General features: G+C 41.8%; 2 protein-coding genes, 1 long non-coding RNA gene and 1 other non-coding gene across 8 annotated transcripts; 3 read left to right on the top strand and 1 right to left on the bottom strand.

Moving 5' to 3' along the window:
- Positions 1-19,388: 19,388 nt before the first annotated feature.
- On the top strand, positions 19,389-21,901 carry LOC150058751 (uncharacterized). Its single transcript, XR_016536554.1, has 2 exons — positions 19,389-19,505; positions 21,585-21,901. It is a non-coding gene; the product is annotated as an uncharacterized LOC150058751 (long non-coding RNA).
- Positions 21,902-51,101: 29,200 nt separating this feature from the next.
- On the top strand, positions 51,102-52,337 carry Rps20 (ribosomal protein S20). The gene is made up of 4 exons (XM_090338633.1): positions 51,102-51,180; positions 51,348-51,447; positions 51,672-51,745; positions 52,114-52,337. Exons 1-4 carry the CDS (start codon positions 51,178-51,180, stop codon positions 52,294-52,296), a joined length of 360 nt encoding a protein of 119 aa, XP_090194759.1. The 5' UTR covers positions 51,102-51,177; the 3' UTR covers positions 52,297-52,337.
- Positions 51,515-51,581, top strand: LOC150058750 (small nucleolar RNA U54). The gene has a single exon (XR_016536755.1). It is a non-coding gene; the product is annotated as a small nucleolar RNA U54 (small nucleolar RNA).
- A 19,387-nt stretch (positions 52,338-71,724) lies between the features above and the next one.
- Positions 71,725-206,580, bottom strand: Lyn (LYN proto-oncogene, Src family tyrosine kinase). 5 transcript variants are annotated; one of them, XM_090338831.1, is made up of 13 exons: positions 206,310-206,580; positions 152,285-152,424; positions 148,267-148,312; positions 146,723-146,828; positions 144,170-144,268; positions 143,950-144,053; positions 142,615-142,764; positions 140,950-141,102; positions 124,974-125,156; positions 122,918-122,994; positions 86,127-86,280; positions 82,249-82,380; positions 71,725-74,965 (listed from the first exon to the last, which is right to left on the bottom strand). In XM_090338831.1, the coding sequence occupies exons 2-13, from the start codon at positions 152,417-152,419 to the stop codon at positions 74,763-74,765; spliced, it is 1,542 nt and encodes a 513-aa protein (XP_090194957.1). In that variant the 5' UTR covers positions 152,420-152,424; positions 206,310-206,580; the 3' UTR covers positions 71,725-74,762. The 5 variants fall into 5 exon arrangements, with proteins under 5 accessions (XP_090194957.1, XP_090194961.1, XP_090194959.1 ...); XM_090338835.1 differs by having other exon boundaries at positions 152,348-152,424; positions 206,310-206,579; XM_090338833.1 differs by lacking the exon at positions 206,310-206,580 and adding an exon at positions 204,787-204,853.
- Positions 206,581-215,857: the final 9,277 nt, after the last annotated feature.

Below are 215,857 nucleotides of genomic sequence, written 5' to 3'. Positions count from 1 at the left end.
AATTTTCAAGAGAATACATTCATTCCATAAATATTTAGTGTGCTTACCACCTGCTAGGATAAGTCTGGACTCAGTTGATAAAAACAGTAGACAAAGGGCCAGGAGTTTGGCCTAGTGGTAAAGTGCTTGCCTAGCCTGCACGAAAACCCAGGTTCAATTCCTTGGTACTACATACATAGAAAAATGTCAGAAGTGGTGCTGTGGCTCAAGTGGTAGAGCACTAGTCTTGAGAAAGCCCAAGGACAGTGCTCAGGCCCTGAGTTTAAGGCCCAGGACTGCCAAAAAAAAAATAGACAAAGCACAGGCAGTCCCACAAACATACAGATTATGTTGTACTGGAGGGACAGATAATAACTAAAGACAGGAAGAAGTAAATGGTCTGTATTGTGAGGGTAGTTTCTGTGGACAAATGAAAGCAGGTATGAGAGAGAAAGAATACTGTTAACCATACTGTGCTCCGGTAATGGAATATGTCTAGACAGGTTGCTTTCCACTATTATATACTTTTTAATGTAATGTCTCCTCATGGTTTGTTTTGTTTCTGGTTGTTGTTGTTTTGGGATTTTTTGGCTGGTTTTTAATTGAATTGTGGGAATTTTTTATTTACTATTATTATTTTTTTACTGTTGAGTTTTGAGAGTTCTTGATATAATCCAGATACATTAGTCCATTTTAAGCTGTGTCATTTGAAAATGGTTTCTCCCAGCATGTAGCTTCTAATTCCCTCCTGCCCCTCTCTTTCGTAGAGCCTAAATTGTATATTTTTGGTCTAATTGATCAATTTTCCTATTATAGATTATGCTTATCGGTACCCAGTCTAAGAACTTTGGCATAAACATAAATCTTGTAGATTTCTTTGTTTTTCCTACAAGTTTTATAGATATTTTTAAATTTTGTTTTCCCAAAAGATAGCCAATTATTGCAGCAAGCATTAAAGATAGTTTTCTTTCCTCTTTTAGGTTGTTTTGGAACTTTGTCAAAAACAAGTTGATCCTGAGCTGAGCACTGATGATACTTGTCAAGAGGATGAGGTCTGAGAATCATGATTTTTGAAGCCAACCCAGAGAGCAAAATCTGAAAGACTCTATGTCCAATTAACCACCAAAAGGCTAGAAGTGGATCTGTGGCTTAAGTGGTAGAGTCCTCGTTTTGTTTAGACCAGCACCAAAGATAGCCACAATAACGCACACACAAAAAAAATTGTCCTATTTTTGAGGCCCAATCTATGAGTTCTGCCTTCATTGACCTGCACTTTATCTTTCTTCCAATGTTACATATTCTGAATGACTATCTCTACACAGTCTTGAAATAGAGTATTAATTTTTCACTCCTCCTCTTCTTCCTCCTCCTCTTCTTTCATGGTGGCAGTCCTGGTGCTTGAATTCCGAGCTTGGGTACTGTCTTTGAGCTTTGGGGGCTCAAAGCTAGGACTCTACCACTTGAGCCATAATCCTATTCCTGGATTTTTAGTGGTTAATTGTAAATTAGAGTCTCACAAAGCTATCCTGCTTGGGCTGGCTTTGAACTGTGATCCTCAGATCTCAACCTCTTGAGTAGCTAAAATTACAGGTGTGAGTCACCAGTGCCTACTGAAAACGTTCTTTTTGACCCATGGAGTGTTTTGAAATGTATTGCTTAATTGTCAACTTTTGATAATATTATTGTTATTGTTTTGTACTTTAATTCCATTGTGACCAGAAACCACACTAATTTCCATTCTGCACTTTTTTTTGCCAGTCCTGGGGCATGAACTCAGGGCCTGGGCACTGTTCTTGAACACTTTTTGTGCAATGCTAGTTAGTACCTTACCACTTAAGCCTCATCACCATTTCTGGCTTTTTCTGAGTATGTGGTACCAAGGAGTTGAACCTAGAGCTTTGTGCATGCTGGGTGAGCACTCTACCACTAGGCTTTGCTCCTGGCCCATTTTTTGTACTTTTTGAGATTTGTTTCATGACTTTGATCTTTCTTGCTATATTACAGGCATATTTTGTAGGGTAAAATGTTTTGTCAATATTCAGTAGATACACTGCAATGACAGAGACACTTCAGGGAGTACCAACCAATAAATTAAGACTGAAGATGCTCTGTACATAAAGTAGTACACGTTCTTCAACTGATAAATTCTGAGGGGGGAAAAAGGGTGACGTCCGAATCTGTAGATTAAATGCCTTAAAATAAATGTCAAGATAAAGAGAAGGCATGGTATTAAGCCATAGTATCTACAGATGGATACTGTGTAATAAAATAATTTAACACACATACACACATGCACAGAAAATTATAGACCAACTTCCTTAACGAACATAGAGGCAAGGTTCTCAATAAAGTACCTGGAAGTCAAATTTAACAAGACTTTATTTCACTTTAGGTTTCACTTTAGGTTTAGCTCTGGGCCTAGGCACTGTCCCTGAGCTTTTCAACTGAAGGTTAGCACTCTACCAGTTAAGCCACTTCCAGTTTTCTGGTGGTTAATCGGAGAAAAGAGTTTCACCACAAGACTTTTAAAAGGCCATATGTCACCTGGGCCCAGGGACTCACACCTATAATCCTAGCTACTCAAGAGGCTGAGCTCTGAGGATCATGGCAAAAGCCACCCCAAGGAACTAAAGACCAAAAGACTCTTATCTCCAACTAATCACTGGAAAACAAGAAGTGGGGCTGTGGCTCCAGGAGTAGGGCGGCAACCTGGAGCTGAAGAGCCTGGGGACAGCACCCAGACCCAGAGTTCAAGCTCCATGACCCACAAAAAAAAAAGCCATATGTCTTGATCAAGCTTGTTCCAGGGATGCAATCATTGTTCAGCATATTCAAATCAATAAACATTACAGCTAATAAATAAGATTAAGAACAAAACATCAAATGGTCATCTCAAAAAATGTTGAAAAAGCCTTTAACAAAATTAATGTGCCTTCATTATAAAAGTCCTAAAGAAACCACAAGAACATTTATCAACACAATAATCAGTAATCTAACAACCAAACATCTATAGCTGACATCATACAAAATGGGGGAAAACAAAACAAAACAAATCCCTAATACGAGAAAGGAGGTAAAACTGCCCCTCTCTCCACTGTTAATCAATATAGTACTTGACTTCCTAGAGCAATCAGGCAAGAGAAAGAAATAGAACAGGAAAAGATCACTGCAATGTATCCCTATTTGGAGATGATATGATCCCATACTTCAAAGACTCAAATGAGGACACCAGAAAATAAATCTTAGATCTGATGAACACTTTGAGCAATGTATGTGCTCTGGCCGATCACAGCTCTTGGTTCAACACCTTGTCTTTTCCGAGGTTGATGATACCTGTCCAGCTAGAAACATCCTTACTGCTCTCCTTCATTCCCTTCACTTTCTGCTCCATGTGTTCCGGTTAAATGTTCCGGGAATGTTCTCCTGGACCTGGACAAAGCTCAGCTTCCCTGCCCAGTGCTCCCAAAGTAACCCTGTCAAGTTCCATTGACACCCATGAAAACAGACCCGGAGCCAAGTGTTGTGGGTCCTAAAACTGGAAATGCACCCAAAGGGAGGCTTTCAGGGCTATGAAACACATACTCATCCCCAACTTTTTGCCTGACTGTAGTCCAGTAAAGAAAAAGTACACATATAATTGTTCTCAAATAAGTTTGCACCTAATGGTTGCCAGAAGAGCTAGTTGTTTGACTATGGAATGAATGGCTCCTTCTAGAAGATCTGGCCATTGCCTCACCCTCCAGTTGGATGCAGTACAGGCACTTTCCAACATGAAGTGACATCATATGACATTGAGGATCTTCCTCTTCCTCTTCCTCTTTTTGCCAGTTCCGGAGCTTGTACTCAGGATCTGAGCACTGTCCTTGTGCTTTCTCAAGGCTAGAGCTCTACCACTTGAGCCACTGCTTCTGGCTTTTTCTATGTATGTGGTACCGAGGAATAGGACCCAGGTCTTTGTGCATGGTAAGCAAGCACTCACCACTAAGCAAAATTCCTGGCTGTCGCTGCCCGCCGCAACGACACATCACTTCGGAGACAGACTGGGAATGATCACAGACTCAAATCGCTGCAGGCAGAGGTCTTTTATTTCTCTCTCCTTTCTTCTCTCTCTGCCTTTCTCCTTCTCTCTTCTCTCCTTCTTCTTTTCTCCCTTCTTCCGCCTTCCCCAGAAACCCCACACTATTTATAACCTTAAGCAACCAATCACAGTAAAGGTCATCTGCAAAGCAGCAAACAAACCTGGAAGAAATCTAGCGATCCACTCTATCCACAAGCACGGAAGAAACAAATCAACAAATGCAAAGAAACTTCCTGGTCAGCAAGTACTGACTCATTAGCGAGCTGCCAGGTGCCAACTTATAATCCTACTTCCTTGGAGGCTGAAAGCAATGGTCTCCAACACCTGGCCCCCTTTTTCTTCTTCTTTTCTTCTTCCTCTCTTCCTCCACCTACTTTTCCTCCTCCTCCTTTTTTGTCATTTTTGTTGTGAGACTAGGACTCAAACTCTGTACCTGATGCTTTACTCAGTGGCTGGCAACCCCACATTGAGAATTCTGCTAGCTTTGACCATGTGCTTCTGTACATTCTATTCTATGGAATAATTTGAGTTCCTTCTTTGCTTAAGTTATCTGTGCTTTTTCCATAGAAACGATTCCATACTTAGATCCAAGACTTCCTTCACAATGTAGAATGGGTAGGAAATGACCCTCGAAAGTCTGATTTGGAAGTCTTGCATTCTAATCACATGGATGTGATTTCTCTGAATAAGTCTACTTCTTCATCTCGGTCCAGAATTGATTCTGAAGATGTGCATAAAACTGACATCCACATGAATAATAAGGACTTAGAAATTAAGACGGGCTATTAGTTTGGGATATGCATTCTATACACCAATGCATCGAATGTCCCACGTGATCCCGTCCTCATCTCACCTCAAAAAGTCTGTCTGCCCACCATAGGCATATAGCCAAAGATGTGTAAGTCAACATACAATAGAGATACCTACACACCCATGTGTATAACAGTAGCCAAGCTATAGAGTCAGACTAGGTGCTCAGTAACCAATGATGGGTAGCCAAACCAGGGAAGCCAGGCACCCAGTGGCTCACTCCTGTAATCCTAGGAATTCAGAGATTAGGAGGATCAGAGTTTGATAATAGCCTGGGCAAGAAATTCATAAGACTATTTTAAACAATAGCTGGGTGTCATGCTTGGGCCTGTGGTCCAGCTATCTAGAGGATCATGGTTTAAGGCCACCCTGAGCAACAAGAAATAGTTCATAAAATCCCATCTGAATAAAAAGTAAAAATAAAGCACTCATAACTTTAAGCTATGGAGGGAAGCATAAATAGGAGAACTGAAGTCCAACTGGGTTGAGGCAAAAAGCAAAACTTGCTAGGTCCTGGTGATTCACATATGTAATCCTAGATACTCAAATGGCTAATACCGAGGATCAAGGTTCTAAAGCCAGCCCCAGCAGGAAAGATAATGCATGAGACTATCATCTACAATAAACTACTCAGAAAAAGCTGGAAGTGTTACTGTGGCTCAAGTGATAGAGAATTAGCTTTGAGCCAAAAAAGCTAAAGGATAGCATCCAGGACCTGAGTTTAAGCCCCAAGACTGGTATGAGAGAGAGAAAGAGAGAGAGTCTCTGAGAGAGAGACTCAGAGAGAAAGACAGAGAGAGAGAAAGAGAGATAGAGACTCTGAGATAGAGAGAGGAGGGAGGGAGGGAGAACGGAAGGAAAGAAGGAAGGAAGGAAGGAAGGAAGGAAGGAAGGAAGGAAGGAAGGAAGGAAGGAAGGGTAATAAAAAAAATTAAAAAAGAAGCAAACCCTATTTCAAATATTAACTAAAATAAAAAGGATGGACACAAGCATTAACTCAAAGTGGATCAAAGACCTCAATGTCAGACCGGAAACCATGAAATTGCTACATGATAAAGTAGGAGAGACACTGGAACTCATAGGCACAGGCAACAGATTCCTGAACAGAATCCCAGGGTCACAACAGATCGGAGAGAGATTCCATAAAAAAAAAGTTTCTTCCAGATAAAAGCATAATCGCAAAAGTAGAGAGACAGCCAACCAACTGGGAAAAGATATTTACTAATAATACATCTGACAAATGCTTAATATCCAGTTTCTACAGGGAACTCAAGAAACTAATCCCCCCAAACCCAACAAACCATTCAATAAATGGGCAAGGGAACTAAAGAGAGACTTATCAGAAGAAGAGATTAAAATGGCAGAAAAGCATATGAGAAAATGTTCATCATCTATGGTCATAAAGGAAATGCAAATAAAAACAACCCTAAGATACCACCTTACCCCAACAAGAATGGCCAAGATTTTGAACTCAGACAATGACAGTTGCTGGCAGGGTTGTGGAGAAAAAGGAACCCTACTACACTGTTGGTGAGAATGTAAACTAGTTCAGCCACTCTGGAAAACAGTGTGGAGGTTTCTTAAAGAACTGAAAATTGTTCCACCTAAGAAAAGCCCAGGGCCAGATGGGTTCACTGCTGAATTCTATAATGTCTTCAAAGCAGAGCTCACACCAATACTCCTCAAGCTCTTCAACGAAATCGAAAATGAAGGCTCTTTACCAAACTCATTCTATGAAGCCAGTATAACCCTCATCCCCAAACCAGAAAGAGATTCATCAAAGAAAGAGAACTATAGACCATTTCTTTGATGAACATCGATGAAAAACTTCTCAACAAAATACTGGCCAACCGTCTACAACAACTCATCAAAAAAATTATACACTATGATCAAACAGGATTCATCAAAGAGAGGCAAAGCTGGTTCAACATAAGCAAATCAATTAATATAATTCAACACATCAACAAGAGCAAGGACAAAAATCACATGATTGTCTCAATAGATGCAGAAGAGTCATTTGACAAGATCTAACACCCCTTTATGTTGAAAGCTCTGGGAAAACTAGGAATCCATGGAACATTCCTCAATATAATAAAGGCTGTGTATGACAAACCCACAGCTAGTATTATACTTAATGGCGAAAAGCTAAAATCAGGAACGAGACAAGGATGCCCATTCTCTCCACTCCTCTTTAACATAGTATTAGAATTCCTAGCCAGTGCAATAAGGCAAGAAGCAAGCATAAAGGGGATCCAAGTAGGGAAAGAGGAAGTAAAACTATCCCTCTTTGCAGATGACGTGATTATGTATTTAAAGAATCCTACAGACTCTACTCCCAAGCACCTTGAGCTGATTCAAAACTTTGGAAAGGTAGCAGGGTATAAAATTAACCCTCAAAAATCAACTGCCTTCCTCTATGCCAACAGTGAGAGGAATGAAGCAACAATCAGGAAAGCAACTCCTTTTGCAATAGCCCCAAAGAAAATAAAGAAGTACCTAGGAATTATCTTAACTAAGAATGTAAAGAACATTTTTGATGAAAACTTTAAAACCCTGAAAAAGGAAATTAAAACAGAAATTAGGAAATGGAAAAACCTCCCATGCTCCTGGATTGGAAGAATCAACATAGTGAAAATGGCAAACTTGCTAAGGGCTATATACAATTCAATGCAATGCCCATCAATATCCCAATGGCATTCTTTAAAGAAATAGAAGAGGCAATCCAAAATAATAAAAGACCCCGTGTAGCAAAAACACTTCTTAGCAGAAAGAACAGCACAGGAGGAATTTCAATACCAAACTTTAGACTCTATTACAGAGCTATAATTATCAAAACAGCTTGGTACTGGCACAAGAACAGGCCTGAAGACCAATGGAATAGAACTGAGAACCCAGATATTAAACCACAGACCTATGGCCACCTAATCTTTGACAAGGGAGCCAAAAAAATAGAATGGAAGAAAGACAGCCTCTTCAACAAGTGGTGCTGGCAGAACTGGTTAAACACCTGCAGAAAACTAAAGCTGGATCCTTCTTTGTCACCTTGCACTAGAATTAACTCCAAATGGATCAAAGACCTGGAGGTAAAAGCTGACACACTGAAAACTGTACAGGAAGGAATAGGAGATACACTAGGCCTCCTTGGCACAGGTAGAAACTTTCTTAATAAGGACTAAGAATCACAACAAATCAGAGAAAGGCTGGATAAGTGGGACTGCATTAAAGTGCGGAGCTTTTGTATGGCAAAGGACATAGCTAGTAAATTAATTATGAAGCCTACAGAGTGGGAGAAGATCTTCACCAACCATACAACGGACAAAGGCCTCCTATCTAAAATATGTCAACAGCTCAAAAAATTGAATCACTCCAAAACTAATCTCCAAAGAAACAACCATCCCATTAAAAGATGGGCCAAAGACTTAAAGAGAGTCTTCTCTGAAGAAGAAATAAGAATGGCCTATAGACACATGAAGAAATGCTCAACATCTCTGGTCATAAAAGAAATACAAATCAAAACAACTCTAAGATTCCACCTCACTCCAGTTAGAATGGCCAAGATCAAGAAAACTAAAACAACAGATGCTGGAGGGGATGTGGCCAGGAGGAATCACTACTACACTGTTGGTGGGAGTGCAAACTCATTCAACCACTATGGAAAGCAGTATGGCAGTTCCTCAGAAGACTAAACATAGAGCTCCCCTATGACCCAGCAATTCCACTAGTAGGCATTTATCCAATTGTCCAGAAACAAGGACATACTAAATCCACTAGCACAATGATATTCATTGCAGCACTATTTACCATAGCAAAGATATGGAACCAACCCAGATGCCCCTCAGTGAATGAGTGGATCAACAAGATGTGGTATTTATACACAATGAAATTCTATGCTGCTGTCAGAAAAAATGACATCTCCCCATTTGTTAGGAAATGGATAGACTTAGAAAAAATCATATTAAGTGAAGTAAGCCAGACTCAAAGGAATATACGCTCAATGGTTTCCCTCATGTTTCAGAATCAGTAGAAACCTTGGGCTCTCCTGCAGAGATTTGCAATAGAACAAAAACCTAGATACATAAGGCCATATAGTTTGACACTAAATGAAAGGACCTCTAGGATATATAGAAACAAAAGCCATATAATGAGTGATTGTTGTCCTTAATGTACTATGTTATCTCTCATTTCTTTTTTTATTAAAGAATTTATTAACATTGATTTTTACATCATATTTTAAATGGCAAGTTTAACAAACAAGTGTTCAAGAAGGGAATCTCTATATACAATCACTGGGACTTAGTATTTAGAACTTGATCAAAATTAGGCTAAGGGTTTGTATGGAATAGAAACATATTAATTTATGAAACATTATGTCTACAGTCATAGGTTTTTATGTCTATATAGTTATGTTTATATTTCCATTACCATGTCCATAGCTTTGGGTATGCAGTTATTGAGCCCCTCTCTTGTACTCTTTGGATTTAATAGCCACATATTAAGGATACCATGCACCCTTTGTTCCTTAGGTCTTGACTTGTCTCACTCAACATGATTCGCTCTAGATTCATCCACTTCCCTGTGAATGCCATTACTTTATCTTGTCTGTTGGCTGTGTAGAATTCCATTGTGTGTATATATACCACATTTTCTGTATCAATTCATCTGCAGTAGGGCATCTGGATTGTTTCCATCCCCTGGCTATTGTGAATAGTGCAGAGATGAACATAGCTGAGCAGGTGTCTTTATCATATCTTGGGTTATGATGTTCAGGATAGATGACCAGAAGTGGTATGGTGGGATCGTAGGGAAGATCTATTTTCAGTTCAAGAAACCTCCACACTGCTTTCCAGAGTGGCTGAACTAGTCTACATTTCCAAGAGCAACTTTCTTTTTCTTTTTTTCTTCACAACCCCGCCAGCAACTGTCATTATCTGAGTTCAAAATCTTGGCCATTCTTGTTGGGGTAAGGTGGTGTCTTAGGGTTATTTTTATTTGCATTTCCTTTATGACCATAGATGATGAACATTTTCTCATATGCTTTTCTGCCATTTTAATCTCCTCTTCTGATAAGTCTCTCTTTAGTTCCCTTGCCCATTTAGTGAATGGTTTATTGGGTTTGGGGGTGATTAGTTTCTTGAGTTCCCTGTAGATACTGGATATTAAGCATTTGTCAGATGTATTGTTGGTGAATATCTTTTCCCAGTTGGTTGGCTGTCTCTCTACTTTTGCGATTATACTTTTATCTGTACAGAAACTTTTTATTTTTAGGTAGTCCCATTTATCAAGTCTCTCTCCGATCTGTTGTGACCCTGGGATTCTGTTCAGGAATCTTTTGCCTGTGCCTATGAGTTCCAGCGTCTCTATTTTATCATGTAGCAGTTTCACGGTTTCTTGTCTGATGTTGAGGTCTTTGATCCACTTTGAGTTAATGCTTGTACATGGTGAAAGGCTAGGGTCAATTTTTAGTTTTCTGCATGTGGCTGCCAGTTTTGCCAGCACCAATAATTGAATAGACTGTGTTTGCTCCACTGTATAACTTTGGCTCCTTTGTCAAATACAAGTTGCCTATAGGTATGTGGTTCTATTTCTGGGTCTTCTATTCTGTTCCACTGATCTTCTGGTCCTTTTGTGCCAATACCAAACAGTTTTTGTTATTATGGCTCTATAGTAGAGTTTGAAGTCTGGTATTGTAATACCACCAGCATTGCTCTTTTTTCCTAGAATTATCTCTCGTCTCTTTTGCTGTCCCTGGGTTATCTCATATTGTTACAGTATCTCACTTTGTTATCTGATATACTGGATATATTTGTATTTGGTTGTTTGAAATTCAATAGGAAGGGGGGAAAAGAAGATGAGGAGTGGGGGTTAGGGGGAGGGAAATGGGGACCAAGATATGAGAAAGGGTATTAATGTATGTGAAGCAATGCACCTTCTATCTGGCAAATATAATGTAACCCTTCTATTAATTACAATAAAAATATATGGAAATAAAGAAGTGAAAATTGACCTTCCCTACGATCCCGCCATACCACTTCTGGGCATCTACCCTGAACATCATAACCCAAGATATGATAAGGACACCTGCTCAGCTATGTTCATCTCTGCACTATTTACAATAGCCAGGTGATGGAAACAATCCAGATGCCTTATTGCAGATGAATGGATACAGAAAATGTGATATATATATATATATATACATGCAATGGAATTCTACATAGCCAACAGACAAGATAAAATAATGGCATTCACAGGGAAGTGGATGAATCTAGAGCAAATCATGTGGAGTGAGATAAGTCAAGACCAAAAGAACAAAAGGTGCATGGTATCCTTAATATATGGCTATTAGATCCAAACAGTACAAGAGCGAGGACTCAATATTTGCATACCCAAAGCTATGGACATGGTATTGGAAATATAAACATAATTATATAGACATAAAAACCTATGACTCTATAGACATAATGTTTTATTTCATAAATTAATATGTTTCTATGATTTACAAACCCTTAGCCTAATTTTGATTAAGTTCTAAAAACTAAGTGCCAGTGGTTGTATATAGAGATTCCCTTCTTGAACACCTGTTTGTTAAACAAGTCATTTGAAATATGTTGTAAAAATCAATGTTAAAGATGCTGGAGGGGATGTGGCCAGGAGGGATCACTACTACACTGTTGGTGGGAGTGCAAACTCGTTCAACCACTATGGAAAGCAGTGTGGAAGTGCCTCAAAAGGCTAAACATAGAACTCCCCTATGACCCAGCAATTCCACTACTTGGCATTTACCCAACCATCCAGAAACAAGGACATACTAAATCCACTAGCACAACAATGTTCATTGCAGCACTATTCACCATAGCAAAGATATGGAACCAACCTAGATGTCCCTCAGTTGATGAGTGGATCAACAAGTTGTGGTATTTGTACACAATGGAATTCTATGCTGCTGTCAGAAAGAATGACATCGCCCCATTTGTTAGGAAATGGAAAGACTTAGAACAAATCATATTAAGTGAAGTAAGCCAGACTCAAGGGAACTTAGGCTCAATGGTTTCCCTCATTCGTCATAATCAGTAGAAACCTTGGGCTCTACTAGCAGAGATCTGCAATAGAGCAAAATCTTGATACATAAGGCCATATAATGTGAAGCTAATTGAAAGGACCTCCAGGATATTGAAACAAAAGCCATATAATGAATGATTGTTGTCCTTAATGTACTATGTTGTCTCTCATCTCCTTTGCTGTCGCTTGGGTATCTCATATTGTTATAGTATCTCACTTTGTTATCTGATATATTGAATTTATTTGTATTTGGATATTTGAAATTTGATGGGGAAGGGGGGAAAACCAAGACGAGTGGGGGGGGTGGGGGGAGGGAAACGGGTACCAAGACATGTGAAAGGGTATCAATATATGTGAATTAATGCACCTTCTATCTGGCAAATATCATGTAACCATTTTACTAAATACAATAAAAAAAGAAAGAAAAAAATCAATGTTAATAAATTGTTTAATAAAAAAAGAATGGAGGTATAGCCCAAGTAGCACCTGCCGAGCTATCCTGAAGCTCTGAGTTCAAACTGTAATACTACTAAAAAAAAAAAAAAGAAGAATGAGAAGAAGAAGAAGAAGGAGGAGGAGGAGGAGGAGGAGGAGGATGAGGAGAAGGAGAAGAAGGAGAAGAAAAAGAATGAATGAACTGTGGTACATACATGTACATTATACACACACTAGATATTATTAATCTATAAATAATAAAGTAATGTTGGCTGAAGGAAAACAGAACTGCAGATTATTCTGTTGAAAGAGATGAGCCAAGCTCAGAACAAATATCACATTTTACCTCATATTTGGAGTTTAAATATAATCACAAAGATACGATTCCGAATGGGGAGGAATCAGTAGGAGGGAGAAGAGAGAAAAGACAAGGGGATGGGGCCAATGTGATAGAAGTACATTGAAGTACATTTTTATGTAATTTATTTATATGTGTATATGTATATGACTATATACACATATGCATAATGCATATATAGGTATATGCATGAAAATAGAATAATAAACCCACTTTAAGGATTTTTTCCAGTCCTGGAGCATGAAGTCAGGGCTTGAGCACTGTCCTTGGGCTTTTCTCAAGGCTAGAGCTCTACTACTTGAGCCACCGCACCACTTCAAGCTTTTTCTATGTATGTGGTACTGAGGAATTGAAACCCTGGTTCAATGGCATGCTAAGCAAGCACTCTACCACAGGGCCACACACCACCCAGCCCTAAACTCCACTTTAAAACAAAAGCTCAAGGCAGAGCCTGGGCCCGATGTGGTAGGACCGGTGTGGTAGGCGGGGAGACAAAATTTGAGAATTCTCCATTGAGGAGATGAGTGACTAATAAAAGTATATCTCCTGTTTCTTGTTTCCATGCAAAGATCATAGATCAGTCATGAAGTATTAAACATGAAGACCTTTCTGGGAAGTGTGTTGGTACGTGATTTCACCTTGTGCCAATTGCAGGCTTAACCAACCCAGATGGGGCAAGTCAGTCATTCACAATGGCCTTTGGAAATAACAAAGATGTACAGGAAACACAAGACAAGAGATGGTGAATACAAAGTTCACAGTGAACTTTGTTTTAGTAGAAAATGTACTCTCTAAAGTAATGGTAAGACATATATAAACAATACATGAGCCAGTGACTTAGTCCTGAAGAAGTATTACCTGCTGGACACAACTGCATGTGCTATACTTTCATATGAAAGTATAGTGCAACCCAGTGTGGTGGCTCACACTTGTAATCCTAGCTACTCAGGACGTTGAGATCTGAGGATCACTGTTCAAAGCCAGCCTGGGCACCAATGAAAGTGAGACTCTTATCTCCAATTAATCACTAGAAAATGGGAAGTGGGGCTAAGGCTCTAGGGATAGGGCCATAGCCATGAGCTGAAGAGCTCAGTGACAGTGCCCAGGCCCAGAGTTCAATCCCCATGACGCACAAAAAAAGACAGAAAGACAGACAGACAGACGACAGACAGACAGACAGAGAAAATATAGTACAGTAGGAGTATTCACAGTAGCATCACCACTAATGTGAACAATGCACTGGGCTAAGATGTTACTAAACAACAGGAATTTTCAGCTCTATTATAATATGAAATCATAAATAAGCCATCAATCAGTGGCTGAAATATAACTGCACAGTGCATAATTGTATGTCACAGAGTCTTAATTCAAAGTCTGAAACCATGATGTGGCGTCTTCCCTCATTTTTGCCAGCCCATTATAGGGAAAGGTCTGTCAAATATGCACTAGTTTTACCAAGGAGGACAATTCTCAGTTTCTATTTCCCATCATGAGCCCTGGAACTACCATATCCTGAAGCAGCTAAAGGAAAACCACAATGCCAACCACTGTTGATTCATGGTATGTTTTTAAAGATTGGGCTCTTATACAAATTGCCAAGAAAATGTCTAATGTCTTCTTAAAGTTGTAGAAACAAGCTTTCAGAGAAGCACTCTAAAAATTTCTGTCTCCATTTCCTGCCTGAGTAAACCAATAAAATGCTGCTCCAGCTTCCCCTCTCAAGAGCTGAGACCTGATAACTGGGTTCTCTGCTCCTAAAGTCGTCTGACCTCACTTTGCACGGGTTCTAACATTTAGTTGTCTGGCTCCCCTTCTAACCATGCCAGCCAGGGATGAGGAGCTTCCTTATCCGATACTCTTAGTCCTACAGAAGACCCAAACTAAAAAAATACTAGCACTGAAATCATCCTGTTACCAAAAAAAGGCATAACCTGAAAAAAAATAACAATATTTTCTGTATAGTAAAAGTGGAATCTTTGAGCATTTTGGAACAGATGAAAATGAAGTAAATCTCTTCTCCAGTAAGTCCAGATTACAGAAAGCCAAATGAGAAAGGAATTGTTCCTCAAAAAAAAAAAAAAAAAAGGTGGTCTCCTATTCCTTCCTGTAAAGTTTTCAGTGTGTCAGCTTTTACCTCCAGGTCTTTGATCCATTTGGAGTTAATTCTAGTGCAGGGTGACAAAGAAGGATCCAACTTTAGTTTTCTGCAGGTGCTTAACCAGTTCTGCCAGCACCACTTGTTGAAGAGGCTGTCTTTCTTCCATTCTATTTTTTTGGCTCCCTTGTCAAAGATTAGGTGGCCATAGGTCTGTGGTTTAATATCTGGGTCCTCAGTTCTATTCCATTGGTCTTCAGGCCTGTTCCTGTGCCAGTACCAAGCTGTTTTGATAATTATAGCTCTGTAATAGAGTCTAAAGTTTGGAATTGAAATTCCTCCAGCGCTGTTCTTTCTGCTTAGAAGTGTTTTTGCTATACAGGGTCTTTTATTATTCCATATGAAATTTTGGATTGCCTCTTCTATTTCTTTAAAGAATGCCATTGGGATATTGATGTGTATTGCATTGAATTTGTAGATAGCTCTTGGCAAGATTGTCATTTTCACAATGTTGATTCTTCCAATCCAGGAGCATGGGAGGTTTTTCCATTTCCTTAGTTCTGCTTTAATTTCCTTTTTTAGGGTTTTAAAGTTTTCGTCAAAAAGGTCCTTTACATTTTTAGTTAAGCTAATTCCTAGGTACTTTATTTTCTTTGAGGCTATTGTGAAAGGAGTTTCTTTCCTGATTATTGCCTCGTTCCTCTCACTGTTGGCGTAAAGGAAGGCAGTTGATTTTTGAGGGTTGATTTTATAGCCTGCTACTCTTCCAAAGCTTTGAATCAGCTCAAGGAGCTTGGGAGTAGAGTCTATAGGATTCTTTAAATACAGAATCATGTCATCTGCAAAGAGGGATAGTTTTATTTCCTCTTTCCCTACTTGGATCCCCTTTATGCTTGCTTCTTGTCTTATTGCACTGGCTAGGAATTCTAGTACTATGTTAAAGAGGAGTGGAGAGAGTGAAGGACATACTAAATCCACTAGCACAACAATGTTCATTGCAGCACTATTCACCATAGCAAAGATATGGAACCAACCTAGATGTCTCTCAGTTGATGAGTGGATCAACAAGTTGTGGTATTTGTACACAAGGGAATTCTATGCTGCTGTCAGAAAGAATGACATCGCCCCATTTGTTAGGAAATGGAAAGACTTAGGAAAAATCATGTTAAGTGAAGTAAGCCAGACTCAAGGGAACTTAGGCTCAATGGTTTCCCTCATTCATCATAATCAGTAAAAACCTTGGGCTCTACTAGCAGAGATCTGCAATACAGCAAAATCTTGATACATAAGGCCATATAATGTGAAGCTAATTGAAAGGACCTCCAGGATATTGAAACAAAAGCCATATAATGAATGATTGTTGTCCTTAATGTACTATGTTGTCTCTCATCTCCTTTGCTGTCGCTTGGGTATCTCATATTGTTATAGTATCTCACTTTGTTATCTGATATATTGAATTTATTTGTATTTGGATATTTGAAATTTGATGGGGAAGGGGGGAAAACCAATACGGGTGGGGGGTGTGGGGGGGGAGGGAAACGGGTACCAAGACATGTGAAAGGGTATCAATGTATGTGAATTAATGCACCTTCTATCTGGCAAATATCATGTAACCCTTTTACTAATTACAATAAAAAAATAAAAAATAAATAAAAAAAGTTGAATAAACCAGGCACCAGTGGCTCTCGCCTGTAATTCTAGCTACCCAGGGGACTGAGATCTGAGAATCATGGTTCGAAGCCAGCTGAAATGTCCCCTTAAGACCCTTCTCCAAATAGCCACTCAGAAAATGCTGTAAGTGGCTCAAGTGCAAAAGGTCTAGCTTTGAGCACAAAGAGGCTCAGGGACAGCGCCCATGCCCTGAGTTCAAGCCCTAAAACTGACCAACAAATATTAGTCAAGTAAGAAGCATAGAAAATGTTATATAAAGAGTAGAGACAGGGGCCAGGAGCATGGCCTAGTGATAGAATGCTTTGCCTAGCCATGGGATTGATCCCTTGGTACTACATACTCAGAAAAAGCTGGAAATGGTGCTGTGGCTCAAGTGGTAGAGCGTTAGCCTTGAGGAAAGCTGAAGGACAGTGCTCATCCTTGAGTCCAAGCCCCAGGACTGGCAAAATAAATAAGAAAATGAATAAAAAGAAAAAGAAAAAAGAAGAGAGACAGAAAGAAAGATGGGAAGATTCAATGATTTGGGGCACTGAATTATAATACAATCAATTTAGAGAGTTGTTTTGATTTATACAATGTGAAGTTTGACATCATATAATTATATTAAGGTGAAAGGAAAATGTTTACAGAATTCTCATTAGAAAAAGAGTAAACACATTCAACCACTCTGGAAAGCAGTATGGCAGTTCCTCAAAAGACTAAACATAGATCCTCCCTATGATCCAACAATTCCACTACTTGGCATTTACCCAATCATCCAGAAACAAGGACATACTAAAGCCACTAGCACAACAATGTCCACTGCAGCACTATTTGCCATAGCAAAGACATGGAACCAACCTAGATGCCCCTCAGTTGATGAATGGATCAACAAGATGTGGTATGTATACACAATGGAAATCTATGCTGCCATCAGAAAGAATGATATTCATTGCCCCATTTGTAAGGAAATGGAAAGACTTGGAAAAAAATCATATTAAGTGAAGTAAGCCAGACCCAAAGGAATGTAGGCTCAATGGTTTTCCTTTATCTGGCATATTGTATATACATTTATTTGTTTATTTTAAATAGGAAAGGGAAGGGGGAAAAGCGATGATTGGGAGGGGTGGGGAAGAAAAATGGGGACAAAAACAGAAGGGGTATCAATGTGAGAGAAGTAATGAACCTACTCTCTGGTGAATATAACTGTAACCCCTTTATACATTACAATAAAAAAGAAAAAGAGTAAACAAGGGAACTAGAAACATTGCTCAAATGGCGGAGAACCAGCCATGAGCAATAAAGCTGAGTTAAAACTTACGGTATTAAGTTTAGGACTCAGTGTCATAAAAAAGGGGAGAAATTGAGATTTAAAGGCTCTACCACCATTCCATACTTAGTAAGATAAATTTTAATGGAACATGAAACTGTGTAGTTCTAATCTTACAAGAATTTGGACAAAAAGAAACAAGAAAAAATTGGGGCAATAAAGTTTGTTGCCCATCTCGAATTTGTGCATGTGTACTATAACATTGTGGTATGAATTATTGAAATTTTATTACATTCAGAAGTAGTATACATTCATCTGTATGATTTTCCCTTACTCATCATCTCATCAAGTAGCTGCTCAGAACAGTTTTCGGCCGTTCTCCAGGGTTTGATCATCACAAAAATAGGAATCTCTTGGCTAAAAATCAGTAGTTTCCATGAAATCTGACAGTGAGTTTCACAACTTCCAGAGCTGAAAATGAAATAATCATGATACATGTAACACAAAGGCTTACAAGGGTGAATTATCAAATATACCGAACAAGAAAAAAGTAACTTTTTGCCGGTACTGGGGCTTGCAATCAGAATTTTAATGCTGTCCTATAGTTTTTGGGGTTTTTTTACTCAAGGTTAGCACTCTGACATTTGAGCCACAGCTCCAATTCTAAGAAAATGATTTGACTATACATCTTTACTGTCATTCAAAGTAAGACTAAAATATCTTCAAGCAATCTTATATTTTATTTCACAGTTTTGTCAGATAACAAGTAATTGTTATCTGGTGCCTTGAGTGTGGCCTAGTGGTAGAGTGCTTGCCTAGCGTGGAGTAAGCTCTGGGTTCAACTCCTTGGTATCACATACATAAAAAGCACCAGAAGTGGTGCTGTGGTACAGCACCAAGCCTTGAGAAAGGCCCAAGAACAGCACTCAGACCCTGAATTCAAGGCCCAGGACTGGAAGAAAAAAAAAAAGCAGTGTAACAGTGATATTCACCAGACAATATGTTGGAAATGAATTTTATAACTTGGGAGGGGATAAGGGAAGTAAAGTGTGAGAAAAATATGGGAAGGGGTAACAAAATAATATACTCACTACTTTAGGAATGTAACTAATTCTTCTATACATTACCCTGATAATAAAATTAAATTAAATTTAAAAATTAAAAAAAAAACTTTAATTGGGGCCCATAATGTTAGAACTGAATTAGAAGTATCAAGAGGAACCCACACTTTTCAAAAGGTTTTTTAAGTATAGGAAATGATCTAGAAACAAAGGGTTTAAGAAAATCAACATAATGTATAAGCTTAAGGCTTCAGTTATAATTTCTGATGCCAGCTTTTCTAGACATTTTTAAGAAAGAGCCAATTATATGCATTATTATAAGCCTGGGACAACTTGAGGTTCCAGGAAACGAGAAATCATTTTTATCAATGATCACACCCACACTTGCTCTAGCTAGAGCAAGAAAAGACACTAAATATCTTAGCTAATCAAATCACAGGTAATCTAGACCAAAGTAGTATACTAACCTTATATGCCTTAGCCCAGTCAGGAAGGAAGAAATGCCCTAGGCTTGGACTTGTTCCCTTTGTGAAGTCAGAACAGTTAAGCTTGCACAGAACTCTCAGGAGGATCAACAATTGACACAATGCCCCCACACCAACCACTCTAAGGAATGGTAATGGCCCACAGTGGAATTTATGATGGACAGAATGCCCTCCCTGTATTCTTCTCAAAAAGCTACCTCCCCTTGTAAACCAGAAAAGTAAAGACAGGTATGTGACTTCCTGAATGGCCCAGGCCCAAAGCCAAGTGATTTGGGGAGGGCTTCAGTGTCACACCATTCATTAACTGTAACTCTTTCATAGGAAACCCCAATCCTAACAGCTCCCAGGACATTGGTCCTTATCCAATTAATTCACCACACAGAGTGGGGTGTACTTATGCCTCACTAACAAGACACTTTTTACTATGTTTTTTGTGATCTTCTTGTTCTGTGGTTCTTATATGGGAACATGGGGCAGTATCTTAATTTTATATTCTGTTCTACAGAACTGGAACTTTCACACACTGGTAAGAAGTCCACAATGATACATAGAAAAATCCTTATAAAACTGATATATGAGCTGGGCATGGTGACTCACACCTGTAATCCTAGCCACTCAGGAGGCTGAGATCTGAGGATCGCTGTTCGAAGCCAACCTGGGCACTAAAGTCCATAAGACTCTTATCTCCAATTAATCACTAGAAAACTGCAAGTGGCCCTGTGGCTCAGAAGATAGGGTGGTAGCCTTGAGCTGAAGAGCTCAGGGACAATACTCAGGCGCAGAGTTCAAGCCCCATGACTGAAAAAATAAATAAATAAAATAAAACTGACGGGCAGGAGTTTGGCCTAGTGGTTAAAGTGCTTGCCTAGCATGCACGAGGACCCGGGTTCAATTCCTCAGTACCACATACATAGAAAAAAGCCGAAGTGGTGCTGAAGCTCAAGTGGTAGAGCTCTAGCCTTGAGAAAGTCCAAGCACAGTGCTCAGGCCCTGAGCTCAAGCCCAGGACTGGCAAAATAAATAAATAAATAAATAAAATAAAATAAAACTGACATATACAATAACAAATAGGCCTCTCTGCCTTAAGGAAGGACACCAGTAGAACAGAATGATTCTGTAACATAAAGGAAGTTTCATCCAAGACAGCTGGAGTTCAATAAGATACAATTTCCAATAGCCAGGAGCATTTATTTTATGGTAAAGATGGAGTCTCTCTTGCATGTCTTAAAATGCTGTCAAGCTAGAAGACAAAAATGTAAAAATGTACTTATATATCAAACGAGTTAAAATTCAAACCCCAAGTGATGGCAAACCACCCTGCATGGTGTGCACAAATTCTACCCTGAGACCCAACCTACCTTCCAACAAAACTTGGGTCTACCCCTGCATTTCACGTTGACCACAGGAAATTGTAAATGGTTCTCTTTGTACTTCACTGACGTGGACACAAATGCTAGGTATAAAATTCAACGTTTAGAATTACGCCTATCATAGAGTGCCAATTAAGTTTTTTTTTATTGTAATTAGTAAAAGGGTTACATGATATTTGCCAGATAGAAGGTGCATTAATTCACATACATTGATACCCTTTCACATTTCTTGGTACCCATTTCCCTCCCCCCCCACACCCCCACCAATTAAGTTTTTAACAACAACAACACTGGGTGGGGGGAGGGAAGGAGCGTAGCCTAGTAGTGGAGTGCTCGTCTACCAGGCACGAAGACCTGGATTTGATTCCTCGGTACCACATGCATAGAACACGCTGGAAGTGGCACAAGTGACAGAGCGCTGGCCTTGAACAAAAAGTGCTCAAGGACAGTGCCCAGGCCCTGAGTACAAGCCCCAAGACAGACAAAAAAAAAATACCACTCAGTGATAGCTTTTCAATTTTGACTTTATAATCTTTGTATTGGAATTTTTTAGTACCTATTCATCATTTCACTGTTTTCTTCTAAAACAAAAGCCAAAGAGCACTTTTCAACCTCATCTCATATTTGTAAATAAGGATACAACCTCCTCAACTATTGTCCTCGTTGTAATAACTTCCAATTGCATTATTGTAATAACTGCATGAATTCCATTCTGGAACTAGGCTGCAACCTGAACTCCGCCCAGCGGCGCCCCGCCCCCTCCTCCCGGCAGAGCCGGCCACCCATGTGTGCGCGTGCGCAGACCTGGCCATTTCCCGCCCTCCCCCCCCCACCGCCCCCCAGTCTAGCCGGCTAAGGCCCCGGCGCACCTCTGGGGATCCGGATGGCCCCACACACGTGGTGCCCGCACCCCAGTATGACAAGCCCTGTTTACCAGGACGTGGCGCGGACATCGGGGCGAACCACTGAGCAAAAAGGAGGTGCGACAGCATCGACCAGAGCCGCAGCTGGAACAGAGCCAGTCAACTACTAGAGACTTGGGGATCCAGGAGGGAAAAGTCACCTCCGCCCCAGCACTGCGCCTGCGCAATGAGTCCTGCGCAGGAACTCTTACCACCACCACCATCACCACCACCCCTGTCCCCCTGGCTCCCAGCGGTCAGCCCTGGACGCTCTGTCCCTTCCCCCCATAGAGGACTGTCCACTAACTACCTTGCTTTTTAACTCCAATGAAAGAAACTATTGATTCTGCTATCTGTTGTCATATCTTGTGATAAATGTTTACTAGATACCAAAGCATGAAAGTAGAGTGTAGACTTTCCAGCCAAGAAGGTGCACAAGGTCCCTTCGCCTTTTTGTCCTTGGTTCTCTTTGCAAGTTGAGGTGGAACCTCCCCTGTGAACCACCAAACTAAGCTCTTTGGGGAATCACAAAGACGTATTGCATTTGACTAGATTAGTGTTAACCCTCTTTGGTTTGGGTATATATCAACAATGCAACCATGCTTTTAAATCTTTAACCTCAAATAAGAGGGCAGAAAATACTCAATTTTAACTTACAATAATAGGTTTTACTTCAGGTCTGGTAAGTTACTTTTAAATCAAAATTATCTAACAAATCTGTGCTTATTGATATAGATCCATGAGATTTTTTTTAAAAAAATTAAATAATAGTACTTACGTATAACCTACATATACATCCTGAGCCAAGAAGAATTTAGAAATCTATTAACGTTGGCAACAAGTCTGAGGCGGACATGTTTTTACCGCTTTTGCAAAAGACAAAAATGAAGCAGGTGGAATGATAAAAAGCCTAGGGCTTTTTTTTTTTTTTTCTCTTTACCATCATCCTTACAGTTCTCACTTGTTTTTTTCTTTTATACACATCCTGGGGCTTGAACTCAAGGCCTAGGCACTGTCTCTAAGAACTTATTGCTCAAGGCTTGTGCTATACCACGTGAGCCACAGCTTCACTTCTTTCTTTTTGGTGGTTACTTAGAGATTAGTCTTGGGACTTTTCTGCTGGGGCTCACTTTGAATCCTGATACTCAGATCTCAGTCACTCGAGTTTCTAGGATTAGAGGCACGAGCCACTGGCACCCAGCTAGTATTTGGATCACTTCTGAGATCCAGATACTACACAGCACAAGGACATGTGCTCAGAAAGTTAGGATTAAGAATTAAATTTAAGAATGTCTTAAATCCATCCTAAATTGATAGTATTGCTAAGTGGGAAAGTGCACTGTTTGGCAATCTCATAAGCAATTATTTCTTCCAAAATTGATTTTAATGTTCCCATACAATGTAAGATACTAATTAAAATGTGGTATTCTGTATGTTCACAAATCCCAGATTCAATAATCCATCATCTGCCAGTCTACTCAACTCCTTAACCAATATTTATAATCCATTCTTTCCTTTCACTAGCATCTTGAAAGACCTGATCCTAACTTACAACGGGGTTACCCCTTGATATTGCTAAGTGGAAAAGGCTTTTAATATACCTAGCCTGCTCCTGAATGGTGCAACAGAGTGCTCTGTAGAGATGGACTTCTCTGGGAATCCTATGACATTACCACAAAATATTGTACAGCAGCACATCTTACCCGGGAAGGATGAGAATTCAATTTCTACCCATTGTGTATGGCTTTCCCCGCATTGTAAAGCCAAAAAGTAGTATTGCCTGTAAGGGTGCTGTGAGTACCACAAGAGTAAGAACAGCACTGCGCCTTAAACCCCTGGGAACCCACATAATGCAAAAGGAGGTGACTTGTTATTTTAGAACCCTTATTTGTATGGAAATCTCATAAATAATTATTGTCTCATGTCCTTGAAGATGCTAGCAAAAGGAAACAATGGATTAGAAATATCCAGCAGTTCTTGAGTAGCCTGGGAGATGATGGATCCTAGAGGTTTAAGGTGCACTGCTGCTTTTACTCTTGTGATACTCACAGCACCCTTATAGGTAATAGCTTCAGAGCCCAGAATTGTAATCTCAACTATGTGATCACCATCTAGTTTTGTTTGCCATATAATTTTACTTCTTTATTCATTGTCATCCCTTTCTGTTCGGGGTTTGGTACAGTTGCACAGAACTGCATTTCTATTAAACTTCCATAGTTGGTTTATTTTTTAGGATTAGGTTGCTTGTCATCCTAATTTCTCATATGAAAATATTGAGGCTCAAAAAACAGTTAATGACTACACACAAGATGACTTACTAAGCTACACAGCTAAGGACAGAAACCTTTTCATAGGGTTTCAGGACCTTTTGGATCACTGCTTTATAAATAGCTCAGGTTTACTAACATTCCCTATCAAAACCTATCTACTTCAGAAGCTTATGACTGTCATAAAAAAATTGGGCTAACTTGATTCCTCAAAAGACTAAACATGGGAGTTTGGCCTATTGGTAGAGTGCTTGCCTAGCATGCATGAAGACCCAGGTTCGATTCCTTGGTACCACATACTTAGAAAAAGCCAGAAGAGGTGCTGAGGCTCAAGTGGTAGAGTTCTAGCCTTGAGAAAAATCCAAGGACAGTCCTCAGGCCCTGAGCTCAAGCCCAGGACTGGCAAAAAAGAAAAAAAGAAAAAAAAAAGAAAGACTAAACATAGACCTCCCCTATGACCCAGAAATTCCACTCCTTGGCATTTACCCAGAAATTCATAAACAAGGACAAACTAAAGGCATTAACACAACAATATTCATTGTAGCACTATTTACCATAGCAAAGACATGGAACCAACCCAGATGCCCCTCAGTAGATGATTGGAACAAAGAAGATGTGGTACTTACACACAATGAAATTCTATGCTGCCATCAGAAAGATGGGCTGGGAGTTTAGCCTAGTGGTAGAGTGCTTGCCTGGGTTCAATTCCTTGGTACCACATACATAGAAAAAAAAACAGAAATGGTTCTGTGGCTCAAGTGGTAGAGCACTGGCTTTGAGATAGCTCAAGGACAGTGCCCAGGCCCTGAGTTCAAGCCCCAGGACTGGCAAAAAAAAGGGGGGGGGGCTAACTATCACTGATATATGCATCATTTACCATCTGACTAAAAGTGTACAGCTTAACAAAAATTTGTCTGTTTTTAGAGAACAGGGTGATATTGTTGGTCTTTTCCAAAGATATGGCACAAAATCTAATGTGTTAGAATAAATAAATCAGAAGGAAGGATTTATGATTTCAACATTTGAGTTAATCTTAACAGCTGACTTGCCTACATTATACATGTGGGCTTTCCTGCCAGTTCTATTTCTTCAGTTTTTTTCCTCATCTATAACAAATTTTGTTATTATTTGAAGATCTGGCATCACTCCTTTTATTTCTCCCCTCCCAAAATCTGCTTCAAAATTAATTTCTTCCTTCCTTCCTTCCCTTCCCTTCCCTTCCTCTCTCTCACCCTCCTTCCTTCTTTCCTTTTTTTTTTTTTTTTCCTTTGCCAGTCCTGGGGCAGGAAGTCAGAGCCTGAGCTCTGTCCTTGAGTTTTCTCCAAGTTAACAACACTCTCCCACTTGGGCCACAGCACCACTTTTGGTTTGTTCTATGTGTGTGATACCAAGGAATCAAACGCAGGGTTTCGCGCGGGCGAGGCAAGCACTCTACCTACCACAAGGCCACACTCCCAGCCCTGCTTCAGAATTTCTCTACCCATTTGCAAGGGACCTTACCAGTGGCTGGACAGGAGTGTTAGTAAAGATTGTGTGTGCTTGCTTGGCGGATCTTGACTGGCACCTCTCTGCAGGAGTAAACGTTGCGATTTGAGTCAGTGACCTTATTCCTATATGACGCCCCACCACCCCGAGTTATTTCTAACAATAAGGATCCACTTGAAGTGGATGCTTCCATCTGAAAGGAGTCTTTGAGCTTCAGCCAGGTAAACCCATGCTGATGACCAGATGTGGCTCTTGTGGAGGAAATAGGAACGTAAGACTGCAGGCGTGCGTGCTGTGGTCAGCGCTTAGCTTGCAGGTTCCCGTCGCCCAAGCCCACCCTTCCTCAAAGGGTGCCATGCCTTCACCTCGGGTCGGGGTCGCAGGCGCTAGGGTGGTGGGGGGAGTTTTCCTAGGCCTCCGCTGATGGGCCCCGGGCTGCCACCCACAGACCAGACGTATGTGCCACACGACTATCCATAATGTGCCTAGGGTGCCAAAGCAAGTGAACCAGTGCAGAGGGGACCTGCATCCTGGCCTGGCAGCGATTCTGGTGAGCCCAGACACCCCGTGGGGCGGTGGTTGACCTCAGCATTCGCTGTGGACTTCCATAGCACAGGCGCCATTGCCACCAACCCCGGGGGGAAGATGCCACCGGGGAGGTGCCTGTCCCCACGACCGGATGCACGGGCTCTAATGCCATCCCTAATCCCCTGGGCAGAAGCTCAAGGGTCTCCTGGGAGCAGCTGGGAGATACCTCCTCTCCCCACTGGCCTCAGCCCAGGCCAAGCGCCCAGCTCCTGCTGGCTCCTGCAGAAGCTCCACAGCCTGACTGCAGTCTTCAGACATACCTGCTGGCTGTGTGTTTGTGACAGAAGTGGAGATGTGGAAGGAAACACTGGAAACACTGGTAGGGGGAGACTTTTTTTTTTTCAAAAATAGTGAAATCCTGGGCCCCACGGGAGTTTGGCCTAGTGAGAGAGTGCTTGCCTAGCAAGTACAAAGGACCCGGTTCAACTCCTCGGTACCACATACATAGAAAAAGGTTGGAAGTGGTGCTGAGGCTCAAGTGGTAGAGCACTAGCCTTGAGAAAGTCCAAGGACAGTGCTCAGGCCCTGAGCTCAAGGCCAGGCCTGGCAAAAATAAATAAATATAAATAGTGAAATCTTCATCAGCTTGCAGAATGGAAGACCACAGGAAAGGGCAAAGGCTGGGTAAGAAACTCCTGAGAAAAGCATAGAAAACAAACGTTGCTGAGCTGCCAAGAGTTAGAGAAAGAAGGTCAAGAGAATGTGTCACATACAGACACAACTGAAGGCCCAGCCATGTCAGAGCTCAAAAAGATATCTTGATGTAAGATGGTGATCTTATCGGTAGGGTGCTTGCCTGGCATTCAGGAAGCCCTGGCTTTGATTCCTCAGTACCAGATAAGCAGAAAAGGCTGGAAGTGGCACAGGCTAGAACACTAGCTCAGGAATAGTGCCCAGCTCCAGGACTGGCCAAAAATGGGGGGGAGGAAGCATCAGGAATTTAATCTAGTGGTAGAGTACTTGCCTAGCATGCACGAAGACCCAGGTTCAATTCCTCTGTACCAGATACATAGGAAAAGGCTGAAATTGGTGCTGAGGCTCAAGTAGTAGAGTTCTAGCCTTGAGAAAGTTCAAGGACAATGCTCAGGCCCTGAGCTCAAGCCCAGGACTGGCAACACACACACACACACACACACACACACACACACACACACACACACACACACACACACACACACACACAAAGGACAAGGTGATCTTGGTACTTCAGTTCAGAGGCTATTGGATGGTGTTCAGTTGCTAGTGATAAACCTTCAGGATTGACCACTTGATGTCTGGCAGATGGTGTCTGGAAGATTCTTCCCACAGTTATGGCTTTTAAAGAAATCTGATGGTGGGACTGGGAGAGTGACCTAGTGGTAGAGTACTTACATAGCATGCACGAAGTCCTGAGTTTGATTCTCTGGAACCACATACACAGAAAAAGCTGGAAGTGCTGCTATGGCTCAAGTGGTAGAGTGCTACCCTTGAGTTTTCTCAAGGGTAGTGACCAAGCCCTGAGTTCAAGCCCCACGACTGGCAAAAAAAAATAATGAATAAATAAATCTGGTGGTGTACATTATATCTCCTTTCAGACCAATTGCTCTTTTTCAAGTTTTAACTTTGGAAGATTGACTTTTTGCAATCTCAATGTCTCCTCTGTAATGCAAGCATCAGAGAGGCTAACACAGGAAAGCTTTGAATTCAAGGTGAGTGGGGGGCTATGGAGTGAGCCTGAGGCCTGGGACACCCTAGATTCAAATACCCTAAATATATGGCTAAGGTGCTCTGCAAAGATAGCATCTGAGCTTTCAGTTGTGGAGTCCACCGATGGTCCAGAAAGCATTAACGACAGCAGCAACATGCTCAAAAGCACAATGGGTTATACAGCATACTGTATACAGGAAGGAGTCAAAGGTTTCTCCCAGCCCAATTACCACAAAGTATAGTTCTACGCTGACTCTGCTACCATCGCTCTGACTTTTTTATTTAGAAAATAAGTTACAGTTAATAATCACTTTGAGCTTCATGAATAATATCTAAGCTAAGAGATGGAAAACAATTAGTTCTCACTTGGGCTGGTTACCATGCCAGATGGCTCTTTCTGCATTGAAAGACTTACCAGTAATCTCACTACTCTGGTACTAAATCTTGCAGACATCAAAAATCATCATCAAGGTTCCTATTCATCTCATCCTTTCACCATAGATCTGTTCTGCAATGTATTTAACTGCTAGAGAAGTCTCAAGGTTTCCAGAAATATCATCTAAAGCATATCTGAGCATCTGTAGATGGTCTGTAGTTTCAGAAACCTCTAGTCCCAAAGACCTTTCACTCAAGATTCAGGTCAGTTTATTAATTCTGTGTGGGTCAGTTCTGGGCTTCAATTCAGGGTGTGAGTGCTGTCACTGGGCTTTTTTTCTCAAGGCGAGGGCCCTACAACTTGAGCCCACAGTTCCACTTCCAGAATTTTCCAGATAAGAGTCTTACAAACTTTCTTGCCTACACTGGTTTTGAACTGCAATCATCAAATCGCAGCCTCCTGAGTAGTTAGGATCACAAGTGTGAGCCACTGGCACCAGGCTAGAGTTAAAAAAAAAAAAATGGGGGGCAAGGAGTTTGGCCTAATGGTAGAGTGCTTGCCTAGCATGCATTAAGACCTGGGTTTAATTTCTCAGTACCACATTCACAGAAAAACCTGGAAGTGGCATTATGGTTCAAGTGATAGAGTGCTAGCCTTGAGCAAGAGAAGCTCAGGAACAATACCCAAGCCCTGAGTTCAGGCCATAGGACTAGCAAAAAAATAAATAAATAAAATAAAATACATCAGGACATAAGTTATAGAGGACTCCAGGCATTCACACATAAATGCTGAGACTAAACCATAATGCCTCTGAACATTTAAAATACTATTTCTGCAAACAAATTCTAGGAAATGGAAATTTGGGGTTTGGTGATAGTGGTGGTGGTAGTGATGGTGATATTGTTTTTGCTTTGTTTGTTTGTTTTGTTCTCTTTTCTGTCTTTTGGAGGGGTAATGGGGGTGCAGAAAAGGGAGGAGGGAAGATAAACAAATGCAAACATGGTACTCAGTATCTCAAAGGAGCAGAACACTAGCCTTGAGCTGAAGAGCTTAAGGACAGCGCTCAGCCCCTGAGTTCAAGACCCAGAACAGACTACAAAATAAAAGAACAATATTCATACTGGTGGTGAGACAAATATTCATATTTGTGTTTGCCAAAGAACAGAAGCAAAATAACGTAAAATAAACTTATTCTCTAGGATACAAAAAAGATGTTGCAGGCACAGGGACATTAATTGGAGTTTTTCACTGCATCTTTTTGGTATTAATTAATTTAATTTTGGAACCATATTGATATACAACCTCATAAAAATAAGACATATAAGGTAAAGCAAAAAAAGAATAACAAAAAATTGAATCACTCCAAAACTAATCTCCAAAGAAACAACCATCCCATTAAAAGATGGGCCAAAGACTTAAAGAGAGTCTTCTCTGAAGAAGAAATAAGAATGGCCTATAGACAAATGAAGAAATGCTCAACATGTCTGGCCATAAAAGAAATGCAAATCAAAACAACTCCAAGATTCCACCTCACTCCAGTTAGAATGGCCAGGATCACAAAATCTAATAACAACAGATGCTGGAGGGGATGTGGCCAGGAGGGATCACTACTACACTGTTGGTGGGAGTGCAAACTCATTCAACCACTATGGAAAGCAGTATGGCAGTTCCTCAAAAGAATAAACATAGAACTCCCCTATGACCCAGCAATTCCACTCCTTGGCATGTATCCACACGTCCAGAAACAAGGACATACTAAGTCCACTAGCACAATGATGTTCATTGCAGCATTATTTACCATAGCAAAGATATGGAACCAACCCAGATGTCCCTCAGTTGATGAGTGGATCAACAAGATGTGGTATTTATACACATGGAATTCTATGCTGCTGTCAGAAAGAATGGCATTGCCCCATTTGTAAGGAAATGGAAAGACTTAGAAAAAATCATATTAGTTGAAGTAAGCCAGGCTCAAAGGAACATAGGCTCAATGGTTTCCCTCATTTGTCATAATCAGTAGAAACCTTGGGCTCTCCTAGCAAAGATTTACAATAGAACAAAATCTAGAGACATAAGGCCAAATAGTATGACACTAAATGTAAGGACCTCCAGGATATAGAAACAAAAGCCATATAATGAGTGATTGTTGTCCTTAATGTACTATGTTATCTCTCATCTCTTTTCCTGTCCTTGGTTATCTCATATTGTTACAGTATTTCACCTGGTTATCTGATATACTGTATATATGTGTATTTGGTTATTTGAAATTGGATAGGGAAGGGAGGAAAACAAGATGAGGGGTGGGGGTGGGGGGAGGATAATGGGGACCAAGACATGAGAAAGGGTATCAATGTATGTGAAGTAATGCACCTTCCCACCTGGTGAATATAATGTAACCCTTCTATTAAATTACAATGAAAATATATACAAAAAAGAAAGAATAACAATGTTCTCTAAAAGAAATGTATTCATTTCTTTTGAAATGATGACCCCTTTGTACAACACTTTAATAACAATAAAATCATATTTAAAATACTAATAATAAAATGTAGCTGAGCACCGGTGGCTCACACCTGAAATTCTCACTCTTCAAGAGGCTAAGTAAGATAGAAGGGTTGCAATTTGAAGCCAGCAGAGGCCAAAAACCGTGAGATTCTTATCTCCAACTACCCAGCAAAAAGTCAGAAGTGAAGATCTGCTGAAGCTAGTACTCAAGTGGCAGAGCACTGGCCTTGAGCAAAAGAGCTGTGGGACAGCACACAGGACCTGAGTTCAAGCCCCAGGACTGGCACAAAAGTAAAAATAAAATATTTAAACATAAAGTCAAACTTCAAATATGCAAATGTTTGCCTTCAAATGCCCTGAGACCTCTTTCCCCACCTTTCTCCACTGGTTATTGCCATCATCCAGTTTTTCTCAAGCTAAATGAATGTTGATAAACATGCTTTGAACTGTGCCAGGACATTCATTGGCCTCCAAGTGGTTTCTCAAGTTCAAAGGAAAGAGAAGCTGACAGGCCCATGAACTTTAAAGAAACAGAAATCTCAAACAACACCCAGCTTCAGTTACATTGCTCTGATAAACATTCCAGTTGTACTGGGTTTCTACACAGTGTTACCTACTCTGCTCAGTCCTTTCTTTGCTGCTCAGAAAAATCATATTTTTCTTTGCTGCTCAGAAAAATCATATTTTATCAGCACCATGGCTAAAATCTATTGAGAATATAATGTGAAAAGAATGATTGGGGTTGTCATAGATGGTCACATTAAATATTCATGACTAATGTATGTATCATAATGACTTCATTTTTGAATATCAGGATATGGAGACCTTTTGGAGGATTAAGTCACTTGCCTAGATCCACACAGTCAGATAATGGGGCCTGAGGAGCATCTCTCTTCCCGACCTGGGGAAATGGAGGAGGTGGCAGGGAATATGCTCTTATAAAATACAAGATCGTGGGGCCAGGCATGTGGCCTAGTAGTAGAGTGCTTGCCTAACATGCACGAAGTCCTGGTTTCAATACCTTGGTACCACATCCCAGAAAAAGCCAGAAGTGGTGCTGTGGCTCAAGTGGTAGAATGCTAGACTTGAGAAAGCTCAAGAGCAGTGCCCAGCCCCTGAGTTCAAGCCCCAAGACAGGCAAAAAATAATTTTTTCTTTATTATAGAGGAATATAAATCAGATGCTGGTGGCTCATACCTGTGATCCTAGCTTCTCAACACACTGATCTGGCAGACTGTGGTTCAAAGACAGCTGACATAGAAAGGTTTGTGAGACTCCATTTCTAATTAACTTGCAAAATACCCATTTGAAGACATAGCTCAAGTGGTATAATGCCAGCTTTGAGCAAGAAAGGTGAGAATGAGCTTGCAAGAAAGATGAGAATGAGCTCAAGACCCTAAGTTTTATGCTTGATACCATAAAAGACAAAAAGAAGAAAAAGAAAGAGTAGTAATGCTATTCAAAGTACAACTGTACCTGGTAACAGTATTCAAATAGTATAATTGAAAGAGAAAAATGGTTGAGAAATATATCATGCTAAAAAGGAGGAAAAATTTATAGTACATACTTATAAATCTGATCATAAAATAAATTTTATCCATGTATTTACATTCAGCAAGTATATACTATACCATAAATCATAGCAAGCCAGGCACAGGAAAAAGCAAGAGCACATAGGCTGAAGATAAGATACTGCATCATATTTAGTACTGTCACACAGTACTAAAACATAAAGACGTGTGGATAGAGCTGCTCCTCAACTTATAAGAATGCATTATGTCCTAATAAACCCTCTAGAAACTGAAGATAGTAAAATTTGGATTAGAGTTGGTGTCCAGTGGTAGAGCTCTTGTCAAGCACATACGTTACCCCAATTTGGATCTCCAGATGTGGGGGGCGGGAATTGGAGAGATCTTTAGTTGAAAATGTGATTAATACGCTAAGCCTATGAAATGTCATTGAGTAGTCTGATTGGTCTATGACTGACCAGAGGAAAGATCCAAATTCAAAATTCAAACTGTAGTTTCTACTGAAACGCAAATCATTTTTATACCATTATAGAGTAAAACACACACACACACACACACACACACCCTCAGTCAGGGACTAGCCTTGCCGATTTCACTGTTGGTATAATAAATACATTTGTGAATTTTAAAACTATTAGCCATGTGCCAGTGGCTCACACCTAAAATCCTAGCCACTCTGGATGCTGAGATCTGAAGATTACAGTTTGAAGCCAGCCCAGGCAGGAAAATCTGTGAGACTCATATCTTCAATGAACCACCTGAAAACTGGAAGTGACACAGTGGCTCAAAGCACTAGCTTGAGCTGAAGAGCTCAGGGACAGCACCCAGGCCCAGATTTCAAGTCCCATGACTAACCACCACCACCACCACAACGAATTTGAATTGCCAGACAAATTGTCTTTGAAAAATGTTAGAGCTAAAGATACTCATGTATTACTGTTCCCTTATAAAATCTCGAATATGTGATAGTAAATGAATTCATTAACACAAGGACAAAGAGGATGAGAGATAAAATTATAGACACAAATTGGGAAGATAACAAGTTCGATTTGTCCTAAAGAAGTTTAACCCTGAGGGCCAGGAGTTTGGCCTAGTGGTTAAAGTGCTTGCCTAGCATGCAGGAAGACCCGGGTTCGATTCCTCGGTACCACATACATAGAAAAAAGCCGGAAGTGGTGCTGAGGCTCAAGTGGTAGAGCTCTAGCCTTGAGAAAGTCCAAGGACAGTGCTCAGGCCCTGAGCTCAAGCCCAGGACTGGCAAAAATAAAAAATAAAAAAAGAAGTTTAACCCTGAGCTGGCCATGGAGAAAATGGATCCTGCAAACCGAGTTGTCTGTGGTGCCCCCTAAAGTCTTCAGCTTGTCAGGGTATGTCCTAAGATGTGACATGTGAACTGATTCCTTACAGGCAGGAAAATACGAATCTTACAAGAAAATTGACCTAAAATTCCTGACAATAGAGTAAACTGGCAGAACAATTTACAGGGCTGTGTTTACACTGGAAGGGTCATCCACATGTGGAGAGTTAGCAAACAGCTATTTGATGTCCTGCATAAAGACAAAAGGAGGGCTGGGGATGTGGCTCAGTGGTAGAGTGCTTGCCTAGCATACATGAAGTCCTGGGTTTGATTCCGCAGTGCCACGTAACAGAAAAGGCTGGAAGCAGTGCTGGGGCTCAAGTGGTAGAAGCTTAGTTCCCAGGCCCTGAGTTCAAGACCCAGGACTGGGCAGGGGTGAGGGGTTAAGATAGCGGGATAAGGAGACAGCATGTATTATTTCTGTATAAAGCCTGGCATATGAAAGAGGAAGATGATTTAAAAAAAATTGTTCGCTGTGCTCAGAGACATAAAAGCAGCCACTGACTATACAAGAAATGAAGTTTGGGCATCTTGCCTAATGCTGGTGGCTCCTATTTATAATCCTAGCTACTCAGGAGGCTGACATCTTTAGATTGCTGCTCAAATCTAGCCTGGGCAAGAAAGTCTGTGAGACTCTTACCTCCAGCTAATCACACACACACACACACACACACACACACACACACACACACACAGCCAGAAGTAGAGTTGTGACTCAAAATGACAGAGCAGAAAACCTCAGGAACAGTGCTCAGGCCCTGAATTCAAGCCTCACAACTGACAAAAAAAATAGGGCTTTTTTAAACCTACAAAATATTAAAGAGCCCTTGAAATTTATACTGTAATACAAATAGAAATCAATAATGGTATTCAAAGCTTAAAAAAAATCTCAGAAAATAGATAAAAAGTAAAATGTAGCAATACCAGAGACAACATTGAAGGGAATTAGTCTAAGTCCAATATCTAATTAAGAGGAATCTCAGGAAAGAGAATATAGAACACAGGACATAATTATTTTACAAAACATTTTAGTACATTTCTAGTTGGAAAGGATGTAGTAATTGCCTGGACAATGCCGAGCTCATGGGCCTTGAGCTCGGTCTGGGTGTTGTCCCTGAGCTCTTCAGCTCAAGGCTACCAACCTACTCTTGAGCTAAGCCCCATTTCCCATTTTCTAGAGATTAATTGGAGATAAGAGTCTCTGGTCCAATGGAATAGAACTGAGGACCCAGATATTAAACCACAGACCTATGGCCACCTAATCTTTAACAAGGGAGCCAAAAAAATAGAATGGAAGAAAGACAGCCTCTTCAACAAGTTGTGCTGGCAGAACTGGTTAAGCACCTGCAGAAAACTAAAGCTGGATCCTTCTTTGTCACCTTGCACTAGAATTAACTCCAAATGGATCAAAGACCTGGAGGTAAAAGCTGACACACTGAAAACTTTACAGGAAGGAATAGGAGATACACTAGGCCTCCTTGGCACAGGTAGAAACTTTCTTAATAAGGACTAAGAATCACAACAAATCAGAGAAAGGCTGGATAAGTGGGACTGCATTAAACTGCAGAGCTTTTGTATGGCAAAGGACATAGCTAGTAAACTAATCAGGAAGCCTACAGAGTGGGAGAAGATCTTCACCAACCAAACAACGGACAAAGGCCTCATATCTAAAATATATCAACAACTCAAAAAATGGAATCACTCCAAAACTAACCTCCAAAGTAACAACCATCCCATTAAAAAATGGGCCAAAGACTTAAAGAGAGTCTTCTCTGAAGAAGAAACAAAAATGGCCTATAGACACATGAAGAAATGCTCAACATCTCTGGTCATAAAAGAAATGCAAATCAAAACAACTCTAAGATTCTACCTCACTCCAGTTAGAATGGCCAGGATCAGGAAAACGAATGACAACAGATGCTGGAGGGGATGTGGCCAGGAGGGATCACTACTACACTGTTGGTGGGAGTGCAAACTGGTTCAACCACTATGGAAAGCAGTGTGGCAGTGCCTCAAAAGGCTAAACATAGAACTCCCCTATGACCCAGCAATTCCACTACTTGGCATTTACCCAACCATCCAGAAACAAGGGCATACTAAACCCACTAGCACAACAATGTTCACTGCAGCACTATTCACCATAGCAAAGATATGGAACCAACCTAGATGTCCCTCAGTTGATGAGTGGATCAACAAGTTGTGGTATTTGTACACAATGGAATTCTATGCTGCTGTCAGAAAGAATGACATCGCCCCATTTGTTAGGAAATGGAAAGACTTAGAAAAAATCATATTAAGTGAAGTAAGCCAGACTCAAAGGAACTTAGGCTCAATGGTTTCCCTCATTCGTCATAATCAGTAGAAACCTTGGGCTCTACTAGCAGAGATTTGCAATAGAGCAAAATCTTGATACATAAGGCCATATAATGTGAAGCTAATTGAAAGGACCTCCAGGATATTGAAACAAAAGCCATATAATGAATGATTGTTGTCCTTAATGTACTATGTTGTCTCTCATCTCCTTTGCTGTCCCTTGGTTATCTCATATTGGTATAGTATCTCACTTTGTTATCTGATATATTGAATTTATTTGTATTTGGATATTTGAAATTTGATGGGGAAGGGGGGAAAACCAAGACGGGTGGGGGGTGTGGGGGGGAGGGAAATGGGTACCAAGACATGTGAAAGGGTATCAATGTATGTGAATTAATGCACCTTCTATCTGGCAAATATCATGTAACCCTTTTACTAATTACAATAAAAAATTTAAAAAAAAAGAGTCTCTGGTCCTTCTGTGCAAGTTGAGGGGCATTCTCAGTGAGAGAATTATCCAAGGAAGGAAAAACATGTGATATCCAGGAAACAAATACAACTCCATGGAAAGGCAAAAGGATCCCCAAAGGTAATAGTTAATGAAGACCACCAGTCGTCCACTATTCACCAGTGCAGACAAGAACAGATCCAAATAAAACAAATGGATCAAATAAAGCAAATGGATCTCTGTGTCTGAGTAAATTGATAAAGGTTTCCAGAGTCTGAAGATCAGTTTAGGATTAATTTGATGAGAAGCAAGAAAACAAAGCAAATGATACAAAACATGTATTATCTTTATAAGAAACAAAAAATGAGCTGGGCGTGGTGGCTCACGTCTGTAATCCTAGCTACTCAGGAAGCTGAGATCTGAGGATTACTGTTCAAAGACAGCCTGGGCACAAAAGAACATGAGACTCGTATCTCCAGTTAATCATTAGAAAACAGAAAGTGGGCCTTGGCTCAAACCTTGAGCTGAAGAACTCAGGGACAGCGCCAGGCCCAGAGTTCAAGCCCCATGATCAAAAAAAAGAAAAGAGCCAGGAGCTAGTGGCTCACACCTGTAATTCTAGCTACTCAGAAAGCTGAGATCTGAGGCTCGTTGTTCAAAGCCAGCCAGGGCAGGACAATTCATGAGATTCTTATTTGCAATTAACTCTCAGAAAAATTCACAAGATTCCTTTTGAGCTCATAACTGCGTGGGCACAGAGGTGCATGCCTGACATTGTTGGTACCTGAGTGGCTAATATTGGGAGGGCTGAAATTGTAGCTTCATGGAAGAAGACTGAGTGAAAGCTTTCTCCCAACAGTACTAGGGTTTGAACTCAGGACCTTGTACTATCCTAGACAGGTTTGTTCACTATTTCTTGAGCCATGCCTCCAGCCTTCAATATACTCTTTCTGTGAAATATATAAGATAGAGTTTGTTGTTGTTGTTGTTGTTTTGGTTTGCTTTGTGTTTGGCTTTGGAGACTGTGTCTTGCTGTGGTATAGGATGACCTCAAATGTATGATTCTCCTGCTTTAGCCTCTCCAGTGCCAGGATTAGAGCATTGAATCGTAGCACCTGACTGGAAAAATGTGTTTTAAGAAACAATAAGGGGCCAGGAGCATAGCCTAGTGGTAGAGTGCTTGCCTAGCATGCACAAAGCCCTAGGTTTGTGTGTGTGTGTGTACCACATACACAGTTAAAGCCAGAAGTGGCACTGTGGCCCAAGTGGCAGAATGCTAGCCTTGAGCAAAAAGTGTCCAAGGTCAGTGCCCAGGCCCTGAGTTTGAGCCCCAAGACTGGCTCAAGGAGAAAAAAGAATGAAAGAAAGAAAGAAAGAAAGAAAGAAAGAAAGAAAGAAAGAAAGAAAGAAAGAAAGAAAGAAAGAAAGAGAGGAAGAAAGAAAGAAAGGAAGGAATAAAGAAAGAAAGAATAAGAAAGAGATTAAGCATTCTTCTGGATTACCTTGATCTATGGGAATCAACTCATTATGGGAAATCTAGGCTTTCCTTATAAACAATATTAAAGTAGTACAAGCTTCCTGGCAAGGGGAAAGCTAGGGGATGAAACAAGCCACACATTCAGCTAAGGAACACAGAGGCAGCCAAGAAGAAGTAAAAAACTGCAAGACAGCTTCCTGCACACTGCTTAACGGGGCATCAGGTTACAAAGGGGGGAAACCTGAAAATCTATGGAATAATAGAGTGCAGCCAGAGAAATTTAAAGAGAAAGGAGGAAAAACACTTGAAGGAATACTGGAAACCTAGGATAGAAGCACATGCCCTCTCAGGGGGGTCAGCTTACACAGTTACTGACTTAGGAACTGGACGTCGATTCACCCACTGTCAGGAACAGTGACTCATGCATAGAACACACTGTACAGTCAGTCTGACCAAACATGTGTCAGATGTTAAGTAATCTTTAAGTCCTGAAGAAATTTGATTCACACACACACACACACACACACACACACACACACACACACACCTGAAGAATTAACAGTGCCCAAAATAAAACCTGTTGTTTTTCTCTTATTTCTCAAATGCCACAACAAAGATCGGAGCTAGATTCTACCATAGCGCATGTAACTATCACTCATGGCCTACTGGAGTGTGTCTTTCCATGGTTATTTCAGACTTTCCTGCTCCTGTAACTTGAACTGCAATAATTCATCACTAGAAAAACTTGAATTTAGGCTCCTGTGTAATTGGAGAGCTGCTTAGGCGTGTCCCTCTGGCTTCTTTGGTGACCCAATTTGGCCACTGTGCACTTGTTAGCACCTAGCTAGGGATGAGAAGAGGATGTTGATATTTCAATGATTTATTTTTCTACTTTGTGACAGGATCTAATGAAAACCAGAATTGGTTTTCATTAGAAGACCATGTCTAGGTTTCTTTCTTTCTTTTTATTTTTATTTATTTATTTTGTGCCAATCCTGGCTTGAACTCAGGGCCTGAACACTGTCCTTGAGCTTTTTCAGGGCTAGTGCTCTACCACTTGAGCCACAGCACCACTTCTGGCTTTTTCTATGTATGTGCCACTGAGGAATTCTTCATGCATGCTAGGCAAGCACTCTACAACTAGATCAAACTCCCGGCCCCTAGATTTCTTTATTTAAATACTCCATACTCTCCCTATTCCACTCCTCCTTAAGCAATAAAAGTTCAATTTTAACACTTTTTTATCTGGACTTAAAACAAGCCAGGCGCAGTGGCTCACACCTGTAATCCTAGCTACTTGGGAGGCTGAGATCTGAGGATTGAGGCTCAAATCCAGTCCAGGCACTAAAGTCGGTGAGACACATACTTCCTATTAACCATCAGAAAACAGGAAGTGGGGTTGTGGATCAAGTGGTAAAGCTCTAGCCCTGAAAAGGCCCAAGGACAAAAAAAAAGTAATCACTAAGACTTTAGGTTAGCCCCTCTACCCACAGCCTCCATTGTGCCTATCACAGTATCTCAAGGATTGCTAGGGAGAGATCTTGAACCAGTGTCCATGACAAATGACCCTTGAGCTGAGCAGAGTGCTGCAGGAAAGAGGAAGAGATGAAGGAGCCACCAGGGGGGCTGCAAGGCAAAGGTTGGGGAGTCCCCAGGGAAGGGACCCCTTTCCCTGCTGCTGTAAAATGAGGGGGGCTGTGACACCAAGAAGGTGTCATGGAGTTGAGTGTCTCCTGGCCAGGGAAGCAGTCGTCTCTGGCAGTTGTCGCCTAAGGAAACAGAGGCTGGGTGTCTTTCTTCTGTCTGGGAAGGTCCAGGAAACCCAAGAGTCAATAAAACATGCTTCCTGTTTTCAAAGAGCTCCTAGCCTACCACCATGAGTTCTGCTAAAACTATTTTTTTCAATAAATACTTAACATACCACATACCAAAATCATTTCCAGATGGATTAGAGAGCATATGTAAAACTGGAAGAAAATAGAATGAGAAGTTATTATAAATTGAGGATAGAATGGATTTCTAAGTATAAAAACAGCAGAAAAATCTGTAGAAGAAATTGCCAGATTTAAATCCCCCCAACAAAAAAAGGTAACTTCTGAGTACTAAAATATGAGTAAAATTCAGATGAAGGATTGAGAAACTATCTGGTTACAATATGATAATAAAATGTATATTATTATTATAGAATACTCACAAGTAAAAATAAAAACTCATCATTCACTAAAAGAAATGGGAAAAAATTTAAAAACTTAATCAAGAAAATGTACTTAGAAGAAAACGTGAAAAACAGGGAAATGTCATGTCACAAGAAACTAAAGATTGATACATTAAAATCAGTGTCTTTAAACTCATAGTTCTCAATGCTAACAGAAGTTGTGATGAAAGCAAGATTCTTCCATACATTCCTAATTAACAATGTAGATTTCTATAACTTTTTGGAAATCTACTGCAGTTTAGCAATATATCAAGACACACACACACACACACACACACACACACACACACACACACACACGAACCTCAAAAGTGTTTAAGTTCACTGACTCGGTAATTACAGTTCTAGAAATCTATTCCATGGAACAATACACAATAAGAATTTTTGTAATGAAACACATTGCTTTGTATAATTAATATCTGCTACTAAAAAGAATTCTAATTAGTGAAATGCTAAAAGCTTACAGAAATTTTTGAAACAAGATAAACATCCTCAAATTGTGTCATAATTGTAACAACATGCAAATATTCTACACTGTTAAGTGAATGAAACTATTCGGTTTGATTATAACATGTGTGCGCGCGCACGCGCGCCTGTGTGTGTGTGTGTGTGTGTGTGTGTGTGTGTGTGTGTGTGTGTGTGTGTGTGTGTACAGTTTGGAGACTTGGATTCAGGGCCCGGGCACTGTCCCTGAGCCTTTTTTGCCCAAGGCTAGCATTCTACACTTGAGCCACAGCACCACTTCCAGCTTTTTCTATGTATGTTGTACTGAGGAATTGAACCCAGGGCTTCATGCATGCTAGGGAAGCACTCTACCCCTATGCCACATTTCTAGCCTTGTTTCCATTTTATTGGTGCTGCTCACAGGGCTTGAACTCAGTGTCTGAGCAACAGTACTGCCTTGAGTTTTTTTTTGCTCAAGACTAGCACTCTACCACTTGAGACACAACTCTACTTATACTGTGGGGGGAGGGTGGGCAGAGAAGGAGAAGGTAGTAGTAGTGGTAGTTTATTGAAGATAAGAGTCTCACAGACTTTCTGCCCCAGCTGGCTTTGAACCTTGATCCTCAGATCTCAGACTCTTGAGTAACTAGGGTTACAGGCAAGAGCCACTGGAAAAGGGAAGTTGTTTTTTTTTCAGTCCTGGGGATTGAACTCAGGACCTGAGCACTGCCCTTGGACTTTCTCAAGGCTAAAGCTCTACCACTTCTGGCTTTTTCTATGTCTGTGGTATTGAGGAATCAAACCCAGGTCTTTGTGCATGCTAGGCAAACACTCTACCACTAGGCCAAACTCCCAGCTTGGAAAAGAAAAGTTTTTGAAAGAGTTGTCTCTACTTCAGATTTCTTCAGTATGCTCTTGAACCATCTCATATACTCTCCATTTTAGGAAATCAGTGCTCGAGTGTCTGTTTCCTATTCTTCTCTTCCAGACTGTTGAAATAGGAGTGACATAGTGTGTCGGTCACCCAACTTAAGGTATGTGATTCTGTGATTCGATGACATTGATTGTGTGCATAGCTGAGCAATCACAAACCCATGGTTGCTAGAATGCTGTCTCCTCACTTTCCCACATTCCCTGTGTCCATCACTCACACCACCTTTGTGTAGACAATGTCTAGGAACCACAGTCCAGGCACCTCCTGTGTCATTGTTCTTGCCATGGCAACTCCCTTTATCCTCTTTAATGGACACAGCCAAAAGGTATATTTCTGAAATAAAATAACTTAATAAGTATGTGTTGCTTGTATCAGTAATGTTAATGTCAAATGGCATGTTGATGACAGTTCACATCTGTTGAACTCTGTATAAATAGCTGTGTTCTTTCACATGATTTCCTGATGAAAGAAAGGCAGGGCACTATAGAAGGATGCCTGATTATGGATCTAGGCAGAGATCTGTAAGATGAGCTTGCAATATCTTGTAACAAAAAGCAAAGGAGACCAATGGGTAATGTTAAATAAACAGGATTAATATGAACACTTATCACCAAGCTCTTATGAAGGCACTTTTCTTTTGTTGTTAGTTGTAGGGCTTGAACTCAGGGGCTGGACACTGTTGTTGAGCCTCTTTTGCTCCAGGCTAGTACTATACAAGTGTGTGCTATAGCTCCACTTCCGTTATTAGGTTAATTGGAGGTAAGAGTGTCACAGACTTCCTGTCCAGGCAGGCTGCAAACTGCGATCCTCAGATCTTAGCCTGAGTAGCTAGGATTTACAAGTGTGAGCCACCAGGCCCTGGCTGGCAGGTACTTTATATTTTTGTTTGTGGAATTTTTCATAGGTGGTATTAATTGGTGTTCTAAAAATGTTGGATTTTGGATTCGAGATGTATAACCTGATCATGCTTGGGGCATTGCTCTTGCCGCATTCTCTGGAACTTGCTTCCCTAGCCTCACCCCTCCTCCCCATCCTCTTACTACATTTTGATGCAGAAGCTCCCGATACTTGAAACTAGGTGTATTGAACCTTCTGATCCCAAACATGTGGGCTTTCTCTGCCCATTAAGGCCGCTCTGGTTTTCTTTATAAGATGTATCACTTTCTGGAATTCTTACTTATGTGTTCCTTGCTAATAAGCTGCACTGAAGTTTATGTTCCATAAGGCAGGTGTGAAGAATCTTGTTTTTGACCTATTTCTAGTACCTAGAATCCTGCCTGAGACATTAAGAATCTGAGAAATGAAAAGCCTTTAAGGTAAATCTAACAGGGGGGAAAAGACCATCATTCAACTTGAGAGAGTTTCAAATGTTCAAGAAGTTCACCAAGGAGAAATGTTCAAGTTACAATTGTGAATTCATCCTAAAAAGGACTTTAATGGATGCACTCAAACTGCTGAGCTCACTTCTGGCAGACCCTGCAGCTACTGGAGCTGAGTGAATGAAGGACCTCAAGTTTAAGAGGAAACCCAGCTCTATGCCAGCGTAGTTAGGCAGTCTTCCCTGAAGGCCAAGAAATTCTGAAGAATGAGAGTATCTTATACCTTAGCCAGCAAAATATACATTAGCAAAGCAGGCAAACCCTGTTCAACTACCAACTTCCTCCGGTTGTCCTGTTCACCATTCTAATCTGCTTGCATCAGTATAAAAATGTCTATACCCAACATAGTAGTTATCACTGAATACATTTACCAGCTTAAACCAATACACATTTATCACTTCGCAGATTTTGCGGACCAGGAATCCAAGCATAACTTTGGAGAGTGCACAGCTTTCACGTCTCTTGTTAGGGCCACAGTCAAGGTGTTGGCTAGTTGTGAGGTCTCACTTGAAGACTCATCTGAAGAAGGAATGTGCTTCCTGACTCATATTGTTAGTGGATCTTCAGTTCTTTCTAGAAGTGCAGCAGAGAGCCTTGTTTCTTTGCTGGCTGGACTTAGTCTACTTCCTTTCCTTACCACATGAGCTTTTCCTTGAAGTACAATAATCTAATGTGAGCCTCTTTGTAAGTAAAATATCAATAATTTACTTGCTAAAGGTCTATATAGGGATTGGCATCAATATAGAGAATGGTGACTGCTGTCACACACTCCTCTACCATCTATCTCCTGAATGATGCAACTTCAAGAATCACAACAGAATTTTACTGCTTTTATTAGTAAAATCAATAGCACAAAGGAGACCCATTATAAGAATTCCACAGATGGGGCTAGGAGTTTGGCTTAGGGGTCAAGTGCTTGCCTAGCATACATGAAGACCCAGGTTCGATTCCTCGATACCACATACATAGAAAAAAGCTGGAAGTGGTGATGAGGCTCAAGTAGTAGAGCTCTAGCCTTGAGAAAGTCCAAGGACAGTGCTCAGGCCCTGAGCTCAAGCCCAGGACTGGCAAAAAAAAAAAAAGGCCTGGAGTTTGGCTTACTGGTAAGAGTGCTTGCCTAGCCTGCACAAAGACCCGGGTTCAATTCCTCAGAAGCACATACATAGAAAAAGCCAGAAGTGCTGCTGTGGCTCAAGTGGTAGAGCTCTAGCATTGAAAAATCCCAAGGACAGTGCTCAGGCTGAGTTCAAGCCCCAGGACTGGCACACACACACACAAAAAAGAATTCCACAAATGCCTAACAATGCTTTAAATAAATACTTTAAATAAAATAATCCCTTCTATTTTATTGCTGTTGAAATAAGGCCTTAAGTGCTCTCTAACTTTATTCAGACGGAAAAAAGCTTAACATGAATATTTTTTTATCCAAAATTCTGAAAATAAAACAGTGCCTGAACAGACTTACCCACATTCATTTGACAATTTATCTGTGGCAGTTTATTTGTAAATAAACACCTGTTAAGCCAGCACTGGTGGCTACTTAGCAGGCTGGACTCTGAGGATCACAGTTTGAAGCCATCCCTGGACGAAAATCTTTGAGACTCTTAGCTCCAATAAACTACTCAGAAAAATAGTTTGAAGTGGTGCAATGAGTCTCAAAGACTTACGTGATAGAGCACTAGCCTTAAGAAAAAAAGAAGCTCAGAGACAGTGCCCAGGCCTACAGTTCAAGTCCCAGGACAGGTACCAAAAACAAAAACAACAAATAAACGCGTTTGGCATGAATTAAGTGATTTTCAACTGCTATAATAAATTTTATTCTGGAAAGAATGGGATGACACTGTTGTTGCAGTGAACAGCCAGTAGATGGCAGTCCACAGAATCTCACAAATACTGTACCTGGGAGTACAAGATGAAAACTAAAAATCTAAAGAAAGAAATCAAAGAGGACACCAGGAAGTGGAAAGACCTTCCATGTTCATGGAACAATATTGTGAAAATGGCCATACTGCCAAAAGTGATATACAAATTCAATGCAATCCCCATCAAAATCCCAATGACGTTCTTTACTGACACAGAGAAAACAATACAAAAATTCACATGGAGCAATAAAAGACCTGAATAGCCAAAGAAATCCTAAGCAAAAAAAAAAAAAAAAAAAAAAAAATCAATGTAGGCAGTGTCATAATACCAGATTTCAGACTTACTACAGAGACATAAAAACAAAAACAGCTTGGTATTGGCACAAAATTGGATCCAAAGATCAATGGAACAGATCATAAGACTCAGAAATAGGGCCCGGGAGTTTGGCCTAGCGGTTAAAGTGCTTGCCTAGCATGCACAAGGACCCGGGTTCGATTCCTCGGTATCCCACATACACAACCAAGCCGGAAGTGGCAGAGACGAGACACAACCAAGCCGGAAGTGCCAGAGACGAGACTGCAACAAGCGACAGAGAGCGAAAGCAAGCAAGCGGAGCCCAACTGAGTGGTGGCCGGAGCCAGAAGGGGCCGGAGCGATCGGGGCCAGAAAGAGAGAAGGGGGCAAAAAAAAAAAAAAAAGACTCAGAAATAACACCACATACTTAAAGTTACCTGATAGTCAACAAAGGAGCCAAAGACATACAGTGGAAAAAACATTTAACAATTGGTATTAGAAAACCTGGGTAGCCACATGCAGAAAACTAAAAGTGTATCTCTGTTTGGCACCATCCACTAATCAACTCAAACTGGATTAAATACCTTAACATCAGACCCAAAACTACTGTAAGATCGAGTAGGAGAGACATGAGAATTTATAGATACAGGCAGGAATTTCTTGAATAGAGAGTCCCAGGGACACAACAGATAGGAGGAAGACTGGACAAATGGGACTACATTAAAATAAAAAGTTTGTGCATAGCTAAGGACATAGCTACTAAGGTAGAAAGACAGTCAACTAATTGGGACATTTTATTTACCATCAATACATCCGACAAAAGCCTAGTATCCAGTATATACAAGGAACACAAGAAAATAACCCCTCCCAAGCCTATAAGGAGAGACTTCTCAGAAGAGGTGAAAATGGCAAAGAAACACATGAGGAAATGTTCATCATCTCTGGACAGAAAGGAAATGTAAACCAAAACTCTGAGATAGCATCGCAATTAGACTAGCCAATATTTTGAACACTGACAACAACAAATGCTGGTGGGGATGTGGGGAAAGGGAACCCTACTTCACTGCTGAAGGGAATGAAAACTAATTCAACCATTCTGGAAAGCAATCTGGAGGTTCCTCATAAAACTAAACACACAGGTGGGAGTGTGGCCTAGTGGTAGAATGCTTGCCTAGCATGCATGAAGCCCGGGGTCTGATTCCTTGGTACCACACAAACAACTAAACACAGACCTTTTCTGCAATCCAGCCATACCACTCCTTGGCATCTACCCTGAGCAACAGGAACCAAGTATGATAAGGACATTTGCACATCCATTTTCACTGCTACACTATTCACAAAAGCTGAAATATGGAAACAACCTGGATGCCTCCCAGTGAATGAACGGATCCAAAGACTGTGGTACCTATATACAATGGACTTTTCCACAGCTATTAGAAGGGATAAAATAATGTCATTCATAGAGAAATTGATGGTGCTAAGAGAAATTGACTTGTTCTAAATTCAAGTTAAGTGAAATAAGCCAAGACCAGAGAAACAAACAGTATATCTTCTCCCTGATATGCAGAAGTTAGATTTGAAACACAATGGGACATGACACATTATACAGGATTCTAGACACTCACATACAGTGAGAGTAAAAGAAGATAGTCTTAGGAGAAAATCATCAAGTTGTAATATCCCAGGGCCTTTTCATATGTATATAAAATAATTCACACAATGAAACAAACTCCAAAGATATGGAAATAAGAGACCTTTTTCCTAATTTTTTTTTGTTTTCTGATGACTCTATTCTTTATCTCATATGTGGTGTATTCATGCCCACATTTGAGGGCAGATGGAGGGAGGGCACAGAACAGAAAATTGGGGGGAAATGCAGCAGCAGAGCTCACTGGCTGCCGTGGACATTGATGAAAATGAACCATGTAACTCACAGATGGAGATGGGAGGGATGGAATGGGACAGAATAAGGGAACAGATGCTACTATGGAAAAAGAAGGAAATGTACTTATTACCTGACGTACGTACGTCACCTCTAAAATAATCATAAATAAAAAATTCACACTTAAAATCTTCATTACACTATTAGAGAAGTATCTGTTTAGGTTCAATCTTCCTAGACAGCAACTTAATCAAAAAATCTAAAAGAGAGTAGGCCTAGCCTGGTGGCTCATGCTCATAATTCTAGCTGCTCAGAAGGCTGAGATCTTAAGATCACAGTGTGAACCGAACCTGGGCAGAAAAGTTAATTAGATACTCTGTTTCTAATTAACCAGCAACAAGACACAAGTAGGGATGTGGCTCAAATGGTAGAGCACCAGCCTTGAATGAAAAAAAAAAACTAAGGGAGAGGATAAGGTATTAAGTTCAAGCCCCAGTACTATCATGTAAGTATTATTATTCTTTGGTGGATGCCAGTGACTCATGCCTGTAATGCTAGCTACACAGGAGGCTGAGATCTGAGTATTGAGGTCTGAAGCCAGCCCAGATATGAAAAATCCCTGAAATTCATATTTGCAATTAATCACCAAAGAATCACAAGTGGAGCTGTGGCTCAAAGTGGTAGACCACTAGCTTGGAACAAAGATCTCAGGGACAGAACCGAGTTCATGCCCCACCATCACCCCTCCACACACAAAATCTTATTCTGTGAGTAAACCAGCAAAGACATAAATCTAGTAATTAGATCTAAGGCACTGATTGTGACTTAAATATTCATCAACCTTCATCAACCTCAATGTTCTCTTCTGGGATGAGGGAAACTGAGGAAGTTTGCGTTTAAGCAGCAGACTGTTTTGCTATGTTGTGGCATCACATGCCCCGTGAGGAACTCTGGACAATGTCTGTGGTAACACAAGAGAAGGGAGAAATCACTGTTGAGTAAGTGCTAGAGATGTCACTAAACATCCCAGAATGAACAACAGCCCACCAACAAACATCCAGGCCCAAATGTCAATTATATTGAAGTCATATATTTCATGGAATTGTTAATAACATTTAGAATGGGAAAGAAGTTTAAGTGTCTTAAACAAAGCAGAATAAATCAACAAATTATGGAAACAAAACCATCCACACCATTCGTGACTGTGTAATCATTAAAAAAAAAAAAAGTGGAGGACGGGAGTTTGAGCTAGTGTAGAGTGCTTGCCTAGCATGCACAAAGACTGGGGTTCGATTCCTTGGTACCACATATATAGAGAAATAAAAAGCTGGAAGTGATGCTGTGGCTCAAGTGGTTGAGCACTAGCCTTGAGGAAAACTCAAGGACATTTCTCAGGCCCTGAGTTCAAGCCCCAGAACTGGCAAAAAAAAAAAAAAAGTGGGACAGAAGTATATTTACTGAAATAAAATATTGTGTGACTCAAATTGTACATATGGCACAGAGAGATTACAGATACATACATAAGTTAGTGAGTACATTTCTTTTTGAACACTGTTACTCCCTCCCACATCTTTCTGCCACTTTCCCACCCCCCCTCGCATTCCTTAAAAAGATATGTGTATATATATATATATATATATATATATATATATATATACTTGAAAGTGGGAACAAAGGTCATCTTTTAGTGGTGGAATTGTGTATTTTCCTGTTTTGCATATTGTTAATGAACATCTCACATCTTCGTATGCAACATTCTACCTTCAGTGAAAACTTGGGAGAATAGCAGCTGCTAGTTTTCAAGAAAAATTAAGAGAGTAAAAGGAATACAAAATCTCCACAAATGATGGTTGCAGTGACTCACACCTGTAATCCTAGCTACTCAGGAGGCTGACATCTCTGAGAATTGCAGTTCAAAGCCAGCCAGAGCAGGAAAGTTTGTGAGACTCTTGTTTCCAGTAAACTACAATACCCAAAAAAGCCAGAAGTGGTGCTGTGGCTCAAGTGGTAGAGTGCTAGTCTTGAACAAAAGAAGCTCATTGAAAGGACTTCCAGAATATGGAAACAAGAGCCATATAATGTGTGATTATTGTTTTCAATGTACTATGTTATTTCTCATCTCTTTCATTGTCTCTTGGTTATTCTCGTATTGTTACAGTGTCTTACCTGGTTATATGGTATATTGTATACATTTTTATTTGTTTATTTGAAATAGGATAGGGAAGGGGGAAAACAAGATGAGAGGAGGGTGTCAGGGGAGGGAAACGGGAAGAAAAACATGAGAAGGCCTGTCAATGTTTACGAAGTAATGCACCTTCTATCTGGCAAATGTAATGCAACCCTTCTATTAATTACAATAAAAATTTAAAAACAAAACAAAAGAAGCTCAGGAACAGCACACAGGCCCAGAGTTCAAGCCCCAGGTCGGGGGTGGGGGGTGGTAGTGGAAACATTTCCTAGTCCCTTTCTCCCCATGTGTCTGGTCACTACCTCCTCCTCCTCCTCCTTCTTCTTCTTCTTCTTCTTTTTTTTTTTTTTTTGCCAGTCCTGGGCTTGAGCTCAGGGCTGAGCATTGTCCTTGGACTTTCTCAAGGCTAGAGCTCTACCACTTAGCCTCAGCACCACTTCCGGCTTTTTTTTTCTATGTATGTAGTAGCAAGGAATCTAACTCAGATCTTTGTGCATGCTAGGCAAGCACTCTACCACTAGGCTAAACTCTGGGCCCCTGGTCACTATCTTCTATTCTGCCTCTGTTATTGTTATTGACTCCATACATCCATGAGATCATGCAGTGTTTGTCTTTTTGTGTTTGGCTTGGGTCACTACCTTCTCTTTATCCATTTATCTGCTGATTGACACTTAGATTGTTTCCATACTTTGAGTCTGTGCAAAATGCTATGTTGAACAAAAGAGTGCAGGTATTTCTTTAGGAAGTACTGATTTCAATAGCTCATTATAGTTTTTCTAATATTATCCTAGCCGGTTGTTTTAGTGCCAGTCACATCGGTCGTTTTCAACATACCCCTGACCACGTTTTGCTTGTTCTTATACTGAAATTTCTTTTTTATTGTCCAAAAGCTAACATGTTCACCATCTCCTTAAAGAGTAAGGCACGGGCCAAGACCTTGGCCTAATGATGAGTACTTGCCTAGCATGCACGAAGACCCGGGTTTGATTCCTTGGTACCACATACACAGAAAAAGCCAGAAGTGGTATTGTGGCCCCAAGTAGTAGAGCCCTAGGCTTGAGAATGCCCAAGGATAGTGCTCAGGCCCTGAGTTCAAGCTTCAGGACTGGCAAAAAAGAAAAAAAGAAAGAGTAAGGCAAGCCTAGGAGTAGATATTCCAGGTGTATTGTTGAAAACAAATTCCAATTGTGCATGATGGTACATATCTATAATTGCAGCACTTAGGAGGTTGAGAAAGAAGGATCAGGTGTTTGAAACAAAGCCTGGATTACTTAGCAAGTTCCTGTATTAAAACAATAAAAAATCAACAGAGTGCTGGACTCCAGTGGCTCACACCTGTAATCGTAGCTAATCAGGAGGCAGAGAAATGAGACTCATGAGTTGAAAACAGACCTGGCAAAGCCTGTGAGACTCTTACCTTCAATTAATCAACAAAAAGCCAGAAGTGGAGTTGTGACTCAAGAGGCAGAGTAGCAACCTTGAACAAAAGAGCCAAGCAAAAACTTGAGGCTCTTACTTCAAGCTCCTGTACTAGTACACACACACACACACACACACACACACACACACATTGAAAAAAAATAAGACAAAAAACAGGAGAGAGTAATTTTCAAGCAATTTTTCACTCAGGTTCTGGGTGAACCTTGGTGAAAAACAAATGCAGTTGTGCACTTGTCTGAAGATGAAGTCACTTCATTATTCCACAATGGTAGTTTGATGGTTCCAGGGAACGCCATCATTGAATTTTGTCTATTTGCCCCAGATGACCCTGAAATTAAAACCCTGAGTCTAGAAATACCATTTTGGCTCTACTAAAATAAGAATGCAAGTTTTCAAATTTTCTGCTACAAATTCTAATATAGGGTTTACACCTCAATGGATTACATTTTAAAATGAACCAGAAAATATCCAACCTTAACGGTTAAATTGCTTGTACAAAGTTCATTAGTTGGTACGGGCGACAAAATTTGCATTGTAAGATCCGTAAGGTCGTTAGCACTTTGCAAGAGTTGATGAAGCAGCGTGCCAGAGAAGCTTCTCTTGTTCCCTGGGCCTGGGAGCCAGAGCTACAGGTCCAGGGACCACGAGGTCCACTGACTCCGCCGAACCTATAGGGGGCGCGCGCACCCGTGCTTTTACCGCCAACTCCGCGTGTTCTCCTGCTCGACCTAGTGCGGCTGCCTCCGCAGCGCGCAGGGCACTTCCTCTTCCGGGACGCCAAGGGCCCGGATGTGAGAGGGCTACTTAAGCGCCGCTCGGGTTTCCGGCCCTTCTTTCTGCGGCAGGCGCGAGCGTGTGTGCGGAGCTGTACCTCGGCCGCTCCCGCTCCCGCTCCTGACTCACCGCTGTTCGCTCTCGCCGAGGAACAAGTCGGTCAGGAAGCCGCGCCTCAGCAGCCATGGTGAGGCAGGGGACGGCGGCGCGGGGCGGAGGCCGGGGTCGGGGAAGCGCGCAGCGCGAGGGCGCCCGGGCCTCGGGGCCCGCACCCAATGGCGGGAACCGGGAAGGGACCGACGGGGGCTCATGCATCGCTGTGTTGTTGTTCTCCCCGCGCCTGCACGATAACAGGCCTTTAAAGACACCGGGAAAACACCCGTGGAGCCGGAGGTGGCGATTCACCGGATCCGGATCACCCTCACCAGTCGCAACGTGAAGTCTCTGGAGAAGGGTGAGTGCAGGACGGCGCGTGGCAGGCGGGGAAAGGGGTCCGGAGCTGCACGCGCCCGATGAGCAGCCGGCGATGAGGAGATGCCTACCGTGCTGAGTTCCGGTGATGGTTCTATACGCTATTCTGAGCCGGTCCGGTGGCCGTGGCCGGGAGCCCGCGGTGAGTGGCGGTGAGCGAACTGATGGATGCTTTTTGTCTCCCTCTCCTCCTCTCTCACCCGGTAGTCTGTGCTGACCTGATCCGAGGCGCCAAGGAAAAGAATCTCAAAGTGAAAGGACCAGTGCGCATGCCGACCAAGGTAAGATGTGGGGTGGGCGGAACTAGGTGCTGCTTCTCGTGAGCGCCCACCGCAAGAAGTTTGGCTGCTTTCTACAAAAGGATTTTTTTTTTTTTTTTGGCCAAACCTGGGGTTTGAATTCAGGGCCTGAGCACTGCCCTTGGGCTTTCTCGAGGTCATTGCTCTACCACTTGAGCCACAGCACCACTTCCGTATCTTAGTGTGCTGCGCAGGTTGAGGGCGCAGAGTGCAATTGTAGATGGCGGGTATCCGGAGGCTTGTTTGTAGAGGAATAGTGTGCTAAAGGAAATCATCGTCAAGTGATGAAACTAGAGTAGCAAGCTTCTCGGGTAAGTATTAAACCATGGGCTTTGGTTTTTCTGTTGCAGACTTTGAGAATCACTACAAGAAAAACCCCTTGTGGTGAAGGTTCAAAGACCTGGGATCGTTTCCAGATGAGGATCCACAAGCGACTCATTGACTTACACAGTCCTTCTGAGATTGTCAAGCAGATAACTTCCATCAGTATTGAGCCAGGAGTGGAGGTTGAGGTCACCATTGCCGATGCCTAAGTCAAATGTTTTTAATAAATTGACTTACTGATTGTTGCTAAGTTTCCTGGACTTTTATTTATAGCACAAATGGTCAAGTAAAGATTTGCTTGGGCCGGGAGCGTGGCCTCGTGGTAGTGTGCATGCACGAAGTCCTGGGTTAGATTTTTCAGGAACACCACATACACGGAGAAATCTAGTGGTATTAGATCATTTGAAGGCTGAATGTAGCTAACAAGTAATGCAAGAGGGCATTATTTGAAGTGGTTCTAAGAAGGCCTAGGCAATGTGAAGGCACTGCCGTTTTGTGGGGAGGGTATAAAGTTCTTGAGGGAAAAGTAGTGTATCTTTTGTGTGTATTGGTCGGTCATGTATTTGAACTCTGGACATGGTTGCTGTCCTGAGCTCCTAAGCTCCAGGCTTCGGCCTCCCTCATGAGCCCCACAGTGCTACTTCCAGTTTCCTAGTGGTTAATTGGAGATGAGTCATGAGAAAGGGTATCAATGTGAGGTAATATAATTTCTATCTGGTGAATATGATTTAACTCTTCTATTAATTACAATAAAAATATATGTAAAGATAGTCTTACTGTACTTCAGTCAGTGCTGGGCTGGCTTTGAACTGCCACCCTCAGATCTTGGCTTCCTGAATTAGGATTACAGGCATGAGCCACTGCACCTTGCTTGAAAGTAAAATCTCAAAGCCCCCCCCCACTCCTGTAATCATAGCTACTCAGGAGGCTGAGATCTGAGGATCAAGGTTCAAAGCCGGGCTGGGAGATTGGCTTAGTGCCTGCCTAGCATGCAGGAAGACCCAGATTCCATTCCTGGGTACCACATCTGTAGAAAAGCCAGAAATGGTGATGTAACTCAGGTAGAAGAGCCCCAGCCTTGAGAAAGCTCATGGCCAACGCTCTGGCCCCAAGTTCAAGCTCCAGGACTGGCAAAAGACAAGGACTTGAGACTCATCTTCAATTAATCTCTAGCAAATTGGAAGTGGGGCTTAGCTCGAGGTTAGGGCAGTAGCCTTGAGCTGAAGAACTCAGAGACAGTACCCAGGCCTAGTTCAAGCCCCATGACCCACCAAAAAAGTAAAATCTTAATAAGGCTATGGTAATGGGATAATTTGTTTCTATTTGAGGTTAGACTTTAAGTTTTCTGCACTATCCTGTCTTGTGGTTAAAGTTAAATTTGAACTATATATTGAAATTTTTTTTTGAAAGAACTAGCTTTGAGAAACAGTAAAAGTCTTAGATCATAAGTACAGTTTTAAGTTGTGTATGGCACACACAGGTTATGTTCCCTTAATCCTATTGAAGTTATTTTGAAAGCAAACCCTGGTAGCTAATAGTACTGCCTACTTAGGAAGCTGGGGATTGAGGTTGTAAACAAGCCCTTGAGCAAACTCCATGAGGAGTTTAGATGTGAAAGAATTCATGGAAAGCCAATTATCAAACAAGTCTATAGATGTGTATGTCCTCTAGCCCAATTTTAACATTCATTTAAAGATAAATAGCTAGGTACTTGGTTGGGGAAATTTTCACTGGACATTGAAAATACTGCAGCCACGCATCTAAGCTCCCTAGATGCTTACAAATATTGTTAAGCATTCTGAAAATGGATTGAGGAAAATAATTTTATGAAAACTGGCCAAGAAACATTTAGAGTGGGAAAATCTGGGGAAATTCAAGCATAATGAAACAATGTAGTTGTTACTCTAATAAGTTCTTAGCCCTGTTGATTCTGGGGATTAAACCTATCATCTTTCACAGGTTACATACTTAATGAGCTGTATCCCCTGACTAGTTTTTCACAAGAGTGGATTAAACTAGGGTTTTAAGTTGTTATTCATGGAGCTAGCAGTCATTCAGCTAAAATAGCACTTACTACAGAAATGCCTACATTGCACAAACGTTGAGGTCTACTTGGAAGTAAAATGTGGGCAATGCTTTTGCATGTATTTTATTCTGTGGTAGTTCGGGATTTGAACTATGGTCCTGGAGGCAGTCCCTGTGTCTGAGCTTGTGCGTGTAACCGTGCTGAGGCTTGAACTTGGGACCTAGACACTGCCCCTGAGCTTTTGTGCTCAAGGCTAGTGTTCTACTATTTAAACCACAATTCTACTTCTGGCTTGTTTTTGGTCTTACTTTTCCTTCCCTGCCTGGCTTCAAACCATTGAAATCAGATCTTAGCCTCCTGAGTAGCTAGGATTATAGGTGTGAACGGCTCTTTTAGTTAACTGAAGATAGCCTCAAGGTCCATACCTTAACTGGTTTGGGACTGATCCTCAAATGGCCTGAGTAGCTAGGATTACAGGAGGGAGGCACTGCTGCTGACTTATCTTTAAGTTGGGGTCTCTACTTCTCAGGCTAGCCTTGGTCAGCTATCTATGTCCTCCACAGCAGAATTTTGCAGCTGTCTACCACCACACCCAGCTTACTGAGATGTTCATCTCATCTGCTCTGGTTGGCCTTAGTGATCTTCCTGATCTCTTCCTTGTATCTGGGATTACTAACAGGAGTAAGTCAGTATGCCTATATAACAGGCCAACCTTTTATGGACAGTTAAAAGTTGGAAATGAAAAAGCTCTCAGATCTTGTCTTTGGATCCAGTACTGTTTTAAAAATACAACCTACCAATGCAGAGACTAGCTGTTGGTTACAGGATCCTATTTCTTCACCAGCCATCCCAGATTATACATACTCCGGATGCAAAATGAGCAAGTGGAAGATCAGGCCAGACACATTCCAAATTTAGTTTCTTGGGTATAAGGGCTTTGTTAATAAGGTTGCTAGACTTAGCTGTGAGGCAAATCCCTAATTCCTGCAAGCCTTAAACCCAGTTTGGGCAGTACAGAACATTTTTCAGGACAGTAAGAGACAAGACAGCTTTCCACTTCCTAAATCTTGGAGAGAGTAATGAGGTGCTATCTTAGGTATGTACAAGTCTCAACACAGGATTCGGTTACAGTAGCTTTGTGCCAGCATCTGCAGCCTGGCAGGCCTAGAGCCTGACACCCAGGGGCTTGGAAAGAATCTACCCTCTTAGCAGAGAGCTAAGGTCATCAAATGATCAGTTTATATTAGCTGCTAATAATTGGCTGATAGTTTGGTAGGCTTTAGGATAAGTTATAACCAAGGGTGGAATGGGGACCTTGGAAAACAATAAGATTTCTGGGTCACCTGGCCATTATTAAAATGAGAGTCTTCTAGAGACTGACAGTCTCTAGAGGCAGTCTCTAAATGACAGTCTTCTGGAGACTGACATAAAAAGGGAGGGGTTTTAACTCCTGCAAGCTGAGGGTTCTCAGTAAGAGAAAAGCAACTAAAGAAGGCTCAATGGTTGGGAGCTCCACCCTTCCTAGAGATATTTCATTGCCTGAAGGGCAATCTCCTCGGGTGAGAGACCAGATTCTGGAGTTGCAGGAGTACTGAGTTTACTTTGCAAGCAGCCAGAGGCCAGGCAGGTCTAGAGACTGGGTTTGGGGAATAAGAAATAATGGAGAGAACTAGATTGAGAACTAGATCATGGCTTCAGGGCAGAAAAGTTCCAGAGACTAGCAACCTGGAGGAGAAATGGACATGGTAACATGTCTGAGATCCCAACAATGCCAAGAAACATGGAAGTTGGTGGATCACAGCTCAGGTGCACATACACAGTTGGAAAGTGAGACTGAAAAATAACCTGAAAAAATGGCTGGACTCATGAACCTGATGGATTTACTGACAAATTCTACTAGACATTCAAAAACCAACATCACTACTATATTTTCCCATGAAATAGAAAAGAAAGGAATACTACCAGATTCATTCTATGAAATCCCAATATTACACCCATTACCAAGTCAGGCAAGCTCACAGAAGAATCTCTTTAATGAATATAAATGAAATTGTATTTTCAACAAAATACTTATAGGCCAAGTTCTACAACAAATTAGAAAGATCATAGAGCTGAGTGCTGGCATCTCATGCCTGCAACACTAGCTACGCAGGAAGCAGAGTTTGGAGGACTGTGATTTGTAGCCAGTCTAAGCAGGAAAATCTCAAAGATTCTTATCTCTAGCAAACCACCAAAAAAGCTGGAAGTGGATCCTTGGCTCAAGTGGTAAAGCACTAGCCTTCAGCAAAAAAGTTCAGGGACTGTACCCTCAGTTCAAGCCCCAGGACTCTTTCTCTCCCCCCCCTCTCTCTCACACACACACACAATCATATACCATAAATAGGTTGGTGACTGTCTTTTGGACCCATACACACAATCATACAACGTAAGTAGATTGGTTTTGTATCAGGTTGGAAGAAAAGATCATTCAATGGACATAAATCAACAAATGTAAAATAGCACATAAACCAGGATCAGGACAAGAATGCCAGTCTCAACAGATACAGAAAAGGCCTTTGATAAAATTCAACAGCATTTTATGATAAAAGTTTTGAAGTTACTTGTAGAGGGGATGTACTTGAACATAATAAAGTCTATATACAACAAGCCTATAGACAACATCATACTAAATGATACTAAACTGAAATCCTTCCTGCTAAAGTCAAGACTAAGACAAGGGAGATTGCTCTTTGTAGGATTAGAATTCCTAGCCAGTGCAGTAAGTCAAGACAAAGAAGAGGCTCCACATAGGAAGATGTCCAACTATTAAATGACCCTGAAGATGCCACCAAAAAACTAGATATGGTCAACACTTTGGGCATCATAGTAGCATAGAAATCAACATACAAAACTCAATAGATTTTCTGGATACGGACATTTAACAGGCTGAACAATCAGAAAAACAGTTCCATTCACAATAGCCTTAAGAAACAGCAGCTGTGATCCTAACTACTCAGGAGGCTGCGATCTGAGGATTACAATTCAAAGTCAGCTCAGGCAGGAAAGCCTGTGAGACTCTTATCTCTAATAAACTACTCAGAAGAAGTCAGATCATTTGGGCATGGGAATGTGGCTTAGTGGTAGAGTGCTTGCCTAGCACGCATATAGCCCTGGGTTCAATTGCTCAGTACCATGTAAACAGAAAAAGCCAGAAGTGGAAGAGTGCTAGACTTGAGCAAAAGAAGCTCAGGGACAGAAAAGAAAATTAAACAAATGAATAAGTAATTCAATTAATAAATAGACAAACAAAATGATCAGAAAGAAAATTCAAGTGGTTAGAAATATATGAATAAATGGTCAACACCCTTAGCCATAAAGAATTGCAAATCAAAACTGGATTCTATCTCATCCAGAGCCAGATTCTGAAAAGGCAGGACAACCTCTAAACCCTAGAATTCCCTGAAATTATTCATACTTGCTTCACTCTTTCCTTCTCATGGAAGCCAAATAAGTCTTTCCCTCTGCCTCCTGCCTCCTGACTATGCTTCCCTGTGTGACCTCTTTTTTTTTTTTTTTTTTTTTTTGGTCAGTTGTGGGACTTGAACTCTTCAGCTCAAGACTTGAGCATTTTCTAGAGGTTAATTGGGGATAAGACTTTTGTGCCCAAGTTGGCTTTGAACCTCGATCCTCAGATCTCAGCTTTCTGAATAGCTAGGATTACAGGCGTGAGCAGCTGCTCCTGACTGGCCTGTTATTATTATTAATAATAATAAATTATTTTCTGAACACTCAGATACATAAAGAGAAAAATTATGGAGAAAAGTTTATGAGCACTAATAAAATGAGTCATATTAATTCTAGACAAATCATAGTGATGTTAAGGTAAGATGAGGGCTTATAAACATACACAAACATGGTATGATTAGGCTTCTGTAACCTTTTGCTTTTAGGTGGGAGAGAAGTGGTGTTTTGACACAGGTTCCTGCTCTTTAGCTGAGGCTTGCCTGGAGGCTTGCCATGTAGCACTAGCAAACCTGAAACTCAAATCCTTCTACTTGAGCTCCCCAAGTGCTAGGATTGTAGGCATATGTTACCATACCTGGTTCTTTTGCACTTAAAAAAATCTTTTGTAAAGAATAGTTCTTTCTTGAATTAGGCCCAAAGCACTCATCAATCCCTGTGATTTGTGCTTCTCCATCTGGGAGTGTAAGGCATTAGGTTGGAAACGAAAACATGACTTTGCTTCACACTTGGATCTGCTGTGCATATGTAACAGTGTTAAAGGTGAAGGGAAAATTACAGCAACCATCCCAGAGGCCAATGAGGTCTGGAGAGGCAAGGATGAGAACGACATCCAAACAACCTGCTCTCAGAACAGGGCAGAACAACCCTCTTTTCATCACTTACATTAGCAACATTTCAAATACAGAACAGAGTTCAGCCCTCTTTCTCCAGTGATATATTAATTTGCACTGAAATGCTGTTTGATGTGATTCAGTGATCTGAGCCAGGCTAGTACAGTGCCAAAGAAATAAGATTAGCTTTCTCCTTTCTCTTAGCTTCTTCTGTATGGATATATGCATGTAGCTTTTGACCTATTATGCTCCGCTGCTAGGAAAATCCTAACTCATACTAGCTATGACAAATGAGGGAGACCATAAAGCCTGTATTTCTTTGGGACTGGCTTACTTCGCTTAATTTAATTTTTTCCCAAGTCTTTCTATTTCCTATGTCACTCTTTCTGATGGCAGCATAAAATTTCATTGTGTATAAATACCACATCTTCTTGATCCAGTCATCTACTGAGGGGCATTGGGTTGGTTCCATATCTTAGCTGTGGTGAATAATCCTGCAGTGAATATGGCTATGATGGTAGGTGTAATATGTCCTTGTTTCTGGACATTTGGATAAATACCCAGGAGTAGGATTGCTAGGTCATCAAGGAGCTCTATGTTTAGCCTTTTGAGGAACTGATGGTTGTTGATTTTCATGTTCTATGTGAAGATATTTATTTGCTCTTTCTTTTTTCTTTTTCTTTTTTCTGTTCCTTATGGTTTATCCTCTGTTATTGCTGTGTCTGACTTTGGTACCTGGTGCATTTATTTGCTTATATGAATTAGTGAAAGGAAGAGGAAAACAAGATGAGGAATCAAAAGACCAAGGATGAATGAAATGTAGCTGCAACCCCTCTATATTATCACTATGATAATAAAAATTAATTAAAATAAATATTAACTTTCTACAGAAGGTAAAAACAGAAGGAATTTTTAGGATTCAAGGATTTCCTTATTCAAGGATAAGTCTGTATCCTATGAAAGAGCCCACAAAACATCTGGCCATCATTTATACATTTAGGTGATATCCAAGAAGGGAAATATTTTATTTAGTGAATGACAGTGATGATGTACAAGGACTCTAATCTTTACAATTATCTGTAATTCCTATTAAATAGTATTAACACACTTTGCAATCCTTGCTTCTTTTCTTTTTACATATAAATTCCCCTAACTTCACCAAATGCCTCTTCTTATCTTGCTGTGGATTTTTCTATTAGGATTCTAGGAGTTACTTCCTAGGTTAAACTTAGACATCCTTTTTTATTACAAGGATCCTGGGGAGGAAAAACAATCTTATTTTCCTTAGCTGGATAAAAAATTTTCTGGGGCCGGGAGTTTGACCCAGTGGTAGAGTGCATGCTTAACATGCATAAAGACCTGGGCTCGATTCTTTGTTACCACATACACAGAAAAAAGCTGGAAATGTACTGAGGCTCAAGTGGTAGAGCTCTAGCCTACCCGTGCTCAGGGCCTGAGCTTAAGCCCAGGACTGTCAAAAAAAAAAAAAAATTCTGCCATTCTCTCTTGGTCCCACCCAGTTGATTTGGAAAAAGCCTAGTAGAGACCAAGGTACACCTGGGGCCATGTGGTTGCTTTCACTGTCAAACTGCAATCCTATGCTCTTACTTGTTCACTTTTACTTTTCTAGAGGTCTATTTGCTTCCAATTCTCTTGTTCGCTGTTGCCTTCTGTAGTGAGCTTTTGTTCATCTAGCAGGGCACTTGAGGCTCACACCTGTAATCCTAGCTACTCAACAACAGCAACAAAAATCTTTATGATTTTTTTTTTTTGGTCTGTCGTGGGATTTGAAACTCTGGGCCTAAGTGTTGTCCCTGAGCTCTTTAGCTCAAGGCTACCTCCCTACCCCTTGAGCTACAGCACCATTTCTGGTTTCCTGGTGGTTAATTGGAGATAAGAGTCTGACAGGCTTTAGTGCCTGGGCTGGCTTTGAATGCCGATCTTCAGATCTCAGCCTCCTGAGTAGCTAGGATTACAGGCATGAGCCAGTGAATCCCCTTCCTGAAATCAGGGCTTGGGCAGTGTCCCTGAGCTTCTTTTGCTCAAGGCTAGCACTCTACCATTTGAGCCACAGCACCACTTCCACTTTCTCTGTTCATGTAGTACTGAGAAATCAAGCCCAGGGTTTCATGCATGCTAGGCTAGCACTCTACCAGTAAGCCATGTTCCCAGCCCCAGCACTTCCCTCTGAACAGGGTGCCTACTCTAAAATCTTTGCCACTTGGTCTTTTGCTAGCTCCTGCTCTGACCCTCCCTGTCTCTTTGTAGGGTGTGGTAACATGTATCTGGCCTCTCTCCTTACCCTTCTCTGAGACTATCTGTTTCATTCTTTTTCATGTCTCCAAATGTAGATGATGTATCTTCATATAAAAAAAATCTCAGGGATTTGGAATTGATCCAAAACTTATTACATCCAAAACTTATTAGAGCAAGTTAAAATCATGGCACGTATTTAATTTCAACTTTGAAAAGATTCCCAAGGGGAATGAAATGGTTCCTTTGTCATGAAGCTCCCTGAGCAGCAGCTGGGAGTGTGGTCACACCTGCAAGGAGCTTCTTTCCAGATGTCATTTAATTAGGAGTCTCTCAGACCTTGACTCATTTTCCCATGGCATTAGAAATCGCTGCAATCCTTTAAATACTTTAAACCCACCCAGTTCTTCGGGGTATCTTTATAACTTCAGTTCTGTATAAAATGTCACAAAATCAGTGATTGATTCTTGAAATTATTATGTAACAAATACCAAAGTGATATGAAGGTGCATTAAAATTGAAATAAGAGGAGCAGTGAGTTTGGCCCAGTGGTAGAGTGCTTGCCTAGTATGCATGACACTCTGGGATTGATTTCGTGGTACTGCATACACTGAAAAAAAGCCAGAAGTGGTGCTTGGCTCAAGTGGTAGAGCGCTGGCCTTGAGGAAAGCCCAAAGACAGTGTTCAGGCACTGAGTTCAAGCCCCAGGACTGGCAAAAAAAAAAATTGAAATAAGACTTTGTTCATCTGGGGTACACTTTTTATTGTCTATACTCTATTTTTTTTTTTTTTGGCCAGTCCTGGGCTTGAGCTCAGGGCCTGAGCACTGTCCTTGGGCTTTCTCAAGGGTAGAGCTCTACTACTTGAACCTCAGCACCAGTTCTAGCTTTTTTTCTATGTATGTGGTACCGAGGAATCGAACCAGGGTTTTCATGCATGCTAGGCAAGCACTCTACCACTAGGCCAAACTCCCGGCCCTCTATACTCTATTTTTAAATGAACTTCCTAGTTGATTTATGAGAAGGATATTGTCTTCATTGGTAAATATCTTTATGAGAGGACATTGCTCAGAGAATGCTGCTCTTAAGCCACTGACCCTTTGTTACTGGGCATGAAGTGGCAAGATACGTGCTGGAATCTTACTTACTGGAAAGACCCCCAGGGGAAAACCAAAATGTACTAGAGATGACTCAGGATTTTTACACTGTGGACCAGGAATCACTATCTCAGAGCTCACTGACATTTTTTTTTTTTTAGTCTGTCGTGGGATTTGAAACTCTGGGCCTGGGTGTTGTCCCTGAGCTCTTTAGCTCAAGGCTACCTCCCTACCCCTTGAGTCACAGCATTACTCCAATATCCTGGTTTTCTAGTGGTTAATTAGAGATAAGAGTCTCATGGATTTTAGTGCCCAGGCTGGCTTTGAACTGTGATCCTCAGATCTCAGCCTCCTGAGTAGCTAGGATTACAGGTTTGAGCTACCACACCCGCTCTCACTGACTTTTGACTTCATAATTCCTACTTCTCTATGATAAGAAATCATAAGGCAGAAGGGACTTTAGAGGCATTTTTGACTAGAACAAGAACCAAAGTCTAAAGGATAGACTCAGTTGTGGCATTGAGAGAAGAGAACTTTGGGCGTGCTGGAGGCCTTTGTCAAAGAGAAGAGATTTCTGGGTGTCAGTGGCTCACACCTGCAATCCTAGCTACTCAGGAGGCATAGATAATAAGCATTCTGGTTCAAAGTTCAGACAAAAAAATCTGTGAGATTCATCTCCCAATTACCTACAAAATAAGAAAGCCAGAAGTGGAGGTATGACTCAAGGGGTAGAGCAATAACCTTTTGAGCAAAAGAAATTCACAGACAACACCCAGACCCGGATCCAAGTTTCAGGACCAGCACAAAATTTAAAAAAGAAGATAGAAGAGGAGGAGGAGAAGGAAGACGACGACGACGACGAGGAGGAGGAGGAGGAGGAGGAGGAAGAGGAGGAGGAGGAGGAGAGGAGAGAGCAGAGGTTGAGGGAGGGGGAGAGGGAGAAGAGGAAGAAGGGGGAGGGGAGGCGGAGTGGGGGGTAGAAGAGGAGAAGGAGGCTCACGGAAGATGGCATGGGTTTAAGTTGCACCTGCAAAGTGGAAGAGGCTTTGATATTGCGGTCTGCAGGTGCTGAGCGCTGTGAAAGGGTCGGGAGAGTCATATTTCATTTGGCTGGAGCCCCACCTAACACCTGGCAAAATAGGTGAGGGCAGCCTGGCTCATAAGTTATTTTTTGCTCAAGCAAACTCTATTACATTTAATTTGTCTGGAGACTTCCTTTAAACACAGTCATCTTTACAGCAGGCTCGCCTTCCCTGGTTTAAGCATGCATGGGAAAATGTGTGAGCTGCTGCCATTTGTTCTGTACAGACTCTCCGCACACCACTGTCTCATTTCACATTGGGACTCCACACTTGCTTACATATGATCACTTTGGATTCATTTCCATCACCAGGAAAAGCATCTGATTTTCCCCTTCCACTTTCTGTCCTCTTGTAAATGGCAGTAGCGTTAAGAGGAGTCCACAGCACAAGCCTGGCTATGCTAGGCAGTGGGCAGTGTGTCTCAGGAGGGCCTTTTTGACACCCTCTTTGCAGCCCTAATTTCACAGTGCATCTGTGTGTAGCCGGGGCCTCCCAGAATCTGCTTCAAGTCAGAATCCTGAGTTCAAGTCAGGGCCTGGGCCTTGTCCCTGAGCCTTTAAAAAGTCTTTGGCCCTGCATGCTGTCGCTGAGCTTTTCTACTCAAGGCTAGTACTTTATCACTTGAGCCACAGTTCCACTTCCAGTCCTGGGCTTGAGCTCAGGGCCTGAGCTATATCCTTGGACTTTCTCAAGGCTAGAGGCTTGAGCCTCAGCGCCACTTCTGGCTTTTTTCTATGTATATGGTACCCAGGGTCTTCATGCATGCTAGGCAAGCTCTCTACCACTAGGCCAACCTCCCGGCCCTCACTTCCAGCTTTTTTGATAGTTAATTGGAAATAAGTGTCTCATGGACTTTACTGACTGAGCTGACTTTGAACTGCAGTTCTCATATCTTAGCTTTCTGAGTAGCTAGGAGTACAGACAAGAGCTGCCAGAGCCTCACTGATTCCAGAAAACTTGTAAACTGCAAACATAAAAGAAGTTTTTGTGTGAAAAGCCAAACTGCCCCCCCAAACTAGAGAAAGCTCTAACCTGGATATATTGCCATTAGTACCTTTAAGCAATCTAGCAACAAATCTTAGTGAAATTTCGAGAAGAAAACAACAGAACTTCCTTTCCTTGATGATAACTTAAAGGGCTCACCTCTCAATCCAAGATTTGACAGAATAATTGCTCACTGGTCTGGCAATGGTTCTGTAGGTCAGTATTCAAATTAATAACTAAGTACCAATGTGTAGGAATTGGGGGAAAATTAAATCTTGCCATTTATATTATAGGCAAACCAACATGTTGGTTATTTGCCAGTGGAGGGTGCCAGTTTTTTCAGCTGGAAATGCTCTGTTTATTCTTAATAATCATATAACTTTATGAATAACATTCTGATATTAAAGCAAACATGTACCTATTCAGCCAGGGAACTTGATGTAAGTGTTAGAGTAAAATTAAATAACAACGTTAACTTGTCATAGCTTTACAGTTTCTCCAACTGACACTTGCAATTGACATCTGCTATTTTGTAGGGCTTAAATTGAGCTCTGAAACTTTTAAAAAGTATTATATATTACACTTTTGTGAGACTGATAAAAATCTCTTTCATGCATATTGTTTTCAGCCTGAAGTTGTGAAGATAGAAATAGGCATTTAAAAAATTCATCATAGGTCACCATTCCTTATTTTCTTAATATTCAGAAAGAAGTAACTGTATTTGGCAATATGATTTACTTGTATTTATTTATACATTTCAATTTCAGGTCACAAGAAATAGAACCTGGCTGAAATAGCTTGCTTTTTTACACAAGATAGAAGCCAAAGCCAGACACTGGTGGCTGACATCTGTAATCTTAGCTATTCAGGAGAGTGAGATTTGAGGATCGCAGTTCAAAGCCAGCCAGGCATGAAAATCTGTGAGACTCTTATCTCCACTTAACCATTAGAAAACCAGGCATAGCAGCATGGCTTAAAATGGTAGAGTGTTAGCCCTAAGCTGAAGAGCTGAGGCACAGTGCCCAAGCCCAGCATTCAAGCCCCGCTACCACCAAAAACAAAATACAAACAAAACAAAACAACAACAAAAACCAAAAAAACTGAATAGAAGCCAGTTGTTAGTCTTCTGGCTAGTGAAAAGTATATCACTTTCCAACTGAGAATATATGAGAATAAAAACGATGACTACAGTAAGTATTTTGCTGAGTAGTTAGTATTTACTGGGCTGTGAATGAAATTATCTTCAGGTATCATGCAGCATTACAACACAGAACATCCAGGGAAATTTACACTTTTTACAGAAAGGCCACGCAATTCCAGTGTAATTAATTTAGGTATGAACTTGAAGACTGTAATTACCACCCTCAAGAGCCATTAACGTGGGTGAGCACTTTCTTCCTTCCTTCCTCCTCCTCCTCCTCCTCCTCCTCCTCCTCCTCCTCCTCCTCCTCCTCCTCCTCCTCCTCCTCCTCTTCTTCTTCTTCCTCCTCCTCCTCCTCCTCTTCTTCTTCTTCTTCTTCTTCTTCTTCTTCTTCTTCTTCTTCTTCTTCTTCTTCTCCTCTTCCTCCTCCTCCTCCTCCTCTTCCTCCTCCTCCTCCTCCTCCTCCTCCTCCTCCTCCTTCTCATTCTTATTCTTATTCTTATTCTTTTGTGGGTCATAGGGCTTGAGCTCTGCTTGGAAGTTGTCCCTGAGCTCTTCAGCTCAAGACTACCGCTCTACCATAGAGCCAAGCCACAGTTCCCATTTTCTAGAGGTTAATTAGAGATAAGAGTCTCAGGTCCTTTTGTGCCCAGGCTGGCTTTGAACCTTGATCCTCAGATCTCAGCATCTGGAGTAGCTAGGATTACAAGCGTGAGTCACTCTGCTCGGCTTGGGTGAACACTTTCTAGGGGAAGGGGAAAACATGGTTTTAATTGTTTTCAGTTCATTATTCCAAAGTTTACTATCATTATTAATTGTATAAAATGATGGGACTCATTGCAATACTTGTGCCCATGAGCACTTTGTGCTTTGTAGGATTTTGGTGTTTTTCTTAAATTTTAATCCCTTCCTTCTTCTTTTCTTTCTTTCTTTCTTTCTGTGGGTCCTAAGGCCTGGGCTCTGTCCTTGAACTTTCTTGTTCAAGGCTAGCACTCTACCATTATAACCATGCCTACACTTCTGGTTTTTTGGTGACTAATTGGAGATAAGAGTTTCATGAGCTTTCTTGACTGGACTGGCTTTGAACTGTGATCTTCAGATCTCAGTCTTCTGAATAGCCAGGATCACAGGTATGAGCCACTAGCACCCAGCTTGTATTTATATTTTACATTGTTATTCAATGCCAGCCATTTTTTCATTTTATTTTTTATTATCAAGGTAATGTATAGAGGGGTTACAGTTACATTCGCCAGATAGTAGATACATTACTTCTCACACATTGATACTCCTTCCTGTTTTTGTCCCCATTTCCCTCCCCACCCCCTCCCAATCATCTTGTTTTTCCCCCTTCCCTTTCCTATTTCAAATAAAGAAATAAACTTACATAGAATGTGCCAAGTAACAAAGTCAGATACAGTAACAAGATGAGATTAACCAAAGGGCAACAAAGGAGAAGAGAAATGACATACTACATTAAGAACAAGATAAAGCTCTTGTTTCCTAGAGACCCTTTCACGTAGGCTTTTTTTTTTTTTTTTTTGCCAGTCCTGTGCTTGAGCTCAGGGCCTGAGCACTGTCTTTGAACTTTCTCAAGGCTAGAGCTCTACCATTTGAGCCTCAGAACCACTTCGGCTTTTTTCTATGTTTGTGGTACCAAGGAATTGAACCGGGTCTTTGTACATGCTAGGCAAGCACTCTACCACTAGGCCAAACTCCTGGCCCATAGCCTCATCCTATATGACCTTGTGTAGTTAGGTTTTACACTATTGTAATCCTCTGCTAAGAGAGTCCTAGATGTGTAGTAATTATTACAAATGAGGGAAACCATTGAGCCTATGTTCCTTTGGGTCTGGCTTACTTCACTTAATATGATTTTTTCCAAGTCTTTCCAAATGGGGTAATGTCATTATTTCTGATGGCAGCATAGAATTCCATAGTATATAAGTACCACATCTTCTTGATCCAACCATCTACTGAGGGGGCGTCTGGGGTGGTTGCATGTCTTTGCTTTCGTAAATAGTGCTCAATAGCAGGCATTTCTATATGAAGGTTAAAACAGTTGTTTTAGCACAGTTTGTTAACACATTGGAATGTACATATCTACAAGTCTGCTCATCAATACTGAGACATGTCATTTATGTGGCTGGACACTAGATGGCAATGTTCTTCGAGGTAATTGATGAGATTTGGATATCAGGTTTTCAGAGTATTCAAAGCCTATTTCAGGGGTTGTATTAATGTGTTTTCCAGAAGTAAAGGCAAATTTACTCATTTTACTTTGTTGTTGCTGTTGTTCTTGGTCGTGAGGCTTGGACTCTGGGTCTGGGCCCTGTCCCCGAGTTCTTCAGCTCAAGGCTATTACCCTATCCCTTGAGCCACAGAACCACTTCTGGTTTTCTAGTGGTTAATTGGAGATAAGAGTTTATGGCCTTTAGTGCCCAGTCCTCAGATCTCAGCCCCCTGAGTAGCTAGGATTACAGGCCTGAGCCACCGGCGCCCGGCTTCCTCCCTTCTATTCTTTATTAAACTACCCTCTTCCTTAGAGGGGCTTGAACTCTGGGCCTGGGCACTGTCCCCAAACTTCTTTTGCTCAAGGCTAGCAGTTTACCAGTTGAGCCACCGCACCATTCTCAGCTTTTTCTGAGATAAGAGTCTCGTAGGGCTGGGAGTTTGGCCTAGAGGTAGAGTTATTGCTTAGGATGCATGAAGACCCAGGTTCAATTCCTCTGGACCACATACATAGAAAAAGCTGGAAGTGGTGCTGTGGCTCAAGTGGTAGAGCTCTAGCCTTGAGAAAGCCCAAGGACAGTGCTCAGGCCCTGAGTTCAAGCTTAGGACTAACAAAAAACAAATCTCTTGGACTTTCCTGTGCAGGCTTTGAACTACAGACCTTAGAATCTCAACTTTCTGAGTAGCTAGGATTAAAGGCTTGTGTCTCTAGTGCCCAGCTTCCCATGACAATCAAGATAATGTAAAATCAGATAAATTAAAGAGTGAAGGAAGATAAATAAATCTCCCCAGCCTCCTCTTGCCTGGGGAAGTTTCTCTGACTTTTCTTCTTGTTAAGTGACTTGAAGGCTGTGGGAGGGAGCTCTTGGTCTGGTTTGCCCTTTGGAAAGTTTGAATTTCTTCATTATAACAGGAGGTGTACGGATGTATTCAAGACCAGAGAGAAAAAGTATCAGGTCAGCAGGTCAAAACAAAGGTATAGTCTATCAGCCTGGTAGTCCCAGTTGTGGACTTTGAACACCAGGCTGCCTTAATGTCTGGGCAGTCTCTCCTTGGGAGACTGTTCTTTGAAATGAGAGCTAGGAGGACATTAAAGGGCAGGGAAGTTGCCCTTTACCGCCACCTACTGGTATGCCTGTGTAATTACCTGGAGCTAGAGTGCCTGAGAAATGTGCAGAATTATTCACATATGCCACGTGGACTTGTGGCTAGCTTATGGTTATAATCCAAAATATACATATTATACATATGTTATAATCAAAAAATATTTCATTTATTTTGCTTGCCTTAGGGCTTGAACTCAGGGCCTGGGTGCTGTCCCTGAGCCTTTGTGCTCAAGGCTAGTGTTCTACCACTGGAGCCACAACTCCACTTTGCACTTTTGGTAGTTTAGTGAAGATAAGAAGTTCACAGAACTTCTTCCCCAGGCTGTGAACTAAACTGTAATCCTCAGATCACAGTCTCCAGAGTAGCTAGGATTATAGGTGTGAACCACAGGTGCCCAGTCAAAAATACTTTATTTGCTGCTTGAACAATTGGTTTCTATGTCTCTGACATACTAGTATGTCAGTCTTTTTATTTATTTATTTACTCATTTATTCACCTACTTATTTTTATTGGTCATGGGGCTTGAACTCAGGGCATGGGTACTGTCCCCAAGCCTTTTTGCTCAAGGCTAGAGCTCTACCACTTGAGTCACAGCACCACTTCTGGCTTTTTTCTATGTATGTGGTACTGAGAAATCGAACCCAGGTCTTCGGTGCCTGCTGGGCAAGTACTCTACCACTAGGCCAAACTCCTGGCCTAGAGTTGAGAATTTTTAAACTGAATTCTAAGGTGTTCCTTCTCCTCCCCATCCCCCCTACTCTTCCTTCTCCTCCTCTTCTTCCCTCTTACCAGTTCTGGGGCTTGACCTTAGAGCCTGGATACTGTTTCTGAGCTGTTTTGCTCAAGGCGAGCACGCTACCACTTGAACCATACCTTCACATCTGGCTTTTTGTGATTAGCTGGAGTCTTACAAACATTTCCACCTGGCTTCAAATCTTGGTCCATAGATCTCAGCCTCCTCAGTATCTAAGATTACAGGTGTGAGCCAATCTGCCCACCACTATCCTTAAGCCATGTCCCATCGCCAGTGAGGCCAGCCATGCACAGACTTCGGGTTCTGTACTACCCACACCTTCCCACCACCGCTCGCCACTTCACCACACTGTGTAGTAACAGCTTTTGTCATTTTCTGTGACCAGCACAGTTCAATTGCAGATCCTCGTTATCCTCAGGTAATAGGCAACAGGAGGTAGACTAGGTATTGTAGGTCATGAACAAAGCCAGGCCCAGAGAGGTTCATAGCTCTAGGGGAGGCCAGGAAGGTGGTGTGTATGCCAGTGACTCAGAAGGCTCAGATCTGAGCATTATGGTTCCAAGCCAGCTTGGGCAAGAAGGTCCACATGAGACTCTTACCTCCAATTAATCGCTAGAAAAGCCAGAATTGTAGCTGTGGCTCAAGTAGTAGAACACTGGCCTTTCAAAATACTCAGGGACAGTGCTCAGACCCTGAGTTAGACCCCTAGGACAAGCACAAAGGAAAAAAGAGATGATAAAAGTAGACCCTAATGGAGGAACTTTGGAGGCCTTAGTGGAGGGGCTTTGAACACAAAGATGTGTAAAGACACAGGAAGGAGACCTCAGAATGCTAAGCCAGTGAGAGGCTTCAGGAGGAAGCTGCTCTATATATACTTTGACCTGGCCTCCGGACGATAGGAAACACATTTCTGTTTTTTAAGCCACCCTGTCTGTAGCTTTTTTTTTTTTTTGGTGGCAGCCAAGGATGTACTGCTCACTTTTCACTTCAAATCCTCCCACTTGTCACTGGGTGTTAATCCTCCAGGCTTTTAAGCCTCAGTCACCCCAGAACTATGAACTTGACAATTAGGTCCATTCTCTAAGCCCCAGAGCTCACTAATCTGGAGCCATTTGACCCTGCCTTGCCAGCTTCACCTACCAAAATCCTTCTGGCTGGGTGCAGTAGCTCACACCTGTAATCCTAGCTACTCAGGAGGCTGAGATCTGAGGATCAAGGTTCAAAGCCATCCCAGGCACAAAAGGACCTGAGACTCTTATCTCCAATTAACGTCTAGAAAACAGGAAGTGGGGGTTGGCTCAAGAGTAGGGTGGTAGCCTTGAGCTGAAGAGCTCAGGGACAGTGCCCATGACCCACCCCCCCAAAAAATCCTTCTCTACACTTGTCTATTTTCCGTCACTCTTTTTTTTTGTTGTTGTTAGTTCTAGGCCTTGAACTCAGGGCCTGAGAACTGACCTTGGACTTTCTCAAGGCTAGAGCTCTACCACTTAAGCCAGCCTCACTTCCAGCTGTTTCTAAGTGTGTGGTACTGAGGAATAGAACCCGGGTCTTCCCATTCTACCACTAGGCCAAACTCCCAGCCTCTTCTGTCACTTTAGTGGGGTCTTCTTCCATATCAATCCTGGTGCTTCTTCACGTGGTCTTTCCTGGCATGGAGCATCATGAGAATTCTGGACAACAAACTATCTTCAGTGGGAGGTATACCTATGAAAATAAAACCTATATTCTTATTTATGTTTTTGGTCATTCATGGGGCTTGAACTCCAGACCTGGTCACTGGCCTTTGTTGCTCTAAGCTAGTACTTTACCACTTTGAGCCACAGCACAGCTTCTACTTTCCTGATGGTTAACTGGAGATGAGAGACTCTCCTGCCTGGTTTTGAACTGTGATCTTCAGATCTCAGCTTCCTGATAGCTAGGATGAGTCACCTGTTTTGGGATATAAAGATCTGTATTCCACGAATACATGACTTCCTTGTCTTTTCTCCACAGAGACTTCATCCGCTGGACCCTGAACAGCATACTGCCTTAGCTCTTCTAGTTGTTGTCTTAGCAACTCTTAGCCTTTTTGATGGCCCACTGTTAGTCAGCATCTGTCATGTGACCAGCTTAAAAGCAGGAAACCATTTTCTCTAGTTCCCAGTTTCAGAGGTTTCTATGCATAGTTGCTTCACCTCATTGCTTTGGGTCCAGAGCAGCAGGGGAAGAAGCCTGTGTATTTCATGACAGGTGGGCAGGAAGAGGCCAGTACCCCAGCTTCTCTATCTGGGCCACAACTCCAATTAGAGTCGCTTCCTCCAGCCAGGCCCTATTCCCTTAGATGGAGATAACTGAGATTTTACTCCTGTAAAACGTATCAATGGGGGAACTTGCTGAAATCTATATTTTGTCAATCCTCAAAGCAAAAAATAATTTTATTCAAAACTATAAACTCTTTGAAATTGTGAGTGATGAGTTTAATGTGTACATAACATTGTGTCTATGAAAAATTGAGAGAGGTTTCTCCTCACATCTATACAGACTTCAGTGGATCATCTTGTAAGCTACACTCTTGCCCACCACAACACTGAACACTGTGTAGTTTGCTACACAGGCATTTCATTCACTTTATTTCACAAGGAAACAACGAGAGCCAAAGCCAGTCTCTTTATTTCTGTGTTTTTGAATGTATCTGATTGCTTAGCTATGAACTGAAGATAGCCATTTTCCAGGCCTTTCTGGGGTTGTTGTGTGAGTTTGTTTCTGTAACGTGAGAAAACACAAGAAAGCTATATTGGTGTCTTCATGTGCTTACAATCAGCACTTTGACCAGCAAGAATATCAAGGCTCAGATTCATTTAGTCTAAAAACTTACAGCAAAAATGTGGATTCTCCCTTCCATCAGGCAGGAGAAATAAAGGAAGACATGGAGAAGAAAGGCGGGAGTTGTCATGTCATCAGAGATAAGCTCTTGTTGAGGAAGCAGAAAGTATTCACGAACGGTGGAAACATAACTGGAATTGAACATGACAAGAGTGGAGAATCCAGTTGGGGAACATTTCATTTAATCCAGTGGAATGTATCCAAAGTAGTATTTCCGCATTGAGAACCTTTTAGTGTGTTGGTTGTCTGGGTATAGTTCACGAGAGCTGGGAGAAGAAAAAGGAAAGGAAGCACTGACAATGAATTTATAGTTATCATGGTTCCAGTGCTTTGGCTCTATCCACTATATAAGTAGAATGAGTGGCCCCTCCTTTGATTACTGTTGAGTACACTCTTGGGACAAGGACACCTGTGGGTTTTTTAAACTGGTACTGTAGTTTGAATTCTGGATCTCATGTTTGCCAGCAGCTGCTCCATAACACTATCACATTGCTGTGCTATCCTCGAGAAAGGGTCTCACTATTTGCTCAGGTGTGAACCTGGACCACAATCCTATTTTTCACTTCCCATTGCAGTTGGATGACATGCCTTCTCTGCCATGACCAGCTTTCTTTTGTTGAGATGCATGTTTCATTGACTTTTCTGTTCAGGCTGGCCAAAGACACGGGTTTTCCAAATTCATTCTCCTGGGAGGCTAGGGGAACAGGTAGGTGCTGCCCCATTCAGTGATGGATCGAAAAGGGGCCTTGGAAGATTTTTCTGCCTAGGATTGCCTCCAACTGCAATCCTCAGCTTCCCAAGTGGCTAAGATGACAGGTGCCCAGCTGACTGCTTGACTTTTGAGCAGCAGGCATGGCTCACACACTTTGCTGATGGCTCCTGATGGAGGTCAGGTCAGGATGGAGGAGAGGATGAAATGCTTGACCAAGAGGGAAAGTCAAATAAGAAATAGGAACAGAAGCAAAACAAGGTAAAGATAACGTTTTAGTGAGTCTCGAGAGACTTTTAATCCTAGGGATCCTTTCCAATCCCTCTCCATGAAACAAACTGAATAATATGAGTGGTTATGGAGCAAAATGTGAACAAGGAACATAGAGATCAGGAACTTTACCAGTGCAAACCAACGCTGAGATACTCCACAGGGATAGTATTCTATCTTTGTGAACTGAGAAATTTTAAGACTTCCGAAAGGATGTTTTCATACATGAGAAAAGACATTTTAAAGCAATCGCTCAAGGAAAAAGACTAAAATTTAGAGAAAAGAGACTCTAAGATTTTAATGGTGCTTGTAACACTTATTTGAAAACAAGTCTTTTTATTTTTACTTTTTCTTTAGTTTATTGGTTTTTTTTTTTCAAAAAATTGCTGGTACTGGAGTTTCAACTTGTCTTCATACTTGCTAGGCAGGTGATCTTACCATGAGCCATGAAAGCACACTTATTTGGTGCTTTTCAAGGGACTTCAGGAGTCCAAACCATTGGCTCCCCAGTTCTCTAATTTGATAGCAAAAAGGATGAAGAACTTCCATACAAGTTTATAGAACTATTAGCTCCCCACTCTCCACCAATAAGTACTTACTTCTATGATCTCAGTTGTTGAACATTTCTGAACACACGTATACACAAAGAAAAGTTTGAGATGTTATTGGACCAGGTATATTAAAACAAAATCAAAAATAGAATTATTAGGTCTGTACATATATCATAAGTGAAATGAATTGTCACTGCAGTCATTCTGAGCTTCCAGTAGAAAAGCTGAGTAAACAAAACCTCTCTATCTCTTGCCACATTAGTTTCTGGGCCCTTTGGAATCACTTTTTTTTTTTCCATATTCTTGGGTACATAAACAAACTAGAAAAGATTGATTAATCACAAAAGGGCCTCAAATCTGGAATCATTATTATTATTACTTGTTTACTTTCTAGAGTACAACTAAAATTAATCTTTGATCCTTAAAATAATGTTCAAATCATTTGAAGCGATGAAGGAAATGTTTACACTCTGCAAAGTTCAGCAGAAATTAGGATGGTATTGTTCTTCCAAAGGACACAGTCCAAAGTCTTTAGTAAACCCTAGAATTGAAAGGCTGGATGGTTAATATTCCTTCACAAGGCAGAGCAGTTTTTGAGGCTTTTTTCCTTCCCTGGAAGTTATGGGCTAGAAGCCCCGAGCCATGAGTCCTGGTCTTGGTGAGTGCACCTAAATGACTGTCCTGCAGGGGGCAGTCTTGCTGCTGTCTGCCCATCAGATTTATCAACTCTTATGGTAGTAACTGTTTTGTCAAATTTATGAATGGACTCCAAAGAACAAAACATCGAAATCTGAAAGCTTTCTTAAGCTGCTGACTTTACCTGCAAAATCTAACAGGTTGGATTAGTAAGTTAAAAAAAAAGGCAATGCATAGAGAAAAACACAAAGAAGTGCAAAGCAGTGTCATGCTATGCAGGAGGTTATTTTTTGCTTAACAGAAGAGTTTAGTTCTGCCATCACTGTGGATTTGTTACCCTGGTCTCTGAACTTTTGAGTCACACGCCTTCATTGTGTTTGCATGACCAGTGTGGGTTCATTTTTGGAGAGAAGAGTTGTTCTGTCCTCAGAAGGCTGATGGTGACCAGGCAGGAAAGGTCGCCCAGCTGACACACCTTAGTGGACCTCAAGCCAAAGAAACAGAATGCTTTCCCACACCATGCTGGCCTTCCTGAGAAACTCAGCCTCTAAGTGCAGGTCAGGCCAGCCAGAGGTGCAGATGACTGACCGGGCCACTAGACAAGGCTACTTCATCTCATCCGGAGCCGTTTCTCTTTCAAGCTAAGGCTGCTGCTGATACTGGCCCTCGGTGGCAGTATAGAAATCATCGAGGACACTCTGTAGGTAATCGAAGGTTGGCCTCTCCTCAGCCTTTTCTTTCCAGCACATCTTCATGATTTCGTAGAGTTCGTCTGGGCAGTTCTCCATGCGAGGCATTCGGTAGCCCTGCGACAGGGCGCTCATCACGTCTGCATTGGTTCTCCCTAGGGTCGCAAAACCACATTTAGAAACTGACCAGAAGGCTACAGGGGTCTTTTTGCGATTCAGATCCTGCAAGTATTTTTTTTAAAGTATTATTTTTTTTAAAGCTTAAAAAAACATTATTGAGTATATTATGGTTTGAAATGTACTCTTCCCAAAGTCACAAGTTGAAATCCTAACCTCAAGTCATTCAGAATGGGACCATATTGGGAGATGAGTCCAGTGAAGAAGAGAATGCAGCACAATGAAAGCCAGGCACTGGTGGCTTATGCTATATATCATCTTAGTTACTCAGGAGGCTGAGACTTGAGGATGGAAATTCCAGGTCAGTCTGGGCAGGGAAGTCTCTGAGGGTCTTATCTCCAATTAACTACTAAAAAGCTAGAGGTGGAGGAATGGCGTAACTGGTAGAGAGCTAGCCTTGAGCTCTAAGGGACAAAGCTAAGGGGACAGCGTTTGTTTGCCAGTCCTGGGGCTTGAACTCAGGGCCTGGGCACTATCCTTGTGACCACTTGAGCCTCCTGTCTTTTTTTTGTGTGTATGTGATACAGAGGAATTGAACCCAGGCAAGCAATCTACCACTAGGCTATGCTCCCAGCCTAAGGGACAGTGTTTAGGCCCTGAGTTCAAGCTCCAGTATTGGCATATGCATACGTGCATGAACACACACACACACACACACACACACACACACACACACACACACACACACACACAGAGTTATATGAAGCTGAAGGGGCAGGTCCCAACCAAACATGACCAATATCCTTCTAGAAAGAAGAGATAGAGACACAAAGAGGAAAGACTTCACATTGGGACTTCACATAGGGACAGATGGCTATCCTCCAGCCCAGATAAAAGCCTCAAATAAATATGATTCTGGCCAGGTGCAGTGGATCACACCTGTAACCCTAGTTATTCAGGAGGCTGAGATCTAAGGATCTCAGTTCAAAGCCAGCCTAGTCACTAAAATCCATGAGACTCTTCTCTCCAATTAACCAGTAGAAAACAGGAAGTAGCACCTTGGCTCAAGGGGTAGAACCATAGCCTTGAGTTGAAGAGCTCAGGCTCAGAGTTCAAGCCCATGGCCGATACACAAAAACAAAAATAAAAGCAAGAACAACAACAAAAAAAACCCACCCTGATTCTGCCAATATCGTCATCTCTGTCTTTTGGCTGCCAGTTTCTAGAATTTTTTATGACTTCCTGCTACTCTGCATGTATACACATACTGTATATGTGTATTATGTGTGTATATACACACATGTGTCTGTAGGCATATATGTATATATTACTATGGGATTATACATATATGTATGTATATGCATATGTATGTGTATATATGTGTATAAGTTAGTAGGGGATATCAAGATTGCATTCAGTTTATTAAAAAGCAAAACCAGGCAAATGTATAAGTTGAAGACAAAGAAAATTCTCTTTGGTAAGAAAAGGTATGGAGCCTGACTAGAACTCTTTTCTGCTTCCACATGGATTTATTTAGAAAGCAATTATCTTCATGCATTTTATCTCATCTCCCCTTTTCCCCCAGCATCTCACTATGTGACCCAGGCAGGATCAAATTCATGATCTTCCTGCCTCCACCTCCGGAGTACTGAGACTAGAGACAGGCACTACCACTCTCAGTGCCACTATTTAGGTTATTATCTTTAATAACTTAATTCAACATGGTGATCTGTGAGTACAATGCATCTCAACCAGTGTCATTTCTCCTATCATTCATCTCCATCTCTCCCAAACCCACCCACACCAATTATCTGACTAATTCCTAAGCTAGTGCTCTATTACATGGGCCATATCACCAGCTCTACTTTTTGTCAGTTATCTTGAAGGCAGAGTCCAGCAGATTCTTCCACCTGCCCTCAAACCTCAATCCTCTAGATCTTTATCTACTGAGGATTCCAGGTGTGAGTCATCAGAACTCACTTCACTAGCATATTTTCTTAAAATTTTGTCTTCCATTGTAAATTTACTTAAATCCATCGTCTTCAAGTTCCAGTAGCACTGGTAATATTGCCCAATTGTTAGATACTCAGCATTTACTTAGAAATGAATCAGAGTTAGGTCATCTGCAGGACACTTATCTGTAGTATAGTCCGTGTCATTTGTGGGATACTTTTTCTCCTATGAGCAAGATAACGAGAGGCAGAAAGTGAGAGGCAAATCACAGCTTGCCTCAAATAGTCATTAAACTGTTCCTGTCTTTAGTACTTGACTAGAGTCAAAGCTCAGGTGGAATTTTCCTGTTTTCAACATCCCTTGAGGGGAGTCAAGTGCTCAAATGGAAGAGGGCTTCTAATACCTACTAATGTCTCAGGCTCTCACATTGAGAAATGTGAGGGAAAAAGGGTTATTTGAATAATAACATTGTCCAGCATTATTGCAGCACTACAGAAAATTGCACTCCTTTAGCCATTTTAGCAGCTCCTAGTCTCATCTGTATCTTTTGCATATTTTGTCCCTCCCTCTTAGGGTAGGCATGTGAGCTTCTCTATAAGACTTTGTTTCATGCAGAAGATATGTACAATCTGGCAAAGAAGAGGAACACTATCTCAAGCCCTTTCCTTTCCATTGTGATAAATTTCATCATCACTTGTCACTGAAAAACTTTCTAAAAAAATCACTTTAGGGCAAATGGCTTTACTAGAACTAAAATATAATCTTTAAAAATGCTTATTCTGTCACCAGTTTTTTTTTTTTCAGATAGTAGATCACCACTCCTTTAGGATCAATCTCTCTCTCTGTCAGTAAGGGGCTTGAGCTCTGGGCCTGGGCGCTGTCCCTGACTCCTTCTAGTGCTCTGTCACTTGAGCCACAGCACCACTTCCAGTTTTTCTGGTGGTTAATTGAAGATAATAGTCTCACAGATTTTTGTGCCCAGGCTGGCTTGAACTGCGATTCTCAGATCTCAGCCTCCTGAGTAGCTAGGATTACAGGTGTGAGCCACAAGGGACCTACTGAGATGCATCTTTTTCACGTAGAAAATTCCTATAGAAATATAATCACAGCTTTGAAATGAGGACCTCTGGCCTCACCTCCATTTCCCCACCTATAGTACACCCCACAACAAAAAGAGAACAGGAAATGCAGACTTCAACTCTGCCTGTGATGAAACTAGGAATCACCTGGTGATTATAGGCAAAAGTGGGTCTGAATGGAGAGGAAGAGTATGTCCTTAGCATGCCTGCATGGAGGGGCTGTAGCAGGCAGAACAGGAAGGCATACCCCCAACTTATCCTGGGAAGGCCCCGTTATGACCAGCACCCCCCAAGGGGGAGTGGAGCCAGTTGCCACAGGTTGCCGGGCAGAGACCCCGTTACAGGTGGAGTCAGTGTGTTATGGTGTGACTGTGTTCATATCTCCCCTCCCCATGCTGAACTCACGCTCAACTATGATGGCCATTGCGACAGTGTTGAAGAGTGCTTTACTAGATGGATAGGTTAAGAGAGTTCTGACTGTGAGTTCTCATCTCCGTGTTAGTTTGTGACAGTCACAAAGCCAGGCTGCCTCTCCTGCTTTGTCTGTTCTGCATGCTTGCCCTTCTGCTTTCCACCATGTTATGAAGTGGCACCAGGCCCTCACTGGACACTGAGCAGATGCTCTTGGCCCTCCCTTTTTAACTTTCAGAATGGCGAGCCAGGTAAATCTCACTCCTTTACAAGTTACCTGGGTGCAGCATTCTGTTTTAACCACTGAACAGAGAGGAAGACAAATGGCGCAGAAGAGCTCCATGCCTGGGCATCAAAAAGCAGCCAGCAAAAGTGCAGGCTGCTTGGGACCAGAGACTTAGGAATGAGGAGAAAGGCTCAGTGTGAAAACATGTCATTTCGTGGATGAAGCTAGAGGGCACTGCTGAGTGACATACACAGACACAAAGGGAGGTAACTATGATGGCCTTCCTGGGAGGCTCTGGAGTAGAAATTGGTAGGTAGCTCCATCCCCAATCCTTACAAAGCACAAGCAAACTGGGAACAGACTAAGAAATCCTTCTTGTAATTCTCATCATTCTCTTATTCTAGTCTGTCCCTCCCTCCCTCCCTCTCTCCCTCCCTCCCTCCCTTCCTCCCTCCCTCCCACCCTTCTGTTCCAACACACGAGTTTCAACTCAGGGCTAGGCTTTTTAGATCAAGGCTAAGGCTAGAACTCTACCATTTGAGTCACAGCTCCATTTCTGACTTTTTGGTGGTTAATTGGAGACAAGAGTCTCATGGTTTTTCCTGTCTGTGCTAGCTCGAAACTGTGATCTTCAGATCTCTGCGAGCATTATAAGCATTAGCCACTAGCACCTGGCTTCTTTCAAATTTATTATAATTTTTCAACTCAAATCTTTCCAGATTCTGAGCACTAAGCACAGTGAGTGAGGCAATCCTTCCAGGCATCGGGATCTAGTCTGAAACATCTCAACTACGAGCCAGCAGCTAAGTTGTTTTGTCTGAGCTGCAGAGTCCTCAGCTAAGCGTCATGTATGTATTTTATCACTCATGTTACATGCTATTATCTTGTTACATATTTATCAGATTACACATGTGGAAATACAATCTTTTATCTAACTATAGATAATTGAGCTAAAGATATACGAAGACAGACAGTAGGTTGACCTATATTTCTCGGCCAGACATTGGTGGCTCACACCCATAATCCTAGCTACTCAGGAGGCTACAATATGAGGACCAAGAAAGCCAATAAGTTGCTTATCTCCAGTTGACCAATAAAAAGCCAGAAGTGGAGCTTTAACTCAAGTAGTAGAGTGCTAGCCTTGATAAAAAACATGCTTAGGCACAGAGTCCAGACCCTAAGTTCATGCTCTACTACTGCATACACACATATACATGGGCACACACACGTATATACACACACAGACATTTCACCACTCTTTAGAATAAGTTTGTAGGGACATTCAGATTATAAAATTCTTATAAGAGAGAAATACTCTGGGGCTCTCAGCTCAATGCAGGTACTACCCAAAGTTGTTCTCTCCAGGTGGCTGCATTCTAGCTGGTCTGTGGCCATCCTGGCAGAGTAGTGAGATTGACCAGTACATGCCCACCACAGCCCTGCTCTGTCCCCAAGCTCCCTGCTTTCCAGGTACATCAATCTCCTGTGACCACAGAGCTCTTGACATACACTTATTTCAAGTGTATGACATTGGCCTGCTTCCTCACCCCAAACAAGGAGCGTGACAAATGAAATGGCCAAGTGGGTGGGTCATCCATCTATCCATCATCCATCCATCCATCCATCCATCCATCCATCCATCCATCCACTGAATACTTATTGAGACAGACCATACTGGCCTAATCCCAGGTTCCAGCTATTCCTATTGTATGCCAATCAGCCCAGGAGACTCCCTCCATCATGTCTTTGAGCCCCTGGCAACTAGATAAAAAACATCAGCCCCTGCTCACAGTCTCCCAGCATCCTACCCACCCATAGCTGAATGTCAGTAAAGCACTCATCTCTCTCTACCAGAATAGTAGCTCTCCAAGGCTGCAGGCTGTGATAACTGCATCTTTAGAGTCTTCACAGTACCTGGCATGCTGAGATTTTTTTGTTGTTGTTGTTGGTAATGGGGCTTGATGTCTGGACCTGGGCACTGTCCCTAAGGCTTTTCAGCTCAAGGCTATTATTCTACTACTTAAGCTTGAGCAACAACACCACTTCTGGCTTTATGGTGGTTAAGTGGAGATAAGTCTCATGGACTTTCTTGTCTTGGCTAGCTTTGAACTTCAATCCTCAGATCTCAGTCTCCTGAGATTATAGGTGTGAGCCACCAGAGCTTGGCCTTTTTTTTTTTTTTTGCCAGTCCCAGGGCTTGAACTCAGGGCCTGAGTTCTACCACTTGGGCCACAGCACCACTTTCAACTTTTTTCTGTGTATATGGTATGGAGGAATCGAATCTGGGGCTTCATGCATGCTAGGCAAGCACTCTACCACTAGGCAACACTCCTGGCTGATAGTTTTTATGTTTTGTTGTTATTGTTATTGTTTACAGTTACTTATTTTTGTTGGTGCTGGCATCTGAAACCAGCGCCTTGCATATGCTACATAACCACTGAATCTGGAGCTTGAACTTAGGGCTTGAGCACTGTCCTTGGACTTTCTCAAGGCTAGAACTCTACCACTTGAGCCACAGTACCACTTCCAGCTTTTTCTATGTATGTGGTACTGAGGAATCGAACCTGGGCCATCAGTGCATGCTAGGCAAGCACTCTACCACTAGGCCAAACTCCAGGACCTCTCAGACAATTTTTAAATAAAGGAAGGATTTAAACAGTAAAGTTTTCATTTTAAATTCAGCTTACCTATAGATTTTGTGGAAAGTAAAACATTTGTGAATAATTAGGGAAAAAAAATTCCTTCCTCACACGTCAGTATGGATCCTGGAGGAAGTGGGGCGAAGTGGGTTTGGATACAGGGGACAGAATATGGCTTCCCTTAGCTTGGGTGAGGGGAATCTGGAGATACTGGATCGTGACCCCACGACACAGGTAAGTTGAAAATCAGAAGCATCTGTTACTGGAAACAGAAGCTATTTCCTAAAGAGGAAAAGTCTTGGGCTTGGAGTTTGGCCTGGTGGTAGAGTGCTTGCCTAGCATTCATGAAGACTTGAATTTAATTCCTTAGTACCACATACTCAGAAAAAGCCTCAAGTTGTGCTAGTGCTCAAGTGGTAGAGCTCTAACCTTGAGAGAGCTCAGGCCCTGAGTTCAAACTCCAGGACTGGTCAAAAAAAAAAAAGAGGAAATGACTTCATAACTTCAATTCTAGGGCTGGAGGCATGGCTCAGGTGGCAGAAGACCTGCTCTAGCAGGTGTCAGGCACTGAGTTTAAATCCTAGTACCAAGAGCAAAATCAACCAGATAAACAAGAAAAAATACCCTCAGTTCCAAATCAACTAGAATACACCGGAAATCCTCATGTTTACATTTGTTTTTTCCTGTGTCAGGGGCACTTATGTCGACTCCAGACTGTCTCAACACTTACAGCAGTAGAACAGTACAAGCACTGCTCTAGGCAATGAGTAACTAGTGGGACTCATTAGTGAAAGAAGCTATGCGTGATTAAGTGGAAAGTCAAGAAGATTTTTAGAGCAATTCGATGCTCATTTTAGAGCCATTGCCACAAAATCCAGTGCAAATCTAGCTTTGACAGGAACGTTTATTCTTTGCTTTTGGATAGACGGAACTACTTGGGTTCATACAAGCCTCCCACAGCTTGGCTCTTTCCTCAAAGACCACTTTCATGGAATTGAGTGAGTAAGCCTTACCTGGGTAGGGGATCTTCCCATAGGTGACGATTTCATACAGGAGAATCCCAAAGGACCAAACATCAGACTTGATAGTGAAGCATCCAAAGTTGATGGCTTCGGGAGCAGTCCACTTAATGGGGAACTTAGCACCTGAGGAAGAGGAAGAAGATGGCATCTCATCTTAAACAGAAAGGTCAGGGGTGTTAGGCCTTCATATTTTCTTCTTTTGAGTTTTTGGTCACGGGGCTTAAACTCTGGGCTCTCTCCCTGCCTGAGCTCTTCAGCTCAAGGCCAGCACTATACCACCTGAGGCACAGCGCCACTTTCTGATTTTTTGTTTTTAAACGAAGAACTAAGCATCTTAGCCAGGCACGCACTAAGAGGCTGACATCTGAGGCTCACAGATTGATGACAAGCCCTGGCAGGAAAATCTGTAATTCTTATCTTTGATAAACTACTTAGAAAAAGCTGTAAGTGGTGCTGTGGTTCAATGGTAGAGTACTAGCCTAAAGTACAAGGAGGCTCAGGGATAGCACCCAGGCCCTGAATTCAAGCCCCAGGATTGGGGTGGAGGGGGGGGGGAGAGAGAGAGAGAGAGAGAGAGAGAGAGAGAGAGAGAGAGAGAGAGAGAGAGAGAGAGAGAGAGAGAGAAAGAGAGAGAGAGAGAGAGAGAGAGATCTTGATTATGAATACACAGACGTAGCTCAAAGTGATACACAAATGTGTTCACTTCCCCTCTGATGGCCCCCTCTTCAGAGATCACCTTCCCTCAGGGATCTTATAACAGGCTTACTTTTAAACACAAAGAACATGACATAGTGTATAAAGGAATTAATTCTATATCTGGATTTTTTTTCTGTCAACATTGAATTCCAAAGCACAGATCTTTGGTGTCTGTAGAGCCACTGTGAAAGATCTCATTTCCAAAGTTTCCTTCCTTCCTCCCTCCCTCCCTCCCACCCTCCCTCCCTCCTTCCCTCCTCCCTCCCTCCCTCCTTCCCTCCTCCCTTCCTCCCTCTCTTTCTTTCTTTCTTTCTTTCTTTCTTTCTTTCTTTCTTTCTTTCTTTCTTTCTTTTCTTTCTTTCTTTCTTTCTTCCTTTGTTGGAAACCCAGACCCTCACACATGCTGAGCACATTTTCTACCACTGGGCTGAATCCACAGCCAGAACATAAAGTATCTTTCTTTAATTTTATTTTTTGTGTTGGTTGTGGGGCTTGGGCACTGTCTCTTAGCTTTTCAGCTGAGCCACACTTTGAGCCACTTCTGGTTTTCTGGTGGTTAGTTGGAGATAAGAGTCTCACGGACTTTGGTATCCTGGCTGGCTTTGAACTGTGATTCTCAGACCTCAGCCTCCTGAGTATGTAGGATTTAAGGCATGAGTCACTAGCACCTAACCATAAACATCTTTTAATGTGTATGTTTTTGCAGAAACGTATCTCTTAAGCCTGTGCCAACAGTTATTCACATGCTAGTGAGTGGTAATGTCTCATTCTCTCATTTGTGGGACAAAGCACATGGACTAGAGCGAGACAGACGAGAACAATGCTCTGCTGAGAACCAGACAAGGCTGGAGCAATGCTTCTAAGAGTCATTGAAGGGATGGGTGTCAAGAGGCAAGAGCCGCAGGAAGACAGTAGGACTCAAGTGTGGATTGGTATTTCAGCTAGCATCATGGAAAGGCTAGGGGTTTCCATCAATGATTTAAAAAAATGGAGTCTGTCTTCTTTTTTCTTCAAGTACTAGGGTTTATCTTCAGGTACTAGTGTTTTTCTTCCAGTTCTAGTATTCTACTACTTGAGTCTAGTCTCCAGATCGGTTTATTAAGCAGTCCATTGAGGATGGAGTCTTCTGGACTTTTCTGAACTGTGATCATCAGATCTCAGTGTCCTGGCTCTATTATGTCTTTGCTTAAGAATATCTTTGGGGGAAGTGGAAGTCTGACTCCAGTGGCAGAGCACTAAGCAGGAGTATAAGGCCCCAAGTTCAAGCCCCAGTACTGGAACAAAAAAAATGGATGATCAACCAAAATAGGAAGTCTTAATAAGAGCTGTAAAGACAGCAGTGGACAGTGCCAGGCACACACCCGCTCCTGGACCAGCAGCACATGGGCATGACAATGCTATGGCTGGGTACTCAGGACTAAACCTCAGCTCTGCTGGTCACTGCCTGATGTGATCCTGGTGCCTTGTTACTCTTAGCCTTCCATTTGTCTAATGGGGAAACACTTGAAACCTTCCAGACTGCAGTGAGTCTCAAATGGGTAGCCTATGTGCTTTGCACAATGTAAATATCAACAAAAAGCATCATCATGGTGGTTCTGAGCTGAGCCAAGGTGATATCACATGATATTGGGTGGTGCAGTAGGTCATGGCATCTTTCAGGAGAAAGGTTGTTTTTGTGAGCCTTCAGGCTCATCAACATCATATTAAAAAAAAAAAACAACCCAAAAACCAACTAGGATCAATTCTGAGGCTGAGTTCTAGGTTTGAATCCTGGCCCTAGCACTTACAGAGAGATCTGGAAAAGCCGCAAACCTCTGAGTTCCTTCATCTGTAACCTCTAGTAGAGAATTAGTACTATACATGTTTCCTTTAAACTTAAATGAAATGAATTTATACACTTTGTTGTTTGAATAAAAAGATTTCATCTTATAAAGCAAATGAGAATCTTGGTCATGTCAATCTACTTTGCCCCTCCCTCCCTCCCTCCCTCCCTCCCTCCCTCCCTCCCTCCCTCCCTCCCTCCCTCCCCCCTCCCTCCCTTCCTCCCTCTCTCCCTTTCTTCTTCCCTCCCTCCGTTCCTTCCTTCCTATACCAGTCTTAGGGCTTGAATTCAGGGCCCAGACACTACTCCTGAGCTTCTTTTACTCAAGGCTGGCACACTGTACTTGAGCCACAGCTCCACATTCAGCTATTTGCTCATTCATTGGAGATAAGAGTCTCATGGACTTTTCTGCCCAAGGTGGCTTCAAATTATGATCCTCAGATCCTCAGTAACTAGGGTTACAGGTATGAGCCACTGTTGCCAAACTAAAGAGTATTTAAACAAATAAACAAACAAACAACTATTATTGCAGGAAGGCAAGGGAGTGGACACAGCAATGAGGGACCAAAGGTGAACAAATGCAGTTGTGGAATTCACTTAACAATACATTGAAAATACACTATACAACTTGCAGATGGAGATAGATGGGGGAAAACTTTTATAGAGGGAGGGAAGGGGTGACACTGACCAAAAAGAAATATGATGGCTCATATCTGTAATCCTAGCGACATAAAAGGCTGAGATCTGAGTATCATGGTTCAAAGCCAGCCTGGATATGAAAGTCTGTGAGACTCATCTCCAATTAACCACCACAAAACTGGAAGTGGTGCTGTGGCTCAAGTGGTAGAGTGCTAGCTTTGGGCTGAAGAGCTCAGGATAGCGCTCAGGGCCAGAGTTCAAAACTACCACCACCACCACCACCAATAGCAACAAAAGAAATTTGCTCATTACCGATTTATGTAACTATAACCCCTCTGTACATCATCTCCATAATAATAAAAAATAAAAATTAAAACATAACTATTGGGCTGGGAATATGGCCTGGGTTTGATTCCTCAGTACCACATATATAGGAAAAACTGGAAGCAGTACTGTGGTTCAAGTGGTAGAGCTCTAGCCTTGAGAAAGATCAAGGACAATGCCTTGGCCCTGAGTTCAAGCCCCAGGAGTGGCAAAAACAAAGCAAAACAAAACCTATAATTGTAACAAAGCAATAATAGATAATAGACAATGGTAGTACATTAAGTATTGTACTAAATAGGTTTTCCTACAGGCAATGATCATAAAATTGCGGACAAAAAAACCATCAGAGGAGACAATAGAAAAGACTGAAAGGCAGTCCTGGCCTGACCTTCCCTTGCTGTGTACTCATTGTCCTCTATGACTCTAGCCAGGCCGAAGTCTGCGATCTTGCACATCAGTGACTCTGATACCAGGACGTTTGCTGCCCGAAGGTCACGATGGATGTAGTTCTTCCTCTCGATGTACGCCATGCCCTCTGCAATCTGGAATCAGCAATCAACACTCGTGTTAGCACTACGGCAAGCCAGCAAGGAGAACCAAGAAGCCTTGAGTTCCTCAAGTCTTGTCACATATTATTTTGGTTATTCAAGTTTGAAAAACAGTGGAAAATCAAGAGTGGTGTGTGTGTGTGTGTGTGTGTGCGTGCGTGCGTGCGTGCGTGCGTGCGTGCGTGTGTGTGTGTGTATGCCAATACAGGGCTTGAATCAGGGTTTAGGAGCTTTTTAGCTTTTTGGTTCAGGCTAGCACTTTACTACTTGAACCATACCTCTACTGCCAGAATTGGGCAGAATTGGACATAAGAGTCCTACAGACTCTTGCCTGGACTGACTTTGAACCCCAATTCTCAGGTCTCAGCCTTCTGAATAGCTAGGATGACATACATGAGTCACTGGCACCGGATTTGAGCCTTTAAAATATAACAATCTCCTCCCGGCCAACTGTGCCTCAACATTTGCTGATTTGTAGACCAGCTTGTAAGACCTAACATGTTGAAAGGCAGATGACAATATTCCAGCTCCTCAAATGAGCAAATGCATGCCATGGTCAGGATTCCTGTGTCCCCACATTCCTGTTGAGGTCTTGTCACCCGCTGTGATGGGACTAGGAGGTAGGGGTGTTGGGAGATGGTCAGATCATGACGGCAGAGCCCTCCTGGAGGCCTCAGAAAGCTACTGGGCCTTTCTACCATGTGAGGACTTGGTGTGAAGAGGCCGGAACTCTGTCCACCTGTATGTGAAGCCCCCTGCAGCCCTGTCATATCCTTCATCCATCCTCAGAACTAGGGGAGATAAATGTCTACTGTTGTGGCCACTCAGTCCATTTTGTTGTTGCAGCTGGAATTAAGATGCTGAAGTTGGAAAATGTACAATGCTAACAGGAGTAAATGAATAGAGCAGGACACGCTTGGGCAACACTATCCTGCCAAGTTAATGAACAACCATGGGGCTCGCTGGGTTCACCACATGCAGTCTCCTGGGACAATCAGAAGATTCACTATGATAAAGAAGCAAGGAAGAATTGAAGATCCAAACAGAACCTGAGCAAGGGAGGACAGCTAATTATAATAGAAAACAGGCATTGCTCTAGAATCGGGATTTTAAGATGTTAATACCAAATTATAAAGGTAAATGAGGGTGGAAAGAAGTAGAATGGAGAATGAGTTATATATATATATACACACACACATACATAGACATATATGTGTATATATATACATATGTATGTATGTACATTTGTGTGTGTGTAGATAGATAGATAAAATCTTAGACCATTTAGGTATATGACAAAATTAGAATTATTTCACAACAGCCAGGCACTGGAAGCTCACATCTATAATCCTAGCTGTTTGGAAAGGAGCGGTTAGGATGATCAAAGTTTAAGAACAGCCTGAGCATGTGCACAAGACCCAACCCCATCTCAGTCAATAGCTGAACACAGTAGTGGGCACTTGTCATCCTGGCCACATGGGTGTTAACAATTAGATTTACACTGGGGACCTGGATTGAACTCAGGGCCTGAACACTGTCCTTGGGCTTTCTCAAGGCTAGAGCTCGACCACTTGAGACAAAGCACCATTTCTGGCTTTTTCTATGTATGTGGTACTGAGGAATGAAACGGGTCATTGTGCATGCTAGGGAAGCACTCTACCAATAGGCCAAACTCTCGGCCCATGGAGACCTTATTTAAAAAAAAAATGAAGGCAAAAGGCTGGGGACATGGATCAAGAAGTAGAGTGCCTGCCTAGCAAACACAAACCTCTGAGTTTTAACCTCCCCCCAATTATTATCTCACAAGAGAATGAGAAACTTCTGCCAGATTCTAGTGACTCAGCTGGAAGACCTGGCGCTCCCGACACACCATCAACATCTACCTCATTACCCTTGAAGACCCTGATCCAGGGGTCTTGCAGCAGGGCACTCTGCCATCTGGCCCTGCTTTTCCTTCCCCACAGGGCTACATACTAGGTTTGCCTTTCATACACAGAGCCTTACAGCAACAAGAGTCTTCCTCATTCCTCCATAACTTCTCCTCAATCCTCCTCGGCTCAATTTGTACAAAAACCATATGTAGCTATGAATTATGTAGCTATGAATTATAGCTCTGTCTTATTTTTTTTTTCTGATTGGTCGTGGGGCTTGAACTCAGGGCTTGGGCACTCACTGTTCCTGAGGGGTTTTTTTGTTGTTGTTCTAGGCTAGCTCTCTATCACTTGGTGCCACAGCTCCATCCACTTCTGGTTTTCTGGTGGTTCTGAGGAGATAACAGTCTCACAGACTTCCCTGTCCAGGCTGGATTTGAATTGCGACCCCCATATCTCAGCCTCCTGAGTAGTTAGGATTAAAGTGTGAGCCACTGGTACTTAGCCTGCAGTTATTTTTAGATGGTGTGATATACTTATTGTTGTCATGTCAACTAGATGATAAATACATGTAAGGCAAAAACCAAAACTAAAAAAAGTCACACCTTATATTTTTTCTTTTATTCTCACTTTTTCTGCTGAAACCTTCCATGTTGTTCCTGAGCCTTTCTAGAATTTTTTTTTTTTACTGAGGTTTTTTAAAACAGTACTACGAAACTACGAAACTACTTTGTTAGCACATAGCTGCCAAGGAATTTTTGTGGTCACAAAAGTCCTGAGTATAATAGTCAGTAGGACATTATGTCTACCTGTCTTGTCAGCCCAGCATTTCTCTTCTGTTCTTTCCTAACTCCAGGCTGCTGCTCCTGCTTCATCCTCCTACCTTGTCCTCATGGCTAACCCTTCCAGTCTCCTGGCTTCCACACCTCCAGCTCTGCTACGACCCCGTACTTCCTGCCTTTGACCTGATCTATTTGTTCTGCAGGTCTCAGCTGAGGTACAAATGGCATTTTTCTGAGAAGTCTGCTGTCCTCCAGTCATGCATTCCCAGCTCCTCACCGCATGCCCCTCCAGGACCAACACAGAAGTGGGAATTCCTGGGCACAGGCATAAGGCATGTGCACCTCCACAGTTGAGCTCCGAGTACAAAACTTCATGACTCAGGGGACTGGCCTTGTAAGGAATCTCAGAAATGGAACCAAGAGCAGACAGTGAGAGCAGATGGAGGTTAGCTTGGCCCAAGCATCAGTGACCACGTGCCTCCAGCCTTGCCCCAAGTCTGTGGCTCTCAGGAGACACAGCATTGTTAACCGACTCTGGGAAGTATACAAATAGCCTGCATGCAAATTCCACAAAGGCCTATTGGGGGGCAGATTGCGGCTGGAGGGAGAGGCTCTGTGCTGCAGACACAGCAGGAAGTAGCAGGAGAAATCTTGGGAAGGCCACAGACTAGCTCAGTCTGTTATTAAAAAGGAGGATGATACCACCAAGTGGGTGATTTAAGAGGAAAATTGGCAGCCAGGAGCCATGCCTTGGTTTCCCTTTGTTCAGGGGCATGGCACCTCAACTTCAACAAGGTCTACTAGAAAGAGCCACACCTGTAATTCTAGCCTTGCAGAGGCTGAAATCTAAAGATTGTTGCTCAAAGTTAGCCTGCGTAGGAAAGTTCATCAGATATTTAACTCTAATAAACTACCAAATAAAGCCAGAAGTGGTAGGGCAATAGCCCTGAGCAAAAAACGAACAAACCAAAACACACACACACACACACACACACACACACACACAACATTCACAGGGACAGCACCCAAGCCCTGAATTCAATCCCTAGGACCAATATGAAGACGGAAGGGAGGAAGGAAGGACCTGTAAAATGGGGCTAGCTGAGGGTAAAAGTATCTGGAAGGGTAAGAAAGAATGGGAAACACAAGTGTAAAACAATGGAGCTGAGTATTGGGGTTCTGGGAGAGAATGGGAGGCTGAAATGGCAGGAGTTGGTTCTGGAACCAAGATGAGTTGTAAGTAGCTCTGCTGACACTATCTGAGCCTCTGTTCTCTTTTATGTTGGTACTGGGACTTGAACTCTGGGCCTAGGCACTGTCCCTTCTTTCATCTTTGCACATATAACTGGCATTCTAACACTTGAGCCACCCCTCCACTTCCAGCTTTTTGCTGGAACATTGGGGATAACAGTCTCATGGACTACCTGTCTGTGCTGACTTTGAACCATGATCTTCAGATCTCAGCCCCGAGTGGTTTAGGATTATTGATACAAGCCACCAGTGCTTATCTGAGTCTCTTCACTTTCCTCCCTGGTAGTTCAGCTACTTACATATCTAACATTGCAATGATCATATAAAAGTGGTCCAGAAGCTCCCAAAAAGCTGAAATGAGCTGAAATCCCAACTTAGGCTTGGATTGCTGTTAACAGTCAATCAGCAACCTGTGTTGGACTTGCCCCCACTTTTCTTCCACGTGTGCATTGGAGGGTCTCCAGATAGGGCATCAGGAACTCCTGGACTTCATTATCAGTGATGGATTTCAATGGTGGCCGCACTTTAAGAACTTCTTAGCAAGGGTTTTTGCTTTTTTGAAATACAACTCTCTATGTTCTGCACTTACATAAGTCCAAATACATTTTTTGAAAGGACATAATAGCCTTGCAACATGTCATGTTTATCTTGGCTTTCTTTTCTATACCACAGTGCTTTAAGGAGCTCAGCTTTCAAACAACCCTAATTCTATTTACCATGATAAGAATTCAAAGCAATAACATTAGCCAAATAGAATAAATAATAGTTATGGGAACAAAATAAAAGGCTTTAGAGATGACTGACTTTTGAGATACTAAATATTACAACTCTCCCCTTATGCAAAATGACTTTATTCCTTCTTATTTGCTTTCTTGGGTAAGAACTTGGAGCCTTGTACTTACTTAACTTGCTTACTCAGCTGGCATTCTACCACTTGAACCATGTCTCTATTCAAGTTTTCTGCCTGAAATGGCTTCAAACCATGGTCCTACAGCTTTCTGTCTCTTAAGTAGTTAGATTGTAGGTATGAGCCAGTAGTGCCAACCTTCTCAGTTTCTTTATATAAAAAGAAAAGTCTTAGCCTTTTTTTTTGGTTGATGTATTTACTTTGGCTAAAGTAAATCTAGTTGTAGTTCACAATAGGAAGAAATCAGAGACTACTTGGGGTAATTACATATAGAATTAATCTTTCCATGGATTGCCTTCTCCCCCAGGGACATTTAGTGTGTAGCACTGCAGAAAGAAGTGCTACATAAATATATCAAACCAAAGCTCTACCAGGAGCAAGGAGCTCAGAATTGTGAAGTCTACCTCCAATTTCCTGCATTCTAGTAACTCAGAAAGACCATTAGTGCAGGGGTAACAGGGAAAGGGTCAAATGTTAATTATGAGATTGCTATGGCTAGGTGCTGGTGGCTCATACATATAATCCTGGCTACTCAGGAGGCTAAGATCTGAGGATTGTGTTTCTAAGCCAGTCAGGTCTGAAAGTCTTTAAGACTCTTATCTCCAATTAACCATAAAAAAGCCAGAAGTAGAACTGTGGTTCAAATGGTAGAGTGACAGCCTTGAGTTCAGACAGAGCACTGAGGTCCTGAGTTCAAGTCCCAGGGTTGGCACATACACACAAATACACAAATGATGTTATATTGTCTTTTGTTTATAGATATTCTCTAGTTTGATGGTGACTGGTAGGTAGCTATTAATAACTAGTATTCCCCCATTCCCGAAACTGAGCTTTCATTACCACGTGCTAGTTTGCATCTTTTATACCTAGTTCATATTTTAAAATCTCTAGCAAATATATTTACTTTCACTGTGCAGATACAAATGGGGCTTAGAAAAACTAAAGGACTAGTTCCAGGAGCGTAGCCCAGTGGTAGAGTGCTGGCCTAGCATGCATGAAGCCCTGGGTTTGATTTCCTGGAACCACATATACAGAAAAAGCCAGAAGTGGTGCTGTGGCTCAAGTGGCAGAGTGCTAGCCTTGAGCAAAAAGTGTCTAAGGACAGTGCCCAGGTCCTGAGTTCAAGTCCCAGGACTGGGAAAAAAAAGAATGAGAGAGAGAGAAACTAAAGGACCTGCCCAAAGCCAGAGTGAAGGAGGGAGCCAGTCTACCCCAGGTAGGTCTGACATCAAAGTCCACTTTCCAGAATGTTCTATCTGAAAAAATTTAAAAAAACCAACCCCAGTAATGATAAACTACTAGATACTTCCAAGGCCCAAGTTTTCAAGGACAGAATACCTCCGGACTGAGAACAAGAGAAAAAGACTTGAGATTTCCTGCCATAATTCATGGCTGGTAGACTCAAAATTCACTCCTCTCAAAGTGAATCCCAAACTCCTCCCCAAACCAAGGTCAGGGTACTTGGCCCAGAAAGTACATGTCAAGTCTGTGTTGTCTTTATCTAGGGCAGATTTAACGTCAACCTTCTTTCCGTCCTCTACTATCACTTCTCTAGAGAGAAAATTTTAATTGTATTTAAATTTAAAATTGGGACTAGGTAGGTAGTTGAGAAGTAGAGTGCATCCCTGGCATGCATTACACCTTGAGTTCAATTTCCAGCTATATAAAATAATAGCAGTAACGTTTACGTTAAAGTTAAATGTATCTTGGGCTGAGAATAGTGGTTCACATTGCTAAACCCAGCGAATTAGCCTGGTACAGTGATTCACACCTGTAATCCTCGCTATTCAGGAGGCTGAGATCTGAGGATCATGGTTCAAAGCCAGCCTACGCACTAAAATCTGTGAGACTCATCACCAATTAACTACCAAAAAACTGGAAGTGGCACTGTGGCTCAAGGGGTAGGGAGGTAACCTTGAGCTGAAGAGCTCAAGGACAATGCCCAGGCCCAGAGTTCAAGTCCCATAACCCATAAAAATAAAAATAAACCCAGTCAATTGGGGGACAAATATTGGGAGGATTAATGTTGGAGGGCAGCCTAAACAGTTAAGACTCCCATTTCAAACAATAAGCTAAATATGGTGGTGCACACTTATCATCCAAGTCATCTGGGAAGTGTGAACAGAGGGATGGAAGCTCAGGCTGGCCTGGTGAGAGTAATGTGAGACCCTATTACAAAAATACTAAAGCTAGCAGAGCTGAGAATGTAGCTCAGATGGTAGAGCATCTGCTTAGCAAGCGCAAGGCCCTGTGTTCAGATGTAAGGACTGACAAAAGGATAAGGATAAACTTAAACATAAGCAAAACTAAATACAAAGAAATAAGATTATGTTAGGTAATGTTGAACTTTGGTGAGAGGCACAAGCAATTTTAATTTCCTTGCTCCTTGCTTTGGAGAGATCATGTCCCAAAGCCAAGTGTGGTTGGAGTGTGTACCCCCAAAATTCATGCAATGAAATAGTATTTTGGAAGAGGTTTCCTTTAGGGTTATTGGGGCTCCTCTCTCATGAATAGGACAAAAGCGTTTATGAAGAAAAGAGACTTCTCATATTGTTGGGGCCTTGTTTACCCTTCCGTCTTCTGCCAAGAAGGCCCATTAGAAAGATCCTCACAGCTGGGTGTTGGTGGCTGAGGACAGTGGTTTGAAGGCAACATGGGTAGGAAAGTCTGTGACACTGGTATCTCCAACAAAAAAAGCGGGAAGTAGAGCTAGTGGAGTGCCAGCTTTGAGTGAAAAAGCGAAGGGACCGTGCTTAAGTCCTAAGTTCAAGCCCCAGTACCTACATACATATACAAAGGCCTCCAGTAGTCACCAATGCTAGCATCTTTTTTTATTATTAAATATTTTACTTATGTGGTACAGGGGAATTAAATCCAAGGTCTCACGTGTGCTAGGCAAATACTCCACCACTAAGTCATATTCCCAGCCCTAAATGCTGGCATCTTGATCTTGCATTTCTAGCATCTAGAACTGTGGGAAATAAAAACAAAAATGAAAACATTTTTTCCTTTACAAATTATCCAGTTTATAGTATTTTGTTACAGCAACACTAACAGACTAAAGCACATAGCCTAAGAGATGTTAAATGGAGTAAATGTAGTTTAAAAACCAATTTTACTATGTGATAAAGGAAACAGTGTGGATAATGGCATATTCTTGGCTCAGACAGTGTCAGAATGAAAATAACCGGACAAAAATTAAACAACCAAATATCCTTTATCAAAATAGCCCCATACGTCATAACAAAACAATATATATATATATAGCTTCCTCATTGGAACTGTTATAGGACCAAAAGGAAATTACTTTCCCAAAATTATGCCCCAGGCTCAAGTCAGGGTTTAGAAGTGGATTCAGTTTCCTTTCTTGACATTCTGCAGTTAAATTAAATGCTAACATGTAGGCAAGGATTTCTTAACTCTGGCTGGGTGTGGAAATCACACAGGGAACTTTCACTTTTACAGTCATACTCTGTGCCCTACCTTGACTAAATTTGAATCAATAGAAATGGAGGCTCCTCTAGGGATCCTGCTGTGAATCCTAGGCTGAGAACCCCAAAAGCTCTTGAGACATAAAATATGGCTCTTGACCAGTCCATGAAATTCAAAAAGAATGAAACTTTCATAGATTTATAATCTTACGTTATTTCAGTATTCAAAGTTTGTGGTAGAGTGAAACAAAATCTTGGTTTTTACCTCTTACCTGTAAACAACCTCACATAAGGCCTGTGGTCCTCATTATGTGTGGGCAGGAAGTGTCAATGCAATTCAGCTTAAGAAAAAGCAAGCTGGGGGCTGAGAGTGTGGCTAAGTTGTAGAGTGCTTGCCTAGCATGCACAAAGTCCTGGGCTTCCTGATTACCACATATACAGAAAAAGCTGGCGGTGGTGCTGTGGCGCCAGTGGTAGTACGCTAGCCTTGAGAAAGCCCAGGGACAAGGCCTAGGCCCTGAGTTCAAGTACCATGCCTGGCAAAAAAAAAAAAAATAAGAACAAGGTTTCCCAAAGAGCTGAGACCTGGGAGAAGGGAATGTGGGCAGCTGGATGAGGTGAGGTTATAGGAAACAGTCCACTATACCTCAACACACAAAAGCAGCTTGAAGCCTGAAGTTCAGCTTCTGTTTTCCCTGCAACTTAGGAAGCAGTCTTCCTCCTCCCACCGCTCCCCCCACCCCCTGCCCTTCACCCCAGTCTCAGGGCTCAGAGGAAGAGGGCAATCAAGCCACTAAAACCTCTATATTATGGCTTTGGGGCCTTGACTATTAAAGGGATGGGTAAAATAGATTCAATCTTTTGGTTCTGAATCTGAAGAATCTTATCATCTTGGGCCAGGCTAGCATCACGATGGCCAGGCTTTGTATAAACACAAGAAAATCCCTGCTTTCTGAACTACCTGCCAAAGTTGAAGATATCATTCAGAATGTCTCTTTTCTTCCCATGTTGTCTCCCTGAGACAAGCTATGTGTTCAGGTACTGGAAATGTAAAATTAATAGGTATCCCCATGACCTACATCGAGGATTATCAAGCAGGAAGCTACTGTTAATGAGGCTTCTGGGCAGTGAATAGCCAACTGGTTTAATGGAGATGTGCATTCCTCTCTAGTGCATTTCAACTCAATTAGCATGGCTGACTCATAGCTTTAGCTCCTTGTTGTGCCTTCAATGACAAGATAAAAATGACACTTGTTCCCTTTGATGTTGCTGAATCTTGTTTTTCAAAAGGGGTTTACTGAGCTGAATGTTCATGGAGGTAACAGGATAACCATGCTACAGGGTAAGAGTGGTACACGGTGACTGTCACTTGAAAATGTCTACAATGGACTCAGATGATACAGAATATGCCCAGTCTGAACATATGTTGTTACCTTGAAAAGGGCAGAACCACTAGCAAAGACAGGGCCTAGCTAGCAGATCTACACTAGCCAGAACATGGGTGCAGCAGCTGGTGCCCAATGAAAATTCAATAGTTAGCAATATGACACTTGCTGAATTAAAGGACAGACTTATCTTGCTGAATGCTAAATAAACAGACTTCTAGTCTTAGGAAACATGAGTTCCGCAGAATGGCTTTCCTAATGTACCAAGGACAGGAAAGAAGTAGGACATCCCGGGTAGCCTCTTCCCCAACTGACAACCAGCTGAATTTCCTCCCTCACTAATCAGCTGACCTTCAGTGGCCAATCAGCTGAACGTCCTCACCCGCCAATCAGCTAAATGATATACTTTTGTAGCTAGAGACCTTAGGGCCAGGAGAAAGGGAAATTAGACCCCTCAAAGATGCGGTACAGGAAGTAGTAACCCTCTGACCAACATAGGATGGAAAATGCTATTGCTTCAGGCATTGGATCTCAGTCCATCATCCACATCTCAGAGTCCACTATGGACACATTCTGTGGAACTACCTCATATGCTGCCAGCTCGTCTACATTTTGTGGCATATTCATGTCAATGAAGAACAGGGATATGTTCTGAGAAATGCTTTGAACGTCATGGTTGGTTACACCAACCAAGGCAGTTGCATCATTAATCTTATAGGACGGTGTTTGTATATGCTGCTCGTGATTGACAGAAACATGACGGGCGCTTCACTGTGATTTCCCACATGGAACAGTCCTTACAGTTGGACAGCTTTTGCTCCCTCTGCTTCTTGCTTTCAATGGCACCCATACCTTACACACAGACATACATTTAAGCTTGGCAAGGTAAGGGCTGAGTTCTATTTACTTTATTTTTCTTCAATGTACAAGGTGGAAAAATGGTAAATCCGACCAAAGCTTTAGAATCATCTTAATTAAATGCACGTGGCTTTCCTGTCCCCTGCCAAGCTGAAATGAAAAATTCATACTCACGTCCCTCAAACTGGAAGCGATGAATCATAACTAGTCTCAGTAAAGCACTTAGGCATTATCCTAGCAGGATGCACAGAGGAAGACTGATTCCTCTTTCCTAATGAACGTCAGCTTCAAATTTTAATGCATTTACTGATTAATGAGACCACAATGGAGATTCACATACAGTTATGCTGTGTAGTTTTGTTGGTTGTGGGGCTTGAATTCAGGGCCTAGGCAATTTCCCTGAGCCTCTTTGTGCTTAGGGCAAGTATTTTGCCACTTGAGCCACAGCACCACTTTCAGTTTTTGAGTGGCTAATTATAGATAAGAGTCTCCTGGGGATTTTTCTGTTTAGGCTGGCTTTGAACCATGATCTTCTGATCTCAGCCTCCTGAGTAGTTAGGATTACAGGTGTGAACTACTGGTACCTGGCTAGTTATGCTATTTTTTTTTTTTGTCAGTCTTGGGCTTGAGCTCGGGGCCTGAGCACTGTTCTTGGACTTTCTCAAGGCTAGAGCTCTACCACTTGAGCCTCAGCACCACTTCCGGCTTTTTTCTATGTATGTGGTGCCGAGGAATTGAACCTGGGTCTTCCTACATGCTAGGCAAGCACTCTACCACTAGGCCAAACTCCCAGCCCCTAGTTGTGCTAATTTTCAGGAGGCACCAACGAGTATCCACATTTAACTCCAGAGGGTAATCTCAACAATATTTTTGAGCAAAGCTCAAAAAATCCTTTGCAAATGGCTTGCTCACCATGAATAACAACCACATACCATTTTTCTCATCCTGTTTTTCTCAAAATACTCCATAAGGAGTCTGTCAGCTTAGGTTCCCACATACACCAGCTTCCTGTAGTCTCCCACCAGACCTCTGCACAACAACGCCTAGGCTCCCAGCCTCATTAGCCCTGACTCTCAGGTGTCCAGTGGACTTACTGGCTCAATTGCATACACCCACCTGCCATTGCCCAAGAAGCTTGGAGACATTTTGAATAAATAATGAAGTGTTTTGTAGGTGACTCGGCTCTGGGAGGCTCGCTTGACTAGTCCAGTCTTCATCCTAGTTGTTACGGCTTTTCTGAGAAATTAGCAAATCACAGCCTCTCTAGCTTGGTGAGATTTTTCTCTCTTTTCACCTTAATGAGAATCACCCACTTTGGGTCAGATGACAGAAAAGGACAAAACAAACAAATAAACAAACAAAAACCAAACCAAAAGACCTCCATGACAGAACTGAATGTGATCTCGCAAGCAGAGCTAAAATCTACCGCAGGAAATTCCAGTCTTAATGAGAAACTGGTATGAACATGCAACCTTGTCTGAGAATCCGCAGCTGGAAAACACTGCTCATCTATACAGGCAGTGAGAAGCTAAACAAGGGACATGCCAGAAAGCAGGAAATGACAGAAATCTGGCTTTCTCGAGTGGCCTCACCTGGTTCCTTGGCTTTGTTTGCCTCCTTCTCTAGAGATCTTGGGCTTGAGAGAAAGAATTCAAATAACAAATTATTTTCAGAAGCCCTAGAAAGCCCATGAGATAATGATAGCATTCTTGGGTGCTGGAGGCTCACACCTTTAACCCTAGCTGCTCAAGAGGCTGGGATCTGAGGAACTTGGTTTCGAAGGCAACCTGGGCAGAAAAAGTCTTAAGAATCTCATTTCCAATGAAACACCAAAAAGCTGGAAGTGGAGCTGTGGCTCAAGTGGTAGAGCACCAGCCTTAAAAAAGCTAAGGAATAGCACCCACACTCTGAGTTTAAGTCCCAGTGCTAGCACAACACACACACAATAATAATAATAATAATAATAATAATAATAAGTGGGAATTGAAAAAAAGAACACTAATTGTGTAAAGCCTACAGTCTCTCTGAAGGACCTTATCTAACCCCTGGATTCTAATTAAACTCAGGGGTCAATCCCAAACTGGCCTGAGGGACCATTTAACGAGAACAACATAAAGAAAAAAAGAATTTTTGCAAAATCCACAACAAAAAAAAATCACTGAAATAAAAACCTTTCTTGTTTATAGGCACCAAATATGATCGCATTTGTTTGAAAGCACTCAGCTGTTTCTGAAATACTTTCTATTAATACTTACTGGTCCTCCTTCTACCTTAACCGGTCCCTGTATTCTCATCTACAATTCAAAGGAAGGATAGAAGTCAGGTTGGATCATTTACTGCTATGTTTGCACATTAACATTTTTTTTTTTTTGGTTGGTGCTAGGGCTTGACCTCAGGGCCTGGGTGCTATCCTTGAGCTCTTTTGCTCAAAACTAGTGCTCTTCTACTTTGATCCACAGCACCACTTCCAGTTTTCTGATGGTTAGTTGGAGATAAACAGTCTCATAGACGGTAGAGTTTCCTGCCAGACTGCCTTTCAGCTGTGATCCTCAGATCACCAGCAGCACCCAGCTTCACTCTAACCTTTTTAGCATCAAATTTCTCTAAAGTATAATTTTAGCTTTTTTTTTTTCCTGAGAGTACTTGGGATTTAACTCAGGGCCTCTTGCTTGTCAAATGCTACCATTTTAGCCATATCCCAGTCCTTTTGTTTTTAGTTTTTCAGGTAAAGTCCTATACTAACTATACCTGGGTCAGTCTGAAACCAGCCTCCTCAATCACTTGGATAATAGGCATGTCACATGACACCTGCCTTTAGTTTAGCTTTATTTGGTTATTATTTTGTAAGCAAAACTGCTAAGAACTAGGCAAATGTATATTTGTGTGATGTTAATGAAAATGCAATAGTTTTTCCTTAGCCTGACACTGGGGTAGGCATGTAGAGTAGTTAAAACAAGACTATGAAGCAAGTTTTATCCAAGTAAAGAAAAGAAGGCTGTGGTGGAGTTTTGGTGTTCTTACAAAGACCATATTCTGAATTCATGTCTGCTGGACTCTCTATCAGTGCTCTTACCCATCATCCACTCTGGCTTCTTCCTTTAAAAATAGGATGCTTGGGTTAGGACTGTGGCTTAGTGGTAGAGTGCTCGCCTAGCATGCATGAAGCCTTTGGTTGGAGTTCTCAGTATCACGTGAATAGAAAAGGCTGGAAGTGGTGCTGTGGCTCAAATGGTAGAGAGGTAGCCTTGAGCAAAGGAAGCTCAGGAACAGCGTCCAGGCTCTGAGTTAAAGCCCCAGGACTGGTAAAAAGAAAAAATCGGATGCTTAAGGGACGAGTGCGTTGGAAGGGATCACAAACAATGAAGAAAAAAATGTGACATTGATCAAGATGCAGTGTACTAACAAACTGACACGTTGAATTATAACCCTTACTACATATACTTAAAGGTCATAAAATTATAATAAAAAATTAAAATGCTGGGCTGGGAGTTTGGCCTAGTGGTAGAGTGCTTTGCATAGCATGCATGAAGACCTGGGTTCGATTCCTCGGTACCACATACATAGAAAAAAAAAGCTGGAAATGGTGCTGAGGCTCAAGTGGTAGAACTCTAGCCTTGAGAAGATCCAAGGACAGTGCTCAGGCCCTGAGCTCAAGCCCAGGACTGGCAGAAAAAAAATTAAATGATGCTATGGCTCAAAGTGGTAGAGTGCTAGCTTTGAGCAAAAGAACTCAGGGCCCCCAGTTCAAGCCCTATGTATATGTGTGTGTAGATATATATATATATATATATATATATGTATATACGTGTGTGTATATACATATATAGAAATAAAATTAAATAAATTTAAAAATAAAAATAAAATGCCTTTAAGTTGGCAACAGAGAGAAAGAGGGAAAGGAATAAAAAAAACTAGATCAAGTTAAAGTTTGCAATCTGTATAACTACCTTCACATCTCAAAGATGAGGGCCAAATTTATTCAAAGGGCTAGGAGGGATGTCTGTGGCTGCTTATAATTCAATCAATCCAACAATATACAAGGACTCATGATGCCACAAGGAGCTATAACTTTTAGAAGGAGAGATCCATTAAGTAACTATATTTAAAGCAGTAAAATTGTATGGAAGAGTTTTATCTTCTTTGGTAGAGGAAGAAAATGACGAAGGGTGGAAAGGGAGGAGAGAGGAGGGCTAGGTGGGAGGAATTGTCAGTTGATACTCAGACTTTCTTTTGTAAAAAGCCATTCTGGCCTATTTCACATCCGTTAGATGGATATTATTAATATTAATATTAATTTTTAAAATCCAAGAAAAATACCTGAGAACTAGTGGCTCATGTCTGTAATTTAAGCAGTTCGGTAGTCTGAGATACTAGCCCAGTCAGGAAAACCTGCAAGACTCTATCTGCAATTAAACAGGAAAAAGCTGGTCTCAAGAGATAAAGTGCCAGATATAAGTGAAAAAGCTGAAAGAGAGCTGAAGCTAATTCAAGCCCTAGTAAAAAAAAAAAAGGATGGGGCCAGGAGTTTGGCCTAGAGGTGGAATGCTTGCCTAGCATGCACGAAGGCCTGGGTTCAATTTCTCGGTACCACATACATAGGAAAAAGCCGGAAGTGGTGCTAAGGCTCAAGTGGTAGAGCTCTAGCCTTGAGAAAGCTGAGAAAGCCCAAGGACAGTGCTCAAGCCCTGAGTGCAAGCCTAGGGTTGGCAAAAAAAAAAAAGGGGAAAAAGAAGGGGGCCGGGGAGAGATACAGAATTCAGACAGACAGACAGATAGACAGACAGAGCCAGAGAGGTAAAAAGATGCCAAACAGTAGTAAGAATGTGCCCACTGCTGCTGGGAATGTAGAGTAGAATGTTGCAGGTATTATGGAAAACATCATGAAAATTCTTCTCACAATAGCCAGAAGGCAGAAACAAACTGAATGGCCATCAATAATGGATGTAGGGATAAACAAAACGTGATACATTCATAGAATGGAATATTTTTCAGTCATAAAAAGGGAGGTCCAGAAACACAACAAATTAAAGAATGCTTGGATAAATGGGCCTGCATTAAACTGCAGAGCTTCTGTATGGAAAAGGCTATAGCTAACAAGATAAATAGAAAGCCCACAGAGTGGGAAAAGATCTTCACTAGCCATACAACAAAGGCCTCATTTCTAAAATAGACCTACAGCTAAAAAAATTGAATCTTTCAAAAAAAGTCCTCAAAGAATCAACCTTCCCAGTAAAAGATTTAGAGACTTAAAGACTTAAAGAGAAACATCTCTGAAGAAGAAATAAGAATGGCCTATAGACACATGAAGAAATGCTCAACATCTCTGGCCGTCAAAGAAATGCAAATCAAAACAACTCTGAGATTCCACCTTACTCCAGTTAGAATGGCCACAACAGATGTTGGCAGGGATGTGGCCAGGAGGGATCACTACTACAGTGTTGGTGGGAGTGCAAACTCGTTCAACCACTATGGAAAGCAGTATGATAGTTCCTCAAAAAACTAAACATAGAGCTCCCCTAAGACCCAGCAGTCCCACTCCTGAGCATTTACTCCAATGTCCATAAACAAGGACATACTAAAGCCACTGGTACAATCACATTTATTGTGGCATTATTTACCATAGCTAAGATATGGAAGCAACCCAGATTCCCCTCAGCAGATGAATGGATGAGAAGATGTGGTATTTTTAAAATTCAAGAAATGCTAAGAATTCTACACTGCCATCAGAAAGAATGACATCACCCCATTTATAAGGAAATGGAAGACTTGGAAAAAAATCATATTAAGTGAAGTAAGCCAGGCCCAAAGAAACATAGGTTCCATGGTTTCCCTCATTTGTAATAATTAGTATATGTCTAGGATTCTCCTAGCAGAGGATCCCAATAGCTCAAAAGCTATGTACATATGGCCATACAGGATGAGGCTAAGTGAAATGAACTTCAGGATAGGGACACAAGAGGTTTATCTTTATGATTGTTGTTCTTAATGTACTGTGTGAAGTGGTTTCTTTTCTCTTTCTTTTTCCCCTTACAGTTTATCTCAGGTTGTTACTGTATCTGACTTTGGTACCTGGTATCATTGTCTTTACACTAATTTGTTTATTTGACATAGGGAAGGGAAGGGGAAAAACAAGATGACTGGGATGGGGGAGGGGAAGTGGGAGAAAAACATGGGAAGATGTATCAATGTTCAAGAAATAATGTACTCACTACTCAGTGAATGTAACTGTAACTCCTCTATATATGGCCTGACAAGAAAATACGATTTTTAAAAAAATAAAGGAATTTAGAAAGAAAGGAGTGGGAGGAGGAAATTCAAATACAGTCGACCATATGAACCTTAAGACACAAGGCACAAAAAGAAGTCTTGAGCAATTCCGCTTTCATGGCACTCTGCATGGTGAAACTGAGAGAAGTAGAATAGCTTGATGACTTCAGGAGCTAGGGAAGCAATTGTGGGGAATTGGATACTATTAGAGAAGCCTTAAAATTTTCACTCTGAGAAATAGACACAATAATCAAATCAACCTGGCAAAATCCCAGTGAGACTGCAAAGGACAGAGCAGATGGCCCAATGTGAGACAGACAATAATGATTGCTAGTGTCATAATAATCGAGCTGTTAAGTTCTTTTCCTAGACTGTGTATTGCCGGGGATTGAATCCAGGGTCTTGTACGTGCTAATTATGTGCTCTATCACTGAGCCACACCCCTTATTCCTGTACGATCATTAACAATCAAACAACTAAAGTCAAGACTAAGTTTCTAATAGTGAAATGGAAAAGCATAGAGCTGACCTTCTAGGCCTTGGTACAGATTGGTGGAAGGTCCCACACACAAGTGAAGAGCCCTTTTCTACAGTACCAAGTTCAGAGAATGTAACAATAATTATCCCTCTCTTCCCACTTGAGACTTTTGAACACCCAAGATGGGGAGCAGATTTAAAACCATTCTAGGAATAGGAATGTCTTCTGCCACTGTAGTAATTGAAATGACCTACTCACTAATCAGTGTGTGATGAGCCATGCTTATCACTGTGAAAGAAGAGGAAGGAAGGAAATGTTTTCCAAGTAATCCAATGGAGGAGCAAACAAGAGAAAAGTCTTTGGCTCTAACCAGTGCTTTGCCATGAGACAGGTGTGAGCTTAATCGTGATTGTCTCTGTTGTGGAATGTGAACTGACCCAACAGATGATAACGTAGCAAAGTGAGAAGCAATTCACTCTATTCAAATGCCAAACCTTGCTCAGTGAAAACAAAGTATAAATGTGGAGAGCTCTAAAAACAGTGCATTCAGATCGTGTTATCTGGCTTCTCAGACCTGCCTCGGGCAGGGCAACAAGTAGAGACTTGTCCGCAGACAGTTTTTGCATAGTCATTTTCATCCATGGAAAACAAGATGATCTAAGGGAAGATTAAGGAAATTACGATGTCTTCATAGGTGCAGAATACTCTAATAAGTATAGGCATGTTTATAGAACTTTTAGTTAAATGTATAATAGCATATACAGTTCAAGCCTAGTATGTAATTATAAACATCATAATAAATTATGGGGGCCAAAGAGCTACTAATAGAAAGGGCGTGTGAGGAGCTTACATCAGAAAGTTCCCAGAAAAATGAAATATAATAAGAAATAAGTATAGGAAAAGATGCTTGAGACTGGGTGCCAATGGCTAATACCTGTAATCCTAGCTACTTAGGAGTCTGATATCTAAGGACTGTGGTTCAAAGCCAGCCTGGGCAGGAAAGTCTGTGAGATTTTTTAACTCTAATTATTCACCAGAAAACCAGAAGGAGAGCTGTGGAGCCAAATGCTAGAGCACTAGCCTTGAGCAAAAAAAAGCTCAGGGATTTCGTTCAGGCTCTATATTCAAATCCTATGACCTACCAAAACCAAAAAAATGCCTGACTTCACATTCAATAAACATTTATAATATAATGACAAAATCTGATCCACTGGATTGGGTTAGAAATACCCAGAGTAGAAAGTAAGTAAAGAAGTATTATCTTAAAAGACTCTAAGGAAGAAATATCCATTTTTAAAATGCTACATATTTTGGGTACAGTTGATCTACAACTAAGAATCTTTCAAATATACTCATTCAAGTACACAAATATGTATTCAGAAGAATCATCAATAAATAAAAGGAATACATGTATATTGTATACATATTTTTTTCTCTTTTCTTTTTTTCTTCTTGGAGCCAGTTCTGGGGCTTGAATTCAGGATCTGGATGCTATACCTGAGCTTTATTTCCCCCTCAAAGCTAGTAGTCTATCACTTCCAGCTTCTTGGTCATTAACTGGAGATGAGTCTCATGCACTTTCCTGCCAGGATCTGGCTTCAAATTGCAATACTCAATGCCTTATGAGCAGCAGGATTAGAGGCATGAGTCAACATATATTGTTTGTTATTGTGAACAAACAAACCACTAAGAAGCAACAACAACAAACTCCCACATCAATCAACTCAAATGTCAATAAGGGAATGGTTTAAAAAATTATAGCACAGTGGGTCCAGGAGTTTTGCCTTGCGGTAGAGTGTCTGCCTAACATACACGAAGCCCCGGGTTTGATTCTTTGGTGCCACATACATAGAAATGCCAGAAGTGGTGCTATGGCTCAAGTGGTAGAGCACAAGCCTTGAGAAAAAGCCCAAAGACAGTGCTCAGACCCTGAGCTCAGGCCCCAGGACTGGTAAAAAAAAAATAATAATAAAAAAAATATATATAGCATAGTGTCACCAGAGATATTACATGTAAATCATTTCATATTGATATGAAAAGGTATCTGAGATACACTGAGCTATAAAACTGAACCATAAGCACATATAGTACAATTCTATCCTCAGAGCATAATTTCTGCTAGTGTCTGGAAAGATAAATTAGAATTTTTGAAATTAGAATGCATAGTAAATCCACTAGCACAACAATGTTCATTGCAACACTATTCACCATAGGAAAGATAAGGAACCAACCTAGATGTCCCTAAGTTGATGAGTGGATCAACAAGTTGTGGTATTTGTACACAATGGAATTCTATGCTGCTGTCAGAAAGAATGACATCGCCCCATTTGTTAGGAAATGGAAAGACTTAGAAAGAATCATATTAAGTAAAGTAAGCCAGACTCAAAGGAACTTAGGCTCAATGGTTTCCCTCATTTGTCAAAATCAATAGAAACCTTGGGCTCTACTAGCAGAGATCTGCAATAGAGCAAAATCTTGATACATAAGGACATATAATGTGAAGCTAATTGAAAGGACCTCCAGGATATTGAAACAAAAGCCATATAACGAATGATTGTTGTCCTTAATGTACTATGTTGTCTCTCATCTCCTTTGCTGTCCCTTGGGTATCTCATATTGTTACAGTATCTCACTTTGTTATCTGATAGATTGAATTTATTTGTATTTGGTTATTTGAAATTTGATAGGGAAGGGGGGAAAACTAAGACAGGTGGGGGGGTGGGGGGGAGGGTAATGGGGACCAAGACATGTGAAAGGGTATCAACGTATGTGAATTAATGCACCTTCTATCTGGCAAATATCATGTAACCCTTTTATTAATTACAATAAAAAATAAAAATAATAATAAAAAGAATTTTTGAAATTAAGTTTGAGGAGTCAGGGTATAACTTTTTAGTTTATGAAATGCGGTACAGGTTGATTTTTTTTTTTCCAGTCCTGGGCTTGAGCTCAGGGCCTGAGCCCAGACCTTGGACTTTCTCAAGGCTAGAGCTCTACCACTTGAGCCTCAGCACAACTGCTGGCTTTTTTTTTTTCTGTGTATGTACTGAGGAATCGAACCCGGGTCTTCATGCATACTAGGCAAGCACTCTACCACTAGGCTAATCTCCCCACCTCAAGGTTGATTTTTCTTTTTTAAAACAATCCACTGTCAATGTGAGTACTTAAAATTATTTGAGAAAAAAAATAAGACTGAAATGTAGCATAAGAACAAAACATGTAATACAACTGTCTTTGGAGTCATAGAGTAATATTTCTACAACAAGCACATATTGATTTCTAGTGAGAAAAATATGGCTAGTTTATAAAACAAGATTTAATTTAAAACATTCCTATTTTTTTAGAATTTTCCAAAGCATGGATACTTGTTTTGTGCTATAAGGCTTTACTTACTAGGTTTATCCTCTAGGTATATATTTGATTTTTTTTTTTTTGGTGGGTCATGGGACTTGAACTGGGCCTGGGCACTGTCCCTGAACTCTTCAGCTCTACCCTACCCTTGAGCCAAGCCCCACTTCCCCTTTTCTAGAGATTAATTGGAGATAAGAGTCTCAGGTCCTTTTGTGCCCAGGCTGGCTTTGAACCTTGATCCTCAGATTTCAGCCTCCTGAGTAGCTAGGATTACAGGCGTGAGCCACCACACCTGGCTACATGTTTGACCTTTTAATAATATTGATACCAAGGGTTAACAAAAAGCACTTGCAGTATAATATGGATTATTATTATTGCCATTATTATCAGAGCTAGGCATTGAACAGGCCTTCTACCACTGAACTGCATCCCCATTCTATTACTACTATATTAAAAGCCAAGGTTCTTCCGAAGAAGTTTTCTTTGTTTTGGAGAACTGCATCCATCCATCCATCCATCCATCCATCCATCCATCCATCCATCCCATCCATCTGTTCATCCAATCATCCATCCACATAGTTCTGCTTGCATACATAAAGCCCCTGACAAGGGGCACCAGTGGCTCACGCCTGTAATCCTAGCTACTCAGGAGGCTGAGATCTGAGGATTGTGGTTCCAAACCAGCCTGGACACAAAAGTATCTGAGACTCTTATCTCTAATTAACCATTAAAAAATGGGAAATAGTGCTGTGATTCAAGTAGTAGAGCACTAGCCTTTAGCTGAACAGGTCAGGGATAGCACCCAGGCCCAGTGTCCAAACCCCATGAATGACCAAGGTGGGAACAAAAGCCCCTTCTGGGCTGGGAGTGTGGCCTAGTTGTAGAGTGCTTGCCTAGCATACACAAAGCCCTGGGTTTGATTCCTGCGTATCATATATATACAAAAAAAGCCAGAAGTGGTGCTGTGGCTCAAGGAGTAGAACACTAGTCTTGAGAAGGCCTAAGGAGAGTGCCAGGCCCTGAGTTTAAGTGCCAGGGATGGCAACAAAACAAACAAACAAAAACCCAAAGCCTCTTCCTGGGGGAGAGGGGGGGAGCTTTACTTTCTCACGTGTCTACGTTGTTAGATGGCTGGCCCAACAGGCATCTATGCTACACCTCAGTTAAAACCAAGTACCTTCCAGACAGAGTTTTGTTAGGCTGAAAATAATTCCCATACAAAGGCAGTATTTTTGTACTATGAAAACAGCTTCTGCCTTATTTGTTCTGTGACAAACTTAAAGGAAGTCTGTGACAAGAGCGAATACATTCCAAATATACCTGGACTAGATCCACAGTCATCTTTATTTATAGTTCAACCCCTTTGAAGTGAGTTTTCAAAATAATGTGTGTTTATGGATGGAGACTGAAATTTTCCCCACTATGGCTGCTCTTGAATTTTCCTTTTCCTAAAAACCATGGAAGCAGGAAGAAGTGGGGGTGAGAGTTGGCAAGGCAATGTGAAGGAGACTCATTTAACTCACCAGGCAGAACTTGTCCAATGCAGGAGACTGTGCTGATAAAGAACTTGACCCTGATGCTGGTAGCTCATGCCTGTAATCCTAGTTACTAGGGAGGCTCAGATTTGAGGCTTAGTTTTAGAAGCCAGCACAAGCAGAAGAGTCCTTGAGACTCTGGGGCTTGAACTCAGGGCCTGGGCACTGTCCTTAAGCTTTCTCAAGCCTAGCGTTCTATCACTTGAGCCACAGTATCACATCTAGTCTTTTCTGTGTATATAGTACTGAAGAATCAAACCCAGGGCTGCGTGCATGCCAGGCAAGCACTCTACCACTAGGCCACGCTCCCAGCCAACTCTATAGATTTTTAAACCAGAGATTAAGGTGAGTATTATGATATACAAAGCATGTGAAACCCTGTAATATAGATTCCCATACAAGTAAGAAACTAGAAATGAGAAGGGATCTCTGGGAACTCAGCCTAAGATCTCACAGTGCTCAAAGATGGCCAGTGTGCAGAAGGATGCGGATCCCCTTGTCTTATACACAGCACCTGGGCTGCAGTGTCACCAGTGGCCTCAGAGGAGGCAGAGAGGTTTAGTGGAAGCACAAAACGAAGTAGGCAGTTACCAGGTAATTCATCTTGAGAATTCTGGCTGGAGCTGGGTCACAGGGAAGGTGGTAGAGGAATTACAAGTGTTGGGAGCTGGCTTCGAAAGTGGAAGCAACCAGATTTGCTGAAGGATCTAATTAAGTTGAAGGTCTGAAAGCAGTGGGAGTGAGGGGATTGGAAAAGATAAAGAGGGTCTTGTAAGGACTTTTGCCGTGATTAGGAGGAGAAAGCTGAGAGCAGAGATGGCTGGAGTGTGCTATGGGGAAGTGGTAACCAGACAGAAATGAAGAGAAAATGCTAGAGTTTCTAGAACAAGGTCTAGAAAAAGAGAAGCTAGGGCCTAGTGCATAACACAAGGCGCTGGCCCCATCAGGAAGTCAGGTGACAGGCTGAGGAAGAAGGGAGTATTCTCTCTGATGGCCCTGGAGGAGTGGAAGATTTGGGAGGGAGAAGCAACAGTCAAAGGTAAGACACTGTGGCCTAGCAACCAGAGAGAAGGACTAGACTGGTAGCCTTAGGACAGAGATTTGAATTAGAGGTGCAAAATGTCAGCTGCATTATAGTGTTGGTCACAGCTGCTGTGCAGACCTGAGGTTAACAGGTGAAGAGTTGGGTTTGCCTAAGGACTTTACCAGGTAGGTATGCCAAACAGGGAGGAAAAAGAGCATGTAAAAGCTAGGGGAAGAGTGTAGAAAACTATGGATTAGAGAAATGGGGGGAAGAAAGGTGTGGAGACTGTGGAGCTGGTGTGCTAGAGAATGAGTCAGACAGAAGGAAGGTAGTGGGCTAAGCCAGAAAGAGCAAGGAGGAAGACTGAAGTATTGGTTACTGCATGAAGTGGCTCACCAGGGAGGAGGACAGAGTCCAAGGGGACAGGAAGTGAAGAAACAGAGACCTACCAGGAACAGTGATGTATGTGTTAGAACAGGTCACAAGTCACAAAAGGCACATGCCAAGGACCGCAGGCCACACAACCTGAGAAAAGACTGTCAAAGCTAAGGTACAGAGTGGAGGAAAGAGGTAGGGGTTGTGCAAACAGCCGTGCCATTCCTTATAAAGCATAGTAGTCCTACTAAGAGGCAATGTAAAAAAGAATGCTCTTGCTGGATCCTGTGAATTAACTAAAACTCTTCCAACTTTGTATCTGGGCCCTTTGATCTGAGCTATGATTGGCTGATGTCAATTCTGCAATCACCATGAGAGACCAGATAACCATCTGGTCTTCTTCTCATCTTAACACAAACAGACTAAAATTCAGATGGCCTTGTTTCTGTTCTGTTCCAGTCATAAAGTATAACAACTTTTCTGGAATTTTTCCTGGGACAAGAGCTACGGGTCAACCAGGCCATAACTGAGACTTGAGAGGCTATCTTGAATGTCTTTCTCTCCCTCTGCTCCCAATTCTCCCTGAAGCCAATGTCTGTATCTCTGAAGATGGTTGAAGATGTAACTGAAGCATTGTCTTCCGGTGGCTGTCATGTAATTGAACTTTCTCTGTTCTTCATCATGTCTCTTTATTTGGCACCTGGGGGCAAGTGGCCAGAACTAATGTGGGACTCCTGGACCATGGGCCTGGGATCTAAAAACCCAGTTTCACAAACACCTTAATCCATAGATGTGCCAAGAGTTGATTTTGTAACCTACAGCAAGATCTAGGATATTAGGGAAGTGGGTGGATAAATTCCTATATGATTGCAGAGAGAACTCTGCTAGTCCTTACCATGGGAATTGGAGCATTAGGTTACCTGTTCAGTTTGATATCCCCTGCTCCCTAAATCTCTATACTCCCAATTAAAGGCATTCACCACCAGCTTCAGTTTCAAATACTTCCCTTTATAATTTATTTTTCTTCTAGTATTCTTTATTCCACAAGTAACATGGAGCAAAGCCTCTTTGTCTTTTCCTATAGGCCCTATCTCTCATATCCTACTTCCTTCTCTCATTTTTATGTCAACCAATGAGGTAAATTTTGTGCAGGAAAGGAAACCCACATTTAGAGGAAGGGAAAAATGTTCAATTCATACCTGAACAGAGACACAGAAAACAACATACATTCTTTGTCACTTGTTCAGAGCTGTTGGAAGTGAAGAATCAAGAATTTAGTGCTTTACCACTATGGAAAGCAGCATGGTGATTCCTCAAAAGACTAAACATAGAGCTCCCCTATGACCCAGCAATCCTATTCCTTGGCATTTACCCAAAAATCCAGAAACAAGAACATACTAAAGCCACTAACACAGCAATGTTCGTTGCAGCACTATTTACCATAGCAAAGATATGGAACCAACCCAGCTGCCCCTCAGTAGATGCCTGGATCAACAAGATGTGTTACTTATACATAAAGGAATTCTATGCTGCCATCAGAAAGAATGACATTCCCCCATTTGTAAGGAAATGGAAAGACTTGGAAAAAATCATATTAAGTGAAGTAAGCCAGACCCAAAGGAACATAGGCTCAATGGTTTCCCTCATTTGTAATAATTACTACACATCTAGGACTCTCCTAGCAGAGGATTACAATAGCGTAAAACCTAGATAGATAAGGTCATATAGTATAAGGCTAAATTAAAGGGTATCTAGGATATGGAATAAGAGCTTTATTTTGAGTGATTGTTGTTGTTGATGTACTATGTTATTTCTCTTCTCCTTTGTTGCTCTTTGGTTAATCTCATATTTTACTGTATCTGACTTTGTTACCTGGCATATTGTTTATACATTTATTTGTTTATTTGAAATAGGAAAGGGAAGGGGGCAAACAAGCTGAGTGGGAGGAGGTGGAGGGAGGGAAATGGGGACAAAAACATAACAAGGGGTATCAATGTGTGAGAAGTAATGCACCCACTATCTGGTGAATGTAACTGTAACCCCTCTATACACTACCTCCATAATAAAAAAATAAAATAAAAAACATAACTACATAGACATAAAAATCTATGATGTGCTATATACTCTATAGACATAATGTTTTATTGCATACATTAATATCTGTGATATCAAACCCTCAACTTAATTTTAATTATGTTCTAAAATCTAAGTGCTAGTGGTTGTATATAGAGATTCCCTTCTTGAATATTTGTATGTTAAACATGACATTTGAAATATGATGTAAAAATCAATGCTAATAAATTCTTTAATTAAAAAAAGAATTGAATTTTTAAAATGGAATATAAATAGATCCCAATTTATGTGGCCAATTGAGTTGATTCAGCAAATCTTTATTGAGCCCAACTTTATACAAGGCATCATGCTAAGCAGCTGGCTTAGAGATAAACCAGAACTTATAAAAGTTGCATTCCATGTTGTAGATGAATGGGCGGATCCTGGCCAACAATAGTGGTGGGTGAGAAGGTCTAGTTCCCTGCCAGAAGGGTAGTATGGCATGGAGAGCTAGGAGAAGGTGTTAAGATAGGAGAATTTGGTGGGCAACAGAGCCAAATCAGGCAGGTGCTGGGCCACAGGTTGTAGAGGGCTGTTCGATGTGTGGTGGGAATCTATCGGAAGGAACGGGCAGGGAGGAAATTCATGCACTTGTTGAGGTACACAGAGTACCTGAGATTTATAGAGAGGAGGATGAGGGTGGGCAGGGCCTGGCACAGGGCAAGGTGAGGAGGGGCATTCTGCATTCTGCAGGTGAAGAGGAGTTTTGGCTTCCCAACAAAGTGAATGGACTTAATGCTCTGAAGTACATTTAGTATCCATGATTAAAATGATACATTTTAGCTTCTATATATTTTACTACAATTTTAGAAATCCAGAAAAAAAATCCTGGGAAATCTTGGAATGAAAGGGAGGCAAAATATGGGGACAGATCCCCTTACCCGAAATTCAATTGTTAAGTGATACCTTGATTTTTTTTCTTAAGGAAAAAAAAGCTTTGCATGTTGCATAAATAATTGTATTTAAGGTATATAGTATGACATTTCAGTCTATGGATAAAAACGTCCTCATAGATGAGGACAGGGGAAGACAGTTAACAGAGCCAGGAATAGCAGGGGTGTGTGTGTGTGTGTGTGTGTGTGTGTGTGTGTGTGTGTGTGTGTGTGAATGACCACACATGCATGTTAGATGACACATTGGTTTAATGGGAGCCTTCAATGTCTATTTGCTAAGAAGGACAATCACAGTTAAGCACAACTACAAGTGAGATACTGTGATACTGGGGAGACATGTTTCTGGAGAAGAAATAGGAGAGCTTACTGATGAGCTTCATGGGCAAAGGGAAGAAAGAAGAGAGAAAGAAGAGTCCTACTTTATATGAGCCATTGCACCAAGCAGCAGCTCCAAGGTCAAGCAGAACTGGGTGTTAAAGACAACACTCAGGTGGGAACTGGGGTGGGGTGGGGGGGCTGGACAGGTTATGACTGCTTGCTGAGAAGGTTGTATGGCTTACCCCGTGTGGCCCACTGCTTCACCCGGTGGGAGCAGGGGAGAAGTGGGTTTGATATCTGTGGTAGGTGTTCTGCTGGGGGTCCACGCACTTGAGTGAACTTCCTTCTGGCAGTCCTGTGGCTATAGGGTGTCCCTTAGGCCCTTGGGTGGGGCCTCAGGCTGCTGTGAGGCAGAGGAGGTGCCTCAGAAAAGGCAAGAATCCAGAGACATCTTCCCAGAGAGCAACACAGACATGAGGCAAAGTTGCGCAGCCGCAGCAGCCTTTAGAACCTGGCCTCCCAGCTCCCATTGCAAGTGCACTCCAGGCACGCCAGGTCCTGCTGACCTCACGATGAGAGAAGACTGTCCTGAAATTGGGTGATGGGGGGTGGGGGAGGGCTACTTTAGTGATTCTATTGCATGTTACAAAACTGTGCACATTTCTTTAAATGCTTGTTCTGAAAGTTGGAGGGAGAAAAGCTTTCTACATAGAAATCTACAAAGGGTGTGTGTGTGTGTGTGTGTGTGTGTGTGTGTGTGTGTGTGTGTGTATTTTAATTGGAGATGAGTCACATATTTTTCTGCCTGGGTTGGCATGGAACCATGACCCTGAGATCTGAGTAAATAGGTTAATAGGGATGAGCCACCAGCACCTGATCAAAATTATACACACACACACACACACACACACACATATATATAGCTAATCCTGGGGCTTGAACTCAGGCCTTGAGCACTATCCTTTGGCTTTCTCAAGGCTAGAGCCACAGCACCACTTTTTGGCTTTTTCTATGTATGTAGTACCAGGTCTTTGTGTATGCTAGGCAAGCACTTTACCACTAGACCAAACTCCCTGCCCCAAATCCTATTTTATTTTTTATTTTTTTGTCAGTTTTGGGGCTTGAACTCTGGGCCTGGGTGCTCTCCCTGAGCTCTACAGCTCAAGGCTACTGCCCTACCCCTTTAGCCACAGCCACATTTCCCATTTTCTAGTGATTAATTGGAGATAAGAGTCTCATGGACTTTAGTGGCTGGGCTAGCTTTGAACCATGATCCTCAGATCTCAGCCTCCTGAGTAGCTAGGATTACAGGCCTGAGCCATCATCCCCGCTTACCAGAATTCTATTTTTTAGGGCCAGGAGTTTGGCCTAGTGGTTAAAGTGCTTGCCTAGCATGCATGAAGACCCAGGTTCGATTCCTCGGTACCACATACATAGAAAAAAGCCGGAAGTGGTGCTGAGGCTCAAGTGGTAGAGCTCTAGCCTTGAGAAAGTCCAAGAACAGTGCTCAGGCCCTGAGCTCAAGCCCAGGACTGGCAAAAAAAAAAAAAATTCTGTTTTTTAAAACTAGCAATTTAAAGTGCACATTTTCCGCATTTTATTTCAATTTTTGTCCTTCCTAGGAGAAAACCAAGCCTACCTTAAATATAATTGAAAGAACAACAACAGGTTGGGTGTGGTGATTCATGTCTATAATCCTAGTTACTTGGAAATTAGGATCAACTGATCATGGATCAATTAACTGGATCAAGGATCCAAGCAAAAAGGCCAAAGTGGTAGCCCACTTCCCAAGGCAGCAGGAATAACACCTCCTCCAGGAAGCTTCTCTCAACCCATTGTCCCGCCTCTCTGGTTTTCTAGATTTCTCCTGTGCTTTGAAGGCAGCCTGTAGTAAGTGCCCCGTGGCTGAACCTTGTGTCAGGCAAAGGGTCTGTCACCTCTTCCCTCACACATCCTTCCTGGAGGAAGGGATGTGTGTCACCCATTCTATCCCATCCCTATCACGGTTCCCACTCTGCTCAGTGCATGTGGGTGAAATAAGAGAAAAAGCACATAGAGAAGCAAGCTGTGTCCACTGGGGTCACCGTCTTGTCGATTTCCACCTCTGCTCTCAGTCTGAATCTCAGTCTGAATGCCTGGCACTGACATTTGTCTGCATGTTATTCTGGCCTGCAGGATGCAATGCAAGGACTCAAAAGAGGAAACTGTTTTGTGACTTACAGAAGTGCTGATGAGCAATTGCTACCTCCGGACAAAACTGTCTAAAGATAAGAAGCAGATCTGGTACAAAGGCCAAGTGCACCACCAGCTCTCCTCTTGGTAGCTCAAAGCCTCTTACTGGTACTGCAAAGCCTTCGATCAAAGGAAAAGAGGAATAAAGTTAATCTTCGACTTCATTTGTTCTTTTACAGCCAGCCAGTTGTAGTTTCTCTATTTAAATATGTTCTGTCTCCCTATCCCCATCTACAGAAATAAAAGAGTTTCTGTTCTGTACTATTTTAAACTCGTAATTCACTATTCTTTCCCTTTTCTTTTCCCCAGAAGAAAACTGCATGTGATCAAGTTTTGCAATCCTGACATTAACCTTAGTTTCACTTTTGGTAAATTTTCATGGCCAAAAAATGAGTTATGAATAAAATTCAGTATTTAAAAAGAAAAATAGAAATGGGTTCAAAATAGAGTTAAAAGGTTAAGGTTGGAGGAGTGCCTGACTAGCACATGTAGTCCTGAGTTCAAGCCCTAGTTCTGCCAAAGCTACAGTCTAAATGAGAATTCTAGTTCTCTAAAGCACAGTAGGTGGCTATTGTTAATGATTTGTCATATATATTCCAAAATGGGTAGAAGAGAGGATTTTGAGTATTCCAATATACATTCAAAAAAGATTAATGTTTGGAGAGAAAAATGTTGATTACCTTGATTTGATTATCCAGTATCATGTATATGTATATCAAAATATGGTATGTCTTAAATATGTACAACTCTTATACAATAACTATAATATTTTAAACTGGAAAAGATAACATTTACATGCATGACATTTGAGCACTCTGTTTATGTGATACAGTCCTGTTCCTTTATTTGGATTAGAACAATTCAAAATCTTCTATCAATGTCCTCTAAATACACTCAAAATCATTAGTTATCATTTCTGAGTGACGATTCGCATAGATAGTCTGAGTAGAAGGGAATCCTTCATGTCAAAGGATTGTAGAGTCAAGGCTCTGGGCCACCTAACCCACGCCCATCTTCTTGTAGATGAGGGCACTGGGAATTGTGGTGACTTTCCTTAGGCATATTCAGATTTCCTGGCTCCCGGTTCCATTTATTTTTCCTCCACCATTAACATTATTTATATTTCCGTTTACCAAATCACCACAATAGTTTTGTTCTGCAGAGACAAAGGTGGGCTTCAGCTGTATGGGACGTGGCTCAGTGGGAACACTAGGGCATCTAGGCAGCAGCTCTGTCCTGAGGCACACTGAGGACTTCACGTCCTCACTACCGTGTGGGCCCCTGACTCACAGAAACATTGGTTCTCCCCCCCTCCCCCCGAGAATCTCCTGTGTGAGAAACAGGAAGCAGGAGTCCGGGGCCTTGACATGAAGGATGGTAACACATCCCCCTGGGTGAGGTGAGATCAAACCCTGGGTGAGGTGAGATCAGATTGTGACGGTAGGAAGATAATACAGTCTATTGGTGGATGCACTAAATGAAGTCTGTCACTGGAGACTTCACTTAGTGCGAATCTGGTTCAAATGGTTGCTATTAATAAGGGTTTAAGAAGGACTATGGGTGTAGCTCAGTAGTAGAGCACAGAACTAATATGCTTGGAGGCTGGGGTTCAATCCCCAGGCTACACAAAAAATTAGCACTGAAAAAATAATTTGGAAAAAGAAGAACTTTATTAGGATAATTTGGACATAGTGGGAATGGCAGAGAGCTGGAAAATGAGAACCTGACTTCTTTCTTACTAGGTCCCTCATCGAGATAGAATAAAGAAAGGTATTGGCATGGTTTGCACCTGTTGAGACTGACAAACACTCTAGAAACTTCTATAGAACATTTGAGACTGAGCCCTTTGGACTAATTAGGTATTTTTTTTGTCAGTTGTGGGGCTTGAACTCTGGGCCTGGGCATTACCACCCTACCCCTTGAGCCACAGCACCATTTCCAGTTTTCTAATAGTTAATTGGAGATAAAGTTAATTGGAGATATTTTAGTGCCTGGGCTGACCTTGAACCATGATCCTCAGGTCTCAGCCTCCTGAGTAGCTAGGATTACAGGCATGAGCCACCGTGCCTGGCTTAATTAGATAAATTTATCACCAACAGACTAGTGAATCTCAGTAGACTTATGACGAGAGATTCTCAATCTATATGAGATGCTCAAAGGCCTAACATTTAAAGGGCCTTTTACTTAGAAAGGTTCAAAATTATACACTTCTTCATTTGACCAATTTCCAACTTAAAATATGGCCTAAATCTTCATACCAGAGGCATATTACATTGTGGGCATAGTGAATATATATGATATGTATATATTATATATGTGTGTATATGATAGATTTGTCTTGGCAACAAACATTATTTGCTGGGAGGGTAGCAAAATGCCACAGAAAGCATTCCTCTGTTAAAATCTTTACAGAAAGAAAAAAAATTGCCTATCTCAGTATTATCATAAGAAAAATGCTCACAAGATCAATTCTGAACATGGGATGACAAGGAATGAGGTAAGAACTGGTTATCCCAACCATTCCATGCAGAAGCTGGGTAACTGGGGACAAGTTCAAGTTCTCCCTGCCTCCCTCCTCCCTCTCCCTCTCTCTCTCTCGTCACATACATTTTTACATAATGTAAAAATACAGTCAAAAGCTGGGTATCAGTGGATAAGCCCGTAACCCTAGCTAGTTAGGAGACTGAGATCTGAGGATTAAGGTTTGAGCCTAGTCCAGGAAGATAAATCTGAGAGACTTATCACCAATTAGCCATCAAAAAGCTGAAAGTAGAGCTATGACTCAATTGGTAGACCTCCAGTCTTGAGTGGAAAAGCCAAGTGAAAATATGAGGCCCTGAGTTCAAGGCCCACAATACACGCACACACACACACACACACACACACACACACACACACACACACACACACACACACACACACACACTTCAGTCCCAGCTGTTGGGTTCCAAGGAGTAAACGCCACTCATCGCCCTGATCAGAACAAAGCCTTTTCTTTTGTAGTTTGTTTTCATTTTGTGTCCCCTTTTTGACACTTTTATGTGGTAGACTAAGAGCAGTTTCCTGGGTGTGACTGCCAAGAGGATTAGTGGGTCCTCCATAGGCCATGCTAGTTTGTCCTCTCTTTTTGGAAGTTTACAAATACTTCCACCTCTACCTCTGCTGCAGGATCTCCTCCCATCCCTCCCCAGTTCCACCAAGTTGTTTCTCCTATCTGGAGTAAAGGATAGAAGGGAAGTATGCAAAGTCATTCTGCTTTGCAATGTCAAGTTTCCTTTACAAAGGGTCATTTTCCTATCTCGGCCTATAAAAACACAGAATTGCTTCATTGAGTACAAGGGGAAAAGCAGTGATTAACTCTGTAAGGATCAAAATGTCTTTGTCTCCATCATGTGGAAGGGGAGAGCTTGGTCTGGCTAGGCTGAGGGATGGAAGGAAAGTGTGGATTTCACTTAACCTGCCACAAGCCTTTAAGAGCTTTTCCTGAGACAGGAAGTGATGAAATTAGTTTTCATATGAACTGGGAGAGGGTCATGTGTACCCAGCCACTTCCTGTCTTGATGGGCTAGGGAAGACGGTGCGAAGGGAAGTAGGTGCTGGGGAGAGGGAAGAAGAAGCCACACAGAAACAGTGGGAAAAGTCCCAACTTTGCCCCTTGCCCAGTTCCTCTATTTCCTGGGGCTGTGATTAAGCAAATGAACTTGCTTCTATTTACAATAACCAGTTTCTCGTGTGAAAAATGGCTGAGTCTAACCACACTCGCTTGCCAACACTCAGTATCCTACTGGCTTGTGAGAGAAAGCCGGCGTCAGTGTATTGTGCAGTTTACTCATTGCTTACTAATTCAGCCAAGGCTCAAATACCAAATAGACTCATTCTATTGTTCTTTCCCCCAGATTTCCACCTGAGATAGCGAAGTGGAGTAAAAGTAGAGAATGGAATGGATTGTCTAAGTATCTGGACAACAGCTACTAGTTTGCCTCAGCTTTACAAATGTTTACTAGTTGCATGTTATTTCAGTTTGGAAAAGTAACAACTTAGCTAGTGGAAAAAAAAGAAAACAAATGGAGATGGCTTTGTTGGTGGAGAGAGAATTCTGGAAAGGTACCTTAAGCGGGGAGGAGGAGGCTCTCCAAGCAGAAAGGCACTGAGGTCATTAGGATAGCACTGGGTATCCTTACCAGAAAGCAGATGTGTGAAAAAACATTTCACATGCCCCCCCCCCGCCCTGTTGAGAGGTAAGGCCCCTTCCTCCACTATTGGTATTATAGCACCAAAGATCATAAGCAAACGAAGCCAATAGAACGAAGGGCGAGGCACCTGGTAGTCTCAGCAGCTGCTAGGAAGGACCAGAAATGGAGGGGGGGCGAATGAGGGAGGGGGTAATATATCTCAAACAAAGATGGACTCCAAAATAGCTAGTGTTTGGTCATAAAGAAACTTAATTTCAGCTATGAGTGCAGCTTAGTGATAGAGCACTTGCTTAGCAAGTGTGAGGATTTAGGTTTAATCTTAACATAAAAAATGGGGGGGGGAGCTAGGAATCAGTAGCTTGTATGCTTATAATCCTAGCTATTTAGGAGGTATAGATCTAAGAATTGTGATTCCAGGCCAACTGAGGCAGAAAAGTCCCAGATTCCTAAGTTCAAGAAAATTCCAAAAACAGCCAAAAGCAGAGCTGTGACTCAAGTGGTAGAATATTGAGCCAAAAAAAAGGTGAATATTGAGCAAAAAAAAATGCTAAAGGAGATAGGGAGATAACATCCAGGCCTTGAGTACTAAAAAAACACACACCCTCCCACACCCGCCCCCCCCCCCAAAAAAAAGAAGAAAGGGAGAGGGGGATGGGAAGGAAGTCAGGGAAAGAAAATTTTGTACTGAGTCCCCATGACGGCTGCTGACTGGGTCATCCCAGGAACATCGGACACTCCAGGTACTTACCAAGGGGTTCTACCAGTTCTATCAGTGGCCAGAGCCAGGAAACAGACCCTAGGTCTGGCAACCAAGAGCTCCTCCAGGACAAGTCACCTAGCTTCCTTGGAGACCAGTGGTAGTGACTTTCTTTCCCCTTTATAACCTCCTATCACCAAGGACTCAAGTCTACTACAGCAGTCCACTCAATCAGCTGGTATCCACATTTGACAATCACATAGGCCAGGCAGTGTGGTCATCCTGCTTGCCAAGAAAGCAACTTTTTCATCAACTTAAATGAAAAGTTAGAGCTAGTTACTCTTTGTAGAGACAGGAATAACTGACAAAGTTAAAGCATAGCCATAGAGTTTGAAGTTGAAGCTCAAAAACCTCGACTACCTCAAGGCAAGGTAATGTTTGATGGGATAAAATGTACAAAATCAAATACAAACAAATCCATGCATGAAAGAAAGCCCTGGCTGGGAGTTTAGCCTAGTGATAGAGTGCTTGCCTAGCATGCACGAAGACCCCAGTTCAATTCTTCCATGCCACATACATAGCAAAAAGCCAGAAATGGTACTGTGACTCAAGTGGTAGAGCTCTAGTCTTGAGAAAGCCCAAGGACAGTGCCCACACCCTGAGTTCAAAACCCAATATTGGAAAAAAAAAGAAAGAAAGAAAGAAAGAAAGAAAGAAAGAAAGAAAGAAAGAAAAGAAAGCCTTTCCTTGGGTATAGCACACACCCCAGTGTGTAGAATTGCTATCCTGTGGAGCTTCAGGATAGATCAGAACTTCAGGCAGATTGGAACGACAATGGCTGCTCAGCCCTTCTGACCACGTGACCTACTTTCCATATCCTGGCCCCATCTGACAACTTTCACCGCAGTCTTCAAGTCTCTCATCCAGCAGAAGATACCCCAGTTACCACCCGAGAAGTGGGCCTCATTTATCTATGTGAAGTGATACACACGTTTATCAGACTTCTGCTTTCTTCATCTCTTGTCCTACTATCTACGTGGAATTCACACTGAACTTTGTTATTTTCACTGTAAAGCAGTGGTCTGCAAAATGTGGACCTAGATTCCTGGAGTATCACAGGACCTGTCAGGCCAGTATAGAAAGCTTGAGGATGGAATTAAGAAGGCAGGACTGCTAGATCCTTCCCCGTCCCCTAGTTTCTACCACAATTTTATCTTCTGTTTGTATCAGATCAGGTCACAGTCGGATTCTGGATGGGAGAATGCCCAATTTACACAGATGAAAAGAAGGCTGAACAGGGGATCTCCTCACATCCCTGCAATGATGTAGCAGCCCTACTCCATATTCCCAGCATCTCCCATAGGCTGGGAAGTACTTATGCCATGCCAGCACCTGGAGCACCCCTCAGGAGTAGTGGCCATTTCAGTCCTATACGTGAACACCTAACCCAAAGAGGCATAGGCCAAGGACTTCCTGAAGGTGGCACAGATATTGGTAACAGAGCCTGGATCCAAAGTCTACTTATCAGTTCAACTCTATAGTTTTAAAGGGTCTGTGCTCTGATCGTAGTTTCTATGAAATATATTCCCTGGGTTCTCCAACATTCCTTTGACCTCATCTTTCCAAGAGGCCTTATGAGGGCATTTGAGGAAAGAAAGAGGCCACCTTTCTTAGCATGCCTATAAGTCACCTGTGCTATGCACCTGAGATGTTACAGTAGCCTGCCTTCTAAGCATGAGCCATTTATGGCCAGGACAGAAGAAAAAAGTCAAGCAAATTTCTCAACATAATCAGCAAGCACAATGAAACTGTTAAAAGTCAGTAGTAGTTGGCATCATTCAAATGTGCATTTCCTTGCTATTCCAGCCAGCATTGCTCCATTGCTGGGTAACTTGCCTCTGTTGTTAGGAACTAAGTGATTCTAGTGCCAATGAATCGGCAACTCCTAAGTCAGTAGTAGAAATATTATAGATAATTATTTCTTAGAATCCTAAGGACATATCCAATGAGACCAAGTGAGAAGGAGAAGAACAGGAAAGGAATATAGCATATGTTTTTTGTTTTCCTAGATTTTATTTTGCTGGTCTTGGGGCTTGAACTCAGAGCCTGGGCACTGTCTCTGAGCTTCTTGTTGCTTAAGGCTAGTGCTTACCACTTGGAGCCACAGCTCTGCTGCTGGCTGGTTTTGGAGATAAGACTCTTATGGACTTTTCTGCCTGGGTTAGCTTTGAATTGCTCATCCTCTGATCTCAGCCTCTTGAATAGCTATGAGGACAGACGTGAGACACTGGCACCTGGCTCTTTTTTTTTTTCCCTCCCATAGATTTATAATACAGAACGAAACGTTTACAAGACTTAAGCTACTTGCTTATCCAATACGAAGTCACTCCCTCCAATTTGCTGAACAAAGGGCTTGGTTCAGCCACCCCATTTCTATTACATGGGGGAGGCAACAGCTGCATGAAAAGTTGATTTGTCTCACAGGAGCTGTAATCAAGACCTGGGCATACGTTCTATGTGAAGTGCTCATGACTCCCTCAGAGGAAGGGGACTTTGAAAAGTTTTTTTTTTTCTTCTCATAATCACATCTCAGAATAGAGGTTGTGTGCTGAGTTTGAAGTAGAAGGGTCCTTTGCAGATTTAGATGCATAGTAGACTTTCCAATACTTTACCTGAGCTGAAAAGTCAATGAGTTTCGGAAGTAGCACCTTGCCACCTTCGTCGCTCTTGAGGAAGTCCAGCAAACTGCCTGTATGCAGAGGAAGGATAAGATGATTGTCGCTAATACCACAAGACAAAAACAAATAGAAATAAAATCCAAATCATCCTGACTCCTGGGAAGAAGACTCCCACACAACGATGGGCTTTGCATCTCCGTACAACGATAAAGCCTTTCCTTGAGACAGTTCCTTCTGGTTTGTTAACTTCAGCATGATGTGAAACGCAGTATGTTGTGCAGGTGAGAAAGGATGGTGTTCATACCAATATTCTCTCCACAAATGAGTGCAACCCTGTACTGGCCACGGGTACAGTGATTAGCCTGCTGTGGTCCTGGTATTTAGCAAGCTCCTTGGGAATAGACACTCAGCAAACAAGTCCTCATAGAAGGCCTGCCTTAAGGAGACACTAAGGTTTGCCCCATTCTATATCTCGCACAAGGCACAAATCTAGGCATATGGCATCAGTGCCTGAAGAATAGCAACCCTGGGGGTTGCTGATGGCTCATGCCTGTAATCTTAGTTACTCGGGAAGCTGAGATTTGAGGATCATAGTTTGAAGCCAGCCTGAGCAGGAAAGCCCATGAGACTTTTATTTCAAATTATCTACCAAAAAGCCAGAAGTGGAGGTATGGTTCAATTGTGCCACCTTTAAGTGAAAAAGCTAAAGGCCAGTGTCCAGACCCTGAATTCCAGCAAACAAAAAGCAAACAAACCACCCTAAACAAAACAAAAAATGTTAGACCTTTCTAAATAGTAGCATAACCACAGAGCATTTCCCCTACTTCCTTTGGCTTTCTCATTTTTAGAGCAAGACTTGCATTTTCCCCAGAACTGAAAAGTACTAATTTCGCAAGTAGCCTTAGTCAGTAATCCCATCCAAGTCTCTGTAGAGTGAATGTGGTAGTTTGATCAGAGTTCTTGTGAGGCTGTACTCAGAGGATGAATTTATAGCACACGTATGATACCTGGCAAGTACTAAGTGCTCAGTAAACGCTTAACTACCTTATCCAAGACACAGAACTTGGACTGCTGAAGAAATTAGGTAAGCTCACCTATGGAAGACATCACGAAAAGTCAAGTATGAGCTAACAGGGAAAATTGCATGCCTATATGTATAATTAAGAACCGTTTTGATTAAAGCAACAAAATTTATTAAACTACAAAAAACACAGAGCCTTGAGACTGACTTTTGGGTCACAGCAACTCAAAGCATAAGAGCACATATGCACTGATTTTGTTGTTTGCATTTTCACTGTTGTTTTTGTGCATACCAGGCCTGGGACTTGAACTCAGAGCCTGAGTGCCATTTCTGTTCTATTTTATTTTATTTTATTTTTTGCTCAAGGCAAGTGCTCTTCCATTTGAACCACAACTCTACTTCCAGCTTTTTGGTGGTTAACTGGAGATAAAACATCGCATGGACTTTCCCCCCTTGGCTAGCTTCAAAATGTAGTCCTTAGATCTCAGCCTCCTGAGTAGTTAGGATTACAGGCATGAGCCACTGATGCACAGATTTGTTTTATTTAACTGTTTTTTTTTGGAAGGGCTTTGAGTGACTGCCATCCCAAAACATCAATAGTTATTAAAGAAGAAAATAAAACATTCATCTTTCAATGTTATCAAACTATAGTGTGAAATTTCTACTTTAATCTTAGGTACTCAGGAGGCAGATACCCAAGAGTTGTGGTTCAAGGCCAGACAGGGCAGGAAATGAGGCTCTTATCTATAAGTAAGTACCAAAAAACTGCAAATAGAGTGTTAGCCTGGATCAGAAGAGCTCAGGGACCAAACCCTGGCCTGAGGTCAAGTTCCAGGACTAACAACAAGAAAACAAAAGAGATTTAGTAGGCTTATAGATGGGCTTGGTTTTTTCCAGAGGTTTTGGTTTTCTATGGTGCCTATGCTGTTTTATAGTGAAAGTCTTTTTGAGTTTCCTCTGAGTACTTAAACACTTCCCTGGGGTCTGTCTCCTCTTAGAGGTGCTAGGTGCTGGGCATCTGTCACTCACCCTTGGCCATGTACTCTGTGATGATATAGATGGGCTCCTCCCGAGTGACCACGGCGTAGAGCCTCACAAGCTTGTCGTGCTGCAGGCTCTTCATGAGGTTGGCTTCTTCGAGGAAGGCTTGCACCGACATGGTACCTGGTTTCAGGGTCTTCACAGCCACTTTGGTGCTGTTGTTATAGTAACCTAAGAAGGAAGAAGAAAGCAGGCCTGCTGCATCAAAAGGAAAAGCCCACATCTTCACTTTGCAGGTATGGGGTTAAGAAAACAATTTAGTTATTAGGCCTGGGGTGCTTCAGATAAGGTACTATTTAGACATCGAATTAGAGGAGGCTGGATGAAGGGTAGATGGAAATGCTTTGTGCTTTCTTTGAAAAGAATATTTCAACTTATTGTCAAATTGCAAAAAAATCACGTTTTCTTTTTCAAAATAGTAGAAAAATTCGATTTCTACTCTATCATAAGAACTATTAGTATATTTCTCTAGCTAAGACAGTGTTACCTGAGTAAACAACAAATTCTAAACTTTATAATCCCTTTACACATATATGCACCTACAGAGAGAGAGAGAGAGAGAGAGAGAGAGAGAGAGAGAGAGAGAGAGAGAGAGAGAAGAGAGAGAGAGAGAGAGAAAGGGAGAGATACCACCCTCCAAAACAAAACCTATATCAAATACTGGTTATATTATGGGTAATCCCATCTTTTGGGGGGCATAAGAGAGATGACCAGATTGTTTCTGGTAGAAGAACGTGGAGGTAACTTCTTTCCCTTTTGTTTTCCTGTTCTTATTAGATTAGATTTGTCAATGATTATTTTTCTTAAACAAAAGAAGCAGGGATTTTTTTTTTTTTTTTGTGGGGAGAGGGCAGGCATGGGACTTGAACTCTGGGTCTGGGTGTTGTCCCTGAGCTCTTCAGCTCAAGACTAGTGCTCTACCACTTGAGCCACAGCACCATTTCTGGTTTTCTGGCAGTTAATTGGAAATAAGAGTCTCATGGACTTTTGTGCCTAGGCTGGCTTTGAATTGTAATCCTCAGATCTTAGCCCCCTGAGAAGCTAGGATTACAGGTGTGAGTCATCGGTGCCCAGCTAAGAAGTGTTTTTTTTTTTTTTCTTAAAAGAACAAGTTGTCTTTCTATTTCCAAACCCTCAAATACAAAAGAAAAAGTGTTACCACACAGGTAATTAATCGGCACTAACTAAAGATTTTTCTTTTGGCCAGCTCAGCCCAATTACTAGTGCTGGTAGCATGGCTCAAGCAGTCAAATACCAGCAGAGCAAGCAAGTGAAGGAAGCTCAAAGTGCTGAGTTTAAAACCCTGGTACCAGCAAAAAAGACACAATAACAAAAGCTACAACCTATACACAAAGCACAGAATCATGAAGCATTAAACTGATTTTCCATTTAAAGACACAATTATCAAAAGCAAGATATTCTATTGATCTTAACATAATATTATCACCAAAAGCCTTGTAAATTACATTTGGATCAAGAACATTCTATTTTTTTTCATGCTACAAAAATAGGTCTTCATTCTTAGGAAAATATAGTGAAAGCTAGCTTCCTTATGCTATACATAAAATCTTAACATCAGAGGCAGTACAGATAGTACAGAGTTTTTAAACTGATCTCCAAACAAGTACAAACCCATTACTTTAAAGGAAAAAACAAAAACAAAAACAAACAAACAAAAAAACCCCAAGTAATTTGAGGTTTTTGGCTAACAACAGTACTTCACACATCTAATCCAAATCAAAAGGCCTGCAGACACCATATAGTATGAAGCTAATTGAAGGGACCTCCAGGATATTGAAACAAAAGCCATATAACGAATGATAGTTGTCCTTAATGTACTATGTTGTCTCTCATCTCCTTTGCTGTCCCTTGGGTATCTCATATTGTTACAGTATCTCACTTTGTTATCTGATAGATTGAATTTATTTGTATTTGGTTATTTGAAATTTGATAGGGAAGGGGGAAAACCAAGACGGGTGGGGGGGTGGGGGGGAGGGCAAAGGGTATCAAGACATGTGAAAGGGTACCAAGACATGTGAAAGGGTATCAATGTATGTGAATTAATGCACATTCTATCTGGCAAATATTATGTAACCCTTTTATTAATTACAATAAAAATATTAAAAAAAAGAAAAAAAGGCCTGCAGACGCTTTTCAGTGAGATGAAAGGAATAAAATAAATATAAACCCTATGGACAAAGGTAAAAGAATTTAAATAAACAGCTATTTTTTTACATGAAAATTCTAGTCAGGTACAAGCTTTTGTTTCTCAATGCCAGACTTCTACATGTTTATCAGACTACTGCTAATATTAAAAACCTCTCTTTGACCCAGAGTGTTAGTAATAATACTGATTTGTATTTGCAAAAAAAAGTTGTTTTACTAACTGGATGCTTCTGGTCCAGAAAAATACTTTTGGTCCATTACCCTTCAAAGGCAGACTGCAGTGTTAATGTAATCAATGTCTTAAGGACTTAAAAAAAAAAAGTGACCTCAAAAGTCTATCCACTTATTTGTCCAGTTAAAAATTATGAGCAATGGTTCATAATCATCATCTTAAGTAGCGGCATGCCCGGTTGAGTGGTATGATTACTGAATAAACTACTATAACGTGAAGATCACTCAAGTCTGTTTAAGTATTGTTTTGTGAATTGCTCATTATCTGCATACCCACTGGGGAGAAATATTATAGTGGGTATTCTTGGGAAGATGTAAGAACCTGAGTGATTACTTGCTCTCGGGATTAGCTTCCCTTCAATGCAAGAAGCCCTTCTATTTCTCCCCATAAAGTAGAAATTTTTGTATTTTGTATTAATATGGTAATATTTTGCTGTTTTCTGATTAAGTGTTGGTTAAGCAGTCAAAACAGCTGTGCCGGAAGTGGTCAATTTTGCCTGGGTAATTTTGTGTTTGTGATTTAAGTATCTAATGTACAAATGAATAACTCAGATCACTCCATCAATCCATTTGTTATTCCTTATTTTGTGAGAAAAATGTTTATGATTGGCTGTCAGATTAGCAGTAATCTGGGGAAAAATTCCCATGATGCTACGTAAATGTCATCATGAGTGTGCAACCGACTTTTTGTGCTCAATTTTCCACTTTTGAACATATAAATTGGTTGCAATGATTAAAAATCTTCTACCAAAAAAGCATGCTTGGGAAAATACAACTAACAATTTTCTCACAACAACTTTCTGAAAACTGATGAAACTAAATTTTTGGTCTCTTTCAGTTGCCAAGTAGTCTGAAGAAATAAAATCTTGCATCTGTTTCAGTTAGGTAACTTTCTTTTTAACAATCAGAATGTTTTAAGGACACACTTTTCACCCCAAGAAGGGGACTTGACTGTTAGAATTAAGACCCTTTCCTTGACAATATATACAAAATTCCCTTAACTTGTCATTTGTCCATTCTTTGAAGCTGTCAAAGCCAAGAACCCATAAAACAAATCACAAATAGCAATTACCTATTATTAGTTAACATACCCCCTTTTAACACGTTGACATTTTTACTGAATTAGTTATTTTAGCATTTCCATTTCTTATATCCCATGATATTCCATATAAATTGCATTATTGCTTTACAGGCCACACAACATTCAAAAGTATGTTTAGATGCACAGCCTGTTTTCCTTGATGTCTGATTAAGTTTGATACTGATTTTACTACAGAAATTTAAGTTTGAAAATACCAAAGTTAGTATTTCTTCTCAGAACTTACTTGTTCACATTACTAATACGACATACATGTTTAGCTCTGATTATATTACTCAAATCTGCACCCATTATCAGAACAGTGCAAATGATATTTAATTTTTAAAGTAATCATAATGGCTCGAATTCAAAGTTATTCAAATGAACACTGTCAAGTAATTTCACTTGAGTGTATATATAATTCATTTCCACTGTTACCCTACTTATCACCATATCAAGACTCCAATTTCTTTATATCAATTTCCTTCCCATATCACCAAACTAAGAATGCCAAATGATTTTTGAAAGCCAGAGCTGTTTCCTTAAAGAACATATTTGTGAATTCACAAAAGGGTTCATTTTCAAACTTAGAATTGCACACATTTCAATATGTTTATTTGTACTTCCATAATTTAGAGTAGTGGTTGCCCATAGCCTGTATGTTTCACATTATTTTTTCTCTTTTTTTCCTCTTATTTTGATTTTGTTTTTTGTTACCTTAAAAAACCATTTTAGTATGTTGTATGTCAGTTAATGGGCTAGCTGGGACATAGGGTGTAAGTTAAAATTTGTCAATAAGTATTCATTGGAATATATGTAAATGTGCCTTGCCGGTTATTGAAACTTACCTACAAATGAGTATGGGGTGACAAAAACTTGTTCCTGGTGCTTAATGAAACTTTCTTCCACTGATTTCATATATTACCCTGTGCTTCTTTTTTTTTTTAAGAACATCTCTCAAATCTTAATGTAAGTTTGAGGGCTACACAAAACACTTACATTTCATTTTTAACTAAATGTAGCCTTCAGTAGAATTGAATCTCTGTGTAATCCTTGGTGCTGGCATTTATTTCCCAGGTCCAAGGCATTAAATGATCCCATCTAAGAGGTCATTGCCATTCCTATTGCCATTTTTAAGGGACACTGTCAAGGTGTTTACGTTAATTCTCAGAATTATTTGTTGGTATTTTTAGGACAGGTTTGTTTGACTTAAAGTAAGAATTGAATTGGTAAGAACATTCTATTTTAAATTTGTGTGTGTGCATGCATGCATGTGTGCTGCTCTGGAACTTTAGGTCAGGACGTGAGCACTGTTCCTGAGCTTTTATCCTTAACCGGAGATAGAGGCTCATGGAATTTCCCATCTGGGCTGGCTTCAAACCATGATCCGCAGATCTCAGCCTATCAAGTAGCTAGGATTACAGGGATGAACCTCTGGTTCCAGTCTATATTTTAATTTATTTTATTTTTACTAATTTACAAATTTGTTCTCATTAAAGGAGTATATGGCAAAGTCCACTCTCACAACATATAACTAATAAGGAACTGGTATCTAGCATCTAGAAGTAATTCTTTCAAATCGGTTAGTAAAACGTAAAAGTAGGTATGGGTTTGTATGGGTATTACAAAGCAAAACAAAAAGTAATTTCAGTGACTGATAGACACATGAAACATACTGAATCTTAATGCTCGTCTGATGCCAATAAAAGCTATAATAAGAAATAATTATCCTGCTTGACAAAAATTTAAAATTCCAAAAACAGCAAGAGCTGTGAGTGCCTCTTGTGGTCGGGCCAGTTCGACAGCTCCCTTAGATCCTTTTCTTTCTTTTTTTCTTTTTTTAATTGTAATATATAGAGGGGTTACAGTTATATCCACCAGATAGTAGATGCATTATTTCTCACACATTGATACCCCTTCTCATGTTTTTGTCCCCATTTCCTTCTCCACATCCCCTCCTAATCATCTTGTTTCCCTCCCCTTCCCTTTCGTATTTCAAATAAATGTATATACAATATGCCAGGTAACAAAGTCAGATACTGTACATTAAGAACAACAATCACTCAAGATAAAGCTCTTATTTCCATATCGTAGAGATCCTTTCATTTAGCCTCATCCTATATGGCCTATGCACTATTGTAATCCTCTGCTAGGAGAGTCCTAGGTATGTACTAATTATCAGAAATGAAGGAAACCATTGAGCCTATGTTCCTTTGCGTCTGGCTTACTTCACTTAATATGATTTTTTTCCGAGTCTTTCCATTTCCTTACAAATGGGGCAATGTTGTTCTTTCTGACAGCAGCATAGAATACTATATTGTGTAAATACCACATCTTGTTGATCCACTCATCAACTGAGGGACATCTGGGTTGGTTCCATATCTTTGCTATGGTAAATAGTGCTGCAATGAACATCGTTGTGCTGGTGGATTTAGTATGTCTTTGTGTCTGGATGATTGGGTAAATGCTAAAGAGTGGGATTGCTGGGTCATAGGGGAGCTCTATGTTTAGTCTTTTGAGGAACCATCATATTGCTTTCCATAGTGGTTGAACAAGTTTGCACTTCCACCAACAGTGTAGTAGTGATCCTTCCTGTCCACATCCCCTCCAGCATCTGTTGATTTCTTGATCCTGGCCTTTCTAATTGGAGTGAGATGGAATCTCAGAGTTGTTTTGATTTGCATTTCTTTTATGGCCAGAGATGTCAGAGCATTTCTTCATGTGTCTATAGGCCATTCTTATTTCTTCTTGAGAGAAGACTCTTTTTAAGTCTTTGATCCATCTTTAATGGGATGGTTGTTTCTTTGGAGATTAGTTTTGGAGTGATTCAATTTCTTTTAGCTGTTGATATATTTTAGATACGAGGCCTTTGTCTGTTGTATGGTTAGTGAAGACCTTCTCCCACTCTGTGGGCTTTCTATTTAACTTTCCTGCTATGTCCTTTGCCATACAGAAGCTCTGCAGTTTAATGCAATCCTATTTGTCCAAACTTTCTTTAATTTGTTGTGTTTGCCTTAGAACATTTTCTGTGCTCTGTTCTAAACTTCAGTGAGGTTCCCCTGCAGAATTGGTGATGGTACCCCACTGGGCCTGTGAAGGATTCTGACAGCACAGCCTCCTTCCAAATGGCCACACACAGACAATGCTGCCCTCGACCTATGTCCCTCAAGGGGCACCCGGCCCCACCTGTCAGGAAAGAGAACATGGACGACTCTTGTTCCTGCTGCTGGGGATCTCACCTGGGACCAGCATTTAGAGGAGTTGAACCTTCACCATCAGGCATCTTAAGACATGGACCAGGCCCCCTTGAGGATACCAAACCCCGAGGAAGGGTAAGTACATCAAATGACATGATGCCTGCAGCTAACGCATTCCCAGCCTCCCATCTATAGACGTTTTGTAATGACGAACACAATGTGAATACTGGATAAAAGTTGTAAGTCTGGAGAACAATCATAGAAAAAAAAGTTGGCACCTGTTCAATGCAAATGTATTCTCTGCCCCCCCCGCATCTGAGATTAGTTAGATCCATAGTAATGGGTCCCTTGGATATAGCAGGCTGGTACCTTAATAGCCCAGGTAAACCATTCCTAGTCACCCTAGACTAATACCTCATACATTCTTCTTCCAGAAGCACAACAATGTTTAGAGAACACTTACTGTTGTGCCAACATGGCACAGCTCCAATCTCACCAGCCAAGTAAGTGGATGAACAAACTGGGTACGCATATAATCAATGCAATGAAGACAGCATGAACTAAAATTACACTGGGAAACAGGAATGAGTCTACAATGTTTTCAAGTAAAAGAAGCAAGTCCTAATAGAGCATATTCCCTGAGGTTCACTTACGAGAAGTTCAAGTTCAGGCAAAACTAGATCATATTATTTGAAGATATATATATCACCATATATAAAAATATGAATATATATACATATTCATATACTAATATATATATATATTTATGTCAGCACCCTGAAGGAGGAAAAGCCAGGAAATGATAACAGACATCAGAATAGCAATAGTCTGTGGTGTATGTATATGTGTGTGTGTGTGTGTGTGTGTGTGTGTGTGTGTGTGTGTGTGTATGGGTGGGTGTGAGTAGCAGTTTTCCTATGTGTGATCTCAGGAGTCACTATACAAGTTTTCATTCTGTGTATTTGTTACACTGGATATTTGTGTGGCAAGCCCTTTTTTTGGTCTACTCATTACATCACAGGATAATAAAAGCTGAAGTTCCCCACCGTTCTCATGAAACAATGGAGACTTTGGCATACTTTTAAAGGATGGAGAAAAAAATGCTTTCCAAGGGTAGAGGAAAAGTTACCAGGAAATATTGCAGCTGCTAAAGACATTAAAAATACAGATAAGGATTTTGAGATGAACAGTGACTAAACAGCTGTGTCCCTTGGCTAGGAAATTGCAGCAGCTTCCTCTAAATCATCTCCAGTGTGCAGCGTCAACAACAGCAGGTGTGGTCCTCATGCCAGTACAGCCAGTTCTTATTCTGCAGTCAGGATCACATAATACCTAGCCAAGATACTCACTCCCGTCATTAGAAGGTCCCATTCATCTCATGAAGATTTAACTTGTTGTTAAAGAAGGAAAATTACTTAAAAATACTTTCAAGGTAGAAAAGAACTAACTTCTTGTAGAGTGACATCAGTTAGACAAACACAAAAACTGATGGGATAACCTGCAAAAGCTTTGTGATTGGTTTACTGAAAAGTGCCCTTGTATTGTGAGGATGGAGCATGACTTCAGCACAAAGTAGATACATTTACAGGCCAGCTTACTGCAACAGGAGCGATAGTAGTAGTGTGGAATCACTCTGGATGTCTATCAACTGTGAATGGATAAAGAAAACATGGGATATATACATAGTGAAGTTTTAGTTAGCCATAAAGAAGAATGAAATTATGTTGTTTGCAAGAAAATGGATGGAACTGGAGATCATCACATTAAGTAAACTAAGCCAGACTGAAATGGAGCTAGATTGAAAAAAAAAGACATAAAGGTAGAAAACTATTTGGGAAACAGAGTATCATCAGGATAGGGGGAGGGGAGGAAGGTAAGAAGGAGAATTCTAGCCAAGTATACCCTTTATACATCCAAATTTCAAAATGTAATTTATTAGAAATATCATTTTCTTTTTTGCCAGTCTGGAGTTTAAACTCAGGGCCTGAGCACTGTCCTTGGGCTTTCTCAAGGCTAGAGCTCTACTACTTAAGTCACAGCACCACTTCCAGCTTTTTCTATGTATGTGATTCCAAGGAATCGAACCCGGGTCTTCATGCATGCTAGGCAAGCACTCTACCACTAGGCCATGCTTCCGGCACAGAAATATTATTTTTTTTAAAAACAAAACCTATATTATTCAAAATATATTTTAAGTAATCTCAAAAATGTATGAAGTTCATTTTGGAAATTGGCTAGTGATTAATTTGGATGTAGCTGCTCATATAAGAATTATGAAGCAAGCTTCAATTAAAAATACTTTCTTTGTTCCATAAAAGCTCTTCCCAGGCCAAGCCCAAGAGGAAGCATTGTGCAGCTCTTCTACCTGTTCCCTTGGCTCTCTGGGAACACAACAATGCACACAGGAAACACGGATGTCAAGGGGATCACACAACAGCAGGAAACAGCTTGAGGCAGGGACACCTCTCTCTTTTATTCCACCTCTTTCCCCACAATAGACAGGTCACGTCCTAGCATTTGTTCTCCGTTTCATGCTAAAAAAAAATTAACACATCTAGTCTGTGAAAAAAATGGCTGTGCTTAACAAAACATTAACTTACTTGATTAACAATGACATGATTTGGGCTAGGAGTTTGGCCTCGTGGTACAGTGCTTGCCTAGCATGTACAAAGACTGGGGTTTGATTCCTCGTAACACATACATAGAAAAAAGCCTGAAGTGGTGCTGAGGCTCAAGTGGTAGAGTACCAGCCTCGAGAAAGTCCAAGGACAGTGTTCAGGTCCTGAGTTCAAGCCCCAGGACTGGGAAAAAACAAAACAAAAAAAACAATAAAAAAAAAACCCCAATGACATGATTTGAATTGATTTCTTTCTTTTCTTTTTACTTGTTCTTTTCTTCTTTTTTTTCTTTGCCAGTCCTGAGGCTTGAAGGACCTGAGCACTGCACTGTCTCCTCCTCCTCATCCTCCCCCTCCTCCTCCTCTTCTTCTTGCATTTTCTGTATATGTAGTACTGATGAATGGAACTCAGGGTTTTAGGCATGCAAAGCAAGGCCACGCTTTCAGCCTCCAAGTGTCTTTTGCTCAAGGCTAGCACTACCACTTGAGTCACAATGCCACTTCCAGCCTTTTCTCTTTATGTGGTACTAAGGAATTGAACCCAGGGTTTCATGCATGCTAGGCAAGCACTCTACCACTAAGCTACATTCCCAGCCCTCCTTTTCATTTTTGCTAATGAGAAAAGCTAGCTTATTTATCCCTTGGGAAGTAACAACTAACTTCTAGCAGCTCTAAACTGCACAGCGCTTATTACCGATATAACAAGCCCTGGATGAGATTGTGAGGCACACACAATAGGGAAAGAACATTCTGGGACTTCTGACTTACCACGTGGCCTCAGTAATCTCTATCCTTTTGGTTATTTCCAATAGTCCTCTACTAAATATACTTAATAGACTGAAGTTCATTTCAGCAGCGAAGAAGAAACCTCCAATATGACAGACAAACTCATCGTGCCTATCCATCAAAGATGTCAGATCAAACTTCCTGTTCTCCTGCCCCTTCCCTTTTTATCCTTTCTCATTCACTCCACTCTGTTTCGCAATACTGGGGCTCACCTATGCAGGTGCTCTATCCCCTGAGTGTCCCCCTCCAGCAATTTCTGCTTTATCTCCTTATTAGACAGGATCTCATTTCTTTGAATGGTGCCTTCTTTTCTTTATTGTACTATATAGAGGGATCACAGTTTCATTTGCCAGACAGGGTACATCACTTCTCACACATTGACACCCCCTCTTCATGTTTTTGTCTCCATTTCCCTCTTCCCACAGGATCTCATTTTTCTTGTCGGAGTGTGTCTGGACTGTGATTGTACTTTTTGCTTCTCATGTATCTTAATCAACTCTTGATTAAGATGGGGTCTTGCAAATATTTTGTCCACACCAACCTCAAGCCACAACCCCTCCCTCCCATCTCTACCTCCTCACAAATAGGATTATAACCTCAAGAAATGTGCCTGGTTCTCTTTTAAAAGATTCTTAGGAAAACAAATAAACAACATTACTGAAAATGTTTAAAGACTAGAATATGCATTTCTTCAAGAAAGAAATACAGAAATAACCAGTAAGTACATGAACAGATACTCAATGTTATGACACTAGTTTTTTTTTTTTTTTGGTCGGTCATGGGACTTGAACTCTGGGCCTGGGCATTGTCCCTGAGTTCTTTAGCTCAAGGCTACTACCCTACCCTTTGAGTAAATAATGCCACTTTCAGTTTTCTGATGATTAAATGGAGATAAGAGTTTCATGGAGTTTAGTGCCAGGGCTGGCTTTGAACTGAGATCCTCAGATCTCAGTACCCTCGGTAGCTAGGATTACAGGCATGAGCTACCACACTCGGCTATGACACCTAGTCTTCAGGTAAAGGTAAATCCAAACCACTGTGAAAGGACACCTTGCATCACTTAACCAATCAGGCTGAGCATACTGTCACACATAATTGCAAGCACCCAAGAGGCTGTGGCAAGAGGAGTGCAACCCAACAACCCTTTCCTCAACCAGAAAAGAACAAGTATGGGGAAGACCTAAAGAAACATGAACCCTTGTACACGGTGAACAGGAATGTCAACTCTTCCACCAATATGGAAAAGAGCATGGTAAGTCCTCAAAATATTTAAAATAAAAATATCATGAGATCTCATTCCTTTCAAGTGCCCATGATAACTAAAAGCAGTTGTTGTTTTGGTCCTGGTATAAGAGGGCTTGAATTCATGCTTGACTTTTTCCCTCAAAGCTGGTGCTTGAGGATGGGAAGAAGGAGTTTAGCGGAGATAGAGTCTATAAGAAGTATACAGTGCTACTGCTCTGAAAACTTTTTAAAAAGGTGGAGATATAAATAGTACACAGTGTGCATTCTTATGTACGTATGTATGAATAGAAATCATTAACAAACCAATTCAAGCAATGCACTCACAAGATTTTTACCTTTGTTTAGATGATTTACATACAAAGAAAAATTCTGAATAGAATAATTCTAGATTTCCCAATATCTCTTCCATCTCTGTTCTAAACTTTAGTTTCCCCTGGGCACAGGCTATCTAAAAAGTTCTGTCAAACCTGAGTATAGCAGGGAGTACATGACCCCTTGGAAACACTTGAACAAGGAAGTATAAGAAATAGGCAGCATATGGAAATGGAGGCCCAGAGGTTTTAACCCAGGAGGGACCCACATGCTTGAAACCCAGGTACACAACTTGAACCTCAGGACAGATCAGGAGCTCTGGATGGTCTTTGCAGGAGCCCACCCCGTTTTCACCTCACTCCGGACTCCCTGCTGGCTCACCTTCAGTTTCACTTCAGAAAAGTGTTGTCTCTGGGCAACCACCATGAGTTAAGCTCTCCACATTCTGTACACGGTTCTGTTTGCCTTTACCCGGGCTTCATAGCAGAGTGTGAGGAGGTTGGAGTGAAATGTCAAACTTTAAAATCAGGGCTACTGCCTTAGGGAGCGTGAGATCCCCTCAGTTAAATGCCTCTACATTGTTTTTTGATGATACATGTGCAATTCCTTCACTAGAACATATCCATGGGATAGCCTAATAACATTATTTATTATTGGGTTTAGAGATTAAAATTGGGGGAAAAATCTATCATAATGTAGGCACTTAGTGAGTAGAGTCAAATATATAACTATAATAATAAAAACAGAGTCCAGGAAGTAAGAAAACATCATGTTTGTAATTTCACTCTTCCATTCAACATTACATGTTTACCCATTTCACAGATGTGGAAACTGAGGCGAAGGAGGTAAAATTCACTTGTGGCTAGCTTAGGAAGCTCTGGATGACAGGACAGCCCCACTCTCTCACTGCTTTGAATGACCTTGGGCATTATCTAGTTTATTAAGAGGCTACCGTAGTGACTTAAGAGCACCACTGAATTAAGTGAGAAAACCCATGAAAATGTGTCTAGGGGAGGGTATGTGGATGTGACACACTAGTGCCCTTTCTCCTCTCTTCTCCATTCAAAGCAATGGTAAGGAAAATAGGCATGCTCTAGAGAAAATGGCACTAGGGTGCCTCTGATACCCAGAATTCAATCAAATGCAGTTAGTTGCCTTCCTGCCAATACTCATAACCAAGAGAGAAGGCAGAGCGTGTCTCTGTATGACCTCCCTGGGAAAAGTAGATATGTAGACTTAAAGCAGACATGTTTGAGAAGAGGAATACTACAGCTTTACTGCGATGTTGCAGCTTCTAAAGAGCCAAGAGAAGTAAAAGTAAGCAGATAATGCTAAAATCGCTCAAGGAAAATACTTCGTTTTGGCAAGAAGGCTTCCCTATGTAACCTAGACTGGTCTCAAACTCAGGATCCTCCATTCTTAGCCTCCAGAGTGCTCTATCAGAGTACTGTAGCATGCCCAGCCCTGGGGAAAGTTCTGTCTACACAGTCAGAAAGAACATGCCAATCATCTGGGGCTCATATTTGTAATCCTCACTACTTAGGAGGCTAAGACTTGAGAATTATAGTTCAAAGTCAGCCTGGGCAAAAACTAAGGGCTGAGACTCTCTACCAGCAAACACTCTAAAGTGGAGTTGTGGTTTAAGTAGTAGCGTGCCAGCTTTGAGCAAGAAAGCTGAACAAAGAAAGGTTCAAGGTCTTGAGTCTGAGTTAAATAAACAGTTAAGCAAAAGTTAAACAGAACCTCAGCAAGAACAGGACCAATTAATGTTATTGTATATCTCCTCTTGGAGATACTAACAACATAGAATCACTTAGGTAGGTAGATTTTATTCACAAAGGCACACACAAAGCCAAATTGTATATTGTAGAACAATATACAAGACTAATGGCGCCTGTTACAATGTGTGGGTGTGATGGCAGAAGGAGATGAAACGCCTGCCTTTCCAGACTAAAGAGATTGAGATATTAAGATCAAGAGATTAAGGTGTAAACATATGATCCTAGTTGGGGGAAACTGCCACAAAGATGTTATTAAAACACTTGGGGAAATTCAAATATGAAGTCCTTATTAAATAGCAGAATGGATCCACGTTAAATTTTAAAAGGTGATCATGGCATTTTGTAAAATAATGGCCCTTCTCTGGGGAAACACATGCTCTCAGTATTTAGAAGCAGAGTTACCACACAGGAAAAATTTCTCAAGTGGCACACACACACACACACACACACACACACACACACACACACACCAAAGCAAATAGGTCTAGATATTAACAATTGTTAAGTTTAGGTAGATAGTATATATTTTTTATGCAGATTTGGAAAAAGAAGTAAATTATTTTAAAACAAGTACAAATACCTGACTAAAAAAAGAGGCAGTGTTTTTTGCTTTAAATGAGGAAATCCTAGTTTTGCAATTTCTCGAAAAATTCACGGTGGCCTGACCATGTGACCCCTATTTAGTATATCCAAGTATATACTCAAGAGAAATGAAAATATGACTTGTATAAGAATGTTCATGGCAGCGTTATCCATAACACCCACAAGGTGGAAGTAACTAAACTGTCTATCAAGCGCTAAGTAGATGAACACACTGTGGTATAGACATACAATGGAATATTACTTAGCGATAATATAGAATGAAGCCATAATGCAAGCTACAAGGTGGGAGAAACCAGACAATGTTATTCTACTGAAATAAGTGAACACAAAAGGACAGCTACTGTATGCCTTGGCTTCTATATGATGCCTAGGGGAGAGAAAAATCATAGACACAGATAGTAGAATGGTGATGATCTGTGGCTGAGGAGAGAGCAAGGTGGGAAGTTGTTGGTTAATGGGTGCAGTGTTTCCTTTTGGGGTGATGAGAATACTTTGAAACTAGACAGAAGTGATGGGTTTCAGAATATGTGAATGCATAAATGCCACCGACTGTTTGCCCTAAAAGAATTAATTTTGGGGGTGTGGGGGGGGAAGGAAATGGGTACCAAGACATTGAAAGGGTATCAATGTATGTGAATTAATGCACCTTCTATCTGGAAAATATCATGTAACCCTTTTACTAATTACAATAAAAAAATTTAAAAAAAAGAATTAATTTTATGCTATTTTTTAAGAGAAAAATGAGGTGGAATTGTATCATCAGGCAAACATCATGACGTCATGTCCAAGAATTCCCTGACAGAAATGGCAGCAAACACTTCATAAGTACTGAGAAGGGTTAGCGATTTAGCTCAGTGGAAGAGCCCTTGCCTGGCTAGTACAAAGGCCCTGAGTTTGATCCTTAGCTCTGCCAATAACTACAACAACAAAATACATCATACACACACAAAAAACCAAGCCAAGAACAAAAAAACCTACTTACCAAAACAAAAAATGTGCAGTTAAATACCTATCATTTACCTGAATTTGGGAACTTTTGCAGATTGGATTTATAGTACAGTAGAAGTCAAATGCCAGGATGGGGCATTCTCTGTTATATTTAAAAGACATTTCAGCCAGTGGAGTGTCCACAGAAGGCAGTACACAGAACTGTGATCTCAGGGACAGGATTTTAAGGGGAACCTCTCCCTCCCAGCACTGTGACTGTTGCAGTGCAGTCAGCTGGGAGCTGAAGCAGCCAGGCCTGAGCGCAGCTGGGGCTGGAGAGGTTACAGAAGTCGCTCTCCCCAGAAATCACTCACCTAACTGAGCAGAGAAAGTGATTTACCACGACCATGCCACCTACCATGCAACCCTTCCCAGCAGCTACTGCATGTTCAGTAGAACCATACTGAGAAGGTATGGCTTAAAAATATTATTTTTCATTCCTTTTACAAAAGAGATTCAGATTCACTATACAAACTTTAGAAAAGAGAGCTAGATATCAGGGGCTGGTGGCTGACACCTGTAATTTTAGCCACTGAGGAGGTTGAGATCTTGAGGGATGTGGTTTGAGGCCAGCCAGGGCAGAAAAGTCCAAAAGATTCTATCTACAAATAACACTCAAAAAGCTGAGCTGGAGGCATAGTTCCAATGGTAGAGCACCAGCCAAGTGTAAGGCCCTAAGTTTAAACCCTGATACCACCAAAACAAAACAAACAAGAGTAGTAGAACACTCAGGATAAATACACTAACCACTGCTCTCTTCTTTATCAACGTGAAGAGAATTATCGCATGCCAAGGAAGACTAAGACATTTGTAGGCTAGTTTGTGACACTGAATGGACAGAGGAGAAATCCAAGCAATGCTCTGACACAGCTCCATGTCTGGCTCAGAAGTTATAGAAACTGGCTCCAGTCCTTCACTGTCTCTGTTCCCTATGTGGGACACTGGACCTAGAGCCACTCACCCATCCAGACTTCCCCAAATTGTCCCGCGCCGAGCTTTTTCACCAGTTTAATGGACTCCCGGGGGATTTCCCAGGCATCTTTATCCCATGGCTTCTGGGGTTTGGGACTAATGCATGCCTTCTCCAGTCTTCTGCACAAGCCATCTGACTGCTCTAATGGAGAAAGGAAGACAAAAGTTAAGAAACGCAATATAGTCTATATCTATGGGGGCCTAGTCCCAGGATCTCCCTTGGAGACCAAAATCCACAGATACTTAAGTGCCTTACATAAAGTAGTGTCATATTCATATAACCAAGGCATACGCTCTTAGATACCCTAAATCATCTCTAGATTGTCTCTAATACCTAATGTAAGTTAAACTCCACGTAAATAGATATTACATTAATTTTTTTTCCTGGTTGTATCTCGAAGTAGAATCTTCCTTATCTCAGCCTACAAAGTTTCTAATAGCACAGGCATGCCATGGGTGCCAGGTAGCTGCAATTAAAACTACTTCTGACTTTCAGTTGACTGCATTGGCTCCTTGGATGTAGACGGTAAGGACGTGAAGGGTCAATGTTTATAGTTTGTGTTTCACCAGTATCTATAAACAAGCTTGAAGGTGAGACACGGTGGTGAACACCCATAATCTGGTGTGCTATTCAGCAGGCTGAGATCAGGAGAGTTGTGGCTTAAGATCATCCCAGGATAAAAAAAAAGGTAGCAAGAACTCATCTCAACAAGTAAGCTGGAGGTGGTGTGTGCATCATAATTCTAGTCAACTGGGAGGTATAGGTGGGAGGACTGCAGTCCCAGTTTGGCCCTGGCAAAAACAAAGATCCCATTGGAATTGAGCCCGGGTCTTCGTGCACGCTAGGCAAGCACTCTACCACTAGGCCAAACTCCTGGCCCCTAGACTTTTTATTTTTAATGAAAGAGAGAATAGGAGAAGGAGGAAGAGGAGGAGGAGGAGGAAGAGGAGGAGGAGGAAGAGGAGGAGGAGGAAGAGAGGGAGGAGGAAGAGAGGGAGGAGGAAGAGGAGGAGGGGGAAGAGGAGGAGGAGAAAGAGAGGGAGGAAGAAGAGGAGGAGAGGAAGAGGAGGAGGAGGAAGAGAGGGAGGAGGAAGAGGAGGAGGAGGATGAAGAGGAGGAGGAGGGAGAGAAGGAGGAAGAGGAGGAAGTGGAAGAGGAGGAGGAGGAGGAAAGCTTGAAGCTTGAATAGGGTATTAGTTTTATTTTAAGCTAATCCAGTAATGTCCAACCTGCTGATCTGAGTCTAAAATGCCGAGGAGGGAATGTTATATTAGTATGACTTTTGAAATTCATAAAGGACAATTTACTCATTATCACTGCTAACATAAAAATAAAACAGCACAGCAAATTGACAAGAGCCGATAGGTTGCTCCATATATAGAATGGGTTCAAATCCCTAAACTATAATGTGTAGTAGATAGAGTTTTATAACTTTATTTTCAGTTTATTACAGGTATATTGGGACAAATGCTCAGTATGAGTCAAGAAATATCTGTTTAATTTAGAACCAGTAGTTCAACTTAGAGTCAATTCTAGACTATAACCCATCAACTTATCTAGATGATGACACATAAAAAGGTTTAATACAAAAATAATATATGACCTAACTATAATACAGAGGTCAGCCTTGTTCAGCCTTCAGGATTTACTTACTTTGGTAATGTTTAATCATATCACTGATACAGGGAAATGTGATTCGTGGAGAGATGTAATAACCCCCGTTGTCCAGACTTCTGATTTTGTAGTGCTTAATAACATCACCGTGTACAGGATCATAGTCTCTGACAGACAGGGAGAAACTTCCTGTGGGTAAGAAGTATGAAGAAATTGTATTTTGTAAATAATACATTTGTATTTTATAATTAATACCTGTAACATAACATATCGTATAAGTTATCTGATTTTAATTATGTACATAATGTATAATTTTTAAAATCCTCTAAAAATTCTTCATAAATTGAGTTACTAACAATTGAGTGCCATTTTCCTTCAGAATACTTTTTTATTTTCAAAATAACACTTACTTCTATAATAAAGAATTAAAATATGGCTGTGAAAGTAGAACACATAGAAAAATAAGATGTGCAACAGTGACTTTTAGAGTAAAGTCAGTTAAGCTCTAACTCAGCTTCTTGAAGGACCAATCAATATATTTAACAAAAAAGAAAAAATACCTACTTTCAGTTTTAATCATTCTAATAGTTTTATATTACTGGTCAGATGCATAAGTACAGGGTTTGCTTCAGCAGCACATTTACTAAAACTGAAAACATAGCACAAAGTTTGGGGATATATTCTTTTAAGGTTGCCTCATGTCACAAACTGAAAGTACATTGTCCAAAACAGAATAGTTTTTAAAAAATTACTTAGCTAAATGGGAAAGTTACTTTGATTTTATTTCTGCAAAATTTCCAGACTCAGCTGGGTACTGGTGGCTCATGCTGGTAATCCAAGCCACTTAGGAGCTAAGATCTGAGGAATACAATTTGAAGCAAGCAGGAAAGTCCAAGAGTCTCTTATCTAGCCACCATAAAGCCAGTGATGGGGTGTGGCTGAAGTGGCAACACATACACACACACACACACACACACACACACACACACACACACACACACACACAAGAACAAGTTCCTTAGTTTATGGTATAGTTCAGTGGAGGACACTTGCCTAGCATAAACAAGGCCCAGATCACAGTACTACAAAATTCATCTGCTTGTTTCTTTCCTTCCTTCCTTTCTTTTTTTTTTTTTTTGCCGGTCATGGGGCTTGAACTCAGGGCCTGAGCACTGTCCTTGGGCTTTTTCCTCGAGGCTAGCACTCTGCCACTTGAACCTCAGCACCATTTCTGGTTTCTTCTAGGTATGTAGTACCAAGGAATTGAACCCAGAGCTTCATGTATGCTAGGCAAGCACTCTACCTCTAGGCCACACTCCCAGCCCCTCATCTGTGTCTTAAGTAGAGATTTTAGAGGTTTAAAGCACTTTCTACCTTTTAATGTTTCACTTTCTCTGATAAGAAATGCTCCTGCACTGTTCCCTGGTGCTAGAAGCTGTCGTTCTGCATCCTTCCTGGTTATATCCTTGAAAAACCACCTGAAAAGACAGTTTAATGCTTCATTACATTCTCAGAAAGAAAAATGGTAATCAAGGAAGCAAGGAACCCAACATAGTGAATCAAGCATCCAAGATGACAACATTTAAACACTCACTCTTCAGTTTCTAAGGTGTTCATTTTTGCCACATAGTTGCTGGGGATGAAGCCTTCTCTCTTTGTTGATAGGGACTTAGCTTTCCACCATTCCCCATGTCTGGAATAGAAATATACATCAAGCAGTGTTTAGATAGAGTCAAGAGCAGTAAGTACAATGGTCTTTAGTGAGAAAATTCACTCCTCTTAACGGTACAAAGTTTTGGGACAGAAGCAAAGGAAAATGCTATTCTAACTTACATCTGGGCCACTGCATTAGAAAATCAGTTGGTAAAAATAATTCCATTTGGAGCTGGGTGTTGGAGACATATGCCTAAAATCCTAGATGCTCAGGAATCTGAAATCTGAGGATCATAATTCAAAGCCAGCCAGAAAAATCTGAGACAACCAGCTCTAATTAATCAGCACAAAGCGGGAAGTAGAGGCATGGCTCAAGTGGTAGAGTCTAGCCACCCTTCAGCAAAAAAGTCAAGCTAGGAGTTTTGCCTAGTGGTAGAGATCTTGCCTAGCCATGCACAAAGATCCAGGTTTGATTCCTCAATACCACATATACAGAAAAAGCCAGAAGTGGTGCTGTGGCTCAGTGGCAGAGCTCTAGCCTTGAGAAATCCCAAGGACAGTGCTCAGGTCCTGAGTTCAAGCCCCATGACTGGCAAAATTAAAATGTCAAGCAAGAGTACAAGGTGCTGAGTTCAAGCCTCAGTATTGGCACTGCTTCTCCCCTCCCCCCCGGCCAAAAAAAAAAAAAAAAAGGATTTTCGTCATTTCCATCAAGATGGATAGAGACTGCTTTAGAATCCTTATAGAAATGGGAGTCAAGGTTATAATTGGCTATCTAGTTGTTAAAACATCTAGTTTCTATGGAGAGGATGCGATGAATATAATAAAGAACCACAGAAAATTCCAAATCAGATAATCATGCAATAATCCTATGCCAGAGAAGAAGCAGAATAGAAGGATAAACTCACTTCCTGGTGCAGGGTGAGGCTAATAGAACTTTCCTATGATCCAGCAATTCCACTCCTGGGCATTTACCCAAAAGATTACAAACCAGAATACAGTAAAGCCACCAGTACAACCATGTTGATTGCAGCACCATAGCCAAGGTATGGAATGAGCCCAGCTGTTCCTCAGTGGATGAATAGATCAAGAAAATGTGGTTCAAATATACAATGGAATGTTATTTATCCATTAGAAAAATAATATTTGTAAAGAAATGGAAACACTTGGAAAAAACTATGTTAAGGGAAAGTCGGGCCCAGGGAGACCCAGGATCTATGTTCCCTTATATGTGGAAGCTAGATTTAGTTTACAAATGCAAAAGTAAACACATTGGGTGGTAAGCAAGTGTCTCTAAATGTACTAGCTCAAGTATCATAGATTCAAGAGCCATCTCAAATACTGCAGTTCCTTAGAAATCCAAAATCAAAGTCCAGCAAAATAAAATACCAGGAAGTAGATATTCCAAAGGGGTGGATGGGCCATGAGAAAAGGGGTAGCAAATGAAGAAAAGAGATAGGGAAAAGCAGACAAGAATCCAGTGTTTATCCTACAATATTAATCAGAGTGAGAGCCGAATGCCTGTGGCTCACGCTTGTAATCGTAGCTACTCAAGAGGCTAAGATCTGAGGATCCTGGTTTAAAGCCCGGATCCTGGTTAAGTCCATTAACACTCTTCTCTCCAAACCACGAAAACTGAAAGTAATGTTGTGGCTCGAAGTGGTAGAGCACTTGCCTTGAATGGAAATGCTCAGAGACAATGTCCAGGCCTTGAGTTCAAGCCCTAGGACTGACAGAAATATTTTTTTTTTTTAAAAAAGGGAAGAGGTGGGAAGAAAGAGATGGGTGAGATTGTTGAAAGAGTGACCTTGGGCAAATTTATATTGTATATATAAATTGCTTTGCTAAATGGCAACTCCTTTGTTCAACTGCTTAATGGTAACAAACAAATAAACAGACACATAAATAAGCAGGGAACTAGACAGCAGAGGGGGCACAGTATGGACCAAATGAGCCTTGAATGGAAGGTAAATACAATGGGTTCTTATAATTCTCAACTGCTCTTTTTCAAATGCTCATATGCAGAGGGGATCTTTATCTGTCAGACAAGAAGGACAAGGCAACTAATGCTAAGCAGTCACTTATACCATATCTATGCAGTATTTATGGAGAGAGCCAAGCTCCGTAGCTGTGGGCTCCCTATCCTCAGATTCAACCACAGGCTAAGATAGTTATAGTATTTGCATATGGACTGAACATGCCCAGACTTTTTATCCTCAATATTCTCTAACTGATACAAGAACGATTCACATAACATTTTCCAAACTTTTTCCAGTGACATAGTTCTCACTCACAGGGAAAATTCTATAGTGCTCACAGTCAGATGGGAAAGAGATTTTTTTTTTAGCATTATTCCTTCTATTGTCTGATCTTACTAGCAGCAGAGGGGCTGGGAGCCCAGGCCAACCACCAGAAGTGTGTCTGTAATCTCTATGGCCTATTCCGCAGAAGCCAGGGTCTACAGTTGCTGTGGCAGGTGTCTGGGCACACTTACTCCTCCAGGACTTTCATTTTCTCCCCTTTCTTGAATGACAGGTCATCTGGGTGGATGCCATCATAAGGGTACAAGGCCACCACAATATCTCCTTGCTCTTCTGGATCTACAAATGAAGATACAAAGCAAAAACCTTGAAGAATCCATTAGTAGATGGCAACAGTGACTCACACCTGTAATCCTAGCTATTTAAGAGGCTGAAATCTAAGGATCGCACTTCGAAAGCAGCACAGGCAGGAAAGTCCAAGAGACTCCTATCCCAATTTGTAACCAAAAAGCTAGAAATGGAGTTGTGATTTAAATGATAGAGTGCTAGCTTTGAGCAATAAAAAGCTCAGGGACAGTGTCCAGGTCCTGAGTTCAAGTCCCAGGACTGGGACCCAATTAACAAAAAAAATAAGAGCCTATGGACAGAAACATTTTAACAAATCCTCATGGGCACAAAGAATGAGAAGAGAGCTGAGGACAGGGGCCTCTGGGCTGAGGTCATTAGCACATTTCCTAGCACAGGCTCCAAGACTATAAAGCAATATACTGTATGTATGGCATACAGCATTCATTATCATAAACCATATTAACCCTCAAGTATGAGTCTAACCCTGTGTTTGAAAAATGGTACCTCTGGATGCATAGTGGCACATTCAGAACATGAAAAGGCCCAAGAGTCAAAGTTTCCATGAATAAATTTATGGATGAGTCAAATGTAGCACACACATACAAGGGAACTGAACTCAACATGTACTACACTTTAGGTGAACCTTGGGGATACCATACTAAGGCAACGAAGCAGGCACTGTGTATTTCCATTCACAGTAGGTATCCTAAAACAACCAAACTGACGGAAAGCAAGTGGAAATGGTGAATAAGAAGTTGTATGTAATGGGTGCAGTGTTTCAGATTAGAAGGAAAATATTCTCAGGTGGGTGATGGTAGTAGCTGCAAGACAATGTTCCATGAACTAGACACTACACTTAAAAAGTAAAGTGATGGCTGGGAGTTTGGCCTAGTGGTAGAGTGCTTACCTAGCATGCACGAAGACCTGGGTTTGATTCCTCCATACCACACACATAGAAAAAGCCAGAAATGGTGCTGTGGCACAAGTGGCATATTGCTAGCCTTGAGGAAAGAGCCCACGTATAGTGCTCAGACCCTGAGTTCAAGCTCCAGGACTGGCAAGAAAAAAAAGTAAACTGAGCTACTGCCAGCACTCCTAGCTAATCAGAAGGCTGAGGATTAGGGTTTGAAGTCAGCCCAAGAAGAAAACTCCAAGATGACTACATTTCCAATGAACCAGCAAAAAGGGAGGCATGGCTCAAGTAGTAGGGTGTCAGCTGTGAGAAAGAAAGCTGAGTAAGCACAAGGCTCTGAGTTCAAATCCTTGTACTACAATAAAATATATTAAAACTTAAAAAATAGTTGAATGATCAATTTTAGATTACGTTATTTTTTCCACAAGAAAAAAAATGAATACCAACATGCACAACAACTGCAGCCTTCACAGTTAAGAAAAGACATGGAAAACATACCTTGCTTGGAAAACATACCTTTAGTTTGAAACCTCTGTCCTGGTAAAAGCTGAGAGTCTGGAACCTACAAGAAAGTATTTGTTAGGAAGAAAATATGCTTATTTTTTTCTACTTTCATGTGCATATTATTTTGGCTAACAGAAGTAAGGTTTGGATTTGCTCTTTTATTAAGCTGGAAAGAAGAGCAGAAGACAGATAAAATCTTATACAGTGACACCATAATCACCAGAGCTAGGTGAGTGAGAGGCTTCTTTACCTGGAAAGGCAGGAAGTAAACAGGATTCTGAAAGTTGGGAACTAGAAACCTATCCCATTGTGTCTCTCTCTTGTTTATGGTAACAGAACCCTAATATTATTGGGGTGGCAATTTGCCTAACTCTGTGAATGCTTCTGAATGTCACTTCTGAACACCCCAAACTCTGTGCAGATGGAGAGGGAGTGTCCCTAAGCTCCTGAGCTGTGTGGGGCTTGGAGGCAGCCTCACTCTTCTTCCTGCCTCCTTCCTGCCCAGAAATACATGAAAGCTGTAGTGCCAGGAGCCATGGAAACCAAACACCAAGGACAGCAGGGCAGATATAGAGGAAGACAGAGCCTTGGTGACTCTGAAGATCAGATGATCTCCATGTTTCCTGGACTTGGTCAGAATTGACACTAGCAGCTGACAGCACGTCCAAAAAGATTCAGGCTGACCCTAAGATGATGCTGGAGGCAGATGGCATTCCCTGTTAGTGCAGCTGACACAGAATTATTAGACGTGGCCTACTGACCCAAAGGGCCATCTCAATATCTTCTTAACCAGCCCTTTTTCCCTCTTGATGCCATGTCGAGGCTATGTAAAAGGCCCTGAACCCTTTTCTAAAGACAGTACTCTTGAGTTAGATGCATGTATAACTTTTTTGTTTCTCTCTGATTAAAGTCATTTCAATAAAATGCACAAAAATAGTTTGCACTGAAATGTAAATTTCAAAGAAAAGTCTCTAAATGAGCATGGAAGAAAAAGTACTACGTGGAGGGGTCAGACTATATGTTGGTCTATACGATTTAAGACTTATTTCAAAGGCCAGTGCTTATAGGCTCATACCTGAAATCCCACCCACACTGGAGTGGAGATGAAGAGAATCATGGTTTGAGGCCAGCCCAAGTAAAAATGTTAGCAAGATCCTATTTCAAAATATAGGCTGAGTAGGTGTGGTATATGTCTGCAATGGTAATCAGAGGCTCCCCTGGGCAAAAACAATAACTGGACTGGGGGGGGGGCAGGCAAAGTGACTCACACTTGTAATCCTAGCTACTCTTGAAGCTGAGATCTGAGGATCACAGTTCCAAGCCAGCCCGGGCACTAAAAAGTCCTTGAGTCACCAGAAAACCAGAAATGGTGCAGTGGCTCAAGGAATAGGGAAGTGGCTTTGAGCTGAAGAGCTCAGGGACAGTTCCCAGGCCCAGAGCTCAAGTCTGACAACTGACAAAAAAAAAAATATGGCCTGGAGGAGTGGCTCAAGTGTAGACCACCTGCCTTGTAAGAGATAGGCCTTGAGTTCAAACTCAAGTACCACCAGATAAAAAGAGAAAGTGATTTCAAAAAGTTTTATGCTAAAACAAAGCACAAACACAAAAGATGTCTTATGCTGATTTTTTTAGTCATTTATATCTGCCCAATTAGAAAACATTTTAAATGATTTAGAGGAACTAATTAAATGAGAAATGAATCCAACATTTCTGAAAGCAACAAGTTGATCTGAAAAGATCAGAAACTCATTTGCAAACATTCTAATGTCCTTTTTTTTGCTATTGGATCTCACTAGGTTTCTCAGACTGGTAATAAATTCATAAACTCAGGTGACCCTCAGCCTCAGACTCCAGAGCAGCTGGCAGCACACGCCTACCCAGCCCAGTTCAATATATAGTTTATAGATGCAAAACATGTACATCTCACACTATCATTCTAGATCTTTACTTAGAATAGTTCTTCCTAAAGTGTGCACCTCCTCTTCTCCTCAGACTCCTGCAGTTTGGCATGTCCAGCAGGGAAGAAGAGAGCTATATATGGCCATGGCATGAAGCCAAACTAACCAGCTCCTGGGGTGAGGGCATCTGTGACCACAGAAGATATGCACTAGAATGCTAAGGGTACGTGAGGAATCAAAAGATACCAAGCATGCTTTCTACTTCCGCTTCCTCTCTTGACTTTCAATCCCCTGTAACTCTGAGCACGAGGAGAAAATGGTGTGGGACTCTTTACCAGTCTCCGTTCTTCTGAATAAAGGACAACTTCATTCACCATTTAAAAAACAAAAACAAAATAAACAAGAAAAAAAACGCTTAGGTTTTAAAGCATATAAAATCTGTAGAATTTGGCATAAGACTCAAACAGATCTTTTTTATGAGAATTTTGAAGTCTACAAGAACTATTTGGGACTCTAATGCCTCTTATTTCACTTTTAGTTAATTATGCTTAAATAATATATACTTCTATATCTACACGTTATTATGAAATTCTTTTTTTAAGAGATTTCCTGGATTATCAAGTAATTGCATGAACCTTATTTTTATATTTTGCCAGTCCTGGGGCTTGAATTCAGGGCCTGGGCACTGTCCTTGAGCTTCCTCAAGGATAACCCTTTACCACCTGAGCCATAGTACCACTTCTGGTTTTTGTTTTGTGTGTGTGTGTGTGTGTGTGTGTGTGTGTGTGTGTGTCTGTGGTAGCAAGGAATTGAACCAAGGGCTTCATGCATGTGTGGCAAGCACTCTACCATTAGGCCACATTCCTGGACTATTACAAACTTGTAAACTTTTCTGAGTGTGTGTCTGTGCTTGTACTACAGCTTGAAATTCTTGCGTAGCTTTTTCTGCTTAAAGACGGCAGAATACTACAACTTGAGCTGTATCTCCACTTTCAGCTTTTTTGTTGGTGTGTTGATGATAAAAGTCTGATTTGTCTGGATTTGCACTTTGATCACCCGATCTTTGCCTCCTGAGTGAGTAGCTAGGATTACAGGAATGAGCCGCTGGTACCTGACTTAATTTTCCTTTCATATGTATTGGCAACCATTAAATTGTTAAACTACTTTATTTTCTCCATATAAGTATACATAGTTCAGTGTTCATTTGTCAATCTAAAAATATCACACACATAGGTGGATAGCACAATGCATCATTCTTCACTCAATTTCTCGTGATATCTGATTTATCAGAGCCTCTATTATGACATAGATTTTACTTGTGACAGATAAATTTCACCCAAAGGTAAAGGGGAAATATGGAAGAGGACTAGGAGACCAGCTTAGAATAGATTCCTAAAATTTCAAAGCCTTTCAAAACCTGTCAGACTAGACAAGCCATGAAAATTCTTAATAAAGATATTTAGCTAACATAAAATAAGCTGTTTCCTTCCTAAATGCCAAGAGATGCCATGAAAGCCAGGCTACAGTGTGATAAACAGATATGCGAAGAGAAGATATGCAAAGGATAGGGTGACTTGAAAGAAAGTAGATTTAGTTTCTGTTTCCTCTAAACTGTGATGGTAATTCTTTCTGGGACAAGCACTTCCAAAATGCATTGGATAGCACATCACTCATGTAAAGATTTCTAGACTAGGTAGCTGTCTAAGCTTTTTATCTGTACTGTTCTCAATTCACTGAAGGAATGTCAGGAAGGAGTCAAAGTATGATATCCTATAAGATCCAAGAGTAGAATTTTAGTTTCTCATTTGAACCCAGAATTCCCTGTCACTTCCAGATGTTGGTGTTGATCTCACTACTTACTCGAAGCCATACAACCTATGGGCTCGATGTACCAGTAATAGAAAGATGGTTTTCTTAACACATAAACTATTACTGAAGGCCTGCTTAATTGTTTAGTAATGCAAATGACTATCCAATTTACACATTCTTGTAAGGATGAAGTTAAAAAGCATACCGAAAATTATGTAAGGGCCAATGTATGTTTTGCATGCACGTAGTACAGATTAGGATTTAAATTAGACAGCCATGCTCCAGTCCTGTGGTGAGAATCCTCCCTGAGACTATCTACTTACTGGCCTTTGCTGTTTATTGGACGTTGGATCTCTCACATAAATAGTTCGGTCAGTATTACGTACTGGTTGAGGCTTCATCATATCTACTCCATCGTCATTCAGATTGTCTTTCCTTTTTGATTTTATACATCCCATATTTCCTGTTGAAACAGAAAGCAATGACATTGTTTTATCACTCCAGAAACTGGCTTTAAGCCACCCCAACCCCTTCATTAAAGAAGATTAAGGAACTTTTTTCTTTATCATGCATAGATGAATACATTCAAATATGGAAAATGTTCACAAATGGATTTGGTCATTCTTGTGTTCATTCACTCATCCATACATTCTAAAGTATTAACCATCGATTTTCTGTCACATAATTCCTATTCTAAATGTGCTTATATTCTTATGGCAAAGATGGCTTAATTAAATTACAGCATAATGTGGCCAGTTGGTGAGAGAGGAAACCTAAGATCTTCTAAGATAGAACCTCTAACTCCGGCAAGAGGAAAAGGAGTTGGCCAAAGAAACTTCCTAAAAGAAATAGTACAAATCAAGTTTGGAGAGATGTCAGCCAGGTGGCAAAATCAGCAGAGGGATTCCAGGAAGAGGGAACTATACATGCAGCCATAACAATATCAAGATCATGTGGACTCTTCTAAGAACTGCTTCAACACCATTAAACCCTTCCATCAAGAAATGAAAAGGATAAGCCGGGAGTGGTGGCTCATGCCTATAATCCTAGATACTCAAGAGGCTGAGATCTGAGGATCAAGGTTCAAAGCCACCCAGCAACAAAAGGATCTGAGATTCTTATCTCCAATTTACCTCTAGAAAATGGGAAGTGGGGCTTGGATCAAGGGTAGGGAGGTAGCCTTGAGCTGAAGAGCTCAGGGACAGTGCCCTAGCCAAGTTTAAGCCCCATGACCCACAAAACAAAAACAAGAAATGAGAAGGATGTGACAATGTGAAAGAATCACATTGGTCAAGATGCATTGTATTTATAAACTGCCTTGTTGAATGGCAACTGTTCTGTACAACCATTCAAAGATTATATGTGTATATAGATGTATATGAGGGGGGGAAGGGAGGGTAATATAAGGCCCTGAGTTCAAACACCAGTACCAGTACCACAAAAAAGGAGGAAGAGGAGAAGGAAGAACAAGAAGTGGCCAATAGGACAGTAGAAACCAGAACTGGGTAAGAAGGCACATGTTGGGTGCAATGCTGACAACTTAATTTTATTTTTTAACCTTAAAACAAGTGGCATCTGAAGTGTACAAAGGAGAGCGGCCTTGTGGTTTCATGACAAGGTGTGATTAAGAGCTAGGGGTGTGGGGGGGGTGAGAGGCTTCAGACATTGCTCTAATTGAATGGAGCTTGGGGCCTAGGAAGATATGATGGTGGTCTTCCAGATATGAGGAAATGAAAAGAGACACAAGTGTGGGAGAAAAACATATCTGTAATAAAATCCAGATAATTAAATCCTTTAGGCTTCACAGCAAGATATTTTGAGCTTGGAAACCAGAGGGGATGGTAGAGTCCCATTCACAAGCTGGGACTGCAGACAGTACTGAGAGGCAAAGCCCTTGTGTGACTAGTATAGAATGACCCCACCCTGCAGCTAAATGGTAAACTCTTCCATTTCTTTGTCCAGTTATGTATAGAATGGATAGGGTACTCTGGAGACTAAAAAGATGACATTGAAAATATGAATCACACTACACTCCTCGTAGAGTATGATCTTGCAGTTGAACTCACAATTTAAAAACAAAACAGAATCTGTACTGATCCCTATGAGAAGGTCTTCTAGGACATTCTTTGGGGTTCAGTGCAGACACAGTACACTCCATGTGATCTATGTAAGTCTAGAGCACTGACAAATTGGAGGCACATTTCTAGAACTTTAGAGGATGGAAAGATAATTCTCAATTTGGGGGAGAAGTGTTGTGAACTAAACAATACCTCATGGGAGAGGGCAGCACTTTCTAAGAAACCCCCAGGACTTTGTCTCCCTACCTGGTTCCTATTCATCCAGCTTTTCACACGGTTCTACCCTTCTGCAGATTTCCAGTTCACTAGCTCGGGAACAAGTCTCTAAAAGATAGCCACACCTCTTTCTGTAACCAGTGAACTCTAGTTCCCAAAATAAAAGGGAAGCGAGTACTTCTTTCATTCAAAACAGCACATCCCCCCTCCACTCCACACACACACACACACGCACACACACACATACACACACTGAAATTTCTCAAGTCAAGATGAATTTTTCAAGTTGATCTGTAACTAAGCATGTCAGTTGTTTTCCTACCATACTCTCCAGGGCCCCTACCCAAATCTGTGACTAACTGCTCAGTCTCAAAATGGTGCTTTTAAAATTAAGACAAATAGGGTAAGAGGAAATCCTTGTGCACCCCAGGGAGAGGAGTCCTGGGTGGGTTCCTTGACTCATGAACCCTCGTGGTTCACCCCTATAATCAATCCTCTTGCTACTCACCGGGCTGAGATCTGAGGATCATGGTTCAAAGCCAATCACCCCCAATTCACCAGCAAAAAGCTGGAAGTGGAGGTGCCCTGGTCTTCCAGAATCTGGCTGAATCCTTTCCCACCCAGACCAGATTAACTGGGTCACCATCCAATCCTATGCACAAAGGGGATTCCTCCCTCCCCCGCATCAATCCCTTTTCCTCAACCTGTGCCTCTCCTCCTTCCTTCCAGGGTCTCCATCTTGCTTGGCAAATGCTCTGTCACTGTGCTACACCCAATCCTTGAACCTCTTGTAATATGAAACATTTATGTCCCTTTCCCTTGTAGTAGAAGTACCCAGATGCGTCATCTTTAGGCCATCACACGTTCTGAATGTGCCGGTTCTGTCTTCTCATCTCTGTTTTTTCCTATATACTGGAAGTCAGTTCTAGAGGCTTCTGCACACATGTTGGCTCTTTCAAAACAGCCTGAGGTGGCATTCATTCACCCCTCCCTTTCCTTGTCCTCTTATAGCTTTCAGCAAGTCCAGTCCAGATGAGCCTGTTGACGGCCCCAAGCCACAGCCCAAGCTGAGGATCACGACGTCTTTTGGCACATGAGCTTCGGGCATGTGCTAGGGGCCAGTTACAGGTATTGTGCTGCAGGGAACCAAAAGGGTGACTGACTATCCACCTCTATTCTAGTTGGTGAAGTTCACCTTAAGAAGGACAATGGATAACTAAATGTGGGTGGAAGTACAAGAGTATGCACCAGGGGTGGTAGAGGGGTGCTTTTTCATCTGCCTGGGACATGTATGATCTGAGAGAGATGGAAACAAGGCCAGGAAAGATAGGAGGGGGTGGAGGACTAAGGGATAATATTTTGACTAAATCCTGGTGCCTCATGGGTGGGAGAAACTGGGAAAACCTGAGCTGGCTTAGGGCTGATACCTAGGAGCTGATGTGGGTTTATCCATGTGATCATGGCACCATAGCAAGGCAGAGGAACAGCCACTGCTTACGAGAGGCCACGGGCATGTGAGGGATTAAATGTTAAGGTTTCTAGAACTTTCAACCCTTCAGTTGCAATGAGGGAGAGGAGAGGAAGGGACAGGTGTGTTGAAATATCTACAACTTAGTTCATCTGCAGAAAGTATATGTTCTTTCATCATTTTTTTCTGTGTATTTGAAAATTTGAATATTAGTTAAAAAGGAAATATAATCAAAGGAAGGTGGGACACAAAAAGAGAATATTATGAGCTATGAAAATACATTGTCGTCAAAATGACAGAAAATGCTAGCCAAGCATGAGTGGTTTATGCCTGTAATCCTAGCTACTCAGGAGGCTGAGATCTGAAGCTCATGGCTGAATGCCAGCCTGGGCATGAAGTCCGTGAGACTCTTATCTCCAATTCACCACCAGAAAACCGGAAGTGGTGCTGTGGCTCAAGTGATAGAGTGCTAGTCTTGAGCTGAAGAGGTCAGGGACAGTGTCCAGGCTAAAAGTTCAAGTCCCATGAAGAACCAAAAACAAAAACAAAAGATAGAAAATGCATGGTAAGATGATGAGTCTGTGTGCATGCTGTGCATATGTCACCCCGGTGTGTGATGTGCACGTGATGTGTATTTGTGACAGGACACGGATGCATGAGGTGTGTCATGAAGTCAGGAGATGGGATTAGTGAAGCCCATGGCCATTCTTTCTGGGCTATGCCAGGGAAGACAAGCTTCTTTTTAGCAGAGAGCCACGGAAAGTTGTCTAGCTGGGAGTAGCAGGTGGTGATTTCTAGTTCTGAGAAAGAACTCTACAGGAAAGAGGAGGGAGTGGAGACATCCAACTCCAACTTCCACAAAGACGTCCAGAGGAAGCTACAATGCAAAGTGTCACCAATGATTCCATAGCCATAGATTGTCATTTGTTTGTTCTTGTTTTATGTTTTCCCCTTTATCATCTGCAGATGATCAAATGAAAACCACCTCACTGGAAACACTGGAAGTGGCCTCTGCTCCTCCATTAGGCACAGAGTTCAAGTTTGGGGCCCTGCAGCTAGATTAGCAAGAAATCTGTGATCTGATGACCAACAGTAAACCATGCAATATAGCATGCTGGGCAAAGGGCCCCGAGAGGGAGAAAATACACTTTAACAGCTGGGCACCGGTGGCTCATGCCTGGAACACTAGCTACTCAGGAGGCTGAGATATGAGCATTATGGTTCAAAGCCAGCCTAGGCACAAAAGTCCATGAGACTACTCACCTCCAATTAACCAGCAGAAAACCAAAAGTGGTGCTGTGGCTTAAGTAGTAGAGCACTAGCATTGAGCTGAAGAGCTCAGGTACAGTTCCCAGGATCAGAAGTCAAGCCCCATGACTGACCAAAAAAAATACACTTAAGTGCTATAAGTATTTGCATATGTCCTAGGGTCTCAACTCTGCTATACACTGCTCCGTACTTCAGTGTTTTTATTAAACAGTTATGATGTGTTGAACATCTCACCATTTAATCCTTGAAGAAGTCCAAGGTACTATTGTGCTTGCTTTGCACTTGTAAACTAAGGCTCGGAGAGGTTAAATAACAGTTCCAAAGACATTTCTGGTGAGTAGTGGAGCTAAGTCTTGCTCACACAACATTTTGGTCTAATGTCTAAGGCTACACCAAATTATACAGCCTGTATTCTTGCTATTTTCCCAGCTATTGAGCTGTCATTTTAAAACTCCTACTTCATTAATGTGAAACCAGGAGGTTATTTTCATAATCTGCCTCTTTCTCAAAATAATATGAAGTGTTTCACCACAAAAGAGTCAATAATGAGGTTAATAAAATGAAAACAAAAAAAAATAGCCAATGAGAGAGAGACAAAGGTGAATGTGGTTAAACTGTGGGTAATAGATCTGGTATAACAGCATAGGTTTAGGTGTGCCCTGAGTTTGCAGGAGGGACCAGAGGGCTGAGTGAGTCACCCAGAAGTGTGTTCTCAACGAGGAGTCTAACTTCACTTATAATGAGTGCTATGGATGAGGTTGCTGGGAATTTCCCCCAATATTGTGTGTGTGTGTGTGTGTGTGTGTGTGTGTGTGTGTGTGTGTGTGTGTGCATGTGTGCCAGAACTCAGTTCCTAGATGCTGTCTTGAGCTCTTTTTTGCTCAAGGCTAGCACTCTACTACTTGAGCCATAGCTTCACTTCTGGGGTTTTTTGTTTGTTTTATTTTTGTTCATCATGGGGTTTGAACTCTGGACTTGGGTGCTGTCCCTGACCTCTGCAGCTCAAGGCTACTGCCCTACCCCTTGAGCTACAGGACCACTTCTAGTTTTTTGGTATTTAATTGGAGATAAGAGTCTCATGGACTTTTGTGCCCAGGCTGGCTTTGAACAGTGATCCTCAGATCTCAGCCTCCTAGATTGCTGGGATTACAGGGGTGAGCCACCAGTGCCTGGCTCACGTCTGGATTTTTGGTGGTTGATTGGAGATCAGACTCTCAAGGACTTTCCTGTCTAGGTTGGCTTTGAACTGTAATCCTCATATCTCATCTTTCTGAGTAGTTAGGCATGAGTATCTTATAGGCAAGAGATACCACTGCCCAGCAACGTAGATACTTTTGGTTAAAAATAATCATAATTGGAGCTGGGTGCCAGTGGCTTATACCTGTTATTCTAGCTACTCAGGAGGCTGAAATCTGAGGATCACAGTTCAAAGCCAGCCGGGTCACAAAAGCCCATGAGACTCTTATCTCCAATTAGCCATCAGAAAACTGAAAGTGGCACTATGGCTCAAAGTGGTAGAACACTAGCTTTGAGCAAAACAACTCAGGGATAGCACCCAGGCTCATAGTTCACGGCCCACAGCTGACCCCCTTGCAAAAAATAGAAATTATAATTGGTTGGAAGTGGGCTTCAGTTGGCAGCATGCTAGCCAATGAGCAAAAGCTTCAGGTATTGAGTTTGAGTCCTGGTCTTGGACTTGGACTTGGACTGAGAATGTAGATGCAATGTGGATGTTTCTGTGCATGGTCTGCAGAGACATAGACATCAGCTCCTTAATCACAAATAACCACTTAGCAACACGTATGGAAAATGGGGGGCTGCTAACATCTCTTCCCAAATACTCATCCAGATAGCTAATCTTTATTTCAGGGATTTAGTATAGTAAATACTTTTTCCTAGTCACTGGGCATGATGCATTGAAGTTTGGAAGGTGAAGATCAGGTGTATAGCTTGGACAAAATATTCACCAGAACTTACCTAAAACAATAAATATGTAATCTCAGCTATGGAGAGAAGTATAAATAGGAAGATCATTGCTCTGGCTAGTAAGGGGAAAAGTGCAAGACCTATTTGAAAAGCTAAAAAATCAAAATGGGCTGAAACATGGTATAAGTGGTAGAATATCTGTCTAGAAAGCATAAAATCCTGAGTTCAAATCCTAGTACTGCCAAAATAAAAAGAGTCTAGAACAAGTCTTTATCATTCTTTTTTAGTATCATTTGGCCACTGGTAAGATCTGCAAAAATGACTTGCTTGCCTGCTTGACAAGGAAGCAACCATGCAGCTTGATTGTGTTTCTGGGGATCTCATTAGCTACGAAGAACAAGGAACTAGAATGTGCTGCAAGTGTCATTTATATTACAGAGAGCAACCGCAGGTTTTCAAAAGGACTCCTTCACTGAACTAGGGAAAACTGACAACTCTCGCATTCCTTTATCTAGTCTGCTGTTTCTTACGAAGTTCTTAAATTACTTACTACTCATTAAGCAGAGCTTAAAGAAACAGAATTAGGAAACTAGATGCCATGCTCTCCTGAGAAATCTGACTATTCCAGTCTCTGTTCAACATATTGTATCCTATCAGATTTTTATTCTGTTCGATTCTACTCCATTCTTCTATTTTATTCTTAGTAATCTGAGAACATAATTCCACTAATGGTCCATATAATCCTAAATGCTAACATTTAAAAACAAAGTCAGTGGGATTTGACCCCTGATGACATAAGTATCTTGTCTTTATAGACTATTAAAATGTCTGTAAAATAAAACATGTAGCAGGGCATGATGGCGCATGCCCAGAATGCCTACACTTCAGAGGATTGCAATTCAAAGCCAACTGGAGCTACACAATGAGATCCTATATCAAAATATATAAATCACTGTGTTGGTGCCATGTTTTCTTCTTATTTGGACTCATATCTTTCACCTTCAACAACTACCAAATTGAATCTATTTTTTTCCATTGCCCTAACAATGTCTTAGTGGCAGTGAGTCACATGTGAGAATTACTCATCCAAAGACTTCTTAAGAGCTCTGAAGTCTGACCTCTCACCTGAAGTTGTAGTATCCAGATGTTACTGATTAAAGCAAACACAATAATCATACATGTCAGAAAGGGTGGGAGGCAAAAGGCATAGATGGAAGGTGTGAATATTGCAGGGAAAGTAAAGCTCAGAGAGTGAATGTCAACAACAACAACAACAAAGAGCTAGAGGTGGCTGGACACCAGTGGGTCACCCTTGGAATCCTAGCTACTCAGGAGGCTGAAATCCGAGAATCGCAGTTCAAGCCAGCCTAGGCATGAAAGTTCATGAGACTCCTATCTCCAATTAACTACTAGACAACTGGAAGTGGTGCTGTGGCTCAAGGGGTAGAGTGTGAGTCTTGAACTGAAGAGGTCAGGGGCAGTGCCCAGGCCCAGAGTTCAAATCTCACCACACACACACACACACACACACACACACACACACACACACACACACACACACACTCATGCAAAAAGAAGCAAAAGATGTTGTATTATAATCATCCCAGCTACACTGGAGACATATAGAAGAGAATCACTATCCTTGTCAGTCTGGACAAAGTATACTCTTCTTTTTTTTTTTTTTTCTGTGTATGTGGTTCCAGGGAATCGAACCCAGGGCGTCATGCATGATAGGTGAGCACACTACCACTACGCCACACTCCAGGCCCTGACAGAGTATACTCTTTAAAAAATCAAAAGTAGATGGACACGGGTAGCTCACACCTGTAATCCCAGCTACTCAGGAGGCTGAGATCTGAGGATGGAGGTTCAAAGCCAGCCCAAGCACAAAAATCTGTGAGACTCTTATCTCCAATTAATCACCAGAAAATTGGAAGTGGCACAGAGGCTCAAGTGGTAGGGTGCTAGCCTTGAGCTGAAGAGCTCAGGGACGTCACTCAGGCCCAGAGTTCAAGCTCCACGACTGACAAAACAATCAAATTAACAGAAAATGCATGGTAAGGTGATGAGTTAGTGCGTATGCTGCACATGTGTCAGTGTGTGATGTGTATTTGTGACAGGACACGGATGCATGAGGTGTGTCATGAAGTCAGGAGATGGGATTAGAGAAGCCCATGGCCATTCTTTCTGGGCTATGCCAGGGAAGACAAGCTTCTTTTTAGCAGAGAGCCACGGAAAGTTGTCTAGCTGGGAGTAGCTGGTGTTCTGAGAAAGAACTCTACAGAAAAGAGGAGGGAGTGCCACTTGAGCCACAGCACCACTTCTGGCTTTTTCTGTGCATGTGGTACCGAGGAATCGAACCCAGGGCTTCATGCATGCTAAGTGAGCACTCTACCACTAGGCTACACTCCTGGCCCTTTCTTCATGATTTCTGCTCTGATTGGGTTGAGGCGGAATCTCGGTATCATTTTGAAGTATATTTCCTTCATGGCTTCATTTTGTACTTGGTTTGGGAAGGATCTGTTCTATTCATCTGCAAACGGCTTGCCATTGCCATGGTTTCTTTCTGTGTTGAAATTTCGGAGCTGTTTACACATTCTAGATTTTAGAATATACTAATTCCTCACCCAAATCAAAAGACAGGCTTCAACTTTAAAACATTTTAAAAATCATGTTTTATTTAAAACATTTTTAAATGCTTTATGTCTTTTGGGGGTGGGAATGCAGTGTAGTGATAGATTGCTTGTCTCGTATGCATAAAGCCTTTGGTTTGATTCCTCAGTAACGCATAAGCAGAAAAGGCCAGCAGTGGCACTGACTCCCTGATTTCAAGCCCCAGGAATGGCAAAAACAACAATAACAACAAGCAAAAGTTCTTCTGCTTTAGTGTCCTCCCCCACTCTACCACTAGGCCAAACTTCCCGCCTTCAAAATAATTTTTAAGTAAAACCAGTATTATATGCAGTGTTAGAGCATTCTTATGATGGGAAAAGGGACAAATAAGTAGAAAAAATGTAGGAAGAAATTTGTTAAAATGCCATAATGTTGTCTACAATTGGTAGGATTATACATATTTTTGCTTTAGTCTTTTCCAATTTTTAAATTTTCCAGTCATATGTAACATAATTTTGAAAGTTGTTTAGGTCCTATACTCAGTTTCCCTTATTCTATAATTTTTTTGTGTTTTCTATTTTTTCAAACTATGTATACATATATATATATATACACACAATGTGTTTTAATATACTTGTGTAATAAAATATATGCAAGTTGTACAGAAAATGTATACAAAATACAATATATAAATGTGCATACCATACATACATTTAATATATGGCATATATACTATATACAATATAAACTATATGTAATACAATCTATCTAGTAGATTGTCTAACATTTATACAAAAAATGAAAAGAAAATTTAACACTTTTAAACCAAAGAAGAGAATTTGAATCCCTGGTGTAAGACCTTTTAAATCTAATCAACTGTAAGATTAAACTAGTTGGAGAAGATACAGCTGGAACCATAGTCTTGGCTAAGAATCTCAAAGGAGATGAACTATCAATCAGGAGTGTGTGTGTGTGTGTGTGTGTGTGTGTGTGTGTGTGTGTGTGTGTGTGTGTGTGTGTGTATTGGTCCTGGGTCTTGAACTCAGGGCCTGGGTGCTGTCCCTGAGCTTTCTGGCTCAAGGTTAATAATACTCTACCACTTGAGCCATAGCTCCTCTTCCAGCTTTCTGGTTGTTTATGAGTGTCGTGGACTTTCCTGCCTGAGTGTCTCTGATGACAGGTGTGAGTCACCAGTACTAGGCTAATCAGGAAGGTTTTTACTAGACACAGGAAATGGCTGGGCATGGGGCAGTTGAGCCTATGTGCTATGGGAAGACTGGGCCAGCCAGTGACTTAGAAGGGACAGAGAAGCTGAAGCTGAACAAATGCCCCAGCAGAGATCTAGCACCTGGAGTGAGCAGCGGTTCAGAGAAAGAGCTGAGATGGCTGCAGCAAAACAAATGGAGACCTCATTAGAGACCAGATTATGACAAGGTGTGTCTGCCAGCAGGACCTGCACAGGTCAGGGAGCTGGGCCCCTGGGCCAGTAAGCAGCTAGCAGCCCCTGCTGTCTAATCCTCCTTGAGGAGAGCGGCAGTGCCTTGTTGTGTTTTTGAAGCTGGTTTTGTTTCTCTTAACAATAAAAGGGAACAGTATGAAAACAAGATGAGCTCATGGAAACTTATGTATTGTAGGGGAAAAAAGCATTTAAAAGACCCGAAGGAGAAATTCTGCACCAAGAAGCATTACATAAAAGTAATTTGGTTTCTGGACCCATATCTATGCCCAATAATCCAGCCTTTACATTCAGACATGGATATATTCATGTCCTACTTTAAAAATTGAAGTGCTGGGAGCTGGTGGCTCATGCCTGTAATCCAAACTATTGCAAAGACTAAGATCGGAGGAATGAGGTTCAACGCCAGACCAGGCAGAAAAGTCCGTGAGACTCTTATCTCCAAGTAACTACCCAAAAACGCCAGAAGTGGAGCTGTGGCTCAAGTGGCAGATCACTACCCTTAAGTAAAAGCTCAGGGAAAGTGCCCAGGCTCTGAGTTCAAGCCCTGGGACTAGCACAAAAAAGAGTTAAAGTAACTTATGTAAATGCATAGAACATAATAGGAGTTGCTGTGAGATCAGAGGGGAAAAGCGAATCTCCATCTTGCACCTATAAACTAGTGATTGTTACATTGCCATAGATTCCTACACAATTGTGAGGTGTAGCTTTACAAATCTGAAAAGTTCTAGCTGTTCCAGGGGCCAGTGCAAAGAAGTAATATGTTCATGGATGCAAGCAAGTTTGCCGTTCACAACAGGCCTTTTGAATCTTAATATTACTAACATTTCCAGTCAGAAACTGCGAAGGGTGGTTCCGTACAATGTAAGATGTTAAGTCACTTTCTCGGCCTCTACTTACTGCCTCGTGGGAAAATCTGGTATTTTATCACTCACAAAACCCTCAAATGCTAATATTTCTGTTACAGATTAGGACAAACCGTTATGCTTCCTCAGTTATCAGTAAAGGACATTTTCCCATCCATGTACTGACCAGCCCTGACACTGCTCCGATTCTGAACTCTAAAAAGATTGGGCATGGGCAGGGTGGTGAGGTCACAAACCAAAGATCTCTTCTATATCCCCTTATAAAATGTAAGGAGCATAATCAGAAATGTTGTCTAACCCGACGTGCACTGCTCTGTCTGTGCAAACACAAACATGAAGACACACATACAGACCTGCTGTCTATGGAATGGGTCCTGAAACCTTACGAGAAGATCATCACCTTGCATCTGTAATTAAATATAGATGGATCACAGGAGACAGAAAGGGAAGAAACGTGAGAATGATTTATTCTGCCTACTTTTCCTCTCAGGAGCATACCAAGGGCCATGGATATCAAACCAAAATTTTGATTTTATCTTGATGTTACATTTCACTTTGATTTTATTTTTGACATACAAAATACGAAAATATGCTTCCTATCATTTATTAATAACAAAAGATCTGGAAAATGAAAGTAACAATATGCCTACATACATATCACAATGGCAACAATCTGAAAATAACAGAAAATGCCGGTGATGATGTTGAGCAACAGGAACTCTCAGTCATTGCTTAGGAGGGTGTAGACCAGTTTTAAAGTTTCTAAAGTTTTAAAATTATCTACTCTTACCCTATGATCTAGTAATTACTCCTTGGTGTTTACCCAAAGGAGCTAAAAAACACGAATACCAACCAAAACCCCAAACCCTTTGCACATGGATGTTTACAGAAACTGAGATGTCCTTCAGAAGATGAATGGGTAAATAAATGGCAGTCCCTGCAGACAATGGCATGTTATTTGATACTAAAATGAGCTACCAAGCTATGAGAAGACATGGGAGAACATAAAAGGGATGTCTACTTAGTAGAAGAAGGCACTCTGAAAAGGTTCTGTATTGTATGATTTCAACTATGGAACCTTCTGGAGAAGGAAATCTACAAAGACAGTAAAAAGGTTGAGTGACTGTTCATGAGTTAGGACAATGGAAGAATGAATAGAAAATCCACAAAAATTTGAGGGTATTGAATTGATTACATGTTCTACTATAATGGAGAACACGAGTTACCACACATTTGTCACCATCCATAGATGACACCAGGAATAATAATACTCCTCATGTATCAATACAAGTTCATCACTGTAACAAACATACCACACCAATACTGGCCATTAATGAGAAACATGCTAGAGGGAAACAGGGGTTACAGAGGGCTATATGAGAATGTTGTGCTTTCCATGCCAATTATTTGTAAATCTACAAAGTCCATTAGAAGTCCATTAATGTTTTAAATGGATTGTGACAGATAGGTATTGATCTTGATCTACATACTTTTGAATTATACCTCGACAATGTGCCTCTTAACGCCCAACAGTGCTGTTCCTGCTTGGCCTTAAAAATTATCATTCGAAATGCAATAGAGACTGGAGGGTTGCGAAAGTCTAGGAGATCTAGATCAGCCTGAACAACACAGACGCTCCTAAAGACGAAGGAGGGCTGGGTGCCAATGGCTCACACCTGAAATCCTAGCTACTCATGAGGCTGAGATCTGAGGATCTCAGTTCAAAGGCAGCCCTGGGCAGGAAAGTCCATGAGACTCTTATCTCCAGTTAACCACCAGAAAACCGGAAGAGCTGCGCCAGGGCATAGCCTTGAAGAGCTCAAGGACAGCGCCTAAGCCCAGAGCTCAAGCCCCATGACCGAGAAGGAAAGGAGAAAAATGAAAAGGGAAAGAAAGGAAGGGAAACACAACAGAATTTCATTAAGTCTTTTTTGACCTGTTCCACAAATGTGTACAGCTTTAGCTTGGGAAAAGAACTCATTTAAGCTGGGCAACCTATTAATGATTAATGATAAAGTCATACTTCCTAATCATATGCCTTAGTTACTTATGATAAGTAAAATGTGCTGTTAGATTAAACGTATAAAATAAGAAGACAAAGTACATCTTATAATATGGCCTTGAGTTTGTATATACACATATACATATATTTGTGTAGGGAGTGTGTAACTGGCAGAACTGCTTCTAATCAATGGTTCAATAACTCCAGTAGGTAAAAAGTAGGTGGAGCAGTGGATCCATAAAGTGTGCACCTTTCAATGGATTATTGAAGAGTCATTGAAATAGAGGCTAAGAGTGCTCGATCTGGTGATAGAGTCTGGGTGAGGCAGTAGAAGTCTGCTATTTTATGTTAAAGCTTCTTAGCTATTTTGATTTTTAAATAGTTAACCTGTAAAAACCAAAAATAAATTTCCATTTGTGGAGGCTGTATGCATGTTTTAACTCATGTATACATTGAGAACATAAGAACCAATTTGTTTTGACAGGCACTGGTGGCTCGTGCCTGATTCTCGCTACGCAGGAAGCTGTCTTGGAAAATCATGTTCCACAGGCAGACCAAGCATAAAACCCTGCAAGATTCATCCCCAGTTATCCAGGAAAATGACAGGTGGAGGCATGGCTCAAGTGATAAGAGCACCCTATGTGAGTAAAAAAGGCCCATAGAGATGGAGGGACCTTGAGTTCAAGGGTTAGTACTGTCAGAGAGAGAGGGAAAGAGAGGGAGAGAGGGGGAGAGAGAGAGGGGGGAGAGAGAGAGGGGGGGAGAGGGGGGGGGGGAGAGAGAGAGAGAGAGAGAGAGAGAGAGAGAGAGAGAGAGAGAGAGAGAGAGAGAGAGAGATTACTTTTAAAAATATCTAGTAGAGCCAGGTGCTGGTGGCTCATACCTGTAATCCTAGTTAGTAAGGAGACTGAGATCTGAGGATTGAGGTTCAAAGCCAGCCTGGGCATAAATGTCCTTGATACTCTCATCTCCGATTAACCACAAGAAACCTGGAAGTGGTGCTGTGGCTCAAAGTATAGACCAGTAACCTTAAGCTGAAGAGTTCAGGGACAATGCCCAGGACCAAAGTTCAAGCCCCGTAACTGACCAAAAATAAATAAATAAATAAATAAATAAATAAATAAATAAATAAATGAAAACACATACAATGTGACTTGTCAAAAATTGCTTTATTTACAGCCTATTTATGCAAAAAGCTTGGAAGAAATATAAAAATATAATTTAAATACGAGTTAACGCATCTATGCTTCAACAATGGGTAGTTTTTCATTTTCTCTTTTCACCTTGCCAATAAGTCCACCATGAGCTGTAATGTCTTATTTTCATAAAAATGGAACTGTAAAGATTTGAAATCAAACAGCCAGTCCTTTCCTGATTCCATCCAGGGCATGCAATATGGTTCTTGTCCTCAGTACTTGGAGACAAGCAGGCCTACAGATTTCTTACTATTCTGCTGCAATCCTAGAAGTTCTCATTTACTGAAAGTAACCAAAAGCATGGAAAATTCTCCATCAAAGCTTTGGGCTTATAGTAAGAGGTAAGGGTGAAAGCCTGGCAATGATTTGAACCTAGGTCAAGAATCTAAACAGTAACCACACAGCAGCGACTTCTTACATGGCTTGTGTCTGCAGTGCACGATATCCAAAGATGGAAAAGAGAAAACCGAGGACACAGCCAGATCTGCCATTATTATCTTATAAACAAGGACCACCAAGAAGTGCTACAAGACTTGGAGAAGGAAAAAAATGTATAAAAGCACTGTTCTCAGTCAAGCACTGGTAGCTCACGTTTGTAATCCTAGCTATTCAGGAGTCTGAGATCTAAGAGTGGCAGTTCAAAGCCTGGCCAGGAAAGTCCATGAGACTCATTATCTCCAATAAACTACTCAGAAATAGCTGGAAGTGGTGCTGTGGTTCAAGTGGTAGAGCATTAGTCTTGAGAACAAAGAGAGGTGCAGGAACAGTGTCCAGGCCTTGAGTTCAAGCCCCAGGATCGGCAAACTGTGTTCTCAAGCACAGTTACCCAACTGCGCTTGGAGGCACTCTGGGGTACTATAGTACAGTCACGGGAGAGCTACAAAATGCTGCAAGTTTGCACAGAAAAGGCAATGACCTCTATCGCACAACATGAATGCTCTTAGCTCAAGACTAGATTGTACTATAGTCCTGTGGTATTATATCTTTGTGAAACTGGGTTTTCTGTGGTGATTGTAATAAGAAAAGTGTCGCTTAGGGGCCGGGAGTTTAGCCTAGTGGTAGAGTGCTTGCCTAGCATGCACAAAGACCCGGGTTCGATTCCTCGATACCACATACATAGAAAAAAACCGGAAATGGTGCTGAGGCTCAAGTGATAGAGCTCTGGCCTTGAGAAAACCCAAGTGCTCACTGTCGCTTAAAAACTGACAGTGAGCATGGTGACATAAGATATAACTCGAGCGTGAAAAGTTGTGTAGCAAAGTACACACATTCCATTCCTGAGGAACTTTGTAAGATGTAACTTAAAGAATGATTTGACTAGATATTGTGAATTAACTAGAAGTCCTCCAACTTTGTCTCTGTTTCCTTTTATCGGAGCTATATTCTCGCTGTAATCACTTTTGCATTCACCATGGGCTCCAAGAAAGACCAGATTCACAGACAAGAGACTCATTTGGAAGGCAATCTACCATCAAACAAATAATGCCTTATTAAAGCAAACAGCCAGAATTCACGAGTCATCTTATTCCTGTTCTGTTCCAGCAAAAACGTGATAATTTCTAAACTCTTCCAAGGATACAAACTAAACTAATGGTCTGCCAGCTCACAAGTATGCCTTGTGGCTGCTTTAACTATTCAAACCTTTCTCACCCTCTGTCCCCAGTTCTTTCTAACCTGAAGCCAATATCTGAATCCTGCAGCTGGCTGAAGATGTACTGAATTTCCATGACCCAAGATTGGCATGGAATAAATCTCCTTTCTCTGCTTTTGCTTAAGGCTAGCACTCTACCACTTGAGCCACAGTGCCACTTCTGGCTTTTTCTGTTTATGTGTATTGAAACCAGGGCTTCATGCATGCTAGGTAAGCACTCTACCACTAAGTCATATTCCCAGACTGCACCATGGTCTTTTTATTTAACTGGGGATTAACTTAAGACTTTTGTACTTTAGACCTAGGGTCTAAAACTCTAATTTCAATTGTAGGCACTAAAAATAAAACAAAAAATAATTTCTCTGTAATGTATCTTTTTTTTTCCTAAATGGCACTATAACATTACACTCCAACATTTCTGTTATTAAGACTTCACTGCTCACTAAAGAAATCTCCCACAATCTTGCCCTCTGTGGTTGCCTAGGAAAAATTACACTCGAAGTGCTATAAACCAAGATTTACTGTGACCCAGTACATCTGAGCGGGGGAAGCAGTGGCTATGAGGGTAGGAGGGTAGGATAGGGTAGGGCAGGTTGCTGGTAAGTGGAGTGGTAAGGGGATGTATGGAATGATTGAGCTGGTGCACTGTGGGGAGGAGAAATGGAGCTCTTAAGCAGGGACCCATGAACTCCACCTTTCACATGCTTATACCCCTTGAAAGAGAAATGAATAGTTTTTCTTCAGGGGAAACTAATACATGAGAGGATACCTCCAGTTAGTCTCACATTTTTGCCTTAGAAATGAACATAGTTGTTTAAAGAAAAGGCACAAATAGACATTTGGGGGATCATATAAGGTCCCCATAAAAAAGTACAACAGGAAAATGAAGTATACTATTCCTTTGCATCTCTGTGTGTTACATGAGTTGCAGGTGGGCATCAGAGGCTCTCACCTGCAATCTTTGCTAAGTGGGGAGCTGAGAGATGAGGGTGGAGGTCAACTCAGGCAGAAAGTTCGCAAGATTTCACTTTCCATTAACCAAAGGAAAACAGGGCTGGAGACATGGCTCAAGTGGCAGGGTGCCAGTCAAGTAAACTCAAGACCCTGAATCAAAAGCCCATAAACAAACAACAATAAATAAAAATTGTGGCTGAGTGCTGATGGCTCATAACTGTAATACTAGCTACTAAGGAGGCTGACCTCTGAAGATCAAGATTTGCAACTAGTCTGGGAAAGCAAGTGTTTGAGACTCTTGTTACCAATTAACCACCAAAATGCTCAAAGTGGAGATATAACTCAAGTGGTTGAGTACTAACCTTAAGCACAGAAGCTCAGGAACAATGTTCAGGGCTAAGTGCCCTAAGACAGCCACACACAACAAATGTAGATTGTTTTTCCATACCCTCCCTCAGCATATCTCCTTATGTTTCTCTTTAATATAATTAGTATACAAATTTACCTGTTTTACTTACCCTTCTCTCAGGTACATATTGCCTCAGGGGTCAGAGCCTTTTTGTTTTGGTTTTGAATACTATTATACAAGGTGCAATAACCACACTTATAAATCTTCAGTATATGCAGAGTAATTAAATAAATACATACATACATACACAATAAATATTAGACATTATTTCAGTAGCATCTCTAATACAACCTACATCACTACCACTGATAAAAATCTCAACTAGCCAACCCACCATGACTGCCCCTCACCACCTGGCCTCATTCACTTCAACATACCCCGTGTGGCTGGCCCCAACCATGCGACTTCCTTCTCCCTGCCTCCCCTCCCCCCGCCCTTCTAAGTACTCAACATGTGGCATTATCATGTTTTGCTATAATTGGCTCCCTCATGCCAAGAATTTAGGCAAGTCCTACCAATCCTCCAAACCCAACTCCAACCCATTTCCCACAGCATTCTCTGTCTTTGGTTTTCTCTTTCTCTTTAGCCCCTCTGAATCCTAGAGACATGTGTCATAGTCCCTGCTGCCATGGGCCTGCATGAGAGACAGACTGGGGTCCATCTGATAGAAAACTCTGAATTGACTAAGAGCAAGTGTACAGCCCTCTCCCCAAATAAAGTGTAAACGGAGAACAGATTCTACATGGTAGATCATCCTTCCTCCACCACCAAATTATACAATACAGCTATCCAGCTACAAAGTCATTAATAAAACACCATTTTTGCAATGAAAGCAAACTTGAAAAATAAATGGGCCATATTTTGTGGTCATTAGCAATTGTCTAAGCCCTTTATGTTTCATTAGCCCTAATCATTTCAAGCTCTCCAATCCCCTCCCCTACCTTGCTCTCCTGAACTCAGGGCTCAAGGCTGTTACTTTACCACTACAGCTATATTTCCATTGTCAACTTTTTGCTAGTTAATTGGAGATAAGAGTCTCTTGAATTTGTCTACCTGGCTGGGAGTGGTGATCTTCAGATCTCAGCCTCTTGTAGCTAGGGTTACAGGCATAAGCCACTAGAGCATCCAGCCCTCTCCAGTCTCCAGTTTGTAATAAATGAGTAGTAAATATTAGTTCCCAAAACATATTTTTTGTGAGTCATGGGGCTTGAACCTACCCTTGAGCCAAGTCCCACTTCCCATTTTCTAGAGGTTAATTGGAGATAACAGTCTCAGGTCCTTTTGTGCCAGGTCTGGCTTTGAGCCTTGATCCTCAGATCTCAGCCTCCTGAGTAGCTAGCATTATAGGCGTAAGTCACCTCCCCCAGCCCTAAGACTTTTTATTTCAGACATATCTATACCATGAAAATATGCCCCTGCCCCATTCCTAGAGCCTCTGTGTCACTCAAAGAACTGGGATGAAAAAAATCTCTCATTTCAATGAATGGGTAAAGAGGGAGGAAGGTGGTTCCAACCTATTTTTTCCATTTATTAATAGCCGCTTAAACATCAGCTATTTACTTAATTCAACCTTATTTTCCTCATCTGTAAAACATAGATAATATTCATCTCTCAAAGGTTCCAGTGAGAATTAAATAGCAGATGTTAAATGCTTCTCCCAAAGCAAGCAAACAATATGCTATTTCCCTATTTCCTTCCCTGTCCCCTACAAAAAGGAAAGTCAGATCCCAGTGATATCATACTGAATGAAGTGAAGAAAGGTTCCTAGGACCTTTTGTACAAAGTCACTGAATAAAAACTGCAAATAAGCTGGGCATCCGTGGCTCATGCCTGTAATCCTAGCTACTTAGAAAGTTGAGATATGCGGTTTGAAGCCAGCCCTGAAAGGAAAGTCTATGAAGATTATATCCAATTAACCATTGAAAAGCCAAACTTGTGCCTGTGGTTAAAATGGAAGAACACCAGCCTTGAGCAAAAGAAGCTCAAAGAGAGTGCAGGGCACACAGGCCCTGAGCTCAAGGAGGTGGTGGGGGGAGGTTTAAGGGGAGAAGGAAGAATTGCTAATCTAATCTTTGTGACCTGGATCTGCTAATACCATCATTGATGCCATTTCACATGCTCTTTTCAACTCCATCTTCACCTCAGTTTTAGGCCTCTATTCACTTGACTGGAATTTAAGGGATCCGGATTTCAGATGTCTGCCCTGGCTGATATTTCTCTTTTGCAGTGGGCCTTTATGCTTGTCTTTGATTTTTTATCCTCTAGTAAGTGAAAGACTAAACAATTACTCCTTTTCAGTTTCTTGCCATATTAAATAATAATAAAAAAAAGAGAGAGAGAGACAAAGAAGCAAAGAAAGGCCACACAGAGTAAAGTACCCGGAACCCTCTCATTTGCTCAGGTGGCCAGGGAGTTACAAAGCCGCCTTTTTGTCTGAAGAGCTATTTTCCCATCTCCCATCTCACCCAGTGTGCTGGGCTCCAAGATCCCACTGGCACAGCCTCCCTTCCAGGAGTCCTGGGGCGTCTTGCATGCCTCCCCAGCCAGACTCCTGCTGAGCACGAAAGGGACTTGGCTTCCAATAGGAAGAATAAGATTTTCAAGCAGCCCCAGGAGGAGGAAGTTACTTGTTCCCACAGGCCAGAGACTTTCTTTCAGTGGGTGTGCTTTCTCTGTCAGAAACCAGGAAACTCAGTTTGCCTAATGATGAAGCCCAGAAGGGTTACAAAGGATTTTTCGGGAAAGCCTCAAGAACGCTGCCTGTAGACTATCCAATCCCTTTATGTTCTAACCAGTCCATTTCAAACCACGCTGACAGACAGAAGTTCCAGATGACTTCTCACAGGAATCGATTTCAGTGCAACACACTGGCACGCACAGAAGCACACACACCATCCCTCACCTCTGGAGTTTGTTGGGATGAAAGCCAGGGCCTGCTATCTGCTAATCACGTGCTTCATCTCTGAGTCTATGCATCTCTCCAGTCTATTCCTTTACTTTGATGAAAATTACACTATCAATTACCAGAGTAATAGTTATATTTCCTTCTCTTCTCACCAAACTCCATATTTGCAAACACTAAATTTTATCCCAATTTTTTAAACAGACAAAAACAATGTTCCATTTCCTTCTCCTTTATTTTCTTCTCCTCTTTTAAATCCATGAGTGTTTAAAATAGAGTTGCACACACTAGGCCCTTCTGACTTCCCTAACTACAGAAATTTCTGCTTTTCTGGTGATAACGGAGTTCCTCTTCTCTCCTACCATTTCTCTTAAAGTTATGACCCTCCTTGGCAACAAACACAACCCAAAGCTCAACCTTCCCTGCTGTCATGATGTCTGACTGACATCACTTTCCCCATTTTTTGATCTCCATGCAGACAGAGAATCCACACCAAAGCCCCAGTGCAGCCCTCTCTCAGGAACTCATCAGCAGTGGGTCAGAATCCTGTTATGCAGGTGGATGGCACCATGGTTGCATACACCAAAAGCTGAAATCCTAGGCAAATAGTCGACCCTGGAAAGTTCTTGAATCTTCTAGCTTCCATGGATTCATTTGCAATATGAGGTTATTGCTACCTGCCTTTCTGGACTATGGTAAGGATCAACTAAGATAATACCTCCAGACACCTTCTACGAGACACCTACCACACTCGCCATCTGGGAACAGAGCTGGTCAATATCACCTGACATTCGGTCAGTCACTCAAACACATTTTCTGATGCACTGGTCAAAGCAGCACATTCTAGAATTTCTATCAATACAGAAGGACATAGTATTTAATTGCTGCATATTTGAGCAACATAGGAGCTTTCAAGATAAATACCTAAGCCTTGACTCCACACAGACCAGTGAAATCAGACTTGCTAGGGATCAGGATTATTAAATCTCAGAAAAACAAGTAACTAAAACCTCTTGTGAAGAGTGCAATGAATAGTAAAGCTGAGCAATGAAAGACAGCACGGTTTGTTCCCACTGAGGCCTCCATGGAAGAAGACAGCAGTCTCCTATTTTGATCAGAGACATCTAGAGGACAGAGACATCTGAGTCAGGACCTTAGCTGCTGCCACTAACAGTCCAATACTCTGGAGGCTCTCAATCACAGTCTCACTTGCTCAGCTCTTCTTTGGGTTTTGTGCAACTGTGTGTAATACCTCAGCTTCCTTCCAATAATTTCCTCATTTTTGCTGATGATAACAGAAGAGGTGTCCACAGAAACTCAAAGGCCTGCAATGGGTAGACACGTCATTCAGTTTAAATTAGCTTTCCTTACAGGAGTCATGGTAGACAAAGGCTGAGGAACATGAATTTGGGAGTGTGAGAAAAATCTACCACAGCTCCTGTCACTGAACTGCCCAGGCACTGCCTTTCTCAGTCTCCGTGTTCAACTCCCTTGTGCAGAACAAGAAGCCCTATAGCTTCCAGTTCAAATGCTAAGGATTTTTGAATCTGAGGTAACCCCTCTTAAACATATAAGGGAGGTACTAAGAAGTAAGTACTTACAAGACAAGGGGCTGAGTATAACCTGTGACTCCATGCCCAACATGAGCACCAGGTGTGATATGAGAAATTCTTTTTCTTTCTTCTTGCTCCTCTTTGTCACAGCTCAGTTGTGCAACCCTCCCTAGACCCTCTACTTTATAAATCTGACAAAATCTTTTTAGTATATCCATGATATAAAAACTTGATAAGAGTAGATTCAAAATAATAAGTCTCCCTGACTTCAATCTTCATCAAAACTAACAGATATGCACATTTTTACCTTTTTTTTCCAGTCCTGGAGCTTGAACTCAGGGCCTAGGCGCTGTCCTTGGGCTTTCTCAAGGCTAGCGCTCTACCACTTGAGCCACAGCACCACTTCCAGCCTTTTCTGTGTATGTGGTACCAAAGAATCAAAACCAGGGCATCGTGCATGTGAGGCAAGCACTCTACCACTAGGTCCTGTTTACTTTTTTCTTTTTTTTTGTAATGTATAGAGGGGTTACATTTATATTCGCCAGATAGTAGGTGATTACTTCTCGCATATTGATACCCCTTCTCATGTCCTGCTTACTTTTTTGTCACATTTGATTCACACATACACATACTGTATTATTCCACCTTCTGTTGCTCTAGAAACACTAGAGGCTATATGACTTCATTTTAAAAAAAACAACAAAAAACTTATTTTTCCAGGGGCCGGTAGATGATGCCTGTAATTCTAGCCACTCAGGAGGCTGAGATCTGAGAGTCATCATTGGAAACCAGGACACACGCGCGTGTATGTCTGTTTGTGTGTGTGTGTGTGTGTGTGTGTGTGTGTGTGTACACTTGAGCATGAGTTATCCTCTGGTCCTTTCTCCCACTTATATAACTGCTAGGTTTCAACTAAAGATTCTTTTTTTTAATTTTTTATTGTAATTAATAAAAGGGTTACATGATATTTGCCAGATAGAAGGTGCATTAATTCACATACATTGATACCCTTTCACATGTCTTGGTCCCCATTTCCCTCCCCCTCACCCTCATCCCTCATCTTGTTTTCCCCCCTTCCCTATCCATTTTCAAATAACCAAATACAAATATATCCGATATATCAGATAACAAAGTGAGATACTGTAACAATATGAGATAACCAAGGGACAGCAAAAGAGATGAGAGATAACAGTACATTAAGGACAACAATCACTCATTATATGGCTTTTGTTTCAATATCCTGGAGGTCCTTTCAATTAGCGTCATACTATATGGCCTTATGTATCAAGGTTTTGCTCTATTGCAAATCTCTGCTAGGAGAGCCCAAGGTTTCTACTGCTTATGACAAATGAGGGAAACCATTGAGCCTAAGTTCCTTTGAGTCTGGCTTACTTCACTTAATATGATTTTTTTCTAAGTGCTTCCATTTCCTTACAAATGGGGTGATATCGTTCTTTCTGACAGCAGCATAGAATTCCATGGTGTACAAATACCACACATCTTGTTGATCCACTCATCAACTGAGGGACATCTAGGTTGGTTCCATATCTTTGCTATGGTAAATAGTGCTACAATGAACATTGTTGTGCTAGTGGATTTAGTATGTCCTTGTTTCTGGATGATTGGGTAAATGCCAATTAGTGGAATTGCTGGGTCATAGGGGAGTTCTATGTTTAGCCTTTTGAGGCACTGCCATACTGCTTTCCATAGTGGTTGAACGAGTTTGCACTCCCACCAGTGGTGTAGTAGTGATCCCTCCTGGCCACATCCTCTCCAGCATCTATTGTTATTAGTTTTCTTGATCCTGGCCATTCTAACTGGAGTGAGGTGGAATATTAGAGTTGTTTTGATTTGCATTTCTTTTATGACCAGAGATGTTGAGCATTTCTTCATTCAACTAAAGATTCTATTTTGATGATTTTATCAAAGTTTAATGAGAAGAGCTGTTTCTTTTTTTTTTTTTTTTTTTTTTTTTGCCAGTCCTGGGCTTGAGCTCAGGGTCTGAGCACTGTCCTTGGACTTTCTCAAGGCTAGAGCTCTACCACTTGAGCCTCAGCACCACTTCTGGCTTTTTTCTATGTATGTGGTACCGAGGAATCGAACCCGGGTCTTCGTGCATGCTAGGCAAGCACTTTAACCACTAGGCCAAACTCCGGCCTTAATGACTTCCAAAAGGCCCACCTCCAAACATCATACTCCAGTTATGTTTTACATTTTTAGTACTTTATAGTGGGTGCTAAATTTCAACAACATATCTTGGGGGACATTCAAGCTATATCTAAGCCATAGGCACATGCAACTTCAGGTGACATTTCAATATTTACACAATGTATAGAGCTATGCTATCAGGCAGGTACAGGTGGTTCACGCCTGTAATCCTAACTACTCAGAAAGTGGTGATCTGAGAACCACAATTCAAAAGCCAACCCTGGCAGAGAAGTTCATGAGACTTTTATCTCCAGTTAAACTCCTCCAGAAGTGAAATGTAGCTCAAGTGGTAGATCGCTAGCTTTGAGCAAAAAAAAGCTAAGCAAGAACGAGAAGCCCTGAGTACTGGTGCGCGCATACACACACACACACACACACACACACACACACACACACACACACACACACGAGCTGTGCTAGCATTTCCACACTTTCTCTAGGTTAGAACAGAACAGAGGTGAGCCTGTGTTTGGCTCCCAGTGCATGCGCTAGAGGAGGCATTGTGGGGTTCAGTACATGATGAGAGATTTATCTCTTCCTTCACATCTGGCACTTAGGAACCATTGTCAGGGACAGGATACCCACAGGGAACAATATCCCAGCTTCATAGACTGCACACAGGCCCTCCACTGGAAACACCGGTCCCCACTGCCTGAGATGTCCTGTGCACACCCTTCCAGAGTTGTTCAATGTTCAGAATCCGATCCTTCACACTCTCAAAGTAATGCAATCTGACAAAAATCCCTAAGTAGAAGGCTTAACCTTGGGGCATATTGTAAAGTAGGGAAACAGGACAAGTCAATTCTGTAGGGGGAAAGAACTGGAGCCCAGTTCCAAATGACATTAAAAACATTGATAAGTGGGGTGCTGGTGTCTCACGCCTGTAATCCCAGCTAATCAGGAGCCTGAGATCTGAGAATCGGGGTTCAAAGCCAGCCTAAGCACTAAAGGCTGTGAGGCTCTTATCTCCAATTAACCACTAGAAAACTGCAAGTGGTGGTGTGGCTCAAGTGGTAGAGTGATAATCTTACGCTAAAGGGCTCAGGAACAGCGTCCAAGCCCAGAGTTCAAGCCCCACGAATAAAACAAAAAACAAACATTGACAATAATACATCCAGTATTCTTTGTCTTACCTCTCAAAAACAAACAAACTAACTAACACCACCATATAATATTAATTTCCTTAAAACCAATAAAACCCTAGTCAGGCACAGAGGCTCACTCTTGTAATCTGAGCTGTTCAGGAGGCTGAGATAGGATTGAGGTTCAAAGCCAGACCAGTGAAGAAAGTCCTTGAGACTCTTATCCCCAATTAACCGCTGAAAAAAAGCTGGAAGTGAAGGTATAGTTCAAGTGATAGCACACATGCCATGAGAGCAAATATTCAGAAGCAATGCCCAAGTCCTGAGTTCAAGCCCCAGGACCAGTGCACATATACACACAAAATTAAACAATAATTAAGCCAGGTGCCAGTGGCCCATGCCTATTCAGGAGACTGAGATCTGAGGATGGCTGTTTGAAGCCACCCCTGGCAGGAAACTATGAGACTCTTATCTCCAGTAAACTACTCAAAACGGCCAAAAGTGGCACTGTGGCTCAAGTGGCAGAGTGCCCGTCTTAAGCATAAGAAGCTCAGGGACAGCACCCAGGCCCTAAGTTCAAGACCCAGGAACAGCAAAAATAAATACATAAAAATAGAAAAAGAGCTGGCTATTGTGTCTTGGGTGGAGCCCTTGCCCAGCAGGTTGGAGGATCTGAATTCAAACCCTGCCATCCCTACCAATAATAAACAAGCAAATAAATTATCCTAATTTTTAACCATTGATCAAGTCAAAAATTTTCTTTTCTGAAAACTGAGTTACCAAATGGGACTACTGTAATCTTTTTGTAATTCACAACAGAAGTTACCTAATTAATTCAAAGGTCTATATTTAATTAATCTAAAACTCTATGGTTTATTGTGTCAATATTTTGTGTTATTTTTTTTGCCAGTCATGGGGCTTGAACTTAGGGCCTGAGCACTGTTCTTGGACTTTTCTCAAGGCTAGAGCTCTACCACTTGAGCCTCAGTACCACTTCCAGCTTTTTTCTATGTATGTGATACCGAGGAATCGAACCCAGGTCTTCATGCATGGTAGGCAAGCACTCTACCACTAGGCCAAACTCCTGGCCCTCAATTAAGATAGTAACATGCCTTTAACTGTGAGTTCAAATGTGACAAAACTTAAAAACACATCTTATTTCTTGTGATATATATATATATATATATATATGTTTAAGTATGGGATTTTTTCTTTTTGGAGAACAAAATCTTCGTTCTAGTTGAACATAAAAGCGTTTTTATTTGTTTATTTTTAATCATTTTTTTTTTTGCCAGTGCTGGGCATGAGCTTGAGGCCTGAGCACTGTCCCTGGATTTTCTGAAGGCTAGGGCTCTACCACTTGAGCCACAGCACCACTTCTGGCTTTTTTCTATGTATATGGTACCGAGGAATTGAACCCGGATCTTTGTGCATGGTAGGCAAGCACTCTACCACTAGGCCAAACTCCTGGCCCTCAATTATTTTTTGTGTGTCAGTCCTGGGGCTTGAACTCAGAACCTGGGCTCTATCCCTGAGCTTTTGTGCTCAAAGCTAGTGTTCTACCACTTGAATCACAGCTCCACTTATAGTTTTTTGGTTGTTTATAGGAGATAAGAGTCTCACAAACTTTCCTGCCTGGGATGGCTTTGAACTGTGATCCTCAGATTTCAGCCTCCTCAGTAAGTAGGGTTTACAGGTACAAGCCACTAGCACCTAGATTATTTGTTTTGGTTTTGGTTATTTTTTTTTCCCTTTGTAACTCTAAGCTTTGCATCAAGCTCATTTGATTTAATTTCTTCTGATTCCTGGTGGAAAGAAAATAGAAAATGTTTGTTTCTTTTTAAACAGTGCTTGAAATGCAACCAAGCCCTTAAATACTAACTACTGAACTATATCCCTCCCCTGTCATATTACGGAGGTAGAGGAAATTTAGTTATTTATTAAACTCAGTTAGAATCAACTTGAACAAGAAGCTGGTCTGTCTTTTTCCCCATTTAATGCTGCAAGTGGATAGTACTGGACATGCCTGGCAGATGGTTTTTGAACATAAATAGGTGATAAGCCTATGCTTGAGGCTATAATGTAAACATTGCCCTGAGCTTAGTTAGGTGAATACATTTACTTAAAGCTGTCTAAGTACCTAGTACAATGTTAAGCACTTTGCATGCTTGTTTTTTTTTTTTTCTATCCTGCAATGACCCTGCAAAATTATTATTATCTCCATTGACAAAGGAGGAAATGGAGCCATAAAAAGTGCGAGAAGCAGGAAGCCATGAGTCAGAGCTGGATGGAAGTCTTTGAGGATGTATCACTTGCTCTTCAACAGGGGTTACAACAACCAACTAACTAAATAAAGCAGGAGCCTATATAAAGGTTGAACGGTAAATATGAAGGCTCCAGTCCTGCAGTCTACCTTGCAAGGCTGCACACTGCCCACACGTGGGTTTCCTCGCAGCAGGCCTAGGCTGTAGGAGCAGAAAAAATCATGTAGACTTCTCCAAACAACAGGAGGTGACCTATTCAGGAGGTTCAGGAGGTGACCAACAGACTTGTGTGAGAAATGTGTTACAAGTCCCCTATGACGGCTTTAGAGAAAACCAGAGAAGGGCCTAGTGGAGCTAGACAAGACTTTCTAGCAGTCATTCATCTAGAAGTACCAAAGTAGTGTACAGAAATGCAAATTCTCGTGTGTGTATGTGTGTGTGCGTGCGTGTGTGTGTGTGTGTGTGTGTGTGTGTGTGTGTGTGTGTGTGTTTCATGACTGCTAGGCCAAAGCCCTGAGTTCAATCTCCAATACCACCTCCATCATAAAGAAGAAGGAGGAGGAGAAGGCAGAGGAGGAGAAGAGGTAGAGCACTGGAAAAGAAAGGCGGAGAGGGGAGGAAAGGAGAGGGGGAAGGGAGGAGTGAACATCTCCCTGTTTTACAGGCAAGACTATGATCCTGAAGGTCCAGCAACAGAGCCACAGCCAAGTGGAAAAAACAGAATTGCAAGTCTAGGATCTCAGCTACTTCCTCATTTTGGGCTCTGATTTCACAGTACTATTGATTTTCCAAAAAGGCAAGCAATAAAATGTATTCATACAAAGTCTAACCAATATAATTAAATCCAGGAAGCTGCAACTAAAGTGTATATATTTGCAAAATATCAGGCAAAAATAAATAAATAAAAATAAACAAAAAGGCTAGAAGAAAACTGCAGCTTGGAAGGAAGACAGCATCTAATTCTAGACTGCAAGGAAGTAGAAGACGGTCGTAGAAAAGGCCCAGGCCCAGGCCTGATGAACATGGAGATAAGAGGCTGGAACCTAAAGCAGTCTCAGTCATCTACCCCTGGCTAATCTAATAAGTATTATAAAATCTCACTTCATCTAACAAAACCATTTTGTACTCTCCCAGTGTAATTGGCTCTGATGAAATCATCTTAATTCAAAGCAGGTAAAAACCTGGGCACACAAACAGATGGCCAAGAACCAAGTTCAAGTTTAACTTGACTCCCATTCAAGACAATCCCTTAGCTTTGTTCACCTTTTCTATATTTGTTTGGAACTGGCTCCTTCACTTTTTCAAGGAAATTGACCAGGGCAGGGAGCTTAGAAAAGAATAGCAATTTCCTTGACCATTTTGATTTTACTAAGTAAGTAAACCAGCAGAATTTTGTGCTACAGTGTTTTTGTCAGGTCTGTTGGGATAGCCCAGTCTCTCGTTGTGAGGATCAGTCTGTGGATTCCTCTAGAAGCCTAGAGATGGAGACCTTGGAGAAAGGTCCTGAGCTCTACCCAGCGGTGCTGGAGGACATGCAGATGGTGGAAGGGCTGTGGTCTCATCTAACTCCTCATTCTAGCCCCCGATTTGGACAGACCCACCTGCAGAATGTCTCCAAGCACTGAAGGAAATGGACATTTTTCACATGAGCCAAAAAGAGCATTCTGTTTCTTCTTCTACTCTGTTGAGGAAACGGAGTTCAAGTCCCGGGACACAGTACCAAAAGAAAAAAAAAAAAAAAACAAACAAACACACACACACACACACACACACACACACCAAACAGGAGGCATGACATGCTTATCTTCCTCTGCCTTTGCTTTTGCGATGCTAAAAATGGACAAACTCTTTACAGTAGGTTAAAGTCTTTCAACTTCAAACCCAGAGATCGGTGCATGCTACTACCACTAGGCCAAACTCCCGGCCCCACTTTATTTATTTATTTACTTTGCTATAAACTTGATGACTAAAATCTGGAAATTTGTTTGGGAATTTGGTCTCACTTTAGTGATTAAGAATATGATGGCAAGCCGGGAATTTGGCCTAGTGGTAGAGTGCCTGCCTAGCATGCACGAAGACCCGTGTTTGAGTCCTCGGTACCACATACATAGCAAAAAGCCAGAAGTGGTGCTGAGGCTCAAGTGGTAGAGCCCTAGCATTCAGAAAATCCAGGGACAGTGCTCAGGCCCTGAGCCCAAGCCCAGAACTGGCAAAAAAAAAAAAAAAAAAAAGAATATGATGGCTACGCACTGTGGCTCAACTCTGTCACTAATTGGATGACAGAGACTGAGGAATGGAGGGTGGAGGAGCCTAGGCATAAAAGTTCATGAGACCCGGGTTCCACTTTCTTTCAATGGGTAGAGTTGGTTGCACCTGCCTGGCATTCCAAGCTATGGAAGATAAAGAATAACTGGATGCAGTATTCCAAGCCTGTCGTCATCCGAGTGACCAACACAACAGGAGGATCAAGTTTCAACCCCAGTACTGTGAAAAATAAAGAAACAAAATAATGCTTTCTAAATAATTATCTTAAGCATACATTTTGTTTAAAAAACATAGATTAATATACTTATTTCCAATTTATTTCTTATAGAACTTCTTTTTAAAATTATCTGTCCTTTATTTCATAACTCATTCTACCTCATGGACATATTCAATTTCCAGGGAATTTTGGAATGAGAAGAAACTGCTACTTTATTATTAAAAATTCAAGATTAAGCACGTTGTGGTGGTGCCCTTCTGTAGAGTTAGAACGAAGGGAGGTGAGGCAGGAGGATGCTTGAGTCCAAGGCCTCAGGGGACAGTAAGAAACTTAGCAAGATCCTGTGTGTGATGAGAGACAGAAAGAAAGAGAAACAGAAGGGAGAGGTGAGAGGGAAGAAGGAAGAAGGAAGGAAAGAGGGGAGAAAGGAAGGAAGGAAAGGAGGGAGGGTAGGACATGCCATGGAACCTTAAAACCTATATAAACAAGAAAACACCTTAAATTGACATAACCATAAACTAACAAGTAGTTAAGAACTCAATGGGGCAATCTCAATAAATGAAAAGAAACAAAGGAAACAACTTTCCCTTCACCAGGAAAGTTGAAAACTTTGGGGTCCATTGGTAGTTTGTCTGGAAGCAGGAATCTCACTACAAGAGGAGATGTCTGGCCCATCGTTTGGGTAGTGATGAGTGACTAACTTGAAGTGACCGCAGTTCATTATTTGCTTTCCTTCCACAGTGTTATCTGCTTTTCCTTACAGAGCTTGATTCACATCCCTTAACTGTTTTTATTGTCTCCTTGCTAGATCTCTGGTTAGTTTTTTAATTTTATTTTGAATACTTTAAATAAATAAATAAACAAATAAATAATAAATAAATGCCTCCAAAAAGGCTGCACCCTTGTGTGATCTGTTGTGAAGTCAATTTCCCCTTGGTATTGACCTCTTCAACCCCATGACGATCCCAGCACAAATCCATGTCCACCCTGAGATGAGAGTGACTCAGATCACAGTCTGAAAGCTAGTCGTTGGTTGGGCCAGGAAGTATGCCTTGATACTTGTGAGTGCTCAGCAGGGAGCTCTCTTCATGCCCTTTCTGCTGCCTGGGAATGGTTTGTCATGAGCTGGGGAGGGTGGAACAGTGACCACACATCAGAGTTCCTACAGGCTCAGTGTACTGGGTCTAAACCACTAGCATGTCCAAGTTCATTCTAAACCACAAATAAAAACAATGACACAAGACACCATTGCCCACGCTCCAGCTCTAGTCCTACTGCACAGAAAGTGAGCGTAACACATCTCCCATACCCCTGCCACCCCCAAACTGCTGGAATCAGAGATGATCAAATTCAGAGAAATTACCAGATGTACTTCTGTGTGTGTGTGTGTGTGTGTGTGTGTGTGTGTGTGTGTGTGTGTTGTGTGTGTGTGTGTTAATAAACTTCTAACATAGATACATTGTACTTCTTTTTTTTTTTCCCCAGTCCTGGGTCTTGAACTCGGGGTCTGGGCACTATCCTTGGGCTTTCTCAAGGCTAGTATTCTACCACTACTGGTTTTGTCTGTGTATGTGGTACCGAGGACTTGAACCCAGGGCTTCATGCATCCCAGGCAAGCACCCTACCACTAGGCCATACTCCTGGTCCCATGTATTGTATTTTTATTTATCTATTATATAAATATGCACATATATATAAAGATAACTATAAATTTGTTATATATCTGGGTGCCTCAATCCTAGCTACTCAGAAAGCTTGAGATCTAAGGATCCTGCTTTTAAGCCAATTGGAGCAGAAAAGCCTGTGAGATCCTATGTCCAATTAGCTAGCAAAGAGCTGTTAATGGAGATGTGTCTCAAGTAATACAGCCTTGAGCAAGAAAGCCAAATGATATCACAAAGCCCGAGTTTATGCCCCAGTATTGGCACACACACACACACACACACACACACACACACACACAAACAAAAAATAAATAAAATAAGGGTCTTCGCATGAGAATCCAAGGCCAAACCCAAGGTCTGGTGTTGACATCATAGCATTAATTAAATAATTCCTTTTATGTTCAAGTTGGTGTCAGAACATTTCTGTTCCTACTGACTTCATCAAAAGAAAAGAAAATTGAAGTTTTATTAAGGGAATCACCCAATACCTTGAATACTAAAAGGAAGTAGAGGAATTTAAATATATGCTCCTTTTTAAAGGAAAAGTTGAAGTCTTATCTGTTGTTTAGTTGCTATTCTCTTCACAGCGTCTTCAATACTGTATAAAGAGATGTGATTGCAACAGAAGACATTCAGTTGCAGATGGTTCAAGAGTGGCAAAGGCCAGGGCAGTGAAATCCCTATCTAAGAAATCAGCTAGTTTTGTCTAGACATGGAAGACACTTGCCATAAGTTCCACCCAGAAATTTGGATGGGAATGAACTATGTGATTCACTAGATCTATACGAACTTCCTTTTGTGATTAAAGTAATTTACTAACTAAAAGCTTCACAACTTTTCCAAGTTCAGATTTTAGAGCAGCTTTGTAAGGGATTAGACAAATGGAAGATATCAAAAGCTACTGTCTAAAGGTAAGAAATACATAATCTAGGTAAACAGTTAGCCAAAGAAAAATGTCAGATACATACAGAAAAAAGAAAAGCCTAATTCAGCCATCTAGTCTTAGCTACATAACACATTATGTTTCCAGATCATAAAAAGGAAATTACTTGTTCCCAATAAACAGTGACAATAGTTACACATAAACTGAGCTGTCCTCTGAAGTTCATTCAGATAATGGTTTCACTTTGATCATAATTTAAACTCATGTTAATGTTTAAATTTTCTATTCAATGCCCACAAATTTGTTTGGGCTTTTGTTTTTTCGTTGTTGTTCTTTCCAAATCTTGTTCACAATAACTGCCACCAAGTTGGCCCAGCTGTGATCTCTGTTGCTTTGGCTGCCCTTTCTGACTGGTGGGGTCTGAACTCTGGCCTTTCCAAATCAGAGTGGCTGTACAACAGGTTCTTATAGCTATGGCTCTCAGCCTGGCTGCCAGATGTTGTGGGTTAAGTTCCAACTCCATCTCACAGAATAATGTGACAGTAAACAGGTTAACCAGCCTTTATTGATCTGCAAAAAACAGGTAGTTATACCTATTTCAAAAAGAAAGCTGGCCACCCCTGGCTCACAATTATAATTCCAGTGACTCAGAAGACTAAGGTCTGAGGATCGTGAAGTCAGCCCAGGCAGAAAAATCTATGAAATTTTATCTCCAATTAACAGAAGAAGGGGGGGGAGGCAGAAATGGAGCTATGACTAAAGTGGTAGAGGGCCGTTTCAAGTAAAAACGCTAAGGGGTAACACCAGGTACTATAGTGAACTAACATAGGGCATGCTCAATATATATTCCCTGTGTCATATTTACTTTTAGTCTTTTGGAAGTCAATTTGATAAACCAAAGTCAAGCCATTTCCTCCAACGTAGGACAATTATGATTCTTCTAAAATAACTTTTCAAAGTTAAAAAAGACACATATTTTTGGGAGTCGGGCTAATGAGTCTTCCATTTACTTAGAAATTAAATAAGCAAAATATTATCTCAGCACCTCTGATTCCTTATCAGTAACAAGACTGTCAATAATACCTTCAAAGGCACTGGTCATCTAACAGGATGTGCATTTATTAAACTATGACTTATTATGGAAGCCTTAACAAATAATAACTGCTTGCTATCTGGCATCATTGCATAATGATTAAGGAAGAAACCTGTTTTCCTTTCTGTGCCTAAACCAATCATAACCAGGCTCCATTTTCTCCTTGGTTCTCTAAGGTTGATCTTTCATCTGAAAAGATGATGTCACATGGCTCACTATCAGTACAAAAGTTCAAGGTTTGGGTGTCCTCAGCCAGTTCACGGAAGATCTGGACCTCTAAGAGCCAGAAAGTTCCTTTCACTTCCTGCAGAGGTTCAACAATACATGGAAAATCTGGGTTTGGGCGTCTCCTTTGTTCATATTTATGAACACTCTCCAAATATGAACACTCATCCAAATACTCTCATTTACCCACACATTTTGCTTTTATGCTTTAAGAAATATTTCCATGTTCTAGTGTGCATCCAGCTGCAGATGATCAGAACCTTTGCAAAGAAAAAAAGAGAAGAGAAATGTATGTGAGATGCCCTGGTGGCATGTGACTTCAGCTACTCTGGAGGCTGAGACTAGAGGAGCACCTAAACCCAGAGATGAGGCATCTACTGGGCAGCGTAATAAGATCCTGTCCCCCTCCCCCTCACAAAAAAAAAGTAGCAGGATCACTTTCCAGTAACTTCCATAAAGTCACACAGAACAAGATTCCTGTTGTCTATGCTAGCAGCAGGGTCTCATACCTGTAATCCTAGCTACTTGGGAGACTGAGATTGAGATTATAGTTCTAGACCACCCAAGGGCAACAAATAAGTTGTTAAGACTACTTCTCATCCCATACTTTATGAGTGCCTCTCAGCCTGAGCTATATATTAGATGAATCAAGTAGGTTCAGGCCAGGACAGGCAAGAAAAGTCTAAGAGATTCCATCTCCATGGAGGGAAGCTAGATACAATTCCATGTAATCCCAGCAACCAGAGAAAGCCTAAAATAGACTGATCACAGACATGCCTGAGCAGAACCAGAGACCCTATTGCAAAAATAACCACAAGGAGAGGTTTCTTAAATAACTGAAAATAGACCTTCCCTACGATCCCGCCATACCACTTCTGGGCATCTATCCTGAACATCATAACCCAGGATATGATAAGGACACCTGCTCAGCTATGTTCATCTCTGCACTATTCACAATAGCCAGGTGATGGAAACAATCCAGATGCCCTACTGCAGATGAATGGACACAAAAAAAATGTGATATATATATATATATATATATATATACACAATGGAATTCCAAGTAGCCAACAAACAAGATAAAATAATGGCATTTGAAGGGAAATGGATGAATCTAGAGCGAACCATGTTGAGTGAGACAAGTCAAGACCAAAGGCACATGGTATCCTTAATATGTGGCTATTAGATCCAGACAGTACAAGAGCGAGGACTCAATATTTGTGTACCCAATGCTATGGACATGTTATTGGAAATATAAACACAGCTACATAGACATAAAAATCTATGACTCTATAGACACAATGTTTTATTACATAGATTAATATGTATCTAAGACATACAAACCCTCAGCCTAATTTTAATTATGTTCTAAAATCTAAGTGCAAGAGATTCCCTTCTTGAATACTTGTTTGTTAAACATGTCATTTGAAATATGATGTAAAAATCAATGTTACTAAATTCTTTAATAAAAAACAAAACAAAACAAAAAAACACAAGGGCCTGGAGTGTGGCCTAGTGGTACAGTGCTTGCCTAGCATGCATGAAACCCTGGGTATCACATACATAGAAAAGGCCAGAAGTGGCGTTGTGGCTCAAGTGGCAGAGCTTTAGCCTTGAGCAAAAGGTGTCCAAGGATTTCCAGGCACCACAGGCTCAGGCCTGTAATCCTAGCTACTTAGGAGGCTGAGATCTGAGGATCCCAATTCAAAGTCAGCTCAGGCACAAAAGTCTGTGAAACTCTTATCTCCAATTAACCACCAGAAAACTAGAAGTGGTGTTATAGCTCAAGTGACAGAATGCTAGCCTTGAGCTGAAGAGCTCAAGTACAGCACCCAGGCTCAAAGTTCAAGCCCCAGGACCAACCAACCAACCAACAAAAAAAAAGTGTCCCAGGACAGTGCCAAGGCCCTGAGTACAGGTCTAGCAAAACAAAACAAAACTACTCAGGAGGCTGAGATCTGAAGATCATGGTTCAAAGCCAACCTGGAAAGAAAAGTCCAGGAGATTCTGATCTCCAATTATCCACCAAAAAGAAGTAGAGTTGTGGCTCGAGTGGGAGAGTGCTAGCCTTGAGCCAGAAAGCTTGGGGACAGTACCCAGGCCCTGAGTGCATGGCATGTGCATGTATGTGCACAAGGAGAGAGGGGGGTGGGGAGGGAGAGGGGGGGAGGGGGAGGGGGGGAGGGGGAGAGGGAGAGGGAGGGAGAGGGGGAGGGGAGAGGGGGAGGGGGAGAGGGAGGGGGAGGGGGAGGGGGAGAGGGAGGGGGAGGGGGAGGGGGGAGGGGGAGAGGGAGGGAGAGGGAGAGGAAGAGAGAGGGAGAGGGGGAGGGGGAGAGGGAGAGGGAGAGGGAGAGGGAGAGAGAGAGAGAGAGAGAGAGAGAGAGAGAGAGAGAGAGAGAGAGAGAGAGAGAGGGGGGGGGGTATGGAAAAAACAGGATTGGAAGTGTGGTTAGTTGTATCACAATACCATCACCCTAACAAACAAGAGATCCTGAATTCAAATCCTAGTAATGAACCAAAAAGAATTAAAGGCCTGGCACATGGCACTGGTGGCTCACACTTTAATCCTAGCTACTCAGAAAGCTGAGATCTCAAGATCACAGTTCAAAGCCAGACTGAGTAAGAAAGCACATGAGACTTTTTCTCCTATTAACCACAGAAAACCAGAAGTAGGGGTATGGCTCAAAGTGGTAAAGTGCTAACCTTGAGCAAAAGAACTCAAGGACAGCACCCAGGCTCTAAGTTCAAGCCCCATGACCAAAGAACAAAACAAGACAAACCTAAATAAATCAAACAAACAATAAGAAGAAAATATTCAATATATCATACGTGGAGTACCTCTATACAATCACAGATAAACTTGCCAACAATGTACTGCTATTAAGATCTATGTAACACATGGTTTCAGGACCACAGTGAGAATTTGTGCTTCCAGATGTGGAGCTATGTCCTATGATCGAATACTATACCTACTCCTACGACACTGTCACCAAGAAGGGAACGGCTCCAAAGTATACTTCAGTGAACCAGTGCCTTACCTGGTCTTGTGAGAATCCTAGCAGCCGCAATTCGTCCTCTAAATGAGGACACTAGGAATCAGAGACGTTCCCAGATGGAGGCACTGCTTTCATCCTTGTAGGAAGAGGTTGTAATGCCCCCAACATTCTCCTCAGATTGAGCTCAGTATTAGGGGTTGAGATGGAGCTCAGAGGTAGAACACTTGCCTGGCATCAGCAAGGGCCCGAGTTCCATTCTTAGCACTGCCACACAATTAAAATTCTGCTTTCCAAGGCTCCCTCCAAGTAAAGTTTATTCTAGGATGAACAATACCGCCCTCTATCATCTGGGAGGACCCCAATGGAGAAAGTATTTTATCTTTCTAGACCCGAGAGCTTCATCTGGTTATTAGTGAAAGACCCAAGAAAGATTTTCCTCCCCCAGTAATATTGAATTTTATTTTTAAAATTGCATCATAAGGGGCCGAGAGTTTGGCCTAGTGGTAGAGTGCTTGCCTAGCATGCACGAAGACCTGGGTTCGATTTCTTGGTACCACATACATAGAAAAAAGCCAGAAGTGGTGCTGTGGCTCAAGTGGTAGAGCTCTAGCCTTGAGTAAGTCCAGGGACAGTGCTCAGGCCCTGAGCCCAAGCCCAGGACTGGCAAAAAAAAATTGCATCATAAGTTAGACCTCAAAATCCTGCAACATTAAATGAATAAAATTGGAAACAGTTTAGTCTGGGAAACATCAAAAACTGTACAGAATATGATTAAAACCAGTTGCCTGGAATTTCTCGTTAAAGGCAGCTGGAGTGAAGGCTAGCTGGGGCGAAGGGAAACTGAGGTTGGGGAAAAAGGGTAGTGACCACTCACAGGCATAGGAGTTCTTTTGGTTGTGATGTAAATGGTCTATAATTAATTGTGTTTATGGCTGCCAGACTCTGAATGAAGTAAACATCACTGAATTGAACACTTGATGGGGTGAATTTTGTGTTACATGAGTTATATCTCAACAAAGTCATTATTGAGGGAGATGAAAAGGTTCCACACAGCCTGATTTTATTTAAGTGACATTTTTATTAAGTGGTCATAGGATCAGAGGACAGAGCAGGTTGTCAGTACAGGATTTCAGAGCACAGGAGAGTTGAGTACAGGCAGCAGTCTCCTTTGAATACTTGTTACTATAGTATTAAATGATTCTATGTATGTGTTCAAATTCATATGACTTATAGAAAATAAGTTTTAAGATAGAATCTTGCTATGTTGCTCATATTAATCTCAGACTTTTGGATTTCAATATTTTCACACCTCAGCCTCAGCAGTAACTGGGAACTACAGGCAGGTAGATGTCCCTGTACCTGACGTGTGTATTGACATTGTACAATTAGATTTTTAAAATACACAAGATTAGCTTCTCAGCGTCAACTCTAATTTTAACATGTTATACTTAGCGGAATAAAAATGATGTGTTAATAATGTTAATAGCTATTCAGATGGCTCAGAGTGCTACATACATCCCTTTTGTCAACTGCTTAAATATTGTGAATCACAAAGGAAGTCACAGGTTTTCCATTTAAATAGAGAAAAGTAGGAAATACTAGGGTGAAGACAAACGTAGAAGAAATGGCAATCCAAACTGTGGCCATATCTCCACTATCCTTAGCATTCAAGCCCTGCAGAACCACCAGTGAGGAAGTCAGAGGTCTAGATGGCCAAGAGATGGTAGCTGCTGACCTAGGCTGGTCTTAGGCTTGAACTCATGGCCTGGGCACTACCCTGATAGTTTGTGCTCAAGGCTAGTGCTCTACCATTTGAGCCACAGGTCCACTTCTGGCTTTTGGTGGTTAATTGAAGATAAAAAGTCTCATAGACTTTCCTGTCCAGGCTAGCTTAGAACTGCAATCCTCAGACCTCATCCTCCTGAACTGCTAGGATGATAGGCATGAGCCATCAGTGTACATTTTTAACTTGATAAGACTTCAAGAAGCATGTGCTTTGAGCTGACTGTTGGTAGCTAATACCTCTAATCCTACCTATAAACCTCAAGAGGCTGAAATCTGAGGAGTATGGTTTGAAGCCAGACTGGGCAGGAAAAAACTGTGAGACTCCCTCTCCAATCAATCAGTAAAAAGCTAGGCTAGAAGCATGGCCCAGGTGGCAGAGTGAGCAAGTTGAGACCTATACAGGACTATAGGCATTCACACACAGTTAGATGAAAGAAAAATACCCTTAGGGGAAGAACCTAAAGCTATAACTTCTCTGAACAATTAAAATACTATTTCTTGAAACAAACTCCATGAAATGAAAATATTGTTTGTTGTTGTTGTTTTTATTGGTGGTGATGGTGGTGCTTGTTTGGGCTTTGATTTTTTTTCTCTTTTAGGGGTGGTAAGGGGGGTGGGCAGAAAGGGAGGGAAGAAGGATGAACAAATGAAATTATGCTAGTCAGTACAGGCTGTATGGAAAATGACTTATGTAACTTATGAGCAGGGATGTGAAGAGGTTGGGGGGAAAGTAAAGGAAGGGGTGGTATTGTCCAATTAAATAAAAATACTCATTACCTGACTTATGAAATGGTAATTGCTCTGTACAACACTGTAATAATAGCAACAAAATTACATTAAAACTGTGGCTCAAACAGTGGTCTGTCAGCCTTGAACAAAACAACAGCTCAGGGACAGTGCCCAGGCCCTGAGTTCAAGCCCCAGGATTGATGTGCGCACATGCACATGTGTGTGGGGACACACACACACACACACACACAGACACATGATCTTCAGTGTGGTGATGAACTCCCATAATCCCAGCTGTTCAGGAGGCTGAGGCAGGTGGATTACTTAGCCCCAGAAATTGGAGACTCACCTGGGCAACCCAGCGAAACTCATCAAACAAAAACCATAACCTCAAGTGTGCTATCAGATTCCTCGAAGGCATTGCTATGGTGTGAAAGGGCGTGGTAAAGGTTTGGTCACCACTGGTGGAGATACTGCAAGGTACAGTAGACCTTTAGAAGGCTGGGCCTTCGAGGAGCTCCTCAGGCGGAATGCTTATGAAGGCGATGGTGGGGACCTGGCCTCCTCTTCTTTCTTTAGGTTTCCTGGCTCAGGAGGTAACCAACTTGGTCCCCCACACCACTCTGCCACAAGGCCCTACCTCACCAAAGTTCAAAGCAATAGTGCCATTCCATCTTGGACTAGAAATTCCCAAACTAGAAACTAAGAGGTTTTTGTTTTTGTTTTTTTAAATTATTTATTCATTACCTCACGTATTTTGCTATAGTAATGTGTATTACCTCATTAAATCCCTGCAACAATGTGATAACTGGACAAGCATCGGTAATTATGATTTATGTAACAGAAAATAACTCCTTAAGGGCAAAGGTATTTAACACTTAGACTAGAATTCCTGAATCTGTTTATAAACTATAACATTCCACTGTTCTAGAGACATCCCAGCACTCTCCATGAGCTATTTAGGTGCTAATTGATAGTACCATGGTTCACATTCTTCACCAAGTAAGGAATCAGTCATTTTTCCTCTGGTTCCCAGTGAAGGAACTTACTTTTTTCCCTTTGGAAACTTCTCTGTTGGTTCAGATGCTCTCTACCAGACCAACAGACCAAATAGGAAAATGCAGATGGCAAATACAAGCAACAGTAGCTAGGGAGCGGGAGGGGGAGTGAACATGGGAGTTGATAATGTAGACAGAAAAACTCAAGGTTCAGGGTGTCCTCCTTATCCCCTGCCTTGACCCAGACCTGCAGGTTTTTCACACACACACACACACACACACACACACACACACACACACACACACACACAGCTTCCTCAATATTCACATGATGTGCAGGTACTTCTGCTTGCTGTATTTTTCCTATTTTGTACAAAACAGAAATTTAATACTGCTTTTTAAGTGCTTTCACTTTCTGAGCCAGGCACCAGTGGCTCACATCTGTAACCACAGCTCCTTCAGAGGCAAAGAGTCAAAGGATAGCAGTTCAAGGCCAGTCCTGGGAAAGAAGTTCACAAGACACCATCTTAACAATAGCTGGGCAGTGATACACACACACACACACACACACATACACACACACACACACACACAGGTACCTTATCCCAACCACATGAGAGGGCACAAGTGATAGAATCACAATTCCAGGACAAGAAGTTCTAAAGATCTTATCTCTAATTAAAAAAAAAAACCTTGACATAAAAGCATGCATCTATTGTCCTAGCTACAATAGTAACTGTAAATAGGAAGATTAAGGTCTAGGGTAACCCTGGGAAAAAAAAAAAGAAAAATCTTATCTCAAAAATAACCAAAGTGCAAAGAGCTGGAGGTGGAGTTCAGACAGTAGAGAGTCTGCCTAGCGAGCAAAATGCTCGTTCAAACCTTAATATTAAAAAAGTTTTTAAGTAAGTGTGTGTGTGTGTGTGTGTGTGTGTGTGTGTGTGTGTGTGTGTATGCCAGTCCTAGGCTTTGAACTCAAAGCCTGGGTGCTGTCCCTTAGAAAAGCTTAACTTTTTGAGTATAGTTGTCCTCCAGTCAGTGTCATGAGGAACTGGATCCAGGACTCCCTGTAAATTCCAAAATTATAGATCTTCCTGTCTGCAGTGCAAATGTATGTGACTTATGCATTATTTAATAGGTAGTTGTTAGACTGTTTTGTTTAAGAAATGATGACCAAAACATAATCTGCATATGTCCAGTACAGGTGCAATTTAATAAAAACATATTTTCAATCCACAGTTGGTTGAATCAGAAAATAGAAAGCCCAAGAATCCCGGGGATGACTTTATATATGGAACAATTCTGCTATTGAATGGCTATACTGAAAGCCATAGTCATTGCATATTCATGAGTAGTGAGGATCCAAGAAATGTTTTCTGAATGATGAATAAATAAAGCATGACTTCATGGATTAGCAAATTCTTCAGGTCAAAGTGTGACCCCCCCCCCCAACCATCAACAAAAGCAAATATCAGAACAACGTAGAGCACAAGCTAAACAAACAGTCCATAATAAAGGTGTTGTGTTCCTTGCCACAGAAAAAGAGTCCTGTTTCACTAAAGGGACGAGCTCCTGGCGTCCATGTAGAGACAGCAGCGAAGTGTCCCCTCACAGGCACAGCTGGCTGTGGCTCAGTGGAAACCGTCCGAGCTCACCACATATTTGCATTTATAAATTTACTTCTAAGTGCAGCCCAGAGTAAGAAAACAAGCTATTTATGGTACATGCTAACTAATTTTACTCATTAATGGGTAAATACAAGGCATTTAAATAAAGCGTAGACAAGTGTGAGAAACACAACCCCTGAGTCCCCAGAGCAAGGACTCCCTCTGGGATTGAAGGATAATCAGTCTCATGTGCAAGAAATGCTGGCAACAGCCAGATACACTGTCTGAAAAGCTGTTCACCTGTCAATCCAACCGGTTTGAGGCTGCTTTTCAGTTCTTGCACTGCGTTGCTGCAATTGAAGGAAAATTGTTTACAGAATGGCACATCCCTTTAAGAAGTTCTTTTGGGTGGAAGGTGAGAAGGGCAGGAGCAATGGTCTGAATTCTCACTGGCAAGTGGTTATGCAAGGTCCAGACTTTTCTGCTCTCTGTACTGTGTGTGTGTGTGTGTGTGTGTGTGTGTGTGTGTGTGTGTGTGTGTGTGAGTGTGGGGGTATATGTGAGCATGCGTATGGCACTAGGGCATGAACTCAGCTGGACTCCGTTCTTTAGCTTTTTTCGCTTAAGGATAGTTCTCTACCACTTGGTACTTGCACATCATACTTAAATACCTCACAATGGGAAAAAAAGAACCTTTTCAAAAATCCTCTCAATAACAAAAACAAAAGAAAAGAAAATTAGAAACATTTTAGGGGCCTAAGCATTGTTCTTGGGCTTTCCCAAGAGTAGAGCTCTACCACTTGAGCCACAGCACAATTTCAAGCTTTTTCTATGTATATGGTACTAAGGAATTGAACCTGGGTCTTCATGCATGCTAAGGCAAGCACTCTACCACTAGGCCAAATTCCTGACGCCCAAATTAAAAACTCTTTTGTTTTTGTTGGTAATGGGACTTGAACTCTGGGCCTAGGCACTGTCCCTGAGCAATTCTGCTCAAGGCTACCGCCCTACCCCTTGAGCCCATGCAACTTCGGATTTTTCTGGTAATTAATTGGAGATAGGAGTTTCATGGACTTCAGTGCCCAGGCTGGCTTTGAACTGTGATCCTCAGATCTCAGCCTCCTGAGTAGCTAGGATTACAAGCATGAGCCACTGGCACCTGACCAAATTAAAACTTTTTAAAAGAAAAAAATCCACTTAAGCTACACTTCTAAAATCTCAGCATGGAAGAGGCTGAAGTTGGAGGATTACAAATTCAAGGATAGCCTAGGCTACATAGAAAATTTTTATACAAGGTGGGGGAAAAGGTCCTTTGGAATCTAAGGGTGAAATTACTAAAATAATGAATGAATAAATAATGAAAAATTAAAATCATTCAGGCTGGGAGTAGAGTACTTGCCTGATAGGTGGGAAGCCCTGGATTTGAACCTGAACACTGCAAATTATTATTATTAGTAGTAATAATAATAAATTGGAATCAATCAACATCTAGAAATAGCAGTTTTATCAAGTTATAAAGTACAATTTTAGAGCCATTTAACCCCTTTTCTGAAGGTTCAATGGAGACCCCCCGTTGGTTGACCGCTAAGGATGGAGAAAGTGGGACAGGCAGCCTTAATTGTTGTTACCTTCTAATCCCCAATCTCCCCTTTATATATCCATTACCTCAATTCTCATATACTTTCTCACATCACAGCAAGTTCAACATTTTGTCAGTCAGAAATCCACAGGATCTTGTATTAAATGAGGTTGCAAAAGGCCCTATAATGTCCTCTGAACCAAAAGAGTGAATGCCAGTACACTTGATAAGGCCAATTCCTAAGCCAGAAGAACGGCACATTGATCCAACTTCATAGTGAAATACCCTCAAGACTGCCCCTGCCTATTTGTCCATCTGAAGAAACAAAATGTGGTACAATTGTTTTAGAATCTCCTTCCTTTGTAAGAATAACATTCTCACATTTTCAAATGAATGCTGGTTTTCTGCAGTAAGATCTCAATAACGACTCAGGGACTTGAAGTACCACTTCAAAGCCCTGCATAGAATTCTTCAGGATATACAACCAGTGCCTGAGCACCATCCTTGGGCTTTCTCAAGGCTAGAGCTCTTCCACTTGATCACAGTACCACTTCCGGCTTTTTTCTGTATATATATGCTACCAAGGAATCCAACCCAGGTCTTTGTACATGGTAGGCAAGCACTCTACCACTAGGCAAAACTCCCAGCCCAAGCTCTTTATTTGTTAAGGCATGGTCTTGCCACGTAGCTAGGACTGCAGTCATGAAACACTACTAGTTTCCTGCCTAGTTTATTGGTTGTGATGGACTCTTCACTTACTTTGTGCCCGGGCTGGACTTGATCCTCTAGATCAACTTCTGTTTCTCAATGGCTAGCAATTTAGGCATGCACCACCATGTCTGCTTTGTAAATGTTATTTTCTAGCTCTCAATGAATCTCTAAGGAAATCCTACTGAACCTCTTAATTAGTCATCCACCTATTCAAAGCAGTAAAAGAGAGCTCAAATGTCTTTTCACTCTTTGGCTACATCATAAAAGCCTTGTTACAAAAAAAAGTCTGACAAGAAACTGCCTGTGATGGGAAAAAAATGGCTTCTTGCTAAAAGACTCAGTTGACACCCCTTAATTTTGCAGTAAGATAAAACACATTATTTGCAGCCAAGGACTCTCCAAGCCTACCTGTCAAGCTTTATCACAGCTCCCAGATCAAGATACAGTAACACTATGAGGTCCCAGCACAACTCTCTGTGTGACCCTCCACCCTGTTCACTGAGCTGGCCCCTGCCCTCAGCATTTCCATATACATGGGTACACTATGCCTGACTCCCAGTAAATCCTCAAGGAAAGTTTGCCAAACCCAACACTAAACAGACTAGCAGGTGCTTCTTTAAGAAACTCTTCTTGGGCCAGGAGCTGGTGGTTCATGCCTATAATCCTAGCTACTCAGGAGGCTGAGGTCTGAGGATGGCAGTTCAAAGTCAACCTAGGAAAGGAAAGTCCATGAGACTTATCCTCTAATTAATCCCCCCCCCAAACAGTAGTAGGGCTGTGGCTCACAGTGGTAGAGTGCTAGCCTTGAGGGAAAATAGCTCAGAGACAGTGCTCAGGCTCTGAGTTCAAGCCTCATGAGAGACTCCCCCGATTCCCTCGGGGGGGGGGGGGTAAAGTGTTCTTGAGCTGAGATGAGATAGCAAGCTGGAGGCTCAAAGTTCAAACACATAAGTAGAAAAATAAGTAATGTAGACTCACAAGCACCATGCAGACTGGACAAAAACTCTCTGAGGATGCACCTGAGAGTCTCTAATAAAAATGGAAAATGATCTAAAGTGAGGGGAAAAAAAGAGCGAAAGGGGGAGGAGAGAAGTGAGAGAAAGAAGAGAGGATGAGAGAGAAGGAAGAAGGAAGAGAGGAAGGAAAAAGGGAGTGAGGGAGGGGGAGCAAGGGGGATGGAGGAAGGGAAAGGGAAAGAAGGAAGGAGAAAAATGTCTTCAAACCAGGTGTAGTGGTGCACACTTGGAATCTGAGCACTCGGGAGGCAGAGACAGGCCAGCCTGGGTGCAGAGAAAAACAGAAAAGAAAAAGAATGTTCTTTACAACATTCCCCGGCATGCTAGTGCACTTGGGGCAGATCAACTTAAAATTACACTGGAGTTCAGCATCTGTAGGTTTCACCCTGGAGGGGTGGGAGGGAAGCCAAATGTGCACACTTATTTTCACATGAGTCCCTTAAAATACCATCGAACCACCGTTTGTGTAGTCACACTGGATTATAATTAATCTAGAGCCGATTCAAAGTATACTGGAGGAAATGCTGCTGCTGCATTTTAGACAAGAGATTTGGGTCTTTCACAGTTTGATCTCCTTCCCAAGTTCCAGAACCCAGTACTCACGCAAAACTCTTTCGGCCCTCTGGTTCTACCTTCCTGATATACACTCGGGCTTCGTTTCAGTGCTCCTGCTGCTGTTTTCAAATCCTATCTGATCACTGTTCGTTGAAAAATGATGTTGAGAGCTGGGGCTATAGGTCAGCAGTAGAACACTTGCCTAGGATGCAAATGATTCTGGGTTGGATCCCAATATTGTGAAAAATGAAATAAAAAGGGGGCTAATAGGATCTAAGTACACTATATGTACATGTGAAAATAGCTTAATGTAACCCATTAAAATAGCATTTTAAAATATATAAATAATTCATTCAAAGAAGCACAAAACTTAATAAATAAAAACAAAGATTATTCAGGTGGAGTGGCTCATCCCTGTAATCCTAGCTACTCAGGAGGCTCAGATCTGAGGACCACAGTTCTAAGTCAGCCAAGGCATGAAATTCTGTGAGACTTCTTATCTCCAGTTAACCACCAGAAAACTGGAAGTGGTGCTCAAATGGTAGAGCAGTAGCCTTGAGCTGAAGGACTCAAGGATAGGGCTCAGGCCCTAAGTTCAAGTCCCACAACCAACTCCCCCCCTCAAAAAAAAGATCTCAAAAGAAAAAAAAAGTGGCACTGTGGCTCAAGTGGTAGAGCCCTAGCCATGAGCTGAAGAGCTCAGGGACAGCACCCCAGGCTCAGAGTTCATGCCCCATGACTGACAAAAAAATTAGTACCCACTCTTCACCCAGAAATAAGATTTGGGGATTAAAAAGTTGATATGCATGCCATTTGAAATATGATGTAAAAATCAATGTTAATAAATTCTTTAATAAAAAATGAAAAAGAGTTGATATGTATTGTTGATAGAGAATTTATTATACATATGAATATTTTCTTTCAGAAAGGATTCTACTACTTATCTACCTTTACTCAGCTTTGAAATCACCTACTTCAAATTAGTATATATAATTCCATATGCTGGCTAAGATGTCTACGGGATATTCCATTGTATGGATGTATCTCAATCCACATTTTTATTGTTACTACAGAGGTGCTATACAGTGGGGTTCTATTTACATATGTCAGATAAGAAGTACCATTTCCTTTTGTGCAGTGTCATCCGTTCCCTTATTCTCTTCCAGTCCCTCCTTCCCATCTCTACCCACCAGTTGCAGAGTTTAGTTTCATCAATATCTAATGTTGTGCCCTGCTGCACTTTTTCCTGAGACTCTGTGCCCTCCTCTCACCCTCCCACAGATATGCACATGAATACACTGTATATAAGGTAAGAACACACAGTCCTCAGAAAAACAAAGCAAAATTTAAGAAAAAAAAGTGCTTTGTTTCCATATCTTTGGAGTTTATTTCAGTATGTATATTATTTCATATACATATAGTGAGGTGCTGGAGTTCAATCTGCATGTTTTGCTTTTGTTTTTTGTTTTGGGACAGGGTCTGACTACGTTGCCCAGGATGGCTTCAGAACTTTTAAACTCAAATAATCCTCCTGCTTCTGCTTCCCAAGTAGGTGGACTGATTGACCTGCCTCAGTTGAATTTGTATTTGTTTCATAAATGTCCTGCCTTTACTAAAATTATGGACTTGCTGGCCCCTGTGTGCATTTTAGAGCCAGACGGTGGCATGAGGTAGAGGCTCCTCCAGACCCCAGCAAGCCAATGGGGCTTCTTTCTGCACAAATTTTCTATGACCTGTTTTGGTATAGTTTTATTTTTGCATGCAAACATATATATTTGAGCATAAAATAAAGTATGTATCTTGATAGAAGTTTTGGTCCAAGGGGCTTTAACAACCATTGTTTTTATCCTAAGAATTAAAAAAAAAATAGCCCTAAACTGTTGTGGTCAGGATGATTCCTCTTACCAGACTGTGTGAACAGTACAAGATTTCAACATATCTGCTTAGAGTTTCCCAATGGTTTCTAAGATGGCCAATTTCAAAATGGACATTTTCTGTGGCTGGTAAAATAAGTATGGTGGCAGCAGACAGTGGCCTAGGGCTAGAAGGTCGTGGGAGGAGAAAAGTCACTGTGTGATGGGGGGTGGAGGGGGACGGGGGAGAGGGGGAGGGGAGTATAAGAGGCCACAGGCAAATGATGTGCTAAGGAGGATGTGGAGGGGAATAGAACTTCCTTGGTACCTCCTCCCTCTGTAATGTGCTGCCCTCAGTGACACCCTTTCCCCTGTGGAAAGCAGAAGTGGTCCTCCCTCCTCTCCAAGGGGCCTCTGGAGACCAGCTTCTCCATTCCCCTCCTCCCTGTGGGGGTTAACATTTATTTACAGGAAGCCTAGGTCACTCACTCAACCCAGTTAAGTGGCCAGCTGGCTTTAGGGAATGCAACGTGGTCACACGTGTCTGCAGTCCCCAGCCCTCAAGAGGGACCCAGTGACACAAGTATACCACCTACCAGGTAGGAGGTAAACTGAGAGGAAGGAGGGAACTGGATAGCCTATTTGCAAGGAGCTTCCCACATGTGTGGTTTGGTGTCAATAAAGGATGGGCACACACAGGTGGGTGTGCGGGTAGCGCAAGGCAAGACATCTGACTCTGACTGAACCATGAACTGGAAAAAAAGGAAATGAGACCAACTAAAAGACCCTCTAAGCTCTACACACTTGAAGACTTCTTCCCCAATATGGTAAACTCAACAAAAGCAGGGCCTAGACACTTAGGAAACTGCCACTCAAGGGGATTGTGTGACTTTCCCCTCCGTTGTGTAGTTTTATAAGATACCCAGGGATCTTGGCATTCTGAACAATGGAGACGGTTACAATACGAGACTGCTGATCTCTGTACATAATTGGACCACTTATATCTTGTCACTTCCTGAACTGGACAGTGGAGGCTGATATCAAAGAACTGTTATCCAAAGTCAGCTTGAGCAAGAAATCCCTATTTTCAACTAACCACCAAAAAGCCAGAAGTGGAGTTGTGGTTCAGGTGGTAGACTGCCAGCTTTGAACAAAAAAAGCTAAGGGCTCTGAATACAAGGCCCAGTGATGGCACAAAAATATATATTTATTTATATCATGTCACTTCCTGGTTTGAAAAAAGGCTTTAAAAGACGATAGGAAGCCGGACGCGGATGGCTCATGCCTATAATCCTAGTTACTCAGAAGGCTGAGATCTGAGGATCGAAGCTCAAAGCCAGCCTGGGCACAAAAGTCCATGAGACTCTTATCTCCACAAACTACCACAAAACTGGAAGTGGCACTGTGGCTCAAAGTGGTAGAGCACTAGCCTTGAACTAAACAACACAGAGACAGTACCCAGGCCCAGAGTTCAAGTCACAGGACTGACAAAAGAAAAAAGAAAAAAGAAAAAAACCACCACCAACAAAAAGCAGATGATAAGAAACCAGGAATGATGGTGCAAGTCTATAATCCTATAAAATTCGGAGGTGGAGATAGTAGTTTGAAGCTAGCCCAGCATTAAAGCTTACAAGACTCCGTCTCTATCAATGTGTGGGTCTGGATCTCCTATCCCAACTTCAAGGGAAACACAAGTAGAAGAATCACAGTTCAGGCTATTTCAGGAAAAAGTAAGATCCTATCCCAAGAATTAAAACCTGCAAAAGGCCCTGAGTTCCAACTCTGGGGAAAGAAAGGAAGGTGAGAGAAACAAACAACATGTGACAGAGAAAGAGGTGAAGAGGGAGCCAGAAAAGAGTCATTAGAGGTGTTAAGGGTTGATACAGTGAAGCAAACAACATTTTTGGAGACTTCTAAGCCCAGAAAATAAAGTATCTTGGCTGCACAAAAAAACTTTCAAGAAATAGTTTTGTGTCAAATAACAAGTGCTGAAAGCTTATCAGTAAGAGAAAATGAAATAGAGAACAGAAACAAAGAAAAGTCCTAAGAATAAACAATAAAAGCTATTATAGGGCCCTGCACTTGTCTGCATGGATGAGGCCTTTTGATTTAATTATCTAAACGTATAACTCTCAATGACAACAGAATCCTTCAGCAATCTTCAGCCACAGATGACGGAAGGGCCAAGTTCAGCTGGCGTCCCAACACTGCCAATCCCTCCACTGGCTGGTGTCCATGCCATTTTCTACATTAGGGTGTCTCCCCCCAAAATGGGAACTTACTCAAAATAGATTTTAGAAATGATGATAGAAAGCACTCAAAGTTTCACAATGTCAGTACCAGGAAATTAGGCAGCTGTAAGAAACATTTCAGTGTTTCTGACTGGAAAAAATATATATATACTTCCTTTTCTGTGCCTTCTTCATTATTAACCTTAGAAGATGGCAGGCAATGTATGCCTATTTTAGGGAGGTTGGCTGACAATAGTGGCTTGCACATAGAAAATGTGTTCTGGTCTCTATCCTGTCTCCTAACTTTGTATTTTCACCTTGAATGATGCTCTCATTGCTACAAAGCTAGGGGCCAGTGGCTCATGCCTATAATTCTAACTATTCAGGAGGCTGAGATCTGAAGATCACCATTCAAAGCCAGCCACTCACAGATTGGGGGCACTCAAGACTAGTCTTGCATGACAAAGCTCAAGACAGTGCCGAGGCCCTGAGTTCAAGCCATGCGACAGGAAGCAAAAAGCAAATACAAAAGAATTATGGTAGAGTTCACAAGAGAGGCACATCTAGCAGAAGTGTGGGGAGTCATTTGTCAAATATCCCTAGGAAATTTCTGTGTCGATCAATAAGCACCTCAATGGCCATGAAGACAGTCACTAAAGCCCCTTTTCCTGCCACCATGTAAGTATCACTGTCATTTTGTCACCACCTTCGAGAGGAAGCAGAGTTGAAAAAATCAAAGAAATGCTGGGCTCTGTGGTTCCTGTCTGTAATACTAGCTACTCAGGAGGTTGACATCTAAGGATCGAGGTTCAAAATCAGTCCAGGCTGGAAAATCCAAGAGACATGTATTTCTAAATAATTACCAAAAAGCCAAAAGTAGAGCTGCAGCTCAAGTGGTAAAGAACCAGACTTGAAAGGAAAAGATAAGGAAAATGTCCAGACCTTGAGTTCAAGACCCAATATTGGCACACACACACACACACACACACACACACACACACACACACACGAAAGAAAGGGGAGAGAGACTCAGAGGAAAAAAAAAAGAGGTGGGGAGGGAGAGAGGGAGGGACGGGGGGGGGGAAGGGAGGGAGGAGAAGAGAGGACAGGAGCGGAGAGGAGAGGAGAGGAGAGGGGAGGGGAGGAAAGGGAAAGGAAGGGGGAAAATGCAGGCACAGAAACGCATTTCTAGAAAACAGTTTAGGTGTCCACTTGAGGGGCTACGTTCTCGGCGGTAAACTTCTTAGTCCACACAAGTATCAAGTGATCTCAAAATCTCTCCATTTCTAAATAATAGTACATATTATTATATTTGCTTTTAAGTAATCGAGGGCCTACTTCAGGTGCAAAGGTAAACAAGTGGGACCAGCCCACAAACATACCTACTAGTGGCACAGTATGGTATGGTGCCACCACCCTATGCTGCCCCCTAGTCTGTGATCTCAGACCAGCCCTTGACTCTACTGTTTATCTTGTAGGGAGCATGAGAAGTTCAAATGAGGTTAGGGTTCAGGAAGTTACAGAAATTCTGGGCAAGCAAAAAGTATAATGCCATCCTTATCTCTTATTGCCTGGGATAGAACTGTCTCTGCAGTTCATGTGTCATTATCTCATGCCCTAATGAGATAATGATGAACACTTTTGAGTGTTGGTACTCATCCAGGCATCACCATGAGCCCTCCATATCAGTGAGCTATAATATCGTTACACTGTACTTTCCGTTATAAAACTAACATGTGTAAAGTTTGTATATACAATCGTATAACTTCACTGTGTCGTTCCAACTCTGGACTTGTGGCATATAACTACACTCTACAATGCTTGGGTGATATATTTCAGAAAACAAATGTAGGTAGAACTAAAAGGCACAAACACTACGTTGAACCACTTTTCTGCTGCTAAGAAGGGGTAGGGGATAATACTAACACATATTGTCTACCAACACCAAAGACTCTAAGATGAAGACAGGCCAAAATACCTTCACAGGAAACTTCTTACCACTCACCATCAAGTCCTGTTCCCCTGGTTCAAACCAAAGACTGGTCCAGAGCAAGATTTCCATTTAGAACACCAGAGTCACCATCCCTCCCATTCTTAACACCGAACCAAGACAAAAAGGGCTGCCCTCCTGGGCCAGCTCTGCTTCTCTACCTCAGGACAATCTTGCCTGGCATTCTTTCTTCTTTCCAAGTAGTGCCCATCTAGAATCTACTACTCCCCTCCAGGCACCCGGCTGTCATGTGCCATGCTGTTGCCATGTCCTAACATTTCCACCACAATGACAAGTCATACTAACACAACTTACTTCCATGAAGGAAATGTCGGTTAATTAAATTGCCAAAGTGTCTTCTTCCAAATGTCAGCTCTGGTAAATGGTGAAGAAACCAAAGCTCAGAGTTCCTGGCCAATGTTTCTGTCTGTTCCTTCACATCGACTGCCCCTCACCTTTCACTCATGAACAGGGTCACCCCGTTCATGGTGAACCAGATCCTTCAGTCACAAAAGATTCTTGTGCTCCAATTACATTCCCTCAAGCCTCAAAATGTCTCACTCCAAATGGTAAGTAGCAGTTCTCTGGGGAGAGACACAAGCCAGAGACTGTCTCTGTCCCGATTGTTTATGAGGGTTCCTAGGACGCATTGAATCTTTGGGCCTGCTGGCAAATCACTCATGCATGATGTGTGGCTACCTCAGACAAATTGTCTATAGCTTTACCATCATCAGACTGCAGAGAGCCTGGAGGCCTCGTTTGTACACATAGAATTCGTTGCCCTATTATGTATATATATTATCGTTTATAGAAAAGCGAGTGTACCAAGGAGTTTTCTTGTGTCCTGGGCAGACCAGGGAGATAGGAATACACTCAAAGTGGAGGAAACACAGCGAAGGATCTTAATAATGGGGTCCCTTGGCACAGCTGGAAGATTGCAAGACGACATTCCAAGAGGGCAAAGCAGGCACTGGATTGGAATATGGAACACACACACACACACACACACACACACACGCACACGCACACGCGCGCGCGCGCGCGCACACACACACACACGGTCAAGAGAGGAAAAGTCCGCAGGGCAGAGGCGCTAATGAAAAGCCACATTACAACAGCTGGCCCGGAGAAGCAGGGGAAGAGATAAGGCCGGGAAGTGGGAACCGGCGAGCCCTGCCCCCACCGCGCGGGGACGGCAACCCCTGAATTCTTAAAATAACTCTGCTTCCCCCTGGCCCCGGCATCTGACCGCTCTCGGCGCGGCACCGAGGGGCCCGGCTCCGCAGGAGCCCCAGCCCGGGCCGCAGCCGCCCGGCGTCAACCCCCCCCCCCACCTCCCGTCCCCTTCCCCAGCAGGCCTGGGAAAGGCCGGGGACGAACCCCGCTCCCCGCCTCCAGGGGCCCAATGGGGCGATCAGATTGCTCCATCCGAGAAGTCCCCTCCGGGACGGCCGAGCGCGCGATCCTCCAGGACAGGGGCTCCCCGCCCTCCGCCCCCGCACCGCGGGTGCCCTGGATGGAGGGGGAGGAGACGGGAACGGGGACCGAGACCGGGGACTGCGGCCGAGCCGTGCGCCCACCCCGCGCGCGCGCGCCTCCCGCCACGCCCCTGAGCGGCCGGGCTGCGGACTCCTGCGGATCTCCCGAACCGTGGCCCCGCTCCCCGGGGCAGTCACCCCCGCCCCCCGCCTCCAGGCAGGAGGTTTCGGGGTGCTTCCACCCCCAGCGGCAGCGACCGCGTCGAAGCCCCGGATCGGGGTCCCCCGCCCCCCCCCCCCACCGCCCGGTCTTCCCCGGAGCCCGCGCCACCGCCTCCTGGGCTCTCCCTCTGTACTCACCCGCTCGCCGTGAAAGTTTCGGGGCGGCGGTGGCGGAACTCCACGGTGACTCGAGTTCACAGCTGGAGACGCGACGGGACAGCCCGGGGGGGCCCTCCTGGAAACGGGGTGCGGATCGAGAAGGCAGACGCGGGGTCGGGGGCTGCGGGCTGGAGGCCGGAGGTGGCGGCTGCCCCGCCTGCCGCGGGCTGGAGGCTGCAGCGCGGCGGGCCCGGAGACGCCAGGGCCGGGAGCGGGCGAGCGGCGGCGGCGCGGCCCGGCGCGGTGGGAGAGGAACTGGCTGTCGCCGGGCTCCACCGAGAGGTCCCAGCCACTTCCTGGTGCTCGGATTTGCATACTGCGCCCGGAGGGCGGGGAAGTGACCGTTTGATTCTGGTCCAAGGTTTGGTATTTGGTGTGGCCCTCGCTGAGCGCTTGGCAAGCAGGGAAACCTGGCGTGCCAGCAGCGTGCAAGGTGAGAAAGCCAGGCAACCCGGGATCCAACCTTGCAACCGCAGGAATCCACAGAGGATTTCCTGGGGATTCAGAGGAACAACGGGACCCCTTCCTTCCCTGGGTTCGGAACTCCTTAAGGTGTTGGAACTGGGACGACCCGATGCTAGGGATACAGCCCTCGCCACGTTTGGAGTTATCTGGAAAGACAGGCGCTGAGTGGATGCGGAGAGGCTTATTGCATTTTTAATCAGTACAGAATCAGTTCCGTAATTACAGGTGTACATCACGGACTGTCAGGACATTCGATGGACTTATTAGTTATTAGGGTGTGAGTGGAATTTAAAGTCCCTAGCAAGAACTCCGTCTCTCAATTCCTCACTTTCCTTCCAGGAAAAATGGAGACAGATGAGGGCTGACACTGCTTAGCAGGTGGCGATGGTGGCTGTTTCTAATTCCTTCCTCCCCTCTCCGCAAACCTGCACATAGCATGTTTGACACACAGAAGATATCTAACCAATGCTCATCCAAAGATTGCAGATTCAAGCTCGGCTTTCAACGCACATCCCAAATGTAAGACCTATCGCAGTCAATGTGGATGCCCTCATGTTCCAAACCGTCTTATGTTTCTTGGGATCTCAGCTTTGTAGTGAGCTGTGGGTTTTAGGAAGAAACGAATAGGGCACTGCCCGAGATTGGGTCTTTTGCATCAGTAAAGCCTGATAGGGCCAGACACTGTTCTAAACATTTGCTTTCTTTTATCAACAGCATTCTTCAGCGCCAGGGACTGATGGCTTATACCTGCAACCCCAGGTACTCAGGTGGTTGAGTTCTAGAGGATAATGGTTCAAAACCAGCCCAGTCAAGAAAGCCCATGGGATTCTTCAATGAAACACCAAACGAAGCGGGGAAGTGGAGCTGTGGTTCAACTGGTAGAGCTCCAACCTTGAGGGGAAAATCCAATTAAGGGCACAAGGACCTGAGTTCAAACCAGTACAAAACAAACAAAAAGAAACATATTCTCTTTAGAGAACATACAGTACAACCGGTGAGAACAGCCACGTTGTAACTAAACCGTTACAGCAGTCATTTGTTACTAGTAAAAGAAAACTAAAGTCTGCAAACTGTGATGTGGTCTACAATGAACCAAATATATAAAGCAGGTCCTATGAAATAATTTCTATCACTTGATGCCACCATAGTCACCATAACTGCATTGTGAAACAGTGTTCAGGTGTTTGTGGCAATGGTAATAGCCAAAAATCTAATATATTGCCCATAGCATAAAAGAACGTCCCATAAATTCATGTAGTATTGAACACCTGAGAATAATAGACAAATACATTTCTGTTTTATGGGTTTACTACACTGTCCTTTTTTTAAAAAAAATTATTGCTTTAAAGCATACTCCTACTTATCAAAAGAAGCTTACTATAAAATAGTCTCCCAGATTTGCCTTATCTTGAGTTTACTATGTCCTTGGAATGCACCAAAAAGCCAATATAAGCCAGCAGAGTTGGCTCCTAGCTATAATCCTAGCTACTCAAGGAGCTGAGATATGAGGATCAAGTTTTGGAGTCAGCCTGACCAGAAAATTCCCATGAGATTCTTATTTGCAGTTAACCAGCAAAAAGTCAGGAATGAAGGTGTGGCTCCAGTGAGAGCACACCAGCCTTGAGTGGAAAAAGCTATGTGTGTGAGACCCTGGGTCCCAGCACAAAAACAAACAAACAAACAAAAAGTACATGAATGGATTAATCATTTAGGCATTTAGGTTTGGCTGAGGATACTGTGTGTTCACACAAAGACAAAATCCCTCAGCCACACACTTCTCAGAAAATGTCCCCAAGTGCCTCAAAAGAAACAAAGTAGAGTAACCACACCTATATTGTTCACTGGTGTGTCCTTAGTTTTCTATCAAAGAGTAGGGGGTGGGATACCTTGGGAAGATGTTGAACATACAGGTTATATCCACAGAAACCAATCCTTGGGGGTGTCTGCCAGGCATTTGTACATCGCTAAAACAGTGAAAGCTATTTGAATGCTTTAATGCTCACATTTCCCACTGAGGAGAATAAGCTGACTTTCTGTCTTCTTGCTTTCATCCTCAGTGTCTCTTCTCCAGTCTACTCAGTGCTCCATGACCCATATTTTTATTGTATTTTGTTCTGTTTTGTTTCCTAATCAGTATCTCTCTGTGTAGCTCAACTTGACCTCAAATTTGTGATCTTCTTGCCTCAACCTTGCACATACTGGAGTTGGAGTTATTGCACCACCCTGTCAGTCCTATTTGTTTGTTTGTTTTTAATTGGTGGCTTCACTGGATACAATGGTTTCTAATCATAGTGCTGAAGTTGTTTCTCGTGTTCACAAGCATACAAGGCAAGACCTTCTTTCCATATATTTTTATTGTAATTAATAGAAGGGTTACATTATATTCACCAGATAGAAGGTGCATTACTTCATGTACACTGATATCCTTTCCCATGAAGGCAAGGCCTTATAAAGCAAATTCATGTATCTGATGAGCTTTACCCAGGCATAAGCCACAATACTATTGACCATGAATTCATTATAGTTAAGTCTACAACACATAAAGGTGTTGTTGAACAGAAACACGCATAAAACAAAGTGACACCTTGATTCATTGAAGAAAATGAGATCAGAGACTCACAAGCACCTAAAACTTATATTCTAGGAGTAATGGCTTAGTATTTGCTAATTGATGTGGACAGTTGTGTTATAGAAGCTACATAGCACAAACCATCAGGATTGACCGCCAATGAGAATGTTCCTTCCACTCTTCCAGGAGTTGGCCTCCAAGACTTCAGACTCCTGAGCCTAACAAATGGACTGTTCCAGGGTTTGTCTGCATGGTATCCCTTGTTGACTTCTCAGGAAGGGGCGAGTGGACATTTACAATCCTGGCTATACATCCAAGTAGGCCAAGTAGCCATGTTAGAGAATAAAGGCACTCAGTCTTTGTGGTCAAGGGTCAGTGCAGGATCACTAAAGGAACACGTCAAGTCTCTGTGGAGACCAGTTAGCGTCAAGTCTCTGGAAGGGCAAGCCCCATCATCAGAAATTCTCAAGCTCCCCATGTGGTTCCAGTGAGCACTGGAAATTGGGAAACCATTCAGGTAGAATGTCAACCAGGCATCACAGGAGAATATGAGTATATTTGTCAAGCAAGTGAGTTTCTCTATAGAACCAGCATTCTCAAGAAACTATGGTAGAAGCCCTCTTATCCAAAATATTAGTGACTAAGGAGTTGAAGGGTTAAAGTGGAAAAATCCTTAAAATGTTGTAAGTGTGTGATAAACATTTTACTTGAACTTCATGTCCATTCAGAAAATGTCTCTGTGAAGCCCAGGCATTCCTTGGAAACATGGCTCATTTATGTGGCATTCTATGTAATATCTAATTGTTTGTGTGCCAATACTGGGTCTTGAAGTCAGGGGCTGAGCTTTTCTTCTTCTTTTGTTCATGGGGCTTGAACTCAGAGCCTGGGTACTGTCCCTGAGCTCTTTTACTCAAGGATAGCACTCTACCACTTGAGCCACAACTCCACTTCCCATTTTCTGGTAGTTGATTGGAGTCTCACGGACTTTTGTGCCAGGGCTGGCTTTGAACTGCAATCTTCAGAACTCAGCCTCCTAAGTAGCTAGGATTGTAGGTGTGAGCTACAGATGCCTGGCAATTTGTTGTTGTTATCAGTCCTAGGGCTTGTACTCAGGCCCTAGGCACTCTACCACTTGAGCCATAGCACCTCTTTTCGGTATGTGGGCTTCATGAATATTAGGCATGCACTCTACCACTAAGCCACATTTCAAGATCCTGAGCTTTTTTGTGCAAGACCACTAATTTTCTACCACTTGAGCCACAGCTCCACTTGCAGATTTTTGGTGGCTAATTAGAGATAGGAGTCTTGCAGCCTTTCTCTCCTGGGCAAGCTTTAAATAAAGATTCTCAGATCTCAGCCTCCTATGTAGCTAGGATTATAGATGTGACCACCAGTTCGTGGCTGCTGTGTACTTAGATTGCCTCCATGAAACCTCATCTCTGACTTCTAATTTCAGGTTTGCTAAAGCATAGGAAGGGCCTGCAAAGTCTCTCACCACAGTCTTATCCATATCTGCTATCTGCTTATCCACATCTCATTCACAACAGTTACTTTCATTTACCATCTTGTTTTGTTTTGGTGGTCATGGGGCTTGAACTCTGTGCATGGGCACTGCCCCTGAGCTCTTCAGCTCCAAGGCTACTGCTCTACCGCTTGAGCCACAGCACCACTTCTGGTTTTCTGGTGGTTAATTGGAGATGAGTCTCATGGATTTTTGTGCCCAGGCTGGCTTTGAACCATGATCCTCAGATCTTAGCCTACTGACTAGCTAGAATTATAGGCATAAGTCACCAGTGCCCACCAAGAAGCAGCATTTTTTAAGTTGCTACTGAAGTATACTATTTACTTGTAATTCAGACACAATTGATATAAAAACAACCAGCTTTTGGAAAAGTGTGTTCTAAAGAGTAGCTTGGTGCTGGTGTCTACCTACCATAATCCTGAAAACAGTGAGAATGTGGTTCGAGGCCAGCCCAGGCAGAAAAGTTTGTCAGACTCCTGCTCTACAGGGAGCTGGATGCAGTTGCACATACCTGGCTTCTGAAGATGGAACGGGTGGGAGGATGCAGTCATACTATTCAACGTGAAAACAGAATTAGGTAAATTGAGAGAATGGGTAGGGCTGGGAGAGATGGCAGAGAATAACAAAAGGGATGATACTGATCAAGATGCGTTCTATTAGACACGGAGGAAAGGACACAGGAATAATCACCTAGAGGCCACAGAGTCAGCCACAGCGGCTCAAGGAAAGTCATGAGGATCACAAAACCACCATCCGCTTCCTAAAAGCCAAGAAGGCACAAAAATTCACAACAAAGTTTGAAGAATGCGGGAAAGAGATTGAAGAGAGAGAAAAAAAAGGACCAGGCAAAAATGATAATACCAAAAAAGTGGCTGAAGAGCTGGAAGCTGTTTCTGTGAAGGAGGCGGAGATGAGGTGGAAGAAAAATCAGAGAAGCAATGAGTTCATCTTCCCTCCTTTTCTTTCTCTTTCTTTTTAAAATGTGCCATGCCCTTCCTTTTCCATTTGTTTTAAAATTCTGTTTTGTTTGTACAAGGGAGTTTTTATGTAAAAGAACTGAATTCTAACATTCAAGGGTTTTTTTTTCTAAGTATTTTTGTTTTGTTTTTGAATTCGGGGCCTGGGCACTGTCCTTGCTTGGATGCATTTTGGTCAAGGCTAATGCTCTGACACTTGTGCCACAGTGTCACTTCTGGCTTTTTCAGTGTGTGTGTGTGTGTGTGTGTGTGTGTGTGGTACCAAGGAATTGAACCCAGAGCTTCGTGCATGCTAGGCAAGCACTCTACCACTAGGCCATGTTTCCAACCCATTTTTCCAAGTTTTTATCCTACTGAAGATGAGTTCAGAAAAATCCATTCCCCAATCATATACTGTATTAGCTTTCTTTTCCATAGTGGAAACACTTATTTATATAGTCATCAAAATAGTGAATAAAAATTGCCTTTGAAAGCCGGAGGGAAAAGAAAGAAAAAGAAAAAAGATGCATTCTACTCACAAACCATCCTGTTGAATTGAGAGCTCTTTGTACAAATACCAAAAGGTAATAAAATTATAGCGAGAAAGAAACAGAGCCACATCATAATGGTAATAACACTGATGGTGTAGTTATAGTTTGAATTTATTAAATTTAAAGCCAAATTAACCCATCATGTGATGATACAGAAAATGGTACCACATAATTTGACTAGTGAACTGTACATAAAAATTGTCTTATGCAATCAGATTAGAAGTTTCTGCAGTGCACTTACCAATCTGAAGGAGTCTTGTGACTTCATTAGCAGTTGTCCTGACAATATGAGTCATAGCAAAGGAAAATCCTTCTAGACTTTGTACTTAATTTCCTGTTTTTGGTCTGTCTCTAGCTTAGAACACACTTCTTGGTTTTTTGTTGTTGTTGTTTTGCTGGGTGCAGTTACCAGCATGATGTTTGCCAGCTGACATATTCTCTGACCTTTGAATTAAAAAATTGGATGGTATCAGTCAGTGAAAGTAGAAGATCCGGGGGGAAAAATACATAGTAAGAAACAAAGAATACAAAAAACCCTTAATTTTCAGATCGGTTTTCAGTATAGTTTAATCAGAGAACTTTCTAGGGTCTGTTAGCATTCTGAGAATAGCAGTTTGATAAAGAGTAAAAAGCAAGGAGTCATGTTGCCTAGGACATTATAGTTTATGTAAGGCAGGGCAGACTAAGCTTTGAGCTCAGAGGCTGAATGTATAACTTAATTGCTTCTGGAACATGCAGCTTCAATACTAATAACCTTCAAAGTCTGCAATAGCAAAGAAGTCTTTTCACAGTAGTGATGAGGTTGAGGGGTCATCCCCATAGGTAAACAGACTGTCAGCCTCAAACCCTCAATCGAAATGCTCAGGGTTCGTAACTCTTGTCTTACAGCAGTGCCTCTGTGCTGCCCTGTCTGTGATGGGTCTGTTAGAGGTCACGGAGGTACTTGAATGTGCACTCTCTGATGTGCTCTGTGAGATCAGGCTTGGCCCCTGACAGGAAGATTACTGAAATGATGGGCATGGGAGTGGGATGAGCAGGGATCCTCATTCCTAATGGAAAATTATTGGCTATCAAAGCAAGTCTAGCCTCCCTCCCGAGCTTCATTTCACTCGGTGTGGATAGGAGTCACCATAGTTCCCTTTCACGATGAACCAGTGGGGATACACTGGAGTCTGGCCAATGCTGCAGCCTCTCCTGCACCCACCTACCTCTTCATCAGTCCTGTTTCCATTCACTCAATGCCTCTTGTAGGACAAGGGCAAGAAGAGGGGAAGCTCTATACTCAGTTCTACAAAGCAGTGTGACAGCAAAAACAAAGTCCGATGAGGCTATGTCATAATATTGATAATGACTTTGTTTGCTTTGGCCAGAGTTATACTACTTTATAGATGAATGTATGTATGTAAATATGTATGTGTGCATGTATGAATTTGGTTCAGGAACCATATTAGATGTCCAGCTTCTCAGTACCTGACTCCTTTGAGTAAACTTAGGTCAACTTTTGAAATTTCTCCTTCTCTTCCTCTTCCTCCTCTTCCTTCTTCATTTGTTGGTTGTAGGGCTTGAACTCAGGGCCTGGGCACCGTCCTTTTTATGCTCAAGAATAGCAGTCTACCCTTTGAGCCACAGTACCAGTTCCTCCTACTCCTCCTCTTCTTTTTCTTCTTCTTTTTTTTAATACTACTGGGGCATACTCAGGATCTGACACTGTCCTTTAGCTTTTTTGCTCAAGGTCAGCATTATACCTCTTGAGCCAGGTCTCTACTTCTGGCTTTTTTCTGGTTGATTGGAGATAAGAATGTTATCATGGACTTTGCTGGTGGGCTGGCTTCAAGCTGAGATCCTTAGATCTCAACCTCCTGTAATCACAGTTGTTATTCAGATGGGATTATAGGCATGAACCACTGGCTTCAATGTCTACTTTTACTTTTTTTTTATGTGGGTCATGCAGCTTGAACTCGGGGCCTGGACACTGTCCCTGAGCTCTTTAGCTTATGGCTACCACCCTACACTTGGGCCTGGGTATTATCCCTGAGCTCTACCAACTCAAGGCAACCACCCTATCCTTGAGCCACAGCCCCACTTCCTGTTTTCTAGTGATTAATTGGAGATAAGACTCTCAGGTTCTTAGTGCCAGGGCTAGCTTTGAACTGCAATCTTCAGATCTCAGCTGCCTGAGTAGCTAGGATTATAGGTGTGAGCCACCACACCCGGCTACTTCTACTTTTATTATCGTAGAAGGCATCAACTGAATCCAGAGCAGAATGCAGAGCTATCCTGATGATATGTTTGGTTATAACTACTTTGTTTGCTTGTTTGTTTTTAGGCCCAAGACTGGGACTCAAACTTGGTACCTGACACTTTCATTCATTGGCTAGCACTCTACCACCTAAGTCAGGTATCCAACCTCTGTACTACTTTGTATAAATAACTATAATTGCTGTAATATGAAACATACTTCACAGCAATCTATAGAGTAGAATTATGTGAAGAAAGTGTTGATTGCTTGAACATCAACCTCAATGGTTTGTCTTTCTACATACTATCAGATCGATAAGCACATGGTACCATGTGCCCAGGGATGTCATGTCCTCCATGGCTCTATTAGACTTTTTATCCTTTATTTTTCTACCTCCAGGCAACTACAGAATATTTGAGCATCCCTCCTGGTAACTTAGGGTGCAGATTTTTTTTTTCTGCCAGTCCTGGCTTGAACTCAGGGTCTGAGCACTGTCCTTGGGTTTTCTCAACGCTAGAGCTCTACTACTTGAGCCATGGCCCCACTTCTGGCTGCTTTTTTCTACATATGTGGTACTGAGGAATCAAACCCGGGTCTTTGTGCATGCTAGGCAAGCACACTACCACTAGGCCAAACTCTCAGCCCCATCCTGGTAACTTAGTAAAATTATGATGGGTCTCTAAAAGTTAAAGTTCATCCTAGGGAGAGTATATAGTTTTCTTTAACTCTGGGTGTGTCTTTTTATTATCTAAATAGTTTATGTGTGTTTGTTCTTTGGAAATCCTGTTTGTTTTGATCAGTTATTGTTAAGCTCTGAGAATACAATAATACTAAAAATATACCTTCCCATGATGTGTAGCATGTGACTCTTATTTGGAGAGCCTTCAGATCTGGTTGTAGGTAAGTAAGAATCTATGCTATAGAGGAAATGGTTAAGAATCTAATACTACATGTATTACTTTACTTTCCAACAGGAGAAACCTGACTCTTTGTTTATAATTTTTTTTGCATTTTTTTATTGTAATTAGTAAAAGGGTTACATGATATTTGGCAGATAGAAGGTGCATTAATTCACGTACATTGATACCCTTTCACATGTCTTGGTACCCATTTCCCTCCCCCCCATACCCCCCACCTGTCTTGGTTTTCCCCCCTTCCCTATCAAATTTCAAATAACCAAATACAAATAAATTCAATATATCAGATAACAAAGTGAGGTACTATA

This window comes from Megascapheus bottae, chromosome 9 (genome assembly GCF_031878675.1).
Source record: "Megascapheus bottae isolate mThoBot1 chromosome 9, mThoBot2.hap1, whole genome shotgun sequence".
In the NCBI taxonomy this organism is placed as follows: Eukaryota; Metazoa; Chordata; class Mammalia; order Rodentia; family Geomyidae; genus Megascapheus; species Megascapheus bottae.
Note: the sequence above shows the minus strand (reverse complement) of the source record. Positions and strands in the feature narration are given on the sequence as shown.

Excerpts from the sequence above, each read along its gene's own strand:
- Rps20 (XM_090338633.1), top strand. Across the intron at positions 51,448-51,671 it reads CGTGAAGTCTCTGGAGAAGG|TCTGTGCTGACCTGATCCGA; the intron begins GTGAGTGCAGGA and ends CTCACCCGGTAG. Across the intron at positions 51,746-52,113 it reads CAGTGCGCATGCCGACCAAG|ACTTTGAGAATCACTACAAG; the intron begins GTAAGATGTGGG and ends TTTCTGTTGCAG.
- Lyn (XM_090338831.1), bottom strand. The coding sequence starts at position 152,419 with ATGGGATGTATAAAATCAAAAAGGAAAGACAATCTGAATGACGATGGA. Across the intron at positions 148,313-152,284 it reads CCAATAAACAGCAAAGGCCA|GTTCCAGACTCTCAGCTTTT; the intron begins GTAAGTAGATAG and ends ACTTTCTTGTAG. Across the intron at positions 82,381-86,126 it reads TGAGTACACAGCAAGGGAAG|GTGCTAAGTTCCCCATTAAG; the intron begins GTCAGGCCAGGA and ends CCTCTTCCTCAG.